The sequence below is a fragment of the Hyla sarda genome, chromosome 7, assembly GCF_029499605.1.
Source record: "Hyla sarda isolate aHylSar1 chromosome 7, aHylSar1.hap1, whole genome shotgun sequence".
NCBI lineage: Eukaryota > Metazoa > Chordata > Amphibia > Anura > Hylidae > Hyla > Hyla sarda.
Genome location: NC_079195.1, coordinates 169,576,830 through 169,865,187, shown reverse-complemented (window position 1 = coordinate 169,865,187; position 288,358 = coordinate 169,576,830). Strand labels below are relative to the sequence as shown.

Below are 288,358 nucleotides of genomic sequence, written 5' to 3'. Positions count from 1 at the left end.
TGATTGTAGTAGTAGTACCCCCAGCTGCAGAGGTCTGTGGGAAAGAACCTGCATGCATTTAGCGCGAATTCTGCACAAAAACAGCCCCATTGATCGCGGAAAACAGAATTTCAACAGTGGAATTCCACAAGCGGAAATTCTTATGTGTGAATGACAATATGGAATCCCATTAAAGTTAACGAGCAATAAATTAACGTGCAATTCTGCGAATTCTCCGTGGTTAATTCACGCGGAATTCTGCACGGATTTTACGCTGTGTGAACGTGGCCTAAGGCTATGTTGAGACGTCTGAACGTCTGCAAGGAATATCTCAATGCGGATATTGCGCAGACTGCACGGGAATGCACCGTCTCACAGACTGCCATGCATTCCGTGCGTAGTCCGCAGAAAGAATGAACGTGTTCATTCTTTCTACGTTCAGGAAATTCTGCCGTGTGCACAGCGCAGCAGAGTCCCGTTGAATTCAATGGGACTCTGCTGAAAAGGATTCTCCGTGCAGAATTCCAAGCCATTCTTCATGGAATTATATAAAGGTTTCTCAGCATTCTCAATACTACAACTGCTCAACTGTGAAAAGCCATTTCTTTTCTCTGACTACAAACCTGTGAGCATGTGCAAGATGTTATATGATAAAGGTCAGCCTGCGCGTAGCTAACGGGATTATTCCTGCAGCAAACAGCCCTTCCGCTTATAACTATAATAGTGATTTCTTATTTATTATGGTTTTAATCACCAACATCCTGTAATACGTCAGTGATTATCAGGCTTGGTATTTGTACAATGTAAAGGACCATGTGGCTTCGTCTACAGTGCTGTGTGCATAGGAGCAGAAGGAAGAGAACTAAGGGCTTTGGTAATTATGATCCTGCACCAGGCCTGGCCAATGTACAGTGAGCAGCAATGCATACAGTACTGAATTGCTGCTCACTTGTATCTCAGTCAATGAAGCAGGCGAGAGGTGATTACGTTCCTGCTTCCATTGTACCCTCACCTACAGCGGACACTCCTGACTGCCTGCTACACTCTGCTACATCCGCTCTCGCTGATCTCATTTTGGGACTGCAGGTACAGACTCAATGAAAAGTGAGAAGTCTCGCCCACAGTATATGCATGACAAAGCTTTTAATCGGTGTTTCCCAACCAGGGTGCCTCCAGCTGTTGCAAAGCTACAACTCCCAGCATGCCCGGACAGCCTTTGGCTGTCCGGGCATGCTGGGAGTTGTAGTTTTGCAACAGCTGGAGGCACCATGGTTGGGAAACATTGCTCTTCATTCTCCTGCTTGTTCAACATGAAAGAGTGTGGGGCAGCATCATGTTTAACTGATGTGATCTGGTGAATCTACTCAGGTACATAAAAGGTCACAGAAGTCCCTCAAACAGTTATTTTCTAGGTGGAAGTAAATGCAGCACCGACAGTATTAAATTTTTATTTTATTTCTGAACACTCCTTCAATTTTCATTTTTGTCAGGTCACATGATGCATCATTGCCAAGTGACTTGCTGCATCATATATTTTTATTTTTGGCTTTTTATTATTATTTCTGGGACACAACTTCTGATCATTATACTGTGTAGAGCAAACAAATGGGCATACAACTGTCTGTGCATGCACTATAGGGACATGATATTGTGTGTGGGACATTTACATGGGATATGGGGACAGTTATACTATTTGGAGAACATAAGGGGGCATCATACTGTGGAGCGGCACTAAGGGGGCATAATATTGTAAATGGGGCCCATCAGGAGAAAATCGTGAGGCTGGGCAACTGAGATATAACCAAAAATCAAAGTTCAGTGGGTTGGCATGAAAAAAAAAAAAAAAAAAGGGGAATGGCCCTCAATAATAATTTAACAAAGTGGAATGCAAGAAATTGTATTTAGAATATTTCATTGTGCTCAGGCTGCAATTAAATATATTTATATAATATATATAATTTTAGATAATTATACACACCTAAACCCTCGCACTCATGTTCACCGCCTCGCTGCAAGCAAGGACCTTCCCAATCAGTGGCTGAGGAGGGACACCAGTCTGGCCACTAAATGGATGAGCGGGAAGGTCCTTTTGTGAGACAGACACAAGATTTGTTTGTTTTTTTCCCTATTTAAAGGGGTACTCCACTGGGGGAAAAAAATGAAATAAAATCAACTGGCGCCAGAAAGTTAAACAGATTTGTAAATTCCTTCTATTAAAAAAAAATTCTTAATCTTTCCAGTACTTATCAGCTGCTATTATGATCCACAAGAAGTTCTTTTCTTTTTGAATTTCCATTCTGCCGGACCACAGTGCTCTCTGCTGACACCTCTGTCCATAGCAGGAGAGGTTTTCTATGGGGATTTGCTCCTACAGAGGACAGAGGTGTCAGCAGAGAGCACTGTGGTCAGGCAGAAAGGAAAGAAAAGAACTTCCTGTGGATCATACAGCTGCTGACAAGTACTGGAAGGATTAAGATTTTTTTAATAGAAGTAATTCACAAACCTAACTTTTGGCACCAGTTTATTTAACAAAATAAAAATAAAAAAGTTTTCCAGGGAAGTACCCCTTTAAGAGCAGTTAACATTTCTTAGCATACCCTTCAATCATAACCAAGGTTAAATATTTGTTTAATCATGATATTCATTTAGGTATTTTACACTTAGGCCAAATAACGCCATAATTCCAGGGTACTGAACATCATTTCTGGAGTTCTACGCAGGCAAGTGGTGCCTCACACAAAAACAACAAGCCTGGGGCTCCATGTGTTGCCAAACTCTTACAGCGTCACTTATTGTATGAGAGTTGCTGACTATCAGGGTCACCCACACATAATGCTGCCTGCATATACTTTTCTAGAAAACTGCAGAATGGGTGTTCATGGCCTGTCAGCACTCATAATAGCACTATAGATTGTCTAATGACAGTAGAACTTTATATGGATTTTGATCACATCGAAGAGCATTCCCCATAATGTCTGACTTTTCCTTGCAGCATCACAGATATAAAGCTTTAGACAACAAATGGCGAATGAGTTAACACTAAAGCAACATGACACCTGTCCTGCAGCTGCCCTGTCTCCAGATAGTCTAGAGCTGCTCTATGTGGCCACTTTTAGAAGGTGATATGAGCCAGAATGGTAGGACATCGTAGTTTTTAGTTGCATCCTACTTCAGCCGACATTACGTAGTAAGGACTCCCTTCTTTTAAAGAGTACCTGTCACCAAACTTTTAATATATTGTTCCTTATGTAATTATAAGACACTTTGCTATTTACTTGCTGTAAAAATTCTCAACCTTTATATGTTTTAATGGGATTGAAAAAAATGTCCACTAGGTGGCTCTGTTCTGTTCCCTGCAATAAATAAAACAGTTTGGTGTCATCCCGGCCTGGCAGGAGACCAAACTCAGGAAGTGTGTGCAGGGCATGGCAAGGCACAGCTCGCTCAGGCTTCAGTGACTTTGCTTCTGCTGGGGAACGCCCACGTTCTCCTGCCTGGAGCTCACACAATGTGAGCAAGGGGAAAGGTATGATACAGGGCTTTTTAAAGCTCAGAAACAAATTAAAGGGCATGAGGGGGTGTTAGGAGCAGTTAGGGAATATCATTTCAGATAGTATAGAAAATATGGTTTGATGACAGGTACGCTAACTACTTGATAAGCAAATCATACAAAAAAATTCAAAAAAGGAAAGAGAGAAAAGATTGTATATATTTAATATAAATATTTATACATTCTAAAAGCAAATATACTACAGTCACGTATCAGTCGTCAGATCATGCACCCTGTAGGCTATGTTTACAAGCCAGAATTTCCATGCGGAATTCCACATGGAGATTCAGCAGCAGCAGAGTCTTATTGAATTCAATGGGATTCTGCTGCACTCTTAACATAGCAAAATTTCCGCGCCTGAAACATCAGGAATTTCAAATTCTGGTGTCTGCAAAAAAAATGGACATGTCTATTCTTTCTGAAAACACTGCATGGAATGCATTGCAGTCTATAAGATGGCACATTCCCAAGTGGTCCTAGTGCCCACAGTCTGCAGAATGTCTGCAGAGATTTTCCATGCAGACATTCTGACATGTGAACATGGCCTTACACTGAAGCTACATACGAGTCACATAAGAGTATCAAGAACGCACAGGCTTCTATCGTATCTGATCTAACTGCTCGGGTCTCACTCGTTGCACAATTGGAGAGGGGTATTTATGAGACGCAAAAGGGTCTTCGTAAGTTTCAGATGGTATGGGGCCCCTGGGTGCGTGCTTATAGATTGGGCTCAGACAGTTCCCAAGAAGCTGTCTTCTATGTTATCTGATGGGGAGTATATATGTGGGGTGTCTCTTGGTACACAGACGTTTCACTCATTGTTCCACGGGTACCTCAGAGTTCTCGTGTTCAGTATTGCTTTACTGCATGTCCTCTTTCTATATGTTGCAAATGTTTTTGCCTTAAAACACCCTTTTTCCCTGTATATGTGCCAAACTGTATATAATTTATTACCCATCTGGGGCACTAATTTCATTTGCCAAGCCTCTTAATTTTGCAGGTCAACGCATATGGACTTGGACTTCTGTTGGTTGCTGGACTTGTGTGTTTGTGGGGGGTAGGATTTCTGGAAAAGGGGGGGGGGTTATTGTTGGCGTGTTTATAATTAATTCATAAAAAAAAAAAGGTTTTAAAAAAAAGAACACAATGGCTTAAAAAATATTTACTAACAGTGTCAACTAAGTGAGACCATTCTTGTAATTTGGTCATACATAATAAATAGCTGTCAGCCAAATGCTAGCTCATCAGACAGCTATATCTTTACCTTTTTGGTAATAAACATGTGGATACATTAAGCAATTATGTTTTTTAATAGAGAGGGAAATAAATCAAAGCCCTAAAACAGTTTCTCCAAAGACACAAAAGATCAGGTACGATCTGTATACACTCGTATATTGAAAGCATGGGAGGGCTGTGTTGGAACTCATACTTTACAGGCAGCTGTAAAGTGCAGGAAATTGCACAATTCATGGTCATTTATTTTTCTCCTTAGCTTGGCCTACATGATTGTAGGTTGTATGCATGGATTGTGATTAAGAAAAGCCAAAAGGAAAAAAAAAAACGAACAATGTACACACAATACACCAAGGATACCCATTCACAAGGCTGAGCTGTGGCACCACATCAAGCTCATACAGCAAACTAGCACCATTTCTGGTAAAGCTAAGGGATATATCTTCAATAGAATAACTCCATAACATGGTGCCCAAAAAGATGGCAGAGAAGCAGGGACTCCATGTGCCCCATACAGGCAATACGCACACAGCTCTACCATGTGCACGAGGCCTTATGGCGAGATCAAACTTTGGGAGCTTTACCCAAGCCTCAATGACCGTTCAACTTTCGTCAGATGGTGCATGTACCAGCAGACCTCTGGGAGCAGGGCAGCTTTGCATATCCTTTCCAGAGGAGCATACATGGTTTATAAGGCTATATGCCTTTATGGTATTCTCCTAAAGAAGAAACATTACTCCTTTGGTAGCATATAGTTGGCACAGACTTCACAGGTCTAACGCTATGATGCCCCAAAGCCCAGGGTAAGGATTAATTCTGCTCCTTGTCACATATCTTAAGCACAGTTTTATTTGGACACACTGAACGCTACCAAACTATTAAGATGTTGCCAGCAAAATATTGCAACTCCAACACAGCTTTTCAGTGCAACACCAGTAGTATATTACAATCAGTCAAGCCCTGACAGTTTACTTTAGGCTTCTGAAGTAAAACTATATGAATAACAAACAACCCTAAGGATAAAAGTGAGTGTTGCAAAGACTAGGGTTGTGGGAGCCGCCAGGCAATGGAATCACTGTGCTTTAAATTCAACATTTCTAAGGATCTTCTAGACAGACGGTCCACTGTCCAACAAGAATGCCAACCTAGCAGATCAGTGCCCATTAAAAAGGGGCCTTTACACATCTCAATTGTCGATGCTGGGCTGCGTGCATGATCCTAGTGATCAGTCTATGAACAGGCATTTGCTCATTTGTCAGTTGATCCCTTTGTCTTTTACATGAGAAATGATTAGCCCATAACTTTATTCACCACAGCTCCAGCACCCGGTAATGTCTTACACCAGAGGACATTGCGCAAGTGACACTGCAGCCAAACAATGACCTTAACGGTCTTCTTAAGAATCATGAGTACAATGTACCCAACATCATTGCCTCACAGTGTACAATGTATACACTGCAGCAGCATCTATTACCCTGGTTCCAGCCTTCAAGGAAATTCTTTATAACTACTGGTGATCAGACTGGTGGCAGAGTGAATCTGCCCGCAAAGATTACCAGAACATGGGAGAAAGATCCACTCAGCAATGAAAGGAGCAGACTGCACTTACTTGGCTTACACTCCAGTCACTCTCTATGGACCAGCGCTTGGCAAAGTTCAGCAGCCTCACATTGGTGAGTGCCACTCCATAGAGAACACATTGGCAGCCCACACCTATCATTGCAGATGACATTACTCATCCGGTTTGGTTATTGGTGGGGGTGCCAGTGGTCAGACACCCACCGGTCACCTAGTTATCTTGTATGCTATAGACAGAAGATAATTCTCAATTGTGGGAACAGACCTCTAAATATTTGTAAATGGGTTTTCTGGGCCCTTGTGATCAAGATAAGTATCTGATTCATGGGATGGTCTGATTGATGAGAAGGAAGCACAAGGCTAAGGCTCAGTTTATTGTGTAGTGACCATACAGAGTTATTGTGGCTCAGCTCCCATTCCTTTTACTGATAGCTCAGCTGCAAACTGACTAGGCCACTACAGAATGAACTGAGCATTGTGCTTCTTTTTCCATTCAGCGTGTACATCCAGGCACAGCAGCTCTGCTGAACAGTGGGGGGGCTGGCACCTCACTCATTATAGATTGATTGCCTATCCTGAGGACAACGTCCCAGAAAACAACTTTAACTGCACTTTTCATTGATTATGCATCGAAAACACAACTAGCCTCTAAGTTTTGTGCATGATAAGATGTAACACTACAGGGTTATTTTACCAATGTCAATAAACAGGCATTGAATTGTTGTAATGCTATGCATATAGGGAATGCTTTGCATGTTTTAAGTAGTTAGTTGTAATAGTAAAGCTCCTTACATGACACTATGCTCAGCCTATCACCGGCCAAGGCGGGACATCGCTGCGGCTGGCGATACGCTGACGTGACAATCCATGCATAGGAAAGAAGGAAGACGCCTGGACAGGAGGACCAAAGAGATATAGCGACGCAACAGGGGAACGTAGGATGGGGAGTTAATCACTGCAAACATTACAAAACCGCTGGGATCCAGTAGTAAGTAAAAGCTACTGGCTTTTTAGATGTAGAGGAGAACTAAGAAAATTCATGACATCCACATTTTTCTGGTTCCCTACAACTGATATCCTCTATTACTGATATCCTCAATATTTGTAAGCACTGAAACACAGTCACATGGTCTAAATCCTGCCCTGACGATGGGGGGGGGGGACAAAACTTTAAAGCTTCACCAGACAGATTGTTGAGGAATTTTCATAAGCCAACATTTCCTCTCTTTCTAATAAAGTAGGAAGACAACCTCCTCCTCCTCTCCCAGCTGCCTGACACATGGAATGTAGCTAGTAACAGATCCCTGGGGGACCAAAGGGGCAACTGCTGAGCTGCTTACTCTTAACTTATCACTGGAAAAGTAAGTAGTAACTTACCATGAGAAGGTCTGTGTGATTTTCACTAGGCAAGTTATAGCAGTTTAGCTTCATGATACCCATCTATATTAGACATAGCATGCATATCATAGTTTAAAAAGAAAAAGGCATAGGCTAGATTCACACAACGAAATCTCCGTCTGGAAAGTGATTGCAACGCTGACTGAACGAGTTGGCATCGGGGGACCGTGTGGACATAGATGGCAATGTCTTCAGCCCCGATTTTGCCTAAAGAATGATCAAGATCATACTTATAGCGATGGAATTTCCGCTGCTTAAAAGGAGTAGTCCAGTGGTGACCCAGTGGTGAACAACTTATCCCCTATCCTAAGGATAGGGGATGAGTTTGAGATCGCGGGGGGTCCGACCGCTGGGGCCCCCTGCGATCTCCTGTACAGAGCCCCGACAGCCCCCGGGAAGGGGGCGTGTCGACCTCCGCACGAAGCGGCGGCCGACACGCCCCCTCAATACAACTCTATGGCAGAGCCGAAGCACTGCCTTCGGCAATCTCTGGTTCTGCCATAGAGATGTATTGAGGGGGCGTGTCGGCCGCGGCTTCGTGCGGAGGTCGACACCCGCTATCTGGCCGGAGAGCCTGGCCCCCGTACAGAGAGATCACAGGGGCCCCAGCGGTCGGACCCCTCGCGATCTCAAACTTATCCCCTATCCTTAGGATAGGGGATACGTTTTTCCCTACTGGATTACCGCTTTAAATTCTGTGGTGTGAACTGTGCAGTGGAATTCCATTGACAGCTATTTCTGTATTGTGAACATAGCCTTATAGTTTGAGCATGCACAATAAGATGTAGCATGTAGACCATGCCAAGGTCATAGGACTTAAAGTTACATTTTGCTACAAAGTTTCTACGATTTCTCAACATTCCATGAATGGAAACATTTAGTAGACTGCAGGAAGCAACGAATGACAGTAGCAAATCTATATATGACACGACACTGTATCCTCATGTGGCAGTCTTAAAAACATACCCAGGGCAATATGATATGGACGCAAATGAATGACAACATCCAAAGTGTCTACATTTATCTGACACCATGATGGATGGCGGGCACACAATATTTACACCCTTTAGCTGTACTATGAACATTTGTGTGTAATATTATGATGTTCATGTGTTATAATGCAGAATACAGAGTTCAGCTTTTACTTTCTCAAAACAAACCAATTCTGATTGGCTGCGCTGAGTAACAAAGTTACATTTTTCTCTGAAATATCACAAGGTCCCTAAATTCATGAAAACGATTGTGTTATAGGCCATGTTCTCACGCTGCGTTTGAATCACATACAATATAAACAGACCTGCAACATTGAATCAATGATCAGAATGGTCTGTATTTTCAGATTACCCGATAATTTAGCTGTGTTCTTTGAACATGAATACTAAGTAACTACATCAAAAAATACAGACTATTCTAATAACCGTTTCAGTCATGCAGGTCTCTGCAGGTCATGTGAGAACACGGGTGTAGCTACTACCCCTCTCCATCTTGATTACAATTTAAGATTACATTAAAAGGTGATATGGATGCACTTTTGCATCTGTATTACGGGATACATTTCCTGGCCTGACTACTGCTGCCGGCTGCCTCTTGGGCTCATTAGACCCCCGGCCAGGCTTTGACTGGCGTCTGGAAGCAAAAAAAGGTGTCCATATTCTGCCAGAGCGAAACTGGCTTACAGGACAAATCTTGTCACCTTACTGCCATAAAACTGATTTTGTTACCAAGGAAAGGGCAAGGGGGCGGTGAGGATGTAATTTTTCTCTTGAAGCATTTCAAAAATAAAAAAACAGCAGGGGGGGGGGGGGGAGGGTTAGATGGGGAGTCACATTCCTGACATATGACTGCAATACTGCATTGAACTGAGCAAGTTGGAGGCTGCTGAACATCACAATGGACTAGAATGGAAATCTTGGCTCAAGCAAGTATGAAATCTGTAGATGGGACGCCCAGTAATAAGCACTAGTTTGGTAATGATGTCTGCACCATCTACGGATATATTACGTTTTTGTATGTTGCAGCAAAAAAAAAAAAAGTCAAGGAGAATTCCCAATGTGCAGATCATTCATTCATTCAATGACCTGGCAGCACTTCTCAGGACACCAGGTGGACAACCATAAACAACCACCAGGACAGGGCACAGAGAGTGATCAACAGTCAGGACAGACAACCGGCAGGTCAGGGCACAGGACAGGCAACCGGCAGGTCAGGGCACAGGACAGGCAACCGGCAGGTCAGGGCACAGGACAGGCAACCGGCAGGTCAGGGCACAGGACAGGCAACCGGCAGGTCAGGGCACAGGACAGGCAACCGGCAGGTCAGGGCACAGGGTGGATACCCCCAGGAGAGGGTGCAGGGGTGGACATACCCCAGAGGAGGTCAGACAAACTCCAGAACAGGACAGGGCAGACACCCCCCCCCCCCCCAAAAAAAAAGGCCACAGGGTGGACACCTCTCAGGAGAGGGCGGACACCCTCCAGGATGGGGTGCAGTGTAACACCCTCAAGGACAGTGTAGACACCCCCAGAAGAGGGCAGAAGGTGACACTTTCCAGGACAGACCCCCTAGGAGAGGGCATAGGATGGACACCCTGGACAGAGCAGGCACCCTCAGGACAACTTACCCTCACCAGGTTGCTGACTGCTGACTGCACAGCGGCCACTGGTGCTGTCAGCTCCGGGATGGCTTTCCCATCCACCTCCCCTTCTTCATGCATGATGACCAGGTGGGAGATCTGCTGGGCCACCGGCTCCAGGATACTTTCTATAGTTTTGGTGTGGAAGACAGGCATGGCTGCGGTTCTGTTGGAAGTCAGTCACCAGGAGAAGCCAGAAGTGATGCCTATGGGCACAGCTGAAGCCGCTGTCACTCTGTTGTGCAGCCACAACACCCACACACTGAGGGCACCGTGTCCGACCCTGGGCTCACCCCTCGCCCACAATTCCCGGCTGGCGTTTGGGGTGTGTGCACCAGCTGGTATTCCGCACTGTGTCTTACGGGAGTCGCCCCTGTCGAAGTGTTCCTCCTCACCCAATCCGGGTACCTTCAGTTTTCGGACACTTCCAGCCAACACTCCCAACTCCTGTCTCTCCCAGTGACATCACCGCACCCCGCCTTCCTACGTACAAGAGACCTAGAACGCCAGGCTCCGCCCCCTCTGCAGCCTTCCTTTAATCTTATTGGCTGCCGCGAAAATCAATCACGTTAAGCTACGTTACTCCTGGAGCCTTTGAGGGCGACGTCACACCCTGTGATCACCTTATAAGGATAACCCTGGGATCAGAGAGGGATTCCTAGCGTTATGACGTCATCGCAGAGGGAGAAGAATGTGGAGAGAGTTGAGAAGGCGGCCGGAGAGCGGAGGATGGATGTCCTATCACTGTGTGCGGGGCTACAGTCAGCTTCTAGGAACAGGGCGGAATATGGCGGTGTTGGAAAAGAAATAAATACATAATTAGGGTTTTTAGTTTTTTTTTTTCTTTGGACCTTTTAGTTGATACAGAAGGTCTGTGAGGGTATGTGAGGGTTCTGCAGGAAAAACATTAGTGTGAATCGAGCTCATCAGGATTCTGGAATCTTCATAGCCCTTTCTAGTACCGACATATAAGCCTTTGGTTATTATGCAAATGAGGCTCCAGAGGCGGCTCCAGACTTTGTGAGGCCTTGGGCGACACTAGAACATGATGTCATCACTGACATATAAATGAACTGTTTAATTTACATACTAATTGTAAGCAACTAGAAACTCACAACTCCTAGAATTATATTTCACTCCTAATTATTCTACAAATATCTATTGCAAAAGCACTGCGTATTCCAGTTTTTTATTTTATCTTCCTTTCATTCTGGGAGCCATGAACCTTAAAATGTTCCATATATACGGCGTCCATTTTAGGACAGCATCAGCCGTAACTTCGTCCCGCGTCAGGTGAAACAGCGTCCCACCTCCTTCCTCGGACCAATCGCCGTCAACCTTCTGCTACAACTTCCTCCTCCCTCGTCCAAAACTCCCTCGTCCAAAACGCCGTCATGCCTTAGACGATTCTCCCTCAGACGCAACTTCCTGCCGCATAGCAGAGCCGACACTGCACAGCATGTATAGCAGAGTCGAAACTGTGAAACTTGAACGTGTACTACAGACACTACATGTGCTACAGAGTCTGTATAGCAGAGCCAACACTGAATAGCATGTACAGCAAAACCCGTATAGCAGAGAGCCGACACTGACTTGTCTCTACTACATGGCAGGAAAGTTTTTCATCTGGGGGATGACGGAGTTTCGGATGAGGGAGTTGCGGCTGACGAATGATGGAGATTGGTCCAAGGGAGGAGGCGGGACATGGGGAGGGAATTAAATTTATATTAGGGGAGTGCTTATTTATATTTAAAAAAAATTTCCACATGTTTTTAGTCCCCATTGGAGGCTATCATAAGTAATCTTTCCACTACTTACACTGTTCAATGCTATGACATAGTATAGTATTGATCAGTGATATCAATGCTTTGGCCAGCACAAGGTTATGAAAGAGGCCTTCAACCACCATTTTAACTCATCAGACCTCCGCGATCGTGCTATGTGGGGGCTGATGAAAGTCCCAAATCCACTAGCATCTGCCATTTTAGCTTTTAGATGCATTGGTCAAATCAAGGTCAAATCAAGAAACTGTAAAACGGTTCCTGATCAGGGCACCCCAAGGTATTCAATGACAATAAAATCACAATTTTTAGGGGTTGGCCACAGGTCAAGGTCACAGGTCTCATTAAAAAAGGAAGTAATCAAGAACCAGTTCTCGCTGGCAAACAAATCCCAGGGCAATTCTCAGAATCAGTGTCTTTCTGGCAGTCCTTGGGGTTCTGGTGCAGTAGAACCTGTGATACAGCAGTACTCTGGGGTTCACTATGCATGTCTGGGGAGGTAGTGCTTCCAAACATGCATTACATTTTTTGCCTGGAGCTGAGGACTTCTCTCTGGCCTGTCAACCACACTTTAATAGGGAATATTTTCTCTTTTGTGAGCAGGTGCCACCACTGTTTTCTATGCCCTAGAGGTTTCTGTTGCTTTACATGCTTCTTAGGCCAGGTTCACACTATAGAATTTCTGACTTAAATTATACTTCTGAATTTCCACTACCTGAGGGTAAAATGCAGGTGGATGGGTTTTCCATAAACCCTTCACACTGTAGAATTTTCTGAGCAGAATTTCCTTCAGAAAATTCTGATCTAAAAATTCCGCCAGAACATTGAACTTGCTCAGTGTTCTGGCAGAATTTGCACTGCCATGGTCCAGCACTTGGGATCTCGGGCCGGAAGTTTTGTTGGCCAGATGCTCGGTGTAAACCCAGCCTTAGTGTGCAGGACATAGGGGAGAGGGCTTATGCCTGGCTTACATGGGTTCCCCACTAGCAGTGTACTTGGCTATTTCCATCAGTCCCATGGGCACAGCACCTCCATATGAGACACAGGAACTCCTTTAACATGATTCATGGGGTCCCAGCAGTGTAATCCCCAGTGATTAAGCACTTAACAGCTGTTCTGCTAAGGGTATGGACACACGTGCCGTATTTTGCTACGTATTTGCTTCTGTAAATTTTTCTATCCATTGAAGTCAATGGGTAGCAAAATTGGCTACATGTTTTACTACCCATTGGGGGGATATTTATCAAAGGATTTAGACAGTTTTTTCCTGTCTAAATTTGTCGCACAGAAAGTCGCAGTCTAAATATGTGCGACTTATCTGTGACTTTTGCTTTAGAGTTTTTTTTTTAGAACATTGATGCATTCTAGTCTATTTTAGACAGGAAAATACATTGGTGCTGAATTTATCAAAAGCGACTTTTCAGCGACAAGTCCCATCGGCTGAAAGTATGCTGAAATGTCAGACCATTCTGGAGCAGGTTTAAATACAGTCTAAAGCATAGATCCCAAAGTCTGTGCACAGAATTTATCAAGAGCTGTGCAACTTTTGATAAATTAGGCGCACAGTAGACCGGCCTAACTCTCTGTAGTTTGGTCTATATTGATGCGGGACATAGACAGCTATGATAAATCTCTCCCATTGACTTCAATGGGTGGGAAAATACACAGGAGCAAATATGCAGCAAAATACAGCAAGTGTGACCCTACCCTAAGGGTATAATTACATGTGCATATTTTGCTGCAATTTTTTGCAGCTGATTTAACTACCTATTAATTTCAATGGGTGCCAAAATCTGTTGTGAAAATTATTCAGTAAAATATGCATATGTGAGCATACCCTTAGGCTAAGATTCCACTTGTTTTTTTTTTTTTCTGGCAGTTTTTGGAAAACTGCCACTGGTTGCAGTCCGAACCAAATGGAAACTTAGCCTTAGAGTTTCAGCAATTAAAGAAATCAGGGGCTTATATACATGAGAAGACTTCTTAACAAATTATTTACCGGTATTTATTTATTCTTTTTTGAAAAATGTTTTATTAAATTGTTAAATATAACACAAAGAAAATGAGCCGAGACAGTCCCCTGACATTATACAACATGTGAAATCAATAATCAATTACATCATAAAGACACCTGGCCACAGGCAATGACCATGGCCAGTAGACACAGTTTCGCCACAGTTTCGGAGAAAAGCATGAAGCAATAATGACTTTAGACAATTAGTAGTGGGTCAATTGGCAGGCGCATACCCAACTTGCTCTCCAGGAGGCTAAACAGGTCAACCCAGAATTTGCACGTTTTGGGGCACAGGCAAGATGGTAGAGTAGGTCAGAACTACTTATTTCCTGGTCTCCCAGAACCTCAGCTTGCTATGCGACCCCTTTTTTTAGGGGTCTTGGTCATAAAACTGTACAACGCATGATGCATGATTTTAAACTAAGTTTAAAATCAACAACTAGCTTAACATCATAAGAGTTGTTTCTTCCAGTCAGTATCTCTTATGACGTGAAACTAATCGTCATCCAGTGGTACGCCCCCCGCACTTAAGAGCTGCGTCTCTCGCTCCTCACCAGGAATCGGTATCCTGTTGTTTGTTCTCCTTCCTCTATGAACACAAAATATCTCCATTCTGCAACTCCATTCTTTTTTTTTTACAAGTTTTGTGCTTCATGGGACTGTATCCTTCATTGGTTGTTTGCACCCCATTTGTGAAAGGGAGAATACATCTAGTCCCAGGATTACTGCATGAAGTTCTGTGTACGTCACAGGTGCAGACATTGCCTGATCGGAACCACTAGATTATTTTATTTAAAAAATATTTATGTCCCCCAAAAAGCACTTGAAATTATAGACAAAATATCAAAATGCATCAATGAGAAGACACCCTATAAAGTTCTTCTGTCATCCTGTACAGCTTTAAAGGGGTACACCGGTGGAAAAAAAAATTTTTTTTAATCAACTGGTGTCAGAAAGTTAAACAGATTTGTAAATTATATAGGTATGTGCAGCTCACAACTATTACGCACCGAGGTCAAACTGGGCAAGCAACTATACCTTAATTGCTAGAAAGGGGAAAACCAAAAAAATACAATGTAGCCCGGACCTTCTAGGTGAGTAAATAAAAATGGATATGCGTGGATCGTGCTTCAATAATAATTAACATTTATTATAAAATATAGATAAGATTTCGACACTTCTCACAGGGCCCTTGTGAGAAGAACATATATATTAAAAGGCAACCTAACAATGTATTTAGGCAATGGTAAAAACTATAAACCTGGCATAGGATAATAAAAATAGCAGAGTAAGATCTGTACCATACAAATATACTAAAGAGTTGCTCTTCTGGGTATTTAGGGTAGATATGTCCCTTTTAGATACAGTAGCAAACAGTCTGTAATATTAGAAATTGTTACCGGTCTGTAAATGGTAACTCAGGCGATGGGTGTTGTTCCCGCAATGGCTGAGTGTCCGTGGTGTGCACAGTTCTCTGTGCGGCGCTTCCAATTGTGAGCCTGGTCCAGTAGAATCTGAGCGCGGTGGCAGTCGCTGTCGGCCGAGGCGCTGGCAGGCGCCGAAGATCGCAGTGATGTCCGGGGACTGCTGGCGCTGGCGTGTGCTGGAGTTGGTATTCCTCACCGCTTTGCTAGTTGGTGGACAGGACCATGTACTGGAGGGCTGGAAGTTCACCTCGTGTTGCCGGCGTCTGACGTCAGAGCCGGGATGGCTGCACCAGGATGGTTACACCGGAATGGATCTGAACTGCTGAACCGGGTAGGTAGCAGAGTAAGAGCGCTAATAATGGTACAGTTCATAAAAGATAACTGGCCATAAGGTTTAGGCACAGTTCGAGTAATACTATGCCAATTTACACATAATACTATGTGTAAATTACTTCTATTAAAAAATCTTAATCCTTCCAGTATTTATCAGTTGCTGTATACTACAGAGGAAGTTATTTTCTTTTTGAATTTCTTTTCTGTCTGATCACAGTGCTCTCTGCTGACACCTCTGTCCATGTCAGGAACTGTCCAGAGCAGGAGCATAGTAAACCTATCCTGCTCTGGACAGTTCCTGACATGGACAGATGTGTCAGCAGAGAGCACTGTGGTCAGACAGAAAAGAAATTACTTGAAGGATAAAGAATTTTTAATAGAGGTAATTTACAAATCTGTTTAACCTTCTGGCCCCAGTTTATTTAAAAAAAATTGTTTTCCACCGGAGTACTCCTTTAGGTACATCCTTCTGAATTCATGTCATGCAGCAGTGGAGCATGTACTCATTTGGCTCTGACCATATTTGGCCACTAGGGCTTACACTAAGCTGAGACTTTTATTCTGTACTGATCAAATTATGCCTTTCTTCTCAAGAGCACAGTGAAAGGTGACACCAGTAGAGAGATAACACTGGATCCACCACCATTCACAGCAGAGCTCAACATCCCATTTTCCTGTAGAATGCCCTCTGAAAAGGTCTCAATTCATCTCAATAGGACAGGTCTTTTCTATTTCTGTCTATGGTCCATGGGTCCTCCCATAAAGCATATCACAATATGCTGTTAAAATAGCTCAGGCAAGATGGCAGCATAATAATCTACAGGGTGGGCCATTTATATGGATACACCTTAATAAAATGGGAATGGTTGGTGATATTAACTTCCTGTTTGTGGCACATTAGTATATGTGAAGGGGGGGGGGGGGAACTTTTCAAGATGGGTGGTGACCATGGCGGCCATTTTGAAATTGGCCATTTTGAATCCAACTTTAGTTTTTTCAATAGGAAGAGGGTCATGTGACACATCAAACACATTGGGAATTTCACAAGAAAAACAATTATGTGCCTGGTTTTAATGTAACTTTATTCTTATTTACAAGTTTCTGACCACTTATAAAATGTGTTCAATGTGCTGCCCATTGTGTTGGATTGTCAATGCAACCCTCTTCTCCCAATCTTCACACACTGATAGCAACACCGCAGGAGAAATGCTAGCACAGGCTTCCAGTATCCGTAGTTTCTGGTGCTGCACATCTCGTATCTTCACAGCATAGTCAATTGCCTTCAGATGACCCCAAAAATAAAAGTCTAAGGGGGTCAAATCGGGAGACCTTGGGGGCCATTCAACTGGCCCACGATGACCAATCCACTTTCCAGGAAACTGTTCATCTAGGAATGCTCGTACCTGACACCCATAATGTGGTGGTGCACTATCTTGCTGGGAAAACTCAGGGAACGTGCCAGGTTCAGTGAATAAAGAGGGAAACACATAATTATGTAGCAATTTCGCATATCCAGTGGCCTTGAGGTTTCCATTGATGAAGAATGGCCCCACTATCTTTGTACCCCATATACCACACCATACCATCAATTGTTGTGCTCCAACAGTCTTGGAGGGATCTATCCAATGTGGGTTAGTGTCAGACCAATAGCGGTGGTTTTGTTTGTTAACTTCACCATTCACATAAAAGTTTGCCTCATCACTGAACAAAATCTTCTGTGTAAATTGAGGGTCCTGTTCCAATTTTTTGTTTTGCCCATTCTGCAGCACCTGAAACAACGGATATGGGAAGCCTGTGCTAGCATTTCTCCTGCGGTGTTGCTATCAGTGTGTGAAGAGTGGGAGAAGAGGGTTGCATTGACAATCCAACACAATGGGCAGCACATTGAACACATTTTATAAGTGGTCACAAACTTGTAAATAACTCATTAAATAATAAAGTTACGTTAAAACCAAGCACATCATTGTTTTTCTTGTGAAATTCCCAATAAGTTTGATGTGTCACATGGCCCTCTTCCTATTGAAAAAACTAAAGTTGGATTCAAAATGGCCGCCATAGTCACCACTCATCTTGAAAAGTTTCCCCCCTCACATATACTAATGTACCACAAACAGTAAGTTAATATCACCAACCATTCCCATTTTATTAAGGTGTATCCATATAAATGGTCCACCCTGTACAAAAAAATCACAATTAGATAATAGAAACAAATTAGAATAAAATAATTTTAATGATTCTATTCTGCTCCATCACTCCATCATTGCTGGAAAGACACATCTGTTTACAGGGGTAAACAAATGATCGTTTTTACTGAGTCTGACTACAGAGGAGTCTGTCTGTATTTAGAATTTATTTAACCTGTTAACGACCAATGATGTGTATACATTGTGCCGTTAATGGTGTATGGCTTGGGCTCCTGAGTGGAGCCGCGCCATACCGAGGGGACCTGACTCCTGTAGATGGGGGCCACCACTAATAGTTGACATGTAGCCAGCTATTAACCCTTTTAATCAGCTTTGACAGTGGCATCTAAAGGGACTTCTAATGCATCCCTGGTGGTTCAATGGGGTGGATCGCAATCACAGGGCAGAGGCAATCCACTGTAGAGGTAGCCGGAGGGCTTACCTCTCCTTCTGTGCCATCCAAGGATCTGCATTTTATTGAGCCTCCCTGGAGCAGGTTCAACCAAATGAGCACATAGATCATAGAATTCTATGGAACTCCATTGATTTGTATGATAAATCTAAAGATTTCTCCTAAAAATCCTCTAAAAGTAAAAAAATAAAAATAAAAAAAAACACCCATTAAACCGTTCCATATTAAAAGTTTAAATCACCCCCCTTTTAGTATAAAAAATATGAAAACATTATAAAAATAAATATATTTGGTAACGCCGCGTGCCTAATTGTCTGAATGTAAAACCCCAGAAATAAGCCCTCAAACCACCCAGTATATGGAAAAATAATTTAAATATTACATTTTTTTCTCTAAAAAGTTTAAAAATTTTTAAAATTTGTAAAACATGATGCAAACTATACAAATTGGGTTTAGTTTTAATTGTGACCACCTAAAGCAATCATTTTTTTTAAATTTTTTTTTTCAATTTCACCTCACAAGTTTTTTTTTCCTGTTTTGGAGCATATGATATGTAAAAGTGAATGAAAACATTACAAAGTACAATTAGTCCCGCAAAAAGCAAGCCCTCATATGGGTGTGTATATGAAAAAATAAAAGAGTAATGGCTATTAAAGGCCGAGGAAGAAAAAACAAAAGGGCAACAATGAAAAAGATGATAATTAGTGCAATTGGGGGCATCCATCAATTGCATCTGGGGTGCTCAATCGTCTAAAGATGCAAAATACATATACTCCATATGCAAAGAAAATAAAAGGGTTTGCAATTTATTTCCGAAGTGGCACACATTCAACGTACAGCCATTTTGCGTACTTCCTAAGCTTTCGCATTACCTTGAGAAAGCTTAGAAAGTATGCAAAACTTCCTTACTAGAGATGCTGTGCTGCCGCACAGGCATAGTGTGGGTTAGGGAACACCCTCAGTGCACCAAACATGCTCATTTGCATATTCAGATGTTTGCCAATATCTCCAAAACTACGAAACATAGGGGAAACATAAGAGCCCCATTGTAATCATCACCAACACTATTCCCACATATCAGCCCATTTGTATAGCCTAACCTGCTGAAAGTTTCATTTTAACCAGAAAATTCTGTACACTGGCAAACAAGACTATTGCTGCAATATTAATAAGCCGTATTACAATGTAATGCATTTTTATATTTTATAGGTGTAAGCCATAGTGTGACTAAAGGTGAACTAGTGAATAGCTATGGTTGCAACCATAAACCATTAAACTTTTGTTTTCTGCTGTCAAGGATTAGTCTTTTCAGTACAGATGAAGCATGTCTTCTCTTTTTCATGTTGTGGGAATGTAACTGTAGGTTTTCTGTAAGATTACTCCACATGTGGTGTAAAACCACTTCCTATCTTTCAACTGATTTCATGTTCAGAATTGCTAAGACTTTAGTGAGAATTGTTCAAGCTAGCAAGAATTTCAATGACTTTACAAAGCATGGTCATCAGTCAAAAGCTTTCCTATTCCTCCATTTACTGCCAAATGTCCTGGCCATTGAGATTCTAGGCATATGAGAACAATATTTTTCAATCTTCCGCACTCTTATATGTAATACCATACAATAATGTTTTTAAGGTTAAAGGGGTATTCCGCCCCTAGACATCTTATCCCCTATCCAAAGGATAGGGGATAAGATGTCAGATCGCTGTGGTCCCGCTGCTGGGGACGTCTGGGATCCCCGCTGTGGCACCGCGCTATTATTACAGCACAGAGCGAGTTCGCTCTGCACGTAATGATGGGCGGTACAGGGGCCGGAGCATCGTTACGTCACGGCTCCGCCCCTCGTGATGTCACGACCCGCCCCTTTCAATACAAATCTATGGGAGGGTGTGTGGCGGTCGTCACGCCCCCTCCCATAGACTTGCATTAAGGGGACGGGCCGTGATGTCACGAGGGGCAGCACCATGACGTCACGCTGCTCTGTCCCCCGTATCGCCCGTCATTACGCACAGAGCGAACTCGAACCCCAGCAGCGGGACCGCGGCGATCTGACATCTTATCCCCTATCCTTTGGATAGGGGATAAGATGTCTAGGGGCGGAATACCCCTTTAAGGCCTCTTCAAAGTGAAAGAAGCAATCTGGTTGCAACCGGCAACTGAGCATCTTTTCCTCTGCACAGGTTTTGATACTTTTCTCCGATAGTTTTCTATATATTTTACTACTCTTTCAACTTTTTTATTTATTTATTAGGCATTAAGTTGCCCTATTCTGACCCCTATCAATTTATTTGTGATTTATTGTTCTCTGGGCTATGATCTGTAGTTTTATCGGTACCATTTTTCCACAGGTGTGACATTTTACTCACTTTTTATACCATTTTATCTAATATTTGATGTGACCAAATATCAGAGACTCTGATTGATAGATTGCTTGAAACATTGCTCCTTGTTTGGGTATAGGAAGAGATCTACCAATCAAGGCTGGTGGAGTAGGTAGAAGGCGCTGGGGACCACTTCAATGACTTGTATGGAATTAATGTCGGTTTCCCACAAAGATGTACATGTATGAGAGGTGGCACTATCTGAGGAGAAAAAAGACTAAACAATGAAAATGATACAACTCATATGGTAATACATTACAATATTTCATTGGTAAGCATTCATGGCATATCCATGGGATACAGCATTTATGTCTTTAAATTCAGGGACTGTATTGCAAGGCTTTCCCTTAACCCCTTGGGGACGGAGGGTTTTTCCGATTTTGCACTTCCGTTTTCCCCTCCTTACCTTTTAAACTGTTATGGACCCAGTGCGTACCTGTACGCCCTGAGTCCGCTCCCGATCTATAACGCGTCATAGAGGGTTGGACCCGGCGTCTAACAACGGCCGGGACCCGTGGCTAATAGCGCGCGGCATTGATCGCGGTGCTGCGCGCTATTAACCCTTTAGACGCGGCATTTAAAGTTGAACGCTGCGTCTAAAATGAAAGTGAAATCATGCCGGTTAGCTCAGGGAGCTGTTCGTGATAGCCGCGGTGAAATCGCGGCATCCCGAACAGCTTACAGGACAGCTGGAGGGTCCCTACCTGCCTCCTCGCTGTCCGATCGCCGAATGACTGCTCAGTACCTGAGATCCAGGTATGAGCAGTCAAGCGGCAGAATCATCGATCACTGGTTTCTTATGAGAAACCAGTGATCAATGTGAAAGATCAGTGTGTGCAGTGTTATAGGTCCCTATGGAAGCTATAAAACTGCAAAAAAAAAGTGAAAAAAAAGTGAATAAAGATCATTTTACCCCTCCCCTATTAAAAGTTTGAATCACCCCCCTTTTCCCATAAAAAAAACAAAAACAGTGTAAATAAAAATAAACATATGTGGTATCGCCGCGTGTGGAAATGTCCGGATTATAAAAATATATCATTAATTAAACCGCACGGTCAATGGCGTGCGCCCAAAAAAATTCAAAAGTCCAAAATAGTGCATTTTTGGTCACTTTTTATATCATGAAAAAATGAATAAAAAGCGATCAATAAGTCCTGTCAATGCAAAAATGGTACCGCTAAAACCTCATACTGCCCCATATGCGGAAAAATAAAAAAGTTATAGGGGTCAGAAGATGACAATTTTAAACGTATAAATTTTCCTGCATGTAGTTTTGATTTTTTCCAGAAGTACGACAAAATCAAACCTACATAAGTAGGGTATCATTTTAACCATCTGGACCTACAGAACAAAAAGAAAGTGTAATTTTCACCGAAAAATGTACTGTGCAGAAACGGAAGCCCCCAAAATTTACAAAATGGCGTATTTTTTAAAAATTTTGTCTCACATTGATTTTTTTTTCTGTTTCGCCGTAGATTTTTGGGTAAAATGACTGACGTCATTTCAAAGTAGAATTGGTGGCGCAAAAAATAAGCCATCATATGGATTTTTAGGTGAAAGACTGAAGGAGTTATGATTTTTTAAAGGTAAGGAGGAAAAAACGAAAATGCAAAAACAGAAAAACCCTGGATCCTTAAGGGGTTAAAAATCATAACCCTTTCAATTTTGCACCTAAAAATCCATATGATGGCTTATTTTTTGTGCCACCAATTTTACTTTGTAATGACATCAGTAATTTTACCCAAAAATCTACGGTGAAACAGAAAAAAAATCATTGTGCAACAAAATTGAAGAAAAAATGCAATTTTGTAACTTTTGGGTACTTCTGGAAAAATCATAACTACATGCAGGAAAATTAATTTGTTTAAAATTGTCATCTTCTGACCCCTATAACTTTAAAAATTTTCCGCGTACAGGGTGGTATGAGGGCTCATTTTTTGCGCCGTGATCTGAAGTGTTTAGCAGTACCATTTATGTATTCATCAGACTTTTTGATCACTTTTTATAAATTTTTTCATGATATAAAAAGTGACCAAAATACGCTATTTTGGGCTTTGGAATTTTTTTTGCGCATATGCTATTGACCGTGCGGTTTCATTAACAATATATTTTTATAATTTGGACATTTCCGCACGCGGTGATACCACATGTCTATATTTATTTACACAGTTTTTTTTTTTATGGGAAAAGGGGGGTGATTCAAACTTTTATTAGGGAAGGGGTTAAATCATCTTTATTAACTTTTATTTTTCACAGTTTTTTTGCAATGTTATAGCTCCCATAGGGGGCTATACCACTCCACACACTGATATTTTACATTGATATGTGGTTTCTCATAGGAAACCATTGATCAATGATTCTGCCGCTTGACTGCTCATGCCTGGATCTCAGGCACTTATTTTATTTTATTTTATTTATTTATATTGAGCCTACAAATTCCGCAGCGCTTACAATTATGGGTTACAAACAAAGACAAGTATCAGACATAATATTACACAATAACTATTCAAACAAGAGGTGTGGGGATATGTTGAGGATATGTTGAGGCCAATTAAAGAATGTTATAGGCCTGTCTGAAGAGATGTGGTTTTAGGCTACGTTTGACATTATGGATGTTGTTGTTGAGTCTGAGGGATTGAGGGATAGCATTCCAGAGAACCGGTGCAGCACGAGTGAAGTCTTGGAGACGGGAGTGAGAAGTTCGGATTATAGAAGATGTTAGTGTGAGATCATTAGCAGATCGGTGAGAACGTGTAGGATGGTAGACAGAGATGAGAAAGGAGATGTAGGGAGGTGCAGCATTGTGGAGAGCTTTGTTTGTGAGACTGAGGATTTTGTACTGCATTCTGGACTGAATTGGTAACCAGTGTAGTGACTGGCACAGGGAGGAGGCATCGGTGTAGCGGCTGGAGAGGAGAATGAGTCTGGCTGCGGCATTAAGGATGGACTGGAGAGGAGAGAGTTTGGAGAAAGGAAGGCCTATTAGTAAAGAGTTACAGTAGTCGAGGCGGGAGTGAAGCAAAGCAATAATGAGAGTTTTAGCGGTTTCAGTAGTGAGAAACGGGCGGATTCTGGAAATGTTTTTGAGATGCAGGTGACAAGAACGTGAAAGAGACTGAATAAGGGGAGTGAAAGACAGATCAGAGTCAAGTATAACTCCAAGACAGTGAGCCTGCTGCCCGGGAGTTATGGTAGTACCACATACCGAGATGGAAATGTCAGGGTTAGATACAGTATCAGTTGATGGAGAAAAAACAAGAAGTTCTGTTTTAGAAAGATTTAGTTTCAGATATAAAGAGTACATGATGTCTGAGATGGCAGAGAGACAGTCACTGGTATTCTGTAGGAGTGCAGGGGTGATGTTGGAGGAAGAGGTATAGAGTTGGGTGTCATCAGCATAGAGGTGGTACTGGAAACCAACTCTACTGATTGTTTTTCCAATGGGGGATGTGTAGAGTGAAAAGAGTAGAGGACCCAGGACCGATCCCTGGGGAACCCCGACAGCAAGGGGAAGAGGAAAAGAAGTAGAGCCAGAAAACGAGACGCTAAAGGAGTGGCCAGAGAGATAGGAGGAAAACCAGGCGAGAGCAGAGTCCTTGAGACCGATGGAGCGGAGACTACTGAGGAGGAGTTGGTGATCCACAGTGTCAAAAGCCGCAGACAGGTCCAAGAGAATCAGTAAAGAGAAATTGCCATTTGATTTGGCCGTCAGAAGATCGTTAGTGACTTTGGTTAGGGCTGTTTCTGTGGAGTGAAGGGAACGGAAGCCAGACTGTAAGGGGTCAAGGAGAGAGTTCTCGGAGAGATAGCGGATAAGGCGGGAGTAGACCAAGCGTTCCAGGAGTTTGGAGATAAAGGGGAGATTTGAGACGGGTCGATAGTTGGCTGCACAGGACGGGTCCAGAGATGGTTTTTTCAATAGTGGGGTTATGATAGAGTGTTTGAAAGAGGAGGGAAAGACCCCAGAAGAGAGGGAGAGGTTAAAGATTTTAGTTAGGTGACAGCTGATAGCAGGAGAAAGAGACTGGATGAGGTGTGAAGGCATGGGGTCACTAGAGCAGGTATCAGGGCGGGCGGAGGAGAGGAGCCTGGAAACCTCATCCTCCGTTACAGGCTCAAAAACTGAGAGTGATGAAGAGGAGACGTGGCTGGGAATTGGATCAGAACTTTTAGGGGACAGGGAGAGGATTTCATCACAAATGTCATCGATTTTAGTTTTGAAGTATTTGGCCAGGTCTTCAGCACAGAGATCAGTGATTGGGGTCTGTACTTTAGGCCGAAGGAGAGAGTTAAACGTGTCAAAAAGGCGTTTTGGCTTGTTTGACAGAGAGGAGATGAGGGAGGTAAAATATGTTTGTTTGGCGAGATGAAGAGCGGAGTAATAGGATTTAAGCATGAATTTATAGTGCAGATAATCTGAAGAAGTCTTAGTTTTCCTCCACAGACGTTCAGCACACCTAGAGCATCGCCTGAGAAAGCGGGTTGTTAGCGTGTGCCAGGGTTGCTGCCGTCTGTGTCGGGAGGTTCGTGTTTTAGAGGGTGCCATTTGATCCAGGGTAGACTTTAGGGTGTCATGGTAATGTTTGGATGCTAGATTAGGGCAGGAGAGAGAAGAGATTGGTGATAGTGAAGATTGTAGAATGTCTATAAATTGACTAGTGTTTATGGCACGCAGGTTTCTGTAAGTGTACAAGGTTGGAGTGTCTGGAAGAGAATAGGAGTTACTGATAGAGAAAGAGAGAAGGTTGTGGTCAGAGAGCTCAAAAAAGAGAATTAGTGAATTTAGAGACAGAGCAAAGTCTAGAGAAGATCAAGTCCAGTGTATTCCCATCCTTGTGTGTGGGAGAGCCAGTAAGCTGTGAAAGGGCAAAGGAGGAGGTTAGAGACAGAAGCCGAGAGGCAGAAGAGGAGATTGGGGTATCAATGGGGATATTAAAATCACCCATGATGAGTGTAGGTGTTTCTGAGGAAAGAAAGTGAGGGAGCCAGGTGGCAAAATGATCCAGGAACATTTGGGGAGAACCAGGAGGACGATAGATGACCGCCACTCTGAGAGACAATGGGCGGAAGAGCCTGAGGGTGTGGACCTCAAAAGAGGGAAATGTGAGTGAGGGTAATGGGGGATGACTTGAAAAGTGCATTGTGGGGCTAGAAGCACTCCAACTCCTCCACCATGCCTGGTGTCAGATCTGGGGGTATGGGAAAAGTGAAGGTCACCATAAGATAAAGCAGCGAGAGAAGCAGTGTCAGAAGGTTGTATCCATGTTTCTGTGAGAGCCAGCAGATTAAGAGAATTAGTGAGAAATAAGTCATGAATCTGGGTGAGCTTATTGCACACAGATCGAGAGTTTAGAAGAGCGCAGTTAAAGTTTGTAGTGGTTCCGCAAGAGGCAGGTAGTGTAGAGCAAATATTAGTGAAAGGTGGGCCAGGGTTAGGAGCAATGTCCCCAGCAGCTAAAAGCAGAAGAAAGAAGAGGGAGAGCAGATGGCTGGGTGAAGTGATGGAGCGACTTCTGTGCTGTACCATGGAATGAGGTGACTTTGGGTGGTTTATGATGGTGAGCAGTGCATGGGAGCAATACATAGGTGAGGGAAGGAGGCATGGACAGATGTATATAGAGTCCACCGGAGAAATCGGTGGGGGATAGAAGAGAAAATGTATCGCAGTGATCTAAGTAATAAGTCAGTGCATGTTTGTTTTTTGTTTTTTTTCTGAAAAAGAGTGACTTACTTTTGTAGTTATATTGTTGAGTTAGCTCCCTTTTGTTCCCTTCTGGTTCAATTCTGATATAATTCTTGATATCACACTTAAGAGGCACCGAGCAGTCATTCGGCCATAGGACAGCGAGGAGGCAGGTAGGGACCCTTCTGCTGTCCTGCAAACTGTTTGGGATGCTGCGATTTCATCGTGGTGTTCCCGAACAGCCCCCTGAGCTAACCGGCAATGGTTTACTTTCACTTTAGACGCGGCGTTCAAATTTGAACGGCACGTCTAAAGGGTTAATAGCGCATGGCACTGCGATCAGTGCTGCACACTATTAGCCACGGGTCCTGGCCATTGCATGGTGCCGGGCCCGACCCGCTATGACGCGGCGCCGTGGCCCCGTGTTATAGATCGGGAGTGGGCTGAGGGCGTTCAGGTACGCCCTCTGTCCCTAACAGGTTAAACTTGTCAGTTTGCTGAAAAGCTGTTTATGGGTACGTATTTTACCCTGCAGATCTGCCCACGATGGACACTACATTGTGCCTGCTCATAGCAGCAATCCGTCGCTACAAGCAGACACGCTGCGATGTGTGAGTCGCTGCACTCATGCGCAGTGTAATCTTACAGATCACGGCCGCTCCTCCTGCACCCTGAGCTAGGCTAAGAGCAGCCATGATGTGTGCAAGTATACTGCGCATGCGCACAGCGACTTGCACAATGCAGCGTGTATGCTTTTAGTGGCGGATTGCTGATACAAGCACGCACAGCTGGAGGCACAATGTAGGGTCCATCGTCGGCGGATCTGCAGGATACTGTACATGTGAATTCACCCATATGGTACTTTACATGAATGGATCTGCAGCGTATTTTACAGGTGAATTCACACGTACAGTATCCTGCGCTTATTTGTTGTGCAGAACTGAACACAGTATCAAATCTGCAGGTTCAAAAAATGTGCATCAAATACGCGCAGGACACTGTACATGTGAATTCACCCTTAGGGTATGTTCACACGTACAGTATCCTGCGCAGATTTGATGCGCAGGATTTTCTTCTGCAGATTTCAATCTAGCTGTAGTGCTATGTCTTGCAAGCACAATGCTCTAAGGCCCCTTTTAGTACAAATGCATTGTACTGCATGTGTGGTGGACCTCCGGTGTATGGCGGGACCACGGGTGTAGCGGTGTAGGTGGTGGGATCAGATGGTATTAACTCCAAGGGCAAGATGTTGTTAACCCCTAGTGTTCGTGACACCAGAATTATATAGACATTGTATACACGACTAGACTTAGAACTTTAGACTTAGACATTTTCGGATTGGGTTGCCTGAGGCTCTCTGCCCAATGCCTTGGCTACTGGAGTCTCTTGGCACTTAAAACACATCTCCCCAGAACACTATATTAAGTTTATTCTAGACATTTTTATGCTAGATAACTGACACAGATACCATTTTGACATTTCTGTTACCTTGTATTAACTACGTATATTTAGGAGAGTACTTTCACCAGGAGTACTTGCTAGCCAGGAAAGTGTCCTGCACACGAACATAATGATATATGACATTAGATACATTTGACATATGACATTGAGTAGACTGTGAAATTTTAAGCGCTACAGTACTACTGTATGGGACTGGGGTATACACTACTTATGTGTACATTATGTGTGCTTTTTACGTGTACTTTAGTCTTTGTATCTGGCGGGTATCTGCCCTTGCGTGGACCGTTGGGACCTAAGCATCTCTTGGTGCATCTCTTGGGACACAGGAACAGCAACCTCTTCAGGAGCTCTTGACTCAGCGGGACTTACGACAGGTTCCCCCCTTTCAGCAGCCGAAGTAGATGGTAACTTTGGACTGACAGGACTTGAACTTGGACTTGGAGGTTCGGTCATGGGTGAGGCAGGTGGTCTGGAGACTGTTCTATATTGTATATTTTTGAGCCAACGGTGACAGAACTTGAGCCGGTGTAGTGACTAGAGTTGGTTGCACAGGCCCACAGGTTAGTATGAAACCAAAGATTGCAGCTCGGCCAGAAGGAAACATGGGAACATCCATGGACAGGTGAATTCCTTCTTCGGACACATACTCCCTCGCAGGTTTCACTGGTGGTGAAGGAGGCATCAGGAGCACAGGCAAATCCTCCTTGTGGCACAACTAGAGTCCAACTTGTGGGTCCTCGGGAACTTCCGCAGCCAGACCTTGTCAACTATTTGGAGAAGTCTGGCGGAGGCATGACGGTTATAGTCTTGCTGCTGCCTCTGTTGAGCCTCACCCATCTTTCTGTTGACAATCTTTTTTGTTTCCTGGATCCTCCATTGGTGGTCAGAGACCCATTCCATAGAAGCTTGCAGAGAGTTGTTGAATGGAGCTTGGAGTTCAAATGTGCAATCTTTTGGTAGCTGACCATGTCGGCCCATCATCAAATAGAATGGGGTGTATCCAGTGGAACAGTGCACTGTATTGTTATAAATCTCCAATAGTTCAGGTAACAACCGGGGTCCACTCTTCGTGTCTGGACACAGACTCTGCTCGCAGCATGTGATTGAAGACTTGATTGATTCTCTCACAGAGCCCATTCCATTGAGGGTGATAAGCAGTTGTCCTGAGTTTCTTGCAGGCATGAAATTGACACACCTTTTGTAAGAGTTGGGCCTCAAAGGCCGTTCTTCAGTCAGTGAGGACAGACTCCGAACATCCGAGGATTTGTACCCAATGGAAGTAGAACATCTGGGTTGTGGTTTTGGTGGTAAGATCCATGATTGGTACGACTACAACCCACTTAGAGTAATGATCCACCATGGTTAGAGCATAAGAGTACCCAGACCAGGTAGGAGACAACTTGACATGGTCTCGCGCGACCAACTGGTTAGGCCTTTCACTTTGGATGGAATGGAGGGGTGCTCTGACGTCCTTACTCCCGTTCTTGGTGACGTTGCAGACGGCACACTCACTGCATCATTTCTCAATGTCGCTCTGCATCCCAATCCAGTAAAACCGTCGCCTGACAGTGGCTTCTATCTTGTGGACTCCGAAGTTTCCCTGTCATGTTTAGCACTCCGGCCGCACATGCTGGCTGTGAGCGCATGGCCCTGTCTCCTGCTGCTGCTGGAGGGGTTGGGTTTCGCATAGTGGGACGCGCCTGCATGTGAATCCCAGCCCGTTACTCACCACCTGCCCCTCCTGCACTCCCCTTGGCTTCTGTGCTCCGACACGCGTGTCCCCGTCCCTTAGTGTGCCCATTAATTAACACCTGTGCTGACTTAATAAATTCCTCCACCTCCCACACTTCCCTGCCGGATCTTTGTTGCCCTAGTGCCTGAGAGAAAGCGTTCCAGTTTATTGCCATGCCGTGTATCATACCCCTTGCTCCGTGACCTGACCTTGCTCCTTTGCACCCTGCCTACTGACCACTTGCTACATTCCAGACTACGCTCCTGTGCCGCCTGGCCTGACCTTCTTCTATCCTGACCATGAGTTGCTGTATCCTATCTGTGCCTCGCATTCTTCAGCCGCCTGTGTGGTCGAGCCGTGCCAGGGGTAGCGACCTGGGTGCCGCCTGCCACTGCAAGTCCATCCCGCTTTGCAGCGGGCCCTGGTGAAAACCAACTGCACCTTCAACTCTGCTCCCTGGTATGGTCCGTGTCATCTGCCACACAGGTCCAGCGGATCCAAATCCACCGGTGTTCCTGTCTGCTGATACGTGAGTGTTACAGTAACATCCGGGAATGGATCCCGCTGAGGTACCCCTGCCTGAAGTTGCGGATCTTCCCTCTGTTGTGGTATGTTAGTCTCAGCAGTTGGCTCGACAGGCACAGCAACTTACCCAACTATCTGCTATGATGCAACAGATATTGACTATGCATCAACAACAGCAGCAGCAGCTGCAACCTGTCCCACTCCCTCCACCAGTTCCTGCAGTGTCTTCTGGCTCCCAGCTATGTCTGCCTTTATCTTCTAAGTATGATGGTGATTCCAAGTTATGCAGAGGCTTCGTTACACAGTGCTCCATGCACTTGGAGTTCATGCCTGAACAGTTTCCGACAGAACATACTTTTTGTACTCTGGATCCGCAGGTGACTCTATTGATGCTTCTTTGGTCCACAAATATCATCTTCCTGTCACTCGGCTTGCCAAGCCCTTGTTCATCTCAGTTAATGGACAAAATCTGGACTGCAGAACTGGAGAAATTATTCGCTGGGGACAATCCTGTAAAAATCTTTTTCCTCCAACCAGTTCAGCTTAAAGTTGTTACTCGTCATCCTCCTTTATCTGGCCTGATGCCACCTTACCAAGATTTTGCTGACTTCTTCTGCAAGAAGCCGGCTGAGTCTCTGCCACCACATCATCCTTACGACTGGCCTATAGATCTTCTGCCTGGTACTACTACTCCTCCACGTGGAAGAATTTATCCTTTATCGGTTCCTGAGACCAGAGCCATGGCTGAGTATATCCAGGAGAATCTCCAAAAGGGATTTATCCGTAAGTCCTCCTTTCCCGTCGGAGCAGGTTTCTTCTTTGTGGGGAAGAAGGATGGCTCACTCTGTCCATGCATTGACTACTGGGGTCTTAACAAAATCACAGTTAAGAATCGTTACCAACATGAAGTGTGAAAAATAAGGTAACAGTCCTCAAATGATCTAGTGAGAGGGGTGGGGGGGGGGGGGTGCGAAGAGGGGGAGGGAGAGGGGAGGTGAAATGGGAAGAGGTGGGAATCAGATAATAAAGGTGAGCAAAAAATTAGAGATTAGACCATAGAGTAAAAATTATACGAATTTAATGAAAAAATTAGGGTAGAGGGTAGATGTGAGCTGGAGGGGGGTAACGCAGGGCCCTTGCGATTCCCCTCCAAAAATGAAAAATAAGATATAATAAATAGGATAAATTCAATATAAATAAATAAAATGTGCAAAAAATATGCAAAAATAAAATATGCAAAAATAAAACGTCAATTCTGAATCCCCAGATGGTGCATATAATGTCCTATAGATCAAAGTTCATGGATATGCATTGACATTCAGGTGCAAAAACTGTCAACATAGATATACGGTGTAATATAAGGCACAGTAATATGTGGCTGCACTGGTCAATACGTTACATGTGCGAAAAATAAGTGCAGAAGGTATGTATCCTGTAAAAGAAAGGCACAGCAATATGGTGTATCGATATGTACAGTCCTATAGGTAAAAAGATATTCTGCAGGTTCCTGTTATGCAGTTATGTCCATAGGATCCTGTGAAGAAATAGCGGTGGGACTATGTCCCTCTCACCCTGTCCAGCTGGGCAACAGCCTGATGCGATGTCTTCTTTGCTCGCACTGCTGCCGGCACTTCCAGCTGTGCGGGGCGGCCGCTTGTCAGGCAGACCGTCTCACCCAGCGAGCACACAGGTGCAGGAGTGTGTGGGTTTGGCGTCCTCGTTGGTCCGGCTCCAATCCTGTGTGGTGCTGAGCGCGCTCAGGAGAAAGAAAAAAAAAAGTGCCAAGTTTGAATGCTGGCCAGTGATGACAGTCTCTGTGTTGGTAGATAGTCCCTAAAGGGCAGTTGGTGATCTATAGTGTAATCCTGGGGATTCAGGTAAAAACACTAGGGCTAGACGCGTTTCAGGAAAATACTCCTTTCTTCAGTAGTAGTAGAATCGTTACCCACTACCTCTTATATCTGAACTTTTTGACCGCCTCCGAGGTGCCAAAGTCTTCTCCAAATTGGACTTACGTGGAGCATATAACCTCATTCGTATCTGCAAGGGAGATGAATGGAAAACGGCCTTCAATACTCGTAATGGACATTTTGAGTATATCGTAATGCCTTTTGGTCTCTGAAATGCTCCAGCCATTTTTCAAGTTTGTCAATGATATCTTCCGTGATCTTCTCTACACCTTGATGACATACTTATGTTCTCTACCAACTTAGAGGAACATCGTACTCATGCTCGTCTTGTTCTTCAGCATCTACGGAGGAACCATCTCTACGCCAAACTAGAGAAATGCCTATTCGAGAAATCTAGTCTTCAGTTTCTTGGCTACATTGTTTCTCATCAAGGCCTGCAGATGGATCCAGATAAATTGTCTGCGGTATTGGATTGGCCTCTTCCTTCTGGCCTACGTGCTATTCAACGCTTTCTGGGATTCGCTAACTATTATCGTCAGTTTATCCCACACTTTTCTTCCTTGGTTGCTTCTATTGTAGTTCTCACTAAAAGGCTTCTAATGCGAAGTATTGGCCACATGAGGCCAAAGTGCCCTTCTCCCGTTTAAAGTCAGCATTCGCCTCTGCTCCTGTGCTTACAAGACCTGATCCGGAGAGGCCCTTTGCTTATGACGTTGATGCCTCATCTGTTGGTGCTGGTGCCGTTCTTACTCAGAAAAATGCCAAGGGCAAGACTGTAACTTGTGGGTTCTTCTCCAAGACCTTCTCTCCTGCTGAGAGGAATTACTCCATTGCAGATCATGAACTCCTTGCTATCAAGCTAACGTTGGAGGAATGGCAACATCTTTTGGAAGGATCTTTTCATCCGGTCAGCATCTACTCTGATCAGAAGAATCTTCTATACCTCCAGTCTGGTCAGCGTTTGAACCAGGCAAGGTGGTCTCTGTTCTTTTCTAGGTTAAACTTCTTCATTCACTTCCGTCCAGCAGACAAGAACATCAGGGCAGATGCTCTCTCCAGGTTCTCTGATGTTATTGGTTTGGACTCCATGCCAAGGCATATTATTCCTCCTGACTGTTTGATTTCTGCCGCTCCTGCTGAAATTCAGCAAGTTTCTCCAGGAAAATCCTTTGTGCCTGCCAGACTGAGACGCAAGGTACTGAAATGGGGTCATTCTTCCTTGACAGAAGGACATCCTGGAATACGTAAGACTCTGCTACTAATCTCTCGGCACTTATGGTGGCCTCATCTTGAACGTGATGTTTCTGATTTTTCCCGTTCCTGTGATACTTGTGCCCGTGACAAAACTTCTTGGCAGAGACCTGCAGGACTTTTACTGCCTTTACCAATTCCGGAGACTCCCTGGTCCCATAACGCCATGGATTTCATCACCGATTTGCCACCATCTCATAATAACACTGTCATTTGGGTTGTGGTAGATCGCTTTTCCAAGATGGCGCATTCCATTCCTCGGCCTGGTCTTCCTTCTGCCCCCCAGCTGGCAAAGTACTTTTTGCTGAATATCTTTTGCTTACATGGTCTTCCTCAGCATATTGTTTTGCATTGTGTAGTGCAGTTTATCTCTAAGTTCTGGCGAGCCCTATGTACCCTTCGGGACATCAATCTGGACTTCTCTTCGGCCTACCACCCTCAGTCCAACGGTAAGGTGGAGAGGGTTAATCAAATTCTCGAGACATATGTTCGGCATTTTGTCTGCTTGCCAAGACGATTGGGTCGACCTCCTCCTTATGATCCTCATAAAATCATAAGGATTCCGAGTCCACAAGGTCGTCTCCCTTCTTTGTTGTCTACGGACTCCATCCCCGTTCGCTTCTTCCACGCCCAGTTTCCTCCGGTGTGCTTGCTGTTGATGAGCTGGTCCGTGACTTCTCCACCATCTGGCAACAAACTCGTCAATCGTTATCTCAGGCTTCCTCATGCATGAAGGCGCAAGCTGATAAGAGTAGAAGACCTCCTCTGTCCTTCTCTCCTGGTGACATGGTGTGGCTTTCCTCCAAGTACATCCACTTCAAGATTCCCTGCTATAAGCTTGGTCCTCACTACCTTTTTCCCTTTCAGATTCTGCAAAAAATGTAAACTGTCTCCTACAAACTCTGCCTGCTACATTACATATTCCCAATTCCTTCCAAATCTCACTCCACAAGCATCTTGTCATTAAACGATTTTCTCAAAATAATCTTGTCCCCACACCTTCTCTCCGGCTCTTATGACGTCTACAAGGTTAAAGAGATTCTGGTCGCTTAGACTGTGAGAGGTAAACAATTTTTTCTGGCTGACTGGGAGGGTTACGGTTCTGAGGAGAGATCTTAGGAACCAGAGGAGAATATGGACTGTGACCTTCCCAGGAGTTTTCTGAACCATAAAAAGAAGGAGAGACCAAGGTATTGTCATGTTAAATGCTCCAGACGCACATGCTGGCCGTGAGTGCATGGCCCCTACTCCTGCTGCCGCCGGCGAGGCTGAGATTTGCATCGTCTTCCTGCACTCCCCTCAGCTTCCATGCTCCGGCGCGCGTGTCCCCATCCCTTAGGGTGCGCGCGCACCGGAGCTCTAAAATGTAACCCCTTGCGGACCAAGCCCATTTTGACCCTAAGGACTAGAGCATTTTTTGCACATCTGACCACTGTCACTTTGAGCATTAATAACTCTGGGATGCTTGTACTTATGAATTTGATTCAGAGATTGTTTTTTTTTGTGATATATTCTACTTTATGTCAGTGGTAAATTTCCGTCGATACTTGCATCATTTCTTGGTGAAAATTTTGAAAATGTCATGAAAAATTTGTAAATTTTGCTTTTTATAACTTTGAAGCTCTCTGCTTGTAAGGAAAATAGACATTCCAAAGAAATTATATATTTATTCACATGTACAATATGTCTACTTTATGTTTGCATCATAAAGTTGACATGTTTTTACTTTTTGAAGACATCAGAGGGCTTCAAAGTTCAGCAGCAATTTTCCAATTTTTCAAGTAAATTTCAAAATCTGAATATTTTCAGGGACCAGTTCAGTTTTGAAGTGAATTTGAGGATCTTTATGTTAAAAATACCCCATAATGGACCCAATTATGAAAACTGAGCCCATCAACATATTCAAAATGATATTCAGAAAGGTTGTTAACCCTTTAGGTGTTTCACAGGAATAGCAGCAAAGTGGAGGCGAAAATTCAAAATCCTTATTTTTTACACAAACATGTTCTTGTGGAATCATATTATTTTTTTTAAAGGGGTAAAAGGAGAAAAAGCCCACCAAAATTTGTAACCCAATTTCTCTTGAGTAAGGAAATACCTCATATGTGGATATAAAGTGCTTTGTGGGCGCACTAGAGGGCTCAGAAGAGAAGGAGCGACAATGGTATTTTGGAGAGCGAATTTTGCTGAAATGGTTTTTGCGGGACATGTCACATTTAGGAAGCCCCTATGGTGTCAGAACAGCGAAAAACACCCCACATGGCATACTATATGGGAAACTACACCCCTCAAGGAACGTAGCAAGGGGTACAGTGAGCCTTAACACCCCACAGGTGTTTGACTAATTTTCAATAAAGTTGGACATGAAAATTTTTATTTTTTTCACTAGAATGCTTTTGTTACCCCAAATTTTTCATTTTCACAAGGGGTAATAGGTGAAAATGTCCCCCAAAATTTGAAACACCATTTCTCTCGAATAAGGAAATACCTCATATGTGGATGTAAAGTGCTCTGTGGGTGCACTAGAGGGCTCAGAAGGGAAGGAGCGACATTGGGCCTTTGGAAAGCAAATTTTGCTGAAATGGGTTTTGGGAACATGTCCCATTTAGGATGCCCCCATGGTGCCAGAATAGCAAAAAATACTCCACATGGCATGCTATTTGGGAAACTACACACCTCAAGGAACGTAACAAGGGGTACAGTGAGCATTTACACCCCACTGGCGTTTGAAAGATCTTTGTAACAGTGGGCTGAGCAAATGAAAAATTTAATTTTTCATTTTCACGGACCACTGTTCCAAAAATCTGTCAGTCACCTGTGGGGTGTTAAGGCTCACTATAACCCTTATTATGTTCCGTGAGGGGTGTAGTTTCCAAAATGGGGTCACATGTGGGTATTTATTTTTTTGCGTTTATGTCAGAACCGTTGTAACCAGCAGCCACCCCTGTGCAAATCACCAGTATAGGCCTCAAATGTGCATAGTGCGCTCTCACTCCTGAGCCTTGTTGTGCGCCCGCAGAGCATTTTACGCCCACATATTGAGTATTTCCGTACTTGGGAGATAGTGTGTTAAAAATTTTGGGGGTCTTTTTTTCCTTTTTACCTCTTATGAAAATGAAAAGTATGGAGCAACACCAGCAGGTTAGTAAAAAGAATAAAAAAAATTTACACTAACATGCTGGTGTAGACCCCAACTTTACCTTTTTATAGGGGTAAAAGGAGAAAAAGCCACCAAAAATTTGTAGTGCAATTTTCCCAGAAATACCCCATATGTGGCCCTAAACTGTTGCCTTGAAATACGACAGGGCTCTGAATTGAGAGAGCGCCATGTGCATTTGAGGCCTAAATTTGGGATTTTCATAGGTGTGTACCCGGATGCAAGCGTTACACTTGCCTCCTCCACCAAAAATACTGTACGTCAGTTTTCCCCAAACAGGGTGCCTCCAGCTGTTGCAAAACTCCCAACATGTCTGTACAGTCAGTGGCTGTCCAGCAATACTGGGAGATGTTATTTTGCAACAGCTGGAGGTTCCGTTTTGAAAAAAACGGACTTACAAGACGTTTTTAATTTTTATTGGGATTGGGGGAGGCGACAGTGTAAGGGTGCAGTGTATATGTAGTGTTTTACTCTTTATTTAGGGTTAGTGTAGTGTAGTGTTTTTAGGGTACACTCACACGGCGGAGGTTTACAGTGAATTTCCCGCTGCAGCGGAAAATGTGCAGCATCACAAACTTGAAGCAGGAAACTTGCTGTAAACCTCCGCCTACGTGAATGTACCCTGTGGGGGGGGGGGGGGATTGGGAAACACCGAGTTAGGTAACAGACTACCGCAGTGTTTCCGCACTGCGGTAGTCTGTTACTGTCTGTTTCCTAATTCAGTGTTTCCCAACCCATGTGCCTCCAGCTGTTACATAACTACAACTGCCAGCATGCATGGTATGTCAGCGCATGCTGGGAGTTCTAGTTTTGCAACCGCAGGAGGCACACGGGTTGGAAAACACTGAGTTAGGAAACAGACAATGTTTCCCAACCAGTGTGCCTCCAGTTGTTGCAATACTACACTGCTCAAAAAAATAAAGAGAACATTAAGATAACACATCCTAGATCTGAATGAATAAACTAATCATGCGAAATACTTTCGTCTTTACATAGTTGAATGTGCTGACAACAAAATCACACAAAAGTTATCAATGGAAATCAAATTTATCAACCCATGGAGGTCTGGATATGGAGTCACACTCAAAATCAAAAAATGGAAAACCACACTACAGGCTGATCCAACTTTGATGTAATGTCCTTAAAACAAGTCAAAATGAGGCTCAGTAGTGTGTGTGGCCTCAACATGCCCATATGACCTCCCTACAACGCCTGGACATGCTCCTGATGAGGTGGCTGATGGTCTCCTGAGGGATGTCCTCCCAGACCTGGACTAAAGCATCCGCCAACTCCTGGACAGTCTGTGGTGCAACGTGGCATTGGTGGATGGAGCGAGACATGATGTCCCAGATGTGCTCAATCGGATTCAGGTCTGGGGAACGGGCGGGCCAGTCCATAGCATCAATGCCTTCCTCTTACAGGAACTGCTGACACACCCCAGCCACATGAGGTCTAGCATTGTCTTGCATTAGGAGGAACCCAGGGCCAACCGCACCAACATATGGTCTCACAAGAGGTCTTAGGATCTCATCTCGGTACCTAATGGCAGTCTGGTTACCTCTGGCAAGCACATGGAGGGTTGTGCAGCCTCCCCAAAGAAATGCCACCTCACACCATTACTGACCCACCGCCAAACCGGTCATGCACATTTGTGGCCTGCTGGAGGTCAATTTGCAGGGCTCTGGCAGTGCTCCTCATGCTCCTTCTTGCACAAAGGCGGAGGTAGTGATCCTGCTGCTGGGTTGTTGCCCTCCTACAGCCTCCTCCTCGTCTCTTGATGTACTGGCCTGTCTCCTGGTAGCGCCTCCATGCTCTGGACATTATGCTGACACACACAGCAAACCTTCTTGCCACAGTTCGCATTGATGTGCCATCCTGAATGAGCTGCACTACCTGAGCCACTTGTGTGGGTTGTAGACTCTGTCTCATGCTTCCACTAGAGTGAAAGCACCGCCAGCATTCAAAAGTGACCAAAACACCAGCCAGGAAGCATAGGAACTGAGAAGTGGTCTGTGGTCACCACCTGCAGAACCACTCCTTTATTGGGGGTGTCTTGCTTAATGCCTATAATTTCCACCTGTTGTTCCATTTGAACAACAGCATGTGAAATTGATTGTCAATCAGTGTTGCCTCCTATGTGGACAGTGTGATTTCACAGAAGTGTGATTTTCCCTTTCGCTGGGATTTTTGGATAAAATGACTAATGTCACTGCAAAGTAGAATTGGTGACGCAAGCAAAAAGCCATAATATGGATTTTTAGGTGGAAAATTGAAAGGGTTATGATTTTTAAAAGGTAAAGAGGAAAAAACGAAATTTCAAAAAATGAAAAACCCTGCGTCCTTAAGAGGTTAAGCAGATGGCATTTGGTTGGCTTGATCTTCAGCCCATGTTTGATCAACACTTGTAAGACGTTTGACAGATGACCAAGGTGCTCTTGGTAGGACTTAGAGTATACGATGACATCATCTAGGTACAGCAGGTTCCTCTGGAAGTTTAAATGGCCTATGCATCGCTCCATCAGCCGCTGGAAAGTAGCAGGGGCATTGCACAGCCCAAACGGCATACTCTTGAACTCAAACAGTTCCATGGGGTCACGAAGGCTGTATTCTCTCAGTCTTCTACAGCCATAGGCACTTGTCATTACCCACTGGTTAAGTCCAAGGTGGGGAAGTACGCTGCCGACCCAAGGGCGGTAAGTGATTCCTCGATTCTTAGAAGAGGATAAGCACCCTTATGGGTGATGTCATTCAGTTTCCTATAATCTACACACAAACGGATGGTCCCATCCTTCTTTTCGACCAGGACAAGGGGCGCCGCCCAGGGGCTCTGACTTTCCTGAATGAAATCTGCGTCCTTCATGTCGACTAACATTTTCTTGACAGTTTGATACATGCCTGGTGCGACCGGACGGTGTCTCTCTTTGATAGGTGGGTTGTCGCCTGTCAAAATCCAATGCTGCATCATGGATGGATGTCCAAAGTCTTTAGGATGCTTACTGAAGGCTTCATGGTACCTCCTGGCAACATTGATAACCCCATTGACTTGATACTTCGGGGTGGTCTCGTCTCCCACTTAAAGTTGCGCCCACCAGGGTTCGGGGAGACCTTCCACAGAACCTTGAGTCATTTGGGCTGCTCGAAGTCAAGCCACTTTGCATTCTGATTAAATATCACCTGGCTCTAGAAGATACAACTGGGCCACTGGAGTGTACTTTGGTAGGATGGTAGCCACACTTGACAGATTGACTAGTCGGACTGGAACTTTCCCAGCGATAATGGTGACTAGACTCCTTGCTGCTCGAACTAGTGGATGATCGTCCAACTGTATAGGCTCTAACAGGGCTTTATAGTCCTTGTTTCTCACTCCGGGACGTGCATGGCACCACAGGACTGCCTCTGTGTTAGGTTGTAAGGTCACCGACCTGATGTCTTGAATCCGTACTTTGCAAACTTCTCCTTGTCGATTGGCAAAATTTTGCTCCGCATGGAGAACCTTTAAGTGGTGCTGCGCAGCCCACTGGCCTGAGGGGGACATGTATGGGAGAGAGGCATGCAAATCATCTACTATGTCAGTAAAGCAATGTTTCATGATATTCATCACCAATATGAATTCTGCAGGCCCCTTATCAGACACATCAGTTACAATCAATCCCTGTCCCTTAAGCACATGTTTTCCCACTTGAATGGTGGACTCCCAATATCCATGCCTGGGTATTGGTTTCCCATTACCTGCCACTTCCCTGAAATCAACATGGTCAGGTTCACACAACAAATTAGCATTCCAGTACTTATAAAAAAAAAAATATATATATATATCTTTGGTTATAGTAGACAGTTGTGACCCTGTATCTATTAACGCCTCCAACTGTACATCTTCTACAATGACTTTTACATAGGGGCAGGGGGCGACATAAAGGGATAGTCCTTACTTAGGGCGTTCTGGAGTTGTGACTGCTGGCTGTTTTCCCGGGGACTGGTCCTCGACCACAGGGGGAATTCCGTTTAAACCCCAGCAGTGCATTGTCCAGTGTCCAGACTTGTTACAGTGTGTACAGAAGGGTCTCTTACTCCCAGAATACCTAGCGGGTGAAGGAACACAGTAACTGGGATCACATGGGGCAGGAATAGAGGGGGTTTCTCTAGGCAAGGATTGCTCACGGAAGAGTGGAGCAGGCCGTGTGGCGAGCTTCCTGATAACCTGAGTCAATTGTGCAAGGTCTTGTTTAATACGTTGTAAGTCTGAATTCGTAGTGACTCACATGGTTGCTTATACTGCGGTCAGGACATTTGAATGGGGCAGTATAGGCCTGACCATTACCCCTGAGGGCTCCTGAGCAGGTGCAAGGGGAGTACAAACATCTTTAGACTCAGTCCCGGACTCAATTACTTGAATAGCCAGTCTTTTAAAATCGGGGAAGGACAGACTGGGGTTCTGAACTGCTAGCATTCTCAACTGGGCTTTGTCTCACTTATTATGAGACCCATTAATAAACCAGTCCATTAACACTTTGTTGCCCTGCTCGGGAGTGATACCATCTAGTTTTTGAACAGTCTCTAGGGCGTTTTGTAAAGCTATTGCATAAACTCTCAGTCTCACCTGGCTTCTGCCGTCTCTCATTAAAAACAACTTTTGGCATGTCGATTAGAAATGCCAAAAGTTGTTGATCGCATCGGGTCTGACTCCTGAGACCCACTGTGATTGTGAGTCATTAGCCAGAAAAGCGGGAAGCATTGCGATCCACCCCCTGGCTGGCCCGAGAGATCTGTACTTTTGTCTGCATAGAAGTCTATACAAAGAAATGTACAGATCTCCTTGCTGGCCGGGTAGCAGAATACAATGCCTCTCGCTTCCCCAGCGGATCTCAGGAGTCCGACCTGGTGCGATCAACAACTTTTGATATGTCTGAACAACATGTCAAGTTATTTTTAATGACAGTAACGCTTAGTTAAGAGAAGTTAAAGTCGAGTGACCACAGGCACATTATATTTCAAGAAAGCAACACAGACATTGACTTGCCTTACTGTATTGCAAATAATGTTGGTCTTAACTAGAAAACATGAGACATATGCTATGTCAGATGAGCTCATTTTATGAAGTCCACCAGAGATTAGAAAGAAGGGAGGATAATATTAGTCATGTAACACATACTGTAGCTACGGACAGCAGCCCCTCTATTATTACTGCAGGCTTCCCAGGATGTGTATCCTTGTTTGAGAGGCTTGTAGAAGCTGGGGAGGGAGCCGAGTCTGGAATTCAAACATAAACCACAAGAGATTAGAAAGTTGCAGCAACTTCCTAATATGGCAAAAGACATTCCTGTGGCAAGGAGGAAGTGAGGCTTGGCAGAGACTGCCGTCCAGGTCTTCCAGCAGTGGTTATGGACATTATTAGTTATACAGTTATGATAAAGGTGATATATATATATATTATGGCATAGTAAGCAAATGTAAACATGTGAAGTCACAAACACCATTCCTCATAGAGACTGTATTGCTACAATATTTTATCTGACTCCTCTGATGTATTTTACGACTTATTGCTGTGTGGGATAGCTCTTGTATCCTTGTTTCACTCCAATTCCTTTCTTTGTGTATTTAGTTAACTCCTTAATGACACAGAACGAATAGTTACGTCCTGTGCCGCCTCCCGCGATATAACGTGACCCCGCGTCATATTGGGTCGGTCCCAGCGGCTATCAACGCCCGGGACCTGCGGCTAATACCGGACATCACCGATCGGGGTGATGCTAGGTATTAACTCTTCAGATGCGGCAATCAAAGTTGACCGCTGCATCTGAAGTGAAACCAAAAGCATCCTGGCAGCTCAGTCGGGCTGTTCGGGACCGTCACAGTGAAATGTCACCACGGCATCCTGAACAGCTTGCAGGGCACCAGGAGGATCCCTACCTGCCTCCTGCGTGTCCGATCACCGAATGACTGCTCTGTGCCTGAGATCCAGGCAGGAGCAGTCGAGCGGAGGTTCCCTCACCTGCAGGGCCGGCCTTAGGTGTTCAGGTGTCCTGTGCAAGCTAACCTTGTTGCGCCCCCCCCCCCCCATAAACATACACAAAGTGGAAAAAAAATATTTGTGACAAATATTTTTATATCTAATAAGTCCCCTGCCCCCTTAATCAGTCCCATGTACCCCTTCACCAGTCCCCCTGCTCCCCTTAATCAGATGCAGTAGAGTTCCCCCCACATTAGGTGCAGTATAGCTCCCCACATTAGGTGCCGTATAGTTCCCCAACCACATTAGGTGCAGTATAGTCCCCCACATTAGGTAGTAGCATGTTCCCCACATTAGGTAGTAGCAGGTTCCCCACATTAGGTAGAAGCAGGTTCCCCACATTAGGTAGAAGCAGGTTCTTCCCCCCCCCCCAACAAACACACACACAGACACCCACACACAGACAGACACCCACACATGCACACACACAGACACACTTACCTGTCCTCCGCTGCGCTTCTCTCCGGCGTCAGCCTGACGAGTGACGTCACTGACGTCCTCCTGTGCGGGTCTGCGGCGGTACGTCACATGTGCGACGTCCCTCTTCAGACTCGGGCCGGCCGGCCAACCAGAGACGCAGAGGAGGGCAGGGTAAGTGAAACCTCCATGTGTAATGAAGAAAACTGTGCCCTGAAGCGGAATGTGACCCTCCGCATAGGGACACAGTTGAGGGAGGGTAGTGGGAATGGAATGAGAGGGAGCGGCCTGCAAAGCAGAAAACTGTGTCCCTGTGCGGAGGGTCACATTCCGCTACAGGGCACAGTTTTCTTCATTACACCGGCATTTAACACTGCAAAAAAAAAAATATCTTTATTAAAAAATTGAAAAAAATGAAAAAAATTTATAAAAAGAAATCAAAGTCCGATCAATAAAAAAAATATATGGAACCGATAAAAACTTCAGATCACGGCGCAAAAAATGAGCCCTCATACCGGCCTGTACGTGGAAAAATAAAAAGTTATAGGGGTCAGAAGAGGACATTTTTAAACGTATACATTTTCCTGCATGTAGTTATGATTTTTTCCAAAAGTCTGAAAAAAATCAAACCTACATAAGTAGGGTATCAGTTTAACTGTATGGATCAACAGAATAATGATAAGGTGTCATTTTTACCAAAAAATGCACTGCGTAGAAACGGAAGCCCCCAAAAGTTCCAAAATGGTGTTTTTTTTTCAATTTTGTTGCACAATGATTTTTTTCCGTTTCACCGTGGATTTTTTGGGGGGTAAAATGACTAATGTCACTGCAAAGTAGAATTGGTGGTGCCAATAATAAGCCATAATGTGGATCGTTATGATTTTTAAAAGGTAAGGAGGAAAAAACGAAAATGTTTTATTTGTGCTTAAACCCCCCCCCCCCTCAGCACTCCAGGCTGCACTTCCTGTGTTTGCACTTCGGTCCAAAGTCTGTGTATGAGATGGGGGAAAATGTGCTCTTGAACTTTTTTAAGCACAAATAAAACATAGAAAACTTCATTTTTTTTAAACAAAGTATATTAGAAATATTTTTTAATGACCTTAAAGGGGTACTCCGGTGCTTAAACATCTTATCCCCTATCCAAAGGATAGGGGACAAGATGCCTGATCGCAGGAGTCCCGCCGCTGGGGACCCCCGGGATCATGCACGCGGCACCCCGTTTGTAATCAGTGCCCGGAGCGTGTTCGCTCCGGGACTGATTACCGGCGACGTGTGACATCACGCCTCCGCCCCCGTGTGACGTCACGCTCCGCCCCTCAATGCAAACCTACGGGAGGGGGAGTGATAGCTATCACGCCCCCTCCTGTAGGCTTGCATTGAGGGGCGGAGCGTGACGTCACATGGGGGCGGAGGCGTAACGTCACATGCCGCCCTGCGGTAGACTATAATCACGCTCTGGGTCTGATTACAAACGGGGTGCCGTGTGCATGATCTCGGGGGTCCCCAGCTGCAGCACTCCCTCGATCAGGCATCTTATCCCCTATCCTTTGGATAGGGGATAAGATGTTTAAGCACCGGTTTACCCCTTTAAGGAGTGCAGTAGCAAAAAAATTTTTTTTATGAGAGTGCCCATTTAAGGGGTTAAGATGAAAGCTTTCTTGCACCCATTTATTTCAATCTCACTTTCTCTTTTTTGTTTGGTTTGGTTGCCTGTTGATTAATCACTGGGTCTTTTACACAAGGCAATAATGGCCCATTCAGCTGACAATCACCCCATGTAAAGCTGTAAGGTTTATAAAACCAACATGATCAGGAAAGCATTTCTGTAAGCTTTCCTGATCTCACACAGGATGGGATACACTCGTCTTTAGCTCCACATATAAGGTTTCAGCATGGAGCCATAAGATGGTCGTGTGCATAGCGCTTTAGATGTCATCTACCTTGCATTCTTTTAGTGAGGAACATTCTCAGCTGTAGCGCAATCAGAGTTACTAGAGGCAGTTGGATAGAGACCCACACGGTCAAAGAGCAAAGGTCAAGTACTGCATAGGAAAGATCTGACATTTTTAAGGACACAGGGAATGTTTAAAGCCCAGCACATCTTAAAATAATCTAAGATCATTTTGTCAAAAACAATTTCTGGTGGCTATTTAAATTTCTAAATGTCAAATCAATCATATTGTGGTCCATTTAATAAAGTATTATATACGCTTGTTAGGGTGTTATACCCAATTCCTAATGTACTTTAAAAACTGTCTACTTTAGGAGTCAGAAATATGGTCAAAGCAGCTGCCATTTCCTCAACAGGTGACAATAAACACAGAAGAAAGCACCCCCAGGGTAAAAGAATGTGAAATCTCTGCACCATCCTAAGTCATTATGTGACATCTAGAGGATACCATATCATGAAGAAAAAGCACAGAGGCACGCAGCCATGGGTTAAAAGCTTTTCTTTATCAAACCGTCCAGTCTTGATGCGAAAGCCAGACGATGGCCATTTTGTTCACAAGCACTTCTTTGTGGCCTGTTACGTTGCATCTTCCTCCCATCAGTTATATACAATACTTTTTTGATCAGTAACATATGAACAATACCCCATAATCAATACAAAGGCAGGTAAGAGTTATTCTTGTACCAGCCTACAACAATGCACAGGTCTTAATTACAGTGGTCCCTCAACATACGATGGTAATCCATTCCAAACGGACCATCGATTGTTGAAACCATCGCATGTTGAGGGATCCGTGCAATGTAAAGTATAGGACAGTGGTCTACAACCTGCGGACCTCCAGATGTTGCAAAACTACAACACCCAGCATGCCCGGACAGCCAACGCAGGTTGAAGACCACTAGTATAGGAAGTTGTACTCACTTGTCCCCGCCGCTCTTTTTTGTGAACTGGGTATTTCCTGTTGGAGTTCGGTCTCAAACTACATAACCCATACTTCCTTGTTTGAAAGTGTAAGGTCACTTTCCTTCCTCCTACACATCAGGCAGTCGAATTGAAACATAAATGAGCCCCATTCCATTCAAAAGGCCAGTGTTTTCTAACCAGGGTGCCTACAGGTGTTACAAAATTATCTCTCTCCCACCCAGTGGTCGCTCCACCCATTGAAACAGAACAGGCTCCCTTTGCACACCTGACTAGTGATGTCATGTCTCGATGCACTGCAACCTGGTAAAACCAGAGACCTGAGTAATTTTGTATGGTGTTAAAAATAAATATTGGGGCAAAAAAAATCACAGAAGAATTGAGAGACCACCATCACACACAGGTACAGACACTATATTATGAATTACACTAACTTTACAGCTCCTGTAGCATAGCCAAATAAAAAAAAAATCCTGGATTACCCCTCTAAAGGGGTATCTCCTGGAAAAGGCTAGGGAATAAGATGTCTGATGGTGGGGGGTCGCCATTGGGAGAGGCACCACAGTCGTCCAATGCACATAAAGAACTCAGTTCTGTGCTGGATGATGGGCGATCACAGCTGTCATGCCCCCTCTGTTCATGGCTATGTAAGGTGTATGTTTATCTACTAGCCATCACACCCCCTCCCATAGACATGAATAGAGGTGGCATGGCATGAAGTCAAAAACACGGAAGCTCCAGGTTCAGTGTTCATAACACAGTGGCGCCGACCCGGAGATCTTGTGGGGGTCAGTTCAGGTCATTTAACATGTGGTCATACCGAGACTTACATTTGAATTGGGAGACTGTAAACTCAGCATCAGGGTTCTTTGAGGAGAGTTTCCTGATTTGTTCACCTGCAAATTTACAGCATCCATGCAACAGGAGAGGAAACACCTGCGTTTCTATCAAGACTTTCCTAATTTGTGAGATGGACTTTACCCTCATCCTATGCCAGCGGTCATTTTTTTAAAATTCCAAATGCTATGGAAAAAATGCTTTATTGAGTTATTCATTTGAATATTTTTTCAATGCGTAAGATTTAGTGTATTAGGGTCTATCCTGCGCATATTTAAAGCTGTGTTCACTCGTACATTTATGCCCTGCATCTGCTTCCAGTCTATGAAGCACGCTAAGGAGCTGCTTCAATGGTGAGGGTGATGTCTGGCATTAAATCTTTAGACACCGCAATCAAAGTTAACTGCAGCATCTACAAAGGAAAAAATACGATCCTGGCAATGTCCCATACGGGGTCCCGACTTTGCACGGCAAATTCGCATGTCGTCAACCTCATTGATACACCCCCTCCATACAGCTCTATGGGAGAGGCGGGGATGCACAAACGCATTGAAACCACATGGTTAATGGCATAAACATAAAAAATACCAAAGTCCAGAATTGCGTATTTTTGGTCACTTCATAAATTTTTTTCAAAAAACAATAAAAAAAAAGTCCCATCAAAACAAAAAAATAGTACAGAGAAAAACTACAGATCACAGGGCAAAAAATAAGCCCTTATATATCCATGTATAGGGGAAAATAAGAGAATTATAGGGGTTAGAAGAGAACAAATTTAAGAATACTAATTTTTGCACTGCGTAAATAAACAAAATTTTGGAACAGGGACAAGATAAGCACCAGAGTAAGCCTTGAGCATTTTTATTTTTTTTAGATCTCATTACAGCTGAAGGTTTAACGTTTACCTGAGAGCTGCAAAAGACTAGATAAACCATCACCCCCTGCAATTGTTTCATGTGTGAGCTGCAGGACAGGCTGCCTTGAGAGATCTGAGCAGGTCACATGGTTAGAGAAGCAGTGATGAGAGGTGTGTGCGGCCTCTGTCAATTAGGAACAACATATAATCTTCTACATAGGGACAGCGTGGAGGTGATACACCTTTCTATATATGCCTCAGGTGACTGTTACAGCCCTAGATAGCTGCAGATAACAATGGACCCAGTACTGCAGTTGAGGTAGTGCTACTGCGTGAGAAAGTTCATGTGTACCATAGGTCTTGAATAAGAAAAAAGCACGGAGACCTGCGGGCAACGGACCGTGTCACGTGTTAGTGCTTCTTCAGGCCCTATTTTATTATAGGGCCTGAAGAAGCACTAAGGCGTGACACGGTCCATTGCCCGCAGGTCTGCGCAGATGTCCGCTCTCCCCACCTGTACACATGGATGTTATGTGATCTCCAATAAAGGTCATCTTCTGCAGAATTACGGTCAGTGCTTTTTTCTTATTCAAGACCTATGGTACAATTAGGGACAACCACACAGTGCACACTAAAATGCTCGGCTCTCTGAGGAGGAAGAGAAGGCAGTGTGACATTACAAAGTGATGTGTTGGGCCCAGCAAACTGGTGCCCCACAGTCATCATAAAAACTACTGGACTTCCTGCCTAGATGAATATTGGAGAGAAACAGTGTATGTTCTATGTTGCAAAGATTACACTTATAAATTGCAATGTTAGATAATTTTAACATGTGCAGCTATATAAAAGTAATTTCATTTGGCTGGAGTTCTCCTTTAAAGCATACCAGTCAGATCCAACAACATTTTTTAAAAATTATATATCACTCAGTACCTAATCCTGACCATGTATATCTATTTTTTATGTATCCATCACCTTTATTTTTTTTATTACACTATTAATTTAGCTCACTAGTTTGAATTCCTCTTAAAGGGAGGGGGCGTGGCCTCACTGTGCAGGTCTCCGCCCCCTCCCTCAGTATGCTGTCTGCTCACATCTCCCCTAGCATTAGCAAAACTACAACTCCCAGCTTGTCCTCACTGACAGTAGCGGGACACAAGCTAACAGTGGGAGGATTTTTCCTCCAGGAGAGAGCCCTGCACTCACAGCTGTCAATCAAGGAAGTGTGTGCTTACTTTCTTTGTTCTCTCATTTGTTAAAAAAAAAAAAAAAAAAAAAAAAAAAAAAAAAAGTTTATATTTATAAAGCCTCTAAAAAACAAAAACAAAGTGGTTTATATTTATCAATCTGTCTGAAACCATAACAACCAATCACAGCTCAGCGTACATTGTATCAGGGCTTGTTTAGATATGAAAGCTGAGCTGTGATTGGTTGCTTTGGGCAAAACAAAGAGTTTGGGTTTCAGGAAGATTGATAAATCTGGACCAATGTGTCTGCCACTAGGTTATGCAAACCCAGCATAACAAATCTGACAGGTTCCCATTAAGAGGGTATTCCCACCACATTATGTTGTTACATATCACTAGGACATACGGTATCATACATTAAGATCAGAGGAGAGGGGCATGTGTTGCTATTACTCTGTAAAACAGCTTGAAGCAAGTGAAAATCTTTGAAAACACTTCGTTATAGGGATCTAGGGTCATAAAAAAAAATCTATGCACAGTATAAAGATATAAGATTAATCAGCAGAAAATGTTGAACCCGTAAAAAAAAAAAGTAAAACTAAAATAAAAAGGTAAGCATGCACATCCACTTTAAGGTGGGGTCTCATCCCATTATAGAAAAATCCTCTGCTGATGTTACTATTACTCCACCCTCCATTCTGAACTATTAAAGGATTTAACACTGTAATTTGGTGGAAGAAGTAGCTCTTCAGTCTGTAAATAGTGTGCAGGTTGCAACCTGCATTGTAAAACTGCAAGGAGATGGTGTGTGGGGTTCAATGTTTGACACCCTATTTTGAAAGGGTTATCAGTGTGCAGCAAAAGCACAACTAAGCCAACGGGGAAAATAAAAAATCTATTAAAAAACTTCAAAAGCCACATAAACTTTCTATTCATGTATCAATAACAAGGGGGCATCCTCTACGTCTAGAGGAAATAAGGTTTCTACTCCAGCACAGACGCGGGTTCTTTACTGTAAGAGCAGTGAGACTGTGGAATTCTCTCCCGGAGGAAGTGGTCATGGGGAACTCTGTAATAGAGTTCAAAAAGGGGTCTGGGTGCATTTTTGGAGAGTAATAACATTGCTGGTTATGGATTCTAGATTTATAGGGACAGAACATTGATCCAGGGATTTATTCTGACTGCCATATTTGGAGTCGGGAAGGAATTTTTACCTCTAGTATGAGGGTTTTTTGCCTTCCTCTGGTTCACTCAACTCAACTCAATAGGGACTTATTAGGGTTATAGGTTGAACTTGATGGACTCTGGTCTTTTTTCAACCTTATGAACTATGTTACTATGTAGAGGTTTTAACACTTAAAAGACTGATCTCAAGAATAGTAATTTATTAGAGGCTACACAGACAAATACTCCACAAAACATATCTTTCCACATGTCGTGAACTTGATTGAAATAACTAAACATGGATGATTATAATCATGAATAAATAAAGCAGAACAGAAACTATAAAATTAAGGATAAAACATAAGAGCACAAATGACAGAGGTATTTAAAAATAACCATTTCATAAATTTTTGGCTTGTGAGGCTATGAGCTAATCTTTGCAATTTCAAGTTTGAGTTTTTTTTTTTTTTTGATCAATTTAATTTTATGTTTGATAGGTGACATGGTGTACAAGCCATAAATTAATATATGTGTACACAAAGAACTATTTTTACTACAGAGTTCAATAGTTTAAAACAAAAACAAAAAATGTGTTGGTCATTTTTTTCCCGTTTTTAATTATATAATAGATGTTTTTGGAAAGTTTTGTGGTCCAATAAGCCTAATGTGCACATCGCTCATCTCTAGTAACTATGAAGCTAAGTTACAGTGATTCAATTTGTCACAAACTTCTCAGCTCGGTAGTTGCTGACTTTATCCTGCATAAATGAGTTCAGCTTTCAGGTGCTCTGGTGGGCTGGAAAAGGTGGATACAGTCCTAGGAGAGAATCTCCAGCCCACAGGAGCACCTGAAAGCTGAACTCATTTATGAAGGCTAAAGTCATTAACTGTCGAGCTGAGAAGTTCGTGATGAATCGAATCACTGTAACTTCGTTCATCTCTAATAGTTACATGCCAGAAGTTATAATCGGTGGGCATTCAAGTGCTAAGAATAATTGTAAAAATGTGTTCCATTAAAGACTATGTAATCTTAAGGGACAGAAGAACTGAGCTGGGCACTGTGCCTTTTTTTTTACTTATCACCCCGTTTCTCTTCAGTGAACCGACTGAGGTCTAAAGAGCCAGGAAAAGTCCATAAAGTCTGTACATTGCTTCTTTCCCTTTTAAGGAGGGCTGAGCACAGCTTATCAAAAATAGATGGGCACAACGCTCAGATAAATGCTTCTGGCTGTTCATTTGAATGATCCAATGGGGTTTCCGTACATATCATCAAAACATCTGACATGTCAAAAATGTTATGAAAAACCATTAATTTCTCTTAAAAATTCTTTCGATCTCTTTACAACACCACGTAATTCCAACACACTTTGCATTTTGATGTTTTTCCCTTTTCCTTAACCAAAATATTTTCCTTTTTTTCCCCCCTCATCTTAAAGGGGTATTCCGCCCCCAGACCGCGGGGGCCCCGCTGCTGGGGACCCCCGGGATCTACCATGCAGCACCCACCTTTAGCGGCTTCTGGAACTGCTGGAGGTCCTCAGGCTGAGTCCATCTCGACCACGAGGACGGAGCATAGTGACGTCACGGCTCCGCCCCGTGTGACATCATGCTCCGCCCCTCAATGCAAGTCTATTGGAGGGGCGTGACAGCTGTCACACCCCCTCCCATAGGCTTGCATTGAGGAGGCAGAGAGTGACGTCACATGGGGCGGAGCCGTGACGTCACCCTGCTCCGTCCCCGTGATCGCCAGTAATCAGACCCGGAGCGAACACGCTCCAGGGACTGATTCTAACGGGGTGCGGCGTGGAAGATCACAGGGGTCCCCAGCGGCGGGACCCCCGCGATCAGGCATCTTATCCCCTATCCTTTGGATAGGGGATAAGATGTCTTAGCGCCGGAGTACCCCTTTAAGATCTATGGCTTGCTTTTTCAATATAAAGAGGAGTGAAAAAAGTGCAAAGTGTAATCTATGCCATAATATTGAAATGAAGATACATTCAAAAATGTAAGCTTTTTCCTTGAGAGATAAGGGGAAATAATTTAAGTGAAAAATCATATAAACATTCACATGAGGAGAAAGGAAAATGTGTACAAGCAGAATTTTAGGAGTTTAATGTACATAGCCTGCTGACTTTGGTTTCCTCTCAGAGGAAATATGAATATTGCATTTATAAGCAATGTTCCATAAAATTGAAATATTATAAACCGGAGTTACATCTTGCAACTAAAATCTCACTTCTAAAAAAATAAAATGATGGAACTAATGTGCAAATTATGAGTGTTTCTCTTTTTCTATCATACAATGAACATATGTACTGTGGTAGGTAGAGAACATCGGGAAGGAAGGCACTGTTGATAAACCGTTTTGGGGAAATGTGTAGGCCCAGGTTTTGAGGGGATCGGGGGCGGAGGGACAATGTTAAGTCTTTGACTTGTGACATTCATTACTGCTGTAACCAGCTCCAGTCCATGCTCTGAAACAGAGGAGAAAATAATATATATTTAAAAAATAGCATAAAACAGCATCCAGCTCTCACAGAAAGGAAAATGGTTTCTGAATGGACTTTTAAATATTTACCAAAAACAGGAAAGATTACATAAATCATATTTATGGCAATTCATATTTTTATTAATAATGCTACCATTATCCATGAAAGCATTAGGCTAGGTTTGCACACAGGTTTTTTTCTGGTGGGGGTAATAGAAAAGGAAAAAAAAGGAATAGAAAATATAAAAGGATAAAATATAAACTTTGGCCAGAAACATCTGGATAGGGGATAAGATGTCTGATGGCGGAGGACCCGCCGCTGGGTCGACACCCCCCCTCCCATAGACATGAATTGTGGGGGTGTAGCGTGACATCCCAGCCTAGGCTTATGATAACAACCTGCAGGACTGAGCAGAGTAATGCAACAGCTTAGCAGGTTCTTATCAAAAGCAAAAGGAATGTGTGCCTCTTCAAAACCATACTATGTCCATAGAGAAGGGGCACTACATTTTGAAAAAATTATCTTTTGGTCAGTCCCACATAAATTAATGAGCCATGTGGATGTAGCCCAACGTCGGGGACATACAGTTTCAGAGCAGGAGAATGACCCCGTTTTGTCTACTGGATTGAGCACCTTCATATAGTAGGGGAAGCCTGTGACACCATTTTCAGGATGTGCATGTGTGCTCTCTCAATGTCTCCTCTATAGTACTATGACTGTGATATGTAGTTATACATGGGAAGTATAAAGTGTGTGCCAGCTGACCACTATAAGACTGTAATCTAACATCATATTACGGTATAACGAGGGCAGGAGCCTGATATATAGCAACATCACACTAATACACTAATGCGGTTTTAATCAACCTGTGGCTGCTCAGATTTTACAAAACAACAATTCCCATCAGGGACAACCACAGGTTGGGGAGCACTGCTCTGATGTATAGCATTAATTGTTACCATAGCAACAGCCTGTGTTTGTGCGGTGATATTTATCAAATCACTGAACAGCCATAACAATAAAACCACTGACTATTGAAACGGGGGGGCTCTCTACCTTGCTCTATGCTAGAAGCTGTAATGGTGCTCCTTCAAAAGCTGGGTAAATATCCGCTGCATGCGGGCTCCTATAGACCAATCGCTCTGCTGTGTGTGGATGTGAAACTGCTGGCTCAGGCAATCGCAAATAGATTGGCTAAGGTGGTTTTATTGGTAGTTCACGAAGACCAAACTCGTTTTATGTCTAGTAAGTTTATGGTGGACAACATTCGCAGGGTCTTTCTTAATTTACAGATGACCCAGGAGGGTGCTGGGGCTAGATCCATCTTTTCACTTGACACTGCCAAGGCATTGAGTGGAATTACTTATGGAGTGTATGGGATTTGGACCTAGATTCCTGTCCTATATTGAACTGCTTTATCAGAATCCCACAGCCCGAATTAGAGTAAACCGTGAGCTCTCAGAACCATTTTAGTTGTGCAGGGGTACACGGCCGGGATGTCCTCCGTTGTTGCTGCTCTTTGTACTAGCCACTGAACCTTTAGCTTGCTTCATATAGTCAAAGGATATTGCAGAATTCGGGTATGATAGTATTGGGGAGTGTGTAGTGCTCTATGCAGACGAGATCTTGCTGTTTCTGCGGGTTGCTGCATGGTCCCTGGCCCCTGTTATGCGGTTAATTGATTTTGGTTCCTTCTGTGGTTTACTAATTAACTGGGACAAGTCGGTGTTTATGCCCCTAGAACCATTGCTTCCTCTCTCTCAGATTACAGAATCCCATATAAGATAAAAGGGGAGAAAACATGCATGCTACATACACATGTACAAACAAACTTACAACTAAGCTTTCATGTTCCATTGTGCTTTCCATAATCAATGTGCTAAGTTGCTTCTGATAAAACAAGTTTTCATCGATGGCACGTTTAAAGGTGTCTCTAAAAAAAAAAAAAGACAACAGTTCAATGTAATAGTTTTGGAAATAGTTAGTTTGAAAAGACTTTCAATTCAATGTGTATGGTAAAAGAATATTAAGTGCAACATATGATATGATATATAATGCATTATACTTCTTGTCTTTTGGGATCAGCATAGATGAAAGAGCCTGTGGGGAATTCGGGTCTGACCAGCCTGATGTACGAGGAATACTAGGTGTTTCTAAGCTAGAAGGTCCGAGAGCACGTGCAGAACTCTGAGTCTAAAATGGAAAAAAATTATTGAGTAATTTATTTACCAAACAGAATACAAACTATTACATAGGTAATATAATATATGTATAACACATAGAATATACATAAGGGCCCTGTATAGTGTCCCACAAAATCAAAATGGAGCTTTCAGAAACTGGTTTCAAAAGAAGTTGTTCATCCTGCCATGGGTACAGAGTAGTACCCAAGCTTCAAAGAAATGTCAAAGTGGCACTCTAGCAAACCGTTGCAAAAACGCAAAATCTATTCACCTATCAAGTCAGAACAAAAATATTGCAACATTTAGATGGGGCAGACACCCTGAGGGGAATTTATCATTGTATATTAGAGCTTTTTTTGGTGTATTTTTAATGCAAAAATTTGCGGAAGAGTTTTTTTGTGCATTTTTTTCTGCTATATCTGATAGAATTTTTCATAGCCATGTCTACGGTTAAGTTTACCATAGAGCACTTTCTACTGTAGAATTGAATGTAACTGTTTTTTTTTGTTACGCATAAAAAAAATGCGCAAAAGCACTTTTCTTGAGCAAATATACACCACCTCGGAGGACACGTACCAAAGTGTCTATTTTGGGACAGTAAGGACTGCTACTCCCATCATGGACAGACTCTGCCCATGATGGGAGTTGAAGTCCAGGGGCTGAGGTGCACATCGCACCGGGCCATTATCCAGAGACCCGCTGCGATCCGCATTTGTTAACTGTAACAGCCGGCGGCACATGCGGCTACACTGCGCTGCCCGCCGGCTCCTATATACACTGTCATAATTCATAATCCCCGCCGCCAGAATACGGGAGAGCTCTAATTGGTGAAAAGCTATTAACCAATCAGAGCTCCCGTCTCCCGGCAGGTATTATGAATTATAAGAACTGTATATAGGAGCCGGCAGACAGTGCAGTGTAGCCACGTGCCGCCGGCTTGTATAGTTAATAAGTGTGGATCACAGTGGATCTCCACAGAATGATCTGCTGCGATCTGTCCCTCTTCCCTTGGACTACTGCTCCTATCATGTGACAGAGTCTGTCCCATGATGGGAGTAGTTGCAGTATCGCGGCGTTGCTGAGGGATGGCACTTGCACATCCCCCAGCTGCGGGACTTTATAGGACTACTACTCCCATCATGGACAGACTCTGCCCTTGATGGGAGTTGTAGTCAGGGGGCTGAGGTGCAGATCACACCGAGTCATTCTGAGGAGACTCACTGCGATCCGCTCCTGTATACACTGTCATAATTCCTAATCCCCGCCTACGGGAGCTCTGATTAGTCAATAGCTATTCACCGATCAGAGCTCCTGTGTTCTGGCAGCAGGGATTATGTATTATGACAGTGTATGTAGACGCATGTACAGCCCGTTTATATAGTTAATAAATGTGGATCGCAGCGGATCTCAAGAGAATTATCTGCTGCTATCCGCATTTAAGTTAACAAGCCGGCGGTACATGCGGCTACATCGCGCTGCCTGCTGGCTTCTATTAACGCTGTCATAATTCATAATCCCTGCCGCCAGAACACTGGAGCTCTGATTGGTCAATAGCTATTCACCAATCAGAGCTCCCGTTGGCGGGGATTATGAATTATGACAGTGTATACAAGAGCCGGCGGCAGCGCGATGTAGCCACATGTACCGCCGGCTTGTTAAATTAAACGCGGATCGCAGCGGGTCTCTGCAGAATGACTGAGCAATCTGCACCTCAGCCCCTGGACTACAATTCCCATCATGGGCAGAGTCTGTCCATGATGGGAGAAGTAGTTCTAAAAGTCCCGCAGCCGGGGTATGTGCAAGTGCCATCCTTCAGCAGCGCACCGGTACTGCAACTACTCACATCATGGGACAGACTCTGTCCCATGATAGGATTAGTAGTCCAAGGGCAGAAGGACAGATCTATGTTCACATTATGCATTTTCCATAATGGGAACAGAGCAGTGTGTTCCCAAACAGGGAGACTCCAGCTGTTGCTTAACTACAGCCCCCCATGATGGGAGTTGTAGTTTAGCAACAATTGGAGGCTCTCTGTTTAGGAACACGCTGCATTATGTGCGCTCTTCCCAGGGGAGAGCGCTAAAAAAGTGCTAACCCATATTTCTTGTTTTTCTTTTCTTCTCATTTCAGATACGTGAATGCAGAGAACTACGTCAGATTCGGTGGACTGCGAAGATGACCAGCATTTTTTAATTTCAATAAAATGGTTAACGAGGGCTGTGGGGGAGTTTTTTTTTTTTATAAATCTTTTTTTCAATATGTCATGTTTTTTATAATTGAATTTTCAGGGTTAGCAGTGGAATCTGTCTTATAGACTGAATCCATTACTAAGCCGCGGCTTAGCGTTAGCCCCAAAATAAGCTAGCGCTAACCTCCAATTATTACCCCGGTACCCACCGCCACAGGGGTGTCGGGAAGAGCCAGAGCCAACAGGCCCGGAGTGTATAAAATAACGCTCCTGAGCCTAGGTGGTAACAGGCTGGTGTTATTTAGGCTGGGAAGGGCCAGTAACAATGGTCCTCACCCACCTTGCTAACATCAGGCTGTTGCTGCTTGGTTGGTATCTGGCTGATACTGAAAAGAGGGGGAACCCTATGTGTTTTTTTGTTTTTTTTTTATAAATTAAAAAAAAAAAAAAAAAAAAAAACGTGTGTGGTTCCCTCATTTTTTCAGTATCAGCCAGATACCAACCAAGCAGCAACAGCCTGACGTTACCAGGGTGAGCGAGGACCATTGTTACTGGCCCTCCCCAGCCTAAATAACACCAGCCTGTTACTGCCTAGGCCCAGGAGCGCCATTTTTGACAATCCGGGCCTTTGGTACCAGCTCTTCCCGGAACCCCTGTGGTACCGGCGTAATAATTGGAGGTTAGTGCTAGCTGTTTTTGGGGCTAACTAAGCCCCAGCTTAGTAATGGATTCTGTCTACAAGACGCCTTCCACTACTAAGCCTGAAAATTCAATTATAAAAAAACACAACACATTGAAAACATTTTTTTTATTTAAAAAAAAACACTCCCCCACAGCCCTCGTTAACCCTTCTATTGACATTTAAAAAAACAAAAAACAAAACACTGTTCATCAAAGCAATCCACCAAATCTGACATACTGCTCCGCATTCACGTATCTAAATTTCGAAGAAAAAAAAACAGCAAACACGCAAGAAAAACTGACAAAACACAGGAAAAAGATGGGACAGTTTTTCTAGCATTTTTGCTGATGGACAAAAAACCTCAATGGAATCCTGGCCTCAAAGCAATAGAACAAAATCCCTACGTCCACTTTTCCTGTGAGGTAGAGAAGGAGTGCACGGTAGAGCGAGGGGGCTGGGGCGTTTCTATATTTGCACAAGATTTATCATGGACGTACACAACCTTTGTAAATTTTGAGCAAGAGTGTAAATTGGACAAGCAGTGTAAAGGGGGTAGATCTGTGTCTACAATAGACAAATAATGATAAATCTCCCCCCCTGTCTCTATTGTGCGCTGGAGTGCAATGCTACTGAAGGTTACAGTGCTAGGACTCTGCATCTACTGAACAGATTTAAGAAAGTGATACCGCTTTGTAAAGCAGTTCCCCTACACTATAACCCAGTATAATGGGTTTAGTGCAGGTGAACAGGGTGACAGATTCTCTTTAATAGTTTGCAGTATGAAGGGATCCAATATGTGTAAGAGATGCAGGCTCCCTTAACCCACACTTCATTGGTTGATAGCTTTCTACCTTTATGCTATATTCCAATGACACTATATTCAAAAAAAGGGAACACAAGGCCTCTGTTCTTGGTTTGATGATTGGTTGTAGAACCTTTGGTTAAACACCAACCTATCAAACTTCTTCCTTATCTTGTGGATGGGTTTTGAATATAAGAAAATTCCTATGAGTATTTTATTCAGCTGACAATTGTTTATTCTACTACTCTGTCCAAAATATACATTTGGGTGGGCAAATTTTGACATGTGGAAAACAAGTAAATATCAGAATCATCTTCCTTTTAGAATGTTTCATAGTGTCAGGTTTCAACGTAAACAATGATTTTAAAGGCTCTATAAAAAGGGCTTATTATTAGCTTATTTATTTATAGCTTTCTACAGTTTACATTCATTTACACTCTCATCTGTCTTTTTAGTCATTTTTTTATTTTTATTTTTCTCTTTTATTCTTGGCCAAAGATTATTCTGCCATTCAATTATTCTATTTTCTGACCCAGAAAAGATATACTTAAGACACGTACGCTAAAGTTGTCTACCATACATTGTTATACATACCGTATATACTCAAGTATAAGCAGAGTTTTTCAGCACGATTATTCGAATGGCTTCAGTGGTCTTCAACCTGCGTACCTCCAGATGTTGCAAAACTAAAACTCCCAGTGTTCCCGGACAGCCATCGGCTGTCCGGGCATGCTGGGAGTTGTAGTTTTGAAAACTTCTGGAGGTCTGCAGGTTGAAGACCACTGCAGCCTTCGTCATCATCTAGACCCCTTTAGTTTTCTGCTCCCCTCCCCTCGGTGGGAAGGAAGGGTGAGCTGGTCCGGGCCATCTATGCTGCAGGGACCGTCCGGTAGGGAGGGTTAGTTGTTCTGGGCTGTCCATTTTCACCGGGGGTCCCGGCCCCGAACTAGTGATGTTGCCTTGACGACGACGCACCGGGATGTCCGTGCGCAGCAGACGTACCTGCGCATGAATGTCCCTGTGCGTCGTCGTCAAGGCAACATCACTAGTCCTGGCCCGGAGCGGAGAAGAGGGCCTCCCGGTGAAAATGGACAGCCCGGAATGACTAACCCTCCCCAACGGACGGTCCCTACAGCATAGATGGCCCGGACCAGATCACCCTTCCTTCCCACCGAGGGGAGTAGAAAACTAAAGCGGGGTCTCAATGATGACGAAGGACACAGTGGTCTTCAACCTGCGGACCTCCAGATGTTTCAAAACTACAACTCCCAGCATACAGGGAGTTCTAGTTTTGCAACATCTGGAGGTCCGCAGGTTGAAGACCACTGAAAGGGATTGACAGGCGGTGAGGATGAAGGGGGGGAAAGAAGACGGGGGTCTGGATGATGACGGGGGGGGGGGGGGGGGATGATGTATTTCCCACCCTAGGCTTATAGTCGAGTCAATAACTTTTCCTGTTTTTTTGGGGGTGAAATTAGGGGCCTAGTCTTATATTTGGGTCGGCTTATACTCGAGTATATACGGTACAAAAGAAAAAAATCATCATGAAATGTACTGCCAAAAGGCCTCCGTAATATAAGTGCCAAACAGACAAGTGAGATGGTGTACTGAAGGAGTAGCAGAGTGCTTCAATTAAGCCATAAAGCATACTTACACAAGCTATTTTCAGAAGGTGCCAGATCTCTCTCTGCCTTTTGGCCTGCATCTGCATCAGCGAATTGTCTGCTTCCTTTATGTTATTCACGGTCATCTCAATTTGAGGCAGTAAATCAATAATTTTCTGCTTACAGCCTAGAAGTCGACTGCAGAGACAACATATATATGAATCAGATTACACGAAAAATTAGAAACACTGTCTATTCCTACTAACTGCTGGAAGCTTTTTCAAGATTACATGGGGTAATAGTCACACATAACCACTAATAAAGATCACCAAGGAGTCTCCTTAATACCATAATTGTATACCAATTTCATCCCTTGTGACTATGCCTCGTACCTCCTCTGTCCACTTATATTTCATGACCTAATTCAAAGCAGTCAATGTACAATATAAAAGATAAAAACAACAGGATGCGCTCCATAGTGCATTACCTCGAGCTCTAATGGTAACGCTAGGCGTGAACTGCGCTTAAACAAAAGCTTCCTCCTCCAAACACATGGCGAGATGAAAGGGTCTCTGTGACCAGGATAAGGTAAGGGAATTTTATTACCCACAATGCAACGCGTTTCATGGAGAATCCGCTTCCTCAGGCATCAGCCATGGATGAGGAAGCGGATTATCCACGAAATTTATTGCATTGCGGATAATAAAATTCCCTTACCTTATCCTGGTCTCAGCGCCCTTTCATCCCGCCTTGTGTTTGGAGGAGAAAGCTTTTGTTAATGTACAATATAGTACATCATTCTGTGTAATTTTTTAAAATCTTTTAAACTATTTAAATAACTAATACCTTAAATGTCCAAAAAGCTCCTTCAGAACTTTATCCTGGCCCTGCACAGTTAATACAATGGTTTTTACCATCTCTGTACTATCACTGTAGGCTTTATCTGCAAGAAAAAAAAATTACAACTATTATTTTCCAACCTTAAAGTGTACCTTTTAGTTTAACAAACCTCTGACAAGTTACAAGTTTGTATTGGTGGGGTCCAAGTGCTGAGATCTCCAAAGACTGCTAGAATGAAAGGGCAGAAGTGTGCGGCCTGCACACACTGTTCCCTTACTCTGTATAGCTAAAGAAAATGGTATACAGAATTGCTGGAAGTCCCTAAGACGGCCATTGTATTTTGTATACTGCTTGCTTTAGCTTTTTTTTTTTTTAATACATTTTATTCATAAAATGCCATATACAGCATAGGAACAGAAATAATTCAGGGAATATGATAACGTTACATCTCAAAGTAATGAATTGCTTTCATGTTAAAGACATATTGAAAATATTAACATAACAAATGGAGCTAATAGCATGCTGAAATTATCTTGTGGATCTAATCAGTGCTTCTAAGTACTGTAAGTATGCAAGAAGTTATTGTGACATGCACATGTGGGATAAAAGCGCTGTGTAAAGGCATGACAAAATACCCACTCTACCCCTCGTATTTTTTGTAGCCTCAAATATCCTGAGTAGAGATGAGCGAACTTACAGTAAATTTGATTCGTCACAAACTTCTCGGCTCGGCAGTTGATGACTTTTCCTGCATAAATTAGTTCAGCTTTCAGGTGCTCCGGTGGGCTGGAAAAGGTGGATACAGTCCTAGGAGACTCTTTCCTAGGAATGTATCCACCTTTTCCAGCCCACCGGAGCACCTGAAGGCTGAACTAATTTACGCAGGATAAGTCATCAACTGCCGAGCCGAGAAGTTCGTGACGAATCGAATTTACTGTAAGTTCGCTCATCTCTAATCCTGAGTTATGACGTCCCAGTGTCTGTTCCATTCGGTATCCCTAAAAGTATGTGTGTTAGCAGTTTGCCATTACAATATATATATATATACACACAGTATAGATGAAGGGGAGCACCGTGCTCAAGGATTCCAGATCTGTCTGGGTGCTTCAGCTTCAGGAACAGACCAATTCCCAAGTAATATCAAATAGAAAGTAGAAGGGGCACTCCAAAACATCAATAAAGCGTGGGTTTATTCACACATCTGTGCAAAAAGCGACGTTTCGGCTCGACAATAGAGCCTTTCTCAAGGATGCTCGAGAAAGGCTCTATTGTCGAGCCGAAACGTCGCTTTTTGCACAGATGTGTGAATAAACCCACGCTTTGATATTTTGGAGTGCCGCTTCTAATAAATATATATATATATATATATATATATATATATATATATATATATATATATATATATATATATATATATATTTATCTCTATCTATCTATAGTGTGTCGACATGTAAAACATTAGAACAGAAGGAATCTGCCATAAGGGTAGATGTTTAGAGAAACAAAATGGGAGTTTGAAAAGTTTTACAATTGCCTTCCAAATGGCTACTGCGTACGTAGTCTGAGCTTAGCAGTGTAGACTGCAAATGAGATACTGTACCTGGAGTTCGTGGCTTCAATTGCTTGTATAATTCTATAGCCTTTTGTTCTCTGAGAGCAACAGAAAAAGAAACAGTCAGACATGTCTTATATACTTTCGGCAGTATGTTGTGAATAAGGCTGCATTCACATCTCGTTTTGTACATACGGGCACCGGATCCGGCTGGGGGAGGGGCAAACCGGGCGCTCCCGTACCCCAGCCGGATCAGCCCGTGACTCCATCTACTTTAATGAGCCGACCGGAGTCAAAAGGTGACTCCGGTCAGCTAAGTTTTGACCCGTATGCGGTTTCCTGACCGGACCTAAAACCGTAATATACTACGGTTTTAGGTCTGGTCCAAAACCGCATACGGGTCAAAACTGAGCTGACCGGAGTCACCGTTTGACTCCGGTCGGCTCATTAAATTAAATGGAGTCACGGGCTGATCCGGCGCCCGTATGTACAAAACGAGATGTGAATGCAGCCTAAGCGAATGTACATGTTTAGTGCTTTATGCACCCTGGGGGAGATTTATCAAGCTGCCATATAGTAAGATTCTTTTTGTTGTCCATAGCAACCAATCATAGCTTAGCTTTCATTTTACCTGAGCAATATGAGAAATAAAAGCTGAGATGTGATTGGTTGCTACGGCAACAAAGAATCTTACTGTAAGATAGCGAGGTATATATCCCCCAGTGCTGATTTCTATCAATCTAAAATACATTTTAATTTTTTTTTTTTAATAATGTATTGAGGTCTGCCATTTCCTTTCAAGTAATGTCCAGCTAATATCTATCATCAATCATAAATATGCAATGGGTGCTGTCATTGTGCATAGACACTGGGCAGGCTTTTCAGGTTTAGCCATTTGCACAATTCCTCCTGCCAGATCAAACATGTCCTTATTAAATTTCTCACCAGACACACTTGTGCTTACAAAATTATTACCAATGTTGAAGAATGTACACACATTTTTTTGCTACAGGGAGGGTTGAATAAGAACCCCAGGCCAGTTCTGATACTTACAGGTGTTCCATGACATCCCCCTGTCTGCGAGCATAGGGACTTCTCTGCAGTTCTACAATCTCTGTGTGAAGGCCCATTATCTGGTCATCCAGGAAGGAAATTTCTCCAGCCTGTGTGAACATAAGACAAATTATAACAAAAGAACACAGAAATACCAACAGACAACTTTTCTGGTTTAAGTATGTAAAAAAAATAGTAAACATGTATGGACACATGTAAGGCAAAATTCATATGTTGCTGTGCAAGGATGTTCCTAAAATCTAAAAAAGCTATCGGGCACAAACCTAAAGTCAAACTTTTTATATTATTTAAATGTGCATCTTTATCCAATTTTTTTTTTTAATTAACTAAAAGAAAATACCTTTGCACAACCAACTGCTCGATCTTCCATCTCTTTCCAGGCTCTCAACATCTTTTCAGATGCTGAAAAGTAAAATATGATTCACCAGATTATAAAACTGCATGTACTCATGTCCTCCCACATTGATACACATCCCTCATGTGCTTAGTACTAAAATCTTAAAAAAAAAAAAAAAGTACTATGTCCCAAGTTCTTACAACTAACTGCGATCCCCTGCACAGGACCAGGGCTCTGCCGTGGCTTTCCCGTGCGGGAGGAGTGACTGCCGCAATATGACGTTGCGGCAAACACGCCCCCTCCATGTATCTCTATGGGAGAGGCGGGGATGCAGCGTTCGTGCCTCGCCCATAGAGCTGTACGGGAAGGGGGTATACCGTCGTGAAGTCAACGCTGCAAGCTTTTCGCCAGCGCATGGCGTGGCAATGGAGGGGCCCCGTTTGGGAGATCGCGGGGGGTCCCAGCGGTCAGACAATAATCACCTATCCTGTGAATAGGGAATAAGTTGTTGTTGCTGCAGAAGTCCTTTATAACTATTTTTGACATGTCACCCAGACATGGCAAAAGTTAAGATTGCATTTGGTCTCACTCCTGAGACCCACTACGATCATGAGTTCTAATCCAGTGATGTGTGTGGCAGCCCACTCCACTTCCCGCCCATTACCATCGGATCTCAGGAATAAGTACCGATACGATCTCACCTTTCAAAAGTATTTTCAAATGACAGTAACTCGTTAATAAATAAAATAAGCATTAAAAGATACGGTAAAGGAAAAGAGGGGGGGCACTTACAAGTCGTAGTCTCTTGGAGGGTGCAGACTGTGTCTTTATTCGGTGCAGTCAAATTCCATAGCACAGGACACCAGAGTTCGCAGCATGGTGGTTGTGAACAGCTGCTTTTGCGCCGGTCTATGATGCGAAAGCAGTTGTTCACAACCACCAGGCTGAGAACCCTGGTGTCCTGCGCTATGGAATTTGACTGCACCGAATAAAGACAGACACAGTCTGCACCCTCCAAGAGACTACGACTTGTAAGTGCCCCCCCTCTTTTCCTTTGCTGTATCTTTTAATGCTAAATAAAATAAGTTCACCTTTTCAAGTTTTTTAATTTTTAAATAGAGGTGGAGTTGGGTACACAAAAACTGGATTTGCCAGGCAGCAGGGTTGGTAAGCTATCAGGAGAGGGACCACCATCAGCACACGCCCAGAAGAACCTTACAATGACATGTATGAGTGATGTGGCGGTGAAGGGTTGAATGGCTGGGATCAGAAGTAACATTGATCCTGTCTGTTGAAACAGAACATTAACTATATCTTACAGCTATGCCAATCCACCATTAAGGTCATTATTTGTAAGAACTTGGGACATAATAGTAAATTATTTAGCGGGAATGGGTTAAATGGTATTTTCTCACATGTAACATTTCTTGCACATTTACAGAATACATGTGACACAATGTTACCCAAATAACTCACAGATTCCATAGGCCATCTGATCACTGTAGCGTTCCAGGTCAATCTCAATGCTTTTTTTGAAGAACTGTAGCTTGGCCTCCAATTGCTGAGAGGCAGACACCATTGTGTTTTTCATCTTTGTTAGATTGGTATTGTACCGCAGTAAGCTAAGCCTTTAAAAACATACGTAATGTTAAAATAAGAATCAAAATAAAGTATTATAATATCAAATCTAGATTTTGGATACTTGCATCGCTGCTCTTTGGCCTTGAAATAGGTGGCTGTAGTCCTCCTTCAAGCCGGACACATAATGGACTGCTTCCGCCCATACCTTACGAAGCTGTAGGATTGGAAGCTGAGCTTTGCTATCCTGTACTGTGTTTAAAAAGTAAAATGATACATTAGTGCATGACTCCTTTCATATTACAGTGGGTCGTGCTTTACGCACATTTTCAAATGAATTGTCTTCCACTAGGATAGGAGCTATATAAAATCTGGTGTGAAAAATGTATAACAAACACTGTTAGTTACAGCAGTCTTCATACTTGTTAAAACTCTATAGCAATTAGGAATGTTAATTTAGCAAGGAACACACATTCTGGACGGTCTTAACTGGTCCGGCTGGAAGGTAGGTAGGTATGCAGGCAGGCAGGTAATCCCCCTACTTCAAAGAGTACTCTAGTGGAAAACATTTTTTTTTTTTAATGAACTGGTGCCAGAAAGTTAAAACATTTGTAAATTACTTCTAGTTAAAAATCTTAATCCTTCCAGTGCTTATCAGCTGCTGAATGCTACAGGGGAAGTTCTTTTATTTTTGAATTTCTGTCTGCTCTCTGCTGACACCTTTATCCATGTCAGGAACTGTCCAGAGCAGGATAAGTTTGCTATGGGGATTTGTTCCTGCTCTGGACAAATATATATATATATTTATTATAATTGTTTTCCACCGGAGTACCCCTTTAAATAAAAATCCCACTCCTCTTCCCTCCGCTCCCATGTTAGCAGGAGCTGCGCAGGTTATCTCCTTCACAGCATTGCACGGTCCTCTGCTTACCATGCGAACCACACGTGATGACATCATGTCATTGCACACATTGTGCAGGGTAAGCAGAGCGCCGCCCTGGTACAGTACTGGAGCAGGGATTCATGGTTTCTGCTCCTCTACAGTACTGAGTGGCAATTCATGCATAGTATACATATGGGCTGAGGATTGTTTTTTCATTTTATTTTTTATTTTTTTTATTGGATGTCCTCCTAAATACATATATAGAGAAAAATCTTATATTACAGCTCATACAACATCATCCAGCGTGAAGAGATGTCTCTCAAAGCAGTCAAATGCTCAAGAGACTTGGACTGCTCATTGCTGTATGTGGAGCAGCCTTCACATCAAGTCAAGCCAGTATTTAAAGGGCCAGAGCTTTGATCACTAAATTATTTTTTTTATTTACCAACAATATACATTAGAGGAAAGTTTTATAGTGTGGTCTAAGATTACGGAGTTTTCTTTTTAAATAATCCATATTGGATAAAAATTGTCTGTGCCCAGTTAGATGTAATATTGCATTAGACTTACCAATATAATTCACACATTCCGACAGGTGCCTTGGTTGAAAAGGTCCTTCATAGGCAGTTTTACTTTTGTCAAACAAATATACCATGTAGCTGTCCCAACCTCTCTATGAGCACACAAAAAAGAAAAAAAGAGTTTAGTATTTAGTAAAGTATATTATTTGTATACCGTATATACTCGAATATAAGCCGACCCGAGTATAAGCAGCGGCCCCTAATTTCACCCCAAAATCCCAGGAAAAGTTATTGACTCGAGTATAAGCCTAGGGTGAGAAATACATCATCCCCCCCTGTCATCATCCAGACCCCCGTCATTAACATCCTCATCATTATCACTCTGTCATCATTCAGACCCTCATCATCATCACCTGTCATCATCCCCTTGTCATCATCCCACACCCCCCCCTTCATCATCCCCTTGTCCTCATCCCCTTATCATCCCACACCCCCCTTCATCATGCCCTTGTCATCATCCCCACCCCCCTTCATCATCCCCTTGTCATCATCCCACCCCCCCCCTTCATCATCCTCTTGTGAACTATCCGCCCTCAGTGGTCTTGAACCTGCGGACCTCCAGAGGTTTCAAAACTACAACTCCCAGCAAGCCCGGGCAGCCATCGGCTGTTCGAGCTTGCTGGGAGTTGTAGTTTTGAAACCTCTGGAGGTCCGCAGATTGAAGACCACTGCGGCCTTCAACATCATCCAGCCCCCTCTCACCCCCTTTAGTTTTGTACTCACCTCCGCTCGGCGCTGGTCCGGTGCTGCAGGACTGTCCGGTGTAGAGGTCGTCCGGTGGGATAGTTGTTCCGGGCTGCTATCTTCACCGGGGAGGCCTCTTCTAAGCGCTTCGGGCCCAGAATAGAGGCATTGCCTTGACGATGACGCAGAGGTACGTTGGTAATGAACGTACCTCTGCGTCGTCGTCAAGGCAACGTGACTATTCTGGGGCCGGGCCCGAAGCGCTTAGAAGAGGCCTCCCCGGTGAAGATAGCAACCCGGAACCACTATCCCACCGGACGACCTCCCCACCGGACAGTCCTGCAGCACCGGACCAGCGCCGAGCGGAGGCGAGTACTGTACAGAACTAAAGGGGGTGAGAGGGGGCTGGATGATGTCGAAGGCCGCAGTGGTCTTCAACCTGCGGACCTCCAGAGGTTTCAAAACTACAACTCCCAGCAAGCCCGGACAGCCGATGGGGATTTTGCTGGGAGTTGTAGTTTTGAAACCTCTGGAGGTCCGCAGGTTGAAGACCACTGCGGGTGGAGAGTTCACTCGAGTATAAGCCGGGGGGTGTTTTCAGCACGAAAAATCGTGCTGAAAAACTCTGCTTATACTCGAGTATATACGGTAGATTTCAGAAACAGAATTACCATTTTCAGACTTGCTATTAACTGACTCTTTTGGACATTTAAAGGATGGCTTATGCCATCAGTAAATGGGACAAATAAAGGCTGGACTAAATTAGTGTGGGTAGAGTGGGTGAGAGGTGAAAGAAGCTTAGTGATGGTTATAAGTAGCGACTGATTTCAGTAATTTTTTTCCAAAGGGTGTGCAACCAAATATTAAGTTACGGGTGCCAATAATTTTGTCCTGCCCATTTTTGGAGTTTGGTGTGACATAATTTCTTTTTTTCCTCCCTTTTTTGTTTAGTTCCAATACACACAAAGGGAATAAACAAGTGTATAGCAAAATATGTGTTACTGCAATTCTTTTCTGTGAGAAGAGAAAATTTCAGGGGTGCCAACATTTACGGCCATGACTGTATCAAAGTAGAGCACCACTTGGATATACTTGGAGTGTTTTCTGCAGATAGTGTGCATTGAGGATCCATATACAAGGCACATATTGCAGAGTTCTCTTTTATTCATATACCCTAAGGTGGGCATACACATTAGAGAAAAGTAGGTTGATGGTTGAACAACTGCTGAACAAACAATCATCTGAGGATTGATTGTTTCACAGATGCAGCCATACATATTTTAGTCTATGCTTTCGTCAGACTATTGCCCAAAGATTTCCAACCTGGATGATCTCTTTTTCAGACGACAAAGGTATCATAGTCAGCTAAAATGATCATTTGTTGTTGAATATTACCCGTCTAGTAATAAGTCTTGAGGGAATTATCAGCTTCACTGGGGGAATACCCAATGAATTTGAAAAAAAAGTATTTTTAAGCAATTACTGGAAATGTTATGTGTTTTTTTTTTTCCCTAAGAGCCGAGGAACGTGCTCTTGAATCATCCATAGTGCAAGAAAAAGTGCAAACGTGTTACACAAAAAAAAAAAAAAAAAAAATTTAACAAAGGATGCGGTCTATTGCAAGCTTTTCCCCAACAGGAGAGAGGCCCCCCAACAAACCTTACCCTTTGCCTCCAGACCAAAAGGTGCCTGCAAGGTTCAAGGTTTGATGTCCCCTTTCGCCAAAACTACTATGGGACCACAAATGCTCCCAGCATCCCCCTTGGCGTTAGCCAAGGTATCTGCCTGCAGAGCCGTAAACAGTCGGTCCCCTGCCCATGCAGGAGTACCCAGGGTTTTTGCAGGGAGGTGAGGAACCTGATGGCCACACACACCTCCCCTACACCGGTAGGTGGAACACCTAGAAGGACTACTGCATCCTAACAATCCTGTGAACACACAACATGCAAAAAGTGACACAGTGACAAAAAGAAAGAAATAAGTGAATGTGCGCAGGTATACTGCCCAGACATCTGGCCGGAGCTATAAAAATTTCTCTGTTCCTAGCCAGAAAGCTGGGAATCAAGAGGTGAGTGCCACAAAGGTAAAGAGATCATGGAGCCTGTGCTTCCACTCAGTGAGCCAATACTCCCAGTGAGTTTCAGCACCTCGGGAGAGACCAGGAGGGAACAGGTCACATCGGGGAAGCTGTCGAGCTGATTCCTCAGAACCAGCCCCAGAACGCCCTGGTACACCTGTCCCCTCCATGCAGCACCCATCCCCACCAGCTCCACACAAACTTGAAACTGATAAGAACGGATACTATGCTTGATCTTAGCCAAAAGGCCGAGAAGCGATGTTATGTTTTATTATAGGACACAGTACCATCAAGAATCCATAAACAATCCTTGGGAGTAAAGGAAAATACACCACTGGCTTTTTAAGGCCATAGCTACATCTACTAAGGAGGTGGTTGATGTTGATTTTGTGAACGTACCCTTAAATAGAAAATAGCCATGAGGACACAGGAAATTACAGAAACTATCTAAAACGGTACAGACACATACACAGAATCTATTTTTTTTAAATCTATTTATATATATGAAAAGACAGTATTGATTTCAAACTAGAAATGTTGCATAGGAGCTATTTAATTCTTACCACTCCATCTATCACACATTGGGAAGCAGGTTTCCTGGGATCAAGAGATACTCCCATCTCAAGCAGCAATTCTTGGTTGACTGTGGTTATTTCAGTCTCTCTTTCAATGCGAGACTGCAAGGAGTGTAGACTTTCATCTGGTTGCAGGAGAAAAGACAAAATCTTGGCAGACGTCATGTTCAAAATGTGGACAATCTTTAGGAAACAAAATGAATAAGCCCTGATCAACCAATACAGATTTCTCACATACAGTACACAAAACTGGAACCAAGGATGTACCTTAAGATTTAAAATATGATCCATTAGCACAAAACACTGAGGGCGGCCAGTGTTGCTATCCAAACCTCCACCTCGTTGCTGAGGGTCCCAGTTCAGGACCAATTGTAACCATGTCTCCAACTGATCGACCATGATACTACATAAAAAAAGGGTATAAATATGAAAAAACTTAAGTTGGTGGTTTTACTCCTCAAACAGCTTCCATACCAAAGATCCACATGTGAGCAACTACTGTATAAGTTTGCAGTGCTGTTTTCTATTACGTAACAATCCCTCCCATTCACAACTGTCTACAACATCAATAGCTTCACCAGAAAAGATCATCTTCTAATTTTTTTTTTAAACTTATCCCTTTATTCCTTCCTAGGTTCCAAGCAGCACTTAGAGTCTTCATAATCATAGATAAAGTTATTTACTAGACGTTTATTCATAAGTTAAATTTTTACACTTGAACATCGATTTGAATTTCTTTTAAGCCCACAAGGAAGAGTAATTCAGATCTCAAAGAACAATATGATGGCAGAATGCAAAACCGACTAAATGCCTATCTGCTTAAAAATGACACTGAAGGTTTAAATATATTTTGCAGTGGATAATGTATAATTGGACAAGGGTATAACTAACCAGAACTGGCACAACCAATGCAGGTGTATTTATTGTTCATTTAGCATAAATAGTTGCAGTGGGATCCCAAAAGATCACACTTATGACACTTCCAAGAGACTTAAAACTGCTTGTGCACATTTTACATGAGACATCAGAAGAGTACAGGAGCAACTCCCAACAACTTGTACTACTTAAATCATTTTGGTCATTTAGAAAAAAAATTAGACATGTCATGCAGATCAGTCAGTGTTAAGACTTCTATCTTTCTCTAGACATAGCCAGGTGAAGTGTGCCACAGCATATGTCACTGACCAGCTTGATTCAAGGAGAAAAAAAAAAAAAAAACATGACCTGAGGAAGAGGGGCGACCCCTCGAAATGCGTTGTCAGTTTTATATGAAGAAATAAAGACTGCATTCTTTATCAAACCCGAAGTCTTCACCTGATTGACCACTAATACAGATCCTGCGAGCGCCAGAGAAGTGTCTACTTTTGATCTGTGACCTCTGCCACGAGCACAGAACTTGCATCTTTACTGACCAGCTTGGCACTGCAGGAGTCAGGTTCTATTATAAGTCTATGGAGCTTTACTCCTGCAATCAGACAAACCGGGCACCAAGCCAGGGAGTGAAGCACTAGGTTGTGAGCTTCACCAGCTACAGTATATCTAGAGAGTGGTGGTGGTCTCAGCAATGAGAGCCAGATGGATCTAAACATTTCACATGTCAAAAGTTTTTTCTGACCATAAAGCTGTAATGTGGATTGGTCAGCTAAACTTTACCATAACAGATCCACTGGGCTATTATACTAGGCGGACCAAAAATATAACGCACCTTTGTAAAATAGCTAATATGATGTTGCAGTAATGCTGTCTCCATGAGCCCAATGCTACCTTCACTTACTTACCAATGATGGATAACCACTTCTCTGTAGAGGCAGATACAGCTGCAGTCAATCATTGTAAAAGAGGAAGAGAGAGACCAATGGGCTCATGGATATAGCCCCCTTATTGTATAAAAAGTATACATACTGCTATACAGAATGCTGACTGCATTTTCTGGGCAAACTGGGAGAATTTATTAATGCTTTCACAATACAGGATTTACTTTTGTAAAGTATTACAAATAACTTTAAACGTAATAACTTGCTTGCTAATAAATATGTCAATGTTTTAAGACAGGTTCACACAACAATTTTGCCTCAGTTTCACTGTTTCCAATAAAGTTAGTTTAGTTCTATGCAAAAACGTGGTCAAACTTGGTACTGTATATGCCAAAAAAAACAGACAAGTTATATCCAAAAACATGGTGTGAACATATCCTAATAACATACCTGCATAAATTATTGGGCTGTGGCAAGTGTGTGCTGAATCTAATTTCCCCCGACATCTCTTCATAAGCATAAATGTGTTTCGGGTCCTTTTTCTTGATCTTTTCATGCCTTCAGGAAAATAATCAATTTTGTATATATTAGGTAGCCGATAACAAATAAAAAAATATATATATATACACACACACACGTGAGACCTTAATTTATACAGGTTATCCCTTGAGATCAAAGGTGTAGACATGGCCAAAATGTTTAGCACTTAAAAGGGTACTCCGCCCCTGGCATCTTATCCCCTATCCAAAGGACAGGGGATAAGATGTTAGATTGCCGCGGTCCCGCTGCTGGGGACCCCGCCATCATTACTGCACAGAGCGAGTTCGCTCTGTGCGCAATGACGGGCGACACAGGGCTGCTGGGGACCCCGGGGGATCGCTGCTGCAGCACCCCGCTATCATTACTGCGCAGAGCGAGATCGCTCTGCACGTAATGATGGGCAATACAGGGGCCATCCTCTTAATGAAAGTCTATGGCAGGGGGCGTGACGACCACCACGCCCCCTCCCATAGACTTGTATTGACGGGGGCGGGCCATGACATCACGAGGGGCGGAGCCGTGACGTAACGATGCTCCGGCCCCTGTATTGCCCGTCATTACGTGCAGAGCGATCTCGCTCAGCGCAGTAATGATAGCAGGGTGCTGCAGCAGCGATCCCCGGGGTCCCCAGCAGCGGGACCGCGGCGATCTAACATCTTATCCCCTATCCTTTGGATAGGGGATAAGATGTCTAGGGCCAGGGTACCCCTTTAAGAGTCCATTGCATCCTCGCTTACCAATTTTTTTCAACTCTTTCATCCCAGTTCAGCTGCATTCATACATTTCATTACTGCAGATAGGACATACAACCACCAGAAAATGACATGCTTGTATGTGTAAACAAGTGGTCTCTCCTGTTTGGCTAAATTCTTGCCAACAGTATTGAATCAACGCCTATTACATCAGTCACTAGCTCCTACAGAAATCCTTAGGTAACCATGAGAGAAGTGACAAACAGTAAAAGGTGAATCCATACACAGAGTTATGGCACTCCCTGTCGATCGGTTGTTATAGGTCCCGACACCTCTCTCCTGAGTGTACGATCAACAGTAACATGGAAGAAAGACTGAAGCTAATGTTCACAAGGACATCTTTTTGTAAATAACTGTGTTGTCTATAGAAAAGCACCCATCAGTGCACGCATTAGGATATATATGGAGAAAAAAAAAAAAAAAGGACAATTATATCTAACGGCTGTTAAAAGAAGGAGCATGTTCATTATTTGCAGCTAAGTAAGAAATAAAAATGTGAAATAATCTGGTTGTTTTTTTTAACAGTTACAAATAGGACAGAAAATACACTGTGAATATGGCATAAAAATACATCACACATAATAATTATACTGTGAGTTAGGACAGGCAAATCCCTGAAGAAATATTACCAGGCACTGCCCATGTGCAGAACGGCAATTGTGTCACTAAAGCTGGTTGTTGGTAAGTATATAAGCAAAGTCCACTTCGGTGTGCGGCACAAAGTTAACATAGAAGATCTATTCACATACCATATATACTCGAGTATTAGCCGAGTTTTTCGGCACGATTTTTCGAGCTCAAAACGCCCCCCTTGGCTTATACTCGATTGAACTCTCCGCCTGTCAAACCTTTCTCAGCGGTCTTCAACCTGCGGACCTCCAGATGTTGCAAAACTACAACTCCCAGCATGCCCGGACAGCCATCGGCTGTCCGAGCATGCTGGGAGTTGTAGTTTTGAAACCCCTGGAGGTCCGCTGGTGTAAGATCACTACGGCCTTTGTCATCAACCAGACACCCCCTTTAGTTTTCTACTCACCTCCCCTCGGTGGGAAGGAAGGGTGAGCTGGTCCGGGCCAACTATGCTGCAGGGACTGGACTAGTGACATTGCCTTGACGACGACGAACAGGGACGCGCATGAACGTCCCTGTGCGTCATCGTCAAGGCAACGTCACTAGTCCGGGGCAGGCCCAGAGAAGAGCCCCCCAGTGAAGATGGACAGCCCGGAACGACTAACCCTCACCACCGGACGGTCCCTGCAGCATAGATGGCCCGGACCAGCTCAGCCTTCCTTCCCATTGAGGGGAGGTGAGTAGAAAACTAAAGGGGGGGGGGGGGTCTGGATGATGACGAAGGCCGCAGTGGTCTTCAACCAGCGGAGGTTTCAAAACTACAACTCCCAGCATGCCCGAACAGCCAATGGCTGAAGGGATTGAAAGGCGGTGATGATGAAGGGGGGGGGGGGGGGGGGGGGGAGAAGATGTATTTCTCACCCTAGGCTTATAGTCGAGTCAATAACGTTTCCTGGGTTTTTGGGGTGAAATTAGGGGCCTCGGCTTATATTCGAGTATATACGGTATATCCATCAGAAAAGGAAGGAAACTGTGCACCAACCATGAAATCTTGCTGTGAAAATGTATTAACAGTCCATAAACATGACCATAGACCACATACCCTCATGAAATGAACAGAGCAAGGATGGCAGAAGCATACACCCAGAAGACAGCCGCTGTTTCATGCCGCTAGGCCTTTTCTCAGGCCCCAGGTGACTTTTCTGTAATCACGTTTCGGAGCACAGTGTATTTATAGATGGCAACGAGCAACAGTAAACATCTATACTAGAGGTGCACCGAAATGGAAATTTCAGAACTGAAACAAAACCGAAATTAAAAAAAAAATGTCCGGCCGATACCGAAACCGAAAAAGACTTCTCCCTGTCTTCTGGTAAAATGCAGCGCTCCGCTCATTAGATTCCCCCACATTAGATTGCCAGCTCCCCCACATTAGGTCGGGAGTTCCCCCACATTAATAGGCAGCTCCCCCACATTAATAGGCAGCTCCCCCACAATAGTAGGCAGCTCCCCCACAATAGTAGGCAGCTCCCCCACAATAGGTCAGCATTTCCCCCACAATAGTAGGCAGTTCCCTCACAATATTAGGCAGCTCCCCCCCACATTATGTCAGCAGTTCCCCCACAATAGTAGGCAGCTCCCCCACAATAGTAGGCAGTTCCCCCACAATAGTAGGCAGCTTCCCACAACAATATTAGGCAGCTCCCCACAACAATATTAGGCTGCTCCCCCCACATTTGTAGGCAGCTCCCCCCCCCAGAATATTAGGCAGCTCCCCCCCCCCCCAACAATATTAGGCAGCTCCCCCCCATTTGTAGGCAGCTGCCCCCCCAACAATATTAGGCAGCTCCCCCACAATAGTAGGCAGCTTCCCCCCACCCCACAGACATACAGCTTCCAGCCATATACAGAGGCTGTATGTCAGTACTGCTGCCCCCACAGTGATCCGGTCACCGCTCCTCCGGCCCGTGGTCACATCTACTGCTATGGCCTATGGACCATAGCAGTAGGTGCCGGGACCGGGGGAGCGGTGACCGGAACACTGAACAAGATGACGCGGTCACTTACCAGGCCCCGGCCGGCGTGCGTTCTCCTGTGACGATCCTGCGGTCCTCCTGCGTCTCTATGGTTGTACGCACGGGACGTCAGTGACGTCCCGTGCGTACGACCATAGAGGCGGAGAAGTGAAGGAGGATCGTAGGAGGACGCCGGGGAATGGCGAGTGACCGGCGGACATCCTTATGTCCCGAAAAGATTTTTCGGGACACAGGGATGTCCGGGATAGGAATACTTCTTTTTATGTGCCCGGGCCGGCTCCCGTGTGTGGCTGCAGGCGGGGGCCGACCAGAGCATATAAAAACTAATACTGTATACTAAAAACCAGGGGGCCTCCAGCTGTTGTGAAACTACAACTCCCAGCATGCCCGGACAGCCTTTGCCGGTCCGGGCATGCTGGGAGTTGTAGTTTCACAACAGCTGGAGGCCCCCTGGTTTTTAGTATACAGTATATTAGTTTTTATATGCGCTGGCCGGCCCCCGCCTGCAGCCACACACGGGAGCCGGCCCGGGCACATAAAAAGAAGTATTCCTATCCCGGAGAGCGCGCCCCCCCAGATGTTGCGCCCGGTGTGGCCAGCCCCCCCTGCACCCCCCACGAGTGCCTCTGCCACTGGCAGTGTTTGCAACTTGTGCTGTGGGCGGGCAGGGGAGGTGGGTCATTATCGGCACATTTTTTTTTGTTTCGGCATTTCCCCGAAACAGCTATTTTCGGCCGATATGTATCGGCCGCCAATATGTATCGGCCGCCGATATATCGGTGCATCCCTAACAGTAACAGATTATGCTAAGAAAAACACCATGTTTGTTACAGTCGTTAAGACCTAAAGACCCAAGCGCATCAGCTCTCATAAGCAACAGCACCTCTGCATGTAACAACCACACATGCCTGTCTCCTTCCCTGTAAGGACAGTTAAAGTTTGAAGGAACTGAAAGAGTTAACTGACCCATGTCTCCTTTATAGACCTCCAGCATATGTGAGATAAATCTGGGTGCCCCCACTCCTGTTTTCAGTGAATACGCTTCTTGATACATAAATATAACTTCCTTTTTGTTTTCCCTATGTACTACATTCCACAAGGGCAAATTAAACAGTACACTACGTGCTCTTGCAGGTAATAAGATGTCTTACATTAACCCTGCAGTCATAGAGACTAAAAGAAAACTAAAAAAACTGCTATATTAGCCAGTTAGACTTCTGTTTTTCAAGGCTACAATTCTGTTTATTTTTTAGAACACTGCCTATTGTTCTACTACGTACACTGTGTTTGTGTATTTCACGGAATTTTATTTATGTATACATGTTTTCTGTAATCAGGTTTGGGAGCACAGAGTATATCTGAATGGTAACTAGCAACAGGAAGTCGTCATCTGGGGGCTGGAGGAAACGCCTAGTGGTGTGAAACAGCGGCTGTCGTCTGGGTTTATACTGCTGCTGTCCTAGCTCTGCTCATGTCATGGGGTATGTGGTTTATGTTTATGGACTTTTAATACATTTTCACATTAAGATTCCATGGTTGGTGCTCAGAGTTTCCTTCCTCTTCTGATGGATATATGTGAGTTAGGACAGAAGTTAATCTCTTTGCTGCACTTAGATAGGCCTTTGGGCAAGTGCAGTGACGACACTCCACACTCCATCACATGAAATGTAGGTTGCATTAGGAAACCTTATCGGGGAAACAGAATCAAAACAACAGACAACCCATGCAGGCCACATTAATTAAAATATACACAAAAGCCGCTCTTTGACGATTTAATACTATGCTACCCTATATAAGCCAAAAAAATCCAAAAAATATTTTTGAACAAACACCAGAATTAATCTTAAAATGAATAGTAGCCGTTCCCATTTAATGGAAAGCCTAAGTCTGAAGGCGTTACTTACCAAGTAAAAGGCTGCATGTTATGTAGGAACGGTCTGAAGCCAGCTATGCATTCAAATATCATGGTACCAAAGCTCCAGAAATCTACAGTCACAGTGTATGGTTTATTCTCAAAAAGCTCAGGAGCCTTTTGATAAAAAAGAAAACAAGAAACAGTTACAATTCTTTTATCTGAAGGGTTAACAAAATCTTTCTGCAAAGTTCCTCATTTGTGTTTGTCAGGAACAAATTTGCCTCTTCCATATCTAGCTTTAGCATATCTTATCATAAAATGGGTGTGGATAGAATTCATCAAATAGTCATGAACCTGTTCTCCAGGTTTCACACTGTTGTGCACTACTTATTTGCTTAAAGGGAAACTGACAGATTGATCAACGCCACTAACCTGAATATGCAGGTCAGTGTGGGGGATCCGGAGTAAAATTATGTGTGTTTCAGGAGCTACAATAATGTTTGCACTATTTTGGCACTGACATGTGTGTGCGCTGTCCTACTTTCTACACAGCAGTACCATCAGTAACTGCTGAAAACAATTCTGCCCTTTTATTTATTTTTTTAACCAACCAGAAGACTTCAGTTAAGTGACAATGTGACTATATGACTAGGTGTTAACAAGTATATGTAATCATTATATTTGATCTTTTTTAAGCTGACTGAAGCTTCCTTTACTGCTCCTACCATTTACTTTAGGATGTCAGCTGACTTCCACAGGGCCTGATATGATCTCAATGTCAGAGGTCAAAGGTACTTAACTGCTGCTCAATTATCCCAAAAATACTGTGGATATGCCGCCTTTAACCTCTTTATGACCCAGCAAATTTCATTTTTGCATTTTCATACTTATCTCCTTTCTCCTGTCTGTCTTTCTCCTCACCATAACCCTTTCAATTTTCTATTTACAGAGCCATATGAGGCTTGTTATTTGTGGGACCAATTGTATTTTGTAATTACCCCTTGTGGGGCGAAATTGAAAAAAAAAATAAAAAATCTGCACATTGAGAGTTTTAGTTAACACCTTAAGCACGTCCGCTCTGCGTCCGCTCCCCTTTTAGCCGCCAAGACCCATGGCTAATGCCCGGTCAGGGAGAGGACAGCTGAGAGGACGGCAGGAGGGCCCTTATCTGCCTGCTTGCCATCTGTTCTAAGTTACCGATAAATACTACATTTCACGCCACAAAAAATGAGCCCTAAAGAAAATTATAGGGGTTAGAAGAGGACAATTTTAAACATACTAATTTTCATACAAAAAGTTATAATTTTTTTAAAGAAGTAAAACAACATAAAACCTACATAATTTGGTTATTGTTGCAATCATATGGACTAAATAGAATAAAGATAATGTGTCATTTTTACCTAAAAATGCACTACAAAGAAACGAAAGCCACAAAAATAAAAAATAAAATAAAAAGGTTTTACATTTTGCTCACCCAAATTTTTTTTTTTTGGGTTTTGCCGTAGATTTTGTGGTGTAATGATTGTGGTCATTATAAAATAAAATTGGTGGTGCACAAAACAAGCCCTCATATGGGTCTGTAGGTGGAAAATTTAAATTGTTATGGTTTTTGGAAGGTGAGGAGGAAAAAAAAAAAGTGCAAAAAATGAAAAGTCCTTAAGGGGTCCTTAACGGGTTAATACACATGGTTTGTTACAGTAAAACTCATGCTTAAAATTGTCATGTTCTGATCCCTAAAACTTTTTATTTTCTTTGGTCTAAGGGATAAGTAATGGCTCTTTTTCTGCACAATGAATTGTAGTTTTTATTACTACTATTTTGGGTTAGATGAGACACTTTGATCACTTTTTATTCATTTCTTTCTGATCTTTCTATAACGTGATCAAAAATCTGCAATTCTGGCTCCCCCCCACCCAACTTACGCTTAGTTCACGATGCGGAATGATTAATGTTGTGTTTAGTTTGGACAATTATGCACGCAGTGAGACCAAACACGTTTACTTTTTTTTTTGTTTACATTGCTATATTTGAAAAAGAAAAAAGTAAAATCATTTTTCTCACTTTTATTTTTTTAGTCCCCCTAGGGGACTTGTATTAGTAATCATTCGATTGCTCAAAATAAAAAAAAATAAAAAATTATTTGACCCATTAGAATGGTACTCTGTTGCTATAGAGGCAAAATATAAAAATAAAAATTCATATAAATTTATGTTCGTAGCTAAAGGTTTAGGTGCAGCAAGCAATTAAAAGGCATGAATTATTTCCTGGTTATTATTGTCCCTGGTTGTGGAAGAATTAAAGGGGAATTCCAGGATTTATTAACTTTTAACTATCTGCCAGTTATGCAGTTACTTTATTTACGGGTCTTGCACGGATCGTCCACTTTTTTTAAAAATCTTTCTCTGTCCCGCCTAGGTTCAGCATTCACGGTGGTATTGATGACTGTTGTCTCAAGCCTTTCCCGCGATCCTGCTGGGGGCTTGGCTACTTCTTGTCTTTCCTGACAAGCCAGTCCCCTGATGATGGGCGCTCAATCTAGACATCCCAAAGTGTCTCCGTGCACCAAGTCCTGAAAGTCTGCAGAGATCACGTGACGTTCATATGGAGCACACAAGTCCTCAAGGGACTGTTGTCTCGAGCAGAACCGGATTGCAGTAAAAGCTCGAGACAACAGTCATCAATATGGCCATAAAAGCTGAACCAGGACAAAAAGTAGCATGTTATACATACCAGATATTGTAAAGTTCCTACAAAAGAGGTACAGAGGCTTCCCTGATCAAGGTCCTTTGCATATCCCAAATCTATTATTTTGTGCACCATCTAGAATAACAATAATGATAAAAGGTCAAAAAGGTTTTCATACCATATTCTATAAATTCCTTTTATAATATATAGCAGCTTCATTTACCTTTCCATTGATCTCTTGCAGCACAATATTTTCCGGTTTTAAGTCTCTGTGTATAATACGGTTCTCATGTAGATACTGAATTCCAGAGCCTACACAGCAGTCAAGAGAATGACCATTTCATTGACAATAACCATACTGAAAACATGTTACATGGGGGGGGAATCAATTCAGTAAAGAAATTAGATTGTGCAGTAAGCCTGATAGTGACTCCGTTCGGCTCATTTGTGCCCCGTATCCGGTTTTGTGACCGAAATTAAAACCATAGTATACCGCAGTTTTAAGTCCGAACTAAAGGAAGAAACGTCCAGCGCAGGATGAGGTCAAACAGAAACTTTATTGGCGATCACATGGAGCACACAAACACCAACGCGTTTCGGGTCAAGCTGGATCCTTAATCATGGCATAACAAGTACAAAGCATAAATTGCAATACAACTTCAGTAGTGTAACTAGCTTCATGTAGCAGTTGCCATTGCCAATATGTTGGTTGTACTGTAAATGCATTAAAAATAAGAATCAGGCGACACATCTCCGATGCAAAAGGTAATCAATTTAATGTTTCAGCTTTGTCGAAACATTTTAGAGATGTGCATAATGGGGATGTTTCTTCCCTTATAATTAATGGTGTAGAAAAAATAAAGAGACATGTTAGAGGAGGAGATTTTAGACGTAGTCTGCTGAACAGAGAATCATATTGAATATTTATTTTAGATACTAGAGAACCTTCTGGGATGAATCTAAGACATGATCTGATAGTAACTTATTAGATCTATGCCTCTGTCCACACACTGCGTTTTATCTTATGTTCTTGTTTTATACTAATGACAGATTCATCCTGTTTAAATATGTATTTGCAGTAGATATTTCATGTTAGATTTTTGTATAATAGCTGCGCAGATCACTTAATACATTTGATATCTGTTTTTGCTTTAATTAAATAAATATATTATTGTTGTTGTAAGACCACATACCATAGTTACCTGAGAGTAGTCTGGTCCTGTTTTTACATGTCTCAGAATTGCAGTTTATTTTCATGTTTTTGTACTAGCTTTTAACTTTGTGATGTCATAAGACATGTGATCTGTTTCCCTGTCTATTTAAAACCTTTATGCTTTGTACTTGTTATGCCATGATTAAGGGTACAGCTTGATCCGAAACGCGTTTGTGTGTTCCATGTGATCGCCAATAAAGTTCCTGTTTGACCTCATCCTGCGCTGGACATTTCTTCCTTTAGTTCTGTCTACTGGACCGGTGGCAAAGCCGGTTAGTCCGGAAGCAGATGGGAAAGTCAGGCTGAGGTGAGCCGCCAACTTTTGCTGTTATTGCAGTTTTAAGTCCGGTCACAAAACTGGATATGGGGCAAAAATGAGCAGAACGGAGTCACTATCTGACTCCGGTCAGAACATTTAAGTCAATGAGATTCGGCACCGTTCTTAGGAAATATCAAACCCGGGCGCTCCTGTATTCCAGCCGGACCGGCGCCGAATCTCATTGACTTAAATGTTCTGACTGGAGCTTGATCTGGGAAACGTAATGTGAATGCAGCCTAAGAAAATCCACTACAATAAAGCAAGACTAAAGAGAATACATACCAATGTCACTTAATATGTTCAGCACTTGACTTTCCTTCAAACCACAGCAGTTTTCTGGCTTGTTCAAAAGCTAAAATAAAAACAAGAAAGATTTATTACGTAAAAAAAAAAAAAAATTTGGTTTAATTACCGTAAATAAAATTTAAAAGTTGTTTAATGTATCAGGAAAACACAACTCAACAGCTCTCTTTCAAGAAAATTTGTCCTGTTTAAAAGGAAACCAGATAAGAAGGCGGATTTTATGTCAGCAAAGCAGTATGTAATCTAGACATAAACATGTAATTTAAACATTCAAATGATTAAAATATACATTTCTGAAAAAGTAAAGAGGAAATAAAACGAATAGGTACAGCATTATCAAAAACATACCTCTTATGGATGATGTAGACATGTAGCTGAGCCTAGACTATAAAGAGCTATTATGTGAAACTAATGTCAAGTTTAAACATATATACACACACATATATATATATATATATATATATATATATATATTATATATATATACACACACACACACACACACACACACACACACACCACTTTTAAAAATGATGAAACTTCCTCTTCCCTTTCACTTCTCAGCTGTCATCTTATTGTAAGGTAAGCCAGAAGAAGTATTGTAATGCATATGAAACAGCTGACGCTCCATGCCATCTTGTCCTCCCCCATGTCTGGTTTTATATAATTAATAAAAGCAAGAAATGTTCCCAGGTTATCCTATAAAACCTTCTGCTGGCTGCCTGCGTGGTCATTTGCTGCCCTTCAGAGGTGCGAGCTGTGGACTGAATGCCTTTGATGGTCCCTTCTAACCAAGTACCTACTTTTGTTTTATGTCCCATTCCCTTTTTCTGTACCCCTTTGAGTCCTGGGCTCTTCCTCTGTCAAGTGGACAGTATCAGGACCTAGGTGACTCTCACATTACACCCAGGGATGCCTTACCTTGCATTGTGAATTTTTGTTTTATTATATGCGGGTGTGCTTACTACTGTTTCTCCCTCGTTATTTTGTTTTATCTAGCAATGCACTTTGATTGTATGTGCGGGTTCTCCCCACTAGATGGAGACATTGCTCTACTACTGCAATGTTGTACTTCACTATTCAGTATTACCTTCTTCCTCTTCACGGCTTTGAAGGGGCTAGTTATGTTGTTTGTTTATTTCCGTCACACCATGCTATCTCTGTAATTTTTGTTTGCCTGCCTGTGTCACTGTGTGGTTGGGGGTGTTTGCAATGGACGCTGCTTTCAACAGGTATTCGGTTTTCTACTTATGGGTTATAACCAGCCAATATGTCGTTCCGAATAATAACTTGGAATGTGAGGGGGCTGGGAACTCCTAAGAAGAAAACCCTAGTCTTTGCATATATCCATAGATTAAACCCCCACATAATTACACTGCAGGAGACGCACTTGACACCAGAAAAAGCACATCTTTCTATTTCTATTTTCCATCCCGACCAGTCGTGCTTTAGGCCTGGTAAGTCCACATCTGATAATATACGGAGGGTACAGGTGGGAACGAGATAAGAAGGCGATTGGCCATTGGTGGAGCTGGACGCCGCCCAAGGCCTTTGACTCAGTTGAGTGGGGTTACTATGTGTTGGGCAGATTAGGTTTCGGCCCAAACTTCCATAAGTGGATTTCTATTCTCTATTGGGACCCTAAAGCAAGCACAGGCACTAATAAATTGTATGATTTCTTTGCCATTTGCTCTCGGTCGTCCACGGTCTCCACTCTTATTTGCAGTGGCGGTGGAACCCTTAGCGCTCAGAATTAGAAAGGACATGACCTACACTGGTATGAGCCTGGGGGGAGGCAAGGAACGAATTGGTCTCTATGCAGATGACATGGTACTTTTTATGTCTAACCCAGCAGTTAAAGTGGTTCTCCAGTGCTTAGACATCTTTTCCCCTATCCAAAAGATAAGGGATAAGATGCCTGATAGCAGGAGTCCCGCAGCTGGGGACGCCCGTGGTCTTGCACGAGGCACCCAGTTTGTAATCAGTCCCCGGAGCGTGTTCGCTCCGGGTCTGATTACCGGCGACCACAGGGCCGACCCTCAATGCAAGCCTATGGGAGGGGGCACGATAGCTGTCCTTTGGATAGGGGATAAGATGTCTAAGCACCAGAGAACCCCTTTAATTTGCCATGTCATTCAGTTATGGATAGGTTTGGATTTTTTTAAGGCCTCTACATTAACTGGATTAAATCAGCAACAATGCCTCTACAACATGGCCCGAGATGATGTGAGGACTGCCTGTTTCTGCATATTTACCAACTGCTCCTCGAGGCAACACCTGGAGATGAATATTCTTAAACTAATTACGTATGTTAAAGGGAAGTTCCAGATCTTGAGCTCTCTCCCTCTGGCAGTTTCCGGTCGAATCAATCTAATTAAACTTAGCATTCTGCCAAAATGCTTGTACGTACTTGAACATTCCTCAGTTCCTGTCCTTCTTACAGCACTGAAATCTATGCTTTCCCCATCTATTTGAGGTTCAAATAGGCTTAAGGTTAAGTTGTCCACACGGCCCGAAGGTGTCGGCGGGAGCTGCCCTTCCTGATCTACACCTTTACTATCTTGCCGACCAACTTCGGTACCTGAAACATTAGGTGCGGTCTGAACCTCTGCCGGGGGCAGAACAGTCCCTGGCCCGATTCCTTGAAATGGGTTGAGTCCCTTAGACCGGTTTTAGAGAGGTTCTCGGGGGTCCGCGGAAGCCTTCTCCCTCTTCTCAAATTGCCCATACAGGGGTGGAGGGCAACTAAGTAGACACATGCATACACTGCTGTCCCGGACGATCTCCCTCTTTGTAACAACCCACACTTCAGGATGAAATCAATTTTGGATTAATGCTGGGGTATGTTCCCTAGAACATGTGTACACGGATAATGAGGGGAATTTATCAAGCTGTTTAGACAGCTTTTTTCACCTAAATTTGTCACAGGCTGGTCCAGTGTGACCTTTTCCTTTGCGACATTTCATTTAGACTGTCAAATTTTTCTGACCATGAAGTGATCAGATTTAGATCACTTTGTGCAGTAGTTACTAATTTATCATGTGCGACTTTTCTGCGAAAAGTTGCAAAAAAGTCGCATGGACTAGATTTGGGTGGGCCGCCTCTGATGTCATCGTTGGCATGCCCCTAGAGACGATTTTTGGCATCTTACAGGAGCGTGCCAGTATATTGTGTCCTTTTGGACTGATGTGCTCCAGGTGCTGTCCACCCTGGTAGTTTGTTCCCCTCTCATTGGAGCCATTGATATGCCTATTCTGGGTCCTGGATGAGGAGGTACAGCCTTCACCATTCTCGCATTTTTCAAAGGGAGGTACTGTTCCTTGCTAGAAAAGCATTTTCTCTTAGATGGATGGAGCCGAGGCCTCAGATACTAGGTGGAAGAAGTTGGTAAATTCTATTGTTCCATTCTCGCATGTTGTACAAACGTAGGAAGTGTCCGGCTAAATTCGATCGAGTGTGGGGTTCTTGGTGTGCTTCTCCCCTGACACAGTGCAACTATGTTACTTCTGGAGGGCTTCCCCTACCCGTTCTCTAAATTAATTTTCATGCCTGTTCTTATGTAGTCTATACCTGACCAACTGTGGCGCCCGCTGACTGACCTTATGTGACACAACATGACATGCACCATGGAAGTGACGGAACATGTTTATTGGTTTATGTTCTTTTGCTATTGACGTATAAATGCCTATTATGCACCACCTATCTATGGGCTGGACATGTGTCCATTATTCTCATAATGCTATGTATTTTTTATACTGTTGATCTGAATTGGGCACATGTCTGCCTTTACCTGTACGCTGTGCTGTCAATGTTTTTTTTTTATTTTCAATAATATGAATAAAAAATAAATAAAATAAAGCAAGATAAGTGTTTTAATGCACATGAGGAGTGTGCCAACCTTTCTTCTGAGAATCATTGTAAGGTAACACCTTTATTATAACAAAAGATCCACCATTGACAATATGTGATGTGGATGGCTCCATATGGATAGGTATTGAACACACAATCTGTTTGGTGTGATCGGAGACATACCTAGCAGCATTTGCAGATGTTTAGATTACTATGTTTAGAATACTATCATGGCATATTTGAAACCATTGTACCGATGGAAATGTCCTTCAGATGCTTCTAGCAAATAGTTTGGTGCATTAAAATTGTCAATCCAAAAATCTCTGACATTGCTGCTCTGGCCTCTTTCGGACACGTCTGGATGTTTGCGTCCGTCACGCTGACAGGGCTGGGAGTGTATGTGCTAAGCTGTATGCTTCTCCTCGCTTGTTCTAGCAATCTGTGGGGGTCTAAACACTCAGACCCTACCAATCAATGCTTTTGACATATCTCTATGACATGTTGAAAGTTGTTGGAAATGAAAGCGCCCATTTTATCCTGCCAATGCAGTCTACAGAAACATAAGATTCCCTCGGCCTCTACTGGTAACAGGATGACCACCTGATAATACCACAGAAAGGAGACAGAGAGAGAACCTCTGTGTGTGTGCGCTATAATGTCAAATCTAAGGGGGAGATAATCAAAAACTATCTAATACTAAAGCTGCCTTTGCTGCCTATAGTCAGGGGGTTTATTCACTACTCAATTAAGGGCCCCGGGCCCCGCTGCACCCGCCGCAGCACATAAGCAGGGGACCGCTGTTTATATAGCTCCTGCTTCCACAGCCGATCGGTCCAGGATGCATTAAACTATAAAAGCGTCTTACAGACGCGCCTATAGTTCAATGCGGTGCTCTGGCTCAGCTGATTGACAGAGCGAAGAGCCATCCAATTCCCTGTGAATCACTCTTGTGGCCCGCCCACAATATGCAGGCGCCAACAAGAGGCCCGAGCGTCAATCCTCTGCACTCCGGCACGTGAACTAAGTCATCATCATGTGCCGGAGAACAGACCAGAGAAGAAGACAGAAGAGAGGCCAAGGGAGCACAGGTGGGTAGGGGTTGGGCGGATGGGGTTCCCAGGCCTTAAAGTATTCCAGCGCAAAAATAACTTATCCCCTATCCAAAGGATAGGGGATAAGCTATAGATCGCGGGGGGTCCGAGCACTGAGGCCCCCCCCCCCCCCCCGGGATCTCCTGGACGGGGCCGCAGCAGTCTGCAGGAAATGAAGTTTCATCCCAAGCAGAAAGCTGCGGCAGACACGCCCCCTCCATGTATCTCTATGGGGTACATGGAGGGGGCGTGTCGGCCGCCGCCTCATGCGGGGGAGGGAATGCCCCCTTTCCAGAATACTGCTGCGGCCCTGTCCAGGAGATCCCGGGGGCCCCAGCGCTCGGACCCCCCTGAGATCTATTACTTATCCCTTATCCTTCGGATAGGGGATAAGTTATATTGCAATTACAGCTCAGCTTTCATTTTATTGAGCATGTGATATGAAAACTGAGCTGTAATTGGTTGCTATTACCTCTCCCAGAGTTGCTTGGTTGCTATTACCTCTCCCAGAGTATTTCTGAAATGAAAAACAGAGAATACAGACAAATTTTAAGATTTCGGTATTCTCTCAATATCATATGAAATTTCTGTCTGCTGGATATTTAAATTTCCATAAGGCATGTATGCAAGATATCTCAAAAGGAATCAACCAGAATCAATCAATCACACTTGTCATGAATCTAGTGAAGTGTTTCCCAACCAGGGTGCCTCCAGCTGTGGCAAAACTACAACTCCCAGCCAACGGCTGTCCGAACATGACGGAAACATGGCCCAAGCATAAACAGAGGCTGAAGCAGAGATCAACATACTGGACACTTTAAGATAAAGACTTAAAAAGGGAATTTGACGGCTGGTTAATTTGCACTTAACCCAGTACACAGGGTTATAGTGTGGGTAAACCCGAGTAAAAGGAGGTATAACTTACTTAGATCCTGGTTCCTGTTCTGGAGATATACGCTGTAAAATGCAGAATTTCTTATATGTTATTTTCCTGTGTTCAATGGAGGCAGTAGCTGGCATTTCGAGCATTCCTGTCTCAATCACCTCTGCTCCCATATGCAATCCTATACAGCACTCACCTGGGTGAATAATCTATGAATATTTTCTAGGTGTGAGGCCATATGGGAGCAGAGGGGATGGAGCCAGGGATGTTCGGTATGCCAGCTTTCACCTCCATTGTGCACAGGAAAATAACTTATTAGCAGTTTACAATAATACAGCATATATCACCTGAACAGGGCCATGAATCACATTAACAATAAAACCAGAAGTCCTCCAAAAACCAGCAGAGTGATGGAAGCGCTGAGACCAGGATAAAAGTCAGGATTCTTTATTCCCACAATGCAACGCGTTTCACGGATGTTTCGCTTCATCAGATGCCTGATGAAGCGGAACTTCTGCGAAACGCATTGCATTGTGGAAATAAAGAATCCTTACTTTTATCCTGGTCTCAGCGCTTCCATCACTGCTGGTTTTTGGAGGACTTCTGGTTTTATCGTTATTCTTTGGTGCAGAGCAGCTGCAGAGACCTCCTCCATTCTATCCACACGCTCAGATCCATGGTTGTACTTGGAAAAGAGTGCAACCTTATCTGGTAAGCGCAATTCACACTGTTGCGTTTGTCCCCTTGACCATAAGATCTTACACTACGGAGCGCATTCCCTTTCTCTTCTTTTTATTTAAATGAATCACATTAAGTTATACATCATTTTACTCAGGTTCACCCGCACTACAATCCAGTATACTCTGTTTATTATGGACGAACTAGCAGATTTCCTAAATAAGGAAGAGGAGGTAAGATCTGGTATTTAATTGTTGGCCTTCTCTCTGTTAAGGTGGAATGGAGGAAAAGAGCTGACAGGAAAAAACAAAAACAGAATAAGCTGATGGATTTTACATACTTTACGCAAGTCTCCTCCAGAACAATACTCCATTGCTAAATGTGGCACTGAATTCACCATAACGTCCATTTCAGGTGGCACCTCACAGGCCTTAACAACATTGGGATGAGTCAACCTGCAAAAATAAGGCAGTCAGCAAAAGAAAGTACAAAAACAAGAAAATAGGAACGAATTGCTGCAGGGTCACCCAGGAAAAAGCACAAGTTTGCTGGGCCCGTTAGGTGTGCCCAAGCCAACAAACATCCCAACAGGTTTGCCTGGGCCTGCCAAAGCATTGTAGTTTCTGTTGCCATTTTTCGTGCATTATTAATAAATCAACCCTCCCTCCTTGTGTATGTATAACCTGGGGATAGGAATCTGCTGTACAAGGTAAATTATAAAAAAAAAAGCTTGCCGGCACCAGCGTCTGCACGCCATTAGCCACTCTGCAGAGCTGTTGGGCAGAGATTGCCTGTGCATGATTGTTAGTAGTTTCTACCAAGCTCTGGATGATGGGGTTAAAGGGGAACTCCGGTTGAAAACACTTTTTTTTTATCAACTGGTGCCAGGAAGTTAAACAGATTTGTAAATTACTTCTATGAAAAAAAAATATTATACTTTTTAACAGCTGTATACTACAGAGGAAATTCTTTCCTTTTGGGATTTCTTTTCGGTCACAACCACAGTGCTCTCTGCTGACACCTCTGTCCATTTTAGGAACTGTCCAGAGCAGCATATGTGTAAGACACACCGCAGACGAAAGGTACCCAGGGAGTAGATGACCCGTAATACAACGGTAGTCTGGAGCAGGTGAAGTAGTAGATCCGCTGGACCTGTGTGGCAGATGACGCGGGCCGTGCCAGAGCGCGGAGTCTAAGGTGCTGGTGGTTTTCACCAGAGCCCGCCGCAAGGCGGGTTGGACTTGCTGCGGCAGGCGACACCCAGGTCGCTACCCCTTGCACGACTCGACAACACAGGCGGCTGAGGTGAAGCGTGGTACCAAAAGAAAAGGCAAGACGTAGTCGGGCAGGCTAGAGGTCAGGGCAGGCGGCACAGGAGTGTAGTCAGTAGGGTAGCAGAAGGTCAATAGGCTGGCGGCTAGAAACACGGTTGGGTCACGGAATACAGAGGTCTGGTACACGGCAAGGAAATAAGTAGAAGTGCTTTCTCTAAGGCGCAGGGCAAACCAAGATCCGGCAGGGGTGCTAAGGAGGAGCTAGAACTTGCGCAGGTGCAAGGTGCAGGTGCAATTACTAATTACGGACGCATTGGCCCTTTAAATTTCCCAGCTCCTGCGCGCGCTAGAAGGCGGGGGCATGCGCGTTGGAGCTGAGGGACAGAGGCCGGGGACGGAGGTGAGTGACGGGCTGGGACTCGCATGCAGGCGTGTCCCGCAATGCGAATCCCAGCCCCGCCGGGTGCCGGGACATGGGGGAAGATGCGCTCACGGCTGGAACGTCCGGCCAGAGCGCCACTTGTGACAATATGTTTGCTATGGGGATATTCTCCAGCTCTGGACAGTTCCTGGCATGGACAGAGACGTCAGCAGAGAGCACTGTGGTCGTGACAGAAAAGAAATCCAAAAAGAAAATAATTTCCTCTGTAGTATACAGCCGCTAAGTAGTACTGGAAGTATTAAGATTTAATTTAATAGAAGTTTACAAATCTGTTAAACTTTCTGGCATCAGTTGATTTAACCCCTTCCCGCTATTGGACGTATGCATACGTCCAGGCGAATTACACGTTCGCGCAAATGGACGTATGCATACGTCCAAGCGATCTCCTGCTCTGCCGCGGGCAGCGCAGGAGATCGCGGGTGGGACTCAGCTGTCAATCACAGCCGGAGTCTCACCGCAGCTGCCGGGGCTGCGATCGCGCCGGTCCCGGCAGCATTAACCCCATAGATGCCGCATCTATAGTGTTTGCAGGGGGAGCGCTCTCCCCCTGCCCATCAACGGCGGCTCCGCGATAAAATAAGGGGGATCGAGGGTGTCCAAGACACCCTCGATCCCCCTTGAAGAGATAGGAGTGAGGTGGCAGGGTTGCTGTCTTAGCATGCTGAGATTTGTAGTTTTGCAACATCTGGAGGGCCACAGTTTAGAGACCACTGTCAGTGATCTCCATACTGAACCACTCTAAATTTTGCAAAACTACAACTTGCGTGCCTCCAGCTGTTGCATAACTACATCTCCCAGCATTCCCTTTGACAATTAGTACATGCTGAGAGTTGTAGTTCTGCAACAGCTGGAGGCACACTGGTTGGGAAATACCGAGTTAGGTAATAGGTTCTATTACCTAACTCAGTATTTTCCAACCAGTGTGCCTCCAGCTGTTGCAAAACTACAACTCCCAGCATGCACGTTCTGTCAATGCATGCTGGGAGTTGTAGTTTTGCCCCCCCCCCCATGTGAATGTACAGGTTACATTCACACTGGCGGCGGATTACAGCGAGTTCCCTGCTTCAAGTTTGAGCTGCAGCAGCCGCAGCTCAAACTCCTAGCGGGAGACTCAGTGTAATCCGCCGTCAGTGTGAATGTAACCTAAAAACACTACACTACACTAACATAAAATAAAGAGTAAAACACTACATATACACACGTACACTGCCCCCCCCACCCCTTCCCCCCCCCAATAAAAATGAAAAACGTATCCTACAGCAGTGTTTCCAAAAGGAGCCTCCAGCTGTTGCAAAACAACAACTTCCAGCATTTCCGGACAGCCATTGACTGTCCAAGCATGCTGGGAGTTTAGCAACAGCTGGAGGCACCTTGTTTGAGAATCACTGGTGTAGAATACCCCTATGTCCACCCCTATGCAAATCCCTAATTTAGGCCTCAAATGCGCATGGCGCTCTCACTTTGGAGCCCTGTCGTATTTCAAGGCAACAGTTTAGGGCCACATACGGGGTATCGCCGTACTCGGGAGAAATTGCCTAACAAATTTTGGGGGGCTTTTTCTCCTTTTACCCCTTATGAAAAGGTAAAGTTGGGGTCTACACCAGCATGTTAGTGTAAAAAAGAAACATTTTTGTACACCAACATACTGGTGTTGCCCCATACTTTAAAATTTCACAAGCGATAAAAGAAAAAAAGCCTCCAAAATTTGTAACGCAATTTCTCCTGAGGACGGAGATACCCCATATGTGGGCGCAAAGTGTTCTGGGGACGCACAACAAGGCTCAGAAGGGAGAGTGCACCATGTAAATTTGAGGTCTAAATTGGTGATATGCACAGGGGTGGCCGATTTTACAGCGGTTCTGACATAAGTGCAAAACAATAAATACCCACATGTGACCCCATTTTGGAAACTACACCCCTCACGGAATGTAACAAGGGGTACAGTGAGCATTTACACCCCAAAGGTGTCTGACAGATCTTTGAAACAGGGGTCTGTGAAAATGAAAAATACAATTTTTAATTTGCACAGCCCACTGTTCCAAAGATCCATCAAATGCCAGTGGGGTGTAAATTCTCCCTGCACCCCTTATTACCTTCCGTGAGGGGTGTAGTTTTAAAATGGGGTCACATGTGGGGGGGGGGTCCACTGTTCTGGCACCACGGGGGGGGCTTTGGAAATGCACATAGCCAAATTCTCTCTCCAAAAGCTCAACGATGCTCCTTCTCTTCTGAGCATTGTAGTTCGCCCCCAGTGCACTTCACGTCCACTTATTGGGTATTTCCATACTCAGAAGAGATGGGGTTACAAATTTTGGGGGGTATTTTCTGCTATTATCCCTTGTAAAAATGTAAAATTTGGGGGAAAACAAGCATTTTAGTGTAAAAAAAATTAATTTTTTTTACATATGCAAAAGTCATGAAACACCTGTGGGGTATTAAGGTTCACTTTACACCTTGTTACGTTCCCCAAGGGGTCTAGTTTCCAAAATGGTATGCCATGTGTTTTTTTTTTTCTGTCCTGGCACCATAGGTGCTTCCTAAATGCGGCATGCCCCCAGAGCAAAATTTGCTTCCAAAAAGCCAAATGTGACTCCTTCTCTTCTGAGACCTGTAGTGCGCCAGCAGAGCACTTTTCATCCCCATATTGGGTGTTTTCTGAATCGGGAGAAATTGGGCTTCAAATTTTGGGGGGGTATTTTCTGCTATTACCTTTTTTAAAAATGTAAAATTTTTGCTAAACCAAGCATTTTTGGTAAAAAAAAAAAATTTTGTATGCAAAAGTCATGAAACACCTGTGGGGTATTAAGGTTCACTTTATCCCTTGTTACGTTCCTCAAGGAGTCTAGTTTTCAAAATGGTATGCCATGTCATTTTTTTTGCTGTCCTGGCACCATAGGGGCTTCCTAAATGCGACATGCCCCCCGAGCAAAATTTGCTCTCAAAAAGCCAAATATGACTCCTTCTCTTCTGAGCATTGTAGTTTGCCCGTAATGCAGTTCAGGTCAACTTATGGGGTACCTCCATACTCAGAAGAGATGGGGTTACACATTGTGGGGGGTATTTTCTGCTATTAACCCTTGCAAAAATGTGAAAATTGGGGGGAAACACACATTTTTTTTTTTACATATGCAAAAGTCATGAAACACCTGTGGGGTATTAAGGCTCACTTTATTCCTTGTTACGTACCTTAAGGGGTCTAGTTTCCAAAATGGTATGCCATGTTTTTTTTTTTTTGCTGTTTTGGCACCATAGGGGCTTCCTAAATGCAACATGCCCCCAAAAAAACATTTCAGAAAAACGTACTCTCCAAAATCCCCTTGTCGCTCCTTCGCTTCTGAGCCCTTTATTGCGCCCGCCGAACAATTTACATAGACATATGAGGTATGTGCTTACTCGAGAGAAATTGGGCTACAAATTCAAGTATAAATTTTATCCTTTTACCCCTTGTAAAAATTCAAAAATTGGGTCTACAAGAACATGCAAGTGTAAAAAATGAAGATTTTGAATTTTCTCCTTCACTTTGCGGCTTTTCCTGTGAAACACCTAAAGGGTTAAAACACTTACTGAATGTCATTGTGAATACTTTGGGGGGTGCAGTTTTTGTAATGGGGTCATTTATGGGGTATTTCTAATATGAAGACCCTTCAAATCCACTTCAAACCTGAACTGGTCCATGAAAAATAGCGAGTTTGAAAATTTTGTGAAAAATTGTAAAATTGCTGCTGAACTTTGAAGCTCTCTGGTGTCTTCCAAAAGTAAACACTTGTCAATTTTATGATGAAAATATAAAGTAGACATATTGTATATGTGAATCAAAAAAAAAAATATTTGGAATATCCATTTTCCTTACAAGCAGAGAGCTTCAAAGTTAGAAAAATGCAAAATTTTCAATTTTTTCAAATTTTGGGATTTTTCACCAAGAAAGGATGCAAGTTACCACAAAAATGTACCACTATGTTAAAGTAGAATATGTCACGAAAAAACAATCTAGGAATCAGATTGATAAGTAAAAGCATTCCAGAGTTATTAATGTTTAAAGTGACAGTGGTCAGATGTGCAAAAAAGGGCTGCGCCCTAGAGGTGAAAATGGGCTGTGTCCTTAAGGGGTTAAAAGTAAATAAATAAAAGTTTTCCATCGGAGTACCACTTTAACCCGATAACGACCACGGACGAGTATAGACGTCCAGGTTGGCGGCCGTTCCGGCACCTGGACGTCTATACTCGTCCATGCTTCTCGTGGGTGCTGCCCAGTGCACCCACAAGATCGCGGTGGGGACTCGGCTGTACCACACAGCCGGGACCCTGCAGCACTGCCGGGAACGAAGTAAACTTCGGTCCCGGCAGTTTAACCCTTACAAACTGCGACCGCGGGCTGTAAGTGTTATGACAGAGGGCAGGAGCTCCCTCTGTCACCCCTGCAGCACGATCGCGGGGTGCTGTTTGTAATCCCCGGTGGGCGGGGACCTGTGTTACTGCCGGGAACGAAGTAAACTTCGGTCCCGGCAGTTTAACCCTTACAGCCGCGAGCTGTAAAGAGTTTTGACAGAGGGAGGGGGCTGCCTCTGTCTTTCTCCTGTAGCACCCCGTAACTATTGTGGGGTGCTGCTGCTTACCTGGGCAGCCGGGGGTCTTTACTAGGACCCCCAGGTCTGCCCCGGTTATTGCCTGTAAGGACATGCCAGAGGCAAGTCCTCATATGCTGCCTGCTAGTGTAAAACTAGCAGGCAGCAAATATCTGCAATGTTTTGGAATACTAAGTATCCCAAAGCATAAAAAAAGTGAAAAAAATATAAAATAAATAAAAGTAACAATAAGTATAAAAAAAAAAAAGTACAAAAATTCAATAAAAATACATTTATTAAATAAATATAATGAAAAATAAAAATGTATAATGTGTAGGATCACACGGCGCACATCCGCAGCATATTACGTGCTGCCAACAGTCACAATAATGAGCTCCCTGCTGCGGCTGGGTAGCTTTGCGTGTCCACTAATAGCGTCGGATTTCCCGCTGGCAGTCATGAGCGGACACACTGAGCTACCCAGCCACAGCAGTGATCTCGCCCTTGTGACTGCTGGGGGCCATCCGCGGTGTGAAATATGCTGCGGATGCGCTCTGTGTGACCCTACACTGCGTCCCCTTAATACTGCGTTTCCGCAGTGTTAGAGGTATCCGTCAGTATCATGTCAAAAAGAGTGATGCTGACGTATACTGTAGCAGCTCCATTCATTTCTGAATGAGATGGTACAGTATACATTGGCATCCCTTTTTTGACATGACAACGGACACCTATACTGCAGAAATACAGTATGAATGGGGACTATTCATATAATGATGCCCTGAAAGCCAAAGGGGGCTCCTCTCTTTTGGGGTCCTACCATGCTGCCAAGGAACCAAATATGGCCTAAGCGGGGGTATTTCCAAACACGGGCCGAGCAGCTTAAGAAAATATAGGGTGCATTTCTTACAATATCAGAAGTGATGTACAAAAAATATGCCCCACAAATGATGCATTTGTGAAAAATTGCAAATTTTGAATGTTTAAAACTGACTTTGTAATAATTCCTGTCAAAAAACTATGGTGTTAAAATACTCACTGCACCCCCTAGCGAATACCTTGAGGGGTCTAGTTTTTAAAATGGGGTCATTTGAGGAGGGGGGGGGGGGGTTCCTATGTTCTACCACCTTCAAATTTCTGCAAACCTTGCATAGCACATAAAAAAAATTTCAAGTTAAATTGTTAGGCTTCTAATTAATTTAAAATGTTATTTAAGAACAAAAAAAATGACGTCAAAATAAAGTAGACATCTGAAAGTATAAGTTTCATAAACTATTTGGTCAGGAAGTATAAATATATGCAACCTATTAGTGTTAAAATAGCAAAAAATCGTAATTTTTTCAAAAATTTCATGGTTTTTTGCATTGTTAAAAAAAAAAAAACTACAAATGATATCGGCTTACTTTTACTATGTACATGAAGGACAACTTGTGACAAAAAAACAATGTCAGAATTATCGTGATTGGCAAAACGTTACCAGAGTTATTCTCTAATAAAGACAGACATCGCTGATGTGAAAAAACAGGCCTGGCCTTTCAGGGGCGTACAGGTTTATTTGTATTGGTCCTTAAGGGGTTAAGATAAACAATACAAAATCTGGAAGTTAACCTTTTCATTATCTGTATCTCCTGACACCATCTGTCCTTGTTCTTTGAACTGAGTTCCAAGCGGCATGATTTGATAGCGATTAATTCTCCAGTGTCCTGAACAAGAGAAGAACAAAGATTACAATTACGCCTAATGGAAGAAACTCATTTCATTTCGAGCACAAGCTCTAGAGATAGAGAGGACAGCAGAGACGAGTATTTTTCAGCTATAGGTTATACAGTGGTTTTCTATTTTACCTGATATGTATCTGTGACAAGCCAGAAGTTTTTTTCTTCAATGACAGGGACACGCCAAAAATTCGGATGCCGTTTGACTGCAGTTTGCTAGGGCTGTAAAATAATCTAAAGCATGCTCACCTTGCTTGAACCAGCGCTGGAGCCTGTGTTTACTTACCCTGATAACATGCTCTCCCTGCTCTGCTGATGACGTAATAAATCAGCTGAGCTTTTCTTATTTATTAGTAGGGATCAACCGATATCGATTTTTTAGGGCCAATACCGATAATCTGTGGAGGTTAAGGCCGATAGCTGATAATTTATACCGATATAAGTTATCGGCTATTTATCAACCCCCTTCCTGTCCTGGGGTCCTCCTTGACCCCCCCCGCTTCTCTGCACCTGCCAGTCCTTAGTCCAACCACCGCCGCTGCCCCATTGCCTCCCCCATTCCTGGTTTTATAATGACCTGTTCCCGGGGTCCGTGCTACTTCTGGCTCCTGCAGCGGCGGGGGTCTCTGGCCAGGGTGGTGGGGGGTGCATTATCAGAATATCGGCAAGGTAGTTGCCGATACTGATAACGTCCAAAATCGTGAATATCGGCCAAAGGCTGTCCGGGCATGCTGGGAGTTGTAGTTTTGCAACAGCTGGAGGCGCACTGGTTAGATGCGCATAAGTGTCATTGTAGATATACCATGACCATCTTTCCATCCTCAGCCACTACATTTTAGGGACCTTACTAATGGTTACCTTAAAGTTTCCTCTGTAATTTAAAGGGGTACTCCGGTGAAAACCTTTTTTCTTTTAAATCAACTGGTGCCAGAAAATTAAACAGATTTGTAAATTACTTCTATTAAAAAATCTTAATCCTTCCTGTCCTTATAAGCTGCTGAATACTACAGAGGAAATGCTTTTCTTTTTGGAATTCTCTCTGATGACATCACGAGCACAGTGCTCTTTGCTGACATCATTATAATAATAACTCTTTTATTTATTGTTTTCCTTCGTGGGATTTGAACCCAGGGCCCCAGCACTGCAAGGCAGCAGTGCTAACCTCTGAGCCACCATGCTGCCCTTAGCATACATCTGCTATGCATGGTTGCTAAAATGGACAGAGATGTTATCAGAGAGCACTGTGTTCGTGAGGTCATCAGTGTTCCAAAAAGAAAGGAATTTCCTCTGTAGCATTCAGCAGCTAATAAGTACTGGAAGGATTAAGATTTTTTAATAGAAGTAATTTACAAATATGTTTAACTTTCTGGCACCAGTTGATTTAAAAGAAAAAAAGGTTTTCACCGGAGTACCCCTTTAACACAACTTTTGGCATGTCACATGTTGGGGTCTGAGTGTTCGCTGGTTGTGCGCTTCACTCCCAGGCTCACTGCGATCTCCGTCCAGTTGCACTAGACCAGGGGTACTTAAATACTTTTAATAAGGGTCTTCTTATCTAGATATGCCATCAGGTTAAGGTTTGAGCTGGATGCTAAGGCCTAGAAGCTGCATTTCCACGCAAGAGAGAGGCGTTGCCTGTTGCAGACATAATTATGGACATTTATCAACGGGTTTAGTCAGGTTTTCTTTACTATAATTGTCGCAAAATTGTCGCAACTGCGACTACATGATTTTTCGTGCGACATTTTGACTGGAAAGCGAGAAAAGCAAGTTTTCCTAAAATTTACTATGTAGTAATAATTTTAAAATGGACTACGGGTAGTCAGGTATTTATTAACTGCGACAGTCGCAACTGCGCAAAAAAAAGTCGCAACAGCGTTAAAAATTGACTAAATTTACTCCAGCTCAAACATGGAGCAGAAAAAGCTACTACCAAAGTAAAAAAGGAAAAATTGCTTACGTGAAAGAAAATTATCAACAGGCTGAGACCAGTTGATAAATAAGTCACACATAAGCAAAAAAAAAGTAAGGAAAAAATTACTAAAAAAAAGAATACATAAGCAAACATTGATAAATGTCCTCAACTATTGCCAAACACTTTCCTGTGCTCCTTGAAATGCTAAATGATGCCGCTGCTCGCCTAATGAGCTGTGTCTCTGATCTCTAGCTGTTTCAACCTACAACTCCCATCATTCACTGCCAGAAAGGGCATGATGGTATCTATAGCTCTAGTTACTGGTTTGGGGGACACTATTCTAAATAGCCTGTTCCAACCTGCGAATACGCCCCTGTCCTGGCTGTAGCATTGCTGATAGAGACTTTTAAATACATAAAGGGAATCAACATGGTAAAGGAGGAGAGCATATATAAAATGAGGAAAAACTACCACATGAGGGCATAGTTTTAAATTAGAGGGGCAAAGGTTTCTGCAGTAATATCAGGAAGTATTACTTTACTGAGAGTAGTGGATGCATGGAATAGCCTTCCTGCAGAAGTGGTCGCTGCAAATACAGTGAAGGAAGAAAACCTATAGAGATGCACCAAACTGACACAGTATTATGAATAAATATAAATCTTTATTATAATCAGATAAGATAAAACATGATAAAAAATCAGCAGCAGTTAGAAAGAAAAAGACTCCGAACACAGATATCAGATAATGTCCAATAGGCACATGGAATGGCACATAAGTATAGGCATACAATACTCAATGAAAAGTGGACTTAAAGGCAAGCCACAGTATATATATATATATATATATATATATATATATATATATATATATATATACACACACACACCTAAAGATGCCTCAGTAAACCCAGTACACTAATGTAAACAGAAAGGACATATAAAGAAGTATAGCTAGTAAAGTGTCATTTGCCCAGTGCTATCGGCAGTATGAATGCAGGGAGACAAGGATGTTGACCATACATATCTGAGGGGAAAGAAACCACCTCAGTAAAAGTTGGAGCATCGGTTGTCCCTGTAAAAAAGTAAACATATAAGACTGTCCATGCACCTAGCCAACTGACACCCAGCTATACTTACAAAGGTCAGGAGCCTACCCCTGAGCTCCTGACCTTTGTAAGTATAGCTGGGTGTCAGTTGGCTAGGTGCATGGACAGTCTTATATGTTTACTTTTTTACAGGGACAACCGATGCTCCAACTCTCACTGAGGTGGTTTTCTTCCCCTCAGATATGTATGGTCAACATCCTTGTCTCCCGGCATTTATACTGCCGATAGCACTGGGCAAATGACACTTTACTAGCTATACTTCTTTATATGTCCTTTCTGTTTACATTAGTGTACTGGGTTTACTGAGGCATCTTTGTGTGTGTGTGTATATATATATATATATATATATATATATATATATATATATATATATATATATATATACTGGGGCTTGCCTTTAAGTCCACTTTTCATTGAGTATTGTATGCCTATACTTATGTGCCATTCCATGTGCCTATTGGACATTATCTGATATCTGTGTTCGGAGTCTTTTTCTTTCTAACTGCTGCTGATTTTTTATCATGTTTTATCTTATCTGATTATAATAAAGATTTATATTTATTCATAATACTGTGTCAGTTTGGTGCATCTCTATAGGTTTTCTAGTATTTTTGGGCACCAAACAGTGGTCTATACCTTGTTTGTTTTTGGCCTCAATTTATTGGTTTATATAAATACAGTGAAGGAGTTTAAGCATGCATGGGATAAGCATAAGGCTATCCTTCATATAAGATAGGGCCAGTGACTATTGATAGGATTCAGATTATTGGGCAGACTAGATGGGTCATTCTAGGTTTCTATGTTTCTCTTCTAGTCAGGCCTATTCGCTTTGTTTGCATAATGGATGAAAAGCAGGGTGACAGAGCGTTTGTGTTTGAACATTTTAAGGGTGCGTTCCGACAGGGCGTATACGCAGCGTATTTCACGCTGCGCAAAATTTATGGCAGAAGCGGGAAATACACTGCTTATTCCTTGCTCACTATACACACAGGGCTTTCCGGCGGCAGCCCTATGTGTGTAGTGAGTTTTGGAGGCGGAGCCGCATGTCACAGACATGCCGGCACACGGACCCGCCTCCAAAACTTGCCTATACAGTATATCTGCAATCTAAGATTAGTGTCGAGACCTCCACCTGGGGCCAAAGTTCAATGATTGGTAGGGCCCCAGGTGGATGGTTTACCTAGAATCAGGGTAGGTTATCTAATGTGTTTACATTCTACGGGTGTGTTCCGACAGGGCGTATACGCAGCGTATTTGTCGCTGCGCAAAATTTATGGCAGCAGTGGGAAATAAGCTGCGTATTCCTTGCTCACTATACACACAGGGCTTTCCGGCGGCAGCCCTATGTGTGTAGTGTGAGTTTTGGAGGCGGGTCCGTGTGCCGGCATGTCTGTGACGCGCGGCTCCGCCTCCAAAACTCACTACACACATAGGGCTGCCGCCGGAAAGCCCTGTGTGTATAGTGAGCAAGGAATATGCAGCTTATTTCCCGCTGCTGCCATAAATTTTGCGCAGCGTATACGCCCTGTCGGAACGCACCCTTAGAATGTAAACACATTAGATAACCTACCCTGATTCTAGGTAAACCATCCACCTGGGGCCCTACCAATCATTGAACTTTGGCCCCAGGTGGAGGTCTCGACACTAATCTTAGATTGCAGATATACTGTATAGGGAAACTACTCTCCCACTACAAGACTGATGTAAGGCATTGGTCGTCCACCTACAGGTCTCTACAATGCTAATTTTTGTTGCTAAACTGCCGAACAGCGTTTTTTCACTGCAAAAACGCTGTGGCCAGATGTCGGTAGGGAGTCAGTAGAAAATTATGAAATGCCAAACCCACTTTGTGTTTTTAAGTTTGGTGTTTTTTCCCTGCTTTTGGACATTTTTGGGAAAACTGACAATTTCCCCAAAATACAGCATGCTAAGACTATGGCGTTTTTGCAGGCAAAAACATCATAGCTTCAGCATCTAAGGAGGTAAACTAGTGATGCATAGTATCACTAACTACCTCTGCAAGCAGAATACAGTGTGGCATAACAGCACTTTATGTTGTCCGTGCTCATAGCAGGGCTGAGCTGTGCCCACAGCTATACAGCAGTGGGTACAGCTCATGCTGGGCAGGAGATGCACATTGTATATAGATGGCTATAAACTGTATATCACCCCTTCCCGCCCAAGTAGTTAACTAGTAAAGCAGCCATCCATAAAGATATCTGATGTATAACTCCAGCCCAACATGAGCTGTACCTGCGGCTGTATAGCTGTGGGCACAGCTAAGCCCCGCTAGGAGCAGAAACCCCTAACGCTATGCACTGCTCTATATTATACAGCCGGGGGAGGTAAGCAGAAATGCTACACGTCACTACTTAAACTAAAGAACCTGCATCTGATACACGGAGTGGTACCCTAAAAGGCAGAGAAAAACTGCCACAGAGTGAAAATGTGGCATTTCCACACAAATGAAAAAAATGCTGGAAAAAGAAGTTACAGTTTTTCTGGTGCTTTTTCAGGACAAAAAATGCCAGAAATAAAATCCAACTGAAAACCTAGACTTACAGCATTTCCCAACTAGTGTGCCTCCGCCTGTGGAGAAAATTACAACCCCCAGCATGTCTGGACATCCAAAGGCGGTCTGAACATGCTGGAAGTTGTAGTTTTGCAACAACTGGAGGTCCGCAGGTTGCAGACCACTGCTCTAGACCATATAGAGAAGTGATTCTCAACCAGTGTACCTCCAGTTGTTGCAAAACTACAACTTCCAGCATGTTCAGACAGCCTTTGGATGTCCAGACATGCCGGGGGTTGTAGTTTTGCAACATTTGGAGGTCCGCAGGTTGAAGACCACTGCTCTAGACCATATAGAGAAGTGTTTCTCAACCAGTGTACCTCCAGTTGTTGCAAAACTACAACTTCCAGCATGTTCAGACAGCCTTTGGATGTCCAGACATGCTGGGGGTTGTAGTTTTGCAACATCTGGAGGTCCGCAGGTTGAAGACCACTGCTCTAGAATATCAACAGGGAGATTTCTTAAGCGGTCTTATAGTAAGATCCTCTTTGTTGCCCATAGCAACCAGACACAGCTCAGCTTTCACTACTCATATTCATACCTCCCAACTTTTGCAGAAAGCAAAGAGGGACATACAAGGTGCACCATAGCCCCAGCCATGTCCTAACCACACCCACATAAATGCCCCCTAGCCACACCAAAGCACACCCAGCCTCCTTCTTCATATAGTCAATATTCTCCCACTTTTGTACACAACAGTCCACACGTGGGTTCATCATTATATTTATTGAGCAATGCCTCTCCATAGAGAATGAATGGAGCACTGGTCTACTCCCTTCATTCTGGTGATTTTTGTGGGGTCCCAGTGGTCTGACCCCCACCGATCACCTAGATATCTCTTGTTCTGTGGATAGGGGATAAGCTGTGTGGATGTCTTCCTGGCGCACACCGAAAATGCCTAAAGAAACGCAATGTGAGAAGAGCTAAAGACGTCCAGATACCAATAGGGCTTTTATCACTTGTTATCCAGCTCTCTCAAACTCATGACAAGTCCAGCTAAATATACTAGAAACATCCGTGTGCAGGAGTCTGGGAAGGCTGGGCGAGAGCTGCCAGGGGCCATATTGGTTGTCACCCAACTTTTCCAAGTAGATATCAGCTGAAGAGGTTTTAAAATGATTGGACAAAACTGGAAATGAGGGTCTAAGGCAGTGGTCTCCAACCTGCGGACCTCCAGATGTTGCAAAACTACAACTCCCAGCATGCACGGACAGCCGTTGGCTGTCCGGGCATGCTGGGAGTTGTAGTTTTGCAACATCTGGAGGTCCACAGGTTGAAGACCCCTGGTCTAGGGGATTTGTTTTCTTTCAATTGATTACAGGATGACTGACAGGTCCAGGGTGAATGCAAAGTCTCTGAGAAGAACTAGAAGCAGAGCAGATGACTCCAGCAATGTGCTATCTGTGAAGGAAGAAGTGACGCCGGCCTGTCACCTCACGCACAGGCCATGATGCCACAAAATAACAGAACGAGTCCCTCCTCATTCACTATGTCCAGAGAGATTTATTACCAGCAGTAATACAGAGACACCCGCCCAGTACTGCTGGGAATAAATCTTTTATGTCACAGACAGACCAGGAGCAGAGGAGCGAACTGCCAGGAATCAGCTGTTCACCCTCCATCCCTGTCATACCTCTGGCTGCTTAGTTGTGTAGTTAGTGTGTGTGTGTGTGTGTACTGCAGTGTTTCCCAACCAGGGTGCCTCCAGCTGTTGCAAAACTACAACTCCCGTAGCGGACCACAGTTTTAGCTCCAGTGGAAAACCGCATACGGGGCAAAAATGAGCCAACCGGAGTCAGCGTTTCACTCCAGTTGGCTCATTGAAATGAATTACATACAGGCGGCATACAGGAGCGCCCAGTTTTAGCTCCCCCCAGCCGTATGCGGTCCCGTATGGCTTAAAACGTGGTGTGAACCCAACCTCAGTTGACTAGAACCAGTGGAATACTGCTCCAGTTCGAACTGCTGCCCCCTGTAGGCAGGAGGAGGAGGAGGTAACAGCAGCCCCTCTTTCTTTTAATCTTGTTCAGTCCTGACATCAGTACTGTTTACTAGTGCGGCCGTGGAAGCGGGACACGTGGGTTCTGTTCTGGGACCTCACTCCAAAAAACGGGAATGTCCCGCCGGATCTGGGACGGTTGAGAGGTATGCATATTGGTCTGATAAAATGAAAGCGGAGCTGTGATTGGTTGCTATGGGCAAAAAAAGAGGATCTTACAATAAGACAGCTTGAAAAGTGACCTTTTCCAACAGGATAACATATAGATCAATGCTCCCCAACCTGTCACTCTCACAACTACTACAACTCCCATCATGCCCGGATAGACTAAGGATGTTAGGGCAGGATGAGAGCTGTAGTTTTGGGGAAGATTACTGTACATAATATTATAGGAGACACATGATCCCCTTCTGATGTCATCTAAACAGAACAGAATACAAGTAAAACATGGATTCTTAAAGGAAACCCCAAGGGTTTTTTCCTAAGCACTCCTATAGCAAAGTTACAACACTCTCTTACCCGGTTCTTGTACAGACATACGTTCCCAAACCCCCCAGTCCCGAGCCGGTCTTTCATATCCCATGGTCCGCAGACTGTGCCGTGCTGGACTGGAGGCCGATCCATGATAACTAAAGACACCTATACAGAGGGGGATACTTCCGCCTCCCTCTGTTGTTTCCGATCACCTGTCTGCGCAATTACGCCAGGCACTTCCGGTCCCCAGACTGTCTTGCACTGCCTGAGTCACGCGTTCGTCGGATGCGTCTCTCGCCTCGTTTCCACAGCTGACTTGTCCTCACCAGCGGGGCGCGGTGGATGACGTCATCACTGAGCGTCCGTAGGTTGCAGCTGCTGCAAGAAGAACGTCAAGTCAGGGGGTGTGTTACCTGTCCGCATCTGTGTGTGTGTGATGGCGAGTACTGGGGGCAGGGGGTGGACCGGTCCAATGTGTCATGTTACTCGTGTATTATGTTTCCCTTCTGTTTGGTGCTGGCCTTCTGTGTTATTATGGGGGAAGATATGTTGGTATTCTCTGCTTATTATTGTAGAATATGACATAGTGGTGTATATATGAATTACATTGGCACCCACAGGCTGAAGGCCATTTATTTGTACAGTGACTCCTCGACCTACGATGGCCCCGACATACAATAATTTCAACATGTGATGGCCTCTCAGAGGCCATCGCATGTTGAAGGCAGCATCAACATATGATGCTTTTGTATGTCGTGGCCATCGCATAAACGGCTATCCTGCAGCGCAGACTGCATCAGCTGCCACTGGATAGCCGTTTACGGTGCCCGTGAGCTCCGGTGATGGTCACTCACCTGTCCTCGGGGCTCCGGCGCGTCCTCTTCGGGATCCCCTGCATCGTTGGCGCTCTCCATCGACGTCATCACGTTGCTGCATACGATGGTAATCCGTTCCAGTATAGGACAGTGGTCTACAACCTGCGGACCTCCAGATGTTGCAAAACTACAACACCCAGCATGCCCGGACAGCCAACGGCTGTCCGGGCATGCTGGGTGTTGTAGTTTTGCAACATCTGGAGGTCCGCAGGTTGTAGACCACTGTCCTATACTTTACATGGCACAGATCCCTCAACATGCGATTGTTTCAACAAATGATGGTTCGTTTGGAACGGATTACCATCGTATGTTGAGGGACCACTGTATTTGCTTTTAGCGGGGTAATTGCAGTAATTAGAAAGATAAAATCACACCTTCTAGACGAGTGGTCTCCAACCTGTGGACCTCCAGATGTTGCAAAACCACAATTCCTAGCATGCTATGGCCCCAAAGCATATGATCAAGGAGCAATAGTTTGAATAGAATCATAGTGATCACTCATAGCTCCTGTGATTTGATAGTTTTAAGACCCAGAAGTGCTATTTATTTAACGCTATCAGAATAAAAATAGGCATTGTTTATAGCAACCAGTAAAGTTAAAGTGGCATTCCTAACTCCACAGGATAGCAATCTGATCTGATCCCCTAAAAAATGGAGGAAAATGTGACCCCCAAGTAGATAGGGAACTAAATTTGGTGGAATACCCCTTTTAATATGAAAATTGTTTCAAGAGTACTTCTAATTTTACTTATTTTCTTTTTTAAATCATGCATAAAAAAAAAAGAAAGACTACTGATACCAGCAAGTCTGTGATAGCATATGGGACACAATAAACTCTTGTCTGCTATCAGACTTGCTGGTATCAGTAGTCTTCAGTCAGTTGCGCTGTTATGGGCCTCCTATTTTTCTACTGCATATCCTATTATTGCACTTATACTGGTGGATGTATAAAGGTGCCGGCTGCTGCATATATGATGTGCTGTTCTCCCTGGAATGGGATTGCTTTGCTTCTATTGGTTTTGTGGCATGCGCCACAACCCAAGCAGCTGAGCCTGGTCTAAACATATAAAGGGGTTATCCAGGAAAAAACTTTTTTTTTTATCAACTGGCCCCTGAAAGTTAAACAGATTTGTAAATTACTTCTATTAAAAAATCTTAATCCATTCAATAATTATCAGCTGCTGAAGTTGAGTTAGGATTTTCTGTCTGTCATCAGTGCTCTCTGCTGACATCTCTGCTTGTCTCGGGAACTGCACAGAGTAGAAGAGGTTTGCTATGGGGATTTGCTTCTACTCTGGACCGTTCCTGAGACAGGTGTCATCAGAGAGCACTTAGACAGAAAAGAACAACTCAACTTCAGCAGCTCATAAGTACCGAAAGGATTAATATTTTTTTAAATAGAAGTAATTTACATATCTGTGTAACTTTCTGGAGCCAGTTGATGTGTGTATAAAAAGTTTTTTTCTGGATAACCCCTTTAATGTCTAATTAACTTGAGGTGACTTTATTACCCTATGTGGCGCTCTGCTATTTTTTTCTGTCCTCTCTTTTAAGTGAGTCAGTGAGTCCAAAGGATAGGGGATAAGATGCCTGATCATGGGAGTCCCGTCTCTGGGGACCCCCGGGATCATGCACGCGGCACCCCATTTGTAATCAGTCCCCGGAGCGTGTTAGCTCCAGGACTGATTACCGGCGACTACCCGATTTCCTGACCACCCGATTACCTGACTACCTGATTACCGGCGGCCCCGCAATGCAAGCCTACGGGAGGGGACGTCACATGCCGCCTGCCCTGTAGTCGCCGGTAATCAGTCCCGGAGCCAACACGCTCCGGGGACTGATTACAAACGGGGTGCCGCGTGCATGATCCCGGGGGTCCCCAGCGGCGGGACTCCCGCAATCAGGCATCTTATCCCCTATCCTTTGGATAGGGGATAAGATGTTTACGCACCGGAGAACCCCCTTTAATAAAATGGGAATGGTTGGTGTTATTAACTTTGTGTTTGTGGCACATTAGTATATGTGAGGGGGGGGAAACTTTTCAAGATGGGTGGTGACCATGGTGGCCATTTTGAATCCAACTTTTGTTTTTTCAATAGGAAGAGGGTCATGTGACACAAACGTATTGGGAATTTCACAAGAAAAACAATGATGTGCTTGGTTTTAACATAACTTTATTCTTTCATGAGTTATTTACAAGTTTCTGACCACTTATAAAATGTGTTCAATGTGCTGCCCATTGTGTTGGATTGTCAATGCAACCCTCTTCTCCCACTCTTCACACACTGATGGCAACACCGCAGGAGAAATGCTAGCACAGGCTTCCAGTATCTGTAGTTTCAGGTGCTGCACATCTCGTATCTTCACAGCATAGACAATTGCCTTCAGATGACCCCAAAGATAAGTCTAAGGGGGTCAGATCGGGAGACCTTGGGGGCCATTAAACTGGATATGCGAAATTGCTACATGATGATGTGTTTCCCTCTTTATGCACTGAAGCTGGCACGTTCCCTGAGTTTTTCCAGCAATATAGTGCACCATCACATTATGGGTGTCAGGTCCGAGCATTCCTAGATGAACAGTTTCCTGGAAAGTGGATTGGTCGTCGTGGGCCAATTGAATGGCCCCCAAGGTCTCCCGATCTGACCCCCTTAGGTTTTTATCTTTGGGGTCATCTGAAGGCAATTGTCTATGCTGTGAAGATACGAGATGTGCAGCACCTGAAACTACGGATACTGGAAGCCTGTTCTAGCATTTCTCCTGTGGTGTTGCTATCAGTGTGTGAAGAGTGGGAGAAGAGGGTTGCTTTGACAATCCAACACAATGGGCAGCTGCTGCCAGTTGTGCTATCTAATTTTTATTAATTTTTTAGTCTCTTCCGGCCACCCGCACTAAATTGCACCCCCAGAATCTCGCCCCTTCATACTCACCTGCTGACCAAGAGCCCCACGGATGCACGCAAACACACCCGAACCAAAACTACAACTTCCAGCATGTTGCACCATAACCTAAACTGTAGAACTATAAAGTGTAACATGCTGGGAGTTGTAGTTTTGGTTCAGGTCAGCTGCAGAGCCATAGGCTGCATCAGGGCATGCTGGGTGTTGTAGTTACTAACTGTAATTCCCAGTATTCCTTGACACAGCCTATTGCTCTGCAGCTGACACGGACCAAAACTACAACTCCCAGCATGTTACACAATAACCTTAACCGTACTACTATACAGTGCAACATGCTGCAACACCCACACAACCATAGGCTGTATCAGGGCATGCTGGGTGTTGTAGTTATCTAGTAACTTCCAGCATTTTCTGACGCATAAATTAGAGTAAAATGCACCATATAAACTGGAGAAGCAGTACACCCCCCCCCCCCAGTAACACAGCATTGTTCAATGTTTTCCAATCAAAAGACTCCTATGAAGACTAAAAAATTGTGATTAAAATATTTTTAAAAGTGCGTATATATGTGAATAAGCCACTTTCCTAATAAGTTTCCAATTTTTTAAATCTTATTTTATAAAAAATAATGTACAAAAATAAACATAAGTGGTATTGCTGCATGTGGAAATATCCAGACTATTAACATATGATGTTAATTAAACCGTTCGGTGAACGGTGTAAATGTAAAAAAAATAGTCCAGAATTGCTCATTTTTGGTCACTTCATATGAGAATTTTTTTTTAATAAGGTGATCAAAAAGTTACCTCTGAACACAAATGGTTTGAAATATAGGACTACCAGTGTCCAGGATGTTCTACGTTTATGTTCTACGTTTATGTGTATTGAACACAAATGGTTCCAATTAAAAACTTCAGATCACTGCACATAAGATTGCCCTCATACATCCCTCTATATGGAAAAATTGGAGTTATAGGGGTCAGATGCAGGGGCTTGCCTCGGGCGTAAAAGGAGCTAACTACAGCTCTCCCGCCGCTAATAGCCTAGGTCACCAGTGTCTAAAGGGATCTCATAACCATCCCTGGTGGTCTAGTGGGGTGGATTGTACTATTTTGGTTGAAATTATTTTATCTACCAGGACAAGTGGATTTTCTTGAGGGGCAAGTAGATTGTGTTCCGCTTTAGTCCCTTGGACAAGTATTTTTTATTTTTTTTTGTAATTTCCACACCCCTGCATTATGTCCAATTTGCTTTTTTCTCCTCCCTTTTTTTTTTTGGTTTAGTTCCAATACACACAAAGGGAATAAACATGTGTATAGCAAAACGTGTTACCGTGTTACAGCAATCCTTTTCTGTGGGAAATACTTCATTTTCTTGAAAAATTTCAGGGGTGCCAACATTTCCGCCCATGACTGGATATAAACAGTGTGGAGTGTGGCTGACTGGTCAACACTGGATTGATATCCTGATACACAATTTGGTTAGTTACTCATGAGATTCTAGCACATAAACTTTTTAACTCTTGTGTTCAATTTCAGATGGTGGTGTGGGAAATATAGGGAGTTTTTGGACCAACTTTAAGCTGGTCTATGGGGGAGATTTATCAAAACCTGTGCAGAGGAAGAGTGGTGCAGTTGCCCATAGCAACCAATCAGATTGCTTCTTTCATTTTCCACAGGCCTCTAAAGAGGCCTGTGGAAAATGAAAGAAGCAATCTGATTGGTTGCTATGGGCAACTGCACCACTCTTCCTCTGCACAGGTTTTGATAAATCTCCCCCTATGAGTATAGCATTAGTGAGGTATTGTACCAGTATGGTGGCTCGGTAATTGCCACTGTTCCCTTGCAGTGCTGAGGTTCTTGGTTTAAATATTATATAAATATTTTTTTTTTTCAAATACAACAGAAAAATATGGCTGTTACTACAAGTACATATGAGCAGCTCATACGGTTAAGACCAGTGTACAGGCTCCTAGAAAGCCTTTCTGACCCCAGCCAAAGTTGGCAATAGTATCGTAAAGGGGTGGGGCCAACTCACAGGTGGGTGGGGGTCAGCGGTACAGAGATTGTCATCGTTCCCACTGGCCCCAATGGGGCTCACGGTCTAAACTCCAAATTGACCTATCTCCGTGCTTTAAAACAGTGGTTTTCAAATTGCTGCCCTCCAGATGTTGCATAGCTACAGCTCCCTGTATGCCTGGGCAGAAAGAGCACATATCAGCTGACATAAATGTAAGCGGAGACAAATGATGGAAGCTTTATACAGCAGACTAAATAGCTATCTTTTGAAAGTTGCATGGGATGAATTTGAAAAAGACAGCAGTCCATCAAGTCCAATCTGCAAAAAAAAGAAAAAAAAAAAAGTGGCCATGAAAAAATTACTACCTGATCCCACTGTGGCGGTCAGAAAAATCCTTGGATCAAAAACCCACCTCCAGAAATCTAGTATCAATAACTTGTAATATCATATCTTTTAAGAAAGGCATCTTGTTGCCTTTGATGAATCAACCATCACAACATTATGTGGCAGCGAGTTTAATAGTCTGACTGCTCTTACAGTAAAGAATCCCTTCTGTGATGATGGTATAACCTTCTTGTTTATATGTATGAGGATTTTATTGTTGCCAGTATTTTCATTTTCAGTGGTTTCAACCTGTACAGACATTGCAGCCTACATTATCTATGAGTAATATTTATATATCACCTCTTCTATATTTGTACATGAGTACTCATCTCCTGTAATTGATGGTTTATATCCATTCTTTTCTTGTGACTTAGAGGTATGACTCAAACTTCTGAAGAATTTCATGTTCTACAGTCAATGTAAGCCAATACATAACTTTCTAGTGTTTTACTTGTAAGAGCAGTTTGTGCCCAAGAGTTGTGCTTTTTATGGTGCTCAACACCTGCAATAGTTGTCAGCCAACAGCTGTTTTATCCACCCTCTAATACACATGCATGCTGTGTATCTTCTTTTTTGGATGTTTTAAAGGGATATTCTGGGATTTTTCTTTCTTCAGACTTTGAACCCATGATCCTAAGTTATAATATTTAGTAATTTGCTTCTATTACTTCCATGTCCCGCTGTGTCCACAGGACTCACACACAGAAGCACTTCAGCAGAGTGGAAGAGATTAACGAAATTATCGCTATGCACCCACCCCCTGCAGTATAATAGCCACATCCCCCCACGGAGACCATGGGGGAGATTCCACCCCCCCCCCCCATGGAGACCATGGGGGAGATTCATCAAAACCAGGGTAGAGGAAGAGTGGTGCAGTTGCCCATAGCAACCAATCAGATTGCTTCATTCATTTCTCAAAGGCCTTGTTAAAAATGAAAGAAGCGATCTGATTGGTTGCTATAGGCAACTGCACCACTCTTCCTCTACACTGGTTTTGATGAATCTCCCCCATGTGATTTATGACATATTGTCTGTGGCCCCATGGGATGCTGGGAAAGGTCAGAGACAACAGTACTTCTGAGTGTGGGACCAGTGCATAATAACCGCATAAATCAGCACACAGAGGTAGTAAAAGCATATTACACAGTATTATTAACTTGGCATCATGGGCTCAAAGGATAAAGAAAAAAAAAATACCCCTTTAAAATCCACATATACATTGCCGTACCTTGTTTAATGGGATATACCTTTATTGCTCTGAGGCAATTTGCTTTTCTTTATGCTTTTTATTATTGTAAAAGTAGATTTTGTGCCTTTTATATATTGCTTTTTATATGTCTTTGTTCTAGGATCTAGTTTTTAAATCTCTTATGCTATGTCTAATAGAAAGATTAAAAATAAAATCCCCATACACATAAGACAGAAGGCAGATGCCACCATACCTTTATTGTACCTGACAAGAGCATAAAAACATATTTAGGCTGCATTCACATTACGATTTGAAGATACAGGAGCCGGATGCGGGAGGAGTGAAAACGGGACGCTCCCGTATCCCAGCTGGACCTGGCCCGTATCTCATTCATTTCATTGAGCCGACCAGAGTCATATGGTGACTGATCGGCTCATTTTTGTCCCGTATCCGGTTTTCTGACCGGACCTAAAACCATGGTATGTTGTGATTTTAGGTCCAGTCACCAAACCGCATACAGGGCAAAAATTAGCCGACTGGAATCGCTGGTCGATTCATTCAAATAAATGAGAAAAGGGCCGGGTCCGGCTGGGGTACTGGAGCACCCGGTTTTCATGTCGTTCAGCCGGATCCGGCAGCCGTAGGCTGCAATCGTGATGTGAATGCAGCCTTTAGTCATTTTAATGGCTTTAATTTAATGGAGCAAGAAGAATTACAGCTTGAGAAAAAAAGATGTACCGTATTTTCCGTCATATAAGACGCTCCGGCATATAAGACGCACCTAATTTTATAGGATAAAAATCGAGAAAATAAAGATTCTGAACCAAATACAATGTAAAGTATTGGACAGTGATCTACAACCTGTGGACCTCCAGATATTGCAAAACTACAACTCCCAGCATGCCCGGACAGCCATTGGCTGTCCGGGCATGCTGGGAGTTGTAATTTTGAAACATCTGGAGGTCTGCAGGTTGAAGACCACTGGTATAGGACCCGTCACCGCTGCCCTGGATGTCGCCCTCCATCGCTGTCGCTGCGTCCCCGGGGTGTCCCCGTCGCTCTGGAACGTCTCTGCTTCCCCGTATCCTCACTCTCCGTTGCCGCCAGGACGTCGCTACGCACGCCGCTCCCATTGGATGGCGGGACAGCGTGCGCAATGACATGATGACGACGAAGGAGAGCGCCGGCCATGCAGGGGTTCCCGGCACGGAGCAGACACCGAGGAGGCAGGTAAGGTCCCTCCCAGTGTCCTGTAAGCTGTTCGGAACACCGCGATTTCACCGCGGTGGTCCCGAACAGCCCGACTGAACAGCCGGGTTAGTGTCACTTTTGATTTAGACGCGGTGGTCAGCTTTGATCGCCGCGTCTGAAGGGTTAATAAAGGGCATCACCGCGATCGGTGATGTCCTGTATTAGCCGCGGGTCCCGGCCGTTGATGGCCACAGGGACCGCCGCGATAGGTGTGTGTGAGTGAACAAGCATATGGTTAGATAGGGCTTCTTATCATGATTCCAGGCATGCCTCTTATATTTTATTAGCCGTCCTCAGCGCTGATATATAAACCGTATTATTCCAATGCAAATGATGCTCAAGGGCCAGAGGGCTTTCCCCAGCATGGCTAAAAGGCCAGGTAAGTCCAGCTCATGTCCACTTCATCTAGCGGCAGACAAACACGGTTGGCAGTGCAAGTGGGTCATGGGGTGGTAATAAAGTTGACATGGAATGGACTTAAAGGGGTTCTCCCTTGTTTATACTGTTTTTTGTTGTTATGTTTGTGTGTTGTGTGTATAAGTAATGTGTGTTGTGATTATATATATATATATATATATATATATATATATATATATATATATTTTCTTACCTTTTGTGAAGATCCGAAAGCTGTCCCCTTTTTCTTCCAGCGGCTTGCTGTGTAGCCTCGGCCTCCGCCATGTTGTGTTCGGTAAGTGGGATGTCGGGGGTGTGTTCTTGCTTCTGTCCTTCCTATCTTCTGACGTCCGAGGCGAATCTTTTCTTCCTGTTTCTTCCGTGGCTCAGTGACGAATCTGCGGCCCCTTCCGGCGCATGCGCAGGTAGTTTTTTTGTTTTTTCTTTACCAATAAAGTTTTTTTTGTCTAATTAACAAACTGTCTGCGCTTGCGCGAAGCTATGCTATTAGCATAGACCTAACGTACGCTATGCTGTTAGCGTAGCACTTGCGCACGCGCGCATGCGCAGACAGTTTGTCAATTAGACAATAAAAACTTTATTGGTAAAAAAAATTAATAAAAAATACATGCGCATGCGCTGGAAGAGGCCGCAGATTCCTCGCTGAGCCACGGAAGAAACAGGAAGAAAAGATTCGCCTCGGACGTCAGAAGATAGGAAGGACAGAAGCAAGAACACCCCCCCGACATCCCACTTACCGAACACAACATGGCGGAGGCCGAGGTTACACAGCAAGCCGCTGGAAGAAAAAGGGGACAGCTTCCGGATCTTCAGAAAAGGTAAGAAAATACATAGAGATATATATATATATATATATATATATATATATATATATATATATATATATATATATATAATCACAACACACATAAAAAAACACATACTTATACACACATAACACACAAACATAATAACAAAAAACAGTATAAACAAGAGAGAACCCCTTTAAGTGGGCATTTGCTGTGTTGGGGAACGCCTCTTGGGAATTAAGTCTGATTTGCATATTAACAAAAAAAGGCTTATATCTCTGTGATGAAGTTGACTATTGAAATAAAAAAATTTAATTGAAACAACATTGCACAACCTATTTAAATTGTAGGGGCTTTGTTTATGTACAATTCCTTTTTGTTTCTTTTATAATCTTGGGTATATCCTATTTAAAGTTGAGTGTGTTTTTTGCATTTTTCTTTCAATACAGGAAAAACACGTCCATCTGATCCAGGTTGAGGTTTGCTCACAAACTGCATTTCAGACCAGCTTAAAGGTAGAAGCGCTGACTGCGATTCCAGTATGACTAGCCAGATGACCTAGAAGAACTATCAGAGACGGCCTTGGGTGACAGCTATTGGAATGAAAAGCATTCTGCATAATATATCACTGTAGCATTCTTAGTATTCTAAGTATTGACACATCTCACTACAGCCATCTATGTAGCCTGCTAACCTTTCCACGTATCAGGATAATTCTTTATGTTTACATTTCTTTGGCTAGAAATCTCCTCACTACCTCTGTAGGTGCTTATATTTAGGGTTTACTTTTACACATCAGACATACAATAGATCACCTCTGCTAGTCATGTGTACATTTGTGATGTCTTTTGAGGATCCACTCAGTGTCACCACAAACAGCACAAAAACGTTAGTTGAAACGGACTGCAATGATACATCAAATACCCAAGATGAATGTGATGAGAACAAAGATGAGACATTGCCCCTGGACCAGACGTCAGAAGAAAAGATGCCTGTGCAGCTGTTCATAGAGGATACACAGTCTACAGGGGAGATTAACACAGAGGAGCAGAACACTCATCACCTCAATGCCAACAGCTGGTTTGTGGCTCATTTACTTTTGTAATCTGTTGTCTGAAAGGTTAAACACTCATTGGCTTCTTGTGCTCCAAAGTTCTCATAGAATAACATGTTATGGTGGGAAATTGTGTTACTGTATTTCTGCCCAAGCAGATTTTTAAGTGAATATAGTGATCCCTCAACTTACAATGGCCTCAACATACAATAGTTTCAACATACAATGGTCTTTTCTGGACCATTGTAACTTGAAACCAGCATACAATGCTACGGAAAGTCCAGATCTGTGAAACGTGTCACAACTGGAGGAACTCACCAATCAGAATTGGCATTTTACTGATAGATCACCTCTAGTTCTGAAGTACAAGCACTGAATGGCTTTCTGGTAGCACCCCCTACGTTACAGGGAGGAACTACAAGTTCTGTACTACTCCTTACCTGTGCCAGGGTTAGCTGCTCCTTTGGACACCAAGTAAGGGATGCTCCATTTGGGACACGGTGTGTACTGTATAGGACCCTGAAGAAGCTCCTGTCCTCAACATAAACCATTGTTTCCCAACCAGGGTGCCTCCAGCTGTTGCAAAACTACAACTCCCAGCATGGCCGGACAGCCAACGGCTGTCCGGGCATGCTGGGAGTTGTAGTTTTGCAACAGCTGGAGGCACCCCGGTTGGGAAACACTGACATAGACAGTGATTTACAGCTTCCAGCAGCTCTTTCTTACTGTTATATGTAAGGACTTACTTTATCTGTATTAGTTATCTACTTATTTTTCTTTAATCCTCACCTTTTCCTATTTTTGGATGACATTTCGGTGGCTTCAGAACCAATTACCAGGTTTTCATACAGTTATGGTCTCAACATACAATGGTTTCAACATACAATGGTTGTCCTGGAACCAATTAATATTGTAACTTGAGGGGCCACTGTATTAGGTTGTTTACTATTTAAATTTTATGGAATAAGAAACCCTCCAGTTATGATTGAAGCAATTATCTTAAAACAATATTAAAGGAGTTGTCCAAATTAATTACACACTTTCCTTTAAAGGAGATGTCCGGTGCTCACTTTTCTTATTTTATCCGTTCCGGGCTGAAAAATAAAACAAATTTTCTCTTACCTGCCTAGGCTCCCCCGGTGTTTCAGTACAGGTGTTCGGTCCCCGGGCTGTATTCTTCTTACTTCCTGTTAGCCCGGCACGTCACACGGAGCTTCAACCTATCACCGGCCGCAGAGATGTCCCGCCTCGGCCAGTGATAGGCTGAAGCTCCGTGTGACGTGCCGGGCTAACAGGAAGTAGGAAGAATACAGCCCGGGGACCAAACACCTGTACCGGAGCACCGGGGGAGCGTATGCAGGTAAGAGAGAGCTTATTTTCTTTTTTTTTTTTTTTTGCAGCCCGGAATGGATACCATAAGAAAAGTGAGCACCGGACATGTCCTTTAAAGTCTGGTATTGTGATAAAATAAAAACTACTAATAATATACTTTTAACATTGCTTCACCCCACACAATCACTCCAGTCCTCCACACTAGGTCTGTTTTCTTCCCTGCATGACATACTTTGACTACTACTCTATTGGCATGCTTGTGCATCTTGCAGCCAATCACTGGCCTCACCGGTAGTTGGCATAGGTAAATTATGGTTGAATGGTGTACTAATATGTTATTGCTGCAGTGAAGTACATGGAGCATAGGTGGGCAGAGGAAGGGTAAAAATATTATATATTATGGTTTTATCACAATACCAGGCTGTTAGAGGCTTTGTCTGGTACTGCAGTTTACTACACTACTAATTCTTATTCAAGGGAAAGCTAAATCTAAAACTGATGGTATAGGCCAGTGTTTCCCAACCAGGGTGCCTCCAGGTGTTGCAAAACTACAACTCCCAGAATGCCTGGACAGCCAAAGGCTATGAGTTGAAGTTGAGTGGGAGCTGTAGTTTTGCAACATCTGGAGGCACCATAGTTGGGAAACAATGGTATATGCTATCAGTATTAAAGAAGAAGTCCAGTGGTAACACATTTATCCTGTGTTCCTGTGTCTCTGCCTCTCCCATAGAGATAAATGGGGGCATGTTTGTACCAGATGACCTGCTATGTGCAAAACGTCACACACTGCAGTTTAGCTGGGGCCGAGTCAGAGCCCTGTACGGGAGATCATACATTTATACTCTAAATTTGTTACCACTTCTTTAAAATAATTAAAAAAGCTTTATTAGTGACTTGAATTATTGAAAAAATACTCTGAACAAAGATTCAGTTTGAATCACATCTAGGGCCAGGGAGGAAATTCACCCTTGTAAAGACATATTAAAATGCTTTTACACCTTCCTAGGATATGCCAGTGTTAATCATGTTGCTTATTTCTGAGTTTTTCAGGATTACAAAAAAATCCCAGTAGTTGATATCCTGTGAATGGGCTATGTCTGTAAGGTTATGTAAACACAGGACAGATATGCTGTAGATTTTTTGCAACAGAAAAACTATAGCATATCTGCACCAAAATCCACAGAAGAAAATCCAATCCAAATCTCTGTTAAAGGGAACCTATCATAGCATTCATGCTGCCTGAACCTTGAGTCATCAGGGTAATTCCTGGTGGCTTTCTCTACTGGTTTGGATTTTCTCTACTTTGTTTGGATAAAGGTTGGTGGGACAGGCAGAAGCCATCATGGACCACCATGATGACTTGTGGATCAGGCAGCGTGAAAGCAATGACAGGTTCTCTTTAAAGTGTTACTCCACTCCCCAGCGTCCGGAACGCAATGTTCTGAATGCTTGGTGTGGGCTTCCGCGTTCACGCCCGCCCCTTCTTGATGTCACGCCCCTTCCCCTTAATGAAACCCTATGTGAAGGGGATGCGACGGCCGTCACGCCCCCTCCAATAGATTTGCATTGAGGGGGCAGGACGTGACGTCAAGAAGGGGCGGGTGTGAACACGGAAGCCCACACCCATCATTCAGAACATTGCGTTACGGACGCTGGAGAGTGGAGTAACACTTTAATGCTGTAAAAGAAGAAAAACTAACAGTAAAATCTACATCAAATGCATACTTATTGCAGCTTTTAATGTCCCTATTGAAAATCTGGCTTAATCCCCAGTGTGTTTGCAGTATAAATGGATATGCTGCACTTTTTAGATCTGCAACTGAAGTCAATTTATGTCCAGATTTTGCGCTGATATTTTATGTAGTGTGAGATTTCTACATATCCTATCCACTTTGGTGCTACTTTAATACGCTGTGGATTTTCTGCACATACATCTGCGGAAAATCTGTTGTGTATCTGCCTTCTCATTCCTTGAACTTTGCTCTGTTCACTTTGTGGTTTTGTCACTGTTCAAAGAGAATGAAAAACTTCCTTGGTTTTATTCAGTGATGGGAAAGCAGCAATGATACATGAGGATTCCATGTTTAAATAACAGGTCACTTTGACATAAGGGCTGTTCAAAATGTGTACAAGAAGGATAGGATTATATTCATATTTAAACCTTTTTTTATCTATTCATAAACTACTTTAATGTTTATAAAGTCCCTATTCTGCTTGGTTAGGAAAATAGCTCTCTTTTGTAGGCCTATAGGTACATAGCTCTCTTAAATACTATCCATAGAGTGAGCCCTTAACATCTGAAAAATATTCTAGTCCTGCTTCATCAATTAGAATTAAAACATGTCCTGTTCTTAGGCTTTATTCACATGCAGAAACCACATTCTCATGGATGGAACTGATTTTTAGTTAGAGAAACTCTGAAACAAAGCTGCTGCATGTAAACATGCCTTTATTTTACATATTTATTTACAGGATCTGTAACCTTTTTCTCCACGATTTATCCACCATGCTGCCACATGTGCCACATTTATCACAATGCCACACATATCAATAAACAACTGTTTTTTGTTTTTGTAAACGTTTGTTTTGTTGCTTTGTTTCTGTTATTGCTTCTTGTCTTTGTCACAATAAATGTGCATTTATTTGGTTTTTGTGTGCCTCATTGCTTTATATTTATGTCTGTTAGTTAATAATCTGCTCCCTAAATCATATTAATGAAAGAAAAAGCTTCCAAAGGTAAAGACTCATTTATCTATAAATGTTTAGTGGTTCCCAATATAACCCTGGACTAGTTACACAGAAATCATGTATATTTTTATCCACATCGTGGGTATTTCCATGTTAGACATTTGTGAATTATACACAAGCTTTGCCATAAATGTCTGGTTGACATTCCACCAGCTATTTGAGTGATTGCTTAGCAACAGAACTCACTCGAGTGGTCATGGTGGACTTGTATGGCCTCTGAGACCATTGTAATCACATTCTATGTTAAAATAAATTCTGGTAGAATTTAATTGGGAAAACATAGGCACGTGTATATTTTTTTGTTTGCACCAATATTTTTAGGATCAGTTTATGCCAAAGACTAGATTAACAAACGGTGGCCTTTTGGGGTCTGTATTGCATGAATCGTCTATATCTGTGAGCCACTTGTGTCGGTCTATTTGCTTGCACATTTGTGAAAGTGTTCCTAACATGAAAAACTCAGCATCATTTAGACGCCACCTAGAGAATGAATGGAGTGCTGGCCTAATGAATGCTGTGTTCTTTTCATTCTGGTGATAATTTTCCTCTCAGGATTGGTGGGGATCCCAGTAGTTAACCCACACCAGCTTGTTATCCTTTATCCTGTGCATAAGGGATAACTTTTCATGTTGGGAATATGCCTTCAGGAAGATATCATATTTAGTCCACAAGTCCAAAATTAAAGACTATCATTTCCTACAAATGCTGACAATTTATACACATTCTGACATATATGTGATATCTCAGAACTATCAATTGGTAAGGGTTTGGCCCCTCAGATTTAACACCCTTCATAGGTCTCTAGAACAAACCAATATAAATGCTGTACTGGTCCCTGTGCCCTTTTGGTTCCCTATCAATCCGAGTGTCTGGCATATCTTTATGACATGTTAGGGTTTTTGGAAATTACAGCTGCCTCCCATTTTGGCACTGCACTCTGCTGAAATGCATGACCTTACAAAACCTGTGTTCAGATTGGGTGTATGTCTTCTACATGCACCCTTTCACTACTAACATAAATTTGGAAGTATACTGAGCAGGAGAAAAATTATTTGGGTATACAGGCTATAAAGGTCACATCCTGCTTGCCTCCCAACACAGTGCAACACTTAGACTTAATAAAGCATGCCTAAATGGACAGTTTCCAGATATGCGAAGTGTCACTTACTTATATAGTTGATAAGGTTGCAAAAAGACAAAGATCCATGAAGGCCCTGTGTGTCCCCTCCCATTGACCCTCACCTATTTATTGGCCTCCAGTATAACCAAAGCTGGACTATTGTGTGTAACATAGTTCATAAGGTTGAAAAAAGACCAGAGTCCTTTAAGTTCAACCTATATCCCTAATGAGTCCCTATGGAGTTGATCCAGAGGAAGGCAAAAAACCCTCGTACTCAAGGTAAAAATTTCTTCCCAACTCCAAATATGGCAGTCAGAATAAATCTCAACGTTCTGTCCCTATAAATCTAGAATCCATAACCTCTAATGTTATTATTCTCTAAAAATGCATCCAGACCCCTTTTACATTTTTACAGAGTTCACCTTGACCACCTCATCAGGCAGTGAATTCCACAGTCTCTGTGCTCTTACAGTAAAGAACCCCCGTCTGTGCTGGTGAAGAAACCTTCTTTCCTCAAGACATAGAGGATGCCCCCTTGTTATAGGTACAGTCTTGGGTACAAATAGATCATGGGAGAGATCTCTGTACTGTCCCCTGATATATTTATACATGTTTATTAGGTCGCCCCTAAGCCGCCTTTTTCCTAAACTAAATAACCCTAATTGTGATAATCTTTCTGGGTACTGTAGTCCTCGAATTTCCCCGTATTACCCTGGTTGCTCGTCTTTGAACCCTCTCCAGCTCCACTATATCTTTCTTATACACTGGTGCCCAGTACTGTACACAGTATTCTATGTGTGGTCTAACTAGTGATTTGCACAGTGGTATTATCTATTGAGGCACCCCATGATTTTATTTGCCTTGGCAGCAGCTGCCCGACACTGGTCACTACAGCTAAATTTACTATTAACTAAGACTCCCAAGTCTTTTCCACGTCAGTCATCCCAAGTGTTCTCCCATTTAATACATAATCCAAGCCCGGATTTTTCTTCCCTATGTGCATAATCTTACATTTATCCGTGTTGAATCTCATCTGCCACTTCCTAGCCCAAACCTCCAACCTATCCAGATCCATTTGTAACAGTGCACTGTCCTCAATAGTGTTTACCGCTTTACAGAGTTTAGTATCATCTGCAAAGATTGCTACCTTACTATTCAACCCCTCTACAAATCAGGTTGGTTTGACAGGACCGATCCCTCATAAAGTCATGCTGATATGGAGTCATACATTTATTTTTATCAAGATATTCCAAAATAGCATCCCTTAGAAAACCCTCAAATAATTTACATACAGCAGAGGTTAAACTAAAAGGCCTATAATTCCTGGGATCACCTTTTGACCCCTTTTTAAATATTGGCACAACATTTGCCATGCGCCAGTCCTGGGGAACAGTCCCTGTTACTATAGAGTCCCTGAATATTAAACCGAGGGGTCTGTCTATTACATTACTTAATTCCTTTAGAACACGGGGGTAAATGCCATCTGGACCTGGTGATTTGTCTATTTAGATTTTTTGTAGGCGGCACTGTACTTCTTCCTGGGTTAGACAGGTGACCTGTACTGGGGAGTTTAACTTATCTCGCTGTATTTCACCTGGCATTTCATTTTCCTTGGTGAATACAGTGTAGAAGAATTTGTTTAATATATTTGCTTTTTTCTGATCCCCGTTTATAATTTCTTCTTTATCGCTTTTTAACCCCTTAAGGACCAAGGACGTACAGGTACGTCCTTGGTCCTGCTCCCGTGATATAATGCGGGGTTACACGGTAACCCCGCATCATATCACGGCGGGCCCGGCGTCATAGTGAAGCCGGGACCCGTCGCTAATAGCGCGCAGCGCCGATTGCGGTGCCGCACGCTATTAACCCTTTAGCCGCGCGCTCATAGCTGAGCCACGCGGCTAAAAGTGAAAGTAAAAACTGCCGGTCAACTCAGTGGGCTGTTCGGGATAGCCGCGGCTAAATCGTGGCATCCCGGACAGCTTACAAGACAGCGGGAGGGTCCCTACCTGCCTCCTCGCTGTCCGATCGCCGAATGACTGCTCAGTGCCTGAGATCCAGGCATGAGCAGTCAAGCAGCAGAATCATCGATCACTGGTTTCCTATGAGAAACCAGTGATCAATGATAAAGATCAGTGTGTGCAGTGTTATAGGTCCCTATGGGACCTATAACACTGCAAAAAAAAGTGGGAAAAAAAAGTGAATAAAGATCATTTAACCCCCTCCCCTATTAAAAGTTTGAATCACCCCCCTTTTCCCATAAAAAAAAACACAGTGTAAATAAAAATAAACATATATTGTATCACCGCGTGTGGAAATGTCCGAATTATAAAAATATATCATTAATTAAACTGCTCGATCAATGGCGTACGCGCAAAAAAATTCCAAAGTCCAAAATAGTGCATTTTTGGTCACTTTTTATATCATTTAAAAATGAATAAAAAGAGATCAATAAGTCCTATCAATGCAAAAATTGTACAGTTAAAAACTTCAGATCACGGCGCAAAAAATGAGCCCTCATACCGCCCCATACACAGAAAAATAAAAAAGTTATAGGGGTCAGAAGATGACAATTTTAAACGTATTAATTTTCCTGCATGTAGTTATGATTTTTTCCAGAAGTACGACAAAATCAAACCTATATAAGTAGGGTATCATTTTAATCGTATGGACCTACAGAATAAAGATAAGGTGTAATTTTTACCGAAAAATGTACTACGTAGAAACGGAAGCCCCCAAAAGTTACAAAACAGCATTTTTTTTTTCAATTTTGTCGCACAATTTTTTTTTTCCCGTTTCACCGTAGATTTTTGGGAAAAATTACTGACGTCATTACAAAGTAGAATTGGTGGCGCAAAAAATAAGCAATCCTATGGATTTTTAGGTGCAAAATTGAGAGTTATGATTTTTTAAAGGCAAGGAGCAAAAAACGAAAATGCAAAAATGGAAAAATCCCCGGTCCTTAAGGGGTTAAGGGCCAACCCTTTCATTTTTAACCCTTTTGCTATTTATATAGTTAAAGAACATTTTGGGGTTCGTTTTACTCTCTTTGGCAATGAGTCTTTCTGTCTATTTTTGTGGCTTTTATCTTTATTTTACATTTTTCTCTATAGCTTTTGAATGCTTCTTCACTGCCATCCTGTTTTAGTAGTGTAAATGCTTTTATTTTTGTCATTTATTGCCCCCTTAACATTTTTATTCATCCATATTGGTTTTCTTTTATTTCTGACCCTTTTATTCCCATAAGGTATATAAATCTTAGGGTGGTTTCACACCACATTTTGTATTTACGGTTTCCGTATATGGCTGGGAGGAGGGGGGCGGGGCTTAATCACGGCGCCCGCACTCAGCCGTATAGGGGAACCGTATTTAATGCATGTCTATGAGCCGACCGGAGTGAACCGCAGCCTCCGGTCGGCTGCGTTTTTGGCCGTATGCGGTTTCCCGACCGCAGGCAAAAACGTGGTCGACCGCGTTTTTGCCTACGGTCGGGAAACTGCATACGGCCGCAAATGCAGCCGACCGGAGGCTGCGGTTCACTCCGGTCGGCTCATAGACATGCATTAAAGACGGTTCCCCTATACGGCTGAGTGCGGGCGCCGCGATTAAGCCCCCCCTCCTCCCAGCCGTATACGGAAACCGTAATGTACAAAACATGGTGTGAAACCACCCTTACAGTCAGAATTGAATACATTTTTAAAAGTCTCCCATTTAGTGTCAGTATTCTTGTTTTTGAGGACATGATCCCATTTTATATTGTTAAAGGCTTCTCAGTTGATCCAACTTTGCCTTTCTAAAGTTCATTGTTTTTGTGGCACCTCAAAAGATTCCCTTATTGAAGAACAAGTTATAATGTATTATATTATGATCACTATTTCCTAGATGTCCTTCTACCTGCACATTAGTTACTCTGTCAGGTCTGTTGGTCAATATTAAGTCCAGTAGGGCGCCCCCTCTGGTCGGCCCTGCACCATTTGTACAGATAATTGTCTTTAGCTATAGTCATAAACCTGTTTCCTTTATGAGATTCACACGTCTCAGTCTCCCAGTTTATATCAGGGCAGTTAAAGTCCCCCATTACTATCACATCATTTTGATTTGCTGCCTTGTTTATTTGCCTCAGTAATTGATCTTCTGCCTCTTCCATTATGTTTGGTGGCTTATAGCAAACCCCCTATCAGATTATTTTTTTTTAGTTTTATTTCTCCATATATTTCTACCCATAATGACTCCACATTATTGTTTCCCTTCCATATATCCTCTCGCAGTGCGGCCTTCAGACTCGATTTCACATAAAGACAAACTCCTCCGTTTTGTCCGATCCTTCCTGAATAGACTATAACCCTGTATGTTGACTGCCCAGTCACAGCTATCATCCAACCAAGTCTCTGTTATACCCACTATGTCATCATTTTCCTCAGACATCAACCACTCTAGTTCCTCTGTTTTGTTGGACAGCCATCTGGCATTAGTCAGCATGCAATTCAAAGGTGTATGTTTTTTCTCCCTATGAAGCCTATCCCTATTAACTATTCTAACCCCTTCCTCCGCTCCACCTCCAAGTACATTAATAAGTACCCCCTCTCTATCTACACTATCTTCCTCCTCTACGTTGTAGGTCCCCCCCCAGTTCCTAGTTTAAACACTCCTCCATCCTTCTAGCTAGGGATGTCCCGATACCAATAGTATCGGTATCGAGGCCTATACTCGCTATTTGCATTTTATCGGGGACTCGTTTAATGTCCCCGATACCATGTCCAATACCTGCTGCTGTTCGGCTCTGCTCTGCTGTCCGGTTCTCCCGATGGCATCATGGCGTTCCATGGAGGAGCATGTGACATACAGTCACTCCTCCTCCCCTACGCCCAGTGTAACGCTACGGAGGAAGCAGAGTGATGTGTATGTCACATGCGCCTCCATAGGACGCCATGATGCGAACGGGAGAACGGGACAGCGGAGCGGCAACACCCGAGGACAGCCGCAGGTGAGCACTGTCTACAAGAGGAGGGGGGGGGGCCTACTGTCTACAAGGGGGACAAGAGGGAGCGTTGTCTACAAGGCGGGGGGGGCCTGCTGTCTACAAAGTGGGGCGGCCTGCTGTCTACAAGGGGGGCGCTGTCTACAAGGATGGGTCCCTGTCTACAAGGGTGGGTCCCTGTCTACAAGTAGGGGGCCCACTGTCTGTAAGGGGGACAAGAGGGAGCACTGTCTATGAGGGGGGGCCTGTTGTCTACAAGGGGACACGGGGGGGCGCTGTCTACAAGGGGAACAAGAGGGGGTGCTGTCTACAAGGGGGGCTGCGGTCTACAGGGGGGCTGCTACTAATGTCTGCAACTATCTATACTACCTACAAGGGGATACTCCCTATTATTAAAGGCAATCTTACATCAGAGTCACCTGCACTAACTTGAATTTATAGGTAAATATAAAAGGTGCCCCGGTTTCTACCGCTGCTCACCATGTGAACGTCAGTGCAATCGCTCCGGAGACATCGGTCTCGCCGCCAATGCAAATTCCCTGTTCTGTCCAATGGAGAAGAGCAAGATCTTGGCTCATACTACAGCAGCCGCCTCCATTGCACAGAACAAGAACCCACATATCAGCACAGTAAGCAGCGCCAGAAACCGGGTCACCCTGGTGTCAGATTCCTTTTAAAATAAAAGTACGTGTACTTGGTATCGGCGAGTACTAGAAGTAAAGTATCTGTACTCGTACTCGGTCTTTAAAAAAAATGGTATTGGGACATCCCTACTTCTAGCCATCTTCTCCCCAAGCACAGCTGCACCCTCGCCATTGAGGTGCAGCCCGTCCCTACAGTAGAGCCGGTATCCGACAGTGAAGTCAGCCCAGTTCTCCATGAACCCAAACCCCCCCTTCCTACACTAGCTTCTGAGCCACATGTCTACCTCCCTAATCTCCTGCTTCCTCTCTGGTGTGGCCCATGGTACAGGTAATATTTCAGAAAATATTACCTTGGAGGTCCTTGCCTTAAGCTTGCGGCCTAAGTCCCTGAAATCATTTTTAAGAACACTCCTCCTACCTCTTACTTTGTCATTGGTGCCAATATGTACCATGACTGCTGGGTCTTCTCTAGCCCCACCCAGCAACCTGTCAACCCGATCCACGATGTGCCAAACTCGAGCGCCAGGAAGACAACACACTGTTCGGCGATCCCGGTCTCTGACAGATCGCCCTGTCTTTACTCCTAATAATTGAGTCCCCAAGTACCTGTCTGGCCTGCCCTGCACACCTCCCTCCGTTCTTACCTGAGCAGACACCACCCTGGCGGTCAGAGACACAGTCCTGCTGCAGTACTGCTAGCTCTGAAATGGCATCACCCTCATCTGCCAACCAGGCAAACTTGTTGGGGTGTGCCAGATTAGGACTAGCCTCCCTGACACTTTTTCCCTCTACCCCGTTTTGTAACTGTAACCCAGCTAGCTGCCTGACTGTCCTGCACCTCTGTCCCACTATCCTTCCCCACCTCTACTCCAGAGAGTACTTGCTCAGTGAGCAGGAGACTCCTCTCCAAGTGGTCAATGCGTCTCAGTGTTGCCAGTTGCTCCTCTAGATCCAGATCCAACTTGTACACCAATATGCACCCTCAAACTGCTGTTCAAGGTTTGCATACACTATGCAAGATGCACACTTGTGTCAGGACCGACTGGGGGAGACAGGGAGAGTGAGCCCTAAACTGACCCTAAAACCACTCTCCCTGCCTACTTGCCCATCCATCCTAAACGATGGATCGACAACTGGGCACAGGTCCCTTCCTGCGCTAAAGTGCAGTGACATAAAAACACATAATATACATAGTCACAGGCCAGAACAGAAAAACTACTAGACAACCAGATATACAAAACAGGATACAAATACTAACAGGGCAGAATATAAACAGGCAAACTGATAAGGAAACATAGGAAACTGGGACACAACAAACAAACTGGACACCCCACTCCAAAATAGGAGTAGCCCTTAATAATAAAGCCAAACAGGCTACTGGCCAGTGGACACACTCCACCGTGTGGACAAAGTGCTGACCCAGTAGGAAACAGAAATATAATACATGAAACACTAGACTAGAACATAACAAGGTAACAAGTAAGACTCAGACATAGTGTGAACAATACTTAACAGAAAGGATATACAAATCCTAAAACCGACAAATGTAGCACAGACTAAAATCTACAAAGAACAAGACTATTTAACCCCTTAAGGATGCAGGGTTTTTCCGTTTTTGCATTTTCATTTTTTCCTCATCACCTAAAAATCATAACGCTTTCATTTTATACATAAAATTCCATATTATGGCTTATTTTTTGCGCCAACAATTCTACTTTGCAGTGACATTAGTCATTTAACAAAAAAATCCACGGCAAAATGGGAAAAAAATTGATTGTGCGACAAAATTTAAGAAAAAAATTCAATTTTATAACTTTTGGGGGCTTCTGTTTCTACGCAGTAAATTTTCGTTAAAAATGACACCTTATCTTTATTCTGTAGGTCCATATGGTTAAAATGATGCCCTACTTACATAGGTTTGAGTTTATTATTTCTGAAAAAAATCATAACTACATGCAGGAAAATTTATGCGTTTAAAATTGTCATCTTTTGACCCCTATAACTTTTTTATTTTTCTGCGTACGGGCCGGTGTGAGGGCTAATTTTTAGCGCTGTGATCCGAAGTTTTTATTGGTATCATTTTTGTATTGATCAGACTTTTTGATCGCTTTATATTCATTTTTTCATGATATAAAAAGTGACCAAAAATACGCTATTTTGGACTTTTGAATTTTTTTGCGTGTACGCCCTTGATCATGCCGTTTAATTAATGATATATTTTTATTGTTCGAACATTTCTGCACGTGATGATACTACATATGTTTATTAATGCACCATAATGTACATTTACATGATGTACATTTACGCTCCGCCATGACCGCGAGCACCGCGTCATGCATGGCAGGTCCCAGCTGCTATCAGCAGCCAGGGACCCGCCGGTAATGGCAGACATCCGCGATCGCGCGGATGTCCGCCATTAACCCCTCAGATGCCGTGATCAATACAGATCCCGGCAGTGCGGTACTTTAAATGGATGATCGGATCACCCACAGCGCTGCCGGGGGGATCCGATCATCCAACATGGCAGCTGGAGGTCCCCTCCCCTCGCTCCGGCTGTCTCCCGGGGTCTTCTGCTCTGGTCTGAGATTGTTAAAAATGTTAAATAAAAAAGCAAAAAAATTTGTATGCAAACCTTTCCAAAAAAAATTTGGAAAGTCCCCTCTCCCAATAAAAAGGTAAAACGTCAGTTTTTCCCCATTTTACCCCCCAAAAAGCATTAAAAAAATTAATACACATATTTGGTATCGCCGCTTGCATAAAAGTCTGAACTATTAAAATATATTGTTAATTATCCTGTACGGTGAACGGCGTAACCGTAAATAATTTAAAAAGTCCAAAATTGCTGCTTTTTTATTCCCCCAAAAAATATTCACTTTTTGTTCCCAAATTTTTTTTAATAAAAAGTGTATAAAAAGTAAAACATAGGCAAAGTGCTACTGATAAAAACTACAGATCATGGCGCAAAAAATGAGCCCTCATACCGCCCCATATACGGAAAAATTATAGGTGGTCAAAATAGGGCAATTTCAAACATACTAATTTTGTTACAATGGTTTGAGATTTTTTTTTAAGAGGTACAATTATAGGAAGGCATATAACATGGGTATCATTTTAATTGTATTGACCCACAGAATAAAGAAAACATGTCATTTTTACCGTAAAGGGTACAGCATGAAAACAAAACCTTCCAAAATTTGCTAAATTGCGGTTTTCTTTTCAATTTTCCTACATAAATAATATTTGTTTGGTTGCGCCGTACATTTTATGGTAAAATAAGTGATGTAATTACAAAGTACAATTGGTGATGCAAAAAAACAAGCCATCATATGGGTCTGTGGATAGAAGTATAAAAGAGTTATGATTTTTAGAAAGCAAAGAGGAAAAAATGAAAATGCAAAAATAAAATTGGTCTGGTCCTTAAGGCCAAAATGGGCCTGGTCCTTAAGAGGTTAAAAGTTTAATCATGGCTAAAACTCAGATAAATACAAGGTAAATGCTCAAGCAGATCTGAAAGTGTACTGCACAATAACCAGCACCAGAATGCAGGAGAACTCTGGTTAAATAACCGCACCCAAGTTCTCATTCGTTCAGAGCATTAACTATTTCCTATCCAGGTAAAATAGTAAACTGTGTCAATACACACCTAAACAGAAAAATACAAAAACAAATAAACGGACATTACAACTGGACTGCCTTTTCCAACATGGAGGCCATACTAGATTTGGGGATTGCAAAAATTAACAGTAAAAACAATCACAATCAAATATTTCAATTAAACTCCCTGAATTTGAAGTCCCTTAATTCTAAGTCCCTCTCACTTTTATACTTACTCACTTGTATATTTCACACTCTTGTATACAGACACACAAACACTAGCTCAGACAATTGCTTAGTATACTTTCTTTTATAGTTAGCAGACACCACCTCTCTCTTCCACTGCCTGGAAGTGTACAGGAAGCAGTGAGGTTCTAGTGGTTTGTATTTTATAATACATATTGAAATATTATCTTTCAAAAAGATTTTGATCAGTGGGGGGGGGGGGGGGGTATGGATGCAGAAACCCCCCACCCATCGTGGTAGCAAAGAGAAGCCCTCACCATGTGTCTGACACATCTCAAAGGTTTTCTAAAATGAGACGTGGGTATACCTGATAGGCGGATAAAACAAGTAATACCTTTCTCTTAGGGTGCATGCACACCATGTTTTCACTATACGGGTGTCAGATCCGTCTGGGGGAGAGTAAAACAGTGCGCTCCCGTACCGCAGCCGGACCGATGCTGAAATGCATTGACTTTAATGAGCCGACTGAAGTCACCGTTTTATTCCGGTCAGCTAAACCGGATACGGGTCGAAAATGAGCCGACCGGGGTAAAACGGTGACTCCGGTTGGCTCATTAAAGTCAATGGATTTTAGCGCCGGTCCGGCTGGGGTACGGGAGCGCACGGTTTTCCCCTCCCCCAGCCGCTTCCAGCACCTATACAGTGAAAACGTGGTGTGCATGCACCCTTAGCTGGTGGCTGTTTGCAAAGTTATAAAATCATTGATAAAGATAAAACTGGTTAATTTATGCACATTCATTTATGCATTTTTAAAACTGAAAAACATTGGACATGCCACAGGGCCAATGTTGTAATGTAGTGATATAGAAAAATACGGAAGTGCTTCCCCAAGCTTCTGCTCTGAAAATAGCTGTAAATAATGTAGGATTGGAGGCAGGTTAGAAAAGTTACTCCATTTTTCTGTATTCATCCCTATGGGGGAGATTTATCAAAACCTGTCCAGAGGAAAAGTTGCCCACAGCAACAGTCAGCTCGCTTCTTTCATTTTTAACAAGGCCTCTGCAAAATGAAAGAAGTGATCTGATTGGTTGCTATGGGAAACTGGGCAACTTTTCCTTTGCACAGGTTTTGATAAATATCCCCTATAAGTCTGATGTTGAGCATCCCACAGGAATATGAAGAATTCTGGTCTACAAAGCAGATGCTGTGGGATTTGCCATAATCTCTAGCAACTCAATTGGTCTCCTTAGGAATGGAACAGAGGCTGACCATAAATAAAAAGCATTTGTTTTTATTAATCCTAAACCATTTACCAACGGTGATGGGGTGCGGGGTGTTGATGGGTGGTTTAGGCCATGATTGATACATTAGGCATGGGTTATTTAACATATTGAAGTCATCCATAATTGTGAGATATTCCAGTCTTACACACTTGACATATCTACACAATGGTGCCAATTGCCCCATGACAGGAAAAGTTCCTTCCTGACTCCAATATGGAAATCAGAATAAATCACTGGATCAACATTCTATCCACCTAAGTCTAGTATCCATAACCCGTAATGTTAATCCATAACTGAGAAAAAAAATAGCAATGTTCAGTTTTCCAGGAGACCTGAGAAGATTGACGATAATACTGATCGGTCCTATGCATAGGACTGAACAGTATTAGCAATCTAATGATTGTCCCTATGGGGACATAAAAAGTGTTCACTCCGTACCCTGCAGCCCCAGGCTGTAAAAACTTGCGTCCATTGAAGGCAGTGCAGGGGAGATGAGGAGCTGTGTACGTCCTCTCTCCCCTGCTCTGCCTTCTTTCTGTCATGCAGACGTGCGGGGGGAGATGAGGTGGCGTGGCTTCTTGCTCCCCGTGCAGATCTGCGTTCTCTGCCTTCGCTCCACACAGCTCTAGCTTCGGAGAGCTGAGGGGAGGAGCGGATGGGAGTCTGCATGGGGAGCAAGTTTCACACCACTGCTAATAGCTAGCATGCGGCGCTCAGCAGTATGTATGGAGCGGGCTCCGGACTCCTGCCCACTCCATACTCTGCAGCCCCCGGCTGTTCCCAGCAGTCTGTATGGAGCGGGCTCCGGACTCCTGCCCACTCCATACTCTGCAGCCCTCGGCTATTTTCAGTAGCCGGGGCCACCGCTAATAGCCAGCATGCGGTGATCGCTGCGGCTGGCTATTAACCCTTTAGATCGCCGCTGTCAAATCTGACAGCGGTATCTAAAGGGATATTTGAATGCTCCCTGGTGGGCACGTGGGGTGGATCGCACCCCTGCAGCGTAATCGCAGGGGGGCGATCCACTATAGAGGTAGCCGGAGGGCTTACCTCTGTTCCCTGCTGTCCTGTGTCATTGATAGAGCCTGGCTGGACCAGGCTCTATCAATGGATCACAGAGGTCACAGATCAATTGAGTTCAATAGAACTTTATTCATCTATATGAGGAATCCAATCATTCCTCCTAAAAGTCTAATAAAGTGTAAAAATAAAAAAGTTTTAATAAAAGTTTAAAAGACACACATTAACCCTTCCCATGTTAAAAGTTCAAATCACCCCCTTTTCCTATATAAAAACATGTAAACATAATAAAAATAAACATATTTAGTATCGCTGTGTGCGTAATTGTACGACCTATTAAAATATAACATTATGTATTCCGTACGGTAAATGTAAAAAAATATATAAAACCACAGAATTGCAATTTTTATAATATCCCAGAAAAAAAAGTTAAAAGCGTCTAAAAAGTCAGATCAATACTAAAATGTTACCGATACAAAAAACAGATTATGGCGTAAAAAATTAGAACTCATACAGACTGGTATGCAGGAAAAAAAAGCTACAGGGGTCAAAAAATGGCAATTTAAAAAATTCGAAAAAGTTCAGAATTTTTTTCAAATTAGTAAAACATGACGTAAACTATGCAAATCTGGTATTGCTGTAATTAGGCGACCTAAAGTATCAAATCAACATGTCAGCTCAACCACAAGGTAAATGGCGCAGAAAAGAAAACCACCAAATCTGCAAAATTATCTTTTACTATTTCAATTTCACTTCACCTAATATATATATATTTTTTTTGTTCAGAGAATATGTTATTTAAAAATTAAAAGGTATTATTATAGTAGGTAATTCTGACTATTATAGGACGAGGAGGAAAAAATTAGAGCGTAAAAGCGAATATTGGCCCGGACAAGTGGATCGTCATGAGGGACAAGTAGATTTTGCTCGATTTTAGTCCTGTGGACAAGTAGTTTTTTTAAATAAAATTTCCACACCCCTGCTTTTTATGGCATCCGTATTTATGGAACTCCAGTACCATATTTAATTGGATGCTATATTCTTTCATGATAGGTACCCATTAAAAGCCTGCCTAAAAAAATTCTTGATCTGAGCATGTTAACCGATTTATTGGTAAATGCCCAATGGAATTATGTAATGATGACACAATTACAGTGATCCCTCAACTTACAGTGGCCTCAACATACAATAGTTTCAACATACAATGGTCTTTCCTGGACCATTGTAACTTGAAACCAGACTCAACATACAATGCTGTGGAATCTGCAAAACATGTCAACCGACCAATCAGAATGGGCATTCACTGGTAAAACCCCTGCATTCCTAAAGTGCATGCACTGAAGTCCTGTCTGGTAGTGCCCCCTACAGTACAGGGAGGTATTACATGTTCTGTACTACTTATAACCTATGCCATGGTTAGCTGCTCCTTTGGACACCAAGTAAGGGCAGCTTACTTTTTTTTTTTAGGACATTTCGTGTACTGTCCAGGACCCTGAAGAAGCTCTTGTAAATCTCTGTCTATTTCAGTGTTTTCCAACAGGATGCCTCCAGCTGTTGCAAAACTACAACTCCCCGCATGCCCGGACAGCCAAAGGCTGTCCGGGCATGCGGGGAGTTGTAGTTTTGCAACAGCTGGAGGCACCCTGGTTGGAAAACACTGAAATAGACAGTGATTTACAGCTTCCAGCAGATCTTTCTTACTTTTATCTACATTAGTTATCTACTTATTTTTCTTTAATCCTCACTTTTTTCCTATTTTTGGATGACCTTTTGGTGGCTTCAGAACCAACTACCAGGTTTCCATAGAGTTATGGTCTCAACATACAATGGTCGTCCTGGAACCGATTGATATTGTAACTTGAGGGACCACTGTACAGTTATTCATGAAAATTCCCGTACTGTGACATCATTATACATGAAGATAAATATCATCCATGTTTCTTCTGTCACGAATGATGTCTGGTTTTACACTTGCTCACAATCAGAATTCCAATAAACCTCAGACTTAATTTTCTCTATGATACGTATTATTCCCTAAGGTGTCGGATAAGCCAGCGCAACAGTGCAGCTGTTGTCAGGGGGTGTGGGAATGAGGGACTTAGTGATTTCTAGACACATGTTGAATAATCTGACCATTAACCGTAAACTGTAGGCTAGGGTGTGAGTTCTGGAAATATTTTACTGAGAAGTTTTACACATTTTCTTAAATAATTCTATTTACAATAAAACATACAATGTAGCTATATAAACAATTCATCGTCATTTATCAGCAATATTTTCCACTACAGTCTGTTTGATCATGTACAGTTTTACAGGTACAACATGCATGTGTATGTCTGAGTTTGTACCACATTCCTGCTGTAGCATTGTCTAACCAACAGTATGTTGACTGGTAAGCGCAAACATTTACTGACGTGCAGTCATTGCTCATTTACCATAAGCCATCCAACATTCCTATATTTTACTGGTTTTGCAAGTGACATGATATTTGTTTGTCCTATAATGCCCTATGCCCTTACAGATTCACCCTTCAGTATAGTTGATAATTGAATAGACATTGTAGACATACTGCTATGGTATATCCCCCCCTGCCAACCACTAGACAAAATAAGATTTAAAAAAAAAACTATAATGTATGGACCAGTTTGCACTATAAAGTATATTCCTCCTTGACCCTTGAACAAAGCATTTAATCTGATCAGCCTTGTTTTCCAAAAGCAGTCCTTCACAGCTCTTACAGTACATAAGCCTTTTTTGGCTCTCTTTTTTTCACATGCAGACTGTGTTTTTTATATTTTAAGTTGACTGTAAGGTGAAAAGTTTTTACAGAACTTTTTTTTAAACTAGATTTAACCTCTTCAGGATGCAGGGCGAACAGGTACCCCCTGGGGAATTTCGGTCCCCGCCGCTAGCCAGTCGGGAACCGGATCGGGAAGCCTGCTGAAAGCATTCAGCAGGCATCCCAGCACATCGCCGAGGGGGGTCCTGAGACGCCACCATCAATTCAGACCGGCGATCTGCGGCAATTACGAGTCATACGGGTCTCCAGTGATCCAAAAAATAAGATAGATCTGGGGTGTCCAAGACACCCCTTATCCCCCTGAAGGGATAGTAGTGAGGTGGCAATTGTGCCACCCCTCCTATCCCTGCTATTGGTCAGTCAGAAGCGACTGACCAATAGCAGATCGGGGGCGGGGGGGGGGTTAAAGTTCGGTTTCCCCGCTCTGCCCACCCATGGCAGTCTGAGCAGAGCAGGGTAACCATGATGTGCGCAGTGGCGGCGGGTTGCGATCCTGTTGCAGGAGGTGAGTAGTTGCCTAGTAGCATCTGCAGGGCGACAGTTTGGAGACCACTATGCAGTGATCTTTAAACTTTAGCCCACCAGATGTTGCAAAACTACAGCTGTTTGGGCATGCTGGGATTTGTAGTTTTGCAAGATTTAGAGGGGTACAGTTTGGAGATCACTGCGCAGTGGTCTCTAAACTGTGGCCCTCTAGATCTTACAAAACTACAACTCCCAGCATGCCCAGACAGCAGTTTGCTGTCTGGGCATGCTGGGATTTGTAGTTTTGCAACATCTGGAGGGCCACAGTTTGGAGATCACTGTGCGGTGGTCTCTAAACCGTGACCCTCAAAATCTTGCAAAACTACAACTCCCAGCATGCACAAACAGCAAACAGCTGTATCGGCATGCTGGGAGTTGTACTTGCATGCCTCGAACTGTTGCATAACTACAACTCCCAGCATGCCCTTTGGCTATCAGTCCATGCTGGGAGTTCTAGTTTTGCAACAGCTGGAGGCACACTGGTTGGAAAATACTGAGTTAGGCAACAGAACCTAACTCAAGGTTTTCCAACCAGTGTGCTTCCAGCTGTTGCAAAAGTACAACTTCCAGCATGCACGGTCTGTCAGTGCATGCTGGGAGTTGTAGTTTTGCAACAGCTGGAGGTTTGCCCCCCATGTGAATGTACAGGGTACATTCACACGGGCGGGTTTTACAGTGAGTTTCCTGCTTCAAGTTTGAGCTGTGGCAAATTTTCCGCCACAGCTCAAACTCCTTGTGGGAAACTCACCGTAAACCCCCACCCGTGTGAATGTACCCTAAAAATACTACATTACACTGCATTAACACATATCAAAGGGTAAAACACTACATATGCACCCCCTTACACTGCCCCCCCCTTCCCCACCAATAAAAATGAAAAATGCAGCATTTTCAAAACGGATCCTCCAGCTGTTGCAAAACAGCAACTCCCAGACTTTCCAGGCATGCTGAGAGTTTAGCACTGTAAGGACACTCTGGGAGTTGTAGTCGTGCAAGCAAGGGAAGCGGGTGGTGTTCAGAAAATCACTGTAATTTCATATTTCCCGCCGGGTCCCGTGACATGGGACACAGCGAGAAATTTGAAATTACAGTAAACTCCTCGGCGCCGTAGCAAAGGGATCCGGGGCTGACATAACACTGCAGCGGCCTGGAACTCCCGCATACGGGCCGGGAGATGTGCAGGAGCCATCTCTGCCATCCCTCAGCGTGTACCGCAGTGCTGAGGATGGCAGGAACGGCCCCTGCACATCTCCCAGCCCATCTGCAGGAGTCCCGGGCGGCTGCAGAGTGATACCAGCCCGGCTCCTTTTAACATGTAACGGTGCCGCAGAGTTTTAATTAAAGAAAAAAAAAGTAAAAAAAATTAGAAAAATCCCCTCCCCCAATAAAAATGTAAAATTTCCTTTTTTCCCATTTTACCCCCCATAAAGTGTAAGAAAAATTATAATGAATACACATATTTGGTATTGCCGCGTGCGTAAATTTCCAAACTATTAAAATATAATGTTACTGATCCCGTATGTTGAACGGCGTGAACGTAAAAAAAAAACAAAAAAAAAACAAATGCTGCTTTTTTGTCACATTTTATATAAAGAAAAAAATAAATTATAAAAAAATTAAGAAAAGTTTTATATACACAAATGTGGTATCAATAAAAAGTACAGATCATGGCGAAAAAAATTAGCCCTCATACCGCCGCTTATACAGAAAATTGAAAAAGTTATAGGTCACCAAAATAGAAGGAGCTTTTTTTTTAAGCACAACAATCATTTTAATCGTATTGACCCACAGAATAAAGAACATATGTCATTTTTGCCAGAAATTGTACGGCGTGAAAACAAAATCTTCCAAAATTAGCTAAATTGCGGTTTTCGGTTTCATTTCCTCACACAAATAGTATTTTATTGGTTTTGCTATACCTTCTATGTTAAAATGAGTGATGTCATTATGCAGGACAACTGGTCGCGCAAAAAAACAAGCCCTCATACTAGTCTGTGGATGAAAATATAAAAGAGTTACGATTTTTAGAAGATGAGGAGGAAAAAACGAAAATGCAAAAATAAAATTGGCCTGGTCCTTAAGGTCAAAATGGACTTGGTGCTTAAGGGGTTAAAAATGAAAAAAAAAATCTGATTTGTTGCTATGGGGAACTGAACCATGCTTCCTCTGCACAGGTTTTGATAAATCTCCCCCTATGAGCATTATTGTCATGTTGCTGTTATTGCAGGAACATTGGTTGTTGTTACAAAGCTGTGGTGGATATCTGTGCGGGTCATCGGTTACATATAAAAACGAATTCACCCCAAGTGTCTATGAAAATGATTCTTTGTGTACATAAGCACATGTCTATGTGTGCACTAACATTTCTTTCTGCCTTGTTTCTTTGTTCCTTTCACTGTAGGTGCATTGCAGTTGTTACTGTTGTGCTCTGCCTGTTGTTTTTCCTCTATTACTGCTTTTAATCTGTACCTCAACGCATGACTGGACATCCAATTATGAAGAATGATGACGATTGTCACAACAGTTCTTCCAGATTTCTGAAAACGACAAATAGTAGCAATAGAAACTCTTTGGGGGAAAAAAAAAACAGTTCCCAAAACTGGTTAAAACGGAAGCATCATCCTTATTAAGAGCTGTTACTGAAGATTGTTCCGCAGTGTCTAAAATGCAGAAATACAAACATAAAGAATTTGCCTTTTGCCTATTATAACCATCTTTTCAAGGCACGTCACTTTTGAATATTCCTAAAAATACCCTACATTCCATTATGATGAACATTTGTCCTCAACTCCCTAAGTCATCAGAGACATCAGTGGACTATGATGTCATAATGTCTCAGTCGGAAACTTCTGCTCTATGGATTGGTGGGAAGGCGAATTTCAAAGAACCGACAAGTGATGATGAAGAATGACATTGTTTACTTAGACAACTTCCTGCGGCCATATTACCTAATGGATGTGCCAGTCAATTATTTCTTTCTCTACCAATTATGGGGCATAATGACAAATGCTATTTATATTAGTATGAGCACATTCTTTACACCAGGTAAGTATGTAATAAGCATATCTGACAGATCATCTATATCCTATGTACTCGGCAAGCACCTGGAACTACAAGTGTCATGATGTCTGCCAGTGTGGTTGGATTGATGTAGATGATTTTGTTTTAATGGTTTAACTACAGTTTGCCTTCATTGCTGGACAATAATCTGGTCTTTAAATGTTCTACAATAGTAAGTCATATTGCTGAACATACATGGTTATTGGCAGCTCTTTTTACAGGATCCTCATGAGATCCAACTGCTGCTTAATAATCACTTAAGTATATAAGGTGGCTACCTGCTTATATAATGAATAAGCATACGGCGGTCCATCTGCATAAATGGCACAATGATAATATGTATGTTGAGTGGATCAATAATACCGTAAAGTATTGAACTGTGTAGACCTATATCTCTCCACACTTATAGCTGGAAGCCCTTACTTGGGCTCTTCTTACCACCTGTGTCTTCTTGTGCACTGTATATGTGATCTATATACACAAAAGTTACTATTGCTATGTACGATGAGAATGCTCCATGTAGCATAATGACATAATTGTGCAATTAGCATAATGCCCCAGACTTAGTAATGCTTTCTAACTGTCTAACAGTGCATACATAGACTTGACAGTCTGAAAATGTACCAAATGTGCCGTTTATCATGTGACGTTAAGGCCAAATATTAGCTGACTTTTCTTACTCCAGAGTGTTCTGCCATATTTTAGTACAATTTTAGTATACAGAGTCAACCACCAACCATGCCCCTTTCATGTGAAACCATGGCCAATTTTTGCAAAGCCACACTCCTTTACCATGAGAGACGCAAAAGTAAGTCTTCATAAATGAGGTGCAAGTCATATAAGCTGGCACATTTGCAATACTAAATCTGCCCCAATGTTTTTTCATCTTTATATGGCCTAGTTATGGGACCAATTTTCTTATGTACCAGGGGCAGCCTGTTGACCCCCAGAATTGGGGTCTTGTTATAATTGCTAGTATACTATATAGGGAAATGCCTATAGCTACACCACTTTTTCTTTCCAACAACAAAGATAGAAAATATCCAATTACAACACTATCCAAGAATTGAAGGTAAGTAACCCCGGGTGTAATGTAATTCAATAACACACCCAAAATAAAATTCTTACATCAAACCTATAGTCATAAAATCTATATTTATTTAATTACCATTAAAATCAGGAACATTATTAAAAGACATAATACATGATTGTGGCAATGAGGTGTACAACTAACAAAATCAAAATGTTAGATGGTCAGTATAGTGAGCGTGCTAAGCTTATGTAGTAGGGAGTTGTGGGTAGAACAGACTCACAGATAGGGTCCTGGGGTTGCACTGGGGCCTGTGTATTTATTTTTCTTGCCTCTCTTTTAGCTGCATGACCCTATCTGTGAGTCAGTTCTACCCACAACTCACTACTACATACGTTTAGCACGCTCACTATACTGAGTGTAAGAATTTTATTGTTGGTGTGCAACAACAAAGATAGGCCACAAAGGTCCCTTAGAGATACAAACCTGCTATTTATTTTCACCGGTCTTCCTTCTCTTTTTCTATCTTTACTCTATTAGGACCGGTGTAATTTGTGACTAACTCATCTACACTGCTTTGTGTATTGTATTAGAGTAACATTAACCACTGCCTAATATGTTATGCTGGGGGCCGAGGATGTTGCATCCTTTCCGTACCTATCTTTCTCCATGCTGTAGACCATGTTCAGATGGCGGAATTTCTGTGCGGTATTCCGCTGAAGAAATTCGGCGGAAATTCCGACGAGGTTTTCTGCCCATAGAATTTAATGGGATTCCGCTGTCCAATTCACACAGTGGAACTTCCGCAGTGTCAATTCTGCCACGGAAATTTCGCATTCTACAAAATTAAACACCAGTCTTTAAAGGGGTACTCCACCCCAGACATCTTATCCCCTATCCAAAGGATAGGGGATAAGGTGTCTGATCGCGGGGGTCCTGCCGCTGAGGACCCCGCGATCTTTGCAGCACCAACCGCCATCACTACAGAGCAAACTGGCTCTGTGCATAATGACGGGACGATGCAGGGGACGTAGCATTGTGACGTCACGCCCTGACCCCTTAATACAAGTCTATGTGAGGTGGCATGATGATCGCCATGCCCCCTCCCATAGACTTGTATTGAGTGGACTTGTATTGAGTGGGCCGTGACATCACAATGCTCCATCCCCTGCATCGCCCTGTCATCACACACAGAGCCAGTTTGCTCTGTAGGGATGATGGCGGGGTAACGCTGCAAAGATCACGGGGGTTTTCAGCGGCGGGACCACCGCAATCAGACATCTTATCCCCTATCCTTTGAATAGGGGATATGAGGTCTTGGGCGAAGTACCCCTTTAATATTGTGGAATTCTGCTGCAGAAACCCAATTAAAGTTAATCGAGCTTTGAATTTCAGCGGCATTCTGTGTTTTGATAACACAGAATTCCGCTGAAATTCCGCCGTGTGAACATGGCCTTATACTACAGCTCAGCTTGTCTAGACTGGCTGCAGTGCATCAGCACTGGCAACGACAAACAGAGCAGGAAGAACATGGAAAGCTGGTGTACAGCAACAATAGAATTATTATATACTACAAGTAACTAAGTCACAACCTAATAAATGATCTACTGAGACTATTTACTATATTTGCTATCAATAATGGGAGATCTTAGTGGTACTATCTAATTGTTACTTTGTTAAAGGGGTTATCCAGGAATAGAAAAACAAAAAACTAAGTACATTTCTTTCAAAAACAGCTCCACGTCTGTCCCCAGGTTATTTGTGGTATTACAAGTTGGCTCCATTCCCTTCGATGGAACTAAACTCCAGCACCACACCCAACCTGGAGACAGACGGTGAGAGGTTTTTGAAATAAATTAGCTCTGTTTTTCTATTTCTGGATAACCCCTTTAAGGCCCTTAATTGAGATCCTATTAACTAATGGTCAAAGTATACAAGATAATATTATGTGTTATTCTTAGTAGATTTAGGAGCATTTAAAAAAACACTTTTAATATAAACCATCAATTTTTCAGACATTCTTTTAGCTATAACTCTTAAAGGGGCTTCCCGGAATTTACTTTTGATAGCCTATCTTTTTTTTACAGACCATCAATGTTAGATTGGTGGGGGTCCAATTCCTGGAACTGATCAGCTGAATTATGGGGCTGCTGTGCATGAGTGAGCACTGAGTCTGCTTGTTTACCAGGCAGATTGCTAAACATTTGTTTGTGGTTATGTTTAGTATTGAAGCTCAGCCTGGTTCATAATGGGATTGAGTAGTGGTGAGCTACAGTACCAGACACAGGTCATACAAAATATTTGGGGCTGGGCCTGGTAAACAATGATAGGGATGCAACACTTGGTGAAGTGCTATGTACCCTTTAATAAGTGGGGGTGTCAGGAGTTGGTCCCCATGAATGTGAGATGGTCTCTCCAAACCCTAGGTCATAAATAAAGGTATGGGAAACCCATTGAAACATACCAAAAGTGAGAAATTAATCAATCAGTAGAGATCTTTTATATATTTTTGATGATTCTAGAAGGATAAATCTGCCTTGTTTTGTATGGATATTTAGCTTGTGCCTTTAGTGTTTAATTGCATAATAAATTCAAAAGTCTAGGACAAGTAGATGACAAACCCTATAGGAGCCATAATGCCTGAGGTCATATTACTTTAGAGGGGTGAAACAATTTTACTTTATGAACAGAAATGTTAAATATTGATACAAAGGAACAGCTGAAAGGCTTATACTCCGGGCAATATGTACAGCTCGTGCGGCACTCGGACAGAAGACACCCCATTAGGGTGATTCCACAAGTGTCAGAACTTTTTCATGTAGCTCTGTCATAAATACACAGCAAAAAATGCATGTGTTAGATGTGGATATGCTGCAGTTTTACAATGCATTTCACTCCTATTCGGATACAAATTCACAACATAATAAACGGCTTCGAATCAGCAGGTAACTTTCGAAGCTGTCCTAACCCATGTGGATTTAACCAGAAGGGGTAATTGTATTTTCTCCCTAAGCCACAGCATGGGGTAGCAACCACATTTTTTTTACTAACTAAAGTACGGCCCTCCCTCATCATTGCTGCCCAAGGCACCGGTCCATAGGTTCCCAATGGTAAATATGACCCTGCTTATATAGATTAGTTGATTGTCTCTGTTTTTAGTTGCAAATTAACACTCCTCAAGGAGGAAGAGAACTGTCACTGTACTGCCACTTTTAAGTAACTACCCTATAAGGCAGTGTTTACCAAGGATGGTTCTCAAGTACCCCTTAACAGGTCATGTTTCGAGGATTTCTTTAGCCTTTTACAGGTGATAAAATTAAAGGGATTGCATCAGGCACCAATAACAAAAACCAAAGAATCCCCAAGGAATTCCCAAGGAAATAATTATAATCACAAAACTTTTTGAGGCCATAGCCCCTCTGGGACTGAATCCCTTTAACTAAGGAACCCCCCTCCCCCCTTTTTCTTTTTAAAGTATTTACTGTATATCTTTATTATATCTGCATCAAAATATTCCTGTGTTCTCCTGTATACAGTGCAGTAATTTTTGAAAAATGTTAAATTACAAAGGGATATATATGACACTTGTTATTCATTTATTGCAGTGGAGAGGATAGTTATTTCACTCTGTATGAGATTGCCTTAGTCAAACTGACTTCATATAATGGAAGAGTGCACTTTATCTTCAGAGCAAGATTTACTATCTCTTCTTCTTAAATTAAGATGGCTCCCTTTGCTTGCTCACAGCTGTACCTCCCTGGCGTTTCGCTAGACTTAGACAGCTGAGTTAAGGACCGAGTGCGCAGCACTGTTTCCTCAGCCCTTGTCTTAAAAAGGGGGTTCCCTAGTTAAAGAGATTTAGTCCCGGAGGGGGTACGGCCTCAAAGGGTTTTGTGATTATAATTGCATCAGGCATCATCACAATTATATCTTCTGTGAAAGACTAAGGAAATCGTAAAAACTTGACCTGTTGGAGGTAAAACATTCCTGTAAGCCAAAGTTTGACCCATAAAAAAGCCTTGGAACATGACTCAGGATTTTAGCCAAACCGGACACCCATCTGTAGACAGCTGTTTCAGGGTCATGGAGCATTTCTTGTAGAACTTAATTAGTTCAATTTGACATTTTTCAATATTGATTGTTCCTTAGAATATCAATGACCTGAAAGTATAAAGGGGTTGTGCAGCTTTCCCTTTAAAGTGGTACTCTGCTGGAAACATCTTATCCACTATCCAAAGGATACGGGATAAGATGTTAGATTGCTGCCGCGATCTCTGATCCGTGCCCGATAACTAGCGCTCCTCCCAATTCACGTCTATGGGAGGAGATGTGACGACTATGTACCAGCCATCACGACCCCTCCCATAGACATGAATGGAGGGGGCGCGGTGTGACATCACGAACACGGAAGCTGCAAGCTTTCGTGTTCCGGACACCGCTGCTGCTGGCCTGGAGATTGCCGTAGTCCCCAGCGGCAGGAACCCCGCGATCTAACATCTATATGTATCAAATGGAGTACCCCTTTAAAGTGAATCTGCCATCAGTATCAACTGCACTAACCTGTAGGGGGGCTTGGGAACGTCCCTTGCTGCAAGCACCTCATTACCATATCCAGAAGACCGGGGATTACAGAAGAACAGAACCATGGACAGAAGATCGATAAGTATGGTTTTCATCCTTGTCCGCGTCAGGTCAGTGCAGTCGATACTGATAACAGATTTCCTTTAGCTTGCAGTGCTGGAGTACTTTTAAAAAAAATAAAATATGCTTATAGAATGCACTGATGTTTAGAAAGGTCTTTTCTACAGCCGTGATAGCTGTTTAGTGGGATCATAACCACTAATAGATTCTCTTTGAATTCTGAAATGTTCAGATGCACATATAGCACCAATTTATTGTTACATTAATAGCACCTTATTGTAAGAAACAAGTATGAAAAGTTATATATTTACTTATTTCACACATATTGTAATTTTAGCTGCACATTCACCTTTATATAATGCCTTGTGTTTAAATAGATGTAGACAAATATGAATTTGAAAAAAGGACTGAGAGGACTGAATTGGCAGTAATGGAAATTCCCCCTACTCCCCAGTAGATATTTACAGTATGGTTTCCTACATATCTACACATTGTCTATACAGTGTTTTTTTTTTAATTATAAATGTAACCTTGTGGGATTTGTACAAAAAAGTGGATATTTCTGTAATATTTTGAATTATTATATTCTAACAATATTAGCGGTCACGCTTATCTATTACTGTTAATCTGTGAATGTTAGTGTTCACGGTAGCTAACTCCTACAGATGTGTGAGGACAAAGTAGAGAAGTTGTTAGCCATCAAAAAAAATGTAAAAAGACATATTTTATATCACTATTAAATAGAACAAATGACCTGTACAGACCTCAGTTTAAAGAGATCTTCCCATCCCAACAACAGCATGCTGAGAGCTGGATGGTAATTGTGTCCCATCGACCCTAAAAGAGATACCTCTATATAGCTCTCGCTTGTCACCAAACAGGTTGATGATATCTATATATATATATATATATATACACACACAATTATATTAATTTGTTCTGAATGGGAACAGTTAGCACCTACCTCTTTAAAATTGTCAGTGGCTGGCTACTAATGTCTCTACCTTTAAGTCCTATATGTAATTTAATTGCAATATTGTTAAGCTATGTTGTGTTTTGGCCCCAAAGTGGATGGGGTATTATAGTGATTTAATAACCAACTAAAGTCTAGGATAGAGTACATTGTGTTCAGTGTAGGCTGACTGTTAATCTAATCTCTATTCTATGTGTAATATTTATGGGCAGTAATGTCTGTCAGAGAGAAGGCGTTGATGGTCAAGAATGCTTTAAGTGGTGTTTTGTATATGCTACTAAATTTATAAAAGAGGACCTTTCAGTATACATTGTGCTATCCCTCTGTTAACCCTCCTGTAAATATATGAATATATTAATATTGTCAATAAGGTGTGCCCCTATAATGTTTAAAACTGCAAGCAATGTTTGGACAGTGTTAGACTGTATAGGTACACTCCTCTTAGACAAGTGGAATGCTTAAGCCCATTTGATAATTCAAAGGACAACTGTCAGCTCTATACAATACTCAGAGCTTCAAAGATCGACAGATAGCTGATAGCAACAAAAAACAAATTATACTTGTTGAGCAGTTGATGGGTGTTTGCAAAGTCATAAAATCATTTTTTACTTCTAAGCTCAAGAGTCCTGGAGGCCATGCTGAACTGCAGCATACATGCATCCTCTCCCATTTTTCCCTGCCCTGCATGATTGATGTACAAGGCTTAATGCTTGAAGCCAAACCCTTTATATCAGTCATGCAGGGCAGAGAGGGGTGGGGGAGGGAGGAGGAATGTATGCTGCAGCTCAGCCTCCATGACTCTTGAGCTTAGAAGTGAAACATAAATTTATAATGTTGCAAATCATCAACTAAAAGATAAGGTATAATTTGCTTTATCTCCTTATTAGATATCTGCCCATGTCTGCAGCCCTGAGTATTGTATAGAACTGACAGATTCCTTTTAATCAGACACTTCCAGGAGGAAAACAGAGGAATGTCACAATGCAGTCTAAGGTAATAGATATACTAGAACTGAAAGGTCTTCCTTATGCCTTTACAAAAACAAACAACAACACTAAGGAGGTTGTCAGCTTTAGACTGCTGCAGGTTCCACACTCACTAGCATCTGGGACCTCATGATCAGTCTCAAGTGTTGGTAGAACTGCTCAGTAAATGTTTACTTTCTGTGCAAGGATGCCAGAGGATTCCTAGAAAAATAAAAAAGGGGAATGACACTGTCTAAAGCAGACAACATTTTTAACTTTTAATTTAGCACTACAAGCCCACAACACGAATGGATAAATGGATACTATATTTTCTATATATACTTTTGTGATAATAGTAAAGAAGAAAAAAAAAACATTCTCTTTCCAAATATGAGGGCTTTTTCACACTTTTTCACTGCATTGCTGTAACACAAAGGCTGACCGATAATGCACTATTTATAGCACATAGTTTTATAGCTAGAAAAGGGCTTATCATGTTTTGCGCTCATATTATTTTTACAATGATATTTTATAGCTAGAACATGGATTGCACAGGATATTTAGTTGGGCACCAGTTTTATCAGGAAAAGAAAAATGTTTACAAACTTATTTAAAAACATTAAATAATTAAAGATTTAAAGTACAGAATATTTCATATTAATGGATGGGTTTAAAAAAAATATTTTTTTTTATTTTTCAAAATAAAAAAACATACTGTTTTGCAGATTGGAAACTTTGATAATATGGCTACGATTATATGATGATATTGGCTGCGACAAAAGGTGTGAGGCCATAGATCATCATGTCACGCTTAAGGGAACATGCTGCATGGCAGCTAATGGAAGTGATCTTTTTTGCGTTTGTCAGGTCACGGTTGCAACCACTTGTGGGTCACAATGCAACTCCATTCAGTAACATTAGCTGCCGTGCAGCACAATCCCCTTAGTATGACACAGCAAGCTTTGGAAGCACAACCCATGTTGCAGCCAAAGTTGCTGTGTAGCCCTAGCCTTAAACTAATTGTCTTCCTAGAGAAAATCCTTGTTTTTTTTAGGATAATGAGATTCATGAGTATGTTACATGCACTAAGAGAGATGGATAGGATATAACTATATATACCTACATATAATGTAATAATGCATATTTATATGTAAAGTATTCTTTTGGTGATTTTCTCTTGTAGCTGTGGTGCTTTTCTAGAAATAAATATTATCCTTTACAAGTAATTCCATGTGTTTGTTTTAATGCATATTATATCACTAGAGTTTCATATATTAGTAATGTGGAACACTAAACTTATAAACAAACAATGTGACCCAATATAAACCTAGTCATTGTTGATACAAACTTCCAAACCAGAATTTCATATAATAGGATGTTTAAGCTTAGCTCAGGAATAAGCCCCCCCCCCCCCCAAAAAAAAAAAAAAAAAAAAAAAAACACAAACAAAAACCCAGAAATACATTTTTACATAAAGGTTTGTAATAACCCCATTCCATTGCTGTTTAGTTGATGGAACAGTCTCGCAGAAAACTGGACTGTTGTCAAGTATGATGTTGTAATGCCAATGTTGCTTTAGGTTTCCTTTTTTCTAACACCTAGGACTGCCTAGTACCCTTTGAGTGCTATTCATCTCTAATTGTAACATTTTTAAATGATCAAAAACAGAACCTAATGACCAAAAACAGGACCTTCCAAGGTTCTTCACAACTATTCTACTTAAAGTTTTAGTTTTTTTTAGGGGGGTCAGTCGGTTTCCTCTGAAGCATAACAACTCAGAGGTCTTCAAAGGGTGAGTAATGTCCCACCCTGTCCTTTATATCCTGTATAAATGCATCCATCCAGCAGCAAGAGTACTATCATATTTAACAAGTAATTCTCTAAATATTTGGAAGAATACAGCCAAATATTACTGAATATGTAATATCTCTTCTACATTGGTTATACTCATTTTACGTATTATTTTTATTTACGTTAATATATTTTTATTAGCATCGATTCATTATCTTTGCCACTACCAGCCTACAAACATGGAAATTAAAAACTATAGTTTCTATTTTTGTAATAAATAAAAAAAAATTTAAATGAAGGAAATAAGATGTTTCATGGACCTAGAAAAATAATTCATTGACAGTAGATATTCAGATATAGTGGTTAGTAGAAACAAAAAAGTTTGGTATTGTGTTAGCCACATCTTATGTGGTCAGGCCTTTCATCCTATATTAAGTAGCCACTAAGTTACCCAGAATTTAACTTCTCCAATACAAGAAAAAGAACAAAAAACTGTGTCCTTCACAATTTAGGGCCACAGCTAAAGGTATAAAAAAAAACAAAAAAAAAAAACCCAGCAAGAACACTACAAGATCCTTGCAAGATCTGAAAAAAATTATCCCATAGTGTCTCCAACAATGTTACAGACAAACTCCAGGTTTGAGAAACATTATGATCAGGAGTTCATTGTCTTCTGATACATGAAAACAAACATATGCCTGCAAAGGAGCTTCAAAACCTGTTCTCATATGATGACTGCAAACAGCATAATAAGCCCCAACACTGTAAGATTCCTGGGTTGAAGAAACAGGACAGAAGCTTAAAGCAAGGATACCCAACACAATTATGATGAACATTTACCTGTAGTCAAACATTTTTGAGCCCAGGACACAACAAAAGAAATTTGAAAAGTGATGAATGAAAAGGTCTGGGAATAAGCTTCTACTTCAGAATTCTCCTCACTGATGTCTAGCAGTCACATCTCCCCTCCTCCATCTCCCTGCACAATGACCTCTGTGGAGGTCACAGAATATGCCTAGAGAAGTTTCCCATAGAAGTCAATAGGATGCTCTCCAGTCTATAGTTTTTTCAATATGGAAATAGAAAAAAATAGAAAATTACATATAAGTATATGACTCTGGCTCGCACTAGAGGGAAATGTAAAAGCAAGGTCTTTATCTTAGTTTATATTCAAACAAAGTATTTAATCTAACGAAACCACATTGATCAATCCAAGGCTGCCTGATAACAAGATATATGTCCACAGTCTCTGAACACAATGCTGAGATTTAGTCATAGACTATCATGGTAATATTAATTCTATCCTTCACTGCGCCATTAAGGGGGGATTTTCCCAAATATGTAAATGTTTACCCATAAATTACACCACACCACAGTTTTTATTTTATTTTATGGTATATACAGTTATGAGAAAAAGAAAGTGCACCCTTTTTGACAAAATCTGGCCCTTAGATGGTCTTAATACTGGGTAAATACAAACAACGAAACATGACAAATTACATTGTGTAATTTTTTTAAACAAAAACTAGGGCAAAATGCAGAATCAGTGTGTAAAAAATTAAGCATCTACACCTCAATAGAATAAGAAATAGCTGAGCACCACTCTAGTTCCACAGGGGTACACTTCAGCATGTAAAGTCAGTTCTCACTGTTCTGTTGTGTGCCTCTCTTACAAAGGCTAGTGTGGCTGCTACATATGGATATCCAGATCGGTTCGCTAGCATCTAGGCAGAGAGTTCCATATCCATTAAGCACATAGAGGGGCATTTACTAATCTTTTACTATGTAGTCTGGTTTTTACCCTGTTTTTTCTACTTCATTTTTGACTATGTGCGACAAATTTACTAAATTGTTGAACGGCGTTAATAAATTTGGCACACATAGGCAAAAGTGGGAACTTCATGTAGTAGAAAAAATAGTCTGTTCCTTTTTCCTGCTGTCTGAATAGGTTTGGCTGCTAGGTTTCCTTCTGGATCTTTTGTTTTTGAGTTTTCTTTTAGCTTTTTCACCACATCTAAATAATTCAATAACTAAATTGTAGTCATAGCTCAGAATAGTGGTAAACGGCATTTAGTGTGTGTGTGTTTATTACATTTTTTTAACACTGTTTTTTCTCCCTAAATGTACTTACTCTTTTTTTTTTTTTTGTTACTTCTTCTACAGATCCGTGTATCCTGTGGACTCCTTCGGATTCGGTGGACTACTTCGACGACCAGCGTTTTTCTTTGCTTAATATTAATAAAATGGTTAACGAGGGCTTGTGGGGGAGTGTTTTTTGTAATAAATTTTTTTTTAAACCTGTTGTGTTTTATTTTATTTTTTTACTTTACTGGACAGGCTTAGTAGTGGAAGCTGTCTTACAGACGGAGTCCATTACTTAGCCGGGCTTAGCGTTAGCCACAAAAACATCTAGTGCTAACCCCCAATTATTACCCCGGTACCCAACGCCACAGGGGTGCCGGGAAGAGTCGGTACCAACAGGCCCGAAGCGTCAAAAATTGTGCTCCTGGGCCTAGGCGGTAACAGGCTGGCATTATTTAGGCTGGGGAGGGCCAGTAACAATGGTCCTCGCCCACCCTGGTAACCTCAGGCGGTTACTATTTGGTTGCTATTTGGCTGAGAATAAAAATAGGGGGGACCCTATGTGTTTTTTTTTAATATTTAATTATTTATTTAAAAAAAAACCCGCATAGGGTCCCCTCTATTTTCATTCTCAGCCAAATACCAACCAAACAGTAACAGCCTGAGGTTACCAGGGTGGGCGAGGACCATTGTTACTGGCCCTCCCCAGCCTAAATAACGCCAGCCTGTTACCGCCTAGGCCCAGGAGCGCCATTTTTGATGCTCCAGGCCTGTTGGTACCGGCTCTTCCCGGCACCCCTGTGGCGATGGGTACCGGGGTAATAATTGGGGGTTATCGCTAGCTGTTTTTGTGGCTAACGCTAAGCCCAGCTTAGTAATGGACTCCGTCTATAAGACAGCTTCCACTACTAAGCCTGTCTAGTAAAGTAAGGAAAAAACACAACAGGTTTTAAAAAATGTTATTACAAAAAACACTCCCCCACAAGCCCTCGTTAACCATTTTATTAAAATCAAACAAAGAAAAACGCTGGTCATCGAAGTAGTCCACCAAATCCGAAGGAGTCCACAGGATACACGGATCTAAAATGAGAAGAAAAAAAATGGGTTAGTACATTTATTATCACCTGCTCACACATCTCCCGACCCGCACGACTACAACTGCCAGCATACCCTTACAGTAAGGACATGCTGGGAGTTGTAGTTGTGTGGTGCAGGAGATGTGTGGGCAAGTGACAAGCTCAATCCCCTGCCCCCAGCTGCAGTACTACAACTCCCAGCATGCCCTTACAGTAAGGTGGGGCGGAGGCCGGGCACAGTGTTTCCCAACCTGGGAGTTGTAGTTTTGCAACATCTGGAGGCACCCTGGTTGGGAAACACTGTTTTAGGCCAGTGCTTCCCAACAAGGGTGCCTCCAGATGTTGCAAAACTACAACTCCCAGCATGCCTGGACAGCCAAAGGCGGTCCAGGCATGCTGGGAGTTACATAGTTAGTACGGTTGAAAAAAGACATAGGTCCATCAAGTTCAACCAGGGAATTGAAGGGTAGGGGTGTGTCGCGATATTGGGGAAGGGATGGGATTTTATATTTCTTCATAAGCATTAATGTTACTTTGTTCCAGGAATGTATCTAATCCTGTTTTAAAGCTGTAAATTTTTCCTGCTATGACCAGTTCCTGAGGTAGACTGTTCCATAAGTTCACAGTTCTCATGGTAAAGAAGGCGTGTAGCCCCTTGAGACTAAACTTTTTCTTCTCCAGACGGAGGGAGTGCCTCCTCGTCCATTGGGGGGGTTTAACCTGGAACAGTTTTTCTCCATATTTTTTGTATGGGCCATGAATATACTTATATACGTTTATCATATCCCCCCCTTAAACGTCTCTTCTCAAGACTAAACAATTGTAACTCCTTTAATCGCTCCTCATAGCTAAGATGTTCCATGCCCCATATTAGTTTAGTAGCACGTCTCTGCACCCTTTCCAGCTCCACAGTGTCCCTTTTATGGACAGGTGCCCAAAACTGAACAGCATATTCCAGGTGAGGCCGTACCAATGCTTTATAAAGGGGGAGTATTATGTCCCTGTCCCTTGAGTCCATGCCTCTTTTGATACATGACAATATCCTGCAGGCTTTGGAAGCAGCAGCCTGACATTGCATGCTATTCTGTAGTTTGTGATCTACAAGTACACCCAGATCCTTCTCTACCAGTGACTCTGCCAGTTTAATCCCCCCTAAGACATACGATGCATGCAGGTTATTAGTACCCAGATGCATAACTTTACATTTATCCACATTGAACCTCATTTGCCAAGTGGATGCCCAGACACTTAGTCTATCCAAGTCATCTTGTAACCTATACACATCCTCTATAGACTGTACCATGCTACAAAGCTTGGTGTCATCTGCAAGTTTTAGGCCAGTGTTTCCCAACCAGGGTGCCTCCAGATGTTGCAAAACTACAACTCCCAGCATGCCTGGACAGCCAAAGGCTGTCCAGGCATGCTGGGAGTTGTAGTCTTGCCACATCTGGAGGAACCCTGGTTGGGAAACACTGTTTTAGGGCTTGGGCAACTTACCGGCTTCCGTAGGATCCAGCGCCGCACGACATTGCCGCAAGACAATGCCGCGCAACAGTGCCGCCCAACGATCTCCGTCACCGATCGTTGCTGGAGCCTCGGAAGGGTAAGTGAACGACTTCGCCGGTCCCCTTCAGCTGTTTAGTTTTGCAACAGCTGGAGGACTACAGTTTACAGACCACAAACCAGTGGTCTGCAAACTGTGGCCCTCCAGCTGTTGCAAAACTACAACAACCAGCATGCCCTGACAGCCAAAGCCTGACATTACAGTGCAGCCGCCCGGGCTCCTCATACGGCCTCCCCGCTACCCTCACTTATGGGGACACTGATATACATCCCCCTTGTCTCCCACCTGCGCCACTCAGCTCCCGCTGCTACAAGACTACAACTCCCAGCGTGTCCTCACTGTAAGGGCATGCTGGGACTTGTAGTCTTGCAACAGTTAGCAGTCAGATGGGAGTTGTGTGGCGCTGGCATGTGAGAGGGGTGGGATGTAAATCACTGCAGTGTCCCGGTAGCGCAGTGAGGGTAGCGGGGAGAAAGTATGTCGGAGCCCGGGCGGCAGTAGCTTTTCCTGCTCCATGTTGCAGCTGGAGTAAATTTTGTCAACTTTTACGGCCGTTGCGACAGTTTATTGCGCAGCTGTGACTGTCTCAGTTAATAAATACCTGACCACTGCAAGTCAAAAATGAAAACTTGCGTAAATCAAGCGGGGAAAAAAAAAGTGACTTTCTAGCTCTTGCTCTTGAAAAATAGGGTAGGCGCAATTGCGACAATTTTGCGCCAAAAATAGTCAGAAAAAAATGACTAAACCCCTTAGTAAATGCCCCTCATAGAGATGAGGAGGCAGCTCAATCGGTAATAATCCAAAATGTATATTTATTTAATAGATAGCATAGTAAAAACAATATAAAAAAACAGTCAAGTGGGGGAGAGACAGGATGGGAAGACTAGGAGACATGTCGTTCAGACAGCCGTTTCGTGCCCATAATGCACTTCTTTGGACCACTGATAGCTAACTCATGGATCAGGTGTGTTATAAATAGGTATAGTAAGGGGCCCACTCTCTGAAGTAGACATAAACACATAAAATTCTCCTGCAGCACCCACTGTCATCTGCCTGATGAAGGGCGATACAGGGGCCAGAGTATCCTGACATCATGACCCTGCCCTTTGTGACGGCACGACCCACCGCCTCAATACAAGTCTATGGGAGTGGGCGTAATGGCCACCACGCCCCTCCCATAGACTTGCATTGAGGGGGCGGGCCGTGACATCACAAAGGGGCAATGCCATGACGTCACGATACTCTGGCCCCTGTATCGCCCTTCATCAGGCACGGAGGAAACTTCACTCCATGCAGCAGATGACAAGGGGTGCTGCAGGAGAGATCGCGGAGGTTTCCAGCAGCGGGACCCCCGAGATCAGTCATCTTATACCTTATCCTTTGGATAGGGGATAAGATGTGTAGGGGCAGAATACCCCTTTAAGTCAGGGTCATTTTCTAACATGAACCTATATTTATATATACAGTGGTTTTCCTGATAACATTGTTCATAGGCATACTTTTTAAATAAAAAAACAAAACGTGACTTGCTATTAACATTAGATTCTGTTCTTTCTTTTTTAGGTCTAAGCAACATAATTCTATTTGTGCGTTCCGCACTTTTGATAATTTCTTCAGGATAACCTCGGGCAAGTAATCTGCCTCGGTCTTCAGCCTGTTTTTGATATGATATGCCTCATCACTATTTATCCATTTGAGCCCAATAAATTGACTATAGGGAATGGCTTTTTGTTTACTGACAAAGGGTGAGAACTAGTGTAGTAGCATAATTTTAGATATGATTTTACGGTAACCTTCAACATGTTCATCCTCCACAATTACTAACTCAGTATCAAGAAACTCCAGAGTTTGATCACCAGAAGTAGAAGTAAAGTGCATATTCTAATCTTTGTTGCCATTTAGGTAGATAACAAAGGCTTGACATTGGTCCTCCATCCCTTTCCACACAACAACCACATTATCTACATATCTCATAGATAATTTTAAGTTTAAAACAAAAGATATTTGGCTGGAAAACACAAAAATGCTTTCAAACAGGGTGAGGAAAAGGTTGATGAAGATACAAGAGACAGGAGTCCCAATAGCTGTACCGACCTTCTACCTAAACTAGTCCTCGCCATGTCTGAAAGCATTATGTGAAAGAATAAAAAATAAAGTATCACAAGCAAAATTGATAAAGTTAATGCATTTCTCAGTATATGCAAAAAAATGACGGATGGCCTGTACACCCTCATCCAAAGGGATACGGGTGTACAGGCTCTCTATGCCAATCGCAGTTAGACTGTATCCTATTTGCCAGTCAAAAGCATCAAGTGTCCTAATCAGGTCACTGGTGTCCTTAAAGCATGCAAAAAAAAAAGTGATATGTTACTCAGTGACTAATCCTGATCATGTACATACCATTTGTATGTGTCTGGGACCTATGTATCCCTAACAAATAGCATTTATATGTTGCTCACTTGCTGTGTGTTCTTGCCTTATGGAGGGTGTGTGTCCATCTCTCTTCCTCACTGTGATGACTCATCTGCTCTGAGTCTGGGAGCAGCATGGCAGTCTGCAAATCACTGCACAGTAGTTTTTATGCATACATTTTCTATCTGTTCCTAGTAAAGCTGGATGCTAATCAACATAGTTGTCACTATGTGTGTCATTCAGCTTTCACGGAATCCTGAATGTCTGATCAACTGTTCCTGTCATTCAGGAGTCAGAGAAAGCTTTGGCTGTTCAAGCATGCTGGGAGTTGTAGTTTTGCATTGCAACAGTGGCAGCTGCAGTGTTTGTAAAGCACTGTGTTAGAGCAGTGTTGCCTTTAGCTGTTGCAAAACTACAACTCCCAGCATACCCGCACATCCTTTGTCTGTAGTTTTGCAAGAGATGGAAGCACACAGCTAGAGAATACACAGCTCTAAAACAGAGTTTTACAAAGACTGTACCCCCAGCTGCTGCAAAACTACAAATCCCAAAATGGGATTTGTAGTTTAGGAACAGCTGAAGGCTGTAGTGGTGCAATGGTGATCTCCTATACTGGATACCAACTTATTTTACGGCTGGTATCCAGTTTTCTGAACGACATTTCTTTACAGAGCGGGAGCGCTCACTTCAACTGTCTGATGCCTCTGTGCGCATGGACAGTGCCCGTCCTTCTCCTTTTACTTCTCCCCGTGCGGGAGATGCGCTGGGCAGTGATGGCGAACCTATGGCACGCGTGCCACAGGTGGCATGCCGAGCCCCCTCTGTGGGCACGCGGCCATAGTTCGCCATGGATGTCTTTCAGGGCACACCGGATGGCCGGGCCATCTGGGAAATGTTTAAAAATGCATTTTTCTTTTAAATTAGTGGCTCCGGCCGCTCTATCCCCTGTCCTCCGGCCGCTCTGTCCCCCATCCTCCGGCCGCTCTATCCCCCCTTCCTCTGGGCCACTCTTTCCCCCTTCCCCGGCCGCGCACACTAACTGCAGACGCAGGGGCTGCCCCACAGCTGCGCACGTCTCCTTCCACCTCCTGAGATGCTCCTGGCCGCAACTCCTGGCACCGAGTGTCCATTCCTCGGCATGAGGAAGAAGTGGGCGATGGTACTAAGTGTGCAGCAGATGGGAGTGGACGTGCCCGGCCTCTGACCTAAACATGGCTGCCGCAGGTGAGAAAAGTGCACAGACCGAGGACGGGAGGGGAGTGGGATTTATGTATGTATGATGTGTGTAATATGTATGTATGGTGTGTATTATGTATTATGTATGTATGATGTGTGCAATATGTATGTATGATGTGTGTAATATGTATGTATGGTGTGTATTATGTATGTATGTATATATTTATGATGTGTGTAATATGTATGTATGTATGATGTGTGTAACATGTATGTATGGTGTGTGTAATATGTATGTATGATGTGTGTAATATGTATGTATGGTGTGTGTAATATGAATGTATGATGTATGTAATATGTATGTATGGTGTGTGTAATATGTATGTATGGTGTGTAATATGTATGTATGATGTGTGTAATATGTATGTATGGTGTGTGTAATATGTATGTATGATGTATGTAATATGTATGTATGGTGTGTGTAATATGTATGTATGATGTGTGTAATATGTATGTATGGTGTGTAATATGTATGTATGATGTATGTAATATGTATGTATGGTGTGTGTAATATGTATGTATGATGTGTGTAATATGTATGTATGGTGTGTAATATGTATGTATGGTGTGTGTAATATGTATGTATGATGCGTGTAATATGTATGTATGGTGTGTATTATGTATGTATGTATATTTTTATGATGTGTGTAATATGTATGTATGTATGATGTGTGTAACATGTATGTATGGTGTGTGTAATATGTATGTATGATGTGTGTAATATGTATGTATGGTGTGTGTAATATGTATGTATGGTGTGTGTAATATGTATGTGGTGGTCGCCGCCTGGTGCTGCGCCATTTTATGCTAGGGACGTTAGGGACCAACTCTGAATAGGTGGCCTTGACGTGGCGAGTGGGCTTGTACTTTTTGATCAAAAATGTATACTAACAACCTGTTAGCTTTTGATATTATGCTGAGAAGCAATCAGATCATTATACAAGATTGTAGATGTGCACCATGTCTGTTTCTTCTACCTGAATTCATAATATGTATGTATGATGTGTGTAATATGTATGTATGGTGTGTGTAATATGTATGTATGGTGTGTAATATGTATGTATGGTGTGTGTAATAGGTATTTATGGTGTGTAATATGTATGTATGATGTGTGTAATATGTATGTATGGTGTGTATTATGTATGTATGGTGTGTGTAATATGTATGTATGGTGTGTGTAATATGTATGTATGATGTGTGTATTATGTATGTATGATGTGTGTAATATGTATGTATGGTGTGTAATATGTATGTATAGTGTGTAATATGTATGTATGGTGTGTGTAATATGTATGTATGGTGTGTAATATGTATGTATGATGTGTGTAATAGGTATTTATGGTGTGTAATATGTATGTATGATGTGTGTAATATGTATGTATGGTGTGTATTATGTATGTATGGTGTGTATTATGTATGTATGGTGTGTATTATGTATGTATTATGGATGAATGATGTATTATGTATGATGTGTGCATGTGTATATTATGTATGCATGTATTATATACCGTATGTATGATGTTTGTATTTATGTATTATGTATGCATAATATATATATATATATATATATATATATATATATATATATATACATAATGCATAAATAAAAACATCATACATATATAATACATACATACATATGCACACCATACATAATACATACACAAATCCATAATATATACATACACATCATGCATAAAGACATCATACATACACACATCATACATACAGTACATACATAACATATATATATATATATATGTTATGTATGTACTGTATGTTATTTATGTATGATGTATTTATGTATGATGTGTTTATGTATATATAATGGATTTGTGTATGTATTATGTATGGTGTGCATATGTATGTATGATGTATGTATTATACATGTATGATGTATGCAGGTACTATATATGTATGATGTTTGTATGTATGCATATAGTATGTATTTATGCATTATGTATGTATGATGTGTGTGTGTGTGTGTGTGTGTGTGTATATATATATATATGTGTGTGTGTGGGTTATGCATGTATGATGTGTGTATGTATGTATGACGTAAGTATGTATGTATTATGAATCAGAACAAAAGAAAAAAGAAAGCTGCCTCCAGCTCTTCCAAGGATAAAGGTGCTTGTAGTATTAAAACATCAAATCTTTAATAAGTATGCATTAAAAATAGAAAAAGGTGGACATCATAAAAGAAAAGTGAAACTCCAGTGCGTTTTGGGCTACATGTAGCCATGATTAAGAGCTACATTTTGCTCAAAACGTGTTGGCGTTTCGCTTCTCTTTTATGATTGATGTTCACCTTTTTCACCTTGAAAGAGGCAACTTTCTTTTTTCCTTTGTTCTGATACACGGGACACGGCCCACTCTCTGCAGTCCGTGCTCTTCTACCAGCAAATATACTAAAAACTACTACAGCACCGACCTAGCATCCAACCCGGTAGCTGAAATAACATTTTTAATTTTTTTTAATGTATTATGTATGTATTTTTTATTATGTATGTATTATCTACCCAATTCCCCACACAGCACCCATAGCACCCCTCAAACACACACAGCACCCCCCACACACACACACAGCACCCCCACACACAGTACCTCACACACACACACACACACACAGCACCCCCACACACAGCACCTTTAGACACACAGCACCCCTCAAACACACATACACAGCACCTCACACACACAGCCCCCCCCACACACAGCACCCCCACACACAGCACCTCACACACACACGCAGCACCCCCACACACAGTACCTTTAGACACACACGCAGCACCCCACACACAGCACCTTTAGACACACAGCACCCCTCAAACACACACACAGCACCCCCACACACACACAGCACCCCCCCACACACACAGCACCCCCCCCACACACACACAGCACCTCTTACACACACACACAGCACCCCTCAAACAGCACCTCACACACACACACACAGCACCCCCACGCACAGCACCCCTCAAACACACACACACAGCACCCCTCAAACACACACACACACACACACACACACACAGCACCCCCACACACAGCACCTTTAGACACACAGCACCCCTCAAACACCCACACACAGCACCCCTCAAACACAGCACCACCCCTCAAACACAGCACTTCACACACACAGCACTCCCCAAACACATCACCCCCACACTCAGCACCTCAGACACACAGCACCCCTCAGGCAAATACACAGCACCCCTCAAACACACATCATCTCTCAAACACAGCACCCCACAGACAAACACACAGCACCCCTCAGACACACACAGCACCCCTCAAACATACATCACCCCACACACATCAGTATTCTTATTTAATTGCTGTGCTGGCACTTTGAAGGAAAAAAAGTTGGCATGCGTTACGGTTTGGGCACTCAGGTTCAAAAAGGTTCGCCATCACTGCCCTAGAGGCAGAGAGCGCTCACTCTCTGCCTCCAGTATTGCCCGGGTGCACGGAGGTGTCAAACAGAGCGCTCGCTCTGTAATGTCAGTCGGCGCTCACATATGATAAGATAAGGGGCACATGTGCTGGGGACTATGTGTCAGTCACACAGCGGTCCCAGCGCTGGTGGACAGGGGATAGATGGCCGCGGGGAATAGGGAACCCCTGGCCACGCCTATCTGACTGTCAGTGACAGCATATAAATATATTTTTTGAGCTAATAAAAGCCATAAAAAGAGAGAGAAAAGTAAGTCTGGAGACATATTTTAACACCATACTCACACTGTGGTTAGGTTATATGCCCCAAACCTAATGACAGTTGCGCTTTAAGGTAAGTAGGAGTCTCAGTCAACAGAGGGCGCAAAAGCCACTCTAGATACTTAGACAAAGGCTCTGTCATCGACTCGATCCCAGCCACAAATGGCCTACCATGGGTCGGGTCAGTGACTTGTGAACCTTAGGTAACAGGTACCGTTTATGTTTTTTAGGGGAAACTGGTAAAAAATGCTCTGCCACCTTCTGACTGAGTATTCCTTTCTCAACCTGTTCTCTGAGGAAACTCCTAAGAGGACTGAGATACTTATTAGTAGGGTTTGACTTCAGGGGTTCATAAGTAGTAGTGTCAGCAAGTTGCCTGATAACTCCAGCTTCGTAATCTTCTTTATACATGACGACCATAAACCCCCCCCCCCCCTTGACACGCTTGCTTGTGTAAGGTCGCTGACGTTGCAAAGCCAGGGGTATTAGCATGAGGTGGGCCTGTGGGTCAGGTCCGTGTCATAACCGGGAGATGTCCACTGCTATCAGCAGCTCACATCTGCCGGTAATGACGGACATCGGAGATTGCTATGGGTTGCTAGGGAAGCCTAGCAATCAAGAACAGGGGGCCTCCCATTATAAAATTTCAAATCACCCCCCCTTTTCTAATTATTTAAATAAAACACTGTACAAACAAGAAAAGAGATTAATAAAAAATGATCGAAAAGCCAGAAATACATAAAACCGTTAAAAGCTACTGCTCATATCGCAAAAAACAAACCCTAACACAGCTCCGTAGGTGGAAAAAAGAAAAAGTTATAGGGGTGAGAACATGGTAATAAATAAAGTTTCTTTTTCAAGTTTTCATTTTTTTTTAACCATATAACAAAACAAAAAATATTTAAATTTGTTATAATTGGAAACTAACCCATAGAATAAAGTTAGCATGTCAGATTTACCATATTTTGAACTCCACAAGAAACAAAGCGACTTCCCATGCGTAACTGATCTACGCCAAAAATACATATAAGCTCACAAAAGGCAAACCAGTGTCCAGAGATCAAATGTAAAACACTTATTGATATCGTTGTCATTACTGCACAGAAAGAAGGAGCACATACCAAGGTTTTGAATGCCGTGATCTCTTAATTGCTTCATTCAGGGTAGACGGTGGAGGAAGAGGGAGGGTGAACGGGTGCTTCGGAAGAACTTCGGGCAACTGTCCGTATCACGCTGGTCCCCGATTCATCAGGCCCTACGTCACAGGACTAGAGAGAGTGTTTCAACATCACCGTGGGACAGGGGCGGACACAAACAGCAGAGGGCCCCTGTGCAAAAAATGTGTCTGCCCCCCCCCCCCTTTAGGCAGCATAGATTTAGATCCCCCTTTAGGCAGCATAGATTTAGAGCCCCCCTTTAGGCAGCATAGATTTAGATCCCCCTTTAGGCAGCATAAATTTAGAGCCCCCCTTTAGGCAGCATAGATTTAGAGCCCCCCTTTAGGCAGCATAGATTTAGAGCCCCCCTTTAGGCAGCACAGATTTAGATCCCCCTTTAACCCCTTAAGGACCCAGGACGTACTAGAACGTCCTGGCACCCTGGGCTTTAAGGACCCAGGACGTACTAGTACGTCCTGGTGTTTCTCCGGTCTCTGCCGCGCCCCGGGCAGAGATCGGAAGCGGATGCCTGCTGAAATCCTTCAGCAGGCATCCAGGGCAAACGCCGAGGGGGGCCATGTAGGCCCCCCATGTCGGCGATCGCCGCAAATCGCAAGGGAAATCGCCCTTGCGATCTGCGGCGATACCGGGCTGATCGGGTCTCTGGGACCTGACCGCCCGGTAATTTCGCATGATCCCGGCTGTCACAGACAGCCAGGACCATGCTGGAGTATAGGAGCGAGGTGGCAAGCCGGCCACCTCCTCCTATACCCTGCGATCTGTCGGTTAGTTAACCGACCAATCGCAGGAGGGGGGGCGGTTACTTCCTCCCGTCCTGCCTGGCCCCTTGAAGTCCGGAGAGGACGGGAGGAAGACCGCAGGACGCGGCGGGGGACGGGGGAGTGCTGGGGACCGGCCCCGGTACTTACCTCGTCCCTGAAGACCCGGATCCCGGCGAGGAAGAAGGCGGCGGCGGCGACAGGTGAGTAGATCTTCAGCCGCGGTCGGGCCCTTTACAGCAATGCACGTCGCCGTAAAGCGACGTGCATTGCTGTAATGGGACCCTGTAAACTACAACTCCCAGCATGCCCAGACAGCCCTTGGCGTCTGGGCATGCTGGGAGTTGCAGTTTTGCAACATCTGGAGGTCCACAGTTTGGAGACCACTGTGCCCTTCCAGATGTTGCAAAACTACACATCCTCAGCATGCCCTTACTGTCCAGGCATGCTGGGAGTTGTAGTGCTGTAACATCTGGCCCTTCAGATGTTGCAGAACTACAACTCCCAGCATGCCTGGACAGTTTTGGCATACTGGGAGTTGTAGTTTTGCAACATCTGGAGGGCTGCAGCTTGGACACCACTACACAGTGGTCCCCAAACTGTTCTCCTCCAGCTGTTACGTAACCACTACTCCCAATATGCCCTTCGGCTGCCTGGGCATGCTGGGAGTTGTGGTTTTGCAACAACTGGAGGCACACTGGTTGGGAAACATTGTCTGTTTCCTAACTCAGTGTTTCCCAACCCTTGTGCCTCCAGCTGTTGCAAAACTATAACTGCCAGCATGCACTGATAGACTGTGCATGCTGGGAGTTGTAGTTTTGCAACAGCTGGAGGTCCCCCCCCTTGTGAATGTACAGGGTACATTCACATGGGCAGGGGCTTACAGTGAGTATCAGGCTGCAAGTTTGCGATGCAGCAAATTTTGCGCGGCAGCTCAAACTCGCAGCGGGAAACTCGCTGTAATCCCCCGCCCGCGTGACTGTCTCCTAAAAACACTACACTACACTAACACAAAATAAAATAAAAAGTAAAAAACACTACATATACACATACCCCTACACAGCCCCCCTCCCCTCCCCAATAAAAATGAAAAACGTCTGGTACGCCACTGTTTCCAAAATGGAGCCTCCAGCTGTTGCAAAACAACAACTCCCAGTATTGCCGGACAGCCGTTGACTGTCCAAGCATGCTGGGAGTTTTGCAACAGCTGGAGGCACCCTGTTTGGGAATCACTGGCGTAGAATACCCCTATGTCCACCCCTATGCAAATCCCTAATTCAGGCCTCAAATGCGCATGGCGCTCTCACTTCGGAGCCCTGTCGTATTTCAAGGAAACAGTTTAGGGTCACATATGGGGTATCGCCGTACTCGGGAGAAATTGCCTAACAAATTTTTGGGGGCTTTTTCTCTTTTCACCCCTTATGAAAAGGGGAAGTTGGGGTCTACACCAGCATGTTGGTGTAAAAAAAAAATATTTTTTACACTAACATGCTGGTGTTGCCCTATACTTTTCATTTTGACAAGAGGTAAAGGGGAAAAAAGCCCCCCAAAATTTGTAATGCAATTTCTCCCGAGTACGGAGATACCCCATATGTGGGCGCAAAGTGCTCTGGGGGCGCACAACAAGGCTCAGAAGGGAGAGTGCGCCATGTACATTTGAGGTGATTTGCACAGGGGTGGCTGATTGTTACAGCGGTTTTGACAAACGCAAAAAAGAAAAAAAAAACACATGTGACCCCATTTCGGAAACTACACCCCTCACGGAATGTAATGAGGGGTGCAGTGAGAATTTACACCCCACTGGTGTCTGACAGATCTTTGGAACAATGGGCTGTGCAAATAAAAAATTTTGTACAGCCCACTGTTCCAAAGATCTGACAGACACCAGTGGGGGGTAAATGCTCACTGTACCCCTTGTTACATTCCTCAAGGGGTCTAGTTTCCAAAATGGTGTGCCATGTGGGGGTTATTTTGCTGTCCTGGCACCATAGGGGCTTCCTAAATGCGACATGCCCCCGAGCAAAATTTGCTCTCAAAAAGCCAAATATGACTCCTTCTCTTCTGAGCATTGTAGTTCGCCCGTAATGCACTTCATGCCAACTTATGGGGTACCTCCATACTCAGAAGAGATGGGGTTACAAATTTTGGGGGGTATTTTCTGCTATTAACCCTTGCAAAAATGTGAAATTTGGGGGGAAACACACATTTTAGTGAAAATTTATTTTTATTTTTTTACATATGCAAAAGTCGTGAAACACCTGTGGGGTATTAAGGCTCACTTAATTCCTTGTTACGTTCCTCATGGGGTCTAGTTTCCAAAATGGTATGGCATGTGTTTTTTTTTGCTGTTCTGGCACCATAGGGGCTTCCTAAATGCAACATGCCCCCCAAAAACCATTTCTGAAAAACGTACTCTCCAAAATCCCCTTGTCGCTCCTTCCCTTCTGAGCCCTCTACTGCGCCCGCCGAACACTTTACATAGACATATGAGGTATGTGCTTACTCGAGAGAAATTGGGCTACAAATAAAAGTATACATTTTCTCCTTTTACCCCTTGTAAAAATTCAAAAATTGGGTCTACAAGAAAATGCAAGTGTAAAAAATGAAGATTGTGAATTTTCTCCTTCACTTTGCTGCTATTCCTGTGAAACACCTAAAGGGTTAAAACTCTGACTGAATGTCATTTTGAATACTTTGGGGGGTGCGGTTTTTATAATGGGGTCATTTGTGGGGTATTTCTAATATGAAGACCCTTCAAATCCACTTCAAACCTGAACTGGTCCCTGAAAAATAGTGAGTTTGAAAATTTTGTGAAAAATTGGAAAATTGCTGCTGAACTTTGAAGCCCTCTGGTGTCTTCCAAAAGTAAAAACACGTCAATTTTATGATGCAAACATAAAGTAGACATATTGTATTTGTGAATAAAATAAAATAAATATTTGGAATATCCATTTTCCTTACAAGCAGAGAGCTTCAAAGTTAGAAAAATGCTAAATTTTCAAATTTTTCATCAAATTTTGGGATTTTTCACCAAGAAAGGATGCAAGTTACCACAAAATTTTACCACTATGTTAAAGTAGAATATGTCACGAAAAAACAATCTCGGAATCAGATTGATAAGTAAAAGCATTCCAGAGTTATTAATGTTTAAAGTGACAGTGGTCAGATGTTCAAAAAATGGCCGGGTCCTAAGGTGTAAAATGGCTGGGTCCTTAAGGGGTTAAGCAGCATAGATTTAGATTCCCCTTTAGGCTCTGCTGCCTAAAGAGGATCTAAATCTATGCTGCCTAAAGGGGGTTCTAAATCTATGCTGCCTAAAGGGGAGCCCTATATCTACAGCATAAATTTAGAGCCCCCCTTTAGGCAGCATAGTTTTAGAGCCCCCCTTTAGGCAGCATAGATTTAGAGCCCCCCTTTAGGCAGCATAAATTTAGAGCCCCCCTTTAGGCAGAATAGATTTAGAGCCCCCTTTAGGCAGCATAGATTTAGAGCCCCCCCTTTAAGCTATGCTGCCTAAAGGGGGTCTCTAAATCTATGCTGCCTAAAGGGGGGCTCTAAATCTATGTTGTAGATTTAGAGCCCCCCTTTAGGCAGCATAGCTTTAGATCCCCTTTAGGCAGCAGATATTTAGAGCCCCCACATCAGGCACTGGCAGCATACTTACATCTGCCGGCGGGTCGCGGGATGCAGGGATTTCTTGGAGGTGCGCGCTATAAGTGATGTGTGCACGTCATCGCATGTGCCGCGCAGGAAGTCGGCGTAGCAGCGCAGCGCTGCGCTTGCACCTGCGTGCACCTCCACCAGGAAGTACCCGCATCCCGTGACCCGAAGGCAGATGTAAGTAGCTATTAGCAGAAATCTCCTGCCCAGCTCCCCGGGACTGCATGTCCCGGGCGTCGGGACACGAGAGCAGAAATTTTGGGGCCCCTTACACAGCTCAGGCCTGGGCCCCCTGGACACCCCTCACAGTACCGCCAATTGCACATATCGCGTTGCATGTCCTACGACGTATAACATGATACCAGTATTACAAATTGGGCTACTACCCCCATGCATTCTCCCCCTTGATCAACCTCCTGTGCCATTTCAACCACTCCCCACTGTGCTATATCATTTTCCACCCCCCTTATCCTCCCCATGCCACTTTATTCCCCCCCTCTGATCCCACCCCCTGCCACTTTATCCCCCCCTCTGATCCCCCTGCCACTTTATCCCCCCTCTGATCCCCCTGCCACTTTATTCCCTCCCCCGATCCCCCCCTGCCACTTTATTCCCCCCGACTGATCCCCCCCCCCTGCCACTTTATTCAGAGATAATGGGGAAGAATTATCAGATCCTATGCAGAGGGAAAGTGGAGCAGTTGTAGATCGCTTCTTAAATTTTCAGATGCCTTTAAAAAAATAAAAATAAAAAAAAGAACAATCTGGTTGCTATGGGCAACTGCTCCACTTTCCCTCTGCACAGGATTTGATAAATCTCCCCCATTATCTCTGAATTTCATGTGTGTTGTGGCCTCTCTGCTGACTTGTGGTTTTCTCCTGATGCCTCATATACATGTTTTTAATTTGGTTGGTTGGTTGAACTTTTAGCGATATGTGGACACTTTTTGTTTTGTGTAGGTACTTTTTTTGGGAGTTTTACCCTTACAGTTACAGTCACCGGCAGATCAGCCAGATATTGTGGCAGCAGTGGTGGCCGGTCACAGGGGGCTCAGTCATGATTGTGACAGCTGCAACCATGATATTTATACCACTTGTGTATTAGAGCCAGAATACTTTAAATTTTCAACTTTCAGACCTATATGAGGCTTGTTGCTTTTTGTGCCACCAATTTTACTTTGTAATGGCATCAATCATGCTACCATGAAATACACAGTAAAAAAAAAATGCCATTTTGTGACTTTTGGGGGCTTCCGTTTATACAAAAAGTAGTATACTTAAAATCATCCTCTTCTGACCCCTATAACTTTAGCATTTTTCCATATACTGGGATGTGTGAGGGCTCATCTTTTGCGCTTTGATCTGTAGTTTTTACTGGTACCATTTTTGTTTTGATGCGACTTTTCGATCGCTTTTTTTAAATAAATTTTTTATGGTATATGAAATTACAAAAAATTAGCAATTGTGGACTTTGGTATTTTTTTAACAATTATGCCATTGACCGTGTGGGATAATTAACGTTATATTGGAATAGTTTGGACATTTATTTATTGATTCTTAAATCAATAAATGTGGTGGGTGTGTTAAATGCAGTGTGTGGGAATTATATAGTGCAGTGTTTTTCAAACAATGTATCTCCAGCTGTTGCTAAACTACAACTCCCAGAATGCCTAGACAGCTGTTGGCTTTCTGGGCATACTGGGAGTTGTAGTTTTGTAACAGCTGGAGGCACACTGTTTGGAAAACACAGACATAGTAATTTGTGTGTGAGTATGTAGTATAGGTTACCTTCACATGATACACATTCCCCTATACAGGAACTTCTTCCTGGGCCTCCATTGCATAGTAGTCAGGCTCTTCCTCCCCATGTGACTGATCACATGGTAATGACATCACCAAAGGTCCTCTGCCTCCCATACACAGCCCTATGTTCGTCAGTTATCGCTCCATTGTGCTGCTGTCCTCTGTAAGAGCCTTATCCAGGGAGGAGAGGACAGTTGGCAGGAAGTATTTTGCAGCTGCCAGTGGGCTGCTGCAGGGGGGTGCAGAAGGGGCCCGGCCCCCCCCCTGGAGATGGGGCCCCTTACTGGAATACTGGCTGTACCCCCCTGATGGCGGCCCTGCACGAGAGATACAAATGCCACCTGCATCATTCAAGTCCCATGGCAGGGCCGGCCCAGCATGAGAGGGGGCCTGCTGCCGACGGGCCCCCTCTCACTCTGGGCCCCTGTGCAGTTGAACATGTTGCACATGTGATATATCCGCCCCTGCCGTGGGATACACTGAACACAATGACGTACAAATGATCGGGAGGACATATATAGAACAGGTATACAAGGACATAAATAAGTGATGATAAAAACAACACATCTTGTCTGCAAATCTAGTAGATAAATCACAGTAGATTTTATATGAAAACTCCCATTTCATTATATTCATTCAGGCTCAGTGGCCCTGTTGCGTTTGTCCGAAGAATACATCTGGATTCTTGCAACAGCAACTGTTGATGCATATCTCTGCCGCTGGGAGATTGTTCAATCCTTTCAAGGACTGTAAACTTAAAGGGGTACTCCGGTGGTCAACGTGTTTTTCCGTTTTTTACTTACCCTATTTGTTTTCGTTCATTTCTATTCTTGTTGTTTAAGCTTCTCTATTTTCGTTCTTTGTTGTCTTTTTATCCCCCACTTTGTTTTCCTATCTATTTCCTGTTTCTTGCTGTGCTGAAAACTACAAATCCCAGCATGCCTTTCTGGTTTGGGGCGGCTCCTTTTTTTTTTTGGTTGTTCCGCCCTTTACCCACCCTACTATTTTCCTGGGTCAGCCCCCTTATACACAGCACACTAATATAATCATTCCTGGTTGGGATACACTGGCATACACACAAAAGGGACTACAACTCCCAGCATGTGTCATTCAGGAGTCTTCAGTCTGTGGTATAACCCCAGCATGCTGCCTCTGTAGTCTCCATAGGCGTGCGCACAGGGTGTGCCGGGTGTGCACAGGCACACCCTAATCACCGCGGCCGCGGCCCACTGCTGCAGGACTTTTTTTTTTTTCCACTCAATATCAAACCCCAGCCCCCCACCGGACCTACCCGACATCACCCCAACGCCGTCGACACCCCCGCCCCCCCGCTCGGCGCCCCGCTATGGTCCCTACACTGACTATGACTGACCTTACATTCCACCCGGGGCTGCTTTAAGAGCGCGGGGGCTGATGGGTCAAGCGCGTCAGTGCGCACGGCTGCGCATGACGTCGTCGTCTAGGTTACTCATGGTGTGCAGTGCCTGGAGCCCGCAAGCGCGCACTGTGACTGGAGAGCCCGCACAGGAGAGGCCCGCTTCCAGGACAGGGAGAAGCCCAGGCCCCCAGCTCTGGTGTCTGGACTGCTGGAGAGGGCGGCTAAGGAGAGAGAGGCCTGCAGCAGCAGCAAGTGCCGGTAAGTGGCTGCTGGTCTGCTGCCATGCCATACATGATGGGGATGTGGTCCTAAAATGTGAGCCTACCTACATTATGTAGGCTCACAGCTCAGGACTACATCCCCATCATGTATGATTGTGACTGTCTATTATATGTAGGCTCACAGCTCTATCTATCTATCTACTATCTATCTATCTCCTATCCATCTATCTCTCATATCTATCTCCTATCTATCCAGAGGCGTAGCGTGGGGGGTGCAGGGGGGGCCGGCCGCACCGGGCGCAACTCCCAGCATGCCCGGACCGGCAAAGGCTGTCCGGGCATGCTGGGAGTTGTAATTTAACAACAGCTGGAGGCCCCCTGGTTTTTAGTATACAGTACTAGTTTTTATATGCTCTGGCCGGCCCCCGCATGCAGCCACACACGGGAGCCATCCCGGGCACATAAAAAGAAGTATTCCTAATCCTATCCCGGACATCCCTGTCTCCCGAAAAATCTTTTCGGGACATAAGGATGTCCGCCGGTCACTCACCATTCCCCGGCCAGCGCGCGTCCTCCTTCGGTCCTTCGCCTCTCCGCCTCTATGGTTGTACGCACGGGACGTCACTGACGTCCCGTGCGTACAACCATAGAGACGCAGGACGACCGCATAATCGTCGCAGGAGAACGCGCTCTGGCCGGGGCCTGGTAAGTGACCGGCGGCTCGTCATCTTCTTGAGTGTTCCGGTCACCGCTCCTCCGGTCCCGGCACCTACTGCTATGGTCCATAGGCCATAGCAGTAGATGTGACCCCGGGCCGGAGGAGCGGTGACCGGAACACTGTGGGGGCAGTACAGACATACAGCCTCCAGCCATACACTGTATATGGCTGGAAGCTGTATGTCTGTGGGGTGGGGGGAAGCTGCCTACTATTGTGGGGGAACTGCTGACCTAATGTGGGGGGAGCTGCCTACAAATGTGGGGGGAGCTGCCTAATATTGTGGGGGGGAAGCTGCCTAATATTGTGGGGGAACTGCCTACTATTGTTGTGGGGTACCTGCCTACTATTGTGGGGGAAATGCTGATCTAATGTGGGGGAGCTGCCTACTATTGTGGGGGAACTGCTACTATTGTTGGGGAGCTGCCTATTAATGTGGGGGAGCTGCCTACTATTGTGGGCTAAAATCCACGGGTTAGGGGGGCGCAAATTACTTGCCTTGCCCCGGGTGCTGACAAGCCACACTACGCCACTGTATCTATCTATCTATAATCTATCATCTATCTATCATCTATCTATATATCTATCTATCTATCTCCTATCTATCTCATTTCTATCTATCTATCTCATATCTATCTCATATCTATCTCATATCTATCTCATATCTATCTCATATCTATCTATCTATCTCCTATCTCTCATATCCATCTATCGCATATCTATCTTTCTATCTCATATCTATCTATCTCCTATCTCTCATATCCATCTATCGCATATCTATCTATCCGCTGCCAGGACAAGGAGAGGCCCGCTTCCAGGACAGGGTGAAGCCCAGGCCCCCAGCTCTGGAGTCTGGACTGCTGGAGAGGGCGGCTAAGGAGAGAGAGGCCTGCAGCAGCAGCAAGTGCCGGTAAGTGGCTGCTGGCCTGCTGCCATGCCATACATGATGGGGATGTAGTCCTGAACTGTGAGTCTACCTACATTATGTAGGCTCACAGCTCAGGACTACATCCCCATCATGTATGATTGTGACTGTCTATTATATGTAGGCTCACAGCTCAGGACTACTATCTATCTATCTCTCATATCTATCTATCTCCTATCTATCTATCTATCTATCTATCTATCTCTCATATCTATCTATCTTATATCTATATATCTATTTATCTATATCATATCTATCTAATATCTATCTATCTAATATCTATCTATCTCATATCTATCTATCTCATATCTATCTATCTATATATATATATCCAAAATACCAACAGAGCAGCACATCCAAAAGGTAGATAAGAAAAACGGTGCCAGCGGTGAAATAGCCCGGTCAAGGCGGTCACACATCCAAGGTAGTAATCCGCAGCACTCCAGGAGTAGGTGCAAAAATAAAGTGCTTTATTCCATACTAATACAGAGCAACGTTTCAGCTGCCATGCAGCCTGCATGGCAGCTGAAACGTTGCTCTGTATTAGTATGGAATAAAGCACTTTATTTTTGCACCTACTCCTGGAGTGCTGCGGATTACTACATTGGATATCTATCTATCTATCTATCTATATATCTATCTATCTCATATCTATCTATCATCTATATATCTATCTATCTATATATCTATCTGTCTCATATCTATCTCTCTATATCATATCTATCTATCTATCTTCTATCTATCTCTCATATCTATCTATTTATCTATCTCATATCTATACATCTATCTATCTCATATCTATCTATCTATTTATCTCTCTCTCATATCTATCTTCTATCTATCTCATATCTATCTATCTATCTCATATCTATCTATCTCATATCTATCTTTCTATCTATCCCACTGCTGCCAGCATCTATTTTTCATTTATTTACAGCCTATTTAGACGCCGAGACAGAGGATAAGTCATAGATTGTGGGGCATCTGAGCGCTAGGACCCCCTACAATCTCCTGAACAGGGCCCCTGCAGTCTGCTGGAACGGAGTGCCAGCCGACATGCCCCCTCCATGTATCCCATGTGTTGGCCGCGGCTTCCTGCGGGGGACATTGGAATGGCCACTTACAGCAGATTGACAGTGCCCCGTTATGTGCCCCTCACTTATAATGCCCCCCTGTCTTGTACCGCTAACAAATAATGTGCTCTGATTTAAAATGCCCCCTTTTATGTGCCTCTTACTTAAAATGCCCCCTGATGGTGCAGGACAGAGGGCATTATATGTGAGGGGAACATAACGGGGCATTATAAGTCGAAGCACATTGTATGTTAGCGGCCCAAGACAGGGGGGCATTATAAGTGAGGGGCATTATAAGTGAGGGGCACATGACAGGGGGGCTCCTCACGTATAATGCCCCCTGTCATGTGCCCCTCACATTTAATGCCCCCCTGTCATGTGCCCCTCACATTTAATGCCCCCTGTCATGTGCCCCTCAGTTATGCCCCCTGTTATGTGCCCCTTACTTAAAATGCCCCCTGAGGGTGCAGGGCAGGGGGCATTATATGTGAGGGGAACATTGCAGGGGCATTAAATGTGAGGGGCACATGACAGGGGGGCATTAAATGTGAGGGGCACTTGACAGGGGGGCATTAAATGTGAGGGGCACATGACAGGGGGGCATTAAATGTGAGGGGCACATGACAGGGGGCATTATAAGTGAGGGGCACATAACAGAGGGCATTCAATGTGAGGGGCACATGACAGGGGGGCATTACAGGCCCTCACTTATAATGCCCCCCATCTTGAGCCGCTAACATATAAAGAACTTCGACTTATAATGCCCTATTATGTGCCCCTTACTTATAAGGCACCCTGTTATGTGCCCCTTACTTATAATGCCCTGTTATGTGCCCCTTACTTATAATGCACCCTTTTATGTGCCCCTTACTTATAATGCACCCTGTTATGTGCCCCTTACTTATAATGCACCCTGTTATGTGCCCCTTACTTATAATGCACCCTGTTATGTGCCCCTTACTTATAATGCACCCTGTTATGTGCCCCTTACTTAAAATGCCCCCTGAGGGAGCAGGACGGGGGCATTATATATGAGGGGAACATTGCAGGGGCATTATAAGTGAGGGCACAGCACTGGGGGGAATTATATGGTACGGGCACAGGACAGAGGGTATTATTATTATGAGGGGGAACAGGACAGGTCATAGTTATATGTGCAGGCACAGGATGGGGCATTATTACTATATATGAGGGGCACAGAGTATAAGGAATTTCTGGGGTAGTACGGCTTTCATAATACATCACGGTATTGTATTCAGAGGGATATTTAGAGTGTACAGTGTGTGGCAGTATTATATTCAGTGGGTACAATGTGTGGCAGTATTATATTCAGTGGGTACAGTGTGTGGCAGTATTGTATTCAGTGGGTACATTGTGTGGCAGTATTATTCAGTGGGTACAATGTGTGGCAGTATTATTCAGTGGGTACAATGTGTGGTAGTATTATATTCAGTTGGTACATTGTGTGGCAGTATTATATTCATTGGGTACAGTGTGTGGCAGTATTGTATTCAAAGGTTAAAGTGAGTTGTAGTATATTCGGAGGGTACAGTGTGTCAGAATTATATTCAAAGGATAGGATGTTTGGCAGTTTTATAATAATACTTGTTTTCATATAGAGGTTCAGAATCCGCTGACATAGTGAGGAGCCGTCTGGGCATCAAGTTCTTCAGCGAGAACATTTAGCTGGACCCGGTGGTATGTACATCTGAATTAGATAAGGAAAGACTATAGAGAAGATGTCACCTGTAATCACTGATATCATTGTGTATTGTCCTGACTGTCCCATCAGAGCTGTAGTCACTTGTAAGTTTTGCAGTAATGATGGGTGAAACAACAACTCCCAGCATAACCTTACCACTACTGAGGTCATACTGGGAGCTGTAGTTTTAAATAGTAAAAACTTCTTTAGCGCTTTCCCCTTCTGTGGCAATTGGTGTATTTGATTATTATACTGGATACATTTAATAATATTGTAAGTTCTTTAAGAAACACCTTATTTTCTGTCCACCAAGACGAAATTCTCTAATAGTGCCCCTCCCGAGACTAGACTCTGGATCCGCCCCTGGCCCTGATACAGCTTATGGTTTTGCAGCTGACCCAAAACTACAACTCCCATTATGTTGCACTATACTATAGTATAGGTTATATGGTGCTGTAGTTTCGGTTCAGCTGCAGAGATATAGGCTGGAATCTGGATTAAGAAATTTCCTTGATCCAGATTCTAGCCTATATCTTTGCAGCTGACCCAAAACTACAGCTCCCCCCAGCATGTAGCACCATATAACCTATATTATAGTATAGTGCAACATAATGGGAGTTGTAGTTTTGGCTCTCCATATATTGTATCAGGGCATGCTGGGAATTGTAGTTGGTAACTGCAAATCCCAGCATTACATTCCTTGAAGGAATGCAATGCTGGGAGGTGCAGTTACCAACTACAATTCCCAGCATGCCCTGATACAATCTATGATGACCAAAACTAGAACTCCACACATCTTGCACTATATAGGAGTACAATTTAGATTATGGTGCGACATGCTGGGAGTCCTAGTTTTGGGTCAGCTGCAGACCTAAAACTACAACGTGCACACTGCTCCAAGCTTGCTGGGTGCCGCATCACTTTTTCAACCAATCTGGTGCAAAAAAAAATTCAATTTGGAATATTGCCCCCTCTGTGCCACCATCTTACAGTAAAAGCGTTCTTCTTTTTGCCAAGTAAAGAAAAACATGAGTTTTACCATTCAACTTACAATTTTTTTTTTCAAATCCACATCAAATGCCTCCCTATAAACACCAGCAAACATACACACAAGTGGGAGGTCTAGTCTGGGCTGGTGCATGGATTTTTGACACTCTAGGCAAATCCTAATTTTGACAACCCTTTGGCTCCGCCCATTGAACCCCTTGGCAAATATAAGATCAGGGGTAGAATTAGTCCCGTAAGCCTCATGGTAAATTTTAGACTTGCCCTCCTCCCTACAATTATAACTATACTGCACCTAATGTGGGGGAACTATACTGCACCTAATGTGGAGGAACTGTACTGCACCTAATGTGGGGGAACTATACTGCCAACCTAATGTGGGGGAACTATACTGCACCTAATGTGGGAGACATATATTTCCATCCTAATGTGGGAGATTTATACTGCTAACCTAATGTGGGGGAACTATGCTGCCAACCTAATGTGAATACAAAAATATAAAATTGTACTATTCTGATCCCTATAGCACTTTTATTTTTCTGTATATGGGGAAGTATGAGGGTAATTTTTAGCGCTGTGATTTGTAGTTTTTATCGGTACCATTTTTTTTTTTTTTTTTGCTTTTTAGATATTTTTTATGGTATTTGAAGTGACCAAAAATGTGCTAATCTGATTAGTGCACTATCACAACTTTTGGGACCCCACTTCTGATTTTGCCCAGGGCCATGCTAAGCTTAAAACCGGCCTTGGATCAAATCCTCTTACACTATGCGAGCTATATCGCCACACAGTGTAGGACATGCTCCTCCTCCAAACCTCCCCTGTATCATGTGTGGCGCATTCCGTGACGTCACGCGGAGGCGGAGTCATGACAACGCAAGGGTGAGGCACAGTCAGGTTACTGTGTAATACCAGCGGCATTAAAATATCCCACTCTCCCAGAACGGCTTATGACAGCCAATATCTACTAGAGGTGATTTTTTAATTTTTAAATCATCAATTTGTAATAAATTGTGTAATTTATTTGTTATATAATTATTATTATTATAGCAGTGTACGCTAGCGCTACCATCTTTCTAGGGATTCTCTAGTTAGTCACCCTAATGTTTTAGTTTAGCACTGCCCTCTAGTGGTGCACTCCCTAGTGTGAGAGCATGGCTGTGTATTATAGGTATAATATAGGTTATGCTTGTCTTCATAGGTTATGAACTCTTGATGTATTTGCCTCATTGTGAATGTCCAGAGTGATGCGTAAATTGAAGTTAATTCAATAAATTGAAGTCGGCCTATTTAAATCTTAACCAAGATTTATCGACATATTGAAACAGTCTGTTATCCTGAAAACAGTAATTTTGAGATATAGCATTCCAAAATATGGATCGGTTTGTAATTAAGAAACCCAAAAAAGTCAATACCTCCGACTTGGAGGCTAACACTGTGCCTGAGTATGTTGATGATAAAAGTGCAGAAGAAGATATTATTACTGTTAGTTCCGATCAGTGCAGCTTACACTCGCAAGATGCACCAATTTATGACCCAGTGTGTAGCAGTGTATTACAAGTGTCAAGTCTTGATGAAGCGGAGGATGTTATTTTTTTTAGTTCAGAACAGAGCACTTCATATTCAAAGCCGTCAGATGTACAAATTGATGAACCAGAACCAATGTGTAGTTCTAGTGAGTTCCAAGCAGCAGATGATGACCAAACAGAAGATATTACAACTTTTAGTCCAGGTCTTTTAAGTGAGAGTTCATGTTTAACAAAGCAGTCAAACATAGCAGCTGATGATCCAGTCTGTAGTATTCCCAAGAACAGATTTGAACGCCAGAGTCGATTAGCTAGAGGCCCTTATCAGCCAAAACTGAGCTTGTTTCCTAGAACTAAAATAGGTAGTAAGCAAAGAAATTTTCAGAGTGATTGGTATGAAAAATACAGGTGGCTCGAATACAGTCAAGCAAAGGATGCAGCATTTTGTTTCTACTGCCGTTGCTTTCCTTCTAATGATGTAACACAAAAAGGCCACGCTGATCTAGCCTTTATTGAAAAGGGATTCAGAAACTGGCACAGGGCTAACGAATGTTTTAAAACTCACCAACTATCAAAATCTCATCTGGTGAGCACTTCTGCATGGTCAAGCTTTAGTGAAGGAAAATCTATTGATGTGTTACTAGATGAGAGCAAGAAGGCTTATCTATCAAAAAAAGAAGAGGAAAGGTGCCAGAACAGAGATCTTATGAAGCGACTGATTGACATTGTTCGTTGTTTGGCAACAGGTGGCAGACCATTTAGAGGTCACAATGAAAAAGACGATAGCCATGAGAGAGGTTTATTTCTAAATCTTGTCAATCTACTAAAAAAATATGATCCTGTCATGCAAAGACATTTGCAAGACTCCCCTCGAAATGCTACATATCTGAGTAACCGCATCCAGAATGATTTAATTATGGCCTTACATAACATTGTGCAACAAAAAATTGTGTCTCTGATAAATGGAAAAATGATCTCAATAATTGCAGATGATACTGCTGACTGTGGACACCATGAACAAATGTCTGTTGTAGTGCGATACTTCAATGATGAACAGCAAAGTCCAGTTGAGCATTTTGTTTCAATTCAAAGACTCTTAAAAATTGATGCTCAGTCAATTTTTGACCAAATCAGTAAAGTTCTTGCAATTATTAAAACCGACTGGTCATCTGTGATCTCTGTGTGTTTTGATGGAGCATCTACTATGTCTGGATGCACTGCAGGTGTTCAGATGAAATGTAAAGAAAAAAACTCTGAAATACTCTATGTACACTGCTATGCACATTGTTTAAACCTTGTCCTAGTTGATGCATGCACCTCAAGTAGGCAAAACAGAACAGTATTTGACTTCTTTGGCATTATCCAAACTCTTTATGCCTTCATGGAGGGAAGTCCTGTGAGACATGCTGTAATGGAGAAGATTTCTCAAGAAGTAGGAACTCAGTTGAAAACTCTAAAGTCACTATCAAACACACGGTGGGCATGCAGAGCAGAAGCAGTGGCTGCAGTAAAAGAAAACTTTTCAGTTATTTTACAGGCTTTAAATGAGATAATTGAATCAAGTCGCTTAGCTGATGCTAAAATAAAAGCAAGAGGCCTTATTTGTGAATTAAGTTCGTTCAAATTTATCTTTGCTCTGCACATGATGCACATGGTGGTAAAAGTTAGCAAGACTCTGCAAGCGTCAAAACTCAACTTGCTTACTGCAATGGCAGTGGTGAAAAGCCTGCGCAACTCCTTGGTTTCCATGAGAAGTGACCCAGATTATTTTCAGTCTATTTTCCACGACTGTGAAAAAAAAGTGTGCCGAAAATAACATCGCCATTCCACCAGTTATGAAGAGAAAACCCTTTGTCCGTATTGATGAGGCAGCACAGTCTCAGTATCACTATCAAACAAAAGAGGAGCAGGAGAGGATAAATTCATTTTACCCACTACTGGATTCATTGATAACTGGTATTGACCAGCGATTTGAACAGGAGTCGTGTGATATTGTAACTGCAGTAGGAAAACTGCTAAATTTGGAGATTGGTAAAGGTGACATAGAAATTCTTGCCAACAAATTTAAGGTGTCAGTGGATGAATTGGAAGCAGAAGCCACACTGCTAAGGGAGTATGATGGACCTACTCCAAAAGGTTGCACCACAAATACCATGAAAGAGTGGCTTGATTGGTTTAAAGAGTCTGATAGATCCAACACATTTAATGCTTTTTATAAGTGTGTTCAGTGCTTTAGTGTTACCTGTCACTAGCTGTTCATGTGAAAGAGCCTTTTCAAAACTGACACACGTAAAAACCAAATTGAGGAGTACAATGTCCCAAGATGCACTCATGATCTTATACATTGAGCAAGAATTGGCTTGGTCAGCTACCTATAACGAGGTCATTGAAGAACTTAAGTCCATAACACCTTCTGTGCGACGTCTTCTTCTCTAGAGCATACAGATAAGGTAACCATAGTCAGTAGGGGGTCCTGACAACCTGACTGATGCCAATTTGGTTGAAGCAACATTTTGATTTAGTTTCTGTTGCAAAAGTTTCCATGTACCATGCACTTTGTGTAAACATTTGATTTGTTACAGTTACAAATGGTTATTTATTTTTATTTAAGTTTAAAATATTCAAATAAAGCAAGAGTGTGTGTATGTATGTATGTATGTATATATATATATACATAAACACACACACGTGCGCGGAGTGAGTTTGTGCTTTAGGGTGCACACCCTAAATCAATAGGCTGCGCACGCCTATGGTAGTCTCCTGGGGGTTGTAGTTCACCCCACCTCTGTAGGGCATACACCAGTGTTTCCCAACCAGGGTGTCTCCAGGTGTTGCAAAACCGCAACTTTGCTTGGGGAGAAGATGGCTAGAAGGGTGGAGGAGTGTTTAAACTAGGGACTTGGGGGGAGGGAACCTACAGCAAAGAGGGGGAAGATAGTGTAGATAGAGAGGTGGGAATTATAAATGTACCTGGGGGTGGAGCGGAGGGAGGGGTTAGAATAGTTAATAGGAATAGGCTTCATAGGAAAATAAAACTTACACCCTTGAATCCCATTAACCCCAATAACATAAAGGATGGAAATGTAAAGTGTATGTTCACAAATGCCAGAAGCCTAGCAAATAAAATGGGGGAGCTTGAGGCCTTGATACTGGAGGAACATATTGATATAGTTGGGGTCACTGAGACATGGCTGGACTCCTCGCATGACTGGGCTGTCAATCTGCAGGGGTTTACATTGTTTCGCAAGGATAGAATGAACAGAAAAGGTGGTGGAGTCTGTCTGTATGTAAGAAGTGGTATGAAAGTCAGTGTGAACGATGCCATAGTGTGTGATGATTCTGAGGAGGTGGAATCACTGTGGGTAGAATTACAAAAGGAGGGAAATACTGAAAAAATAATATTTGGGGTAATCTACAGACCCCCTAATATCACTGAAGAGATAGAAGTTCGGCTTCATAAACAAATAGAGAGGGCCGCCCGGGCAGGTACAGTGGTAATAATGGGAGATTTTAACTATCCAGATATAGATTGGGGTCCGGGGTTGGCTAAAACTACAAAGGGGCGACAATTCCTAAATTTATTGCAGGATAATTTTATGGGCCAGTTTGTGGAGGACCCAACAAGAAGTGATGCCTTGTTGGATCTGATCATTTCCAACAACGCAGAGCTGGTTGGTAATGTAACTGTGCGGGAAAACCTTGGTAATAGCGACCACAATATAGTTACTTTTGACTTAAAATGTAGAAAACAAAGACAGGCGGGGAAGGCAAAAACATATAACTTTAAAAAGGCAAATTTCCCTGGGCTGAGGGCTGCACTACAGGACATAGACTGGGGGGAGGTGTTCTCAAATACTGATACAGAAGGTAAATGGGACATCTTTAAATTAACTCTAAATAACTATACAGCTAAATATATACCAAAGGGGAACAAATATAAACGATTGAAACTAAATCCTACATGGCTGACACATGATGTTAAAAGAGCAATAAACAGCAAAAAAATTGCCTTCAAAAAATACAAATCTGATGGGTCAGCGATAACATTTAAACAGTACAAGGAGCTTAATAAAATCTGTAAAAATGTAATAAAAACAGCAAAAATTCAAAATGAGAGACAGGTGGCCAAAGAAAGCAAAACTAATCCTAAATATTTTTTTAGATATATAAATGCAAAAAAACCAAGGACAGAGCATGTAGGACCCCTTAATAATGATAATGGGGAGGTTGTCACAGGCGATCAAGAGAAGGCGGAGCTACTGAATGGGTTCTTTAGTTCTGTATACACTATGGAAGAAGGAGCTGACATTGGCCAGGTCAGTGCTGGTAACACATCATGTAATGTATTGAACTGGCTTAATGTAGAGATGGTACAAGGTAAGTTAAGTGATATAAATGTAAGCAAATCCCCAGGACCGGATGGACTACACCCAAGAGTTCTTAGAGAGGTAAGTTCAGTAATATCTGTACCCCTGTTCATGATATTTAGAGATTCTCTGGTGTCTGGTATTGTGCCAAGGGACTGGCGCAAGGCGAATGTGGTGCCAATCTTCAAAAAGGGCTCTAGGTCTTCCCCAGGAAACTATAGACCGGTAAGTTTAACGTGCATTGTGGGTAAATTGTTTGAAGGACTTATAAGGGATTACATACAGGAATACATAGGGGATAATTGTATTATAAGTGATAGCCAGCATGGGTTTACTAAGGATAGAAGTTGTCAAACCAATCTAATTTGCTTTTATGAAGAGGTGAGTAGAAGCCTTGACAGAGGAATGGCTGTGGATATAGTGTTTCTGGATTTTGCTAAAGCATTTGATACTGTCCCTCATAGACGTCTGACAGGTAAGTTAAGGTCTTTGGGTTTGGAAATTTTAGTTTGTAACTGGATTGAACACTGGCTCATGGATCGTACCCAGAGAGTGGTGGTCAATGATTCGTACTCTGATTGGTCCCCGGTTATTAGTGGTGTACCCCAAGGTTCAGTACTGGGACCGCTGTTGTTTAATTTATTTATCAATGATATAGAGGATGGTATTAACAGCTCTGTTTCTATCTTTGCAGATGACACCAAGCTTTGTAGCACGGTACAGTCTATAGAGGATGTGCATAAGTTACAAGATGACTTAGATAGACTAAGTGTCTGGGCATCCACTTGGCAAATGAGGTTCAATGTGGATAAATGTAAAGTTATGCATCTGGGTACTAATAACCTGCATGCATCGTATGTCTTAGGGGGGATTAAACTGGCAGAGTCACTGGTAGAGAAGGATCTGGGTGTACTTGTAGATCACAGACTACAGAATAGCATGCAATGTCAGGCTGCTGCTTCCAAAGCCGGCAGGATATTGTCATGTATCAAAAGAGGCATGGACTCAAGGGACAGGGACATAATACTCCCCCTTTATAAAGCATTGGTACGGCCTCACCTGGAATATGCTGTTCAGTTTTGGTCACCTGTCCATAAAAGGGACACTGCGGAGTTGGAAAGGGTGCAGAGACGCGCGACTAAACTAATATGGGGCATGGAACATCTTAGCTATGAGGAGCGATTAAAGGAGTTACAATTGTTTAGTCTTGAGAAGAGACGTTTAAGGGGGGATATGATAAACGTATATAAGTATATTAATGGCCCATACAAAAAATATGGAGAAAAACTGTTCCAGGTTAAACCCCCCCAAAGGACGAGGGGGCACTCCCTCCGTCTGGAGAAAAAAAAGTTTAGTCTCAAGGGGCGACACGCCTTCTTTACCGTGAGGACTGTGAATTTATGGAACGGTCTACCTCAGGAACTGGTCACAGCAGGAACAATTAACAGCTTTAAAACAGGATTAGATACATTCCTGGAACAAAATAAGATTAATGCTTATGAAGAAATATAAAATCTCATCCCTTCCCCAATATCGCGCCACACCCCTACCCCTTAATTCCCTGGTTGAACTTGATGGACATATGTCTTTTTTCGACCGTACTAACTATGTAACTATGTAACTCCCAGCATGCCCTGACAGCCTTTGGGCATGCTAGGAGTTGTAGTTTTGCAACAGCTGGAGGCACACTGGTTGGGAAACACAGGTGCAACATGATGTGTATGCTGAATAGGCTAGAACAGTGTTTCCCAACAAGTGTGCCTCCAGCTGTTGCAAATCTACAACTCCCAGCATGCCCAAAGTCTGTCAGGGCATGCTGGGAGTGGTAGTTTTGCAACAGCTGGAGGCACACTGGTTTGCAAACACTAGCATACACACACATAACAGGGACTACAACTCCCAGCATGTGTCATTCAGGAGTCCCCCCCCCTCCCCCTTCACATATAGAGATCATCTCCAGTATGAGATTTATTCCCCAGCCCCTGCAGTCCATACATCCCCAGTCCGTGTACCTTGTCATTCTCTCCCTTCAGATAACACACTTATCTTATGTGTGTTCCTTCTCCTGTGCAGACCTGCGTCCTCAGAAGCAGAGCAGGGGGAGGGGAGGTGAGGAGCTGTGTACTATGGCTTCTCCTGTGCAGACCTGCGTCTTCAGAAGCAGAGCAGGGGGAGGGGAGGTGAGGAGCTGTGTACTATGGCTTCTCCTGTGCAGACCTGCGTCCTCAGAAGCAGAGCAGGGGGAGGGGAGGTGAGGAGCTGTGTACTATGGCTTCTCCTGTGCAGACCTGCGTCCTCAGAAGCAGAGCAGGGGGAGGGGAGGTGAGGAGCTGTGTACTATGGCTTCTCATGCAGACCTGCGCCCTCAGAAGCAGAGCAGGGGCGGGTAGGTGAGGAGCTGTGTACTATGGCTTCTCATGCAGACCTCGGGAGGGGGGGGGAGGAGATGAGGGGGCGTGGCTTATTTCTCTTATGCAGACAGAGAAAAAAAAAGCTATGACATCTTGTCCACAGCAGACTCAGAACATGGCTGCTGTGGACAACAGTAAAAGAAAACCCTCTGAACTCCAGAACTTCCTGCCCAACAAACAGGTAAGAAAAACACACACATGCTGCCAAAACATATAACACATGCAGGGGCGTACCTAGAGCATTTGGCACCCGGGGCGGACCCTTTGTTTGGCACCCCCCCCCCCTCACACACACGCACCCCCCCTTAATTACACCCCCTCCCTCCCCTCCCCCCAGGAGCGGACTGACAACACTCGGGGCCCCCGGACCAAAAAAAGGCAAGGGCCCCTGCTAGGCTCTGCAGCTCGTCAATCTTCTGCCACGCTCCTATTCCACCCAAATCCCAAACACAATAAACTAAAATGTATATATATAAGAAACACTTTAACGTAGGTAAATTTCCATGACCAATAATACTGGTATACAAGGAGTAAATATATACCACCACACAATAACTGGATAATACCGCCATACTGTACTGAATAAAACCACTATACACAGACCAGTATACTATAAAGGATCTGTATACAATATAAGTGATTATATACAGGACCATATGGCGGTAGATATCATCTGTACACAGGATGTATATACCATATAAGTGATTACAGTTACATTTTGGGACTCACAATTACATCTTTTCTGATCAGCGGCATCCTCTTTCCTTTTCTTATCCGTCCGGATAAGACCTCCATGTGGATCTCTTAACATCTGCAGGAAAAACATGTCAGACTCTGCATATTTTCAGTGCCCTCCTCTACACAATCTTCCCATCTATAGGCCCACAACCTGTAATAATGCCCTCCTTGGTGTCCTGCACAGTAAAAGGGCAGGTAGGTAGGTAGCCAGGTAACCCCCTCTTTCCCATAGGTATATTCAGAGTTACACCCCCCCCCTCTTTCCCATAGGTATATGCAGAGTTACACCCCCCTCTTTCCCATAGGTATATGCAGAGCTACACCCCCCCTCTTTCCCATAGGTATATGCAGAGCTACACCCCCCCCCCCTCTTTCCCATAGGTATATTTAGGGCTGGGCGGTATACCGGTTCATACCGAATACCACATTTTTTGGGCGGCACGATATGGATTTTCCCCCATACCGCAATACCGGTTGGGCCCCTCCCCCTCGGGAATGTATTATCAGCCTAGCACAGCGCTGTCCCCACATCGGGGAACTAATCCTATGTTACCCACCAGCACTGTTCTGCTCCCCCCAATTAATGATCAGCCCAGCGGGGTACTACTCACATATGTCAAGCACTGCCCTCCTCCTCTTTGTTGGGGGCCGCCGGGCACCGGAACTCTATACTGTACGCCAGTGGTCTCCAACCTGCAGACCTCCAGATGTTGCAAAACTACAACTCCCAGCATTCCCGGACAGCCGGCGATGGAACTCTCTGTACGCCAGTGGTCTCCAACCTGCGGACCTCCACTTGTTGCAAAACTACAACTCCCAGCATCCCCGGACAGCCAACGCCTGTCCGGGCATGCTGGGAGTTGTAGTTTTGCAACAGCTGGAGGTCCGCAGGTTTGAGACCACTGCTGTACGCTGTATATCTATGCCCGGGCTGCAAAAGATACAGAAAATAAACTTAACTCACCCACGTCGGCCACACGCTGGGGACGGGAACGCCGGACAGCCGTCAGCCTATCACCGGCCAGAGCGATGTCCCGCCCTGGCCAGTGATAGCCTGAGCCAACTGTCATGTAAGAAGCCGGCTTCTTACATGACAGTGGGCTCCGCCTATCACTGGCAGGGTCGGGGCATTGCTCTGGCCGGTGATAGGCTGACGGCTGTCCGGCGTTCCCGTCCCCAGCGTGCGGCCGACGTGGGTGAGTTAAGTTTATTTTCTGTATCTTTTGCAGCCCGGGCATAGGTATACAGCGTACAGCAGTGGTCTCAAACCTGCGGACCTCCAGCTGTTGCAAAACTACAACTCCCAGCATGCCCGGACAGCCATGCTGGGAGTTGTAGTTTTGCAACAACTGGAGGTCCGCAGGTTGGAGTGAGTTCCATCGCCGGAGGCCCCCAACAAAGAGGAGGAGGGCAGTGCTTGACATATGTGAGTAGTACCCCGCTGGGCTGATTAATTAATTGGGGGGAGCAGAATAGCGCTGGTGGGTCACATGATTTTGGGGGGGGGGGGGGGGAATACCGTTATATACCGTGGAACCGCCATAAGTTAAAAAAAATACTGTGATACACATATATGGTCATACCGCCCAGCCCTAGGTATATGCAGAGCACCCCCTCTCCCCCCTTCCCTATAGGTAAATGCACAGCACCCCCCTCTCCCCTGTAGGTAAATGGAGAGCACCCCCCCCTCCCCCCACCCTTCCCTTTAGGTAAATGCAGAGCTCTCCCCCCCCTTCCCTATAGGTAAATGCAGAGCACCCCCCCCTCCCTATAGGTAAATGCAGAGCACCCCCCTCCCCCCTTCCCTATAGGTATATGCAGAGCACCCCCCCTTCCCTATAGGTAAATGCAGAGCACCCCCCCCGTCCCTCTAGGTAAATGGAGAAGACCCCCTCTCCCCCCCTTCCCTATACCTAAATGCAGAGCACCCCCCCTCCCCCCTTCTCTATAGGTAAATGCAGAGCACCCCCCTCCCTCTCCCCCCCTTCCCTATAGGTAAATGCAGAGCACCCCCTCTCTCCCCCCCTTCCCTATAGGTAAATACAGAGCACCCCCCTCTCCCCCCTTCCCTATAGGTAAATGCAGAGCACCCCCCCTCTCCCCCCTTTCCTATAGGTAAATGCAGAGCACCCCCCTCTCCCCCCCCCTTCCCTATAGGTAAATGCAGAGCACCCCCCCTCTCCCCCCCCTTCCCTATAGGTAAATGCAGAGCACCCCCCCTCTCCCCCCCCTTCCCTATAGGTAAATGCAGAGCACCCCCCTTCCCTGTAGGTATATGCAAAGAAAAAAAAAAAGGATGCTCACCTGACGTCCCACGCAGCGATCTCCTCAGCTGCAGGGCCCGCATCTTCTCCCCTCCACAGTACAGGCGCCGATGAGTGACGTCACCGGCACCTGTACTGCGTGCTGCGTGGGGGCGGAGGTCACGTCTCCTCTGTGTAGCTGCAGATGCGGCTCACACAGAGGGGACGCCTTCTCCTGTATGTGCGTGTATCGCGCATACAGGAGAATGTAGCGCTGTCAGCTGGGCATCTGGGACGGGTGTCCCGGACCTCAGCAGCGGCGGCGGCGGGTCAGTCCGCCCCTGGCACCCCCCTTGAGAGTGGCACCCGGGGCGGACCGCCCCCCCACCCCCCCCCTTGGTACGCCACTGAACACATGTATATTGCAAAAAACAAAACTTACAAAGAAGATGCCATATAGTCAAAACAATTAACACCGGAGTACCCCTTTAAATGCTTTCGGATTTCCCTCATGATTATCGCACATATGTTGGATAAACCTAGTACAACCCTTCTTGGTTGTTAGGGAACGTAAATGTTCTCTTATGCTCTGATAAAGGGTTCTCTTCATTTTTCTGTTCATTTTTATGTAGTATCTCCCACATGTACTATTGAGGGCATATACTACATAGGCTGTCAACAAGTTGCAAATTGTTTAAATCTTATTAGTGTGCCTCCTAGATTTATTTAATTCTTTTTTAAATTGAACTCGCAGATAGATCAATTACCACACGTGAATAGTCCCTTAGGTTTTCGTGCAGTAAGCCAATCCTTTTTTTCACTAGCCTGTCCTTTTTCTTTTTAAGATAGTCATGAATAGTTCTGTTTTTTCTATAGTTTACAATCGGTTTCTTTTCTGTTATAGTTTTTTTTTATCACTACTTCTGGAATGAAACGATATTTCTGGTGATCCAGTACACCATAGTAAATAATTTTATAATCCTTGATGTCACAAATTCAGAATCCAACACATTATCAACATCAATTAGAATAAAATATAGCTTTTAATTAAGATATACTAAAATTAAGATATACACGCAATACGCATATAGAGCACAAAACATAAAGAGGGTAAAGGTAACAGGTGAAACCCTAATAAATTCCCTACCTAAATAAATTCCTAACAGCTAAGTGAAGGACAAGGGTTAGGGGAATAATTACAATATGTACAATTGGTACAAAAATATATCAACCTCTCTGGCCAACGCGTTTCTCTCCCAGGTTGAGGGGAGTTCATCAGGGATGAGAGGATAATATTCACAATTCAATTAGTGCACAGCAAATGCAGAATCATATACAAAAGATACAAAAACCAATAATGACAATAAATAAATGATAATACATAGGTCCGGGTCAGTCAGTCATAAGTACCGGTCATATATGTGAGTCTGTTAGTGTCTGGTCAAATAAATACACATACATTATCATAGCAGAAAGATGGCATATAGAATATTACTATGCAATGTTAGTAAAATAATAATAAGTTGACTCCAGACATGGTGTTCTGTTCAAGATACATGCAGATACACTGTGAACAAAAAATGTGGTAACAAGTCTGTCAGTATTAGGGTGGCACTACATTATGGGGGTCTTTTATTTATTTATAGAATATGATACTAACAAAACTTACCCCCTATGTAAGATGATGGTATTCAATTAAGATTTAGACCACCAACAGAACACTTTGTTCCTGATATTAGATCTCAATTAAACAGACTCCTATGAAATAAATATAATATAGTAGAATTCACTAACCCACATCTGATGTGCAAGAAAGACCAAATATATGATAAAAAATTATATCATAAAAAATTATTGTCAAATCGCTCACCTAAAACTAATGCCAGTTAAGTATAGGATGTAATGATATTGATGTGGTCAGGCAATTATGTACTTCCACAGGGTAGGTCAAGTAATAATAATCTCAATTGGGACCAAATTCCCATAGGAAAGGTATGGATGGATAACCACTAGATAGATGTAGTCCAAAAGACGAATAAATAATAGATAACCCAGACCTGAATGAATAATCAAACAGAGGTGGCATAAATATACATAAAGTCAGCAATATAGTTGTAAATAAGGGACGGTCCCTAAGTAGTATACTGACCTGATACCTGTAGATGAAAGCCTGGACCACGTTGGACGCCGGTGTCTGCATAATGACAGACATCGGTGTTTTATACTACCCGCACCGGATATTGGATGTGCGATTACTTCCGGTAATTGGAACGCAAAATGCGTTCCACCCGGGTAAACGCTTCCGGTTGGGAACTTTATAGATGGATACGGGTGGAACGCAATAAGCGCTCCACCCGTGCGTCACCTCCGGTACCTTACTTCCGGCAGGGGAGTTAGTAGAGATCCCTACTTAATGCCAGAAGCGGAATTACAAGTGGAACGCAATATGCGCTCCACTTGCTGAAAGGCGCAAGCGAAAATTCAAGTGGAACGCATACATGCGTTCCACCTGCGGTTGCCTACACAGATAGCAACTCAAAGGAGGGAAAGGGGGAGGGGCATAAGTGAATTCTGGTAGTACATGGGTCAATATGCCACCCTAGTGTATTAGTTGTTATAGAATTTATGCCAAAAAATGTGGTACTGATTTAGGTGGCTATAAAGTAATGGTGAGCGTAAATTGATGATAGGAAAAAACAATTATGAATTTTTCTTTTTACAATATACAAAAGTACTCGGCACTTAAAAAGGCTGACTTGCCAGACCTATAAATTTCAATGGTAATTACATAATTAAAGTGACATGGTCATAATATACAAACAGTAATGTTGAAAACTTAAATCAAGTTGGGTACCATAAACCCATAGTTTATATAAATGAAGCAAAAGATAGAGATTCATTTAAACCTGTGGGAGCAGTGGTGCAAAGTCTATAAGTCCATCTAGCTTCCTTCTGCAGTAGAAGTTTGTCCAAAGTACCACCTCTCAAATCTAGCTTATGGACCTCAATCATTTGGAAAGAGATGTTCAATGGTGAATCTGCATGATAACGGAGCATGTGGTTAGCGAGTGTTTTATCCCTTTTATTTTTTATATCTCCCACATGCTCCAGAATGCGTCTTCTAAATTCTCTGAACGTTTTGCCCACGTATCCTTTTAAACATGGACATGTGGCCAGATAAATGACATTACGTGTCTTGCAATTAGCATAATCTCTATTTGTGAATTCATAATTGTCCACAAATCTCTTGGATTTTTTTGAGACATTTATGAACTTGCAGGCCTTACATGTGCCACATTTATATGTGCCAACTAGTTTAGTATCTAACCAGGTCCCTGGTTGTTTTGGTGGTACATAGTGACTGTGTACGAGCATATCGCCTATATTCTTGGCTCTCCTGTATGTAATAACCGCCTTTTCTTCTATTATTGATCCAATTATAGGGTCAGATTTAAGTATTGGCCAAAAATTCGAAATGATGTCTGATAGATCTTTTGCTGCTGCATCATAGGTAGCAATGATGCGAGGACAGTCTTGTTCCAAGTTCTCGGGGTCCCTTGGTTTCAGAAGTTGTCTTCTGTTTTTTTTCTTTGGCGCAGTTATAGGCTTCTCGCAAAATTTTGTCAGGGTAGCCTCTTTCTTTAAATCTAACTCGCATATCTTGTGCTTCTATTTTAAAGGTTTCATCCGTAGAGCAATTTCTTTTAGCCCTAAGGTACTGGCCTTTGGGAATACCTTTCTTCAGAGCATAGGGATGATGGCTCTCCCAACGTAAAAGGTTGTTACCTGCAGTTGGTTTTCTATAAATCTTGGTATCGATTTTGCCTAATGTACCTCGTTCCAATACTACATCTAGGAATGTTAAAGATTCTTTATTGATTTCATATGTAAATTTCAGACCTAGATTGTTAATGTTCAATGACCTTATAAATTCCTCAAAAGAATTACGGGGACCTTACCAGATGATTGCAATGTCATCTATATAATGTCCCCAATAGATGATGTATGTCACGATTCGGCTAGCTGATAGTGGATCCTCTGTGTCAGCGAGGGATTGGCGTGGACCGTGCCGGTGGACCGGTTCTAAGTAGCTACTGGTATTCACCAGAGCCCGCCGCAAAGCGGGATGGTCTTGCTGCGGCGGTAGCAACCAGGTCGTATCCACTGGCAACGGCACAACCTCGCTGACTGCTGAGAAGGCGTGGGACAGAAGGACTAGGCAGAGACAAGGTCAGACGTAGCAGAAGGTCGGGGCAGGCGGCAAGGTTCGTAGTCAATATGGAATAGCAGAAGGTCAGGAACACAGTATGGGTAACACAGTAATAGCTTTCTCAAGGCACGAGGCAACAAGATCTGGCAAGAAAGTGCAGGGGAAGTGAAGTTATATGGACAGGGAGCAGGTGCAAGCTAATCAGGGTGATTGGGCCAGGCACCATCATTGGTGCACTGGCCCTTTAAATCTCAGAGAGCTGGCGCGCGCGCGCCCTGGAGAGCGGAGCCACGCGCGCCAGAGCATGACAGCCGGGGACCGGGACAGGTAAGTGACTTGGGATGCGATTCGCGGGCGGGCGCGTCCCGCTATGCGAATCGCATCCCCGCCGGCAATGTCAGTGCAGCACTCCCGGTCAGCGGGTCTGACCGGGGCACTGCAGGGAGAGAAATGCTGCGAGCGCTTCGGGGAGGAGCAGGGACCCGTAGCGCTTGGCGTAACAGTACCCCCCCCCCTTAGGTCTCCCCCTCTTTTTGTCGGGATGTCGCTCCACACAGGACGAGGACATCGGGAGCAACTGTAGAGTCTCCCTCCGGGGGACAGCGAAGTCCTGGGTATGCCCATGCACGGCAGACAGTCCAGAAGGAGTGGGAATGGGGAGGGGGGGCAGAGGGTGAGGCTTGGCACGGGGCAGAGTGTCACCAGGACGGGGGCTATGAGGAGGCATGGCACAGTCCTGATAAGCCTTTGGGAGATCAGGCACAGGAGGAGACACTGAGGCTCGACAGGCGGGGCTGGGAGCAGAAGTGAGGCATTTCTTGAGGCAAGCAGGACCCCAATTCTTGATCTCCCCGGTGGTCCAGTCAAGGTTGGGAGAATGATGCTGGAGCCATGGCAGACCGAGAAGGACTTCAGATGTGCAGCCGGGCAAAACCAAAAATTCAATCCTCTCGAGATGTGGTCCTATGTTCATAAGCAGGGGCACTGTGCGATAACGCACAGTGCAGTGCAATTTGACTCCGTTGACTGAAGAAATGTGGAGCGGCTTGATGAGACGGGTCACCGGGATGCAGTACCTATCAAGCAAAGAGGCCAGAATAAAATTTCCAGAAGAACCAGAGTTCAAGACGGCCACAGCAGAGAAGGAGGAGTTGGCAGAAGGAGAAATCCGTACGGGCACAGTGAGACATGGAGAAGCAGACTCCGTACCCAGAGACGCCAGGCCCACATGAGCAGGTTGCGTGCGTGCATTTTCCAGACGTGGAGGACGAATAGGGCAATCCACCAAGAAATGTTCGGTACTAGCGCAGTACAGACATAGATTTTTATCCCTACGGCGAGACCTCTCTTCAATAGTCAGGCGAGACCGATCTACTTGCATAGGCTCCTCGGCGGGAGGCACAGGGGTAGATTGCAAGGGATACCGTGAGAGAGGTGCCCAGGGATTAAGGTCTTTTTCCTGGCGGAGTTCCTGGTGTCTTTCCGAAAAACGCATGTCAATGCGGGTGGCCAAATGGATAAGCTCATGCAGGTTGGCAGGAATCTCTCGTGCGGCCAGCACATCTTTGATGTTACTGGATAGGTCTTTTTTAAAGGTCGCGCAGAGAGCCTCGTTGTTCCAAGATAATTTGGAAGCGAGATAACGAAATTGGATAGTGTACTCGCCCACTGAAGAACTACCCTGGACCAGGTTCAGCAGGGCAGTCTCGGCAGAAGAAGCTCGGGCTGGTTCCTCGAAGACACTGCGAACCTCAGAGAAGAAGGAGTGTACAGTGGCGGTGACAGGGTCATCGCAGTCCCAGAGCGGTGTGGCCCAAGCCAAAGCCTTCCCAGACAGGAGACTAACCACGAAAGCCACCTTCGACCGTTCTGTAGGAAATTGGTCCGACAACATCTCCAAATGTAGGGAACATTGTGACAGGAAACCTCGGCAGAGTCTAGAGTCCCCATCAAATTTGTCCGGCAGGGACAAGCGGAGGTTAGGATTGCCACTCGCTGCGGAAGAGGTGCAGGAGCCGGCGGAGTTGTTGCTGCTGTAGCTGTGACTGGAGTTGCTGTAGCTGTGACTGAAGCTGCTGTAGCTGTGACTGAAGTTGCTGAGTCATGGTGGTCAAGTACGACAGCTGGTGATCTTGTTGGGCGATCTGTCGGGATTGCTGGGCGACCAGCGTGGTGAGGTCAGCGATGACTGGCAGCGGGACCTCAGCGGGATCCATGGCCGGATCTACTGTCACGATTCGGCTAGCTGATAGTGGATCCTCTGTGTCAGCGAGGGATTGGCGTGGACCGTGCCGGTGGACCGGTTCTAAGTAGCTACTGGTATTCACCAGAGCCCGACGCAAAGCGGGATGGTCTTGCTGCGGCGGTAGCAACCAGGTCGTATCCACTGGCAACGGCACAACCTCGCTGACTGCTGAGAAGGCGTGGGACAGAAGGACTAGGCAGAGACAAGGTCAGACGTAGCAGAAGGTAGGGGCAGGCGGCAAGGTTCGTAGTCAATATGGAATAGCAGGAGGTCAGGAACACAGTATGGGTAACACAGTAATAGCTAGTTAATCAGGGTGATTGGGCCAGGCACCATCATTGGTGCACTGGCCCTTTAAATCTCAGAGAGCTGGCGCGCGCGCTCCCTAGAGAGCGGAGCCGCGCGTGTCAGAGCATGACAGCCGGGGACCGGGACAGGTAAGTGACTTGGGATGCGATTCGCGGGCGGGCGCGTCCCGCTATGCGAATCGCATCCCCGCCGGCAATGTCAGTGCAGCGCTCCCGGTCAGCGGGTCTGACCGGGGCGCTGCAGGGAGAGAAACGCCGCAAGCGCTTCGGGGAGAAGCAGGGACCCGGAGCGCTCGGCATAACAATGTAATCTAGATACTGGGGATAGAGATGATCATTGAACACAATAGTCTCCTCCCACCAGCCCAGGAGCAAATTAGCATATGTGGGGGCCACAGGGCTCCCCATTGCTGTGCCCCTGAGCTGGTGGTATATTTTGGACTTGAAAGTGAAGACATTATGAGTAAGAATAAACTGCAGTAAAGTAATGATAAAGTTGTTATGGAGGTTCAATTGTATACTCCTACTGCTCAGATAGTGCTTTATTGCTTGAATACCGGCAGTATGTAATATCGAGCTGTAGAGCGCTTCTACATCAATTGAACACAACCAAAAGCTTTCTTCAATACAGACGTCTTCTAACTTTAGTAGGAGGTCTGTGGTGTCACGCAGGTACGATGGTAATGCCAAGACAAAAGGGCGCAAAATTTCATCCAAATAGGTACTTATGTTTTGGGTTAAGTTTCCAATACCTGACACAATGGGCCTACATTTAAGAGGCGAAATGCCTTTATGGACTTTGGGTAGTCCATAAAAGGTAGCTAATCGAGGTTGTTGTGGTAACAGAAAGAAAAACTCCTTTTCATCAATTAATTTGTTAGCTCTAGCTTCGTCCAGAATAATTTGAAACTCTTTCCAATGTTTCTGTAATGGATTTGAATCCAAGATTTTATAGGTGGTTACATCCTGTAAAATTTAGAGGCACATGTCGACATATTTTTCATGATCCAAAAGAACTAAATTACCTCCTTTGTCAGAAGGTTTTATTACTATTGTGTTGTTCTGACATAGATTTTTTAGAGCTTGATATTCATGATATGTTAAATTATACTTAGGGATGTGGAAATTGGATAATGTTTTTTCAATTTCCGAACACACTACCTCAATAAAGGTATCGATGGAGTCTTTCTCGCCTATAGGGGGGAATCTAGTGCTTTTAAGTTTACAGCTCGAAAAAGGTCCTTCACTTGGGTCTCGTTCATTGTCTTCTAACAATGAATTTAGCGCAAGTGTCCCTTCAAGATCTGAGATATCGATTCCGAGATTTGCGCAAGTACGTGAATCCTTTATTTTGAAGAATTTTCTCCATTTTAGTTTACGGCCAAACAGATGTATATCTTTTATCAAATCAAATGCAATAGGTTTGCATGTTGGAACAAAAGATAGCCCCTTTTTCAAAACTGTAATTTCATCATTAGTTAAACTGTGGGTTGACAAATTAATAATTTGTTTATCAGGGTTTAGGATCGTTGGGCTTGGTCCTGTATTCCTTTCTCCAAAAAATGCGTAGAGGAAGATGAGGCTGATTGAGATTGGGAAGCTCCATTTGAACTTGGTCCAATATTTTGGCCGACTCCCAGATTTGTCTGGGTCGGTATATTTTTTATCCAGTTCCTTTTGGGGTTCTGATTTTTTCCTTTTTCTCGATATTTGTTCACCCATTTTCCGGCGTGCCTAGTTTTATATGGGGACCTGTTCCACTGGTTCCTGGTATGGCTAGAGTCAGATTGTTCTGCTTCAGAGGACGAAAGATCTGTTTCCGATACTCTACTGTTTTGTTGGTCAATAAATGTATATGCTTTGTTCTGCTTGAATTCAAACAGGTCTTTTTTAAATTGCTTATGTTTGCGTTCTTTAATGAAATATTTCAATTTCTCTATGTTATTTTGTAATTCACTTTCTTTTTTGTTGAACTCAGTTTCACTTCTAAGTGTGTTTGCTACCGTAACTAGTTCTTGGAGTTTTTTTGTAGCGTTCTCTAGCGTAACTTTTTCTTCCTCTAGAAGTAGTTTTATAAACCGGATAGATGAGTTGGTCGCCTCCTTTTCCCACCTACTGATTAGTTGTGTATTTCTTGTTCTTGCAGCTGGTATAAGTGTAATGCGTAATCCCTTGGGTACGATATTGTTTGAAATATAATTTTCAAGGGACTGTACCTCCCAAAAAGATTTTACTTGTTCCTTGTAGGTAAAATATAAATCCTTAAACACAGTGTTAATTGTTGGAATAGCCTTATTCACTTGCACCAGCTCCTTTTCTGAAAAAAACATCTCTTACCTCTTGTAACCAACTGTCAATATTCAAGGATTCTAAAAAATTATAGTTTTTAACTCCTCATCACGCTGTAACATCGGCCAATTTTTAAAGACAGCTTTTTTAACAATATTATTTATGGGTGAGTTTTTGAATGGAAATACTGTCCTGTCGTTTTTTTTTTCCTTTCTCTTTTGTCTAAACAAGGTTTCCCTAGAAAGTTTTCTACTTTTTCTTTTGCTTTACATTTTGTTTCAGATTTAGTTTAGCCTCTATTAGTTAATCGGTCTCCTAATTCTTGTGCTTGTTGGTGGTAAACTTCAGGATCTGTATTTATTTGTTTTAATCTAATTAATTGGATTACTGGAATGCTGTTTTTTACATGTATAGGATGGGATGAATTGTAATGAAGAATGGAGTTTTTAGAGATTGGTTTTCTGTAACCTGATGTATGAATTGTGCTATTTTTTATTTCAATTTTGGTATCAAGGAATTCAAGGGATAACCCCCCAAAATGAAAGCTGAACCACATATTGACTCCATTATTGCTATTAACCCCTTAAGGACACAGGACGTCTGGGGACGTCCCTGCACCCCGGACGTCCTGGTGTTTCTCCGGTATCTGCCGCGCGCCGGGCAGAGATCGGAACGGCATTCCTGCTGAAATCCTTCAGCAGGCATGCCGTGCAAATGCCGAGGGGGTTCCCGGCATTTGTCGGCGATCGTCGGAAATCTTTTGCAAAATCGCGCAAGCGATTTTCGGCAATTCGGGTCATTCGGGTCACTTGTGATGACCTGGAAATGATTGGTGATCGGCGGTGTACAGTACACCGCCAATCACCTGCCGTTGCTGGGGAGCGGTAACAATACTGTCACCGCCCCAGCAACGCTGCTATTGGCCGGCGATCGTCCGGCCAATAGTAGCGTGGCAGAGGAGGGGTTAACGGTCCCTTCCCGCTGCTGCACCCGCTCTCTTCGTTCAGTCAGCGGGTGCAGCAGTGAGAAGGAGCCGTGGATCCCCCCTCAGAGCTCCGGAGCCCCCTCAGGAGCCTTAGAATAGGGACAGCGGATTGCAGGGACAGGTAGGAGTTTAATAGGTTAAAAAAGTTAAATAAAAGTAAAAAAAAAGTTTAAAAAAAAATTACTCCCCCCCCAACCCCCTAATAGGTCCCCAGGGTCCTATTAGGGTCTGATCCCTTACCCTGGGTCCTATTAGGGGTTCAGGGAGCTGCGTTTGCCGCCCCTTTTTTTTTGGCCGCAGCTTTTTTTTTTTTTTCTATTACTGTTCTTAACTTTTTACACCAAGCACCACACAGTACATTCTTCCCTCCCCCCCCCCCCCGCACACACCCCGGCCACTGCCCCCTCCCCGCCACCGTAAAAAAAAGGCGATGGCCCGCCGGGCATTTTTGGCAGCGGAGGCTTACGCTTTTTTTTAGCTTCCGACTCCGAATCTGCCAGTGAGGACGAGGAAGATCCAACTTTTTTGTGTTCTTCCTCGCCCTCCTCATCATCTAGTAGTGATGATGAGTCCCCTGTACGGCGGTGGAGACGCCGCCAGGCGAGACCACGCACCCCCCATGAGAGTGACCCAGTGGCCGACACTAGTATGAGTGGCAATGCCGCTCGTAATAGGAGCCTGGCCCCCCAGACAAGTGCACCGGAGCCCCCTTCCGGTGACCCTGTCTGGAGCCCCCCAGAGGGTTATCAGCCATGGATTTCTGAGTTTGTTGGTGACTCAGGAATCCGGATTGACCATGCTGGCTTCACTGATCTGGACTTTTTAAAGTTTTTTTTCAGTGACAGCCTGGTCAATCACATGGTGGAGCAAACAAACTTGTATGCCCAGCAGTTCATTGCTCACCACCCCGATTCCTTTTTGGCCAGGCCCAATGAATGGCGCGCCATTGATGCAGCAGAAATTAGGACATTTTGGGGCCTCACGCTGCATATGGGCCTGGTCAAAAAAACAAGTGCTCGTCATTACTGGAGTGGGGACGTCCTCTACCAGACCCCGCTGTACAGTATGGCGATGACACGGAACCGGTTTGAGGCGATTCGGAAATTCCTGCATTATGCAGATAATGCGGCATGTCCGCCCCGAGGTGATCCCGCCCATGACCGGCTTTACAAAGGGAGGCCGGTCATCGATCACTTTGGGGCCAAATTTTTGGAGGCCTACGTACCGCTCAGGGACCTCTCGGTAGATGAGTCTCTCATCAGTTTTAAGGGGAGACTCATCTTCCGCCAGTATATTCCCTCGAAGCGGGCGCGGTATGGAGTGAAACTCTACAAACTCTGCGAGAGTACCTCCGGGTACCCTTGCAGGTTTAGAGTATATGAGGGACGAGATTCCCGTATTGAACCCCCAGAATGTCCCCCCACTCTGGGTGTTAGCGGGAAACTCGTTTGGGACCTTGTGCACCCATTGCTGGATAAGGGTTTCCACGTGTACGTGGATAACTTTTATACCAGCATCGCTCTGTTCAAATCCCTTTCCGCCAGATCCACGTCCGCTTGTGGGACCGTGCAGATGAACCAGAGAGGCCTCCCTCTAAATTTTGTTTAGACGCCTATCCCCAAGGGTGAGTCCCATGCCGTGACCCATGATAACCTGTTGCTGGTGAAGTATAAGGATAAGAGGGATGTCCTTATGCTCACCACTATTCATGGGAACGGCAGCACCCCTGTCCCTGTGCGAGGTACCGTGCGACCGGTCCTCAAGCTCGATTGTATTCTGGACTGCAATCGGTATATGGGGGGAGTTGATCTCTCAGATCAAGTCCTCAAGCCATATAACGCCATGCGGAAAACACGGGCATGGTACAAAAAAGTTGCGGTCTACTTGGTACAGGTTGCCATGTACAACGCTTTTGTACTATCCCAGTACGCTGGCAACACAGGGGCATTCCTCCAGTACCAAGAAGAAGTCCTAAGGTTCCTGATCTTTGCTAACCGGGAAAGATCAGGCCAGACTTCCCAAGGGTCTGGAGTTATAGGCGCCAGGATCGTCCCAGGCCAACACTTTCCAGGTGACATCCCCCCCACTGGAAGGAAGGGGCGATCCCAGAAAAGAGCGTGTTACAGGAAGGGGATGCAGAAGGACACCAGGTATCAGTGTGACACTTGCCCAGATAATCCGGGCCTCTGCATAGGCTGCTTCAGGGAGTATCACACTTCCATGGAGCACTACATTTTCCCTTTTCATTAGAATTTTCCATAATTTGACCAATGTACCAAGTCCAGAGTACATTCCAAAATATAACCCCCATAAATCACTAAATTGCCCCAAAAAAACTTAGAAAAACAAACAAAACATGATAAGACCTCTGGGGGTGTTTTTTCAAAAATGGGTCATAGGTCACTGAATCACTATCATCGGGAACTTTTTTATGTTGCCTCAAATGCGCAGCGCTCTCTCTCCACCTGAACGGGTGCGCATTTGAGGCAACAGGTTTGGGACGGCCACACACATCACATTCCCAGAATGATGATTCAGAGCATGGGGTTTGGGGCGGGCATTTTTATTTTTTTTTTAGTTTTGGCTAGGCTCTGGGTCATCATTCTGGGAACATATCCTGTTTTATTATTTTATGATTTATAGTTTTCTGGCCCACTGTACCCCATATTACGGGCCTCTGTACTCCACCTGTCTACCCCAGTTACGGCCCGTTGTCCCCCATAGTGGTCCCCTATTTTAGGGCTCAGTGCTCCCCCTATTAATGCTCCTTGAGGGGGGGGGTCCCACATCCTGGCTGCTATAATAAGCGGAATGAAAATTAACAAAAATTAAGATATGTCCTTATTCCAAAGAAATGTATTTACAAATTTTGGGGGGTCTTTTCTGCTATTAACCCTTGTAAAAATAAAAAATTTGGGGGAGAACCCATATTTTAGTGAAAATATAATTTTTTTTTACATATGCAAAAGTCGTGAAACCCCTGTGGGGTATTAAGGCTTACTTTACCCTTTGTTACGTTCCTCAAGGGGTCTAGTTTCCAAAATGGTGTTTTTTTTTTTTTTTGCTGTCCTGGCACCATAGGGGCTTCCTAAATGCGACATGTCCCCCCAATTTCAGCAAAGTTTACAAATGTCACTCCTCTTCTGAGCATTGTAGTTCGCCATAGTGCACTTGACGTCCACTTCTGGGGTACCTCCATACTCAGAAGAGATGGGGTTACAAATTTTGGGGGTCTTTTCTGCTATTAACCCTTGCAAAAATGTGAAATTTGGGGGAAACACATATTTTAGTGAAAAAAAATTTTTTTTTTTAGATATGCAAAAGTCGTGAAACCCCTGTGGGGTATTAAGGTTAACTTTATTCCTTGTTACGTTCCTCAAGGGGCCTAGTTTCCAAAATGGTATGCCATGTGTTTTTTTTTTTTTTGCTGTCCTGGCACCATAGGGGCTTCCTAAATGCGACATGCCCCCTAGCAAAATTTTCTCTTAAAAAGCCAAATATTACTCCTTCTCCTGAGCATTGTAGTTCGCCCGTAGTGCACTTCAGGTCAACTTATGGGGTACCTCCATACTCAGAAGAGATGGGGTTACAAATTTTGGGGGGGGGGTCTTTTCTGCTATTAACCCTTGCAAAAATGTGAAATTTAAGGGGAAACACACATTTTAGTGAAAACATTTTTTTTTTTTTTTACATATGCAAAAGTTGTGAAACACCTGTGGGGTATTAAGGCTCACTTAATTCCTTGTTACTTTCCCCCGAGGGGTCTAGTTTCCAAAATGGTATGGCATGTGTTTTTTTTTGCTGTTCTGGCACCATAGGGGCTTCCTAAATGCCACATGCCCCCCAAAAACCATTTCAGAAAAACGTACTCTCCAAAATCCCCTTGTCGCTCCTTTGCTTTTGAGCCCTCTACTGCGCCCGCCGAACAATTTACATAGACATATGAGGTATGTGCTTACTCGAGAGAAATTGGGCTACAAATATATGTATACATTTTCTCCTTTTACCCCTTCAAAAAATGGGTCTACAAGAAAATGCGAGTGTAAAAAATGAAGATCGTGAATTTTCTCCTTCACTTTGCTGCTATTCCTGTGAAACACCTTAAGGTTTAAAACGCTGACTGAATGTCATTTTGAATACTTTGGGGGGTGAAGTTTTTATAATGGGGTCATTTGTGGGGCATTTCTAAGATGAAGACCCTTCAAATCCACTTCAAACCTGAACTGGTCCCTGAAAAATAGTGAGTTTGAAAATTTTGTGAAAAATTGGAAGATTGCTGCTGAACTTTGAAGCCCTCTGGTGTCTTCCAAAAGTAAAAACTTGTCAATTTTATGATGCAAACATAAAGTAGACATATTGTATATGTGAATAAAAAAAATGTATTTGGAATGTCCATTTTCCTTACAAGCAGAGAGCTTCAAAGTTAGAAAAATGCAAAATTTTCAAATTTTTCATCAAATTTGGGGATTTTTCACCAAGAAAGGATGCAAATTACCACAAAATGTTACCACTATGTTAAAGAAGAATATTTCACGAAAAAAACTATCTAGGAATCAGAATGATAACTAAAAGCATTCCAGAGTTATTAATGTTTAAAGTGACAGTGGTCAGATGTGCAAAAAACGCTCTGGTCCTAAGGTGTAAAATGGCCTGGTCCTTAAGGGGTTAAGATAGTCGACAAAAAGGGAAAAATTTTCCTGGGAGTCATCACAAATGATAATTATATCATCGACAAATCTTAAGAGCAATTTTACCTTGGAAATGAAGGGATTTTTCGTAGTAAAAATCTAATCTCTTTCCAGAATGGCGAGAAAGATATTTGCATAAGAGCATGAAATTGGTGTGCCCATCGCTTTTCCTTGTGCTTGGGTATACCATTGTCCCTCATACTGGAAACTATTTTTTTTTTTATATTAATGTAACTGAGTCCGATATGAAGTTTATGAAGTCAGTGGATTTATTAGCGCACTCCAAGAACTCTCGGAGAGACTGTACACCCGCATCATGAGGGATGCGGGTGTACAGTCTCTCAATGTCTATGGAGGCCAATGTCTATAGGCTTCCTGCCAACAAAAATCCCAGAGTGGAGTTATTAAAGGGGTATTCTGGGCAAAAACATTTTATCCCCTATCCAAAGGATAGGGGATAAGATGTCTGATCGTGGGGGGCCCGCTGCTGAGACCCCCCATGATCTCCCTGCAGCACCCGCATTCTATGCGGGTGCTGAATCTCCAGTTTCAGAAACCTCCGCGTTTCCGGGACTGGGGACGTGAGGTCATGCCACGCCCCCTCCATTCATGTCTACAGTTACAGTTGTGAGATTGATAACAATATCTTCTTTCTGAATAATTTTTTCTGTGTCTTCCAAGTTAAATTTCTTGTCTTTTTCTTTTTTTGCTGCTGATCTTTTCCACCTTCACCCCCCCGAGGGGTTTTACTTTTAAAGGGATATTTCATCCGATGAACTGGAGTCGGAAATTTTACCGAAAGTTCATAAAGGAATGGTCCCACCACTCTGCCGGCTGATAGTGTTGGGCATTGGTGCCCCAACACAATTTTTGTACAGTTCTGTTGATTGGCTGATAGCTCCCCTACTGAAGCTCACACCCACTGTCACGATACTGGTGGATACTGCTGGAGACAAATGGCAGAGACTAGGCCAAAATGCAGGAGACTTGCACAGGAGTAGCAGGAAAATAAGCAGAGATCCAGGTGAAGTATCAGGAGGAGACTTGATAATCCGTCAGCAGGCTAGAGGACTGTACAAGCAGGAACACAGACACCATACTCAAGCACTGAGCAACAGGCCTGAGTGGTTTATATATCAGACAGGAAGTAAGATGGCACCCAGCTGAGACACAATCCACCATCTTGACTGAGGGAAAACTTAAGGGAAAACCAGTCCAAACTAAACAGGCATAGCAAGGCTATTCCTGACATTACTCCCACCTCAACAGCTGTCTCTGGACGTGACCTTCCACGGCCTCCCAGGATGTCTTTGATGAAACTGTTTGATCATTCGGGGAGCATTAATATTACTCACAGGTTCCCAAGAATTTTCTTCAGGCCCATAACCTTGCCACTTAACGAGGTACTGTAGGTGGTTCCTGAAAAATCTAGAGTCCAAGATTTCTTCTACAATAAACTGTTCTTGTCCATCTACCTCCACTGCATCAGGAGGAGAAGGAATACGTTCCGGAAAAGGGTTGAGCACAACAGGTTTTAACAAAGACACATGAAAAACAGGATGAATCTTCATGGATCGTGGGAGTTGGAGCCGAACAGCTACTGGACTAATAATCCGGATAATCTTATAGGGCCCAATAAACTTCTGTCCCAGTTTTGGAGAAGGCACCTTAAGTTTCAAATTTCTGGTGGAGAGCCATACTTTATCTCATACCTTAAACTTTGGTGCTGGCCTACGAAATTTATCTGCCGCCTTCTTGTAATTTTCTTGAGCCTTCTCTAATGTTGTTTTGATTAGTTCCAAATTTTGCTGTAACTTAGAGATCCTTTCCGCAACTGCAGGCATAGGTGAAACAGCAGGGAATTTGGGTAGAATATTTGGGTGATATCCCAAATTCGCAAAAAAAAGGAGTTTGCTTAGTGGAGGCATTTTGGGAGTTATTATAGGAAAACTCAGCCACCGGGAGCAGATCGACCCAATGATCTTGTAAATGACAGATATAGCATCGCAAGTACTGTTCCAGGGTCTGATTTGTGCGCTCAGTTTGCCAATTAGATTGTGGGTGAAAGGCGGTTGATAATTTAACCTCAATATCAAGTGCTGAACAAAAACTCCGCCAAAATTTTTATGTAAACTGTACCCCACGATCTGAGACAACTTCAAAAGGAACTCCATGAAAACGAAATACATTCTGAACTACAAGGTCAGCAGTGCCTTTAGCGGAAGGTAGGCCGGTACATGGAATGAAGTGTGCAGCCTTGTTGAGCCGGTCAACTACTACCAGAATTGTATAGAAATTGGCAAAACTTATGAAATGTTGAAATTTTTTATGATTTTGGGGGTAGGCCAGTCTACTATTGCTTTAATCTTGCTAGAGTCCATGTGTAGACCATGGGGTGAAATTATATAACCCAGAAATTGGATTTTAGTCTGACGAAATTCCCATTTTTCAATTTTAATGTAGAGTTGGTTCTCCCTTAAACGGTCCAGAATCAGTTTCACTTGTCTCTGATGTTCTTCCATAGAGTTGGAGAAAATTAAGATATCTTCCAAATAGATAACTACAAACTGATCCAAAAGGTCTCTGAAGATATCATTGACAAGATGTTGGAAGGTAGCAGGGGCGTTGCAAAGACCAAATGGATATTCAAAATGTCCATAACGTGACCTAAACGCTGTCTTCCATTCATCTCCGGATCTTAATGCGGACCAAGTTATAAGCGCCATGCAGGTCTAACTTGATGAACACCTTTGCATGTTGCACTCTCTCCAAGAGCTCCGGAATCAATGGTAGAGGTTAGCGGTTCCTAATTGTAACTTTGTTAAGTTCCCTGTGATCAATGCAAGGTCTTAGAGAACCGTCCTTCTTTTTGACAAAGAATATGGGAGCCCCTGCAGGTGAGGAGGATGGGCGGATGAACCCCTTAGCAAGATTTTCTTCTATGTAGTCCTTGAGGGCTTTTAGTTCAGGGTCTGCCAAAGGGTAAATGTTTCCAAAGGGTATAGGGGCACCAGGAAGCAATTCTGTGGGGTAGTCATAAGATCCATGTGGAGGAAGCTTGTTTCTCGCACACGTCCGCATAATCCTTATATACAGAGGGTAATTCTACCATTTTATTATCTTCAACTGGTTCTTTAGAATCTTGTTCAGAGTGCTCTGTCAAAAGACCATTCTCCCCAGGGAAACTTATTTCTTTAGTTTCCCAGTTTATGACAGGATTCTGTGCTTGCAACCATGGTGGGCCTAAAATAACAGGAAAATGTGGAGACTAGATCAACAGGAATGAGAGGACTTCACGGTGCTGGGGTGTTATAATGATCTCAAGTGGTTCCGTCTCTTGATCCACAGGCCCAGAGCTCAGTGAAGATCCATCTACGGTTTCCATTACCACGGGTGAGAGCTTTTTGTTAAATCTGACCCCATGCTTTTGGGCAAAAGAAAGGTCCATGAAATTGCCACTAGCCCCAGAGTCCACCATAGCAGAGGTAGAAATCCACTGAGAATTAGTCAGAAACTTAATAGGAAGAAGGTAGTAGGAATCTTTATTTTCTTTCTTAATATGAGGGGCCACCGATGAGATGGAATGGATAGCTGCTTTCTCTGATATTTCTGTTTCAGAAACAATTGATTCCCCTTCCACAAAGTCAGGATCCGTAATGGTTGCCACCAATCTCCAAGAACGGCTAGGTCAGTTGATAAGAAAGTGATCAGATTTTCCGCAGTAAAAGCATAAACTTTCCCGGAATCTATGCTCTCTTCTATCAACGCTTTCACATCTTAGTATGGAATCTACTTGCATCGGCTCACTTCCCGATTCCCTTTGAATCTTTCCTTGCGGTTCCTTAGAGATAGTGACAGGGAAAGAAGGGTACTGCTTAGTATTAAAATTTAAGGTAGCCAATTTCTCTTGTCGTCGTTCAGACAGTCGGGTGTCAATCCTAATACAATGGTTAATAAAGGTGTCTCTGCACGGGCAAGTTCATCTTTTAATGCGCTGGAGAGTCCTTTCCTAAAAAAAAAACATTTTCGCTGCGTCATTCCAATCAGTGTCGATAGCCCACCTCTTGAACTCCATCGCATACTCGGTGACAGGGCATCTGCCTTGGTGCAATGCTAGTAGTGCTGCTTCAGCCATGGCACCTCGATTAGGGTCATCAAACATTTGACTCATGACGTCGATGAAATCTTCAAGGTTGTTTAGCCGGGGGTCTTGGGTCTCAATCAGTGGACTAGCCCAGGCAATGGCTTTATGTGTCAGCAGCATAATGATACACAGGACTTTAGACCTGTCAGTAGGAAACTGGGTTGAATTTGCATCAAAGTATAGCCTACATTGATTGAGGAATCCCCGGAATTTGTTGCAGTCTCTGCCAAATCTGAAAGGCGGCAACTTAGGACTCATGACAGACACGGAAGTAGATGGTACAAAAGCTTGAGCCTCCAAGTGGGCTATCCGGTCAGATAATGTCTGCACCGTCCCACGTAGCTCTTGAATTGTTTGTCCATAAATGTCGACGTTGTGAGAAGTCTGTCCTTCAAAGGCATCATATTTGTTTTTTAACACGTGTATCTCGGTGTGCATATTAGCCAGAGTAGTCTGTAGCTGCTTAATGCGAACCTCTGAACTCCCAGTCCCAGGGACTCCCGTGGGAGTACCTCTTATAATAACTTCACTCCGGGATTTTTGTTGGCAGGAAGGCTACCTACTGGCCTCCATAGACGTAGAGAGCCTGTACACCCGTATCCCTCATGATACAGTTGTACTTAGAGTGCTCTAATACATCCACCGACTTCATAAACTTCCTATCTGACTCAGTCAGATTAATATTAACACACAATTGATTCCAGTATAAGGGGCAATGGTATGCCCAAGTGCAAGGAAAAGCGACGGGCACACCAATTTCATGCTCTTATGCAAATATCTTTCTAGCCATTCTGGAAAGAGATTTGATATTTACTATGAAAAATCCCTTCATTTCCAAGATTAAAAATATGCTCTTGAGATATATTTATCATTTGGGATGACTCCCAGGAAAATTTTTCCCTTTTTGTCGACTATCTTAATAGCAATAATGGAGTCAATATGTGGTTCACCTTTCATTTTGGGGGGTTATCCCTTGAATTCCTTGATACCAAAATTGAAAAAAAATAAAAATAACACAATTCATACATCAGGTTACAGAAAACCAGTCTCTAAAAACTCCATTCTTCATTACAATTCATCCCATCCTATACATGTAAAAAACAGCATTCCAGTAAGCCAATTAATTAGATTAAGACAAATAAATACAGATCCTGAAGTTTACCACGAACAAGCACAAGAATTAGGAGACCAATTAATTAATAGAGGCTACCCACCTGAAACGAAATCTAAAGCAAAACAAAAAAAAGAAAACATTTCTAGGGAAACCATGTTTAGACAAAACAGAAAGAAAAAAAAAAAATACAGGACAGTATTTCCGTTCAAAAACTCAACCAAAAATATTGTTAAAAAAGCTGTCTTTAAAGGGTACCTCTCATCAAGTAAACTTTTGATATATTTTAGATTAATGAATGTTGAATAACTTTCCAAGAGTATGTTAATGAAAAATATGCTTCTTTCTATTGTATTTTTCCCGATCAGTCCTGTCAGCAAGCATTTCTGACTCATGCTGGAGTCCTAAACACTCAGAGCTGCCAGCCTGCTTTGTTCACAGCCAAACAGGCTGTGAACAAAGTAGGCTGGCAGCTCTGAGTGTTCTCCTTTGTGAACAAAGCAGACTGGCAGCTCGTAGTGTTTAGGACTCCAGCATTGCTTGCTGCCAGGACTGATAGGGAGACCCCTAGTGGTCATTTCTTCAAAGTGAAAAATTAAATAGAAAGAAGTATATTTTTTAATAACATGCAATTGTAAAGTTATTCTGCATACATTAATCTATAATATATGAAAAGTTTTTTTGATGAGAGGTACCCTTTAAAAATTGGCTGATGTTACAGCGTGATGAGGAGTTAAAAACTATAACAGAAAAGAAACCAATTGTAAACTATAGAAAAAATGAAACTATTCATGACTATCTTAAAAAGAAATAAAGACAGGCTAGTGAAAAAAATGATTGGCTTACTAATAAGATTTAAACAATTTGCAACTTGTGGGACAGCCTATGTAGTATATGCCCTCATATGTACATGTGGGAGATACTACATAGGAAAAACGAAGAGAACCCTTTATCAGAGGATAAGAGAACATTTACGTTCCCTAACAACCAAGAAGGGTTGTACCATGTTTCTCCAACATATGTGCGATAATCCGAGGGAAATTCAAAAGCATTTAAGTTTACAGTCCTTGAAAGGATTGAACAATCTCCAAACGGCGGAGATATGCATCAACAGTTGCTGTTGCAAGAATCCAGATGGATTCTTCGGACAAACGCAACAGGGCCACTGAGCCTGAATGAATATAATGAAATGGGAATTTTCATATAAAATCTACTGTGATTTATCTACTAGATTTGCAGACAAGATGTGTTGTTTTTATCATCACTTATTTATGTCTTTGTATACCTGTTCTATATATGTCCTCCCGATCCTGATCCATTGTCTTCAATGTATCCCACGGTGATGTTAAAACACTCTCTCTAGTCCTTTGACGTAGGGCCTGATGAAGCACGGACCAGCGTGATACGGACCGTTGCCTGAAGTTCCTCCGAAACACCCGTCAACCCTCCCTCTCCCTCCACCGTCTACCCTGAATGAAGCAATAAAGAGATCTCTGCATTCAAAACCTTGGTATGTGCTTCTTCTTTCTTTCTTCTTTTGGTTGAAGCTATTACATTGCACTAGCACCGTGAGCACTACTGAATCCTGCCGAGAGGGCTTTTTGTCCAGGTGTTAGAGATCCAGTTACCTGATTGTAGTAAGGATCCACAAAGTCTAGCGGTGCCATCATGCATCTTGCTATGTATTGGTTTTTTTTTTTATTGTTTTTTCTGTGGATAAAAAAAAAAAAAAGAAAAAACAGTACAACAATTGACATGTTACATATACAAGATATTTTTAACCCATACCTACCCCCCTCACTGTCAGGCAGAGAGAGAGAGAGAGAGAGAGAGAACCCCCCCCCCCCCAAAAAAAAAAAAAAAAAAAAGTAACTCAATCAATCCAACAAGCCCACGCATTGATATGCTGCTTATATCTCTTTTTTGAGCTTTTGCTATTGTATTTTTCATAATTCGAAACTTAGAGGCTAGTTTTAACCAGTTTATAATATTAGGTGGTTTATCATCATACCACTGCCACAATATTCGAATTTTAGCTAAAAACTGAATATTTATTAATAAGTTATTACTTCCCCCCCCTTCCCCCAAATCTCCTAGAATACACATCATTGCTGTCCAGTTCATTTTTATACTTAATCTTGCTTTTATAATATCAAATATCTTCCTAAAAAAATCTAATATGTGGATAGTCCCAAATAAATGTAAAAAGTTATCATTGTCTTCTCCACATCTTAACCAGTCTGCATTTGCCCAACAACCCATAATTTTCAACAGATATGGTAAATAATTTAGACTGTACACTATTCTTAATTGGCTCATTTGATACTGCTTGTTAGATGCAAATTTTTTTACATTGAAAAGAACGAGTTGCCAAAAACTTCTTTTCCATTTCTTTTTCTTTCCCTCCTGAAATTCCAGTGATTTGAGACTAATTAGCCCTTTATAGATGGGAGTTCTTTACTGTAAGAGCAGTGAGAGTATGCAACTCTCTGCCAGAGGAAGTGGTCATGGTGAACTCAGTAAGAGTTCAAAAGGGGTCTGGATGCATTTCTGGAGAGTAATAACGTTAAAGATTATAAATGTTAGCTTTGTAACTATGTAACATTTGTTGAAGAACCTGATGTTGGTGACACTGGAGACTGACCAACATTAAGGTGGGAATATGTCATGTCTGGCAGTGGGCAAGAGGTGCTGTGGAATGTTACCATGACTTTGCTTTCTGAATGATTAAGCTGTGGTGTCATGACCGACTGGGGGGGACAGGGAGAGTGAGCCCAAAACTGACCCTAAAATATCTCTCCCTGCCTACTTGCCTATCCACCCTAAACGATGAAACGACATCTGGGCTGTCAGGATCTGGGCTGGTAGCTGGTAGCAGAGGCTGGTGGGGGATCCACTGTGCCAGAGAGGTGATGACGTGGGCCGTACCAGGGGAACGGAGTCTAAGGAGTTACTGGTTTTCACCAGAGCCCGCCGCAAAGCGGGATGGACTTGCTGCGGCAAGTAACCCCCAGGTCGTTCCACCCAGTAGCGACTCAACCTCTCTGGCTGCTGAGATAAGGCAAGGTACAAGAGGATCAGGCAAAGGCATAGTCAGACGTAGTAAATGGTCAGGGCAGGTGGCTCAGGTTCACAGGCGGAAGTCAGTAGCAATGGGAACCGCAACAGGCAGGGTAACACAGGAACAAGGAATGCTTTCTCTCAGGCACAAAGACAACAAAGATCCGGCAGGAGGCTGTGGGAGGAGACGGTACTTATAGGCAGTGCACAGGTGAGGCCTAATTAAGTCCAAACAGCACTCCCTCTCACAAAGCTTAACCCTTAATGAACCACTTTGGACCAGGCACCAATCACCTGTGCACTGGTCCTTTAGATCTAAGATTCCCGGTGCACGCGTGCCCTAGAGAGCGGGGATGCACACGCTGTGATGCCGGAACGCTGCCTGGGGACACACGCTGTGAGCGCTCCGAGGCCAGCAGGGGGCCCGAAGCGCTCAGCGTAACATAGGCGCTGGTCCCTTCCTGTGCTAAAGTGCAGTGGTGTAAAAACACATAATAAGCATAGTCGGTCACAGGCCAGAACAGAAATGGAGAACTACTAGACAACCAGAAATACCAAACAGAATACAAATACGGTAGAATATAAACTCACAAACAGAGCAGACTATAGTGAATTAACAAACAGTTCATAAACCGGATATCAGATAAACAGCAGACATGATGAAATGAACAAGACTAGGCATGATATGAGTATACAGCAGAATCCAGGAGATGAAGGGAATAAACAGAAAAACTGAGAGTCAAAACACTAAACTGAACTGGTAACATAAGACACTGTTCACAAACAGGTACAAGTACAAAGGACAAAGATCAGATCAACCAAACAGGATATAAATATAGGACACTGTTCACACAGGGACACAGAACATACAAACTGGACTCCCCACTCCACTATAGGAGTAGCCATTAATAATAAAGCCAAATAGGCTACTGGCCAGCGGACACACTCCACCGTATGACTAAAATCCTGACCCAGTAGGAAATAGAAATATTATAGATGAAACACTAGACTAGAACCGGATGAGTCTGAATAGACTCCAGAATACCAAACAGGAATATAACAAGCAGGATTCAGACACAGTGTGAACACAGACAGAGCAGAACGAACAAACATAATCCTAAAACTGACTAATGTAACACAGAGTAAAATACAAGGAGCATGCTATATAACCATGGCTAAAAACCCAGATAAAATGACAAGATAAATACAAGGTAAATGCTCAAACAGACATAGTCAGAATATTGCACAAACAGACATAGTGGCTTTAAACTAAATAACCAGCACCATGATGCAGGAGAACTCTGGCTAAATAACTCCACCTAACTATTCCCTATCCAGGTGGAATAGCAAACTGCTCTGAACAAACTAGTGTGTGAATACACACCTGAACAGAAAAATACAAAAACAAATAAACGGACATTGCATGTGTATATGATACCTTTAACCAATGTGCACTCAGAGAAATTAACTTGTAAAACTCTGCAGTTTAAGTTACTATATTAGTTAATTTATTGTAGCTTTAAAATATTGTAACCGCCTTCGTATAGCCTGGTACTAATATGAGCTGGAAACCCTCTCTAGCTGCTTTCTTGTTCACACATTGTAAAAATAATTATAAATAAAGGCTAGATTCATGCACAATGATTTGTAGCATTTTTCTTGGTATTTTAACCATTTTGAGGTCAAATGTTAAATTTGACCTTAAAAGGTCAAAGGTCAAATTTTTGCCATTTTGAGGTCAAATGTTACTTTTAAGTAGAAATGAAATATAAAATGCAAAACAATCACAGAGTTTTGGTTTATGGTGCCCCCACTGATCTAACTTTGAGGGCTTAACTTAATGATCCTATCAATTTATAAGGCTGGATAACCCCCCTCCCCCATGATCTCCGGGCTGGCGCTTCTGCAATCTTGACATCATGCCAGCCCCCCTCCATTAATGTCTATGGGAGGGGCGTGACGACTAGTACATAGCCTACACGCCTCCTCCCATAGACATGAATGGAGGGGGGGGGGGGGGAGCAGCTGTGTTCGCCAGTCATCCGGCACTCTACACAGTTTGCTCTGTGCACCAGATGATTGGAGTGCCTCGGCAGATATCCTTTGGATAGGGGATAACCTATAATTAAATACCCCTTTAAATATCTGAATCCATTAACCAATAACTGCACAGTCTGCACAAATGTCCACCTCTGCAATGCTCAGATGCTCCAATCTATAAGATGCATACAAAGTGCAGGGTCGTATTTACATCTTATGCTATCCCAGGCACGAGCCATCATGCTGATCTGTCATAAATATGTGGCAAAAAACACAAGCTGCAAATCAGATTTTGTTGCAGATTGACAGTAGACCTTCCCCCTAAACACACAAAGTGGCTAAATCAACCAGAAATCCACAATACATTGAGGGGCTGAAGCTGCAAATGAAGCTGCAGGGAAAAAAATGTAGCGGTTTTGACCCATTTGTATTTAACCAAAGGGGGAAATAGATTACTATCTCCAGGCCACTGCATAGCCACAGCAATTACATCAAAAGTACCCATTATTATTTTTACTCAATAAGCTGCTTTGCTCATCCACACTGCTGCTCTAGACTGATGCCCATGGGTGCCTAATGGCAAATGCTGCACTGGCAAAGTTTGCAGGACAGAATTTTGTTGATTTTTACGTCATTCTGTCTAGAATTAGAAATGGTGTATTTGAAATAGGTTACATTTATTAGTGCCCTGTTATGTAACAGTTTTGTCTGTTAGGAGAAGAATCAAACCACAGGCAACTTTCCCAGATGTGATGAGGTCATCCTATGACTTATAAAAAAGTGTTTTTAATTTCTAAATAAAACTCTGGGTTGGAATGACACAGCTGTGCCTGGCATGGCAATGTGAATGTTACTTGTGAGTTGCATCTATTTAAAAAGTGTGAAGATAATTATTATAATCCGACTTCCTCTAGACATGGTGGATGCCAACATAATCAGGTCACTCCATCCATTCTCAAAATCAGACATAAGGATCTCCACCTATCAAACATTCATGGCATATCAAATAGATATCCTATAAAAATTCATTGTGAACCCGTTGGATCACTGTTTGCCTATGACCCTGTTTTTCATATTTTTTTACACCAAAAATCGTATGGGTCATTTTTTTGTGTAGTCTGGTAGTGATTTATATAAACACTAGCAGAGTACCCGGCTTGCCCGTTTTTTCTTACCTAACATAGCAGGACGCTCTTGTCCTCATATCCCACCCATATCCCAAACCCATATCGTGCCTTCATATCTCATCCTGATATCCCAGTCTCATAGCCAGGGGCGGACTGGGACTGAATCTAGGCCCAGGCATTATAGACTAGCAGCCCAAGCATAATTTGGTATAATAGGGTACATAACGAGGAATTGTTTACATAAATACATATATATATATATATATATATATATATATATATATATATATATAACCAATAGTCCCATTAGACCTTTACTTAATATTCTATTTGTATTTGCATCATAGTGTGGTCACTTGGGATGAGGGGTGAACAGGGGTGTTGCTGGATGGTGTTGCTGGGTATAGATTTAATGTCTCACAGCCCTTATAGACCCTTGTTTATATACTCATAAAACAATATTTTTATTGGTATGCATTAAAAATTAAGAAATTAATTCTTATCGTGACTAATCACTCATGACAAAAAGATAATAATAAATAGTTATACCACAACACCTAATGTGATCTTTGATTAATCAAAAAGTCAATCCTGACTATTGATTATTGATGTAATAATACTGTATAGGGTACATAAGTAGTGTCCGGTAGATCTCCCAATCACAGATATAACCAGACACTAGGTCCCTTGATAATAATCCCCTGTCTCGTCCCGGTCACAAATGACCTATATAGAGCACAATGAGGGGAGGGGACAGTCACGCTCTTGTCACCATTAGGTATAAAAACTTATAACACCACTTGTGAAGATAAGTGAAGATAAAAAAGAAACAACATTACAGACTGTTGTCCTAAAAAGGATCTAACGCGTTTCTGAAAGTACGCTTTCTTTCCTCTCTGAGGATCTCTGAGGATCTCTGAGGAAAGAAAGCGTACTTTCAGAAATGCGTCAGATCCTTTTTTGGCCCTAGGCTTAACCAGTAGTGACGTCCCTATTAGCTGTTTGGGTCACGTCGTTGCGCTGTATCAGCAGGGAAGCAAGCCGGGAGACGCTTCCGGCCGAAGCAAGTTCTCCCAGCGTTCGGCTCCCTGCTATCCCGATACTCCGCATAAGTAACAGGATTACTCAAGCTTCATTCAATTACCGGAATCACTGCAGGATACTAGAGGCTAACGAAGTTCATGGAACTTCACACCGAAGTGGTATAACTATCGCTATCAAGAGGGTGGATTACACAGTGCTGTATCTTAAATACAGATCTGGTAGGAACCGCTTCAATGTATAAGTGATATATTAGTTACTTTATCTTATATACCTCCAATCGCGCTGATACATATCTTTTCTTTACAAGTTTTTACAATTTTTTGAGTGGAATACAGGGATCCACTCTATTGTATCTAGGCTGCAAATAACGATCCTACAGTGCGCCGGTGCTATATATATTTTTATATTATAAAAACCTATTACATAATTGAAGACCTAGTATTCATATTTTTATAATGAACAAGTGAATAATATTGCACATATTCCCTACAAATACCATGTGACTATCATTACCCTAAACATATCTCTTATTAACAAATACCATGAATTTAGTAATGAATTCACATTCTTATCATCCCTTATAAACCAGGTATTGTATAATTTTGTGATGAGTAAAAAGTGAAAAAATTATTAAAAGTGAACACCCCGTGAAAAATAAAACCAAAAAAGTGATTAGTGCCAAAACCAATAGTGACAGATGGGTGATAAGGACATGGTTAGCATTTTCCTCTATATACATTGTTAACCATATATCTATATACTATGAGTCACAGTGCTTATGCTAATATTTTTCTCTAAAAAATCTATTGTTACATTTATTTCTATCACAAATATTGCACATCCCCTATTTTTTCTGATCATATTCATTCAAATTATTCTTCTGGAATATCCAGGGCCTGGGTTGTAACGGGACACCATAAGGAAAATCACATATAACAAAAAAACACATACAAGAGAAAACAAGTTAAAATCATGGTGGATGCATATTCCAAAAACGGTACAAAACTTAATTGCTCATTAAGGCCCTCAGCGGTCATCGTACCAAGCGTTACCATCCAACAGCATTCTTTCTTTGCCAAAATTTGCTTCGCATTGCCCCCTCTGATGCCACTATGTACTTTTTCTATGCCTCTTATTCGCAGAGACCTTGGGTCGCAGCCATGAGCCTGTTTAAAATGATGGGGCAAAGTTTTAAGTAAGGTGGTCTCCTCAACATCCCTGGCTGCTAAAATATTTCTCACATGCTCCCTAGTGCGGATTTTTAGCTCCCTTGATGTGAGACCGACATATACTTTTTTGCACCCACACATGGCATAATATACCACCTGTGTGCTAGTGCATGTTATAAATTGACGAATTTCAAAGGTCTTTTTAACCCCTTAAGGACTCAGCGTTTTTCCGTTTTTGCATTTTCGTTTTTTCCTCCTTACCTTTAAAAAATCATAACTCTTTCAATTTTGCACCTAAAAATCCATATGCTGGCTTATTTTTTGCGCCACCAATTCTACTTTGTAATTACATCAGTCATTTTACCCAAAAATTTATTGCGAAATGGAAAAAAAAATCATTGTGAGACAAAATTGAAAAAAAAAGCACCATTTTGTAGGTCCATACGATTAAAATGATACCCTACTTATATAGGTTTGATTTTGTCGTACTTCTGAAAAAAATCATAACTACATGCAGGAAAATGTATACGTTTAAAATTGTCCTCTTCTGACCCCTATAACTTTTTTATTTTTCTGCGTATGGGGCGGAGGAGGGCTAATTTTTTGCGCCGTGATCTTAAGTTTTTAGCGGTACAATTTTTTAATTGATAGGACTTATTGATCGCTTTTTATTCATTTTTTCTTGATATAAAAAGTGACCAAAAATGCACTATTTTGGACTTTGGAATTTTTTTGCCACGCCATTAACCATGCGGTTTAATTAATGATATATTTTTATAATTCGGACATTTCCGCACGCGGCGATACCACATATGTTTCTTTTTATTTTTATTTACACAGTTTTTTTTTATTGGAAAAGGGGGGTGATTCAAACTTTTAATAGGGAAGGGGTTAAATAATCTTTATTCACTTTTTTTTTCACTTTTTTTTTGCAGTGTTATAGCTCCCATAGGGACCTATAACACTGCACATACTGATCTTTTACATTGATCACTGGTTTCTCATAGGAAACCAGTGATCGATGATTCTGCCGCTTGACTGCTCATGCCCTGAGCCGGATCTCAGGCACTGAGCAGTCATTCGGCAATTGGACAGCGAGGAGCCAGGTAGGGACCCTCCGGCTGTCATGTAAGCTGTTCGGGATGCTGCGATTTCCCCGCGGCTATCCCGAACAGCTCCCTGAGCTAACCAGCATACTTTTACTTTCACTTTAGATGCGGCGTTCAACTTTGAACGCCGTGTCTAAATGGTTAATAGCGCGCAGCAGCGCAATCAATGCCGCGCGCTATTAGCCATGGGTCCCGGCCGTTGTTAGAGGCCAGGCACGACCCGCTATGGGTCGGGTCGTGGCCCCGCATTATAGATCGGTAGCAGACTCATGACGTTCCAGTACGTCATGAGTCCTTAAGGGGTTAAATCTCAAAGGTCTTTCCAAATCTTTTGCTCTCTCCATGTTTTCACACGCCCTGCAGTCTCCGCAGGGAAAGAAATCCGTTCTGGGCGGTCCCGCCCCGAACAAATCCCTTATTTTGGCCACATAGTGGGAGTCTCTTTTGAGCTCTCCTAGCTGTCATTGGGGCATGATCAGGGATGAATGTTGACACTATTGGGTCCACTTTTAGGACATTTCAATGTTTCTGAATTCCCATTGGCAGTTATATGAGGTGATAAATCTCGTCACTTTTTGTTCTTGTTTCCCCTCCCGTCCAAACTAAAAGTTCTGCCCTAGGGGTATACCTTGCTCTGTGGTATGCTTGCTTCACGATCTTTTATTATATCCCCTTTCCAGGAAACGTTGAGTTGTCAGGTCCTTGTTTTGCTTTTCAAATCTGTCACTAGTGGAACAGATCCTCTTCATCCTTAGGAACTTTCCCACCGGGACCGCTTTACTTGTAGAGTGTTGGTGTGCCAATGTGGCGTATAGCAATGAATTTGTTCAAGTGGATTTTGTATATACATCTGCGGATAACAATCCATTAGATTCCTTCTCAATCTGTAGATCTAGGAAATCTTTCTTATGGATATTGTATTTGTATGTTAACTTAATATTAATTTCATTGCAATTTAATCCTTGAATAAACTGTTCCAATTGGCATGATGACCCCTGCCACAAAAACAAAATATCATCTATGTAATGTAACCAGCACTGCCCTGGTTGATGGTGTGCGTCCCACCGCACTGCAACACCTCCCTCTCCCAGTAATCTAGGAAGAGGTTTGCGTACGAAGGGGTGCACGTTGCCCCCATCGCAGTGCCACGTTTCTATAAATAAAATGAATCCTTAAACGTAAAAAAAGTTATGAGTGAGAACATATCTCTACAAAATCAAAATTAAATTACAGAGGTCGTCATCCCAATTGCTTGTCCTCAAATAGAACTCCACTGCTCTTATACCATGATCATGTGCTATACATGTATACAATCCTTCAACATTGGCCGTAACTAAAATCAGATCCATGTCCATAGAGACCCCATGAATTCTCCCCAAGTCGTCCGTTGTGTCTTTTACAAAAGAAGGTAAAAATTCAACTAAAGGTTTCAAATAATTATCAATAAATTTGCAGACTAGTTCACATTGTCCATCTATCCTGGACACAATGGGATGCCCCGGGGGATTGAGGGGGGGGGTCTTTATGGACCTTCGGGATGATACAAAAGGTTGGCACCTGTGGATATAGTTTGCATGAACCATCAAATACTTTTTGATTAATGATTCTCTGTTCTAGAGCAGTGTCCATGATTGATTTTTAATTCCCTCATATATTTCGGGAGAGGGTTAGATGTTAATTTTTCATATGTTGATTTATCTTTTAACTGACGGAAAACTCCTCTCTCGTCTATATCTATATATGTGTATATATATTAATATGTATATATATTTATATACACACATTAACATAGGTAAGGCAATTCCACATGATAAACACATGTACCTCTAAATAAATCATTTAATTACCAAATAACAATAATTTCACCATACAGCAGGGCCTACCTGAAAAATTCCCAGTAGGCTGCCTGCCCTGTAGGCCAGCAGTGGCCAACCTGTGCTTCGCTGCCCAATGCCAAAAGTAGCATGGGCCAGCCGCTGCCTGCCTCACTCCAGCATACAAGGTCATGACACTGGTATCAGGACTGACGTCATGCGCCTCGCCGTGCAGCGCATAGCAACGATGCAGGGGACGCACAGCGGAGGCCTGAAGCAGCGCGGACCCGACCCCGGCAACAGGTAATTATGCAACCGGGGATGGGGGGAGGCAACGGGGCAGCGGCGCCGGCAATGGGTGCCGCTGCCCCTTCTCTCCCCCTGGCTGTCGGCGCCGCTTCTCTCCCCCTGGCTATCGGCGCCGGCAATGGGGCGCCGACACCGATAGTCAGGGGGAGAGAACGGGCAGCGGCGCCGATAGCCAGGGGGAGAGAAGGACCGGCAGCAGGGCTCTAGACCCCAGGGCAGGCAGGGGCAGAGAAGCCGGCAGCGCTGGCTGTCTCTGCACCTGCAAAGCCGCTGCAGTTCATTGATTTAAAGCGCCCGCTTTAAATCATTGAACTGCAGCGGCTTATCGGCGTATAACACGCACATAGACTTTAGGCTAAAAATTTTAGCCTAAAAAGTGCGTGTTATACGCCGATAAATACGGTATGTGTTTCGAAATGTGTGTAGCCTTTATACCCATAGCAATCTATAGATATTTGCAGCATCCTATAATCTCCCGATGCGCACAGCGCACAAACTATACTACTACAAACAAGCCGACCTTCCTGGTGCGTACAGTGCACAAAACTTCATATCACTACACCAGCAAACAGATCTCCTGGTGCGCATAGTGCATGGAGCTACATAACACCACGCCGGCAAATAGACATCCTGATGCGTATAGCGCATAGAACTTCGCATCACCACGCCGACAAGCAGACCTCTCCCTCCCCTGGCTCACCAGGTAGAAGACAGGAAAAAAATCCGGGTATTCAGGCACATGTCACAGAATTGAATAGGCATCCAGTAGTAAGATTTATGTTCTTTACTTAGCCAATTCAGACGCATTTCGAGGCTGCTGCCTCTTTTTCAATGAACAGTGGCTTCATTGAAAAGAGGCAGCAGCCTCGAAACGCATCTGTTTGGCTAAATAAAGAACATAAATCTTACTACTGGATGCCTATTCAATTCTGCGGCATGCGCTTGAATACCCGGATTTTTTTTCCTGTCTTCTACCTGATGTCCAAGACCAGCTGGGGGAACCCTAGCCTGATCCCCGGGAGGCATCTCTGCAATCTATAACATACAAGCGCTTCATGGTGGTTGTGTCTGGCACACAACCCAGTAAGGTGAGCACACATCCTACAAGTGCAACCTCTGTTGACTGCTTCACTTTTCCACAAACATACTGCCCTTAGAGGAAGCTCTGCTCTTTCTTCTTTCTGCATTATATTGTCCCCTGGCTCACCGGCACTGACGACTCGCCATTCCAAGGAGTGGCTAGGCGTCCGGTTCGGAAGCTGCTGTGGGTAAGTAGTGAGAGCGCCGTGGGATTCCGCTAGGACAGGTAAGCCAACACTGTCCTGCAACTTCCAAACTTTTTTCAATATCATTACATAAGATTGTTGAAGTCTCTCTAAGCTATACGGAACTTTATCCACTGGATTACAAATTGTGCAATATTGCATTCGAAATCGCTGCCTATCCTTTTGATTGCATAATATGTACCTTTTTTTTTAACTTATCTGCATAATCATTTTTAATAATCTTTATTTTTCATATTCAATATTATTTGTTTGTATCTATTGACACTACTGCAAGGGCCCTGCAGGCAGTTGCCATAGACAATTACATCAATAAACATATATTTGTTTTAATACAATATAATATATAGTTTCTACTTCAGTAGCAACTGTATACACACACAATTCTTTATATACGCTCTCTCACCATTTTTTCAGAGCATACAAAAGACCAGATTTGAGGAAAGTGTTTCTCCTCTTACTTTCAATATTTTTCAATTATAATATAACCATTTATTACATTACATGCATGTACAGAAATTAAACATCAGGAACAGGTCAGCATGGTCAAGAAGTCATCCTCCATTCAAGTATCTTTGTGTAAAAAAAGTGTTTTGTGCCTTAAAATAACCTACAGAGAGATAAAATACCAATTAATAATATATTATCAACACTGAACAGGATGAAAGAAATCAGAAGAAGGGAACAAATGAAAAGAAAATAAAGGAAATGAGAAATTGAGGAATAAAGAGGGGAAAAATGAGTAAAATTATATAATAAAAATACAATATTATAATGATAAATAAGAAAAAAGGGAATAAAAAATACCGTAATAATAATAACAAATTAAAATTAATATAAAGATGAAAACTTAAAGGTGAAAAAGGAGAAAAGGAAAAAGAAGATGAAAAAAGGGAAAAAAAGGAAAAAAAAAAGGAAAGAAAAAGGGAAAGAAAAAGGGTCAGGATAAAGGGGGGGGGGGGGTGAAGAAGGGGGAGGGGTTTGGGAGAAGAAGAAGAGAAAGAAAAAGGGAAAGGAAAGAAAAGGGGAAGAAGAAAGAAGGGTGAAAAGTAAAAATGGGGGGGGGAGGAGAAGGAAAGGGGGGGGGAGAAAAAAAGAATAAAATAGGAGAAAAGGAAAAAAAAGAAAAGGATATCCCAATAACTTACATAAATGGTTTGAGGCTGAAATCCATATTTAACCTCTTGGAGTGCATAGTACCTAATCATTGAATCCATCTTAATTATTTTTGTCACAATAGATTCTCATGGTCCCCTCCTAATCTCATTGGGGGTACATGGTCGATTAGTCTAAATCTTAGCTGACTGATGTTGTGTCCTACCTCTATAAAGTGTTTCAGTAACGGTAAATCCATGCGTGTCCTAATTGAGGAATTGTGTCCATTAAGTGTAATACGTACCTCATTTGTAGTTTCACCTATATAATAAAGCCCACATGGGCATTGAATGATATAAATTACATAACTAGAATGACAAGTATATGTACCATGTATCTTGATAGTTTGACCAGTATGTGGGTGGTTAAAAGTTTCCCCTTTATAATGCTATTACAATGACTATACCCCAAGCACGGGAAATTACCCAGTCGCAATGGGGCAAGAACAGTTTGTTGGGTCTGTTTGCCCTTAAGACTACCAATATCCGACCTAATAAGGTGATCTTTCAGATTTCTACTCTTTTTAGGATTTTGTGTCAACAATGTGGACCTCTCTACCTTGTCCAGTCTACTCCTATGATGATTTAACCAAGTTTGGGGGTACCCACTCTGTCTGAACTTTACATTCATCTCATCTAAACGACTCTCCAATTGTTGTGGGCTCGAGACTATTCGTTTCACCCTTAGCATCTGACTCCACGGTAGAGATTTCACCATTGACCTAGGATGGAAGCTGTCATATGTCAAAATACTGTTAAGGTCGGTTTGTTTGGAATAGAGATTTTATTTGGATAACATTTTAAGATCTCATAATTAACAGCTAAGTCATATATTCGGGACACAGGTGACTTTATCAATAAAATACAGGATATTGTGTGTCCCACTGGATCATTGTTGGTTTCTTTTGATGTGGTTAATTTATATACATCTATTGAACATTCTAAGGGTCTAGAAGCAATCGCTAATTGTTTGTAAAAGACAGAAATGTCGGGGAGGGCACATTCCCTTGTTCTGGACCTATTGGGAGTCATCCCAATAATTTTATGTTTGGGGATGACATCTATGTCCAGAACAGGGGAACGGCCATGGGGTACAACGTGGTGCCTATATACGCTAATATATTTATGTCTGAGTTTTGAAGATTGAGATATATATATATATATATATATATATATATATATATATACACACACACATCACAATGGTTCCATTTTGTTCAAACTTGGTATAGGTATATAGACATTACCTTTGTCATCTGGAGTGGGGACTTTACACAACTTCAAAACTTTTTGGAGGAACTAAATGGGATGTTTCCAAAATTGCAGTTTACAACGTTGTTTCAAAAGATTGTATTCAGTTTTTGGATACATAGGTACACTTGAAGGACTCAAGACTATCCGTAGATCTCTATTCCTCTATAGTGACCGTAACAGTATTTTGACATATGACAGCTTCCATCCTAGGTCAATGGTGAAATCGCTACCGTGGAGTCAGATGCTAAGGGTGAAACGGATAGTCTCGAGCCCACAACAATTGGAGAGTCGTTTAGATGAGATGAATGTAAAGTTCAGACAGAGAGGGTACCCCCAAACTTTGTTAAATCATCATAGGAGTAGACTGGGCAAGAGACAACAGCCAGGAGGTAGCAAAGATCTTACAAAAACATTGGGGTTTGATTAGTAAAACCCCTGATATACATGAGTTCCCCATTATGGTTTATCGTAAGAGTAGAAATCTGAAAGATCACCTTATTAGGTCGGATATTGGTAGTCTTAAGGGCAAACAGACCCAACAAACTGTTCTTGCCCCATTGCGACTGGGTAATTTCCTATGCTTGGGGTGTAGTCATTTTAATAGCATTATAAAGGGGGAACTTTTAACCACCCACATACTGGTTAACCTATCAAGATACATGGTACATATACTTGTCATTCTAGTTATGTAATTTATATCATTCAATGCCCATGTGGGCTTTATTATATAGGTGAAACTACAAATGAGGTACGTATTACACTTAATGGACACAATTCCTCAATTAGGACACGCATGGATTTACCGTTACCGAAACACTTTATAGAGGTAGGACACAACATCAGTCAGCTAAGATTTAGACTAATCGACCATGTACCCCCAATGAGATTAGGAGGGGACCATGAGAATCTATTGAGACAAAAATAATTAAGATTGATTCATAGATTAGGTACTATGCACCCCAAGAGGTTAAATATGGATTTCAGCCTCAAACCATTTATGTAACTTATTGGAATACCCTTTTCTTTTTTTCCTTTTTTTTATTCTTTTTTCCTTCCCCCCTTTCCTTCCCCCCCATTTTTACTTTTCACCCTTCTTTCTTCTTCCCTTTTTCTTTCCTTTCCCTTTTTCTTTCTCTTTTTCATTGGTGTGAACAGAGCCTTTGGCTGTATGCAGCTCTCTTCGGCAGCTCCTTAAACAGAGAATCTGTGATAAATTTATGCAGGGCCAGTTTTAGACTAAGTGTGGCCCTGGGCAAAAATAAAAATGGGGCCCATGGGTCACATGACCAAAGATCACCATGTTAAATTGTGCTGCATCTCAGCTGAAGCCATAATACAAATGCATTATAGGGTCCAAATCTAAGCTAAGATTAGTCTTTTTCAAATCTAAGATTAGTCTTAGTCAAATCTAAACTAAGATTTATGAAAACCTGTGCAGAGGATCAGTGGTGGAGTTGCCCGTAGCAACCAATCAGAGGTCTTTTTAAAAAATGAGAGTAGCATCCTCTACATAGGCTTTCATAAATCTCCCCCATAGTGAATACTTTTTGTTTAAAGCACAACTGTCACATATAAAAATAGGTCAATAACCTGTCAGCACAGCACAAGCCGATCACTGGTATTATGCAGCCATGCATTTGTTTTGGCACTCCTTGTCTTCTATGATGTAAAAATGACTTTTATCTACAGTTGCCAAAAGTCAGAGAGGCGTAGTCAGGAGTCTGCAATCTCTTTTCCGACATTACAGCACCGCCCCGGCACCGCTCACTGGCTGAGAAAGAAACAGAGCTGCGTGCCAGTCAGACTGGGGCAGTGCTGTGACACCAGAGAAGAGAGGCAGCCCCGGGGCATTATAGATCCCTGGCCACTCCTCTCTGACTTTTGGCAACTGTGGGTAAAAGTAATTTTTACAGCATAGAAGACACAAAGTGCCATAACAGAGAGATGTGTTATGGGTCATGGCAGGTGGTGGATCCTCTGGGCCTGTGTGCATGATGACGTGAACCGTGCTAGGGAGCGGAGTCTAAGGTGCAGCTGGCCTTCACCAGAGCCCACCACAAAGCGGGATGGTCTTGCTGTGGCAGGCGGTACCTAGGTCGCTACCCCTGGCATGACTCGTCCACGCAGGTAGCTGGGAGGTGGCGTGGCACAGAAGGAGACCGGCAGGACGTGGCAAGATGACAGTAGGTCAGGGCAGGTGGCACAGGTGCAGGGTCAAGTAAGGTAGCAAGGCACAGGTAAACAGTAACAGAGACACAAGACTTTCACTATGGCAATAGCTAACCAAAGATCCGACAGGAAACCAAGGGAGGAGCTGATATTTAAGGACCAGAGTGAAAGTGTAGACACTTGATTAAATGAGCACTGGCCCTTTAAGAGTGAGCGCGGTGCGCGCATGCTCTACGAGGCGGGGGGCACGGGCGCCGGGGCTGCAAGGACACGGAGAGGCGGGAGATGAGGGAAGTGAGTGACGGGCTGGGATTTGCATGTGGGCGCGTCCCGCAATGTGAGTACCGGCCCCGCCGGCAGCGGGGACATGAGCAAAGAGCGCTCACGGCTGGCGTGTCCGGCCGGAGTGCAGGCGTTACAAGATGGCTGAAGTATATCAGTGATCAGCTCGTAGGCTGCAGTATACCAGTGATCAGCTCGTAGGCTGCAGTATACCAGTGATCAGCTCGTAGGCTGCAGTATACCAGTGATCAGCTCATAGGCCGCAGTATACCAGTGATCAGCTCGTAGGCCGCAGTATATCAGTGATAAGCTCGTAGGCTGCAGTATACCAGTGATCAGCTCGTAGGCTGCAGTATACCAGTGATCAGCTCGTAGTCAGCAGTATACCAGTGATCAGCTCATAGGCTGCAGTATACCAGTGATCAGCTTGTAGGCTGCATTATACCAGTGATCATCTTATAGGCTGTAGTATACCAGTGATCAGCTCGTAGGCCGCAGTATACCAGTGATCAGCTTGTAGGCCGCAGTATACCAGTGATCAGCTTGTAGGCTGCAGTATACCAGTGATCAGCTCGTAGGCCGCAGTATACCAGTGATCAGCTCGTAGGCCACAGTATACCAGTGATCAGCTCGTAGGCCGCAGTATATCAGTGATCAGCTCGTAGGCTGTGCTGATGGTTATTATTTTTATGCAACAGTTGCGCTATAACCATTAAAATAAATCAGACCATAAAACACTCCTGTATTGTGGCCATGTTAGAGCAGCTCTCACCTGATCAGAAGCAGTCACAGCATACAGGACTACTAAATCCAGTGACCACAGGGGGTGTCTTCTCTGATTGTATATGTTCTCTTTTCCATCCAGCCCAGGCAAATATTATGATGTCTCCTGATGTCTGAAGACTATACCAAGACATCTGTGGCCCCTTCTGCAGTCTACCGAAAACTCTACAGTAACACCACCCCCATCCTTTACACTGCCATCCTGCTTTGCTAATGCTGTGCTTGCTGCTGCCCCCTTACCATGTCTACAGCTTACCTAGGGGACAGTGTAAAAATTAATTCGGTAGGATTCGACCACTGGAACCCCTGGGTGATTGGAGCAACATCACATGATCCCATGTCACTCCATTCATTGTCTATGGGGTCTCCATACTTGTGAGTGCATCAGCAATGTTTATAAGTCCTATAGAGAACAAATAAAGCTGCAGGTGATCATGTGCTGCTGCTCCATTCATTTGGGGAACAAGGGACCTCTCTTCTCATGATCGGTGGTGGTCCCAGGGGTCAGGTCTCACCGATCAGATATTCTGTGTATTGGTGATGACCTTTGGTGTACAGACCCAAGACTGGACCAAAAGACCCTCCCTCCACACATTGCTCCCCATGGCCCTCTCTCACATATACTTTTCTGCATGACCCCATATCTCACATATACTGCTCTGTATGACCCCATATCTCACATATACTGCTCTGTATGACCCGATCTCACATATACTACTCTGTATGACCCCTATCTCACATATACTGTTCTGTATGACCCCATTTCTAACATATACTGATCTCTATGACCCCTATCTCACATATACTACTCTGCATGACCCCTATCTCACAAATACTGTTCTGTATGACCCCATATCACATATATACTGCTCTATATGACCTCCTATCACATATATACTGCTCCCTATGACCTCCTATCACATATATACTGCTCTATATGACCTCCTTTCACATATATACTGCCCCCTATGACCCTCTATCACATATATACTGCTCCCTGTGACCTCCTATCACATATATACAGTTCTATATGACCTCCTATGACATATATACTGCTCCCTATGACCTCCTATGACATATATACTGCTCTCTATGACTCTCTATCACATATACTGCTCCCTATAGCCCCCTTCTACCATTATACACTGCTTCCTATGCTCCCCATATATTGCTGCCTATACCCCCTAATATTGCAAACTTTACCCCTATATACAGTTTATATGCCCCTCATCATGTGTACTGATCTCCCCACCTTCCTCACAGCCCCCTCCCCTCATACTTTTCCCTATTACCTCCTCCTCTTTGTACACTGTATGGTAAAGGACCTGCGATGACATCATCAGGAAGGTCCTTTACCATACAACGTGAGTGTCTATTCTGCTCTGTGGGCTCTCTGAAGGCCGGCTCCCAAAGGGCCACTCTCACATTACTGTAGTCTGCAATTTGCATAAAATGGTGGCATTTTACCGTGATTTTGCGCAGATTGTGGCAAAATGCAGGGGTCCCTCCAATTGCCCAGGTTTATCCACTAGAAGTAAAAAAGGTTCTTATTAAATGACAGCAAGCAGAGATTGTCAACTGTGAAAAAATTACAACGCATGTTTGGAGAGTGTATAACTTTTCATTTTACAAAGAATAACCTGAGGAAGGAAATCGCATTTTCCAAAACGCGCTAGAAGTTTTTTGACCAGTATCGGCAGCTGTAGTGACGTCACAAACAGCCGCAGTTCTCTGTAACTTACTACGGAACGGAATCAGCTGGTAGAAGACACCGCTGGCCGGGGCAATCTCCCAGCTTAGGATCGATTCAAGCAAGGACATTTCCCAGGACGTTCCCGTACCAGAGGAAAACGCAACTAACACAGGATATAAGGTGAATACTGATACTCTGCATACTATATGGAATGTTAAGAACTTGCACCTAAGTAACTCGGGAGTTTGTGGTTTTACGGAGCAATGCGGTATCAAAACATTTAATCACTGGGAAATATCACTGCATGAAGGAGGTCTATCTAGGTCTAATCTAGAACCATCATTTAATTACAATAGTATATATTCAGGGAATTCAATATACACCCTGGATAGTAGCATTAATTCTTTTTCCATAGCGCTGGCACTTTATAATAATATTTTAAAAGAATAACCTTTATTTACTGAAGCCCCAGGACCTGTGTTGTACGAATCTATGTAAGAAATTTTTGGGATCAGGCTGTTGGCTGTTGCCACAAGATGACAGAAAATATATTAAATGTCTGGGAGGAACAAATATAACACACCCCACAGTAGTAGTAAAGGTGACTGATGAAGTTTCTTTGAATTTTCATCAATCAGAGAGTAGCGCCATTTTGATTAACGTTAGAAAAATCACTCAGGTAACAGACATGCAGAATATGATGTTAAAAAGCTTTTTTGGATTTTAGCCAGTCAGAGAGCAGCACTGCCCAAACAGAACGTCCAGAAGGTAATAGTCTGTGATCTCTGATGTAATAATCACGTATATTTTCCACTAGAGGGCAGCGCTGAACATGAATAGCTGCACATGGCTACTTTGGCTAATTTTTCATCACAGAAGAGAAAAAAAGTCATAGTCAGGAACAGCATCCTAGGGAGATCTGCATCTTTTTTGTAGTTCCCTGTAAAGCAGTGTTTCCCAACCAGTGTGCCTCCAGATGTTGCAAAACTACAACTACCAGCATGCCCAGACTGCCTTTGGCTGTCTAACCATGCTGGGAATTGTATGTTTGCAACAGCTGGAGACACAATGGTTGGGAAACACTGCTATAAAGGATAAGTATATTTACAGTATTTGTACAGGAACAAAATCAGAGAATGTTGAAATATCTTTTTATTGGACTAATGGTATTTGCCGAATCCTGTAATACTTTTTTTTTACAGAACCTTGTAATACCTTTTGCACAGGAAAAAAGAAGGACCACTGCTAGACAGGCTATGTATGTGGTGTCCCAGCACCAATGGCTGTCCTGTGGCTTCGGTCTTCTTTGGACAGCATTGCAGCACAAGTGTTGGGTCCACTGGAAGACTTTTGATTATATTGATTATATTTGTACTCTATGGAGAAATTAATAAATGTTTCTAATTATTTTATTGTTGTCACTCAGTTGTATGTTAAATGTGTCACTGTACCCTTAAGAAAGGAGCTGTGTAAACACCATGTGACCCTACCTACCAATGGGAACCCCAGAATTCTTGCCCTTATAGTGTAATGGGGGGGGGGGGGGAGTTCCCCGAGTTATTGTTCAAAGTTGAGCCTAGTTCTAAGTCTGAGCAACAGTGTGGTTCAGATGTGTTGTGTGTGGAAGCCTCAGGGGAAGGCCAAGATCAAATTTATTTAATCCAGTCATTCTGCAAGGTCACTCGCACGGTGGAAGTTCATGCCCTGGTGGAGAAGACTACAAGACCTTGACAGAACCCTATCTACCAGGATCGATCTACCCATCTTACAAGTCAGTGTCAATTCATTTGGTGAAAGCACCACAAGTCCCAGCAAGGCAACATGGCTTCCAAGGGGTTATGCTGAATCCTCTCAACCAACACCAGACTTTCCGTGTAATACCATTTGCACCCTGCTCAGTAAAGACAGTTATCCGTAACCTGACGTTGGTGTGTTCATTTACTCTTCGTGTCTGGCCCAAGAGAAGCTGTCTCCAACCTCGGACCGTGTATAGCAGGGGTACTCAACTGCTTTTAGTAGGGGTCCACTTTTCCACGTCTGCCATCCGGTGAAGGTCCGAGCTAAACGCTAAGAACTGGTTCACACCTAGTGGCTGCATTGCCATGCCAGAAATAGGCACTGCCTGTTGCACAACATAATTATTACTTAATAAGTCATAATCGTTCTTCAACTGCCACACATTGTACCCCTGATATAATACTGCCACACACTGTGCCCCTGGTATAATACTGCCACACACTGTGCCCCTAAATATAATACTGCCCCATGCGATCTAAATACAATGATGTCAAACACTATTCCCCTGAGATAATACTGACACACACCTGCCCCTAATATAATACTGCCACAAACCTGTCCATGAATATAATACTGTCACAAATTGTGCCCCTGATTATAATGCTGCCTCACACTGTGCCCCTGAGTAGAGAAACTACCACATGCTGAGCCCCCAAATATTATATTGCCACTGTGCCCTGAAGCGAACTATACCTCTGTGTCCCTTAAAACAATGAATGAGGTGCCCCCCATATGAACTATCCAGCTGTTGCAAATCTACAACTGCCATCATGCAGACAGAAGACCATGATGGGAACTGTAGTTTTGAAACAAATGTAGGGAAATGCCTGTAATACACATACTTCCAGGGCCAGACTGGGAGCAAAAAAAAAAAAAAAAGGCCGGGCCCCATTTTTTCTTTTGACGGTGGGTGTCGCAGAAGTCAAACACCCATTAAAATAAAATAGGCTACATAGTCTAAAATCACATTGGTTTAAGTGGCTCTCTAGCTGTTGCAAAGCTACAACTCCCATCATGCCTATAAAGCTTCAGGAATTATGGGAGTTGTAGTTTTGTAACAGTTGGACAGCCACAGATTGGGGTACATTGTCACCCATCATCACAGCAGAAATTACAAGTGACTCCAGCTCTGATGGGACAGTCAGGAGAATACACAATTGTATAATGACTTACAGGAGACATCTTCTCTGTTGTCTTTACTTTTCTTCTTCATATGGTCCTTGTCTTCTTTCAGCTCCATCTTTTCTACAGAGTCTGATGCCTGGACATCATTGGTTACTTTATTAGCAGATCTTCATCCTCTGTATGACAACAATAATCATTATAACCCTGCCAGACATCATGACACCTAAAAATAATACTGCCAGACACTGTTTTCTCTCTTTGTCATGGCTCTTGTTGTCTGGAAGAGCACCGGGACAAGCGGAAGATCCGTGAGCAGCAGTGGTTATTCGTGACACATATCCAGTACCGTACCCAGTGGCAGTGCTAACTCTGGACTTTACTCTGACTTTGGATTATTATCTGTGCACTTGTTAGAGCACACCACATATGGGAAGATGGAGTCTATGGAAGCCAATACTGACATGTCTGCAATTTTGCAGCAAAACAACTCAACACCGCCGCCCCTGGATCCAATTACCATTATGACAGGTCGGGAAGATTCTAACACTTTCTTCTCAGTCTGCAATCTAAATGATGAGCTACAAGTTATAGGCACTAAGGCCTTGGAATATAAAGTTGTGGTAGCCCTTGGGGGGTGTATGGTAGTTGGGGTGTTGTTTCGGTAGATGAGGGGTTAAGGTTAACCCTATAGTTTGTGACGCCAGGCTGAGGGCTAGTATGCTGAGGTAATTCTCCGGCCTATCGCCGCCTTTCCCAGTAACGATAGGTGCATGCATAAAATGACTGAAGATCCACAAAGTAGTTGAACTTGAACTTGGATAACTTTACTTAAATACTTGCGGTACATCCAATGCACAATAACAGTCTTATTCAAACAGTCTCTATATAGTTCAGTGACTGACAGTTGTTGCGGACCTTGAATTGTATTATAAGTCTCTGAATTTAGGGTAATTTTGAAGATCCGTCCGGATTTAGGGGATAGATAAGGTCCGGTGATCTTGCAGAGTGCTTAGGGATTGATACACTCACGGTTTAGAAGAGATTAGCCGTCGCCGCAAGGCTAGGGCCTAAATTCACTGATGACAGCAGCGCAGATCCTTCTCTGTCAACAACCCAGGAACAAGAGAGCTAACAATGGCCGCCGCTCCCTTATATGGGCAGGGGCGGGGTTGTTCTGATTGGTCTGAATATCTGTCACTCACCGTCACAAAGAATGATGGGTGCAATACGTCACAGGGACCTCCAAAGGTCCTCAAGCAAAAACCATAGAGTTTACTTGATCACGTGACCCGAAGGTCCTGCTACGCTCCATACAGGTAATTAACTATTTATATACATTTATACAATCTTTTATATATAAATCCTAAATAATTACTAGATAACTAATACCTAGATGAGAGGTGACTAGGGGTGGACTAGACAATAAGGACCCGCATGTCCTAGGGACTCTGGTTATGGGGACCTATACACACAGGTACCGGATAGGATGCGGTACCGGAACACCACAAAATCATGACTGAGCATCGCTGTATGACCTGCACACAATAGATCACCTACAGAATACCTGAGTGCCTGCATATCTTTTGTTCTGTTCAATGTGGATAGGCCTTAAGTCCCCCTAGACCCCTAGGTCTTCTTCCAGACCCATCCCCCCCCCTCCTTCAGATCCCCGCAGACTCCTCTGCCCCGTTGACCCCAAAGTCCTCATCCAGACTCCTCTGCCCCCCAAGACCCTTGCATCATTCTTCTTTAAACTTTTCTGCTCCCCCAGACCCCTATGTCGCCTTCTGCCCTAATACTCCCCACCCCAAGACCCTGCATCATTCTTCTTTACACTTTTCTTCCCCCAGACCCCTTTATCCCCTTCTGCCTTAACACCCCTCCCAAGACCCCTGCATCATTCTTACCCCAGACCCCTTTATCCCCTTCTGCCCTAACACCCCCCAAGACCCCTGTGTCATTCTTATTTTCACTTTTATCCCCCCCGACCTCTATATCCCCTTCTGCCCTAACACCACCACCCCGCCCCCCCAAGACCACTGCATCATTCTTATTTACACTTTTCTGCCCCCAGACCCCTTTATCCCCTTCTTCCCTAACACCCCCAAGACCCCTGCATCATTCTTATTTTCACTTTTATGCCCCCCCCAGACCCCTTTATCCCCTTCTGCCCTAACACCCCCCACGACCCCTGCATCATTATTATTTTCACTTTTATGCCCCCCAGGCCCCTTTATCCCCTTCTGCCCTAACAACCACCCCACCCCTCCAAGTCCCCTGCATCATTCTTACTTTCACTTTTAGACAGCCCGTTCCGGCTGTCCCAGGTCTTGGCACTGCTCTACTGCTCTGACCTATTCTTTTCAGGCCTGGCCAGAGCAGATGATGCAGGTGGCGCTAATTGCGCCACCTGCATCACAGGAGAAGCGCCGGCCGGGCAGGGAGCACAGTGGTCCCTTGCTGCGGCGGCGCTCAGCTATTCATTTGTATCGGTGTCTAAAACACACCGGTACATATGAATGCCAGGACAGCGGCTGCCCCTCTGGGCGGTTACCTGTACCGACCGGAGGTCCGGATGACTGGCAGCAGCGGTCCGGATACTTTCTTACTCTGTAAAGGATTAATATAGGCAGCTTTAGGCTAAGTTTCCACTTGTTCTGGCAATTTTTGGAAAACTGCCAGTGCAGTTTTTGAGCCAAAGCCAGAAATGTATTCAAAAGGAATAGGACACATAAAGGAAGGACTTACACTTCTCCTCCCTTATTGATCCACTTCAGACTTTGGCTCAAAAACTGCAGTGGCAGTTTCCCAAAAAATTCCAGAAAAAACCAAGTGTAGCCAAGCCCTAAAACCCAGCTACATAAAGATATGATGAAGGATTAGTGTCCCAAAATGTAGGCCTGTTGGTCTTTATTTATAGAGCTCACCTTATGCACAAATAGGGAAACTCTACCAGTCAAGGCTGGTTGGGCAAGATGCTAGTAACTTGTGCTTTAGGCAACATGAAAGTGATGACAGCTTCCCTTTATTATGTTACAAAAAACACATATTGTAAGACTCACATTTCAGAAGACAGGAACCCCGGTGGATGTGGATCCACTGGACCTGTGTGGCAGATGACACGGACCGTACCAGGGTGCAGAGTCCAAAGTGCTGCTGGTTTTCACCAGAGCCCGCCGCAAAGCTGGATGGACTTGCTGCGGCAGGCGGCACCCAGGTCGCTACCCCTGGCATGCCTCGACCCCACTGGCGGCTGAGGAGATTGTAGTCAGGATAGCAGAAGGTCAGGGCAGGCGGCACAGTAGCGCAGTCAGGAACGTAGCAAATGGTCAGTAGGCAGGCGGCAAGGAGCAAGGTCAGGCCACAGAGCAAAGGATCAGATACACGGCAAGGCAATAACAGGAATGCTTTCTCTCAGGCTGAAGGCAACAAAGATCCAGTAGGGAAGTGAGGAGGGTGGAGGAATTTATCAATGAGCCACAGGTGAATTACACTAATGAGCACACTGGCACTGAGCTCCGGTGCACACCCTAGGAACAGAGAGGCACAGGCGGGGGCAGGAGAAGCACAAGGTGAGTGACGGACTGGGGCTCAAATGTGGGCGTGTCCCAGCCCTGCTGGCAGCAGAAGGTAACGGGACCATGTCCTCACGGCCAGCGTGTACGGCCGGAGCGCATAACGTAACACATATATGGTAGTGTTGAGCGCAAATATTCAAATGCAAATTTTTACCATGAATATCGTCACTTTGCGATTTTGCGAATATTTAGAATATAGCGCTATATATTCGTAATGACAAATATTTGGTTTTTTTTCACAGTACATATCACAACAATGATGTGTTCTGTGTAAAAAAAAAGTCATCATCCCTCCCTGCTTCCAGCTTATGGTCCAAAGAAGGCTCCAATATTATTTACTGTGTGAGTCGGTGTGAAGCGCAAATATTTCTTATATGCGAATATGCAAATATTCTCGAATGTCGGCACTTCCAGAGGACACTGATCTCTCCCTTCTTTTAGCTTTAGATAGGGTAGGTTAGCAGATAGGTTCTAGTGTAGGGTATAGAGTTATTTAGTTGAAAGATATAATCGCGAATGCGCACTATACAAATTTAATTACGATTTTCGCATGGAAAAAAGTGAATGAACATAGCGAATTTCGTGAACACTGGACGAATATTCATCCATATATTCGCGAAATATCGGGAATTTGAATATGGCCCCTGACACTCATAGCTAAAATTTGGTACTTTTTGTCTATAAAACATTATTTTTTTTTTGTATAATAATGACAAAGGACACAGGTAGAATTGCTGTTTTTTTGGAATTTTTTGCATCCCTCTGAAAAAAATGCTTAAAAGCTAATGGGGCCCATGGAAAAATGCAATTCTTCCTGCAAAAAAAAAATAAAAAAAATCCTTAAGCCCTGCAGATAGGTGATCAATGTAAAATTGCTGGGAAGTCTGACCACATGTACACCTTGTCTGAAATAAGTGGCAGTCCTCAGCTATCTCTATATACAGGCAAATTAGATTGGTAATCAAACTCATTGGGGGGCCTACAATCCAACAGAATGAATATCATGGGAATTGTATAGGTCTGATGTGCAGCATGAAGGATGGATGTATTATCGCTATGTCTTTAGGAGTTGGATGAATCTGACCCTAGGGCCTATGTCATCCTTTAACACAACATTGAGGCAGGACTGTGCTAGATCTATATCCATTACTATCAACGTTAGGGGCTGAGCTGCCCTATAGAGAACTTGCAGGATCATCTGGCTGGTGCCTGCTGGGGAACCACAAGCTCCAGCAAGTCTTCCTGTGACAAGGTCTTACAAAGTGGATTGGATTACTATATCAAGCATCGCTGAATAAACATGATGGGTGTATGATTTCTCCAGGGGCGGATTTGGGGGCAGGCCACCGGGAGGGGAGGGGGGTTGGGGGCCCCGGGATTTCTGATGGCAGCACTGGGTTCTGGGCTCAAAATAATTCTGATGTTAAGAGGTCTGATAGGGGTTCAGGAAGCAGAGTTATAGGCTGCTGCAGTGGCGTTGCTAGGGTTGGTGTCACCCGATGCGTTAGAAAATGGTGTCACCCCATACCTACCCCCCCCACATAATAAAGTTTTCAGCCTGTTGTGACGGATGCCACTGGTGTAGCACATTGTGAAAAATTCCAGTATAATAATTAACCACTTAAGGACTCGGGGTTTTTCCGTTTTTGCATTTTCGTTTTTTCCTCATTACCTTTTAAAAAATCAAAACTCTTTAAATTTTGCACCTAAGAATCCATATGATGGCTTATTTTTTGCGCAACCAATTTTATTTTGTAATGACATCAGTCATTTTACCCAAAAATCCACGGCGAAACGGGAAAAAAAATCATTGCGAGACAAAATTGGAAAAAACCCGCCATTTTGTAACTTTTGGGGGCTTCCGTTTCTACACAGTCCATTTTTCGGTAAAAATGACACCTTATCTTTATTCTGTATATCCATACGATTAAAATGATACCCTACTTATATAGGTTTGATTTTGTCATACTTCTGGAAAAAAATCACAACTTCATGCAGGAAAATTAATATGTTTAAAATTGTCATCTTCTGACCCCTATAACTTTTTTATTTTTCCACATATGGGGTGGTATGAGGGCTCATTTTTTGCACCGTGATCTGAAGTTTTTAACGGTACAATTTTTGCATTGATAGGACTTACTGATTCATTTTTATTCATTTTTTCATGATATAAAAAGTGATAAAAAATGCACTATTTTGGACTTTGGAATTTTTTTGCGCGTACGCCATTGACCGTGCGGTTTAATTAACAATATATTTTTATAATTCGGACATTTACGCACGCGGCGATACCATATATGATTCAAACTTTTAATAGGGGAGGGGTTAAATGATCTTTATTCACTTTTTTTTTCACTTTTTTTTTGCAGTGTTATAGCTCCCATAGGGACCTATAACACTGCACACACTGATCTTCATCATTGATCACTGGTTTCTCATAGGAAACCAGTGATCGATGATTCTGCCGCTTGACTGCTCATACCTGGATCTCAGGCACTGAGCAGTCATTCGGCGATCGGACACCAAGGAGGCAGGTAGGGACCCTCCGGCTGTCCTGTAAGCTGTTCGGGATGCCATGATTTCGCCGCGGCTATCCCGAACAGCCCACTGAGCTAACCGGCACTTTTTACTTTCACTTTTAGCCGCGTGGCTCAGCTATGAGCGCGCAGCTAAAGGGTTAATAGCGCGCGGCACCGCGATCAGTGCCGCGCGCTATTAGCGGCGGGTCCCGGCTTCACTATGACGCCGGGCCCGCCGTGATATGATGCGGGGTCACCGTGGGACTCTGCGTTATGTCACGGGAGCGGGACCAGGGACGTACTCATACGTCCTTTGTCCTTAAGAGGTTAAAGGGGTACTCCATTGGAAATTATTTTCTTTTGATTCAACTGGTGCCAGGAAGTTAAAATCTGAATCCTTCAAGTAAGTAATATACAAACCTGTTTAACTTTCTGGCACCAATTGATTCAAAAGAAAATGTTTAGCAGCTGAGTACCCCTTTAAGCAGTGGTAAGGTCATGCTTGGAGTTAAGTTTCACTCATCTTAACTGCAGAACTTACAAGTGACTACAGCTCTGATAGGACATAATGAGGAGAACACACAATAATATCAGTGATTACAGGTGACGTCTTCTCTATAGTGAGGAGAATACACAATGATATCAGTAACTACAGGTGACGTCTTCTCTATAGTCTTTCCTTATTTAATTCAGATGGAACATACCACCGGGTCCAGCTAAATGTTCTCTCTGCAGAACGTGACGCCCAGACGGCTTCTCACTATGTCAGCGCATTCTGATCCTCTATATGAAAATAATAATTATTATTATAAACCTGCCAGACACTGTATCCTCTAAATATAATAAACTAGTATACACATGGCCCCCGGGAAAATTTGCGATTTATCTGCCCCGGCGGATCTCGTGTGCGGCTGCAGCGCGGGCCGGCCAGGGCAGATAAAAACAAATTTAAATATTAAAAGTCTGTGTTTCCAACCAGGGTGCCTCCAGCTGTTATGAAACTACAACTCCCAGCATGCCCGGACAGCCAAAAGCTGTCCGGGCATGCTGGGAGTTGTAGTTTCACAACAGCTGGAGGCACCCTGGTAGAGAAACACTGATCTAAGTAAAGGGCGCAGAGATAAAAAATATTAAAAACATTATGCTCACCTCTTCCCGGTCCCTGCAGCTGTACACCTCCATGCGGTCCCGGTGTCACTGGCTGCAGCGGTGTTACATGTCAAGCCAGTGATTGGCTGAAAGGTAAAAGTCCTCAAAGGTCTGCAAACACACACAAACCTAGCGTGTGTGCTGTCGGGGGAGTAGGAATGTGACGGGAATATGTGACAAGGGGTGGAGGGGGCAGAATGTTAAAGGGGGGAAAGGGGGAATGTGACAAGGGGGGGAATATGTAACAAGGGGGAGCAGAATGTGAAAGGGGGAGGGGGAATGTGACAAGAGGGGGAGGGGCAGAAAGTGACAAGAGGGGGGGGAATGTGACAAGAGGGGGGAATATGACAAGAGGGGGAGGGTCAGAATGTGACAAGAGGGGGGGGGGAATGTGAGATGTGCGGTGGGCATAAAATGGGTGAATAGTTGTAAAATTGATGAGATTGGACATGAAATTAGGGGATTTCACTATTTATTTATTACATTGCATCACATATCGAAATCACAATATTTAGGCCCATAATTGCAATCGCACATTTTTCCCATATCGTGCATTCCTAGTATACACTACACTCTATGAATATAAACCTCACACACCGTGCCCCCAGCAGTAGCACCCCCATCATTCACCAGCTGATGCTATTACCACAGAACAGGGGGGTAGGGGGAATGGGGCTGGGGTGCCCTGGCAACACCCCCCAGCAGTAGCACCCCATCATCCACCAACACCCCCCCATTCCCCCTACGGTAATAGAATCAACTGCTGGATTATGGGGGTGCTACTGCTGGGGGAGGGTGCTGGTGGATGATGGGGGTGTTACTGCTGGGGGGTGCTACTGCTGGTGGGGTGCTGGTTGATGATAGGGTTGCTACAGCTGGGGGGCGGGTGCATGATAGGGATGCTACTGCTGGGGGGGTACAGCCTCATCATCCACCAGCAACACCTCCCCCCAGAAATATCACCCCCATCATCCACGGTGACCAGCAACACCTCCCCCCAGAAATGGTGGTGCTACTGCTGGGGGGTGCTGGTGGATGATGGGGGTGCTATTTCTGGGGGGGGGGGGGAGGTGTTGCTGGTGGATGATGAGGCTGCACCCTATCATCCACCAACCCCCCCCCCCCTGCTGGATGATGGTGGTGCTACTGCTGGAGGGGTGCTGGTGGATGATGGGGTGCAGCCTCATCATCCACCAGCAACACCTCCCCCCAGAAAAAGCACCCCCATCATCTACCGTGACCAGCAACAACTCGCCCCCAGAAATAGCACCCCCATCATCCACCAGCGACCCCCCCCTTCTGGATGATGGTAGTGCTACTGCTGGGGGGGGGGGGTGCTGCATAGTACCCCTTTTTCTCTGTACCTGGCTGACTGGTGCAGACTGGTTGCTGGCTGGCTCGGCTGCTCCAACTGTCCCCGGGCTCACTAGTGCGGGCCTGACCGGTGCGGACGGCGCTTCATGTTAGCGCCGTCCATCTAGCTCCGCCCGCTGACGTCCCGTCACATGCCGGGACGTGTGCCGGACGGATCGAACTGGAGGTTCGTGGTGAGAGAACGGCTCGGGGGGGGGGGGGGGGGGGGCTGGCTGTGCAGCGGTGGTGGAAGGAGGTTGCAGCTGCCGGAGCTACGGGGGGGGGTTTGGGTCTGTCGGAGCTACCTGAGGACCGGTGGGTGGGGGGGGGGGGGTTTGGGCTGTCGGAGCTAACTGGGGGGGGGGGGGGGGATGCTGGCAGAGTGGTGTCACCCCATCAGCCTGGTGTCACCCGGACCCCCCGCACCCCGGTCACAACGCCACTGGGCTGCTGTATGTAAGCAGGGTTATCCTTGGGCTTGTCCATGGTGACATGGTCATCAAAGGAGTAATGAAGATAGTGGATCCTTTACAGACTGTGTGCATGTATGTGTAAATGACTGTGCATATGACTGTGTATATGTATGGGTAAATGAGTGTGCATATGACTGTGTATATGTATGTGTAAATTACTGTGCATATGACTGTGTATATGTATGGGTAAATGAGTGTGCATATGACTGTGTATATGTATGTGTAAATGACTGTGTATATGTATGGGTAAATGAGTGTGCATATGACTGTGTATATGTATGTGTAAATGACTGTGCATATAACTGTGTATATATATATGTATGGGTAAATGAGTGTGCATATGACTGTGCGCTTTAATGGGTAAATGACTGGTCATATGAGTGTGCATGCATGGGTAAACAACTGTGCAATGGGGGCCTCATGTTTGAGTTTTGTCTAAGGCCTCAAAGCTGCCTCTGGGCTTTGATTCAAAAAGCTCAGCTTGAGCCCCCACAAGGTTTTCTATGGAAGTGACTTGCTAAAGTTGCACTATTTCGCCTGCAGGAGCTGCCTCTTACATGTTCTGCTTGTCTCCTTGGCGTGTTACTTAGGGTGGCTCCCTCTGTAGTACATGGAAACAACCCTAGTGATTTGACAGCTCACCTCAGGGTCTCTTCTAGGAACTTGGTGCTATTAAGTCAATGGTCCCTGCTCTGTAGTTATGCCTTCTCACAGACATGCCTAAAGTGTCCTGTAGCCAGTGGCAAACATAGAACAAATGAGGCCCCATAGCAAATATCAAAATCAGACTTCAATTATGGCTTCTGATTTTACCACCCAACAAAGAAAAGTTTTGTGTTTATTTCTCCTTTGTGGCTGCAGTTTGTAAACTTTAATGTGGCAGCTTTCAAAACCATCCAAAAATTTAGAAAGGCCGGCCAAATTACAGCTGTGGTCATGATGTTAGTGTGGCATGTGACAGGTTAAACTGTCAATGTCAAGATTGGAGATTTCACCAGTCTCGGCAGTTAGCACGAGGCCCAATGTATGGACAGCTGAGCCCCTACGATCCCAGAACTGGAGACCTGTGCCATGGCACCTTATGTCTAAGGCCCCTTAGTGACTGCTGTATAAACAATTATGGGCAGTCACTTTTCAGTTAAAATATACTCATGTAAAAGTGGCCTTTTCCTGTGGTTTGAGTAAAAATAAAGACCAAAATACTACATGTGAACTCACTAAGGCACTACTCCAAGCCACATGGCCTGCCAGCTATCTACACCCCAATCAGTGGTATTCATGTCCTCACAATTATGTGTATGGCAAATGTACAGGAGCAGGGGCAATGATATGCTGCATCTATATGTATATATATATATATATATATATATATATATATATATATATATACAATCCTGTATACTAAAACCAATATAACCAATAATACCAGTCTGAAAGGAGAAATATTATCACCATACATATTACCATCATACTGTTACTGACCAAATCCTGTAAACTAAGAGTAATATTACCAATAATACCAGTATACAAGGATGAATATTATTACCATACATATTGCCATCATACTGTTACTGACCAAATTCTGTATACTGAGACCAATATTACCAATAATACCAGTATACAAGAAGGACATATTCCCCCATACAGTGACCATATAGTGGTACATATTAGCTGTACACAGGCTCCGCAGACCATATAAGTGATACATACAGATACATCAGGTGACGTCTTCTCTAACTAGAGTCATTCACTTCCCTTTTTCTTCTCTGTCCAGCTCAGACCGTCATGACGATTTCTATCATCCACAACTCGTCTCCACAGAACCTGCCAGACAAACATTTTAGGCTACGCACTTTTCCAGCACCTATAGTGCCCCAAACAGTAATGAAACACCCTTGTTGTCTCACACAGTAAAGTGGGTTGTGCAAGATAAGGTAGGTCCCCTCCCATCAGATAGTTAGGTCACTCCAGTAGGTAGACAGATCCCCGCTTATGCAAGTGCCTTGAGTAAGTAGGTTCCACCTGTAGGTAGGTCCCCCTGTAAATAGCTGATCTCTGTAGATAGTTACTACCTGTAGGTAGTAGCAGCCCCCTATATGTAGGGGTTACTTCCTGTAGGTAGTACCCCCTGTATATAGTTTCATCCCCCTCTTATATGGTATTAGCTTCCCCCTTTAGGTATTAGTTGTAACGCCGAGCGCTCCGGGTCCCTGTCCCTCCCCGGAGTGCTCGCGGCATTCTTCTGTGTGCAGTGCCCCGGGACAACAGCTGATTCAGTTGACTGCCATGCTACAGCAGCTTCTACCTCAACAGCAGCAACCATCTCCTCCGCCAGCTCCAGCTTCTCCTCCTCAGCGAGTTGCCGCTTCTAGACTCCGCCTGTCCCTACCTGATAAGTTTGATGGGGACTCCAAGCTGTGCCGTGGGTTCCTGTCCCAGTGTTCCCTTCACCTGGAGATGATGTCGGACCAGTTCCCCACAGAACGTTCTAAGGTGGCGTTCGTGGTCAGCCTGCTGTCTGGAAAGGCCTTGTCCTGGGCCACACCACTTTGGGACTGCAACGATCCTGCCACTGCTACCATTCAGTCCTTCTTCTCCGAAGTACGTAGTGTCTTTGCGGAGCCAGCCCGGGCTTCCTCAGCCGTGACGGCTCTATTGAATCTCGCCCAAGGGAGTTCTTCAGTGGGCAAATATGCCATACAGTTCCGCACCCTCGCCTCTGAGCTAGCCTGGAACAATGAGGCCCTCTGCGCGACCTTCAAGAAAGGTTTATCCAGCCACATCAAAGATGTTCTGGCCGCACGAGAGATTCCTACTACCCTGTCTGAACTCATCCATTTGGCCACTCGCATTGACATGCTTCACCAGGAAAAGGATCTTGTTCGCACCAGGAGGTTTTTTCTCCAAAACCTTTTCTCCTGCAGAGAAAAATTACTCGATTGGCGACCGTGATCTCTTGGCCATCAAGTTGGCACTTGAGGAGTGGAGACATCTCTTGGAAGGATCCGTTCACCCCATCACCATCTATACGGACCATAAAAACTTGTCGTATCTTCAATCTGCACAGAGATTAAATCCACGCCAAGCTAGATGGTCATTGTTTTTTGCCCGCTTCAATTTTGAAATACATTTTCGTCCTGCTGACAAAAATGTCAGGGCTGATGCTCTATCATGTTCCACCGATGTCTCCGAGTCTGAAGCTCTTCCTCAGCACATTATTCCTCCTGAGTGCCTTATCTCCTCTGCTCCTACCACCCTTGTGCAAATTCCTCCTGGAAAGACTTTCGTACCTCCATGCCTTCGGCTCAAAATCCTTAAATGGGGTCACTCCTCTCCTTTGGCCGGACATGCTGGTGTCAAGAAGTCTGTGCAGTTAATTTCCAGACACTATTGGTGGCCTTCCCTAGAGAAGGACGTGACTGATTTCGTTCAGGCTTGTACTGTTTGTGCCCGTGACAAAACCCCATGCCAGAAACCTGCAGGTCTTCTTCTTCCTCTGCCTGTGCCTGAACAGCCATGGTCCCATTAAGCTATGGATTTCATTACTGACCTTCCATCGTCACACGGCAATACAGTCATTTGGGGGGTCGTTGATCGTTTTTCTAAAATGGCTCATTTTGTCCCTCTGCCAGGTCTGCCTACTGCGCCTCAATTGGCGAAACAATTTTTTCTTCATATTTTTCGCCTCCATGGGCTTCCCACGCACATCGTCTCTGACAGAGGCGTCCAATTTGTTTCCAAATTTTGTAGAGCACTATGTAGTCAATTAAAAATCAAATTAAAATTTTCCTCTGCTTACCACCCTCAATCCAACGGTCAAGTGGAAAGAGTAGATCAAATACTCGGTCACTACTTGCGTCATTTTGTCTCCTCCCGTCAAGATGACTGGGTGGACCTTTTGCCCTGGGCCAAATTTTCATACAATTTTAAAGATTCCGAGTCGTCTTCCAAGTCCCCAGTTTATGTGGTGTACGGCCGTCAACCGATTCCCCCCTCTCCCTATCCCCTCTTCCTCTGGAGTTCCTGCTGTGGATGAATTGACTCAAAATTGTTTCTCCATCTGGAATGAGACTCGTAATTCTCTTTTGCTGGCCTCATCTTGCATGAAGAAACATGCCGATAAGAGGAGAAGACCTCCTCCTCTTTTTGTCCCTGGGGACAAGGTGTGGCTCTCAGCTAGGTACATTCGTTTCTGTGTGCCTAGCTACAAGCTAGGTCCTCGTTTTCTTGGACCTTTCAAAATCAAAAAACAAATCAATTCTGTCTCCTACCAACTTCATCTTCCCTCTTCTCTTCGTATTCCCAACTCTTTCCATGTTTCTCTTCTTAAACCTCTCATTCTTAACTGTTATTCTCCCAAGGTCACTGTTCCCGCTCCTGTTTCTGGCTCCTCTGATTTCTTCTCTGTCAAGGAGATCCTCGCCTCCAAGGTCGTCCGAGGTAAAAGATTTTTTTTAACTGATTGGGAGAATTGTGGTCCAGAAGAGAGGTCCTGGGAACCTGAGACCAACATTCTCGACAAAGAGCTCGTCCGCAGATTCCTGGGCTCCAAAAGGAGGGGGAGACCAAAGGGGGGGGGGGGGTACTGTAACGCCGAGCGCTCCGGGTCCCTGTCCCTCCCCGGAGCACTCGCGGCGTTCTTCTGTGTGCAGCGCCCCGGTCAGACCCGCTGACCGGGAGCGCTGCTCTAGTGTCCCCGGAGGGGATGCGATCCGCCTGGCGGGACATGCCCGCCCGCGGGTGGCATCCCGATCTTCTCACCTGCCCCATCCTACTTCAGGTCCATCCTGGCGTTTGCGGCCCCGCTCTCTAGGGCGTGCGCGCGCCGGATCTCTGAAATTTAAAGGGCCAGTGCACCACTAATTGGTGCCTGGCCCAATCAGTGTAATTACTGCCCCAAAAAAACACATATAAACCCACTTCCCCTTCCTGTCCTCACCGGATCTTGTTGCCTTGTGGCAATGAAAGCGTTATTTGTGAGCCCATTGCCTGTGTATCCAGACCCTTGCTGTTGCCCCTGACTACGAACCGTTGCCACCTGCCCTGACCTTCTGCTAAGTCTGACCTTGCCTTTGCCTTGTCCTTGTGTTCCTGCACCTGTCTCAGCTATCAGAGAGGTCGAGTCACTACTGGGTGGAACGACCTAGGGGTTACCTGCCGCAGCAAGTCCATACCGCTTTGCGGCGGGCTCTGGTGAAAACCAGTAACCTCTTAGATTCCGTTCCCCTGGTATGGCCCGCGCCATCGCCTCTCTGGCACAGGGGATCCACCTCCCGTAACCTCCCCGCATACAGTCCAGATCCTGACATTAGTTGTAGCAGCAGGCCCCTTTAGGTAGTAGTAGCAGCAGCACCTTTTAGGTAATTGTAGTAACAGCTCCCTTTAGGTAGTAGTAGTAGCATCCCCTTTTAGGTAGTTGTAGTAGCAGCCCCTTTTAGGTAGTTGTAGTAGCAGTCCCCTTTAGGTGGTTGTAGTAGCAGCCCCCTTTAGGTAGTAGTAGCAGCACCCTTTAGGTAGTTGTAGTGGAAGCCCCCTTTAGGTAGTGTAACGAAGCAGGGTGTGGATCCTCTAACCTGGGTGGCTGATGGAGTCTAAGGTGCCGCTGGTCTTCACCAGAGCACGCCACAAGGCAGGATGGGCTTGCTGTGGCAGGTGACACCCAGGTCGCTACCCCAGACACGGCTCGACCACACAGGTAGCTGGGCTAGTCGAGGTACAGAAGGATAAGACAGTAGCGTAGTCAAACGTGGCAGATGGTCAAGGCAGGCAGCAATGGTGCGAAGTCAAATAACATAGCGAAAGGTCTGGATACACGGGTAAGGCTAACAGGTTATAAGGCTCGCTTAATCTCAGGCTAGGGGCACTGAAGATCCAGCAGGGAAGTGTGGGAGGTGTAGGGACTTATAATGTGGTGTCAGGTGCAACAACTAATTATGGGAGTACTGACCCTTTAAATTTCAGAGCTCTGGCTCGCGTGCGCCCTAGGAGACGGGGACGCTCGCGCCGGAGCTGAGGCACTGAGGAGGAGGCGGCAGCGGAGCATGGTGAGTGACGGGCTGGAACTCGTATGCGGGCGTGTCCTGCGATGCGAATCCCAGCCCCGCCGGCACTGGATTCAGGGACTATGCGCTCACGGCCGGTACTTGCGGCCAGAGCGCAGTGTATGACAGGTAGATGTAGTAGCATCCTCCTTTAGGTAGTTGTAGTAAGAGCCCCCTTTAGATACTTACAGTAGCAGCCCCCTTTGGGTAGTTGTAGTTGCAGCCCCTTTAGGGAGCTGTAGTGGCAGCCCCCTTAGGTAGTTGTAGTGGCAGCCCCCTTTAGGTAGATTTAGTGGCAGCCCCCTTTAAGTAGATATAGTGTCAGCCGTCTTTTGATAGTTGTATTGGGAGCCCCCTTTAGATAGTTGCACTGGCAGCCCCCTTTAGGTAGATGTAGTGGCAGCTCCTATTGTCCAAGAAGATAACATTCAACCAAACATACTCACCTGGCTCCCATAGTCCACAGTATGGCCTCTCTTCTTTCCTCTGCTCTGTGACACATGATGATGACGTCACTCATGTGCTGGAGTGCAGAGGAAGAAACTCTTGGCCGCTTATGGTGGCCTGTGAAATGCAGGTGGCCACAAGAGCAATTAACAGGGTGAGGTGCCAATGGCGTATCTTTAAGATGCGCTTATAATTAAATTTGTCCTGAACCTGCAGACCCCGCTCGTGTGCTAGTGTTAGTGGGCGGTCCGATTTGTAGTGGCCAAGCATGGGTTGGCTGCTGCTGATCCACAGGGCCAACAGCCTACCGGTAATGTACTCAGTAGGCTAGTACAGCCCTGCTCAGATCCTGACCTAATTTCCTGTTCTCTGGTGGGGCTGAGTTGTAATGAAGACATTGTTAATCGAAAATAGAAGGGCGTTTGGCGAGTGGACATGACTTGCAAGCTGGGCTGATGGCACAAAAAGGGTTGAAAATAGAAGGGGGTGTGGCTTTGTAGTAGGGGGCATAGCTTTGTGAGATGTGCGGGGCCTGTAAGCCAAAACGATGCACAATAATGGACCAAAATAGAAGGGTGTGGCTTATGGGAAGAGGATGTCTTGCAAGCCAGATGTGGAGCTTGTGGAGTAAGGTGGGGCTGAGCTATGATGAAGAGATTGTGGTTGAAGGAACTGTGATGTGGGCGCAGTGGGTGAAAATTGGGTTTTTAGCCTTGAGCTGAAATTAAAAAAGGGGGCCAAAAATTAAAGGGGCATGGCTTGCAAGCTGTACTGATGCACTCACTAGGAAATGCAGAGCAGAGCTTCTGAAGTAAAGTGCCGGAAGTCCTATAGACTTGCATGGGACTTCAGACAAAAACTCACATAAGTGGGTGGGTTAGGGCTAATTTAACTATTCTATATTTTTAGTTAACATATATATGTCAACTAAAAATAAAGCATGTGTAACAAGTTTATCTAAATATCTCCAGTGATTTGGAAGTGATGCTGGAACATACATATTGTATGTACACACGTACTCACTGTCACGATGCCGGCTGGCAGGTAGTGGATCCTCTGTGCCAGAGAGGGATGGAGAGGACCGCGCTAGTGGACCGGTTCTAAGCCACTACAGGTTTTCACCAGAGCCCGCCGCAAAGCGGGATGGTCTTGCTGCGGCGGTAGTGACCAGGTCGTATCCACTAGCAACGGCTTACCTCTCTGGCTGCTGAAGATGCTGAAGATAGGCGCGGTACAAGGGAGTAGGCAGAAGCAAGGTCGGACGTAGCAGAAGGTCGGGGGCAGGCGGCAAGGATCGTAGTCAGGGGCAACGGCAGGAGGTCAGGAACACGGACTAGGAACAGACAAGGGAACGCTTTCACTAGGCACTAAGGCAACAAGATCCGGCAAGGGAGTGCAAGGGAGGTGACTAGATATAGGGGAGTGCACAGGTGGGAGCCAATTAAGCTAATTGGGAAGATTGGGCCAGGCACCATCATTGGTGCACTGGCCCTTTAAATCGCAGAGACCCGGCGCGCGCGCGCCCTAGGGAGCGGGGCCGCGCGCGCCGGGACAGGACCGAGGGAGAGCGAGTCAGGTACGGGGGCCGGGGTGCGCATCGCGAGCGGGCGCTATCCGCATCGCGAATCGCATCCCGGCTGAAGGCGGGACCGCAGCGCACCCGGTCAGTGGATCTGACCGGGGCGCTGCAACAACGAAGATGAGGCGAGCGCTCCGGGGAGGAACGGGGACCCGGAGCGCTCAGCGTAACAGTACCCCCCCCTTGGGTCTCCCCCTCTTCTTGGGGCCAAAGAACCTGAGGAAAAAAAACTCAATTTTTCCGTGATGAGGTCCGATGCACATTAGAAGGGGTTCTGTGTGGAAACGTACGAGACAGTCCAATCTTTTATTGTAAAAACAATAGATGTAGAGGGGTCTGGCGAGACTGGTCACAGGAACGTAGAACCTGTTGATGAGAGAGGCCAAAAAAATTTTTCCTGCAGATCCGGAATCCAAGAAGAGCATAGTAGAGAAGGAGAAGGTAGAGGCTGATATCCGCACAGGCACAGTAAGGCGTGGAGAAGCAGAGTTGACATCAAGAACTGTGTCACCTTTGTGCGGAGTCAGCGTACGTCTTTCCAGGCGGGGAGGACGGATAGGACAATCCTTCAGGAAGTGTTCGGTACTGGCATAGTACAGGCAAAGATTCTCCATGCGGCGTCGTGTCCTCTCTTGAGGTGTCAAGCGAGACCGGTCAACTTGCATAGCCTCCGCGGCGGGAAGCACAGGAACAGATTGCAGAGGACCAGAGGAGAGAGGAGCCGGGGAGAAAAAACGCTTCGTGCGAACAAAGTCCATATCCAGGCGAAGCTCCAGACGCCATCCGGAAGAACGCATGTCAATGCGAGTGGCAAGATGAATGAGTTCATGTAGGTCAGCAGGAGTCTCTCGTGCGGCCAGAACATCTTTAATGTTGCTGGATAGGCCTTTTTTAAAGGTCGCGCAGAGAACCTCACTATTCCAGGACAACTCGTAAGCAAGAGCACGGAACTGAATGGCGTACTCGCCAACGGAAGAAACACCCTGGGCCAGGTTCAGCAGGGCAATCTCGGCTGAAGAAGCTCGGGCAGGTTCCTCAAAGACACTTCGAATTTCCGAGAAGAAGGAGTGTACAGAGGCAGTGACGGGGTCATTGCGGTCCCAGAGCGGTGCGGCCCATGACAGGGCTTTTCCAGACAGAAGGCAGAACACGAAAGCCACCTTAGACCTTTCAGTAGGAAACTGGTCCGACATCATCTCCAAGTGCTGGGAACATTGCGAAAGAAAGCCACGGCAATACTTAGAGTCCCCATCAAATTTGTCCGGCAAGGACAGGCAGAGGCTAGGAGTGGCCACTCGCTGCGGAGGAGGTGCAGGAGCTGGCGGAGGAGAAGATTGCTGGAGAAGTTGCGACTGAAGTTGGTGCGAAATGGTGGACATTTCCGACAGCTGACGGGTTAGAAGGGCGATCTGTCGGGCTTGCTGGGCGGCCACCGTGGTTAGGTCAGCGACAACTGACAGAGGAACTTCAGCGGGATCCATGGCCGGATCTACTGTCACGATGCCGGCTGGCAGGTAGTGGATCCTCTGTGCCAGAGAGGGATGGAGAGGACCGCGCTAGTGGACCGGTTCTAAGCCACTACAGGTTTTCACCAGAGCCCGCCGCAAAGCGGGATGGTCTTGCTGCGGCGGTAGTGACCAGGTCGTATCCACTAGCAACGGCTTACCTCTCTGGCTGCTGAAGATGCTGAAGATAGGCGCGGTACAAGGGAGTAGGCAGAAGCAAGGTCGGACGTAGCAGAAGGTCGGGGGCAGGCGGCAAGGATCGTAGTCAGGGGCAACGGCAGGAGGTCAGGAACACGGACTAGGAACAGACAAGGGAACGCTTTCACTAGGCACTAAGGCAACAAGATCCGGCAAGGGAGTGCAAGGGAGGTGACTAGATATAGGGGAGTGCACAGGTGGGAGCCAATTAAGCTAATTGGGAAGATTGGGCCAGGCACCATCATTGGTGCACTGGCCCTTTAAATCGCAGAGACCCGGCGCGCGCGCGCCCTAGGGAGCGGGGCCGCGCGCGCCGGGACAGGACCGAGGGAGAGCGAGTCAGGTACGGGGGCCGGGGTGCGCATCGCGAGCGGGCGCTATCCGCATCGCGAATCGCATCCCGGCTGAAGGCGGGACCGCAGCGCACCCGGTCAGTGGATCTGACCGGGGCGCTGCAACAACGAAGATGAGGCGAGCGCTCCGGGGAGGAACGGGGACCCGGAGCGCTCGGCGTAACACTCACGCACACATTGAGCTTTATATATGTATATCTAGAGAAACATTATTTTTTTTATCTGGTGTATCTAGGTGGTTTCTGAAACATCAAATGATTCACTTCTCTTGGTGACAGTTTCCTTACACTGGATGGCTTAGTTCATTATCTACAATCTAAATTTAACTTGAAAAGATCAGTGCCTGTCCATGCATCTCATTTTGTTTGTTGGTGCTGACTAAAGGCCCATTTATATATTCTGATGGAGCATATGAAGAAGAGTCAATCTCAGCAATTGGCACTTGTTGAATGAGTTTTCACAAGGTTCAATAATGCATAGGCCAGGCTGCATGATCAGTCTTTGAATCATATGTGCAGCCTTTTAACTTCATCATTGTTGGCAGGCCATCATTCATTTCCGCAGGTCGATGTGAGGCTGATAACAATGATTTGTAAGGCTCTTATGAACAAAATTATTAGCCAGATAAGTGGCCCATGAAAAGGGGCCTTAGGCCGGGTCTCCACTGAGTAATTTTTCGCAAAAACGCTGTTAAAAACGCCCATTTTGCCGCATGGCGTTTTTTTTGCGAAAAAACGCTGCGGCCAGATGTTAGCTGTAAGTCTATAGGAAACTGCAGAAACCCTTATCCACTTGGCGTTTTTGAGTTTGGCATTTTTTTTAACCCCTTTAGTTTTTTTGTGATTTTGGTCAAAAATGCTGGATTTCAAAAACGTCTGCTTGCTGAGGGTCTGACGTTTTTTTTGCAAAAATTTTGCGTTTTTCCCCCATAGAAGTCTATGGGAGTGAAAAAACGCAAAGAAAAACGCTATGTGGGTTTTAACTTTTGGGTTTTTGCAGGCGGTTTTTAATCTTTTTTGGACTTTAGCGATCCAAAAAGGTGAGGAAGATACCTTTTTTTATTTAAATTTCATAGGGTAACATAAAATAAAAGTATAAAAAATATACATTAGTGTTAGAAAAAATTGTATCTAACGAAATGTATATTTTTTTATAAAGAAATTTTATTTAATTTTGAAACAGTAAGCAATTTATGTGGGCGGGCAAGGCACTAAAATGTATCCGACAATTATAAAAATATAGTGTATGTGAGTGTCTTTAACTTTTTTATTCATTTTTAGGTAGTACTACTACTCCCAGCATGGACCACACTGTTCCATGATAGGAGTAGTAGTACTTTGACTCACTGTCAGATTGCCCCGGCTGTCACATTTGTCAGCAGCGGCGATCCTACAGTATACTGTATAGGCTGGCCGCTCTCCTCTGGTCCCCTGTACTGCCGTATATTTACAAATATTCATATTTCCCGCGGAGATGTGATTGGCCAGAGGGTTCTAGCCAATCACAAATGTCTGGGAAATATGAATATTAGGACATATACGGCAGGGACCTTAGAAGAGCGGCTGGCCGGATCTATACTTTAAACAGGATGATCGCATCTGATTTCTAGAGTGACATCAGCTGTGATCATTTCTACTACTACCCCCAACATGGAGCACACACTGCTCCATGATGGGAGCTGTAGTACCTGCATTAATAGATCGCAACAAGCGTCACCTCTAACACCTGTTGCGATCTGTAAAAGTACTACAGCTCCCATCATGGAGCACAGATGTCAGAGGTGACGCTTGTTGCGATGTATTAATGCAGGTACTACAGCTCCCATCATGGAGCAGTGTGTGCTCCATGTTGGGAGTAGTAGTAGAAATGATCACAGCTGATGTCACTCTAGACATCAGCTGCTATCATCCTGTATAAAGTATAGATGCAGCCGGCCGGCTGCTCTTCTAAGGTCCCTGCCGTATATGTCCTCATATTCATAATTCCCAGACATTTGTGATTGGCTAGAACCCTCTGGCCAATCACATCTCAGCGGGAAATATGAATATTAGTAAATATACGGCAGTACAGGGGACCAGAGAAGAGCGGCCAGCCTATACAGTATACAGGAGGATCGCCGTGGCTGACAAATGTGACAGCCGGGTGATCTGACAGGGAGTCAAAGTACTACTACTCCTATCATGGAACAGTGTGTTCCATAATGGGAGTAGTAGTACTACCTAAAAAATGTAAAAAGTAAAGGTTAAAAAGTCAAAAAAACACAAATACACTTTATTAAACACATTATTAAAAACATACTTTTTTTTTACATCCCTACAGCATCCTTTAGTGCAAAAAAGTGCAAAAAAAAAGCTATTTCCACATAAAGCCTCAAACGCAAGAAAAAAACGCCAGAAAAAAAAAGCCAAGAATGCAGGGCAGTTTTTCTGGAGTTTTTTCTGGCGTTTTTTTGGACAAAAAAAACCCACTGCAAAAAACTCAGTGGAGACCCAGCCTAAAGGTCTCATTCACATGGCCTTATTACACATTTTTTGTGAGGAGTTGTAAGAGGGTTGACATAGAAGTTAATAGGGACTCTCCTATATCTTTGATTTCATTCAGAGGAATATAGAGACATTTCTACTTGTTGGTCAATATCTCTGTACATGTTAAGTCAGATAGAGCCTGTATAGCAGTGCTTAGAAGTCATATAGCTTTATTACATTATATTTAGCATTTTACTTTTGGAGTGGGGACTAAGGCTGGTTTCTAGTCATATTGGGGGAGATTTATCAAAACCTGTCCAGAGGAAAAGTTGCCCATAGAAACCAATCAGATAACTTCTTTCATTTTTCAGAGGCCTTGTTAAAAATGAAAGAGGCAATCTGATTGGTTGCAATGAGCAACCGGACAGGTTTTCCTCTGGGCAGGTTTTGATAAATATTTTGATAAATATTAAATATATTTTTGGGGCCAGAGAGCCTGTAAGTGGATCATTTACCTGTATTACATTTTATGTACACTTAACCAAACTTTGCAATCTCCCTGGTTTCTATGATGTTATAATTTTTTTGTTTACCATATGTATTGGCATGTAGCATGCACCCTCATTTTTAAAAGGGAAATTTACGGTAAGTAAAAAAATGTTTTTATGTAAAATAAATTACTTGGAAGCCCTGAACGAAATTCCACATCATCACCCCAACTTTGATTCCCCCATTTTCCCCATCATTCCTCCTGCTCCTCAGTTTGCCCCCCCCTGTTCTATATAATTCCTCTGCATTTATCAGCCACTGTGCCACATTTACCCCCCTCTGATCCCAGGTGTGCCTCATTATTTTCCCTTTGTGACTCATTTACCCTGTGAATCACCCTGCATCATCATTCCCCCGACTCATCATTCCCCCCCCGACTCATCCATCATTCCTCCCGACTCACTTTCCCCCCTTCTCCCCTGCTTTTTATTTTTTTATTTTCCCTTACCAGGCCACGCTTCAGCAGGCTTAGGTCAGGTGGCAGGTCTTGCGGGTTGTGCGCCCAGTAAAGCATGATGTGTGACATTCCCTGCCGACGACTCTGCGCGGCGCCAGGGATTTTACTCGTCATTCCTTGCAGCCGTCACTGTTCTAAAGTGGCCGCGACTGGGCTGCTGAACTTTAACAAGCAGCCGGCATTGCGAGCACTCTGACCAGCGGTGGCTGCAGGGAAAGACGAGTGACATATCTGATGTCCCTCATACTTTATTAGCCGCACAGCCTGCAAGACCTGAGACACTTGACCTGAGCCTGCCAGAGCGCAGCCAGGTAAGGGGAGGTAAAAAATTAAAAGCAAGTAAGTAGTGTTGCATCTGGGCCTCCAGCAGCCACTGCTGTTCACTGTTTTAAAGTGGCCGCGGCCGGTCTACTGATCTTTAGCAAGCAGCCGGTGGCCAGCACATTTATCAGCATATAGCACGCAGGAAGGGTTTTTTGCCTTCAACGTAAGTTTTAAAAGTGGGAGTCATGCGGCGATAAATATGGTAATTAAAAGATACACTGAGTATTTTACATAGTTAGTATGGTAGAAAAAAGATATCCATCCATCAAGTTCAACCAAGGAATTGAAGGGAAGGGGTATGGTGGAATGAAGAGGAATGAATGTGATTATATTTCTGCATAAGCATTAATGTTATTTTGTTCTAGGAATGTATCTAACCCTGTTTTAAAGCTTTTAACTGTTTCTACTGTGAACAATTCCTGAAGTAGACCGTTCCATAAATTCACAGTTCTAATGCTAAAGAAGGAGTGTCGCCCCTTGAGACCAAACCTTTTCTTCTCCAGACGGAGGGAGTGCCCCCTTCTCCTTTGAGGGGGTTTAACCTGGAACAGTTTTCCCCCATATTTTTTGTATGGGCCATTTATATACTTACATACGTTGATCATATCCCCCCTTAAACATCTATTTTCAAGACTAAACAAATGTAATTCTTTTAATCTTTCCTAAGCTAAGATGTTCCATGCCCCATATTATTTTTGTTTACTTCTATCCTTAGTAAACCCATGCTGGCTATCACTTATAATACTATTATACCCTAAGTATTTCTGTATGTAGTCCCTTATGAGTCCTTTAAACAATTTTCCCACAATGCACGTTAAGCTTACCCGTCTATAATTACCTGGGGAAGACCTAGAGCCCTTTTTGAAGATTGGCACCACATTCGCCTTGCACCCGTCCCTCGGCACAATACCAGACACCAGAGAATCTCTAAATATCCTGAACAAGGGTACAGAAATGACTGAACTTAGTTCTCTAAGAACTCTTGGGTGTAATCCAAGGTGCAATTTTATTTGTTTATATCTTTTCCATATTTTTTATATTTAAATAATCTTATTTCTCTAGTCATATTGACTTTGTGGTTAAGGAATAAATTATGTTTAACACCATGTTTATGTGCAAGGCGTAACAATTCTAATACAGTTTGTAGTCTTATTGCTTTGTCTTATAAATAATGGGTGTTTAGGTAAACATAAGGGTAATGTCTGTTTACATTTTTATGGCTTTAACATTTATTTATATACTTGATTCCTTTCAGTCTTGCACTTGGTGTCTAGTGCATTTCTATTAAACTATAATATAAATTCCTGGACAAAAAAATTACACCTTTAAAAGCAGTATTCCCAATGGATAGTCAGTGTCTAAATAAATATAATTAGGCTTGACCCTAGGTTGAAGATTTAAGGAGTAGTTATCATGATCTTGTTAAATTTTATAATCCTCCCAGTTCACTGTCCCATCATGATAAATGACCCCATGCCTTTATTTTTATTTTTTTTTCTACCTTGATATTGCTCTGTATTTTCTACTCAGTCTCAGTCAGATTTACAGACTGGCAAGGGGCGTTCTCTATGATTGGCTAAGGCCTGACACCCCCCCCCCCCTCAGCACTCCAGACTACATTTCCTGATTTTGGACTTATGCCAGGCCAGCAGGAGTCCAAAGTCTGTGCAAGAGATACGGGGAAATGGGCTCTGGACAAGTAGGGAGACACCTGGTGGCAGCTTTTTTTAAACACAAATAAAACGTAAAAAAATTATTAATTTTTTTTAAAGCAAAGAAACATCAAAACTTTTTTTTTATTTACCATAAGGAGTGCAACAGCAAAACTTTGTTTTAATGATAGTGCCCATTTAAAAAATAAAAGAAAAAAACTATCCCTTCAACATGTTTCAACCCGAAATGTGTTTAAAAAAAAAAAAAGAGTTATCCAAACACTATACCTCCAACTATTTTGATCCCAGAATTACCAGACTGCCTAAGGATAAAAACACATGAATGACATAGAAACAGATAGAAAATATATGCATAAAACCACTGTACTTGTAGCACTAAACCTTTGCATTAATTTAGAAAGATGTAAGTTATGCATTCACCATATTGTCTTTGGTGGTAGAGTACAGGCAATCTCCAATAATCATTGTGTGTGTGTGTGTACAGCATAAAACCAGAGAGGAAAGGGTTACAGAGCAGGGCTGCCAGGCTCGCTCCTGAGGAGAGGGAGTCAGCAGAGTGAGAGAAAAAGCTGAGTCATACAGAGTGCAGAGACCCCCTCCCCATAAGAAGATGTAAAGACAGTGAGCAGCTGTAATATGCTATTTTTTTTGTGTAATCTCGGTGACAGAGACATAAAAAATGACATGTACATGATCAGGATTAGGTACTGACAACATATAACTGTTTTTTTTTGTGGGATCTGACAGGCATGCTTTACGTTTTTGAAATAATTACATTTTTAAGATTTTACAATAAATAGATGTACACAAGAGTTGGAGGGTGTGGGAACGTGCCTACTCTGCTGTTGTACTCTTGTACGCTTTCCCCTATATCGTACACAGCATTGAATGGTAACTAAAAGTATATAATGAGAGTACGCGCTGAGTTAGAAAGATGGTAATAGTTTAATGGAAAGAAATTAAATGCACCTAATGTCTAAATCATATATGACAGAGAACGTACCTGGGAATGTATTTAGAATTATGAATGCTTGAACGGGCTGATGGTGTGGTGAATAAAAAACAGGAAAACTAAAAGAAGAGATAAAATGTGAAATATTAAGTATAAGGAGGTATTGACATGCTCATGCGTTCAAAATGTGTAGTAACATGAAATCACTGGTAGTACCTGATGATGAGAAATATGCTGTGCTAGATCGTAGTATGGATACACGCTTTGAGATGTGCCACAGTGGGCCGTTTCTGGGGTACTCCAGCGCTGCAAATAACAGTAATACGTAACCTATTACATATGAGGTGGACAGGCTGGGTCCGCGCAAACTTATTCTAGTAATTGCGGGATACCTTCTACTCACTCGATGTAGTGAGCTGCTCCGGTGGGTTTGTTCTTTGTGATCCTCCGGGTATGGGCGGGCAGTGGGAGAGCGCTCTGGCCGGTAGCGCCTCAACCAGACTGCGTCCGCTCTGTAAGTCGTGATGGAAGGTGATGAATAGTGACGTCAGTATGGGTGCTAGGGAGTCCACAAGGCTTGATCATCAAGGCGTTTCGGAAATACAGCGGATTTCCTTAGTCTGGATGCGTTTGGTGGACACATAGCTGATACTTATAGTTAGATGCTGCCCGGAGTTAACCCTATGTTTTCCTCTTAAGGTAGGTGATGACAGTAGTACGGGGGGGGGGGGGGGGTAGAGCACTGGTATTTTTCTGTGTTACTCTAGGAAGCCGAAAAATTCAATTTCTGCATTTAGCCCATGAGGGGCTAGTGAGTTTAGATTAAAAATCCATTTGGTTTCGGATCTTGATAGTTGTGACATATAGTTGCCCCGTCTCCAGTGTGGGACAATTTTTTTATAAGCCAAAGAAAGAAGATCCTGCAAGGAATTTGCTGTGATAATCCTTATAGTGGGCAGATAGCGGGTGTCCTTCAAATTCATATTGTATGTTATATATATTTGTGGTCGGATCTTATCGTGAGATGATCGTCCCTACCTAACACCTTACCATACCTAACCACCTCATATATAACTACGCAGTCTAATGTGTGCCATTACTGCTGCGTACAGAGTACACCTGCATAAAAGAGGGCATACCCTATTATAATGATAAAATAAAGGGAGGGTGAGTGGGAGTAAAGAACCTGCGGCGTGGACTGGTAACGAGCCACAGGTTCTTATGTGCCCCTCCCACAAATACAGGCTAACGTGTTAGCCTTTACACTTGTGGTCGGATCTTATCGTGAGATGATCGTCCCTACCTAACACCTTACCCTACCTAACCACCCCGTATATAACTACGCAGTCTGATGTGTGCCATTACTGCTGCACACAGAGTACGCCTGCATAAAAGAGGGCAAAACTCATACTAATAATCAAAATTCTTTATTGAACAATCACAATATCATATAACCAAAGACTGAAATGCCTCAGCCATTTCTCTCCGAGGATTGGAAATGTAACGCATGAAACTGCCAGATTTCCAACGACCTAACTTCTTCATAATGTGCGCTGGTACTCCATTACGTGACGTGGCAGTGGCAGCCACAATGCGAAATGAATGGCCAGTAATGGCGGCCAGATCGCCACCCACAGACCTGACCAGAATGCTTAAGTGTTTAATGAACACCGAAGTTGTTAATGGGAAATTTTTAAACAACAACAGAGGAGCATCAGGCTGACTAAAATGACCCTGGGCCAACAATGAATCCAAAACCTTGACTGGACACCATTTGTGAGTCGTGGCGAAATAGCGGATAACTATAATGTGCCCTGGTAACGTGGTCTTGGTGCTGCTCAATGATAACTCAAAGTGATCTAACTCACTTTTAACTGGCCCACCTTGAGGAACAAGCTGCGACTATTGCTACTGGTGAACTCTCCTGGCCTGAGGAAACCATGGTATCCAAGATATATAGCAGCCTTCAAGATGAGACTTGTCGCGCCAACCGAATGGGGCACTATCGAGCATATCCGAAAGCTGCCTGAACAGCTCCCCTGAAATCGGCTGCCTGACAGCTACTTTGGGTGTCTCTGTTTTTGCAATACCTTTCAATGCTGCTTTAACCATGCGAGATGAAAACACCGAGTCTCTGCCAGAATCAGTCAAGAAAAAGTAATGGTGAATTCCTGACAAATACATCTTTATTGTATTGTTTGCCAGATGTAAATTAGAATGGCAAAACCCAATAAAAGCTAGGACAAATTCTACAGATCTCACATCTTCTTCTGGAAAATCTTGACAGAATCTTTGAAACACTTTCCATACTGCATCATAAATCCTCTGAGTATTTGGAGACAAAGAATTAATTACAAGCTGTTTAGCTGTCAGTCAGTGCTTCACTAATCTAGGATCAGTGAATTCCACAGTGGGATCTCGGCCCCTTCTGGCTCGGCTTCTGGCATTACCTGTGAAAAAAGCAAAAAGTTCCTTCTAGAAAGAGCATCGGCTGCTGTATTTTGAATACCACTTATGTGTGCACAGGAGAAATTGAATTTATGATGCAATGACAACCATACTAGTTTCCTAGGGAATTACATGATGTGAGGGCATCTGGACCTACCCTTCACAAGTACTTCCACTATAGCTGCATTATCTGACACAAAGAGTACAGTGGACTTCTCCCAATGATGACCCCAAACCTGGGCTGCTGCTACTATAGGGTATAGTTCAAACAGGGCGGAATTACGCTGGAAACAAGCCAACTGGCTGATTTCAGAAGGCCACGGACTCGCCAACCATCTCTTACCCCAAAAAGCAGCGTAACCCAGGATGGCGGACACGTCAGAAAAAATTATGGGGATTGATCAGAAATTTTGGGGATGAAAAAAGAAATCCCATTTAAGTTATGAAAAAACAGTTCCCACAACCTCAAGTCGGCTACCGCCTGCTGATTTAGTTGAATGACGCTGTTTTGCTCGGGAGCCATAGGAAGGAGTTCAAGCAGCCTGGAAATGAACGTACGACCTTGCGGGATTATGCGCATCACGAAATTCAACATACCTAGGATCGATTGTAGCTCGACTTTGAGTATATGAGGACTGTTCTTCAGTTTGACAATTGCTTCTCTAACTGTCTGTGACTTGTCTAATGGTAATCTTGCCTCCATTTTTTGCGAATCGAGCACAACTCCAAGAAATGTGAGGACTTGTGTGGGGCCTTCTACTTTCTTGGGTGACACAGGTACCGCTAGTTGTTCGAAAGCTGCCAACAAGACCGCTAAGTCCCTAGGCATCTTGTGAGGAGGCTCGATAAGCAAAAAGTCATCAAGATAATGAATGACATGATAGGATGAAAATCTATTTTCAAGAATCCAATGTAGAGCATCAGCAAACTTGTTGAACAGCCACGGCTGCTCCTAGCTCCGAATGTCAGTTTGACCGCAAAGTAATAACTGTCCAACCACTTAATGCCATGCCATTTCCATAGTTGAGGAAGTATGGGCAGGAGCTTGAACGCATCAGAAATGTCAGCTTTGCTAAGCCACGCTCCCTGCCCCTCACTAAGGATAATGGTGATGGCACTGTCGATGGAAGCGTATTTTAATGAAAACTCCTCTGCTGGTAAGACTAGGTATATGCGAAGAATATGGGGCGAACAAATCGTATATCAATCTCTTTTTATTGGAGAATTTCCCGGTAACTAAACCAATAGGGTTCACTCTCCAGATGTGAAACGGAGGTTGCAGGAATGGTCCAATGATGAAGCCCTTTTCTAACTCTATTTGGATGAGGGAAGACACTGTGTCCGGATCTGCCATAGCCGACAGTAGATTCCTACACTCATATGTAACCTCAGGAAGAGACACTAAACCTGTGTGAAAACTACCCTGAAAACCGTTAATCAGGAACTCAACAAAACGCTGGTCAGAATGATCTACCAGAAACAGGTTCAAGAACTCTAAGTTGACCACGCTTCGTCATGCCTTTTCAGTTTTCTGGGTGCATGCAGTTTAAGGATGGGCCCTGAAACAGATCGTGCAACCTGCACTGTCCATAGTTGCATGAGGTGTAATTGTAATTGTTACAAACCTGCGATTTGCCCAGGAAACGAATAGGACGCCCCAGCTTGTCTACTAGCCCGGACAGCTTCTGGTTTCTTGGCTGACTGGCCCCTGATGTGCTCGGCTGGCTATCTGCTGATCCAGAATTAACCAAATTACACCATTCCGTAGAATGTGTGCTGGACTGACACCTGGCGCATACAGCTGCTTTAAGACCTGCAAAATTATTGCAGTAGATTTCTGTATCCACTATAGCCCAGTTGACAACATAGTTAAACTGACTGAGCGCTGCTGCTGCTTTTGCTGCAAACGACTTATGGTAATCGTAGAAATGATAACCGCCATACTTATGGTAAAAAATCTGTGATCTTGTAAAGGTACTGGTCTAATTCTTCTCTCCTGTCCTTTTTGACTGTACATATGACATCCCTGTATATACTAAAGGCCATAATAAATTCAGACAAAGTTAGCTTCCTGTTAAGCCTGGCGTCTTTTGATTTTAACACTACCGAAATGTCACCGCACGCTATAGTTTTGTTTTCGGCAATATCATGCGTGGCTATTAACAGCGAAGCTAAATTCACCTCTTTCCCTTCTAGAATATCATTCTTAATATGTGCAGGGAGGAAATGTGCTGGAGCTATGTTGGGAATGGCGAACACTGTACCTGGTTGATTAGCTTGCAGCACTGGTTGTGGCGAAGCAACAGATGGTGTAGGTGCCACTGATGGTATAGGCACTACGGATGGAGTAGTCGGTGTGGCATCCCTGTTTTCTAAAGCCTCCACTCTACTCTGCATGTCAGACATGTTAGTTGCCATATTATTGATGAGTATGTAGCTGAGTAATCGACGTGTGTAGTGTATTCATGGACACTACTTCGTTGGAATTACTCGCTGTGTCAGATACTAATAGCCGATAAAGTTCCGCTTTCCTGGCTGTCGCCGAAAAGGGGATTCCTTTCTTGGCCAATTCAGCCATGGGTATGGTCCAGTTCCTGTATGACATCACACTACCCCGTTCCGATGACCTGGCTGCATTGTCCACAACAGAGGCTGACTCCTCTATATCTGAAACGTGCGACATTCTGAAAAATAACCCCAAAAACCCCCCCAGCACAATGAGACTCAACTCGACTCTGACTGACTATATCGAACGAACAAAGCAACGTAACTGTCACCAACCAATGCTCCTACCTGAACTTACTCACCTACTGACTCCACCTATAACAACACACAACAGATTGCCTGAAGACATAACGTATATACTACCACTAGGCAGCTGAGGATGCATGACGTACCCTGTGTTGCAACAGTGAGAAGTGAATCGTCTACCCATAACCTGTACCAGAACTACACCCTATATCCTGGACATGTGATGACCACCGTGACTAATAGTGCACCGAATCCACGAGATAGTCGCAACCTAAAGACGTGTTGGGTTCATGAGGCGACTATCAAGGATAAACAAAAAGATACCTTACCCGGACTGATGAAGAACCGTACCACCTGAAGCTGAACAACAATCCGTGTTATAACATCCACAAGTCATAGAGCATGCATGATATCTGACTGAACGAATATAACGCCCCTGACATTATTGCTAAACACGTACCAATAAGCACCGCAACTTGATGATCACTGCACAATTGCGGATGTTCACTGTTGACACCACCTGGCCGACTAACTAGAACAAAATGCACAATATTATTATCCTCTCTACACATTGCCTAAGACTTTTAACCTAATTACCTACCCGAATGTAGTGAATCTCCTAGTTGGGAGGAATATGGACACCCTCTACCACGTCCAACCGAGAGACGTATTCCTGGAGGTGAATCTGAATTGTGCCAAGAAACATCCGATTACGTAATAACCTAGAAATTAGGAATACACAGATAATAAAATATAGCTTTTATTCAAACAAAACGCATTGGATATTGATGCAATTGTTGTTACATTGTTTGCAAGTATTATTAAATTGTGTTACCTATATACTGCAACATATCTGTTACGCCGAGCGCTCCGGGTCCCGCTCCTCCCCGGAGCGCTCGCAACATCCTCGCTACGGCAGCGCCCCGGTCAGATCCACTGACCGGGTGCGCTGCGATACCGCCTCCAGCCGGGATGCGATTCGCGATGCGGGTGGCGCCCGCTCGCGATGCGCACCCCGGCTTCCGTACCTGACTCGCTCTCCCTCGGTCCTGTCCCGGCGCGCGCGGCCCCGCTCGCTAGGGCGCGCGCGCGCCGGGTCTCTGCGATTTAAAGGGCCACTGCGCCACTGATTGGCGCAGTGGTTCCAATTAGTGTCTTCACCTGTGCACTCCCTATGTATACCTCACTTCCCCTGCACTCCCTCGCCGGATCTTGTTGCCCTTGTGCCTAGTGAAAGCGTTCCCTTGTGTGTTTCTAGCCTGTGTTCCAGACCTCCTGCCGTTGCCCCTGACTACGATCCTTGCTGCCTGCCCCGACCTTCTGCTACGTCCGACCTTGCTTTTGTCTACTCCCTTGTACCGCGCCCATCTTCAGCAGTCAGAGAGGTTGAGCAGTTGCTAGTGGATACGACCTGGTTACTACCGCCGCAGCAAGACCATCCCGCTTTGCGGCGGGCTCTGGTGAACACCAGTAGTAACTTAGAACCGGTCCACTAGCACGGTCCACGCCAATCCCTCTCTGGCACAGAGGATCCACCTCCTGCCAGCCGAATCGTGACAGTAGATCCGGCCATGGATCCCGCTGAAGTTCCTTTGCCAGTTGTCGCCGACCTCACCACGGTGGTCGCCCAGCAGTCACAACAGATAGCGCAACAAGGCCATCAGCTGTCTCAACTGACCGTGATGCTACAGCAGCTACTACCACAGCTTCAGCAATCATCTCCTCCGCCAGCTCCTGCACCTCCTCCGCAGCGAGTGGCCGCTTCCAGCCTACGACTATCCTTGCCGGATAAATTTGATGGGGACTCTAAGTTTTGCCGTGGCTTTCTTTCACAATGTTCCCTGCACTTGGAGATGATGTCGGACCAGTTTCCTACTGAAAGGTCTAAGGTGGCTTTCGTAGTCAGCCTTCTGTCTGGAAAAGCTCTGTCATGGGCCACACCGCTCTGGAACCGCAATGACCCCGTCACTGCCTCCGTACACTCCTTCTTCTCGGAAATTCGAAGTGTCTTTGAGGAACCTGCCCGAGCCTCTTCTGCTGAGACTGCCCTGCTGAACCTGGTCCAGGGTAATTCTTCCGTTGGCGAGTACGCCATACAATTCCGTACTCTTGCTTCCGAATTATCCTGGAATGATGAGGCCCTCTGCGCGACCTTTAAAAAAGGCCTATCCAGCAACATTAAAGATGTTCTGGCCGCACGAGAAATTCCTGCTAACCTACATGAACTCATTCATCTAGCCACTCGCATTGACATGCGTTTTTCCGAAAGGCGTCAGGAGCTCCGCCAGGATATGGACTTTGTTCGCACGAGGCGTTTTTTCTCCCCGGCTCCTCTCTCCTCTGGTCCTCTGCAATCCGTTCCTGTGTCTCCCGCCGTGGAGGCTATGCAAGTTGACCGGTCTCGCCTGACACCTCAAGAGAGGACACGACGCCGCATGGAGAATCTCTGCCTGTACTGTGCCGGTACCGAACACTTCCTGAAGGATTGTCCTATCCGTCCTCCCCGCCTGGAAAGACGTACGCTGACTCCGCACAGAGGTGAAACAGTCCTTGATGTCAACTCTGCTTCTCCACGTCTTACTGTGCCTGTGCGGATATCTGCCTCTACCTTCTTCTTCTCCACTAAGGCCTTCTTGGATTCCAGATCTGCAGGAAACTTTATTTTGGCCTCTCTCATCAACAGGTTCAACATCCCAGTGACCAGTCTCGCCAGACCCCTCTACATCAATTGCGTTAACAATGAAAGATTGGACTGTGCCGTGCGTTACCGCACGGAACCCCTCCTAATGTGCATCGGACCTCATCACGAAAAAATTGAGTTTTTGGTCCTCCCCAATTGCACTTCCGAAATTCTCCTTGGACTACCATGGCTTCAACGTCATTCCCCTACCCTTGATTGGTCCACAGGGGAGATCAAGAGCTGGGGTACCTCTTGTTTCAAAGACTGCCTTAAACCGGTTCCCAGTACTCCCTGCCGTGACCCTGTGGTTCCCCCTGTAACCGGTCTCCCTAAGGCCTATATGGACTATGCTGACGTATTTTGCAAAAAACAAGCTGAGACTTTACCTCCTCACAGGCCTTATGACTGTCCTATTGACCTCCTTCCGGGCACTACTCCACCCCGGGGCAGAATTTATCCTCTGTCCGCCCCAGAGACTCTTGCTATGTCTGAATACATCCAGGAAAATTTAAAAAAGGGGTTTATCCGCAAATCCTCCTCTCCTGCCGGAGCTGGATTTTTCTTTGTGTCCAAGAAAGATGGCTCCCTACGTCCTTGCATTGACTACCGCGGACTTAATAAAATCACGGTAAAGAACCGCTACCCCCTACCTCTTATCTCTGAACTCTTTGATCGCCTCCAAGGTGCCCACATCTTTACCAAACTGGACTTAAGAGGTGCTTATAATCTCATCCGCATCAGGGAGGGGGACGAATGGAAAACGGCATTTAACACTAGAGATGGACACTTTGAGTATCTGGTCATGCCCTTTGGCCTGTGCAACGCCCCTGCCGTCTTCCAAGACTTTGTTAATGAAATTTTTCGTGATCTCTTATATTCCTGTGTTGTTGTGTATCTGGACGATATTCTGATTTTTTCTGCCAACTTAGAAGAACACCGCCAGCATGTCCGCATGGTTCTTCAGAGACTTCGAGACAATCAACTTTATGCCAAAATGGAGAAATGTCTGTTTGAATGTCAATCTCTTCCTTTCCTAGGATACTTGGTCTCTGGCCAGGGACTACAAATGGATCCAGATAAACTCTCTGCCGTCTTAGATTGGCCACGCCCCTCCGGACTCCGTGCTATCCAACGTTTTTTGGGGTTCGCCAATTATTACAGACAATTTATTCCACATTTTTCCACCATTGTGGCTCCTATCGTGGCTTTAACCAAGAAGAATGCCAATCCTAAGTCCTGGCCTCCTCAAGCGGAAGACGCTTTTAAACGGCTTAATCTGCCTTTTCTTCTGCTCCCGTGCTCTCCAGACCTGACCCATCTAAACCCTTCCTATTGGAGGTTGATGCCTCCTCAGTGGGAGCTGGAGCGGTCCTTCTACAAAAAAACTCTTCCGGGCATGCTGTCACTTGTGGTTTTTTTTCTAGGACCTTTTCTCCGGCGGAGAGGAACTACTCCATCGGGGATCGAGAGCTACTGGCCATTAAATTAGCACTTGAGGAATGGAGGCATCTGCTGGAGGGATCAAAATTTCCAGTTATCATTTACACCGATCACAAGAATCTCTCCTATCTCCAGTCTGCCCAACGGCTGAATCCTCGCCAGGCCAGGTGGTCTCTGTTCTTTGCCCGTTTTAATTTTGAAATTCACTTTCGCCCTGCCGACAAGAACATTAGGGCCGATGCTCTCTCTTGTTCCTCGGATGCCTCGGAAGTAGAGCTCTCTCCGCAACACATCATTCCTCCTGACTGCCTGATCTCCACTTCTCCAGCCTCCATCAGGCAAACTCCTCCAGGGAAGACCTTTGTCTCTCCACGCCAACGCCTCGGAATCCTCAAATGGGGTCACTCCTCCCATCTCGCAGGCCATGCGGGCATCAAGAAATCCTTGCAACTCATCTCTCGTTTCTATTGGTGGCCGACTCTGGAGACGGATGTTGTTGATTTTGTGCGGGCCTGCACTGTCTGTGCCCGGGATAAGACTCCTCGCCAGAAGCCTGCTGGTCTCCTTCAGCCTCTGCCTGTCCCCGAACAGCCTTGGTCTCTGATTGGTATGGACTTTATTACAGACTTACCCCCATCCCGTGGCAACACTGTTGTTTGGGTGGTCGTTGATCGATTTTCCAAGATGGCGCATTTTATTCCTTTTCCTGGTCTTCCTTCAGCGCCTCAGTTGGCAAAACAATTTTTTGTACACATTTTTCGTCTTCACGGGTTGCCCACGCAGATCGTCTCGGATAGAGGCGTCCAATTCGTGTCAAAATTCTGGAGGGCTCTCTGTAAACAACTCAAGATTAAATTAAACTTTTCTTCTGCTTATCATTCTCAATCCAATGGGCAAGTAGAAAGAATTAACCAGGTCCTGGGTGATTATTTACGGCATTTTGTTTCCTCCCGCCAGGATGACTGGGCAGATCTTCTACCATGGGCCGAATTCTCGTACAACTTCAGAGTCTCTGAATCTTCTTCCAAATCCCCATTTTTCGTGGTGTACGGCCGTCACCCTCTTCCCCCCCTCCCTACTCCTTTGCCCTCTGGTTTGCCCGCTGTGGATGAAATAACTCGTGATCTTTCCACCATATGGAAAGAGACCCAAAATTCTCTCTTACAGGCTTCATCGCGCATGAAAAAGTTTGCCGATAAGAAAAGAAGAGCTCCCCCCATTTTTTCTCCCGGAGACAAGGTATGGCTCTCCGCTAAATATGTCCGCTTCCGTGTTCCCAGCTACAAATTGGGACCACGCTATCTTGGTCCTTTCAAAATCTTGTGCCAAATTAATCCTGTCTCTTACAAACTTCTTCTTCCTCCTTCTCTTCGTATTCCTAATGCCTTTCATGTCTCTCTTCTTAAACCACTCATCATCAACCGTTTCTCTCCCAAACTTATTTCTCCTACTCCTGTCTCCGGTTCTTCAGACATCTTCTCCGTTAAGGAGATACTGGCCTCCAAAAAGGTCAGAGGAAAAACTTTTTTTTTAGTTGACTGGGAGGGCTGTGGCCCTGAAGAGAGATCCTGGGAACCTGAGCACAATATCCTAGATAAAAGTCTGGTCCTCAGGTTCTCAGGCTCTAAGAAGAGGGGGAGACCCAAGGGGGGGGTACTGTTACGCCGAGCGCTCCGGGTCCCCGCTCCTCCCCGGAGCGCTCGCAACATCCTCGCTACGGCAGCGCCCCAGTCAGATCCACTGACCGGGTGCGCTGCGATACCGCCTCCAGCCGGGATGCGATTCGCGATGCGGGTGGCGCCCGCTCGCGATGCGCACCCCGGCTTCCGTACCTGACTCGCTCTCCCTCGGTCCTGTCCCGGCGCGCGGCCCCGCTCCCTAGGGCGCGCGCGCGCCGGGTCTCTGCGATTTAAAGGGCCACTGCGCCACTGATTGGCGCAGTGGTTCCAATTAGTGTCTTCACCTGTGCACTCCCTATGTATACCTCACTTCCCCTGCACTCCCTCGCCGGATCTTGTTGCCCTTGTGCCTAGTGAAAGCGTTCCCTTGTGTGTTCCTAGCCTGTGTTCCAGACCTCCTGCCGTTGCCCCTGACTACGATCCTTGCTGCCTGCCCCGACCTTCTGCTACGTCCGACCTTGTTTTTGTCTACTCCCTTGTACCGCGCCTATCTTCAGCAGTCAGAGAGGTTGAGCCGTTGCTAGTGGATACGACCTGGTTACTACCGCCGCAGCAAGACCATCCCGCTTTGCGGCGGGCTCTGGTGAACACCAGTAGTAACTTAGAACCGGTCCACTAGCACGGTCCACGCCAATCCCTCTCTGGCACAGAGGATCCACCTCCTGCCAGCCGGCATCGTGACAATATCTATCTTCACCAGTGGATTGGAGGTTTATTAACTACATACCACTGTTGACCTAAAACCCTCATGTCTTGTTCTTACACAAGGGTAAGATGGGAGGTACTGGTTGCAGGCTGGCCTCCCTGCAGTAATAGGTAGGGGGCCTTGTGCGTTAGCAGGGTCAGCATAGACCGGGTCATAGTGGTAGGCCAATATCTGTGGCCATTTGTAACTACACTTGTCATACACTAATATTTTATGTTTGTTTGAATAAAAGCTATATTTTATTATCTTTGTATTCCTAATTTCTAATTGATCCCCATACACACAGATTAATCTACCTGTTTACTCCCCTATTCTACGTAATAACCTAACATCACATCAATACTAACTTAGACTATACACTGTACCTGACTGATTTCTGCTCGTATTGGCGAAAAACGACTACTGAGGAGTGAAAGATGAATCCAAAGACTGACGGACCTTAACCTGGATCTAAAAAGAATAATCCGCAATTGACATATGACACGCAAACTATTATCACATTATTTACTGCATACCCTTCTGATAATGCGTACATGATGAAACCCAAACGACTAAGTATTTGCAATATCTTTGACTGAAAGACCAAAACGCATATGACAATGCTGCGCAATGCTATCTTACACTCTGTTAACATAACTATGTATACTACCCTGACTTTTGCTATGCTGACGACCTCAAAAATTCACTATTACTACACCAATAGATCGGACCTAAATATGAATATGACCTAATAGAAATGCTGCAATTGCGCTACTGACTATGACGCTACATACCATCCGTATTGCAAGATGACCGAACAGCGTGTGACGTAAAAATGGTGAACTCTTACAACTCTAAGCTGTAACAAAAAACGCGTCCATGAGAACCTAATATGGGTATCACCAGACTGACTTGCTGAATACCGTGAACGTGAAGCACGTTTACCCAACTAGCTGACAACATGAATCACAATGTCTAGAAGCCAACCTATCTACAACATATACTATGCATTTGTGCCAATATATACCATGGTAGCAGTACCATGGCATCAACATAACTATGCCATAAAGAACCGCATATGTGTTGCGTGAGCCGAATTCCCCTGATAGGTGACACCCTGAGACTGACACTGTAACGTGGCCGTGCCAGCATCAAGGTAATGTAATAAGTCGTACTAATGTAACCAGACCAAACTCGCCGCTCATAAACGAGCTGTAGCTTGATCGTGCCGGCGTACTCCTTAATGTATGTGATGTTGCCGTGACGTGGCTGGGTAGCGTGACCAAGCCAGTATATGTATAATTACTGAAGTGATTTATGCGCAGTAATTATTGCGTGACCGAGCCAGCTTTGACCCCTTACATACAAATTGTGTAGCGTGACCTGAGCCAGCACTGTCCCCCTGTACATGTGACTAGTGATAGCATGACCAAGCTGGCACTGCCTCCCTGTATCAGCGCTGTGTAGCGTGACCGAGCCGGCATTGCCTCCCTGTACATGCGACCAATAGTAGCGTGACCGAGCTGGCATTGCCCCCTGTACATGCGACCAGTAGTAGCGTGACCGAGCTGGCATTGCCCCCCTGTATCAGCGCTGTGTAGCGTGACCGAGCCAGCATTGCCTCCCTGTACATGCGGCCAATAGTAGCGTGACCGAGCCGTCATTGCCCCCCTGTACATGCGACCAATAGTAGCGTGACCGAGCCGGCATTGCCCCCTTGTACATGCGACCAATAGTAGCGTGACTGAGCCGGCATTGGCCCCCCCCCCATATCAGCGCTGTGTAGCGCGACCGAGCCGGTCACTGACCCCCCGTATCAGCGGTATGTAGCGTGACCAAGCCGGCATTACATGCACATAAGCACTCAAAATATCTGTAGCGTAGCCCGAGCTGGTTGCATTTGTAAAATGAAATGTAACCTGGGGTCGGGCTGAATGGGGATCCCCTTCGTCTCCGGCTTACCTCCGGAGCAAAGGGAACATCCTGACCCCACTCAGCCCCGGCCACTTACCTGCTCCCACGCCGAACTGCTGGGCGTCTGGTTCAGGTCAGCTGACTAGAGCTAGTCAGCTGATCAACAGACTTAAAGGACCCGCGGCGTGGACTGGTAACGAGCCACGGGTTCTTATGTGCCCCTCCAGCTCCTCCCACAAATACAGGCTAACATGTTAGCCTTTACACATATGTTCTTTTATTCTGGTTCTTAACTGTCTTTTAGTTCTCCCTACATATATTTTTTTGCATGGACAGGTCATTGCATGTATGACACCTGAGGTGTTACAGTGTATATGGCTTTTAATTTTGTATTGGATTTTATCATCTTTGTTTTCCACCATTATTTTGTGGGGGGGAGGGGGGGGGGTGTTATTTGTGGCTGTGCAGGCACTGCATGTTTTGCAGGGAAAGAAGCCTGTTTTAGTTGGTAAGAAATTACTGATGGAGGTTGTTGAATTATTTATTTCTCAGTTTTTTTGAGGATTTTTGAGATTTGATGGTTGGGGCTATTTTATTGCCAATAGAAGGTGCTTTTCTTTATACAAATGAAGGTGCTTTTGGGAGAATGTCCCCTAGTAATTTGTCATTCAGCAAATTATTCCAATACCGTTTCACTATTTTTTGAAAAGTGAAGCTATGTAGGATGTATTGGGTAATAATGTGGATGTTTATGTTTATAAATTAAACATCCCCATTATTACCCAATACAACCTTCATAGCTTCACTTTTCAAAAAATAGTGAAACGGTATTGGAATATTTTGCACCTTCATTCGTATGTAGAAAAGCACCTTATATTGGCAATAAAATAGCCCCAACCATGAAATCTCAAAAATCCCAAAAGAACTGAGAAATAAATAATTCAACAACCTCCATCAGTAATTTCTTACCAACTAAAACAGGCTTCTTTCCCTGCAAAACATGCAATGCCTGTACAGCCACAAACCCCCCCCCCCCAAATTAATGGTGGAAAACAAAGATGATAAAATCCAATACAAAATTAAAAGCCATATACACTGTAACACCTCAGGTGTCATACATGCAATGACCTGTCCATGCAAAAAAATATATGTAGGGAGAACTAAAAGACAGTTAGGCACCAGAATAAAAGAACATATATATAACATACAACGTGGATTTGAAGGACACCCGCTATCTGCCCACTATAAGGATTATCACAGTAAATTCCTTACAGGATCTTCTTTCTTTGGCTTAGAAAAAATGTCCCCACACTGGAGAGGGGGTAACTATATATCACAACTATCAAGATCCGAAACCAAATGGATTTTTTATCTAAACTCACTAGCCCCTCATGGGCTAAATGCAGAAATGGAATTTTTCGGCTTCCTAGAGTAACACAGTAACACAGAAAAATACCAGCGCTGTACCCCCCCCCCCCCCGTACTTCTGTCATCGCCTACCTTAAGAGGAAAACATAGGGTTAACTTCGGGCAGCGTCCATCTATAAGTATCAGTTATGTGTCCACCAGGCGCATCCAGACGAAGGAAATCCGCTGTGTTTCCGAAACGCGTTAATGATCAAGCCTTGAGGACTTACGAGCACCCATAGTGACGTCACTATTCATCGCCTTCCATCGCGACTTACAGAGCGGACGCAGTCTGGTTGAGGCGCTACTGGTCGAAGCGCTCTCCCACTGCCCGCCCATACCCGGAGGATCACAGGATTACAAAGAATAAACCCACTGGAGCAGCTCACTACATCGAGGGAGTAGAAGGTATTCCGCAATTACTAGAATAAGTTTGCGCGGACCCAGCCTGTCCACCTCATATTTAATAGGTTACGTATTACTGTTATTTGCAGCGCTGGAGTACCCCAGAAACGGCCCACTGTGGCACATCTCATAGCGTGTATCCATACTAAGATCTAGCACAGCATATTTATCATCGTCAGGTACTACCAGTGATTTCATGTTACTACACATTTTGAACACATAAGCATGTCAATACCTCCTTATACTTAATATTTCACATTTTATCTCTTCTTTTAGTTTTCCTGTTTTTTATTTACCACACCATCAGCCCGTTCAAGCATTCATTCATAATTCTAAATACATTCCCAGGTACATTTTTAAGATTATTTAATTCGGAGAGTAGCACAATGTAGTACACTCTAATTCCATTTTAGGAACTGTCCAGAGTAGGAGCAAATCCCCATAGCAAACCTAGCCTGCTCTGGACAGTTCCTGACATGGACAGAGGTGTCAGCAGAGAGCACTGTGGTCAGACAGAAAAGACATTCAAAAACAAAGTAACTACCTGTGGAGCATACAACAGCTGATCAGTACTGGAAGGGTTAAGATTTTTAAATAGAAGTACAAATCTGTTTAACTTGATGGCAAAAGTTGATTTAGAATTTTTTTTCCCCAGTGGAGTACCCCTTTAATGAAGGATGACAATAAAGGGCCACATGAACATCCAGCAATCCTTCAAGTAGCCCTGTCTGCATAATCATCGAGCTGTGTAAAGACTCTTTAAGTGAGTGCCATCCAATGAGATTTGGCAGAAGTTTGTCATCTAAAAGGGCCCTAACAAAGGCAGCTGAGTTAGAGCAATTGGTGTAGCGGTCAAAGAAGTCATATGTTATTTAGAGTAATTCTCTTTTAAAGTTGACTTTGAATCTCTATGTATTTAAGCACACAATTGCACAAAATGGAGGGACAGATTGCATTCCTGGAAATTACATAAATAGGATAATAAGATTACTGTGGAATTCCTTTAAGGGCAAAACTGTGTTAACATGCCAGGAACTGAAAAATTTTCTTTTACATATGGAATACCATTTCTGTATAGACAGGTCCCTGCAAGTTAGTGGGAACTACTTGTACTATTATACTGTTAGTACATGCATATGATATCGTGAGAAGAACAGTAGATAGAATCTGTGCCTGTAAGGTGTTTGGGAGGTCCCCTAATGTATTAATTCTGCCAAAATAAACATAAATCTCAAATAATCCAGGCCTTATAATAACATGTTTCCATCTGTCACGAAATACACCCGTACTGTTCATGAATTATTTGGCTTGTACATGTTACATGATACAAGATTTATTTATTTATTTATATAGCGCCTACAGATTCCGCAGTGCTTACAATTATGGGGTACAAACAAAGACGAGTATCAGACATAATATTACACAATAGCTATTCAAACAAGAGGTGTGGGGATATATTGAGGATATGTTGGGCATATGTTGGGGATATGTTGGGGATATGTTAGGGATATGTTGGGGATATGTTGAGGCCAATTAGAGACTGTTGTAGGCCTGTCTGAAGAGATGTGTTTTTAGGCCACGTTTGAAACTATGGATGTTGTTGTTGAGTCTGAGGGATTGAGGGATAGCATTCCAGAGAACCGGTGCAGCACGAGTGAAGTCTTGGAGACGGGAGTGAGAAGTTCGGATTATAGAAGATGTTAGTGTGAGGTCATTAGCAGATCGGAGAGAACGTGTAGGATGGTAGACGGAGATGAGAGAGGAGATGTAGGGAGGTGCAGCATTGTGGAGAGCTTTGTGTGTGAGACTGAGGATTTTGTATTGTATTCTGGACTGAATTGGTAACCAGTGTAGTGACTGGCACAGGGAGGAGGCGTCGGTGTAGTGGCTGGAGAGGAAGATGAGTCTGGCTGCGGCATTAAGGATGGACTGGAGAGGAGAGAGTTTGGAGAAAGGAAGGCCTATTAGTAAAGAGTTACAGTAGTCGAGGCGGGAGTGAATCAAAGCAATAATGAAAGTTTTAGCAGTTTCAATAGTGAGAAACGGGCGGATTCTTGAAATGTTTTTGAGATGCAGGTGACAAGAACATGAAAGAGACTGAATATGGGGAGTGAAAGACAGATCAGAGTCAAGTATAACTTTAAGACAGCGAACCTGCTGCCCAGGAGTTATGGTAGTACCACATACAGAGATGGAAATGTCAGGGTTAGGTACAGTATCAGTTGATGGAGAAAAGACAAGAAGTTCTGTTTTAGAAATATTTAGTTTCAGATATAAAGAGGACATGATGTCTGAGACGGCAGAGAGACAGTCACTGGTATTCTGTACGAGTGCAGGGGTGATGTTGGAGGAAGAGGTATAAAGTTGGGTGTCATCAGCATAGAGGTGGTACTGGAAACCAAATCTTCTGATTGTTTTTCCAATGGGGGATGTGTAGAGTGAAAAGAGTAGAGGACCCAGGACCGATCCCTGGGGAACCCCGATAGCAAGGGGAAGAGGAGAAGAAGTAGAGCCAGAAAATGAGACGCTAAAGAAGCGGCCAGAGAGATAGGAGGAAAACCAGGCGAGAGCAGAGTCCTTGAGACCGATGGAGCGAAGACTACTGAGGAGGAGTTGGTGATCCACTGTGTCAAAAGCCGCAGACAGGTCCAAGAGAATCAGTAAAGAGAAATTGCCATTTGATTTGGCCGTCAGAAGATCGTTAGTGACTTTGGTTAGGGCCGTTTCTGTGCAGTGAAGGGAGCGGAAACCAGACTGTAAGGGGTCAAGGAGAGAGTTCTCGGAGAGATAGCGGATAAGGCGGGAGTAGACCAAGCGTTCCAGGAGTTTGGAGATAAAGGGGAGATTTGAGACTGGTCGATAGTTGGCTGCACAGGACGGGTCCAAAGATGTTTTTTTCAATAGTGGGGTTATGATAGAGTGTTTGAAGGAGGAGGGAAAGACCCCAGAAGAGAGGGAGAGGTTAAAGATTTTAGTTAGGTGACAGCTGATAGCAGGAGAGAAAGACTGGATGAGGTGTGAAGGCATGGGGTCACTAGAGCAGGTAGTGGGGCGGGCGGAGGAGAGGAGCCTGGAAACCTCATCCTCCGTTACAGGCTCAAAAACTGAGAGTGATGAAGAGGAGACATGGCTGGGAATTGGATCAGAACTTTTAGGGGACTGGGAGAGGATTTCATCACGAATGTCATCGATTTTAGTTTTGAAGTATTTGGCCAGATCTTCAGCACAGAGATAAGTGATTGGGGTCTGTACTTTAGGCCGAAGGAGAGAGTTGAACGTGTCAAAAAGGCGTTTTGGGTTGTTAGACAGAGAGGAGATGAGGGAGGTAAAATATGGGCAAAACGATACGGCCACTGTTCCATAGGATCCGGGAGCATGTTAGATCTCTGCGGACAGGAAAGGGTGCTTCAAGATTTATATCGCATATGGCCGAAAGCCACAATTCAGACTCTAATAAATTCAGGTTTTCAGGTATTGAACGTGTAGAGTCCAACCTTAAAGGTAAAAACAGAGATCAAACTCTATTGGTTAAGGAAGCACGATGGATCCTCCGGCTGGAGGCCACCGGCCCAATAGGCTTAAATGATAAGAACGAACTTAGTGTCTTATTATAATGTTATATATTTTTTCCTTTGTAGTTTAGTTGCTCGCAGATGGATTATGATTTTCTGTATTTTATTTGTTTTTAATTCACTTTGTTGCTCGTTTTTTGGTGTATTTTTTGTATCACTATGACAACGAGAAACATATAAAACAGGATCTGACGTCAGACGCGACAGGGGCCTGACGAAGTGCTTTGATAGCACGATACGGACCGTGGCCCGCTGCTGTCTGCTACTCCCCCACTGTAACACCTGCCTCCCGTGGTCTACATTTGCACTGGAACTTTATGGAATAAAGAATTTACCTTGTTAACCGCTTGGGTCTCGGGTGAGTTGCTCCCGTCTTTTCCTTCTTCTTATTTGCACGGTAAAATATGTTTGTTTGGCGAGATGAAGAGCAGAGTAATAGGATTTAAGCATGAATTTATAGTGCAGATAGTCTGAAGAAGTCCACAGACGTTCAGCACACCTAGAGCATCGCCTGAGAAAGCGGGTTGTTAGCGTGTGCCAGGGTTGCTGCCGTCTGTGTCGGGAGGTTCATGTTTTAGGGGGTGCCATTTGATCCAGGGTAGACTTGAGGGTGCCTTGGTAATGTTTGGCTGCTAGATTAGGGCAGGAAAGAGAAGAGATTGGTGATAGTGAAGATTGTAGAATGTCTATAAATTGACTAGTGTTTATGGCACGCAGGTTTCTGTAAGTGTACAAGGTTGGAGTGTCTGGAAGAGGATAGGAGTTACTGATAGAGAAAGAGAGAAGGTTGTGGTCAGAGAGCTCAAAAGGAAAATTAGTGAATTTAGAGACAGAGCAAAGTCTAGAGAAGATCAAGTCCAGTGTATTCCCATCCTTGTGTGTGGGAGAGTCAGTAAGCTGTGAAAGGGCAAAGGAGGAGGTTAGAGACAGAAGCCGAGAGGCAGAAGAGGAGATTGGGGTATCAATGGGGATATTAAAATCACCCATGATGAGTGTAGGTGTTTCTGAGGAAAGAAAGTGAGGGAGCCAGGTGGCAAAATGATCCAGGAACATTTGGGGAGAACCAGGAGGACGATAGATGACCGCCACTCTGAGAGACAATGGGCGGAAGAGCCTGAGGGTGTGGACCTCAAAAGAGGGAAATGTGAGTGAGGGTAATGGGGGGATGACTTGAAAAGTGCAATGTGGGGCTAGAAGCACCCCAAGTCCTCCACCATGCCTGGTGTCAGATCTGGGGGTATGGGAAAAGTGAAGGTCACCATAAGATAAAGCAGCGAAAGAAGCAGTGTCAGAAGGTTGTATCCATGTTTCTGTGAGAGCCAGCAGATTAAGAGAATTAGTGAGAAATAAGTCATGAATCTGGGGGAGCTTATTGCACACAGATCGAGAGTTTAGAAGAGCGCAGTTAAAGTTTGTAGTGGTTCCGCAAGAGGCAGGTAGTGTAGAGCAAATATTCGTGAAAGGTGGGCCAGGGTTAGGAGCAATGTCCCCAGCAGCTAAAACAAGAAGAAAGAAGAGGGAGAGCAGATGGCTGGGTGAAGTGATGAAACGACTTCTGTGCTGTACCATGGAATGAGGTGACTTTGGGTGGTTTATGATGGTGAGCAGTGCATGCGAGCAATACATAGGTGAGGGAAGGAGGCATGGACAGATGTATATAGAGTCCACTGGAGAAATCGGTGGGGGATATAAGAGAAAGTATATTGCAATGATGTAAGTAATAAGTGAGTGCATGTTTGTTTTTTGTTTGTTTTTTTCTGAAAAAGAGTGACTTACTTTTGTTGTTATAATGTTGAGTTAGTTCCCTTTTGTTCCCTTCTGGTTCAATTCTGGTATAATTCTTGATGTCACACTTAAGAAGCACTTTAGATAGCAGGTTTAGATGGCATATTTTAATGTCTTCAGACCAGATTAAACAATAACAGGAATATTTGTTTTCCAGCTTCCAAAAATAATTTTATCAACATCCTTTCTTTTGACTCACTGCTCCTTGGTGTGTTTCTCTCTGACATCTACAGGTTGTGCCACCTAGTACCATGTATTGCTGGAAGAAGATATAAACCAAGCACTGTCAACAACTACAGCATCTTAATTGTTCTCTTTATCAGACTTATACGAACAATATGGTAGCGGCTCTTTATATCTCTGTAGGAACCAGGCAAATATTTTCAATAGCAAAACATTAGATCTCAGAAAATGTTGGTTTCTGGCAGCATAAGGTGTAGATTCACATATTTTATAGCTTTATAAAGCTGTATTATAGCTTTATTATAGCTTTATATGGCTTTATAGACAATATTTTGTCATGATAGATAGTACAGCCCTGCTCTAACCCTAACCATTGGCCCTACGTATTTGGACCATCCACCCTAAACGTTGTCGCCCAACTGGGTGAACGTCCCTTCACTTGAAGGTTACATTACGCGCTCCAGCCTCACACACTGGCCATGAGCGCATGGTCCCGCTACCTGCTGCGGCCGACAGGGCTGGTACTCGCATCGCGGGATGCGCCCGCATGTGAGCCTTAGTCTGTCACTCACCTGGTGCTTCACTCACGTGTCCCCATCCGCAAGGGCGTGCGGGCTCTGGAGCTTTAAAGGGGTAGTCCAGTGCTGAAAAAGTTATCCCCTATACTAAGGATAGGGGATAAGTTTCAGATCGCGGGGGTCCGATCGCTGGGACCCCTACGATCTCCTGTACGGGGCCCTGGCTCACTGGCCAGAGCCGGAGATTGCCGAAGGCAGCGCTCCAGCTCTGACATACAATTGTATTGACGGGGCGTGTAAGCCGCCGCTTCGTGAGGTGGTCAACACGCCCCCATCTCACGGGCTGCAGGGGCCCCATACAGGAGATCGTGTAGGGCCCCAGCAGTTGGACCCCCCGCGCTCTGAAACATATCCCCTAGCCTTAGGATAGAGGATAGGTTTTTCAGCACTGGATTTAAAGATTTAAAGGGCCAGTGTACTCATTTGTGTAATTCACCTGTGGCTCATTGATACATTCCTCATCCCTCCTCACTTCCCTGCAGGATCTTTGTTGCCTTGAGCCTGAGAGAAAGCATTCCTGTTATTGCCTTGCTGTGTATCTGATCCTTTGCTCCTTGACCTGACCTTTTTTTTCCCGCCTGCCTACTGACCATTTGCTACGTTCCTGACTGTGCTACTGTGCCGTCTGCCCGGACCTTCTGCTATCCTGACTAAGAGCTGTCTTATCCCCCCTGTGCCTCTAATCTCCTCAGTCGCCTGTGTGGTCGAGCCGTGCTAGGGGTAGCAACCTGGGTGCCACATGCCGCAGCAAGTCCATCTTGCTTAGCAGCGGGCTTTGGTGAAAACTGCGTCACCTTACATTCCACTCCCTGGTATGGTCCAAGTCATCTGCCACACAGGTCCAGCGTATCCACATCGACCGGGTTCCTATCTTCGGAAACGTGAGTGTTACAGTAAGATCCGGCCATGGATCTCGCTGAGGTAACCCTGCCTGAAGTAGCGGATCTTCTCTCTGTTGTGGTATGTCAGTTGCAGCAGTTGGCCCAACAGGCGCAGCAACTTTCTCAACTTTCTGCTATGATGCAACAGCTTTTGGCGTTACAACAGCAGCAGGTACCGCAACCTGGCCCACTCCCACCACCGGTTCCTTCAGTGTCTTCTGGCTTCCAGCTACTTCTGCTGCTACGTTCCAAGTATGATGAGTATTCCAAGTCATGCAGAGGTTTCGTTACACAGTGCTCCATGCACTTGAAGCTCATGTTTGGGCAGTTTCCGATGGAATGTGCTTGAAATGTTTCCTTTGTAATTAGTCTACTGTCTGGAAAAACCCTGGCCTGGGCTACATCCCTTTGGGACCGTGGTGATCTGGTATACTCCAATTTGCCGGCCTTCTTGGCAGAATTTCGCAGTGTCTTTGTGGAACCCGCACGTGCCTCTTCTGCTGAGACAGCATTACTGAACCTCTGTCAAGGGAATTCTTCCGTTGGTTACTACATGATTCAATTCCGCACTCTTGCCTTTGAACTTGCATGTAATGATGAGGCCTTGTGTGCCACATTTAAAAAAGGTCTGTCAAGCAGGATTAAAGATTCCCTCGCAGCACGTGATCCTCCATCTTCTTTGACTGAACTTTTCCACTTGGCCACTCGCATTGATGTGCGTTTTGCTGAGAGACAGGAAGAACTGCGCTTAGAGAGGGAACCTGCCCGAACAAGGAGATGTTCTTGCCTAGCACCTGTGTTTCAACGTCCACCTCTTCTGTTTCCTGCGCCTCTTGCCGAAGAGGCCATGCAAGTGGATCATTCTCATCTTACATAACAGGAGAGGTCATGACAACGTAGTGAGAATTTGTGCTTGTATTGTACTAGCCCGGAGCACTTCCTCAAAGACTGTACAGCTCGTCCACAGAGTCTGGGAAACACTCGCACCTACGATTTGTGGGAGAGGCATCCCTGGGCGTGAATACTTCCTCTCCATGCTTAACTATTTCTGTATAAGTCTTCGCTTCAGCCAAGTCTTCCTTCAGCGCTACAGCATTTTTGGATTCTGGATCAACAGGTGACTTTATTGATGCTTCTTTGGTCCACAAGTATCATCTTCCTGTTACTCGGCTTGCCAAGCCCTTGTTCATCTCCTCTGTTAATGGACAAAATCTGGACTGTATGGTTCACTTCCGTACTGAATCTCTTGTCATGCAAGTGGGAATATTGCACAAAGAAAAGATTGAATTCTATGTTCTGCCTCGCTGTACTTCAGAGATTCTTCTTGGACTTCCTTGGCTGCAACGCCATTCTCCGCAATTGGATTGGAGAACAGGAGAGATTATTCGTTGGGGACAATCCTGTCAAAATTTTTGCCTCCAATCTGTTCAGTCTAAAATAGTTTCTTGTCCTCCTCCTTTACCTGGCCTGTCACCGCCTTACCAAGATTTCTCTGACATTTTCTGCAAGAAACAGGCTGAGTCTTCAACTCCACATCGTCCTTACGACTGTCCTATTGATCTTCTGCCTGGTACGACTCCTCCTCGTGGAAGGATATACCCTCTGTCGTTTCCTGAGACCAAAGCCATGGCTGAGTATATCCAGGAAAATCTCCGTAAGTCCTCTTCTCCTGCTGGAGCTGGTTATCCGTAAGTCCTCTTCTCATGCTGGAGCTAGTTTCTTCTTTGTTGCAAAGAAGGATGTCTCACTCCATCCATGCATTGACTACAGGGGACTTAACAAAATCACGGTCAGGAACCATTACCCTCTACCTCTACGTGGTGCCAAGGTCTTCTCCAAGTTGGACTTACGTGGAGCGTATAACCTCATTTGTATCCGCAAGGGAGATGAATGGAAAACGGCCTTCAATAGTAGTAACGGACATTTTGAGTATCTGGTAATGCCTTTTGGTCATTGCAATGCTCCAGCTGTTTTTCAAGAGTTTGTCAATTATATCTCCCGTGATCTTCTCTACACCTGTGTTGTCGTATACCTAGATGACATCCTGATCTTCTCTTCCAACTAACAGGAGCATCGTACTCATGTTTGTCTGGTTCTTCAGTGACTACAGAAGAATCATCTCTATGCCAAACTGGAGAAATGCCTGTTCGAGAAAACTAGCTTTCCGTTTCTTGGCTACATTGTCTCTCATTAGGGCCTGCAGATGGATCCAGATAAATTGTCTGCAGCATTGGATTGGCCTCGTTCTTCAGGCCTACGTGCTATTCAACGCTTTCTGGGATTCGTAAACTATTATCTTCAATTTATCCCACATTTTTCATCCTTGGTTGCTCCAATTGTGGCTCTGATTAAGAAGGCATCTAATCCTAAGTCTTCGCCTTAAGAGGCTGAAGAGGCCTTCTCCTGTTTAAAGTCTGCATTTGCCTCTGCTCCTGTGCTTATAAGACCTGATCCGGAGAGGCCCTTTGCTTTAGAGGTTGATGCCTCATCTATTGAAGCTGGTGCCGCTCTTACTCAGAAAAACGGCAAGACTGTTACTTGTGGGTTCTTCTCCAAAACCTTCTCTCCTGCTGAGAGGAATTACTCCATTGGAGATCATGAACTCCTTCCTATCAAGCTAGTTTTGGAGGAATGGCGACATTTATTGGAAGGTTATTCTCATCCGGTCAGCATCTACTCCGAATCTTCTATACCTTTAGTCTGCTCAGCGTTTAAACCCCCGCCAGGCAAGGTGGTCACTGTTCTTTTCTAGGTTCAACTTCTTCATTCACTTCCGTCCAGGAGACAAGAACATCAGGGCTGATGCTCTCTCCAGGTCCTCTGACATCATTGGTTTGGACTCCACGCCTAGGCATGATATTCCTCCTGACCGTTTGATTCCTACCGAGATTCAGCAAGTTCTTCCGGGAGAAACCTTTGTGACCGCCAGATTGAGATACAAGGTCCTGAAATTGGTCTTTCTTCCTTCAAAGGAGGAAATCCAGGAATACGCAAGACTCTACTTCTTATCTCCAGGCACTACTGGTGAACTCATCTTGCTCTTGCCAAAACTCCTTGACATAGACCTGCAGGACTCTTGCAGCCGTTACCCATTCCAGAGACTTCCTGGTCCCATATCACCATGGATTTCATCACCGATTTGCCACCATCTCATAATAACACTGTCATCTGGGTTGTTGTAGATCGGTTTACCAAAATGGCTCATTTTATTCCTCTACCAGGTCTTCCTTCTGCCCCGCAGCTGGTGAAGTACTTCTTGTTGCATGTCTTTTGTTTACATGGTTTTCCTCAACATATCGTTTCGGATCAAGGTGTGCAGTTTGTCTCTAAGTTCTGGCGAGCCACTAGTAAGCATCTGGACATCAACCTGGACTTCTCCTTGGCCTACCACCCTCAGTCCAATGGTCAGGTGGATAGGGTTAATCAAATTCTAGAGACTTATCTTCTGCATTTTGATTCAGCTCGCCAAAACGATTGGGTTGACCTTCTGCGCTGGGCTGAATTCTCATATAATCATTTGGATTCCGAGTCCACAAGGTCGTCCCCCTTTTTTGTTGTCTACTCCATCTCCGTCCTCCTCTTCCCCTCCCAGTTTCCTCCGTTGTGCCTGCTGTTGATGAGCTGGTCCGTGACTTCTCTACCATCTGGCAACAGACCCAACAGTCATTATCCCAGGCTTCTTCATGCATGAAGGTACAAACAGATAAAAGTAGAAGACATCCTCTGTCCTTCTCTCCTGGTGACATGGTGTGGCTTTCATCCAAGTATATCCACTTCAAGATCCCTTTTACAAGCTCGGTCCTCGCTACCTTGGTCCCTTCCAGATTCTACAAAAAAGAATCTTGTCCTCAGAAGAATCTTGTCCCCACATCTGTCTCTGGCTCTTCTGGTATCTTTAAGGTTAAAGAGATTCTTGCTACAAAAACTGTGAGAGGTTAACAATAATTTTTTTTGTCGACTGGGAGGGTTACGGTCCTGAGGAGAAATCTTGGCAGCCTGAGGAGAATATCCTGGACTGTGACCTTCTCAGGAGTTTTCTGACTCGTAAAAGGAGGGGGAGACCAAAGGGGGCGGGTACTGTTACGTTATGTGCTCTGGCCGCAAACGCTGGCCGTGAGCGCATGGTCCCATTGCCTGCTGGGCCAAGACTCGCATCGCGGGACACGCCCGCATGTGAGCCCCAGTCCGTCACTCACCTGGTGCTTCTCCTGACCCCTCCTTGGCCTCTCTGCTCCGCCTAGGGGATGGGGACACGCGTGCTGGAGCTTTGAGATTTAAAGGGCCAGTGCGCTCATTAGTGTAATTCACCTGTGGCTCATTGATAAATTCCTCCACCCTCCTCACTTCCCTGCCGGATCTTTGTTGCCTTGAGCCTGTGAGAAAGCATTCCTGTTATTGCCTTGTCATGTATCTGATCCTTTGCTCCGTGACCTGACCTAACTCCTTGCTGCCTGCCTACTGACCATTTGCTACATTTTTGACTACGCTACTATGCCGCCTGCCCTGACCTTCTGCTATCCTGACTACAATCTCGCTGTTTTATCCCTCCTGTGCCTCGCATCTCCTCAGCTGACTTTGTGGTCGAGCAGTGCCAGGGGTAGCGACCTGGGTGCCGCCTGCCGCAGAAAGTCCATCCCGCTTTGCGGCAGGCTCTGGTGAAAACCAGAGGAACCTTAGATTCCGCTCCCTGGTACGGTCCGAATAATCTGCCACACAGGTCCAGCGGATCCCCATCCACCGGGGTTCCTGTCTTCTGAAACATGAGTAACACTAATTGTATAGGGAGATATGGAAAAGAAAGAAAGGGCAGGAGAACACCAAATGGGTACAAAATGGACTAAATCAGAGCAAAAAAGGGTTAACAGGAAACAGGCCATAGAGTCAGAACCAGGATAAAAATCCAATATGGAATCACAACTTGAGGCAGAACACACAGAATAAGCTGAGAGTCATGTAAAGGTTCAAACGTGACTCTCAGGACCCAGAGAAAGCTAAGCTACTGAAGGCTGTAGAGAGACCAGTCATAGGCTTGTGTAGCCAGCAGACACCCATTTAAATACACCCACGGTTAGGAAACATGTAACTACGGCACAAAGCTGTTATCCCTGCCAGATTGTTCCCTACTCCAACCTCGAGAACAGGGACCCAAGGTACACCTCAGAATGGAGTGGCAAATTGTGCATGTGTGCTGCATTCTGTTTATTGTCAATGAGAGGACCAGAGAGAGCTGAGCACTGTTCTTGGCTATCACTGATGCTCCCGTAGACGGTGAATAGTGGCCTCGCACATGCTTGACTCGCTGCTCCACTCTTACTGGAAACTCGGGACCCCATTTTTTACAAGAGTTCCGAGGGTCAGACCCCCTGTGACACTTATCCCCGATCTTGTGGATAGTGTCTAAGTGTTTTAAGTCTAAAATACCACTTTAATATTTTTCCTGTAGTTCATAAATAAGGAGCATAGAACAAACAATTTATTAGATTGAGGATTGAGTGTTCACACACTATTTTTTTTTTTGCTTCAAACTAATTTTTTTTGCTACTTGGTCTATTTTTGGAGCCCTTTTTCAGCTACTTTTTTCCCCTAACCAGGGCCGTATCATCATTGGCACTCATGGAGCGCATGCTCCGGGCTCCGTGTCCGCAGGGGGCCCCCGAAACATTCGGGACATCCCTGTGTCCCGAAAAATTATTTCAGGACACAAATATGCCCCGGTTACCTCTCTGCGGCCCCGCGTTAACTATAAAAACACAGGGGCCGCCGGGAGGTAGCACACACAGGGATGTCACTGATGTCCTGTGCGTGCGCCCATAGACAAGCGGAGCGGAGCAGTGAGGAGGACACGTGTGCATGGTAAGTCACCAGCGGCACATCATCTTCAGTGTTCAGAGCACCTCTCCAAACAATTTGGGGAACTATACTGCACCTAATGTGGGGAACTATACTGCGCCTAATGTAGGGGGGAACAGTCGGGGGTGGGGAGGGGGGCATCATAATGAAGTGCTCCATCCTCCAGGCAGCCTTAATCTGGCCCTGCCCCTAACAGCTGTAAAAAAGAACTTGCATAACATTTTATGTCTGTTAAATTTTAGGTGGAAATTACCAGCCATTTTTCCATTGAGTTACATTTTTGGGTTGTTTTTTTTCGTGTGGAAGATGTCCATAATACAGGCCCAGATTTATCAATCTAAGGACAAACGCTGCCTGATTCACCCATAGGAGCCAATCACAGCTCAGCTTTCATTTTACCAGAGCAAATTGAGAAAATAAACATGAGCTGAGATTGGTTCCTATGGGCAAATCAGTCAATTTTTGTCTAAACAGTGAGAGATATTTATTAGTGCAATTACATTAGTTTTTAGGCATATATCATAAGACTCTCCTCACAAACTAACGTAAAGAGTATTAAAATATGTTATATGTTGACTCACTTGCCTTCCTAGGGTTGTATATATACAGTCATGGCCGTAAATGTTGGCACCCCTGAAATTTTTCTAGAAAATGAAGTGTTTCTCACAGGAAAGGATTGCAGTAACACATGTTTTGCTATACAGATGTTTATTCCCTTTGTGTGTATTGGAACTAAACCATAAAAGGGAGGAAAAAAAGCAAATTGGACATAATGGGGGATATTTATCAAAGCATTTAGACTGGTTTTCCCTGTCTAAATTTGTCGCACAGAAAGTCGCAGTCTAAATATGTGCGACTTTTCTGCGACTTTTGCTTTGGAGGATTTTTTAGAACATGATGCATGCTAGTCTATTTTAGACCAAAAAATGCATTGTTGCTGAATTTATCAAAAGCGACTTTTCAGCGACAAGTCGCATCAGCTGAAAGTACGCAGAAATGTCAGACCATGCTGGAGCAGGTTTAAATACAGTCTAAAGCATAGATCCTGAAGTCAGTGCGCAGAATTTATCAAGAGCCGTGCGACTTTTGATAAATTAGGTGCACAATAGACCAGCCTAACCCTCTGTAGTTTGGTGTATATTGATGCGGGACATGGACAACTTTGATAAATATCCCTTAATGTCACTCCAAAAAAGGGCTGGACAAAATCATTTGTACCCATAACTTAATATTTGGTTGCACACCCTTTGGAAAAAATACATGAAATAATTTGCTTCCTATAACCATCAATAAGCTTCTTACACCTCTCAGCCCTATGTTGGACCACTCTTTCTTTGCAATCTGCTTCAGGTCTCTCTTATTTTTTTTCCCAACAGCAATTTTAAGATCTCTCCACAGGTGTTCAATGGAATTTAGATCTGGACTCAGACTATGCTCTGTTGACACCTTTTATCAATTTTTCTTTTCCATCCACACCCAGGGAGATTAGCTACAGTGCCATGGGTTAAAAACTTCTTGATAATGTTGTGCACTGTGGACAAAGGCAAATCTAGATCTCTGGAGATAGACTTGTAACCTTGAGATTGTTGATATTTTTCCACAATTTTGGTTCTCAAGTCCTCAGACAGTTCTCTTCTCCTCTTTCTGTTGTCCATGCTTAGTGTGGCACACACAGACACACAATGCAAAGACTAAGTGAACTTCTCTCCTTTTTAACTGCTTTCAGGTGTGTGATTTTTATATTGCCCACACCTGTTACTTGCCCCCAGGTGAGTTTAAAGGAGCATCACATGCTTGAAGCAATCTTATTATTCAACAATTTTTAAAGGGTGACAATCATTTTCTCCAGCCCATTTTTGGAGTTTGGTGTGATATTATGTCCAATTTACTTTTTTCCTCCCTTTTTTGGTTTAGTTCCAATACACACAAAGGGAATAAACATGTGTATAGCAAAACATGTGTTACTGCAATCCTTTTTTGTGAGAAATACTTCATTTTCTAGAAAAAATTCCAGGGGTGCCAACATTTACGGGCATGACTGTATATGCTTACACACACACAAACACACATATATATTTTAGACTCAATAGAATAATATCCTGCCACATAAATAAAAACATTTTCATGGAAATTTTTTTTATAGTTTAGTTCTGTGAAAGCTAAAATTAAATTAATCTATTTAAAATCTATTAGCACATTTCACAAGTTGTTTCAGTTCTTAAAATGTAAACTTTTATTTTTGAAGGGTTTTCTGATCATTTTTGGAAAAAAAATGTTTCAGAATAATATCCTTTTATGGTTATTTATGGTTGTTTACTTCCCACATATTTAAGTGAGCACTTCCCCTATAAATATATTTAGCATCACAACATTTCTGTCAGCAAAAATACATATTCTGAATTTCCGAGACTTTTTTTTATTTGTATTTTTGTTTGCTTTCAGGCTGGATTCACAAAAGCTTAATACAGGCACATTTTTGCACCCATATTATTCCCGCAGGTCCTGGCTCAACCGCAGATTTAATGACTTGAACTGATATCATCATAGTTATCTACTGTATGTACAAGTATTATGTTTATGTAAATCCGGTTTTTGATAGACAACAGTTTAGCAATCAAAATATTTATTACTATCATTTGGAGAACTTTTGATCCCCATATCTTGTATATACTCCATTAGGTTGCAAGCTTCCGTATTTGCATATGTTACACCAGTTGTTGGCATCCAACGGTGTATTGTGTGGTGGCACTCACTGGTGCCGAGCCACATTCTCTGCTACACTTTTCTAAACGTTCCCTTGCTAATCCCTGTCAGGCACCACATGTGTAAGTTTGCTTAACTCAGTGTTCCCCAACCTTTTTCGGGTCGGGGCACACCTCGGAAAATTTTTTTTCCACGGGGCACCGCTACCGAGGTTGACGAGCAAGAAAAAAAAAAAAAAAGGAAAAAAAACGCAATGCACCATATCTATTTATCAGTGGGTATGTAGTTTAAAGTGCTTCTTTATACAGCAACTCACCAATGATGTCTTCTCTAATTTGCATTGTTGCCTTCTCTTTTCCATCTGGTCTGGGCCATCATCACGATTTCTTCCACACACAATTCTTCACCGTTAAACCTGCAAAACAAACCTATTAGGCGCCAAACTTTTTTTTCTTTTTCTTTTAAATGGGTGACAGAGGGGTGTAGAAGAGTGGACATGGGTGACAGAGGGGTTTAGAGGGGTGTAGAGGAGCGTACATGGGTGACAGGGGTATAGAGGAGCGTACATGGGTGACAGGGGTGTAGAAGAGCGTACATGGGTGACAGGGGTGTAGAGGAGCATACATGGGTGACAGGGGTGTAGAGGAGCATACATGGGTGACAGGGGTGTAGAGGAGCGTACATGGGTGACAGGGGTGTAGAGGAGCATACATGGGTGACAGGGGTGTAGAGGAGCGTACATGGGTGACAGGGGTGTAGAGGAGCGTACATGGGTGACAGGGGTGTAGAGGAGCGTACATGGGTGACAGGGGTGTAGAGGAGTGTACAGAGGGGTTAAGAGGAGTGTACATGAGTGACAGATGGGTGTACATGGGTGAAAGAGGGGTGTAGAGGAGTGTACATGGGTGACAGAGGGGTGTAGAGGAGTGTACATGGGTGACAGAGGGGTATAGAGGAGTGTACATGAGTGACAGGGGTATAGAGGAGTGTACATGGGTGACAGGGGTGTAGAGGAGTGTACATGGGTGACAGATGGGTGTAGAGGAGTGTACATGGGTGACAGATGGGTGTACATGGGTGACAGAAGGGTGTAGAGGAGTGTACATGGGTGACAGATGGGTGTACATGGGTGAAAGAGGGGTGTAGAGGAGTGTACATGGGTGACAGATGGGTGTACATGGGTGACAGAGGGTGTAGAGGAGTGTACATGAGTGACAGAGGGGTGCAGAAGAGTGTACATGGGTGACAGGGGTGTAGAGGAGTGTACATGGGTGACAGAGGGGTGCAGAAGAGTGTACATGGGTGACAGGGGTGTAGAGGAGTGTACATGGGTGACAGAGGGGTGCAGAAGAGTGTACATGGGTGACGGGTGTAGAGGAGTGTACATGGGTGACAGGGGTGTAGAGGAGCGTACATGGGTGAAAGGGGTGTAGAGGAGCATACATGGGTGAAAGGGGTGTAGAGGAATGTACAAAGGGGTGTATAGGAGCGTACATGGGTGACAGGGGTGTAGAGGAGTGGACAGAGGGGTAAAGAGGAGTGTACATGGGTGACAGAGGGGTGCAGAAGAGTGTACATGGGTGACAGGGGTGTAGAGGAGTGTACATCGGTGACAGGTGTGAAGAGGAATGTACAAAGGGGTGTATAGGAGTGTACATGGGTGACAGGGGTGTAGAGGAGTGGACAGAGGGGTGTAGATAAGTGTACAAGGGTGACAGATGGGTGTAGTTGAGTGTACATGGGTGACAGATGGATGTAGAGGAGTGTACATGAGAGACAGAGGGGTGTGGAGGAGTGTACATGGGTTACAGAGGGGTGTTAAGAAGTGTAAATGGGTGACAGAGGGGTGTAGAGGAGTGTACATGGGTGACAGAGGAGTGTACATGTGTGATAGATGGGTGTACATGGGTGACAGGGGTGTAGAGGAGTGTACATGGGTGACAAAGGGGTGTAGAGAAGTGTACATGGGTGACAGAGGGGTGTAGAGGAGTGTACATGGGTGACAGAGGGGTGTAGAGGAGTGTACATGCGTGACAAAGGGGTGTAGAGGAGTGTATATGGGTGACAGAGGGGTGTTGAGGAGTGTACATGGGTGACAGAGGGTGTAGAGAAGTGTACATGGGTGACAGAGGGGTGTAGAGGAGTGTACATGGGTGACAAAGGGGTGTAGATAAGTGTACATGGGTGACAGAAGGGTGTAGAGGAGTGTACATGGGTGACAGAGGGGTGTAGAGAAGTGTACATGGGTTACAGATGGGTAGAGAGGAGTGTACATGGGTGACAGAGGGGGTAGAGAGGAGTGTACATGAGTGACAGAGGGGTGTAGAGGAGTGTACATGGGTGACAGAGGGGTGTAGAGGAGTGTACATGGGTGACAGAGGGGTGTAGAGAAGTGTACATGGGTGACAGAGGGGTATAGAGGAGTGTACATGGGTGACAGAGGGGTATAGAGGAGTGTACATGGGTGACAGAGGGGTGTACATGGGTGACAGAGGGGTGTAGAGGAGTGTATATGGGTGACAGAGGGGTGTTGAGGAGTGTACATGGGTGACAGAGGGTGTA

General features: G+C 43.9%; 2 protein-coding genes, 1 long non-coding RNA gene and 1 pseudogene across 4 annotated transcripts in view; 1 reads left to right on the top strand and 3 right to left on the bottom strand.

Moving 5' to 3' along the window:
- Positions 1–11,320, bottom strand: part of VCL (vinculin) — an 86,120-nt gene extending 74,800 nt beyond the window's left edge. The window contains exon 1 of one of the 2 annotated variants that reach the window (XM_056531259.1): positions 10,359–11,320. In XM_056531259.1, coding sequence (XP_056387234.1) covers positions 10,359–10,526 — 168 coding nt within the window. In that variant the 5' untranslated portion in view covers positions 10,527–11,320. The remainder of the gene's footprint in view (positions 1–10,358) is intronic. The other variant, XM_056531260.1, reaches the window with a different exon arrangement.
- A 38,843-nt stretch (positions 11,321–50,163) lies between these two features.
- On the bottom strand, positions 50,164–104,960 carry CHUK (component of inhibitor of nuclear factor kappa B kinase complex). The gene is made up of 21 exons (XM_056531257.1): positions 104,715–104,960; positions 96,498–96,592; positions 88,955–89,069; positions 82,093–82,162; positions 80,502–80,590; positions 80,324–80,413; positions 77,643–77,767; positions 72,291–72,398; positions 70,354–70,489; positions 70,075–70,269; positions 66,740–66,842; positions 65,415–65,538; positions 65,185–65,336; positions 63,712–63,773; positions 63,351–63,460; positions 62,346–62,395; positions 60,752–60,848; positions 59,956–60,103; positions 54,512–54,639; positions 54,283–54,379; positions 50,164–52,431 (listed from the first exon to the last, which is right to left on the bottom strand). The coding sequence occupies exons 1-21, from the start codon at positions 104,817–104,819 to the stop codon at positions 52,402–52,404; spliced, it is 2,229 nt and encodes a 742-aa protein (XP_056387232.1). The 5' UTR covers positions 104,820–104,960; the 3' UTR covers positions 50,164–52,401.
- LOC130283597 (U2 spliceosomal RNA) lies at positions 69,602–69,771 on the bottom strand (annotated as a pseudogene).
- LOC130282719 (uncharacterized) lies at positions 104,939–147,665 on the top strand. Its single transcript, XR_008846497.1, has 3 exons — positions 104,939–105,073; positions 114,942–115,572; positions 138,178–147,665. It is a non-coding gene; the product is annotated as an uncharacterized LOC130282719 (long non-coding RNA).
- Positions 147,666–288,358: the final 140,693 nt, after the last annotated feature.

What these genes read in the sequence shown, in the direction of transcription:
- CHUK (XM_056531257.1), bottom strand. Translation starts at nt 104,819, where the DNA reads ATGGATCGGCCTCCAGTCCAGCACGGCACAGTCTGCGGACCATGGGAT. An exon ending in GAGATACAGATAATGAAAAG is followed by an intron (nt 89,070 to 96,497) that starts GTTAACTTCCAG and finishes TTATTTTTGCAG; the next exon opens with GTTGACTCATCCCAATGTTG. An exon ending in CTGGAGGAGACTTGCGTAAA is followed by an intron (nt 82,163 to 88,954) that starts GTATGTAAAATC and finishes TTTTTATTTTAG; the next exon opens with CTTTTGAACAAGCCAGAAAA.